Source organism: Gopherus flavomarginatus, chromosome 9 (genome assembly GCF_025201925.1).
Source record: "Gopherus flavomarginatus isolate rGopFla2 chromosome 9, rGopFla2.mat.asm, whole genome shotgun sequence".
In the NCBI taxonomy this organism is placed as follows: Eukaryota; Metazoa; Chordata; order Testudines; family Testudinidae; genus Gopherus; species Gopherus flavomarginatus.
Genome location: NC_066625.1, coordinates 73,911,510 through 74,199,867, shown reverse-complemented (window position 1 = coordinate 74,199,867; position 288,358 = coordinate 73,911,510). Strand labels below are relative to the sequence as shown.

At 42.8% G+C, this 288,358-nt stretch overlaps 3 protein-coding genes, 1 long non-coding RNA gene and 1 other non-coding gene across 5 annotated transcripts; 1 reads left to right on the top strand and 4 right to left on the bottom strand.

Annotated features, from left to right (window-relative positions):
• Positions 1-9,663: 9,663 nt before the first annotated feature.
• WHAMM (WASP homolog associated with actin, golgi membranes and microtubules) lies at positions 9,664-31,147 on the bottom strand. Its single transcript, XM_050966630.1, has 10 exons — positions 30,417-31,147; positions 25,725-25,898; positions 24,200-24,350; positions 22,799-22,968; positions 20,518-20,683; positions 19,304-19,491; positions 17,543-17,629; positions 17,358-17,453; positions 14,736-15,186; positions 9,664-11,530 (listed from the first exon to the last, which is right to left on the bottom strand). The coding sequence occupies exons 1-10, from the start codon at positions 31,014-31,016 to the stop codon at positions 11,235-11,237; spliced, it is 2,379 nt and encodes a 792-aa protein (XP_050822587.1). The 5' UTR covers positions 31,017-31,147; the 3' UTR covers positions 9,664-11,234.
• Positions 31,148-37,265: 6,118 nt separating this feature from the next.
• On the top strand, positions 37,266-64,867 carry FSD2 (fibronectin type III and SPRY domain containing 2). Its single transcript, XM_050966629.1, has 13 exons — positions 37,266-37,400; positions 40,279-41,135; positions 41,225-41,320; positions 42,158-42,391; positions 44,253-44,275; positions 45,424-45,545; positions 48,226-48,381; positions 49,202-49,336; positions 50,346-50,499; positions 51,049-51,182; positions 53,813-53,945; positions 59,235-59,411; positions 62,706-64,867. Exons 2-13 carry the CDS (start codon positions 40,359-40,361, stop codon positions 62,956-62,958), a joined length of 2,394 nt encoding a protein of 797 aa, XP_050822586.1. The 5' UTR covers positions 37,266-37,400; positions 40,279-40,358; the 3' UTR covers positions 62,959-64,867.
• A 437-nt stretch (positions 64,868-65,304) lies between these two features.
• On the bottom strand, positions 65,305-72,156 carry LOC127057701 (uncharacterized). The gene is made up of 4 exons (XR_007776150.1): positions 72,045-72,156; positions 70,523-70,941; positions 69,996-70,100; positions 65,305-66,644 (listed from the first exon to the last, which is right to left on the bottom strand). It is a non-coding gene; the product is annotated as an uncharacterized LOC127057701 (long non-coding RNA).
• LOC127058691 (small Cajal body-specific RNA 15) lies at positions 69,179-69,309 on the bottom strand. Its single transcript, XR_007776442.1, has one exon. It is a non-coding gene; the product is annotated as a small Cajal body-specific RNA 15 (non-coding RNA).
• An 11,260-nt stretch (positions 72,157-83,416) lies between the features above and the next one.
• PDE8A (phosphodiesterase 8A) lies at positions 83,417-277,803 on the bottom strand. The gene is made up of 22 exons (XM_050966628.1): positions 276,236-277,803; positions 151,759-151,815; positions 147,306-147,496; positions 145,750-145,806; positions 142,257-142,314; positions 140,561-140,649; positions 140,226-140,304; positions 137,403-137,540; positions 130,732-130,820; positions 128,826-128,877; positions 128,686-128,728; positions 124,174-124,251; positions 122,894-122,964; positions 120,480-120,644; positions 116,196-116,244; positions 115,806-115,941; positions 109,243-109,441; positions 104,879-105,096; positions 103,518-103,650; positions 86,741-86,908; positions 85,770-85,899; positions 83,417-84,993 (listed from the first exon to the last, which is right to left on the bottom strand). The coding sequence occupies exons 1-22, from the start codon at positions 276,494-276,496 to the stop codon at positions 84,887-84,889; spliced, it is 2,568 nt and encodes an 855-aa protein (XP_050822585.1). The 5' UTR covers positions 276,497-277,803; the 3' UTR covers positions 83,417-84,886.
• Positions 277,804-288,358: the final 10,555 nt, after the last annotated feature.

Sequence of the window (288,358 nt, the reverse complement as noted above, 5' to 3'; positions counted from 1 at the left end):
CCATCCCTTTGAGACTTACCATGTTCATAATCGCTTATTTGGGGGAGTGCCTGACTCTGCGATGTTGGGAAATACATTATCGTGCCCACTTCCCTTTCCCATTGACAAACATGCGAATGAGGCAATTTGCATGCTAGTAACCTACAGGAGACGTTGCGTGTGTGCACAGCGCAGCATGTGTTAACCCACAAACACCAGCCATTGCTAACAGAGGTTGCAAGCCACACCTACTAGTTCCTGCTTTGCTTTGCTATGTATTTCTATACATATTTCCACTAAAATAAATCCCTTCCTTTCAAAGCTTAGTTGGAGGCTTGACATTACCACAACACCCAAGCTACAAGAGACAAATGCAAACTTGAGTTCTGTCAGCCCCTTACAGTTACTTTAATGAAGTTTCTCTTTGGTTTAATGCTAGCCAAAAGGAAAATGGCTATTTTAGTACCGAGATTTAGTTTTGCCTCCAGACTCCATTGTATATGGCAACCCATGGAAAAGTAGCAGCCTTTGTACATATTGTAACATATACCACAATCCTAGCTAGCGCTGGTAGATGATATTGTGACGGGTTGGGTCACAGAAACTCCCTTGGGATGGCAACCTGATGTGCTGACACTACCTCTGAGCCCGTTTTCCCTGGCAGCGTGGGACTTCAGTACGTTGCCTGGTTGTGCCAGACACACTAGCCTGCTACAAACACAGACCGAGGTCTGAACCGCATCCCCCAAAAGCTGCAGACTTAACTGAAAACATCTTAAGAAGTGCTTCTGTCTCCAGCACCCAGATACCCATTTCCCAATGGGATCCAAACCCCAAATAAATCTGTTTTACTCTGTATAAAGCTTAAACTCATAGGTTGTTCACCCTATATAACACTGAGAGAGAGAGAGAGAGATATGCACAGCTGTTTGGTCCCCCAGGTAATACTTATTTCCTCTGGGTCAATTAAAAAGTAAAAAGTGATGTTATTAAATATAAAACGTAGGGCTTAAGTGGTTCCAAGTAATAACAGACAGACCAAAATGACTTACCAAGCAAAATAAAATAAAACATGCATGTCTAAGCCTAATACAGTAGGAAACTAAATGCAGGTAAATCTCACCATCAGAGATGTTCCAATAAGCATCTTTGATAGACTAGACTCCTTCCGGCAGTCACTCACACCCCCTGCCCCCGTAGTTAGTGTCCTTTGTTCCAGTTTCTTTCAGGCTTCTCTGGGGTGGAGAGGCTCTCTCTTGAGCCAGCTGAAGACAAGGAGGGGCTTTCAGGGCCTTTTATATCCTCGCTCTTGTGCAAATCACAGCCACAAGATGGGGTCCCTAGGCAACTCACGTCTATGAATGATTCAGCTTTTTGAAGGCCTATGCCATTGTTTACATGTTAGTTTGAATGTTCGCAGGAAAACTCAGAAGTGGATTGGCATCTTCCAAAATCTATTGTCAGCTAGGTATTTCTTGATTGGGCACTTACTGAATTGTCCTTTCGCAAAAAGCTGACCAAATGCTTCACTGAGGCTACTTAGAATCAAACAAGTACGTAGCCAATATTCATAACATTGAATACAAAAATGATACACACAGCATAATCATAACCAGCAAACTACAACCTTCCCATAGATACCCCGCTTGGCCTGTTTGTTACAAGACCTGGTGCAACCATAGGACCCTGGTTGCAACAATGATTTATATGGTCACAGTGTCTGTCAATAATGTCACAGTTATTAATTAGTCGCTGCTATGTCAGTGCTTGTGCTGTTTAGTCTGTTGTCCAGCGACGAAAATAAACAAATCACTGACTGTTCTAATTGGTAGGTACGGTTACCAACTTGCTAATTGCTGAAAACCGAACACCCTTGCCCTGCCACTTCCCCGTGCTCATGCTGCTCCCCGAACCTCCATCGCGCACTCTGCACCCCCTCCCCCACTCCTCCCCGGGAGTCACCTGCTGCCTGCAGAGCCAGGCTGGGAGGATATGAAGCCTGTCCATTTGGGACACACTGTAGGGGTCAATCCCCAGTGCAAGGGGCCAGGGTGGAACAAGGTCAGTTCCTGCAGTAAGGGGCTAGGTCAATTAAGACATGGTGGGGCAGATGGGAGGATGGCCAGGATTCCCCACACCCTGCCTTACTCCTGGGAGGCAGCTCCTACCTCTTGAAGCCTGGTCCAGAAGCCAGCCACTGCTGTCTGTCAGGCATCAGCAGCTGAGCAGCTCCTCTATGTGGCTCCAGCTGCTGTTTCCCACCCCCCAACCGCCACCATGCCCTGTGGCAGAAGCCAGGTACTGTGGCCAATGGCCTTTTAGTGTCCTGTCAGCTGTGCTACCAGGACACTGCCAGGGTCCCTTTTCGACCAGACTCCTGGTAACCCTACATGAACTGTCTTGCAGTGCCCACCCAGGGAAAAGAAAGAGGCTGCAGTTTGCGTAGCAATGGCTTTGGTTTTCTTTGGTGACATGTGGACAAGTGCATGTTTTTTTTAAGTGAAACTGGTTAGCTGGCTGAGGGCATTGGCAAGGCACAGCTCTTCCCAGTGAGAGGCTCTAGGTATAAGCGTGCACTACGGCGTCAATAATCTACAGGTAACTTGGGCTCTCTGGTGAGCATGTTACCGAGAATATCATGGCAGTGCAAGTATAAGAAGAACATTGCCTGGATTAGCAGTAGATCTGAAGCTAAGACTGTCTGCTCCAAAGTACAAACCTCTACCATTTGAGCTAAAGGAGTAAGAATTATCTGGTGAGAGTAATAGCCTGGTACCTTCTATGTTGCCTGGCCACTAATAGCAGACACAATATACATTGCGCAAGTATGTTACACAGGCAGATTTGATATCAACTTTTAAATGGTATAGCTGAGGTTTTGTCCCTGCAAACATTGATGGTCATGCTTGCTGGCACTTCATGAGCTGGCCCTTTGAAGTCAATGGGCCTACGCACAGAAGTAAAGTTACTCAGTTAATTGTGTTTGCAGGATTTTGGGCTGCATCACTTTTATTTGTTGGCATGCAGGCTGCCCCCCCCCCCCAACGCAAAAAGTGCAACCTGAGTCAATTACATTGTGCACAAAAACATTTGTATCCAACCTGTCAGTTAGTCCCATTGATTGAACTATGGCTATATTTATGGTGGACTTTTATAACCTCCTGAAAATGTGAGCTAATTACGGAAACGGTGACAAAGCTATATCTGGGCTGGTGCTGCTGTACCAGGTAGTGCTACAATACACAGTGTGACAGCTAAAGCTGTTGTGCCACTTCTCTGTGTGAGCAAAGCATTCAGATTTCAAAGTGACATTATCTTAGTCAAACCAAACAATCTTCGAATATATTAACTTTAAGCCATCCCCTCTCCCATCCGCAAAAATGGTCAGCTAAGCACTGTATTGCCCACTCCGAATTAGAGATATCACAAGCGACCAGGGCTGCTGCTGAAACATAAATTGGCCTTTTTACCCTCATTGCCTGGTAAACCAGGTATCGCTGTGTACAGTATTAACTCTGTAGTGCTGTGTGGTTGGGTTTTCCTGGTGTTTAAAAAAAAAATCTAATGCAAATACACAGTTCTTGCAGAAGGGTTCATTTACTAGCCCTGGTTGTGCTACATGGATGGGTATTAAATTGCAAAATACCATCACACAGAAGCTATGGAAATTAATCTGCTCCAACAGCACTGTTCATCAACAATGCATCCATCCATTCGAACTTTTTGCAGCTTGGCCATTAGCCTTGCAGTACAGCGAAAGCGAAAAAAATCATGCCACTGAGCATCACAATCTACGAAAAACTGTCAGATGACACAGTTATTGACCCCATTGTTGAGCAAGCGTTTAATGGGTCAGACCCCTTGGAAAATTTCACTCTGATTTTTTTTTTGAAGTGTAGGGTGCGTCCATTTTTGGGTGCTCACCTGAGATTCCTAAGGGCACATTGCCCACCTGCAGTTCCTACTGCTTTAACACACAAATCAGTTGATAAGGCTATTTGATAGCCTTTTCCAAGCGATAGTATCAGTCTTAATAGTAAATTGATGTTAGCACATTTTCTTATGGGAATCTTCTTGCCAACAGGTGACCAGCAAATGAAAATGACAGATGAGCCTTGGCATATAATCATGTTTGCTTTGATGTGTTGTGCCTGCCTCAGCTATATTTAGGTAGATGATGCTTTGCAATAGCATTTTCTGTCAGAACCTGTGTATTAGGAAAGATTGCCAACACATGCTCAGGGACTACACCATAATAGGCCAATATCTTTCTTACTCTGACTGCTGTTATTGGATACAATTGCTGCCCATCAACCCATAACCTGTCTGTCTGTAGGGGGAACTGCGATCAGGCTGTCTCGTGTGCATTTTAAATAGCAGCGTTATTTCCCACCATTACAGCTGAGGGAATCTCCCTTAGTAACACAAGTATGTAAGACTCTGACATTGTTCTGGCATGAACCCCTGGCGCACGATGCCTTTTCAAGATGCAGCTTTTAAAGCAAGTGTGACAGAATCTACAGCAAACAGGCATAGAAGACCCTCCTGGTTTGAATGTGCACATTGTGTCCAAAGACTGTAAATATGGGACGATCTCATACACTCGCACCCCACCCACATGTCTTTCTTCATGCTGCTCCCACTCAGCTACGCTGCTTAATTCACAACATCTTGCTACACCATGTACCTACCAGGGCAGGGGCAAAGTGCTGATGGGGAGTGTTTGCAGGCACAGAACTCTCACAGCATGGGTGGGAATACAGGAAGCAAGGGGAGAAGTAGGACATTGAAATCCTAGAAGCAGACAAAAAGCAAATGAGGAGGGGAGCATTGAAAGGGGGAAAAGGTGTGTATAGCGGGAGACAGGGAGAGCAAGTGTATGCAATTAGGCAGGCAAAGGTTAGGCCACCTAGCTCTGCTGTTGACACACATAGCCCTACTTTAAGAGGAAGCAACTTAAACAGTGCTGCAGCTGTTGCTAGCAGAGCAGCATACACCCAGCGTTACTGCTGCCACCTTGGGAAGGTTGGTGAGCGCTTTTGTTCATACCCAATGAAATGATGAAAAAGCAGGATATACTGAGCCATAGCGTTTTCTGGCTCTGCCCAGCAAGTGGTGCCAGCAGTTAAGTGGAAACATGCAAGAGATTATACTTAAATTTCTACTGGCACTTCAGAGGGCTTTTGGTTAACACTGAGTTCACGCTGCCCCTAGTAGAATGTGCAATAACAGGCTGCACATAAGGGTGACAGACTATTAACTTTTATTGCTGTCAGGCTGCACAAGCCCCTGCAGCAGCTGGCTGTGGAACAGCTGGTTAGATGCATTGGGAACCGCGTATGGGTGCTAGCCAGTCACACCTGCAGAGTGCTTGTCCCAGCTGTACCTAGGATGTTGCACAAAGAAGAGGTTAAAACACGTTTATTCTAATGGCAATATTTTCTATAATAATGGGATAGGAGGAGCTGATTAAGCATGTCAGAAATATGGTCTTCCATGCATGACTGTGCTGTAATTGAACTGAACCATTCAGTTTATATACCATGAAACCACCAGGCTTAAAAAGCTGTTCTATACAGGCTCTTATGCCATTGCTGTAGTATCAGCACACCATCCCATAGCGCATTAAACAATGTGACTAACATCTGTCAACTGTGGGCCATTCACTCTACGAGCCACGCCCCAGCAGGAGAACTGTGCATGTTGTGGCATGTTTTGTTTCTTTTCGCTGATACTGCTATGCATGTGTTTGTTAGCAAAGGCAGCCTAAGAAATTCACTTGGAGCAGGTGTGCAGAGGTTTGTGATGGTCCTTTGACTGACGCTGGATAGTCGTTATCACTACTGAGGTATAACCATTGAGTGTGACCCGGCCAGCAAGGGGAAGCTTTTGTGTCTTGGGTTAGTAGAATTTCCTGTATGATTGGTCTTCCTACAGCACCCTATTGAAGCAGATCAGTGGTAACAGGAAACACCACAATAGATAAGGACACCCCAAGCAACACTTGAAAGACAATGTGTCATGCTGTTAGTGTCACACTCCTGACTTTGGTCTCTGATAGGGAGCATGTTTATGGTGCTAAAGATGGAGAGGTTAGTGCTCAAAGGAACACTAAAGCATTAAAAGCCTTTCCCTGAGTGGCGAGAAGGGCTGACTCAGCACCTGCAGGAGGACTCTTAAGCAGTAGGACTTTCCCTGATCCAGGGACTGGTAAGCCATAGAGAAAAGCTAAATACAGTCTGTTTTATTATTTACAGTCTGTTTTCACTGAAATAATACCTAGTTCTTATATTGCACTTTTCAGCAGTAGATTGCAAAGCAGTCACAATCTCTTTTAAGGCGCTGGTTGATTATTGCCACCAGAAAGAAGGGAATTGCAGGGTCTGGACATAAGTCACAGCTGATACACAGGGCACTGCAACGTAAGGCCCAGTCCGTACGTGAGAGAATTGTATGAGAAGTGACTGCTCAGATGAATGAATGACCACTATGAATGACAATGAACAGTCATTGTGCCAGGAAAGATTCTGAGAATCCTGTGATAGCCTGGTGATCAGAACACTCACCATGGGTGTGGGAGATCCAAGTCCAAGTCTGTGCTTTAGTGATTATTTTTACAAAGGAGAATAGCTTCAACAGGAGACACACCCCTCCCCCCACATGAGGATATCCCATAGGCCAGTGGGTAGGGTCTTTTCATGGAATGTGGGAGACCCAAGTTCCCCTCCCTTTCACAGATGATGGGAGGAGGGACTTGAATCCAGGTTTCTGACATCCTCAGTGAGAGCCCTAACCAGTAAGGCACCATTTACAAAACTTCGAGCTAAGTCCTCCCCCACCCATGTGTTTCGTTGCATGTTTCGGCAAGTAAACTGTGACTGGAAAACTTGGCCCGGGTCTAATATTGCATTGCTGTTGTCAGATAAAGGTGGATATAAATGATGGTGTTTCCAATGCAGCTGGTGGTGATAAATGGTTCAAAATACCTTGATCCTCATCTTGTACATCAGGTAGGTGCAAGGGCCTGCCTGACTCTGTGATTGTGGCCTTCCAGGCCAGCTGTGTTCCACAGACTAACCAACCAACCTCAAGAGTAAAACTTGTGTCAGCAGCCACTGGATCTCTCTGTACACGTTAGTGAAGCTGGAACTCACTCCTGGAAGAGATCAAGCACCTCGGTCCTTTTAGACAAAATTGCTAAGCCCATTTCTTCACTCTGGCCTTCTTCTAACACACACCACAGATATCATCTGCTCACTGGATGGGAGAAAGAGAAATATCTTACGTGTGCACTTCATAAATTTGAGCAGTACTTAGCTATCATGGTAGCAGCTTAAATCAGCAGCAACTCCACTGACCCATCTAATGTTCCATTAGAGTTCCATTGCCAATTCTACTGCCACTTTTGTCTTTGCTTATTTTGATGCCAGTGGAATTATTCATGATTTACACTTGCATTACTCGGATCAGGATTTGGCCTGTAAAATTTAAAATGCTTGGCTTTTTAACATAAGACTCATTTTTATTTTAGACACACACATCCTCACATGCCCGCAAACTTGACAAACAAACAATGGAGCATTACTATCAATGTAAGGTATGGTCTTCCGGCTGTGCCCACTATAAAAAAAGGAATTGAGTTTTCTTTCACTCCCAGATAGGAATGTCCACTAAGTGGAAACTTAACCCCAAGTGGGCAGTGGATGCTTTGAGTGAGTTTTGGGTACTACGTTCTATGACTTCGGAATGGAAGAGCTGGTACTACTGTTAACTGCAATTAGTGAATAAAGTCCGCCTTTGTGACTCAAGGGGAAAAACTTTCAGAAGTGTCTAAAATTGACTTTGGTGCCTAAACCCCATTGAGCTTCAGTGATACTTAGGTCATGTCTACATGCACACAAATTGTACCAGTATAGTTATACTGCTAAATCCCACTAGTGTGGATGCAGTTATAGCAGTATAAAAGTAGGTTTCAGAGTAGCAGCTGTGTTACTCTGTATCCACAAAAAGAACAGGAGAATTTGTGGCACCTTAGCGCACGTCCAGACTAACCCGCGGCATCGGCGGGTTAAAATCGATTGCTCGGGGATCGATATATCGCGTCTAGTCTGGACGCGATGTATCGATCCCCGAGCGCGCTTACATCGATTCCGGAACTCCATCAACCCGAAAGGAGTTCCGGAATCGACACGGAGAGCCGCGGACATCGATGCCGTGCCGTCCAGACGGGTGAGTACCTCGATTTTAGAAATTCGACTTCAGCTACGTTATTCACGTAGCTGAAGTTGTGTATCTAAAATCGATTTTAATACCTAGTCTGGACGTGGCCTTAGAGATGCAAGTTCTAAAGCAGCACCAGACCCTAGAGCAGGACACAAGCTTTAGTGATGCACTTCCCTTTACGTAAGTTTAGCTTGTGCTTGCTATAACAAAGTAAAAGGGAGAAGGTATGACAAGAGTATATTCCTGTTATCCTCAGCCACCTGCAAATCAGGTAGCACCATTGAAATCAAGTGGTATTATGTCAGTTCAAACCAGCTAAATCTATGACCCAAAGTGTGTGAGTGAGTTGTTTTGGTGAAAGAACCTCTCCAGAGTGGGGAGATTCTGTTGCTCCTAACAATGCCTCTGATATTCTTTGTTTAAAAACAACAAATTAAGCTGAAGCTGGTACCTTAGAATCTCAGGGCTGGAAAGAGACCTGGAGATCATCTAGTCCAGCCTGCTGCTTAAAGCAAGACCAATTCCTAGAGAGATTTTTGCCCCAGATCCCTAAATGGCCCCCTCAAGCAGTCAACTCACAACCCTAGGTTTAGCAGGCCAATCAATGCTCAAACCACTGAGCTATCCCTCCCCCCATAATTTTTTAAAAAATCAACTTATCTGCAGACATGTTTTCCCTCCCCCTGCCCCAAGCTGCTGTAGTTTGCTGCATAGTATATACAGGCCTAGATTTCACAAAGCCAGCCTCTCCTGCAGTCGCATGATGCCTCAGCCCTGATGAAAGCGTACCCACCCACAGTCACAACAAGGCTCCAGAGATTGGCTGTATAAAGGTACCAAAACTTCAGACCTTAACAAATCTTCTATAAAAGAAGATTAGGGAACCCAGATTTAGAACCTTCTAGGGCATAATGGGATATAATTCAAATGCTTTTAACTTTACTTAAAAAAGGGAAAGAATTTTATAAGTTGTTTTTCAAAAACCACCTAGACTAAGAACTTTTTGAAAAAAGCAAGAGAGCTGTGAAACGTCAAACTGCTTTAGCCTTCTCCCCCCTCAACATTCTTGTTGAAGCTCCCACTCCCCTACTCCTCATCCCACTTGCATTTGTTTTGCCTTGCTGAATCGTCAACAGCTTCCATTAATGTGGTGTCCGGTGGCTCTTGTTCAGAGCTACATCACCAATCTCTACGGCAGAAGAACAAGATGTTAAGGCTCTACTATCCTTCCACATTTGCTGCCAAATTACAATACAAAAATCTTTGAGAAAGCAAGGGCATTTAGCTGCCCTCATTGTGGCAGAGCACAATCAGTGTAAGGTTGCCACTCACTACAAAAAAGGCACTTGTCAAGATTTTTGAGGCGCCAAGCTTAAAGTTTTGCATTGAAGGAAATAAGGAATCAATAACTTACACCAAACTATTGATAGTTTTAAAAATGAGAATAAACGACATCCCATCTTAGTGTAAGGTTTTGTTTTTAATCAAGAGCCAATATAAGCCACAAGAACAAAACTTGATTCATTTGTACATATCACCATCAACCCAAGATAAAATAAGGTCTATAAATATAGTTTAGTAGTATTTTTTTTTAATATAGTTGGGTTCCAGGCATAATGTAAATACTTGCCATTTGTTATAAGGCTGTATAAACTACTATAAAATTATAAGCACAGATATAAAAAGTCTCATTTTACCTACACAGAAGTGCAACAGCACTGTATTACACTTCTGGATCCCAGAAAATGCAGTATATAAAATATTTTGGCATCCTCTACTATGCCAACAATTCACTATGACTGCTAGAGTATTAAAAACATGCTTCAAAACATCTTGAATGTTAAAAAGAAACAAACAGTCATGTAAGTTTGAAAGCACATTATTTTCTTAGCTCATCACTGAAACAAACGTTCAGTAATTTAATACAGTATTTCAATATCCATCGTTCCTCTTTACAACCATGAGGATACATTTTAGTCACAGGTATTTTTAGTAAAAGTCAGGGACACGTCACTGGCAGTAAACAAAAATTCACAGCCCGTGACCTGTCCATGACTTGTACTATATACCCCTGACTAAAACTTGGGTGCTGGCGGGGAGAGGCTGGCAGACTCCCTACCCGGCTCCGCTCCGGTCCCGGAAGCAGCTGGTACGTCCCTGCAGCCCCTAGGCGGAGGCACGACCAGGGGGGCTCCGTGTGCTGTCCCTGCCCCGAGCGCCTGCTCTGCAGCTCCCATTGGCAGCCAGTGTGGCTGGCCCAGGGGTCACCGGAGTTGCTTAAATGGCCCCAAGGCCAGCTGCACATGCTGCTGCAGAAGTCACAGAGGTCCCAGAAAGTCACGGAATCCGTGACTTCCATGATAGACTCATAGCCTTAATCATGAGTATGGAGCTCTTCTCTAGTGCAGGCCTTACAATGTCATGGTAAATTGCTATTTACTAATCAGTAGCAAAGCCCTTATTCACAAATGTTGAGAGTAATCTGTATTATGGACAATATATAGTTCAAGGAAAACAGGCTCTGGAGATAATGTGAAGAATTTCAAATTGCTTTAAAATGATCTCTCTGGATTTGTTTTTGCCTTTTCAATGCCAGGAATTTATTTTTTTTGAGTCTGAAGTAGATTTTCTGTTAATTTTTTTTTATTAAAAAAAAGGTTGTGGTAGCTTTCTTATTGACTATGCAGTAGTCAGCACCACAAAGTAATTTGGAGATTGAGTTCCTTGATTAAGCTCCCTGTAGCTATACTGCAGAACTCTCAGTCTGCCTGAGTAAACTGGAATCTCTTGTTAAGCCGTGATAATATATTTTAAATCTATGCTTTGTCTGTATCAACAAAAAACACTTAACCTCTGCAAAGAATCAACAGGACTGTTTAAAATAATATGCAGGAGCTTTTGAATTATCACGGGATTAGTTCTCCTGTGTACGCGTACGCATTCGTTTCTCCAAAGACAGAACTCAGCTTCTGAAGTGTGCAAACTGATGAAGAGACAACATTCCAGTCAATACATCTCTTGCTCTAAATCGGTTAACTGTCCCATTCTCCATTATTGTGATCGCTATTTTCATCCTCTTCAGAGTCAGCAGACACTTTTTTAATTCTCTGGATGGCTGCCTTTATGCTTCTCTCCAGTTCACTGTTGGATCCTTTACTGATATCTTTCTTGGGATCTTGATTCACTTTCCTTAGCTTAACTCCTTGCCGTATAGCAGAGAGGATGCTGTCTTTTATAGAGTCACTTGAAGGTGACAAACTGGGCTGTTCCACTTTACGAAGAAGAACTTCACCACGTCTTAAAGAAGCCAAAACTTCATCCATGGATCCTATGACAAAGCAAATCAAATTATTATTCTCAGAAGGGGAAAAATAGCTAGAGTGTAGGATATGAAACCCTGTACGAGTGTTTACATTATTTTCTTTTCTCTCTAGCAGAGATTCAAGGGAAAACTACTATAAGTTCTGGCATAGATTGTCATGGGCTTCAACCATGTCACTCGTAATGTTTGGAATTGGGCAGCTTAAAGCTCTTGAGTTCAAAATCCAGCCCCCTTCATCAGTACACAAGCTCCCGTGCTGTGCCTGAGAAGTAATTATATAGCTCAGTGGTTTGAGCATTGGCCTGTTAACTCAGGGTTGTGAGTTCAATCTTTGAGGGGGCCACTTAGGGATCTGAGGCAAAAATCAGTACTTGGTCCTGCTAGTGAAGGCAGTGGACTGGACCCGATGACCTTTCAAGGTCCCTTCCAGTTCTAGGAGATAGGTATATCTCTATATATTATAAAATTACAAAAAAGGACACGTTTTACATGTTTTAAAAATAATATTGCTGAACATAAGAAAGATAGCACGCATTCTGTATTAGAACCAATCTAGCTTTCCCGCTGTTTGGTTAGATGCCTGCTGTGACTGTCAATTGTGGTTTTCCTCAAGGAAGATAAAAAGAAAAGATGAAGGTTACAGCACAAGGGCTAGATCCTCCTGCACTTGTGAAGGCCGTTGACCTCAGCAGGAGTTGGATCAGGTTCTAAGGGGGATCTTTTGTGTGTTAATTTTGAAAATAACTCAGAGCTGAGTGAAAAAAATGGTTTAAATGTTGATTGTTAGTTTCTGAACTTTAGAATCACACTGTGCAAGTTTCTGGCTACATGCTTCTCTTCTGTTTTCTCAGTACTCTGGCATCAGCTCATGTTTCTCTTCTTTTGTTGGGCTCTTTGTTGATGACCTCAGACTCAATCAGCAAGGAGGAGGTCACCTTGTCTAGCACTCAAGAGAGGCAGTCTCTGCACATCAATAGGCCCAAGCCCTCTGCTGAGCTGCTCACCGTCGGGAGTACTTCTTCATGTGCACTACAATGAAGGCTGTGTGACTAATACTTCACACACACAATGTAATACAGTACTGAACTCTGTGCAGTCCTCTGGGACACTGAACTGCAGATGCCTGATAAGGACTCAGCAAAAACTAATTTCACTTAGTATACACCTTTCTAAATCACATTTAAACTAAGTCTGCAGATGAAGACACACTGCCTGATTACAAAGGCCTTTTAGACTGATAATGTTAAGACAGGTGCTCATTTAACTGTTAGCATTTTAAGAGGGAAGTACGATAATATTGACAGCTAATTTGCGCAAGTCCAAATATCATATGTGCTGCATACAAATCTATCAGAATACTGTACTCTTCCAAAATCTGAATATGAAAGCCTTCCATATTAAGCATCCATGCAAGCATATTTTACATGCAAAGGTTTTGAATAGCTAAATGGAGCTTCATAAACAAGTTGCTACAGGATATTTTAGTGTGACCATATCAGAATGCCCTGATGTTGTTCATTCGGATACTATTACAGCAATTAAAATGCTGGCTTTTTTCTTTAAAGAAATACAAGATTAAACTTCAAAGCTACAGCTTTTCTGAATTTTAATTTTTGGAAGTGTATAGTTCTAAGTGGTTAAAGCTGAAAAACCCAAGACTTTGTTTATGCAAAAACAGTAGCATATTATTGTTATTGTGAATGAATTTTAGCAAAGCAGTTCTTACAGAAAAAGATAAAAATTCTGCTCTTGCATGCAGTTCTTGATGCCAACCACATGCATGCATCCATGGGAAGCATTTATCTCATGACCTTAGTTATTGAAGTCTTACCCTACTGGTCTATGGACCTGCAATAAGACTACTTTTCACAGCACCTTCGAAGAACTGAAGACACTGAACAGGCAGTCCTGCCAGGGGCAAACTGAGCGATTACAATGGTTGGACAGATGTATTGTGAATATTTTGAAAAAGGAAAGGTGGGCACCACATTTACGGAATTGCTTCACTCAAAATGTAGCGCTGCTCTATAAAGCGTCATTGTAGGATTGCTGTCTTCCTACTTACATCTGTTTCCTGGGAGTACTCAGAATATCATATCTACTTATTTTAGTTACAAAAGTAAGCCTATTCGCAAGAAGTGGCCAACACAGTTATGGGAGGTTTGCTGAGTTCTGTTCTCATACATATGTAAGAACTGTTAGTTAAGTTCCAATGGCAAAAGTCAACCTACATCTGTGCAACCCCATCAAGGGGGACAATGGTGTCACACAGAGCAGAACTTGCCTGCAGGAACTTTTCCTGTGACCAATGAACGATCTAGAAAAACAAACAACTTGACTTTCAGACCCTGGGCAGAGTATGTACAGAACCACTTACAGTAAACGTTTACTTGGAAGCCAAGCAAATCTCATCTGGTCACACAAACATGGAACCCCATAAGTTCAGAGTTTGGGTAATATCAGAGTACAATAAACATTCAGATTGCATAAACAGTCAACATTAAGGTGCAGGATTACTGGGAGTACGAAGCTGCCCAATGCTGCAGTCTGCCTGAGTGTGTCACACATCCTTCTCCTAAGATTATGGCAAGAGTTTGTTCGGGAGAAAAGGGTTCTGCCCAATGTACGATGCTAAAAGTGCCACTGTACATCCAGAACCACTCCCCAGAAGTCAATGGGAGTTGGATTCACAAGAAAAGCAGGTGCAGGTGCAGAATTTGGATCATTATATCTGAACTGCAGAATTGTTTACATTAATTTTTAAAAGCTGTTAATAGTTATGCCCTGGCAGGAGAAGCAAGAGCGGAACTGTCATTCTAGCAGAGACTAAAGCCATCATCATTTTCAAGTAACCAGTGATCTTGGGGGCCCAACTTTTGACAGTGATTTCCAGAAAGCGCTGATCACCCATCCTCTGAAAGTCAAGTCCCTTTGAGGTGCCTCAAAATCACTAATCACTGCTGAAAATCTTGGCCTGTGTGGACAAGTGCAGGAGAAAAGCATAAATTTACAGCTGGTTCATTGAGAGGTCAGTGCTAATGGCCCTTGTCTCTGGGAGCAGAATTATGGAAGACTTTCCTAGCCCACAGCAGAGAGAGTAGCTGTGGAGAACCTCTGCTTCCTGCGACAATACTTGTTACTTCAAGAGGGTGGGTGAGAGGTCAGAATCCCAAAGGAGGAGGAAAATATCAGTCAGCATTAGTGTATTTACCTGTATAATTATTTACAGATCTTTTGGATGAGTCATCTAGTCTCCGTGTTGCAGCACTTTCCGTAGAGCCTTCGCTGTTGAGACGAAGCAGCTGATTTTTGGTTGTCACTGATGTCTTTAAGGGCAGAGGCTGGCAGACTGGCAGTGGTGGTGGAGGAGGAGGAAGTGGTGGAGGTGGTGGCATAATCAGCCCCTCATTGTGCTTCTGTTGCTTTGGGTCACCAGCAGGAACAAAAATCTGGACAGCGATGTCTGAAGGGGTATTCCCACATGCTGTTTTTAAACCTCTGGCTTGTGCTGGCCGAGTGCTTTTCAGCTGCTTTGGGGATGGACTAGTTATTGACACACGCTGAGAGGACAGCGCTGGAGTCTGACAGGAAATACCTTGCGGTTGCTTGGGGCTGCGAGGCTGCGACCGAGATGTTTTTAACACAAACTCAGCTGGACACTTCTGCAAAAAAAAATGAGAAGCCAGGAGTTAACATCCCCATCATATTGGTAAAAACAATATATGCCAAGGAAAAGATTGCACACAGGAGCCAATATCAGACACACAAGCCATGCAAGAGAAACACCTTGTTTTTTTTATTTGTCACACTTTGGGATAAAGCAGGGAGGTGATTAGGGAATAAACACTGTTGCAATTGAGATGGGAAGCCTTGGGAGATGAGACCACAGTCAGGGTGGGTCTGCCCTCTTGACTTAATGATGTTGTGTCCCTTTACAACTGTGGTTCTCAACCAGAGGTACACATACCTCTGGGGGAACACAGAGGTCTTCCAGGAAGTACTCAACTCATCTAGATATTTGCCTAGTTTTACAACAGGCTACATAAAAAGGACTAGTGAAGTCAGTACAAACTAAAATTTCATCCAGACAATGACTTGTTTATACTGCTCTATACACTGAAATGTAAGTTCAGTATTTATATTCCAATTGATTTATTTTATAATTGTATGGTAAACATGAGACAGTCAGCCATTTTTCAGTACTAGTGTGCTATGACACCTTTGTATCTTTATGTCTGATTGTGAGAGCAAGTAGTTTTTAAGTGACGTGTATCTTGAGGGTACGCGAGACAAATCAGACTCCTGAAAGGGGTACAGTACTCTGATAAGGTTGAGAGCCACTGTTTTACAACACTAGTGCTTGTCACGGGTTCTCTGGCCCTTCTCTCTCAACCTGGTGCTAACTTATACAAGTGGACTAAAATAACCACTTCGATAGCAAAAGTCCTTGCTATGGAAACTAACGTGGGTGTCACAAACAAGAGGTTTTGTCTTTCCTGTAAAAATAAGCAGATGTGCTTACAGTTTTAAAAGGAGTGGGACTTAAATTAGACACAGAGCCTGTTTTCCAGCCTAGCCTCCCACAAGTGGCGGAAAGGAATAGGCTCCATGTTTTCTAATTAAACAATTTGATTTGCAAAATGGGTAAGACTATCTTCTCTTTGCTAGGTTTTATGTAACCAGAGGCAAACTACTGAAAAGGGTAACAATGTGACATGGTTCCCATCTGGAAGGTGAGAAGATGAGATTTCAGGTTCTTACAAAAAAGGAAAACGCTACTGATTAGCTTTCTTAAGTAGAAACAATTCACTCAATTGCAAGAATGTGTGTGTGTACATATATATATATATATATATATATATATATATATATATATATATGTATACGTTCTACTCTTCACCTCACTTAGCATGGATCATGATGGATTAATTCTTAATGATTTGCTCAGAATTCAATGGCCAGAAAAGCTAAAGACCATCCACTGCTATCCTATAGATATGTTCTTCTCTCAGATTGTCCATTTAAACATTGAAAGCCAGGGATTTAGAAGTTCTGAAAATACAACTCAGTCTTAAAACAGTTTACTGTGCTAGTCATTGAACAGAATAGGGGTATAGGTAACAGCAAATATTTATAGCTTCAGACATGTCCCAGGCCAACTGTGGTTACTATCACAAGATATGCAAGACCTTTTGGTCCAGATTTTCAAACTCACATGCCCACTTTTGCGTGCCCAGTGCATACCCACAAATCAGGCATATGTGCGCAGCAGAACATGAAAGCCAAATATTGAGATGCGTAAATGCCACATTTCTTCTTTGCTTAACACCTGAATTTTCTACAACGGTGTCAACTTTACTGTTTTCGCTATGGATCAGGTCTCTACTCTGTCTGCCAAGTGCCCACTGGTATGTGTGGGAATGACACATGCCTTCTGAGGGCAGCTTAACCCTCCCCATATGCCAAGCATCTGAAGGCAATTATTAGGCTATTCCTTAAGCAAAAACGCAGATAAGTGATTGTGGAGGTTTTCTTAGGGGGGTGGGAGGAGGAAAGGAAAAGCTGTTGCCTTAAATTCTGTTCATAGTAAGCAAAAGCCACTGCAATACTATTTTGACCCTTTCTGAGGTAAACTACTAGAGTCCACAGTAGTGTTCCAAAAGCGTCTCAATGATATTTAAAGAATGTTGTAAAGGACTAGTGACTATACAATATTTAAGTGGAAGGACTCTTTTCCTCCCCTCGCCACTTACATTAATCCTGTTACTTACATGGCGTCTTCATAGTCATACGTCTCTTTTTAAAACGTGAGTACGTTATTTCCAGTACTTGCCTCTTTGAATGTTTTTAGCCTCTCCAGGGTTTTCTGGCGTTCCTGGCTTATCCAAGCTTTTTTCTTCTTCTCTTCCTCTTTCATCTTGTCTCTTTTCTGCATTTAAAGACAAGCAAGTCAACGGGGGTGCATGCAAACGTGCAGCTACACGGTCTGTGCAAGAAATGTTCCTTTTTTGTACTCACTAGCTGGATGCTGTGATGCTGATGGAAGCGTTTTGTGTTTTCCTGTGCCTGTTGTAGTCGAAACCGGTGGCTCTCTTCGCACTGATCCTGAGGGAACGGCATAATGCATGCAAACCGTAGTTAGTTCACTTTAAAAGTGCGTCTGTGAAATCTCTGCTATTAAAGTAGTTGAAATGTCTATTACATTGGGCCTTGCCTTGTCCTGCCATGTAGGAGTCCCAAGTTCAAGAGACAATGCATCAGGTCCTAAAAATGGAAGTCTGTAGGAATCTTTGCAGTGACTTCAGTGGACTTCGGATCAGGGTCTCAGTCTTTTGCTACTCTAGGCTGGCAGACTGGGCTTAGGAATGCTACAGAGGAAGCATGTTCAGCCTTTCATGGGAGGGGGCATCTGACATTGCTTCTCTCCCCTGCAATCCATTCAAAAACAGCACTGATAAACACTGAAGAAACTGTATCCACCTGGCCTCAGCCAGAAGGATGGTGGAGATGTGAGGGAGGAGACACAGGAAAGAAAGTGGGCACTATAAGTTACACGGAAACTCCCTCTATTCCGCTCCACTTGATGCTCCCCCTCCCGATATTTCTTTAAATATAAAATTACAGATGAATCTTGCACATATAGCATGGGGAACATTTAACAGTACAATACTCTTCAACAGGAACAGATCAGAGAAGACACAGGTTCATTATTTTCTGCCCGAGTCACCATTCAGTCATTTATTTGTCACTGTCCACATGGAGGATTTTATCCATGCGGTCGGTTAGGCATTCACAAATCAGCTGGGGTTTGGCTTCAATGTTAAACAACAGAAAGAGAGCAATTAAAGTGAATGAAAACAGAAGCAAAATACTTTCTCTGCCAAGGAAGTGGTCACAAGAGACAGAATGACTGACTGTTCTCCAGATGTATCTCCAATGAGATTCTTCTAGCTCTTCTAGGAAAGCTCAGTCTAGAGGGGGGTAGGAAGCTGGACAGATAGGCCAAACTCTGTTTTCTGAATTTAGTTCGGTGTAGTTACATGGGCGTAAACGAACCAAATGCATCCCAGCAAGCTTTGTAGGCTGCCAGGGCCAACTGCGATCTCATTGTCTTTCCACTGTGCTGCTCTCACTGCAACTAACACAAATATGAAACAGTGAGTGAACAAGTAACCCACCGAAATGAAAAGGCTGGACAGATTTGCAGCAGCAATGCTGTTCCAAATGACCATCACCCTCAAAGGTAAAGAAGGAACCATGGCACTGCATCTGTTGTTTGTACCTGCAGCCTTCTACAGTCTGGGCCAGATTCTCTGCTGCCCTTCAGCAGCTTTCTGCAATACTGCTAGGGAACAAGCAGCCCTAAACCTGGCATAGCCAGCCAAGGGAGGATCTCCATGTAGGTGGATCCTCTGCTGGCACAGAGCCAACATTACTGCTCTTAGCCCATACTCTGTCCATCTGCTGGCAAGGGATCTGGCCGGGACTTCACTGCACTCTACTAACCCCAGGTGTCGATCAATCCCTTGGGGTCATCAGAAGCCAGTGTAAGTTAGAGCAACTCTAACGTATCATGGGAGACTATCCTCGAGCTGACCCAGGATGAGTGGAGCATGAAGCTGTCTCAAACCCCCTCCTCCTGACAAGGACCAGTACCTAGTCACATACTGTCCTGTATACCCCTCCCAATGCTTCCCTCATTGTTTTCCATCTATTCCTCAGCAAGCAGGATTTGTGACATGAGCTAAAGTAACTGCACAGCTTCAGGAGCACATTTACTTTTTTGTTCCTGAGGTAGGCTCGTCTCGCACAGATAGTCCCACGTTTAGCCTCCAGCCGCTGAGTCTTCAGCCTCAGCGTAGTGATTTCTGATGAGCAAGCACAATGTTGTCCCACTGTCTGCTCAATGACCTGGAGCTCCTCAGGATTTTCACAGGTATCATAGTAAACAACTTCATCCTGTTTCTCTAGAAAGGCAGTCGGCATTTTAAAAAAAGGAGAGAGAACTCCAGAGTTCCTTAAATGTTTAAATACTTTGAGAGCTAGTGACACCTTAAAAAGCCATTGAAGCCAATAAGTAATTTGCTAGACAGAACAATTTTAAACAAAGTGATTACTCTTGCATATATTCAGTTGATCCTGCAAAAAAACTTACGCACATACATCACTTGACTCCTGTCAGTAAAGTTACTCATGTTTGCAGGATCAAGCTTATGCTCCCATTCTTACTATCACTTAGTTTTCTATTTTAAATGTCTTCTTTTTTGGGATAATGTGTACAACTTTTCGTTCACCAATTGGAGTCTTGTGGCAAACTAACAAGGGTCATGAGACAAACACTAAGCAGTTAATTCTACTATTAAATAACAATGGACAACACTGTTTCACCGGACGCTGTACTTACAAATAATGGTGACTACTTAACATGGATTGGTATGAACATGAGAAATGTCTAACATTGTGTGTCAAACATATACAGTAGTTTAGAAAAACAACAAGAACGCATCAGTACTTCAGGAGCATAAGATTATTATCACTTCTGTTTGGTTTTAATATTGTGCGTTTTGCAGCTTTACCGTAATTCTGCTGCAGTTGGACACTTTCAATATTAGGACCCAATTGTTAATGGTCTCTTTAACTGTGTCACAAGCACATCAGTTTGTATGCACAAATCTGGTAACTGTAGGACCAGAGACACACATGCACATACAGTTACTTGTTTTATACGTGCAAAAGAGATGCACGCACATATCAGAAAGGCAGTTAAGAAGGTAAGTTGTCAATATGGTCCTTAATGGCTATTTATCAAAAAGTGTTACCAAATTTGCTTAGTAAGGCAACAAATCAAAAGTTGCTTCAGCACCAAGAAAATCCAGTAATGCTCCTTTGGCATCAAGAGCGGAGTAAGGGTGATCTTTTTTATAGGATGTGTGTACCTCTGTTTTAGAACGTTTGGCTTTCTGCTTTCTTTAAATGATGAGTTTCTTTCTTACCTTTTATCTGTCTCCTTAAAGTGTCCAGCTGTGTAATAAGCAGCATTTCTTCATGTTTAAGTATCTCAAATTGTACATTATACAGTTCCAGTTGGGTTTCATAATACTCTATTTCCAGCTTCTCTACTAGAGCTATATTCTCCTCTTGTTCATCAAGGTTTTCCATCTGCACGTTTCCGAACAAGAGGGAAAAAAAACAAAGCATCAGGAAGAGAATACACACACAGACATACTCCAAGGTTAGCTTTATACGACACAGATGGAAACAGCAGGAGTAAAAACAACAGACTGACTACTTAGTCATTTCAACTGAGAACAGATGGTTGTTTCTAAAGGTGGCCAGCAAAAGGGAGACATGAGACATAGCTCTGGGACCTTTTTTTGGCACTTATTTATGAATGAATGAAGGCCACCTGAAAGAACGGTGTGCAATATATAAATAAACTAATAGCTGAAAGCCTGTGCTGTTTCATGGGTAGAACTGATCAAATCGTGTGTAAAAGAAAGTTGAAAATGGCTGAGAACTTAAACATTGGACAGTAACAAACCACAAATCCCAGTGGTGATTAAATCTGGTATATTCTGAACTAAAAGAGCTCTCAGTCATGCTTGTAGCTGTTTCCATTGCTTCACACTGACTCAACAGACATTTTAGGTTTCAGAGGGACCCAGTGACAATCCTGGAATCTTATTACATACATTAAAAAATCCCACCCACCTAAACAGTTTTTTCCTCCATCTTGTTTTATCTCCATTAGTAATTAAAATCGTGTCTTCCCAGGACAACTCTCTATGGCAACTGGAGAGCTAGAGAAATGATGACATCACAAGTTCCTTCTTTAACTCCAGTGCCTACTAAACACAGCTGCTGTGTGTGTAGATCTAGGGGACATGACTGGGCACAGTCACATGCGAAAATTCTGACCACAATGACACGTGCTTAGCTGCCAGAGTGATGGACACAACAAATGCTTTAGACAGACATGGTTGGTTTTCTGAAGCAGAAACTGAAAGGGGTTAGGTAGAACCTCATTAACCAGGAGTTCCTGTTAACCGTTCATTTAAAGAAAAAAAAAATCTTTTAGGGCCTCCTGCAAAACATATCAAAGTCAAGATGAGTCTTTCAATCAGGTCCTTAAAAAACAAAACTTTGACTTTTAAAGGTTTGTACATGATTTCCAGTCACAAGGGCCTGCGTTGCATTGCTTGTTTGGACATGCATGTGCAGCATTTGATTTTACAAGACAGAATCAAGATCAAGGACTGAAACCCAAAGTCTGTGTTATTTCAAAATGAAATACAACTAAAATGGACAAACAAGTGCTATGAATTAGTGCTCCACACACTGATCAGAGATAATACAATGGTAGTTAATTATTTCCAGTGGTCTCTTGTGGATTTTACTGATGAAAAGTACTGTCCAATAAAAATACCACCCAGTATGCATGACTTTGCATCATAAATATTTTTTTTTAATTAATAGAATATTTTGCCGGTCATAATTCCCCACCCCCTGCTAACAACACTATGCAGAAATCTATTATAAAGGACCTTTTATAAAACTCAAATGCACTGGTCTTAAAAACAACTGGAGACAGTGCAGTATATTACACTTGGAAAATAAAATAAAAATTGTAGTAGTAGTTAGAGACAGTATCATTTTGAATTTTTATATTATTCAAGGCACAAAATTTCCCATTTCTGATGCAGTGCTATTAATATATCCCAAATTACTGTAAATTATTCCTCTCTGAAAATACCTCACTTCTCAGTGTTAACATTGAAAAGTGCAAAATTATTTTAAAAAGGTAAAAACCACACTTTAATTTGTAACTTTTTTCTAAGCACTCCTCTTCCCTTATCCCATGCACACTTGGTGGGGGAGTAGTAATTTAAAAAAGGGAGAAAGTGTGCATTTCTCCACAATTGCAAAAAAGAAGTTTTGAAAATATCAAAAGGGGCAGGTGAGCCTTTTTTGTTTCAAATTTTAAAAAAAGCAAACAAAAAAACCTAAAAATTCATCAAATAAGTTGGGGAAGGGGGAGGTTCCCCCCACAAAATTGTTTGAGGCAACCCTGGTTGTTGGTTTTTTTTTTAAACAAATAAATTTTTCATCACAAATTTTTTAGACAGTTCTACCATTCAGCATAGCACTTCACCACTCTGCGGAAATGGGCCTTTTGACCCTGAACATCTCCCACTGACTACAATGGGCTTTGGATGAGGTCCTTACATTGGAGTAACAGAAAAGAATTCAAGTCACTCTTTGCTAGGGTCTTACATTTTTCCGGATGTCAGTTCTCTTGTGATTCAGACACAGTTCTCTTGCTCTCATGTGCTGAAGAGTCTCTTTTGCTAACATATACTTCAGGTTTTCTAGTCTTGGAGAAGCAGATGCCCAGGTGGCATGGCCAAATCTCTTCCGATCTTGTTCCATCTGTTTGTGCATTGCTGCCAGATTAAAGGGTTGCAACAAAGCATCATAAATACTGTGGCAGTAATAACTTTCTTCAGGTCCTACTGAAAGTGCAGCACATAAACTCTGCATGGTATTAAATATTTTGAGGGAATTACTTACGTATCGACTGTGCTGTTTTGAATTTATAGGACTACAAAAGCTGAAATCATTGTATAATAAATAAAGGTCTACTGGCACTAGAAAAGGTTCAGAAAAGGGTAACTAAAATGATTAGGGGTTTGGAGAGGGTGCCATACGAGGAAAGATTAAAAAGGCTAGGACTCTTCAGCTTGAAAAAGAGGAGACTAAGGGGGGATATGATAGAGGTATATAAAATCATGAATGATGTGGAGAAAATGGATAAGGAAAAGTTATTTACTTATTCCCATAATACAAAAAGTAGGGGTCACCAAATGAAATTAATAGGCAGCAGGTTTAAAACAAATAAAAGGAAGTTCTTCTTCACGCAACACACAGTCAACTTGTGGAACTCCTTACCTGAGGAGGTTGTGAAGGCTAGGACTATAACAGCGTTTAAAAGAGAACTGGATAAATTCATGTTGGTTAAGTCCATAAATGGCTATTAGCCAGGATGGGTAAGGAATGGTGTCCCTAGCCTCTGTTTGTCAGAGGATGGAGATGGATGGCAGGAGAGAGATCACTTGATCATTGCCTGCTAGGTTCACTCCCTCTGGGGCACCTGGCATTGGCCACTGTCGGTAGACAGATACCGGGCTAGATGGACCTTCGGTCTGACCCGGTACAGCCGTTCTTATGCTCTTATGGTCTAACATTTTGGTTACAAGCTCCACCATGCACATGATTAAATACAGCATTAAAAAAAAATCTGATTTAATTAGCAGGATGAAATCCTTAATAAGCCGCACCAAAAAAAAAAAATTAAGAATAAATATTTGTCAGAGATGGCTGAGAAGCTTGTCAGCCATAAATATCAGGCCCTGTCTACAAACAAACTTGCACGGCTTTAACCAATGGTTAGGTTTAAACCAATGTAGTCAAATTTGTGCAAGTTATCATGCAGACACTTTTATTACTTATGCTGGAGACTGGCTCATGCTGGCCCCAGGATTTGCAGGTGGGAGGGGCTGCAAAGTGGTTCAAGAGTGTTCTCTTCCTATCTCCTGTCTTGTACTGAGCACAGCTCAGCCACACTAGGGCATATGTGCCTTGAAGTCAACTCTTCAGTAAGTTCTCCCTCATTACCTGCCAGTGCCGTTACAGTTTCTTTGAAGTAGCTCACAGTGATGTCCTGAATGGAGCACACTGCTTCTTCAGCTTGCTCAGTCCAGTCTTCAGCTTCTTTTTGCAAGGCTTCTATTCTTTTAGGGCCCAGCCTACCAATCTGTAAGGATTTCTACAAAGAGACATGTTATTCTTCAACCAAGCGTCAATCACGAGTGTTGTAACTCAGCCTGTACAATACGGTGGAAATTATGCCAAGGCAGGCCATGACGGCTGTCTTGACCTCTACGGCTACTGTAGTGCAGTGAGTCATTACTCATTAATCGAAGCTACCTTATTTTTGTTCTCATTGTCAAAGAGCCACCTTTGTTCTATAACAATAGCTTGAGCATTGCTAGTTAGAAAAACATTGGATTAATTAAAATTCTTAAAGTAATGTTAACCTTCACCTTAAAAAAAAATTACTTGTCTGAAAATGTTTATGTGACCAAGAGCAGTTCAAGTATATTCTGTTCTATTTCAGTTACAGTGAAACTCTCTATTTTTTTTTCACATTTACTTCACGCATTTGACAGCAGTTTACACTCTTATCTGTTTGTGAGGATCTTTCACACTGCAACAGGGTACACAGAAAGATTTAAGAAGCAGAAAAGTGCATTTGTAAAATCCACAAAAATTGGCAGGGGAAAAAGTGTGAGTGTAGAACCTGAAAATACTTTAAAAAAACAATTGAAATCTAGTCTAATATTCCATATAAGATTTTAACATAAACAGAAAAATTTTTTTTTTCAGAGTTTGGTCGGTTAACTGCAGTCTTCACTTCTCTCACCATAAATAAAGCAGCACATTGGAAACTGTAACACCTTGTGCACTGATCTTAGACTTTCAATTTGCAGGCCCAATATGGTGAATTAATCATAATGTTGTAGCCCTAACTCAGCACCACTTTACTTCTGTTAGTTTCACCTAAGACATTATTTTAACACTTCTTTAACAGTTTATTAAAATGAAAAATCAAAGCAATGCATGGCTGCTTTCCTTCAAAGTATAGTACAATTGCAGAGTACATCAGATACAAAACTACAAAATACTGACCCATTAGTTGGAATTTTCAAAAGTGAATAAAGAGCACAAGTCCTTTTGAAAGTTAATACAACTGCTGTTCTTTTGTCACTGAAGTCCCTGTAAACTCAGAATACCAGGAAAAATGCCACAGAGCTGAAGGTTTTTTTTGGTTAAAAATAAAAAAAAATACACCATCACACCCACAGTGGAGAAAACTAAACAGAGCATTAAGCATAAGCCCGTGGATGAGATGCTATTCAAGCCTTTACCACATGGATCTTATACAGGCTATTGACAAGTCAGCTTTAAGTTTGAATGCTTCAGGTTTTTATTATGTTACTCACAAGTTGATGAACTTGGGGAATAAAGCCAGCAAATATAAATCTTGGACATACTTAAGTAATTCAGAGTCTAAATTGCACTAGGGGCAGATGGAGTATATCACATGCCAGAGAGTTTGATCTCTCAAAGGAAAACCTACCAGGATTTCCAGTCTGTATAATGTTGCCAATTCTCGCATATCTCTAAATGGCTGCAGTAAATATTGGTAGAATTGTGTTGCCATGGTAACTAATTCCTGAAAAGCTTCATCTTCTTCTTCATAAACCTTCATTAAAGCCATCATTGTGTCAGTATTTTTATGCTTCTGTAGAACCTAATGGATAAAAGGTTTGTAAGTTAGCATTAGCCGCAGTACGTGCACATTTCTCAGGAGAATGGATAGAAAGAGCACCACTATTATATCTCAGAGCCTGCGTTTTGTGTGTGTGTATTGTCACCCCTGACATATGTGAGTGGAAAGAATCTGTCGTTTATCATTAAATGAAATAGTCAAGATTTCCACTTAAAAGAGATGTACTCAAGGCATTCAGCAATTACACCCAGCAGGAAATATCACCAACGATAAACTCGTAATGGTACTAATTGCTGAACATTACATTAGTAGAATGACTATACAATGGTACCTAGGGCATTTTACTTTTTATTGTAAAAAGTTCTAAATGTTCACAATGATTTTGTCATTCCCTATTATAAATATGGATGGCTTGCACAGTAAGTAGATGAGACACCATGGACACTAACAACAAAGAAGGTATTCCTTAAAATCTCATTCTCGCATCTTCCCCTCCCCACCACCAAGACTACTAAAAGCCTACTAAGGAAAAGTGGATTTTGTATCCGGAGATCTGACTCCAGACACAAAGATACAAACTTTCATTTAAAAAAGAAATTCAGACACAGGGTTTTATTCTTGATAACTTCCGGAGCATACTATAATTATATTCCTAAAGATGCAGTATCAGAATGGCATGTATAAACCTTTAACTTAATCTTAACTATGCCAATAATATGTATTTTGATTTTTAATTCCTTTAGGGAGGGACTTCCTCTTCCTACATGTCTGTAATGTGCAGCCTAGTCTCATTTAAGGCCTGTAGGTGCTACTGCAATATAAATGTTTTTTTCAAAGTTGCAAACGTAATAGAATGCCAATAGATCAGTGCATATTAGTTGCTAGTCACAAAATCATGACATTTGCATGACACAATGTAACCCCCATTTATTTTTCTTATTTCAGGTTGTTTGGGCAAAAGACCACCAAATTTTTTAACCGTTTTGTGTGTTGCGAGAGAGAAACGGACAACAGTCCAGCCTAGAAGGATACTGGTTGTGATACCAAGCCTCAAAGTGTGGAAAGGAGGAAAAAAAGAGGAGATGCACAGGAATGTGACAGGGAAATAAAGTCTTCTATGCAGGGAGGAAAAATAAACGGGAAATGTGGACCTGACCACGTTGCTATGGAAAGAGATGAAAATCCTCACCCTGTTCTGGCTACTTTATTCTGGGTAAAAGGGGTGGAGAAACTTCAAAGGGCCCTAAAAGTCTCAGTTTCAGATAGGACAGAATTGCCCCAATGCATGCCTCACAGGTGCTGACACAGGAGGGGCACGTTAGGGGCAACGCCACACAGTACTGCTGAGATTCCAGGCAGCGCTGGGGATCATAGGGCTGCCCCACGAGGCTGTTGTAACTAAGATGGTCCCCCACAAGTGACTTGCAGCAATTTAATGTTTTTTTCCACTGTCCAAGCCAATGAACAATGAAGTTGGAATGAATGCACAGCGGTTAGCTTCATTTCTGATTCTCACGTACAAGGTGGGGGCGATGGAGTTTCATGTCGGTGCTGGTGAACATTTATAATTGGGAGGAAATAATCAGTGAATATTAAAGACTACTCATGAGAACATTTTAACTCCTCAAGTTTTGTAAAACCCTCCAGTTAGAAGACCTAATTTTCTTTTAATAGAAGTCTGGCTGACTGTTAGCTCTAACGGTTCAGCTGGCATTGCTATAATTGCAGTAACTCCACTTTGGAACAGAAATAGATGACGTTTCCATATATTTCCATGCGTCTTTGTTGGGCCCATTGTACGCTAAAAAGGAAGGTATTACACTTCTGATTGGTGCAGTAGATAGAAGCAGGATATATTTACTCTTGCCTCTAGTTCCATCTACACTGGTACTACCACCATTAATGGAAGGACTTAGTTATAACACCAGAAGGATGATCTTGTATTTAAGACAAGTCAGGAGAAGACAGTTTTATTGATGGCTTTGCTCTAGGTGTCCCTTGTTACCTGGGGGAGAATAACAGAACCTCAATGTCCTTACCTCTAAAATATGTATAAACAACCCACCTCACAGGTGCATTAATTTGCGAGGCCACTAGAGACAATAATGCTGTTTAAGGCATCCCCGGACATAGCTAAATTATTGTCCCAGATTGCAGTATAGGTGGAACTGAGCCATGGTTTAATCATGTTCCCAAAGCATGCTAAAGGCCTGCCAAAGTCCAAGGCTGTTGCATGGATCAGAAACACACATTTATACAGTGTTCACTCCAACTTAACGGAAAGACTCAGCTGTGCTTTAGTTGGGTCAGGAGGCGGATAGGTTGAGTCTGGTGATCCAGTTACAGTCCTTTTTACTTATTAAAATGTAAATAGCATCTTGTGTGAGGAGTATGCATAAACATTGTGTCATTCTGGAAAAATTTGATTACTGCATAGATTAACAACGATGCATCAGGTTGTGTGAAACACGAGGCCAAACGCTGACAGTTTAATAACCTAAAAAAGTATAGTAAGTGTCCTAAAAAAACCCCACATCTTATTGCTGTTAGGAAGTGGAATTTAGTTACGGCAAATATGGTTGTGTGGATGCAGCATAATTAATTAGTCTTGACAATTGTTTTTAAAGGCTATTTTAAGAGTTACAGCCCATCTGCACCTAGGTTACTAGGAACCATTTTTTTTTTTTAAAGTGATTTCTTAACACTGCTGAAAACATAGCTGTGACCCTAACATACTAAGAAACAGACTTTCAATAATACTGCCTTGAAGTAAATAAGTATCTTTTTATCTTAATTGTCTTCATGAATCATAGTAGGCAGTTTTTCAGAAGGTGCTTTTATACATGTAAGAAATAAGAACTGGTATCACCATTAGTTTATACACCAACTAGGCCAAAATCTCACACTTAGGCATCCATAAATCAGATATTTGGTACAGGCACAAGGCCACTTAGATACAAACTGTAAAATCTTCAGTTGTGTGCATGTACCAGTCGCTATTATACATACATTAGATGTTCACAGACTTTTTGGTGGGGACGTAGTTTTAAGATTATGCGGAGATTAGTTCACATTATTTTGTGCTCTTATTGTTGGTAGACATTATTCTATGGGCAGAGGTAGCGGATATTCATAGTTGAGGCATGTTTAAAAAAATATATAAAAAACTTTGAGTATCTTGCACAATACTTTATAGGACACTTGAAACTCACTTTCATTCCATATTCTTATAGACATGGCCTTTGGAATGACTGACTTATTCATAATACCTGAGGCTCAGATGCTTAGCTATTTTTGGATATACAAGTGTTTACTCATGTAAACACAAAACTTAACACTGGTGCAGTATTCCACAGTGTCACATCCACATATTTACACAAACTCCAAAACTTGGTTCTAGCAGCAGACTAGATGACAGGATGGAAGAAGATGCATTACCGATTCAATTATGAAGTCACCATAATTTAAAGATCTACTAAAACAATGTATAAATTGACTGATGAAGCACAACCTAGGAAAATGGCATCTTCAGGGGAGTGTGGTTGAACCAATAAAGCTATGGGATAGGAGTAAATTTACACTATGTCCAAATTTAAAGGGTTGGGATCCAACTGAGGCACCCCAAAAGAACTGTGAACTTTGTGGTTCTTTCACTGCCCCATTAACTAATCAAAAATACATGAATCTCCTTTAGCAGATGTTCTTATAGTGACATCACCCATTCATGCAGAAATATAACATTCTACTAGGAGCCCAAAAGGGCACATGAACAGGTTCCAGCAGTGGTATTCCTGATCCTTGCCTCATGGAGACAGCTACTGTATTTTAGTCTCCAGTGAAACCACCAGTGAAACGAGGTATAAGTGACCCATCTCTATATCAAGTTTCAAGTTTGTATATCAACTTAAAAAAGCGTTTGGGGGCTGAAAAGTGCTATGTAAAAAGAAGTAGAGCTCAGAGCCCTGTAGTGCATTAGGATATTGGTTTCGAGATGTGCAAAATTATGTTCAAAATCAGGCTAAGCCTGCCAAGCATTGCTGAAGTCACTCAGTCCCTTTCAGGGCACATGGCTCCATTTCATGGTGACCATGCAAAAGCCATCGAATTTCACGTTCCCCACCCAAAATGGCAGTTTTGGCTATTGGTCAGTTTTAGCCTGAAATCCAAATGGAAGTGAACATAAGAACGGCCATAAAGGTCCATTCAACCCAAAGTAGAAGTGGCTTGTACTAACCCCTACCAAAACCACCACTTTTGGGCTAGAGGCCCCACTAAAGGCCTGTGGAGGAGTCTGGGTTTCCCATGTGTTCAGGCTTCACCGGCAGGACTGTGGCTGGGTTACTAATGGTAATGCTGGCACCTTCAGAGCTGGGAGGGGCACTCAACACAAAGTGCCACCACCCCAAGGCCACATCACTGGCATGGAGGCCATCCCCAAACCTCCTTGGGCACCTGCCCTATGGGGTCTCAGCACCAGCCCCTCAGGGTACCTGGGTCCCATCGCCCCCACCCCCAAACACCCAACCCAGGCGCCTGTACCCTCCGTAGGGCCTCCCTGGCCCGGACCAGGTGCCCCTTCAGGGCCTTCCTGCGGAACTCGTGCAGGTTCTCGAAGTACTCGGCCTCCTGCTGCTGGTCCTGGGCGAAGAGCGAGTCCAGCACCACCCTGCGGCCGCAGAGCTCCAGCGCCCAGCCCAGGTAGCGCTCCAGCCCGCGGCACAGCGCCTCCAGCTCGGCCTCCTGCAGCACCGGCCCGCTGGGGAAGAGCAGCGTCCACAGGCTGCCGCTGCTCTGGCCGGGCAGCACTGGGGGCAGCTGGGGGAAGCAGGGCTCCAGCCGCTCGCTCAGCGCCGCCAGCTGCCGGTGCACGCCCAGCAGGGCCTGCGCCGAGAACAGGCCGGCCCAGCTCTGCTGCTGCTCGGCTGCCGGCGTCTCCTCGCCCCCTTCCCCGGCTGCCGGGCCGGCCGCCCCGCGCTGCTGCTCCTGCAGGGTGCGGTTGTGGCAGGTCACCGCGAACTTGCTCTCGATCTCGTTCCAGCCCACGAGGAAGCGCAGTTTGTGCAGCTCGGGCTCGGCGAACGCGTTCTCCCGGATGGCCACCCAGCCCTCCAGGCTGTCGGGCTGCGGATCGGCCTCCATGGCCCAGCCCGGGGCAGGCGGCTCAGAGCCCGGCCGGGCTGCCCGACCCACCGCCCGCGGGCTCCTCTCGCTGCCCCCCAGCTGGGCCCAACGTTCCGCCCCCTGCTACCGGGTATCACCCGCAGCGAAACAGAAAGTGACATTTCTTAAAGGGCAGCCTGGGGAAGGGGGGGGCAAATATACAGGAGGGATATACGTCACCAGAGCCTCTGCTTTTGATTGGGTCCTTGGCCTGGGGGCGGAGCCAAAGAGTTGCCCCAGGAAGTGGAGTCCATTGAAAAACAGACGCTCTTGGGAGGCGTAGTCAGCCTGTGCCTTTAAAAGGAGGGGTCCCACCTGAAAAAAAAAATAAACACACAGGCATGCACACATCTCTCCCGCTTAAATGTAGTTAACATTCCCTGATTTAAACCAGAATCACAAATGCAGTTGATATGAGTAATTAGGGTGACCATACTTCCCAATGCTAAATACAGGACAGTGAGTAAAATTACTCATATTCAAGTGTGTTCAATGGCAATCAGAACTATGCAGTAGAAAAGTTCAAATGAATATCAGATTGACTAAGCCCTTGTCAAAAAGAAATACTGTGTAGTTGGATTCTTTTTATTTACCTTCTTATCTGTAAGGCTTTAGGGTTCACAAGAGGAGAGGACACACACACACACACACTCTCTCTCTCTCTCTCTCTCTCTCTTTCTCTCTCCCCCTGCCTAGCACTCTCTGTTCTCCATGCCTGGCTACCTGGCACTGCGTCTTCCCAGGGCGACATGTGTGTGGGGTCACATGTCCCCGCTCAGATTTCTCTCAGGGTTCACACCAGAATGTGGCTCGCAGCAACTTTTCAGCACTATGCAGGAGGGAAGGGACAGGAGCTGCTTCCAGCTGCAGGGCAGGGGGTGAGGGTGGGATGTGTGTGTGTGGAAGAGATGGCCTGACCCATGTCTTTAAAGAGCTCATCTCTACTCTCTCCCTTCCCTTGTGGCTGGAAGCAGCTTGTCCCTTCCTGCCCACACAGTGTGGAAAGGCAAATAACACCTCCAGGCTACTGCTAGCTACTGACACAACCCAGCCACCTCCTGTCCCCTGGCTATCGCAGGGACAGGAAGGTGTTAAGCCCTAAGCATGCATTGTGCACCAGCGCCCAGGGAACCTGACTGCAGGGGCTTCAGCAAACATGGCCAGAGAGGTGGCTCAGCAGGGGATGGTGCCTAGGGGATGGAGCAGCCCCGTGCTCCCTGGGGGCAGGACCCTTGGTGGGGGTAAACAGGTGAAGAGGGTAATAAGCCCCTTGCCAGGGGGGCTGCTGTGGAGCTTGCAGTTTTGGGGTGTGAACAGGCTGGAAATCGCTCCCAGAGTTTAGCTGAGGGGCAGAGAGGCTTCCCCGTACCAGCACTGTGTGGAACTTTGACACATGCAGGCCAGCACCATGGGCCGGAGGGTCTTGGGCTTTCCCAGGGCACGGGCCCAGTCAGAGGCAGTGGAGAAAGGAAGGAGCCTGTATCACAGCATTCCTTCTCAGATCTGAACCTTAGAGTTCAGAAAATGAGATACTAGCACCTGAATCCTCTAAGCTTAATTACCAGCTTAGATCTGATAGTGCTGCCACCACCCAAAAATATAGTGTTTTGGGGCACTCTGACCTCCCCAGCCTTCCCTGGGGACCCCAAGAACCCAGATCCCTTGGGTTCTTAAAACAAGGAGAAATAAACCATTCCCCCACCTTTCCCCCTCCCAGAATTTCCCTCCCTGGGCTATCCTGAGAGATACTGATCCAACCTCTTAAATCACCATACAGAGAAGCATCTCCCTTCCCTTCCACAAAGAGGCAAACAGATTCAAGGAAAACAAAGAGAGATTCTATCTCTCCCCCTCCCGTCTCCCCCCCACCCGTCCTGGTGAGTTATCCCAATCCCCTGGAATAACACAAAGGAAACAAGGGGAAAAAAATCAATCAGATTCTCTAAAAAAAGAAATCTTTTAATAAAAGAAAGGAAAAAGTAAAGAATTATCTCTGTAACTTCAAGATGTAAGTATTACAGGGTCCTATAGCTTACAGACACCAGAAAGAGACTTTCCCCCTAGTACCAATACGAATCAAAATACTCCCAGCAACTACACGTATAAAAGTTAACCAGCCAGATCCACAATTGCAAATAGAGTAAAACAATCAAAAAGCCTAAACCGCCTGTTTTTACTTACTATTTGAAAAGAAACTTAGAGAGCCTGTAGTAATGTCTGGTCTCTCTCAGACCCTCCGAGAGAAGAACACACAACGGACAAAGAACACACACAAAAACTTCCCTCCACCCAAATTTAAAAGTATCTTGTCTTCTGATTGGTCTTCTGGTCAGGTGTCCAGTTCCCTGCTTATAACCCTTTACAGGTACAAGACACATTAACCCTTAACAATCTGTTTATGACAGCCTGCCAGCTAGGCTGTTGGTGAGCTGAGAGCTCTGACCAGGGACTGGTTCTCCGCACAGCGCTGGGAGTAGGATGTGCCATGCCGGGGGCGGTGGGGATATAGAGGAGGAACAGGGCGGGTGAAGGGGCAAAGCAGGGAGAGGACAACGAGAGGGGGAACAAGTAAAAAACTGATGGGTGGGCAGTAGAGGCAACAAGTAACTGGCCACTGCCTGGTGCCTCCCTGCACTCACCAGCCACTGCAGCTCACAGCACGGACACAGCCAGTGCTGGCCAGAAACGGGATGGGAGCAGGGCCTTGCTGGCTGAGAGCCAGCATACAGCAGTCCTGCATGCTGCAGCTTTGCCCTACCACCAGCCTTGCACACCCACCCTCATTGTCCACCACTGGACTCCCCCACTCACCACAGGTGGGCGAGCAGCTCATGAGCCTGGATCCAGCCAGCAGCAGGACCTGCCAATATTGATTGGGGGGGACGACAGAAAATATGGGACAATTTCCCCATCTTTAAGAAAAAGTTGGGACACCTGCAGGAGGGCTTAAATACGGGACTGTCCCTTTAAAAACAGGACATCTGGCCACCCTACGAATAATGCAAGCACCTGCAGTTCCATGGTACAGTCATTGTGGCAGTGATTGAGCAAAAATTATATTCAGTTTAGGAAACAGAGAGATTTTCATGCTGTGCATTGTGAACTAGTATGCCACAGAGAATTATGTCAATGTAACACTGAGAAATTATGTTCAGTCAAGAATCATGAAAAACATAGTCACTTCCACAATCACAATATCTTAGCATTAGTTTGCCCATAGTTGAAACACAGCTATCTCTGGTTCCGGGCTCATCCACTGCTTCAGTTTCTTCTTGAATGGTCATCTCACTGTCCTCCTCTCTAATATTCTACCAGCTTTCCGTGTGACACAAGTAGTAGGCCTTTCAGCAGAAAATATCTAATCTGTTTGCCCATCACTTTAGTATTTGAGACCCAGATCCTCAAATATATTTAGATACCTAATTCCCTCTGCTTTTAATGTTGTAGCTGGGGTGACCAGATGTCCTGATTTTATAGGGACAGTCCCGATTTTTGGGTCTTTTTCTTATATAGGCTCCTATTACCCCCTACCCCCATCCTGATTTTTCACATTTGCTGTCTAGTCACCCTAGTTGTAGCCATGTTGGCCCAGGATATGAGATACTAGATGGGCCAGGTAATATCCCAGTGGTGGAATAGACAGGTTTTTCAGCTAATCCTAAAGAATAATCCTAAACCTGAAAGCTTGTCTCTTCCACCAACAGAAGACGGTCCAGTAAAAGATGCTACTTGACTCACCTTGTCTCCCTCATTGATTTCAATGGTAGTTATGCATCTAGATACCATTGAGGAGCGGGCCTGACTGCTTTCCACGTAAAATCAATAGCAATTGTGAAGTCAGTAATGGAGAGAGATCAATACACTTTACCCAGGATATATGATAAATATAATTGCATGGAGAACTGGTACTTTACTAATAAAAATCACTAATTCAAAAGGCATTGTCTTGTAGACATAGAAGAGTAAATACAGAGCTGTTAGAAGTGTATGGCAAGTCTAGAACCTGATTCTGGAAATAATGGGACTAGTTAGGTAAGGACAGTTGCTCACATGTGACAATGTTTAGGTTATGCTCTTCAGTGGCAGTCATACACCACTGCTGTGAAGTTATCAGCTCTTATAAATTAAGGCAGGTTGGGCAGGTTCATTTGATGGATGGGAGAGTACAATGATGTAGTCACAATTCAGCACTATTTTCTCTCAACCTGAATGTCTCAGCACGGAGTTAAGAGGATGCTGCTACTAGAAATGGAAATTTTGAGATGAAAGATAATACTGGGCTGGGGTCAGAAAGATGGAAAGGCTGATAGTACTTTGCCCCCAGTTCCAGAGCTGCTAAATGTTTCTGCCAAAATCAGCAGCAAAAGAGTTAACAATGTTGATATTTAAATTGTCATCATTAGCATTTAGCGTTAATACCCCTTTGATGTAAAAGGAGGAAACCCACACCCCTCTTAAAGCTAGTGTCCCTATCTACCGCTCTGTAAACCCAAACAGCACTGCATCCGTTCAAATTCTGAAGATTGTCTCAGCCTTCATAATTTAAAAGGGAAGCATAAATTATAGAGAAACTTACGGGGACACTAGGAAAGTGCCGGACACAGAACAGTGAAGGGATCAAGTGAGAAGAGCAAGTAAAGAACTTGTCTACTTTCAAATGGATACATTTACCTCATAAACAAAATACCACATTTTCCTCCAAATTGAGTAACTTAAAGCATGCATAACATGAAACAGAGACACTGCAGCTGAAATGCAGCTCTGTGCAGAGGGTAAGCACAAGGCTGAACTCCCACTTACAGCTCCTTTTTTAAAAGGTTAAGTAGGACTTAGGTAGCACAGAGCCCTGCTGCACACTGGTGAACTTCAGCAAACGTTATGTTGTGGCCTTCTAAAATATGGGCATGCACCATGAGTGCTAGTTTTACACCAGGATAACCCTGGGGGTGGGGGTGGGGTGTTATTCCAGAGTTACCCAAGATAATTGAGAGCAAAATTTGGTTCTAATTTGAAAATTAATACAGACAATCTTATCAAAATACCGAGGATGGCTGCAACTAAGGCTACACCATTCATGCGGAAATATTTCCTCTCTGACTTCAAAAATAACAGAGGAGGTGCCAGGATTCTATGCAGAATGAGCCTGGCCACATTGGTAGTTAGTTCATAATTCATCACTTAGTGGACGAACAGCAGGAGTGAGAAAAAATGAGAGGAAGAAACACAAAAATAAAGTGGAGAATTTTCCTTGCTGGGCCTGTGTGGCCAGTGAAACACAAAAAAGATATTTCTGAGGCTGTAATAACTGCACTGTCCTTTTAAACAAAACTATGCCAGTCACTCCAGGCTTATACAAGAGAGGAAATGGGTGAATAATTTGTAAGGCATTCAAGAACTTCTGCAATTAATGCTTGCTCTGTAGCTTGTCTGCAAGCTAGAGAGTATCACATATTTCAGTTGATTTGTTTGGACACATAAGTCACAAGGGCTACTGCAATCTAAATAATTTCTAATCATTATTATTAATAATATAGGGGCTGTTCTTTGATCAGATAAGCCAGTGCATTCCACTTACCCAGCCAGCAGCTGTTTTCTCTGCCATTTTCAGCCTCCAGATAGTCTGTATGTATTGGTACAATATGTATTGGTACCGTATTAATAGAAATAAATGTATTTAAAATATCTATACAAATTAATTACTTGTACCATAATGTTTTCTAGGATCTGATCTTGGCTTCCCATTGAAATAAATAGCAATACTTCTACTGACTGAAGTGGGAGCAGGACTGTGCCATTTAAACTTTTATAAAGAAGCTAACAGATATATAAACTTAACTAGGTCAGTGCATGCGTGTGTGTGTGTGTGTGTCTGTGTGAGAGACAGAATATATGCTCCCTACATAAGGTATAAGAAATGTTACTTACTCTTGACTCACTGCTTTGTAAAACATGTCTAGATTCACTGACAGACACCGCAGACACTTTTAATAATATCAGCAGAGTTCTCTATTTTTAAGGGAGCATTGCATAATTGTTCAAAGTACTTCAAGCCTGGGAACCCCACAAAACTTTTGGAGTCATTTTTTCAGTGTATGACATTCTTCCTGGTGACACTTACGCAGTGTGCAGCTAAATGACAGCTGGGACAGATCTAAATTTGTCACTCTTGCTCATAGCTGACATGTCATTTGAGAAACGGTCTAGAATTACTTTAATACATCTTCCAGCTCCAGTCACAGGAAGCTGGCAGGGAATTACCTTCATGTGAATAAATTTTTGCTAGGAAAAACAGATGTGAAGTTTGGTTCATCTCGGTTATAAGAAGAATTTATGGATTCTTAAGATAAGAAGGCAAGTTTTTAGGTAGTAAGAGTTCATCTTTTCTTATGTGTTTTGTATTGTTGAACCTCCAGGACTTTAAAACATACTGCATTATAACTGTATCTATGTTTGTAAATTGAGCAAACCACATAATCCAGAAAGTTTTTTGGCAGGAGAGTTCCAGACACTTTTAATTACACTTGTTTTAATGTGTGTAATTGAATTATAACATGCTAGGCAAAATACTTGATATTTCAGTTTTGACTTTAGTAGCAGATAATTTATAGTTTGTAAAACGGAATGTTTGGTTGTTAAATTATGAAAAATCTTTGCAGGAGTTAGACTTTTTTTCAATATATATTTTAATATTGCATGACATATAAATGTGATTTATTGTATTGCCTGTGGCATATATAATATGGTCTGCCTTTTAATCAATATTTTTAGGTACAGTGAAATGTGTTAAGTCTAAGTTCAACTTTCATATCTTCAGTGACTGTGTTTGTATATAAAAGCAGAGGCTAGACTGTGTTCTCAGTTACACCAACGTAACTCTGGAGAATGGAATGTTTTCCACCAAAATTTTCACCAGTTCACTTCTAAAGTGATAGTAATATTTGACATCTATTAAGCCAAGATCCCAGTGAACTAATCATATTGCTGGAAATTGGCTGTTATTCCATGATACATGTTTTAAAAGGAAAAATTTAATCTCTCACATAAACAGAGAAAAAAAGTCTTAATAAAACATTGTTAGCCAATTAACTGCCAGGAAATCAATAAAATCACAGAAAAAAATGTGAAGGGATAGGAGCTAATGGAAACTGTAAGAGCTTTGAATGGCAATTTGGAAACCTCCCAAAGGCTACAGCTTCTAAATGGATTCAATAAGCTTGATGATGACTGACAGTTTTGAGTCCTTCTGTGAGAGGAAGAAACTCACATTGTCATTTTAGTGTGTGATTAGATGTAACTGTGATATATGTTCATTAACATGCAATGGAAATGTTTGAACTAACACTTGAAGTATTTCTATGAACTCTTTAACCATAGCAATAAACTGCTGGAGACAAAAACAAATGTATTTATGCTCTCCATGCCCATGATCTTATTAGTGCTGATGAGCTGCATGGCGTTATAGTGAATTTTCAAACCTGACAGAGCACACCAAATGTTCTCTGAATATTAACATAAATTCTTATTATGATCTCAATTCCAGGTTTGCTAGAAGACCAGGGGTGGGGACTGTTCAATAAACGATGAGAGGACTTTGGCAAAACACAGTAGGAGTGTGTGAGGTGGAGTGCATTACTTCAGTAAAACAGGATGCTTTATGCCATGATGAATGGCATGTAAATTCCACCTTCAGAAATTGGTTGTCTCCTTGCCTCTATAAGTCTATAGATACAAAAATAGTTACATACATATGTAGGAATCTATACATATGTATTTAGAAAATTATACTTAAATTACATGCAATTCTCCCAACCCCCCCACCCCAAAACTCCTATGTTAAAAGAATATTATGAAGGTTATGAAGGTTGTAAAGTCAAGCACTCAAAAGTCATCTTCTGGGTGGACCAGCACTAGAGGTGGGTGAGACACTCTTTGCCCATTTTCTCCAAACACAACCCCCTTCTACTCAGTCTCCTTCAGTAGTCTCTGTCCCAAGTCTGTCTTTCCTCTACCTAGACAGTTCCACGCCACAGGCTTCTCATCCCAGTTCTCCCCTCCTGGTTCTTCACACAATCTGTCTCTCCTTCACCACCCTGGCCTCCAGTCGTCCCACCACCTCCTCACATTCTTTAGCTGCACTGGTTCCCAGTTCCAAGATCGATCCCCAGGCTCCTTGTCCAATTTCAGTGTGTAACCTCTAGCTCTTTGGCCCAGTTTCTTTGCCCAGACAGGCCCAGTTTTCCCGTTGCACTTTGACTCCTTATTAGGAGTCTCTTCTTCTCTTCTTCCCCTTCAGTTCTTTCCCCTTGCCTCACAGATTCTCAGTCTCAGTTTTCTTGCCTAGCTAGTCCCAGTCTCCTCAGGCACCTCATCTGAACTCAGTTTCCGCCTCCCACTCCCAACTACTGGCTCGTAGTCCCCCCCGTGGCTTCCCTCCATGGCTCCCAGCCCGTCTCCTTGCCCAGCCAATCCCAGTCTCTTTGTACAAATCTACTCCTTCCTTCATCCTCGCAGGTCCATCTTTTGTCCTTTCTGCATTTGGTTCAGGCAGTTTTCTCCTTTGGGCTGCCTGGGCCCAGCACGGGGTCACTGAGAGCAAGGAGAGACAGGCTCCCTCCCTGCACTCAGTTCAGGGGCATAGAGCTGGCATGCTTCACAGCAGCCCACAGCTTCAATTGCAGGGAAATTTCTCTCAGCCTCAGTGCAGATGGGCATTTAGTTGTTAAAATCTCAGAAGTTGACTGAGCATGTGTTGCAGTTCTCTGATTGCCATCTTAGTTCATTAGCACTGACTGTAGAGTTACACTTTTCGCTCTGGATGTCCCCCAGTTTAGTCCTTGGTATTGGCCCCACCTGGCAACTAACACTTTACCATTATCCAATATGATTGACAAAACTGCTTTTTAAGATGTTTGTATTGTGTCACTCCTGCATGTCACCTTGACTAGGCTGTTCTTCCTACTGTTCTGGTGGAAACTCTGGTTTCCACTAGCCACTTCTGCAGAACACCAGTCTCCATTTTATCTTTCTGTCCCCATGCACACAAGAGGCCTTAGGTGTGTTTTGGATGAGCCATGGCAGATCCATTGACAAAAGTAGAGCCCTGTTGGGAAATCCATCTATTAACTCTGGTATTTTCCAGCCAGGGCCTAGCTCCAGATCAACGGCAGTCCTAAACACAACCTCTTCCGTCTGTGCATTTTAAAGCAAACACACGGCTAATTCTTTTCTTTTTATTCTGAAGGACTAAAACACATTTCATCTGGTCATCTGGAAGGCCTTATTGGGGATACAGTACTGCTGGCATTCAGACCTGCCACTGCAATGGAGAATGAATTTGTTTTCAGTAGTGATACAGCAGCTTTAGATCCAGCCACTGATCCATCAGCATCCACGATGTTTCCAGAATCTAATGAAAATGAGCCTGAAGGCTTAACTTTTTATCACATGGATCTCTATGAATCAAAGGGAAGATTAGAAATCTTTCCTGAAGAGCCAGCTGGAAGAGGAGATGGGGCTCTAGGTGAAACCACTGAAGAGTCAACAGAGCTTGGGGAAGATTTTCGCAGTTCTGACCGAAGTGCATATGACTTGGAAAAGGAAGTTGATGAACTAACAAAACTATATGGACTTGATGAGGATAAAGAAATAGATCAGGAGCTTCTTGGTGGGAATATAGCTACAGCTGGGATTTTAGAGAGCAAAGAGACACCAGCTCTCAAGGAAGATGTAGCAGCAGGATCATATGGCTCCATATATAATGCACCAAAGAGCAGTTCACCAGTAAACGGCTCTCAGCATAAAGAACACATGGAAAGCGCAGAGGAACAGGAACTTCCTGGCAAGGATTCTCAAGATGAATCTCAACACCTACACAATGCGAAAGCATATGATGAGTTGCATAATCATGCAAGTTCCAAAGAAGAGCTTAGGAGTGATGACAGGCAAACTGAGCAGAGTATTCAACCAAACAGTGAAGAGGAAGCTGCTGATATTTATTGTGCTACTTGCAAGATTCCAATTCGAGCGTTTGACAAATTGTTTGGTGATCATAAGGACCATGAGGTGACCCAGCTTGCCAATGCAGTGGAAAGTGCAAAGGTAAGAATAACCCACGGGGTCTCTTCCATTATTCTGCATATCTGTTAAACAGTGTTCAAGCCTATTAATCATGATGCTCTGTTTGGTAGGAGGAGATTCAGAAAAACATGTGTAAATTAGAAGAACAGGTTACTGAAATGGAAAACTTTGCTGGTCACTTGGAGGAAATTTTCATTACTGTAGAGGTAAGCAATTTGCTTGTTGATTAACTCTGCAACGTGGGACCAGCTGAGTGCACAGCTGCTTTGACAAGACTGCAGTGTTCACTTTTATACGGGATGAGTAATTATAGCAATAGAGGCCATGGTTACTGTGCACAAAATGTAACATGATACAATGCACTGCAGTATAGTAAGGGCTAGATTCAATCTTAGCTTATTCTAGCTCATCCCAGGGTGCCTGGCCCCGATAGTGGAAAATCTGAGTGGAAGGAGGTTGCAGTAGCACAAGGTAGCGAACAGTGGCTACAGCCAGGCCATGCTGCCTGAACAGTAAAAAGCTGCTGGCCAGGAAGCCCAGATTTGCACTTAAATCTTCCCTCCCACTGGACCCCTCACTTTGGCAGCCTGAGGATATAAGCATTAGCTGCTCAGCTCCCCTAGAGTGAATGCATGAATCCCCAATGGGGTGCTGCGGTTACCTCCACTTCAAATATATAGGTGGAAACACCTACGTATTGTAACTGGAATGTGCACCTATTCGTGTTTCTAGGTTTTAGTTTAGAGGCTGGTTTTATTCCTCACACTATTGTTTTTATTACACTTTGCTATGTTTGTATTATATCTAGAATGAATGTATAGCATCCCCAATGCCTTTGTGGGGGGTGAGGGAGCTTAATAAATAGTTATAAAATATGGTCATTATTTATAATCTAATGATAATATTACAGAGTCTAGTAACTATTTATATGTAACAAGATTGTCTTCGTCGTAACAATCACCTTGATTTGATATCAGTAAGATTTCCTTCTTACTGACGTCAATGGGCTTTGATGAATGAAATAAAACCCAAATGCCTTCCAGGAGAATTTTGGGCGCCAAGAGCAGAACTTCGAGATGCATTACAATGAAGTGATGCAAACCCTAACTCAGAGATATGAAGAAAAGGTAGAAGGCCTTGCGGAAGAGAAGAAACAGAAGCTAGAAGCCTTGTATGGGCAACTGGTCAGTTGTGGAGAAAATCTTGACACCTGTAAGGAGCTGATGGAAACAATTCAAGAGCTGTGCAAGGACAAGGAGAAAGCTGATTTTATAAAGGTAAAGTAATTAAACTGGCAAGACCCCTTAAGCATGGTCTATTTCCACACAATTCTGCCCAGTCAAGAGTAGAAGCATCCAGCATTAAGATCATGAGTGACAGACTTTCCATAGAACATTCAAAGCTGGTCATGCACTCTACCTGCTAGGTTTATGATGATGTCAGTGCTCCAGGTGCTTTGCACATGGTACTAACTCAATCATAAGAACTTCAACATTACTAACATTCATCAGCAGAGGTTTGTCACTGGTAAATTCAATGATTCATGAGTGTCATTCTGACTTGGAGAAAATACTGTTTGTTCTCCAGGTCTAACCACGTAAGAAACATTTGAAGTGCTTAGCAGTGTTCATTACCGCATGTAGTCTTAGCTTTCTAGCTCTAGTCTGGGCTCACAGAGGCAGATTAATGCTTCAGTAGGATGTTGTTTGCCATCATTTTGTTTTGCTCATTTTGCCAGAAAGTTCTAATATGCAGTTAAATTGGAGGCCCCAACTGCACACACGAGGGACTCCTGCAAAATGATTAATGAAACCTGCCGTTAAAGCAACTTAGAGAAATATTTTTCTTTGACAGGTGCCCCTCCTCTGGGAAGATAACAGGAATTTTCAAAGTCGATGAGTGATCACTCTAACTTGAACTGTCCTATGATTGGTGTGTGGGGGTTGTGGGGGGGAGGACTAGGGAGCAATTCTATAGCACAGCAGCAGCAACTTCAGAACTGGACATTGCAAAACATAACACCCTATATCACTTGAAGTCTAACTTAGAATATCGGGGTTGGAAGGGATCTCAGAAGGTCATCTAGTCTAACCCCCTGCTCAAAGGGGGACCAAACTCCAACTCTTGCTCTTAAGGATTGAACTCACAACCCTGGGTTTTGAAGGCCAATGCTCAAACCACTGAGTTGTCCCTCCCCCCACCCATGGATCTTTTCTATTTTGATCATTTTGATTTGGCCTATTGAGTGCTTTTCATGCTCTGACAGTCCCCTTTTCTGCTGCCTCATTGGGAATAGCCCAAAGCAGTTTTGCATTAGCCCTAGTAGCCATTTTTTCAATCTCTTCTGAGGTCGGAATACTCCCTTCATGCAGCACGGAGGGGAGGAAATAGATGTTGATCACAAGCTCATGCAGCCAACAGGTTCAGGCATGCTGCTCAGATTGAGATGGAGCAGTACGTGCTGTGACCTGGACTCTCCATGGGCTGCATCTCTATATTATAGATGAGAATGGCCTCAGCCTGCCTCCCTGAATTCAAATCAGGGTGGCCCTCAGCCGCCTGGAAAATCACCAGCCTGCCCTAAGTTAGGCAAAGTTTGGGCAGCTTTGTCTTATATTAATGGGTGATGCTCAGTCTCCATCAAATAAGTGTCCATCACAGGGAGTGGGGAGCATTGTAATTTCTATGAGAAAAGGAGACAGATCATTCAACAAATGTATCTTCCCTTCATATCTGCAAAGGACATCCAGATCTCTCCACAGATTTTCCTTTCACCTCAGAGATGCTGCTTGTTCCTGCTAGAGCCAATCTGTGGGCATGATAGCAAGTCTTTGCACTCTTGATTTAGTAGAAGCTAGTTGTGGGGACAGAGGTTGGTTGGTGCTGATTTACATCCCATGCATTCCTACTGCAAATTAGCTCAGGATCTGGTCAGCTGAAAATAAGAGTAAGCCTGAGCTTCGTTCTTGGTATCAGAAGTGTTATGAGAAAACAAGCTCTTTAGCTTTACGTGGCAGCATTTAGAACAAAACCAGTCAGACAAATCTGGTCTTGTATAATCTGCTTTTGGGTTAATAAGCTAAATTGCTCCTGTATACGTGAAAGACTTTCTATCTTTTTCTCTCTCTCTTTTTATAGGCTGCAGTACCCGTGGTGGACAGGTAATATCAATAGTATTTTGTTTTGCTTTTCACTCCTTCTCATCCAAAATAATCTTCTGAAAATGCTAATGTTGGGCATCCCATGTTCTCAAGTATTTACTGATTTTGTGACAATGTTCTATCTTTGATGGGGTGCTCCAAATGTTACTGAAGGTAGGAGCTAGAGCTCTGCGAATCTTTCATCATTCTAGTTTAAACTGCTGCTGGAAAAGTCTCCAAAACAAGTTTAACAGCTTGAAACTGATTCTGAACTAATTGAATAAAGCACATATATAAGAGACAGAGCGTAACTAAATCAGTGTCACTTTGATTTAGTGATAGAAAACTGATTGCAGTGACTGAAAAACAGAATTGCTCAAGTCTTAAATGCTCTGGATACAAAATCTGCCTAAACTGGGCTCTCTAAATACACAGATTAGTAACAAGCTTATTTATACATTAATAAGGAGATTTAGTAAATGCAGCCAGGGGATGCTCAAAACTGATAACATGAAATATAGTAATGGTCAGAAAAGAGCCCTGGGATATGCCAAATCAACTGCAAAATGTATGTTTTAATTCACTTCAGTCCATCATAAAAACAAGTAGAAGAAAAAAGGATTGGCTTTGTCTTTTTAACTACTGTATAGCACCTAGTCCACTGAGGCCCTGACCTGGCTACTGTAATATGAATAATAAACAAGAATGCAGTTTTTGGAGGCAACAGCTTGCTTCCTTCAGAATTAGAGCTTTAGGGGAAAATGTTCTCGTCATCTGCTTAATGGGACCACCCTATCTAGCATGCCAGCCAAACTAGTGCAAGACCAAGAATGACAAGAGGATGGACAGTAAGAACTAGCAGCAGGATTTGGCCCAATTTGGATATAACAAAATGTGAGCATGAATCTTATGCAGGTCTGAGAATACATTTCTGAATACATGATGTGAGCAAGTGACAAATGGAAGCCAAGGTATGTCTTGTGCAACCATCTAGCCATTGTTTAAGAAAGGACTTTGCTCTCTTTTTAGTGTATCAGATAAGGCAGCTTCTTTATGAATGGCAAAATAAAGCTCTTTCTTCTTGTTAACACTGATGTTGTAGCCTGAAAGATCTCTCAGAGAGGATGGTACTATCATCTTATAGGAATTAGGCTCTTTTACACTTACAGGCTGGGAGAATTTTTAAAAAAAGATATGGATTTAGTGCTTTCAACACTGCCAGACTTTGAAGACAGAGTCATAGATTTTTCTGATGTTCAACAACTAATGGATTCCATTAATACCATCGCAGGTACTCATTCTATTTGATCCTTATTTCAATCCTATTTAAAACTCATTATCAATGTCATGTTGAATGGAAGCCTCTTATTTATTCCTGGGGGAATTCTGCATCACAGTGCATGCGTAGAATTCATGGCCCCCGCAGATTTCTTTGCTTACCCACAGAAAAATAACTTCTGATGGGGAAGCAAAGGGAAGCCGCAAGAGCGGCCATGTGCCCATTCCCTGGCAGTGCAGACAGGTTGGTTTGGGCACCCAGAGCAGCCAGTAGACACATAAATAACAACCTGGGTGCAGGGGGTAGGGCTGGGTAGTCATGTGTGTGAGAGAGAGAGAGACACTCTGTCCCTCTTGCTTGCTATTGCAGCACACTCAGTGTGGAGGGGCAGGGCTTTGGGGTGTTTCTGAAAAGGTAGGCATGGGGCAGGGCCTTTTCCCTCAGGCAGAGGAGAGTGTAGTAGCCTGCCTGCTTAGTGAATTTTTCCCATTGTTCTTAGTGAATTCCCCCAGGTGTATAAAACAGATGTAAAAATTTCAAGGCTCCTTTACATTGTCAGAGTGGTGAAAAGGAGCTTTATTGTAAAAGACCGTATGGCCTTATGCTGCTTTAGTGATCAGAACTGGTCTAAATTTTTGGACTGAAAAAAATTCCTATCAAAATGTGTTCCATGAACTGTTTTCTACTGACCTTTTCGGAGATTGTCAGGAGCCAATATAAATTGTGAATTTGAGTCCCCAGCCCTCATTTGCTCTTCAGTTGCCTATGATGTAACATTGAGCAGATGGCTGCATATATTTGTTGCCTAATAATTAGAAGAAAAGGGTCAATACTAGCTACATTAATATTAGACAGAGGGGGGGTTGTGATTTCCTCCAATGTGCCCCACTCCCATTCTCTATCCATTGTATTGTAGTCTAAATAAATTACCGAAATAATTGAAACTAGCTGGATTATATTGCATTATTTTGACAAAAATATGCAGAATTTTGCAAATTTTAAAATATTGTGCACAGAATTTTTAATTTTTTGGTGAAGAATTCCTCCAGGAGTAATTATTTCTTTTAAATGGTACTTGCAAGGACAAAAAGTTAGCTTGTGTGCTTATATATTTTGTTTGTTTATATATTTATGATGGATAAAAGAGGCTTGGAAGTTATTGTCATAGATTTTTTTTTCTGCTTGTTTTTTAACCTTAGAATTATCAACACTGTCAAGTATGGTCTTCCCTAGTTTTGCTGGGTGACTTTATTGTAAGACTCAGAGAAGTGGGTTCAGAGTTTTCTCAGCTTTTCCTTGAAGTAGCAGTGGTGCTGACTTTGTAACAAACTTGTCTACCCTTCCAGCTCATTGTACTAAATGGAGATTAATAAAAAACAAAAGTTTAAAGCAGTTTGAACCACTTCTCTCAATTAATCAGATTTCAGTTGTTTGCTCTCCTGATGTTACCCTGTAGTTCTCCAGTCATCCCTGGAGTCCACAAAGGAAAACAGGGTACATAAGGTTTGACTTCCTAATTATTAAAAAAAAATCCCCTTTGAAAATAAGATCTTTCAGGCCTTCTTTATGTATTATAAAGAGTCAGAAAAGGCATGGCACTTTTTTTTCTTTTTGCTGGTCACCTTAAAAAAGTTGTATTGAAAGGTTTGTCATGTAACCTGTTTGCCCTTGAGCATTATGCAAGTCAAGTATTTAACATGTTCCCTCACGTTTGTGCATTCAACATCACCTCCAGAGGCTCCTAAATACTGGAATTAAAGCTTTATCTGTTGGTAGTGTGGTATTTAGATGTTTCTTGTAATTATTAGAACTGGGAGCACTGGCTGTTGGGAGTCTTAAATGACAGGAAACAGGAAGGAGAGAGGAGGAATTGAGGAGGCAGAGTGAGAGTTACAGAGGGTGCAGCAGCAGCTTGGTAAAGAGGTTTCCACTTTAAAAATAAAGTCCTGTTGAAGTTTGTTAGTACCTTGCCTGGTTGATACAACAGGTAGGCAATAGTGCAGATCACTATAGACTTCTCTGCTGCAGCATCCTTCATCCTGTTAGCTCTGCATCCTGTGTGGTATGAGACAGCTTCCAGTTTTCCTTCCCTTTTTCACAAATAGTAAAATTAACCTATACGCACAGGGCCTGCAGCTCTCAGGACAACCAAGTTTAGGGAGCTGCTGTAGGCTGAGATTTATGTTTTTGTTGATTTAAAGCAAATCCCCAGAAGGGGGTCAGTTTGAACCAAACTCTAAGGGGCCTGGTTCTCATTCCCACTAGTTTTACACACTGACTTTAATGGTGTTACTCATGATGCACATCAATGTTAGTGAGGGTAGAATCAGGCCCAGTGTGTGTAGACTCTAATCAGAGTCAGGGCTCTGTGTTAACATGGGGCTGGTCTATGCTGTGCAGCAGAGTGCGTGCGTGTGTGTGTGTGTGAGAGAGAGAGAGAGAGAATTGTATAACGCGCTAAGTGTTGCACCCTAACAGCTCTAGGTAGACCCTGCTGATGTGCTCTGAAAGGTTCCCACATTAGTATAGTACTGTTTGCAATAGCACTATGTCAATGCACACTAGGTACCTTTTTGTTTTTTCTCTGTTAGTAACATACCATGCTTCCACTGAGGGAAAGTACCCTCATGCCATTTAATGTTTCTCTCATCACTGACGTGTTCATAAACTGAAATATCTGTCTTCATTTCAGCTCCTTCTGCTCCAGTGATAAATCCCCAAGCTCCCAACTCAGCGACTGGCACCTCTGTGAGAGTATGCTGGGGCCTATTCTCAGATGACACTGTCGAATTCTACCAGCTATATTATAAACAAGTCAGTGATGACACACCTAGTGAGGCACAAGCTGGTAAGAAGGGACACATGTAGGCTCCAGTTCAGAAAGCAACTGGCTTCTGAAACCATCTTCAACAGCAGTCTCAAAAAGGGTTTCAGTGAATACAGCTGTACCTGCTGCTGCGAGTGCTCCGGGGATGGGTAGCTGATCTAACTTAAGGTATTTTAGAGCACAGCTCACCAGATTATCTACGTGGCAACTTAAAAACCCAGAATCATTTTGCAGTTTAGCTCAATGCCAATAATAGACTGCAACTCTCCCCTCCTGCCCAGCCACCCCAGTTACAAAATTGCATTAGCTAATCCTGTTTGTAAGACCGCGTGTTGAAAACAGTTCCAGAGCACAGTCAATTTTCCAGCATAGATGGAGGCCTGAGAGTGCTGAATGGGCTGTTTAGAAAGAAAAGACAAACCCATGTTAACTTTACAAGATCCAAATAATGAAAACAACATTCTTTGAATGGCCTCTGCACATTTCCGCTGTTGGGATAAATTGACAGTGCTTGGGAATGTGCAGAGTCCATCCTGAAGAAACTCCACTGACAGGTGAGTAACCTTCATCATTTATTTTTGTTTAGTTTGGGTAGTATTAATACTACAGAAGATGTATGTACCCATATAGGATAGATGGATGAAGGCACCAGCAACTGTACCATGACTCAGTTAGCAATGTGATCTCAGAGCTAGTCAAACGGAAAAGACCGAAGAATGGTGTGATACTCAGCTCAGAGGCACAATAAAAAGCAATGTTTTCCAGCAGTTGGGGCCATGGGTCAGAAGGATGAATGTCTGTGTAAAGGAACTGCATGAATACCTGGTGTTTTTCATTTCAGAGCTCATGCTAAAAGTGAAAGAAGCATACTGCACAGTAACTAAACTGGTGCCAAATACACAATATGAATTTTGGGTCAGTGCTTTAAACACCGCCGGCGTCAGCCCACTGAGTGAAAGAGCAGTTTATGTGACAGGTAAATGTACTTCATGACTATAATATGAGTAAGTGACTTTAGTATTGAAGTTAATGATAACTCTCTGGACTTTATAATAATAATACTTTATTCAAACTGATTCTGCTGGCTTGGTGCTTTTAGTGCTGTGTAACTCCATTGGATTCAGTGGCGTTACTCCTGATTTATACTAGAATAATAAAGAATGGGCATTCAAGGACACAGAACAAGGTATTAGCTAAGCTAGAAATGGAACCCAGCTCTGCTGATTCCTATATCTAAGCAATGGACAATGCTACTCTTTCTTCATGGTTTGTAAAGTTTTTGCTATTTTGTCCACCCGGCCGCACTTTGTAATTGCAGGGCAGTAAAGTAGATTTTGATTCGTGATTAGACAGAGCCACAAAGTTCAGATCCAGATCATTCAGGAATGCTCAGGTTTAATTTTAACTTTTTTTTAAAAAGTAAACGTGAGTGCAAGGAGCACTTTTGAATAGGCAGTGCTCTCAGACTAGAGGCAATTTAAGTAGAGTCTATGGAATGCCTCATAAAATCTGAAATGCATCAGAATCAAGCTCAGTCCCTGATTTGCTGTTCTCTTTCCTAGAGCAATTTAGAGTGAGAAGTCCTCTCTCCAGAATATCTCTTAGGGCCTTAGGATAGCTGGCTGATGCTCTATTGTTTTAAATTAATAATCCATGCAGTGAAGATAAAGGACAATGGCAAGGATAAACCCACATGAAAAAGAACAGGAGTGCTGGACCAGCAAGGATTCGCATTTCGTTCTGATCAATTGTTTTGTGGTTGCTATCATAACTTTAACAGGTCAAAGAACGCTTCTGATTAGCACGGGCATTTATCTACCCAAGAGTTTTCTGTACATTGGGGAGGTCATGAATGAGTTTATCATTTAATATCAAATATCAATTCTGTGGAAATTAAACAACAACCCAGGAATGTTATTTACAAAGCATGTTTATAGATAATCCCATAACAAAATGGCTTAGAATCTATTTTATCTACATTTTAGCTCCTTCACCGCCTATCATTAAAAGAAAAGAGAGCCGAAGCTGTGAAAATGCAGCACTGGTGTGCTGGGAATCTGGAAACATGAATCCTGTTGACTCCTACACGGTTGAATTGTCCAAACTAACAAATGGAGAGAATGGAGATATCATTACAGAGTGAGTCAGTTATCTATCACGCAGTTTGGGGATATGAAGCAATGTCATATGGCATGCAGTATATTTCAAAGCACTTTTAGGTTAAAAAGATGAGACAATATACCCTGAAATATACGAGTGGATGATGCACAGCACAAGCGTTGGAGAATCATGCGCGTGTTCCCTGTTTCCTGACTGGATAAGTTCCACTCCTATTAGTATTTTGGTGTGAACACATACAGAAAACAAACTTAAAATTTGCTTTCCATATAAGAGAGGAGTCACTTTCTGTGACGTTAGTAAACTTGATTGCACAAATGTTTACACAAAGTGAATTTATAAGGAATTAGAATGTGGGTGAAGTGCAGTAACTTTAAAATCTGAACAAACAGGCATTTCCCCCTCCAATATTCACTCTGGTGGTAGCTAAGCTGGAAAGAGTAAAATACTGTAAATGGTTCTAGGTTTAAAGAGAAGCCAATCATTTAATTGTGTTGTTTGGAAAATAGCTTCAAAAGAACTTACCTTTATTCTGCATCTTTTAATTTTCCATTGATTTATTTTCTACAGATCTATTGTTGGAATTCCTAACCGTGAAACTCTAATTCAACTGGAGCCAGGACAAAGTTATGTTATCTCTGTAAGAGCTGTAAACATGGGTGGTCCAAGTGAGAGAAGTGAACCTCTCTCTATCCACACCACAGGTGCTGTGATAAATCTCTAATCAGCTTTAAAAGCCTGATCCAAAGCCCACTGAAATCAATGGAATGATTGCCACTGATTTCAACAGGCTACGGATCAGGCTCTAAATCTCTTGCATCTAGTCACAATTCTGGTATTTCTTGTGAACTGAATTTCTTGTAATAGTAAATATCTCATTTTAACTCTACATTTCAAAATGATATTTGTGGATTATATTTGTTGCTTAAAAATTACTGATGTTTCAAAACGCTGCTGAAAGACTAAATCAACCCAGTGACTATGGGTATTTGCCATGAACCTACACCATGTCAAATGTTGACATGCAGACAAACCAGGAGGGCTAGTTGGTAATTTTTCTTCACTCCTAGAATTACTGCCTCATAAAAATGGCGCTTCTGGGAATTATGGAAGAATCAGTCAATCAGCACTTTTCATAATAGTTACGCAAATCCCTTCTACACAGAATTTCTATTGTTGGCCATGAGGCTGATTATGTGGTCTGGTTCCCTTTACTCTACAATTGTAATCATGTTATCATCAAGTGTGTGACATTTCAACCTGCATAAATCAATCTAGGTATTTGAAATTACAAACAGCCCCTTGACGTCTGTTTGCCCTGCATGTGTTTGCTTTCAGTAACACATGCCAATAATTGCCATGCTGTTGTTTGTATTGTATTTGCATTGAAGTAACTGCATTTTGATTATGCTGATTTCCCTTGGGATTAGTGCCAAGAGATTTACCTTCACAAAGTCTACATTATGCAAACTCCTGATATTACTGGAAACGGGAAACACAAAACTGGGATGCTAGCAATGTCATCAGCAGTGAAAATGGATGCCCTGGGTTATCATCAGAAAGTGCTTTTGCTAGGGATGAAACACACACTTTCATTATTACCCCCAGGGTCGGCGCCTCCATTTAGGTGACCTAGGCGGTCGCCTAGGGCACCAGGATTGGGGGGGGGGGCAATTGGGCAGCGGTGGGTCCTTCCGCACTCCGGGACTTCGGTGGCAATTCTGAGGCGGGTCCTTCACTCGCTCGGGGACCTGCCGCTGAAGTGCCCCGAAGACGGGGAGTGCGGAAGGACCCCCCCGCTGCCGAATTGCTGCTGACTGGGAGCATGGAAGGACCCCCGCCTAGGGCGCCAAAAACCCTGGCGCCGCTCCTGATTATCCCTGCAGCACATGTTGCTCTTCTCCAGCATGCCCTGGACACAAAGCATCCCTGCTGCACCAGTGCCAAGATTGGGGGCTATCTCATGGGAGACAGAGACAAAGGTTGTTTTACGCTACTTATGCACTTCCCCTTTGCTGGGCTGGCCAAAAGCTGCTTTGGCCCCTGGTCAAGTTAGAGCAGCCTGAGGCCTGCTCTAACTTACATCCAGTAGCCTATAAACTGTCTCCAGGAATTAAAGATTAATCTTTAATTAAAGATTATGTCATGTGATAAAACCTCCAGGAAAATATCCAACCAATATTGGCAACCCTACTATAAACTCTAGGTGCCATGGTGCCAGTTAGGAATAACTGAAGCTCAGCAGCCTTCACCATCCCTCCATACTCCCTAAGATATCCTGGCATACCCCTTGCCCTGAGTGTTCCTGTAGCTAGCTAAGCCTTCTCCACAATTGCCAGTGAACCTCCCCACCCCCAGATAGGAGGAGTTCCCTGGGAAGCACCTACCATTGCTTGATAGTCATGTCACACAGTGGAACCAATGTACAGTAGCTGCACTGCAAAAATGAACTGGGCCCCACGTTTCTCTTTCTCTGCTGGTTATAACAGCATTAACATAAATACAAAAAAGCAGCCTTTTGCTTCTGCTGGATGGGCAGCTTCAGTTTTGCTCATTTTTGTTGGTGCATCAGTGGCAGTGACCCAGCAGGTCTTACCTGCTACCTAGCGTAAGATTCTAGTGCAAAAAGTTCTTGACCTTGCTGTGACTTCCCGAGCCCTGCTTTGGCCTCTTTGTGCTGTCTGGGGATTTCTCCAGCAGATTCTCCTTGCACAGGGGAATCCCTAGGTGGTGCAGTGCACCATCTAACTCCACATTCCAAGGAATAAGACAGCAAGTGCATTGTGCTCTGGTGATCCCCTGCTGGCCCATGGGGCCATGCTCAGTCAGGACTAGTTTGGAGCAATCCTACATTAGGGGCCGAAAAGACCCCTGGACTGGGGAGCTGCAAATGGCTCCATTGCAGCTTCTGCAACCAGTACTTACAGGCAGCAGTTGAGGATGGAGGCCATAGTGAATAATTCAAACCCCTTTCCCAAGTCATTATTTTTTTAAAATACCTTTTGGATTATGATAGAGATGAGCCAAAACTGGAACTTCAAAACCCACCCCATAATATTTCTGAGAGGGTGTAACATCTTAAAACTTGGTTCTCAACCCAACTTTTGGCCTTTGGTCCTAGGCCAGATGAGGCCTGTTTTCATTCAGGGTGACTTTTGGCCCGTAATTGAGGAAACTCACAAGATCAGTTTCTGACCCATTTCCAGTTCCCTAATTAACCCCAATCTGGATCCAGCCACTGCTCTCCAGCCAAGTGTTAGTTTATGTATACATTACTTAATGCAATTTCGATGTGCTGAGACAAATAAATTACAACCATTCTGCTCTCTTGTAGGCACTTACTTTTATCTTAATGAGGACACTGCCCATCCTTTGCTGTCTGTTCTAGAAGATGGATTAACAATTGCTTGCAGTGAAATAGAAAACCTAGAATGTGATTTGTCCTTCCGTGATAACGGTTTTACAAGGTACACATAGGAATTTAGCACTCACAGCGGATGTACTTTTTTTCATAGCTGGTTGTTTTTTGTTTGCATGCAATAATTTTAAATTCTCTTCAAAGGGCTTACTGACTTGAGATCCCTCTTTATGTTCAATCTAGGCAGAGATTAACTTCTACTATGCCAAAGGAAAGCCTCAGGGCAGCATATTGTTCTTTTAGCGCTGTGTTTATAATGTATAGCGGTCTCATTTTTCAAAAGTGTCAATAGATGCCTCCATTTTTGGGTTCCAAATGCAAGGCACCTTAGAGGGGCCAGATTTTTCAGTGCTGAGCACCTGCTCTTTGAAAATCAGGTCCTTTATGGCATTTCAAATTGGGCCACCAAAATCACTAGTCACTTTGGAATGTGGTAGGCCATTATACTGATGTGATTCACACCATGAGCTTGATAAGAGCCAGCGGTGGGTGAAACTTACCGCACAACTTTTTTTTTCAAGCATAAAATGCAGATTCAGCAACACTGAACCATTTAGTAAATTAATGTGGATTACACAGAATTGTCATAGTAAATACAAATAAAAATCACACCATTTAGTTTAGATATTTTCACAACAAAACACTGATTATTTTTCCAGTTAGAAACAACTTTGAGTTTCAAAATATCCTTTAGTTGTATTTAAAAAACAACAAGAAGTTACAAATGGTCAACATTTTAAAAAATCTTTTTGATTTTGTCAAAATAAAATATTTTGTTCGACCTGAAAGGCAATTTCGTCTGATTTTTCAATTTGCTGAAAATTTCAAAAAATTTCGTTATTGATTCAATTTATGTTGGCATAACTTATGTCACTCAGGGGTGTGAATAAACCACTCTCATGACATAAATTACACCAACCTAAGCGCTTGTGTGCACAGTGCTAAGTCAGCAGGAGAACGCTCTCCCGTCAACATACAGCATCTTCACCACATGTGCTGCAGCTGCATTGGTACAGCTCTGTGTATCAGAGGGTGGAGATGGGTGGCAGGAGAGAGATCACTTATGTGTAGACATGCCCTCAATTTCAGCGCAAAGGTGATTGTTTTAAACTCACTTCAGCGTTAGCGCTCTTGCATGCCCAGAATAGGGGAGACAGGTAGTGTAAAGAGCAACCTTTGCCTCTACACCAGGCACAGGCTGAGCATAGCTTGGGAACTAAGACTGTGACCCTCAAACATTCGCGAAAAGCCCTCATTTTTGACTCAGGCCTTGGCTACACTCACACTTTTACAGCGCTGCAACTGGGGTGTGAAAAAACACCCCCGAGTGCTGCAAGATACACCGCTGTAAAGCGTCAGTGTAATCAGGGCAGCAGCGCTGGGAGCGCGGCTCCCAGCGCTGCACGCTACACCCGTAAGGGATGTGGTTTACATGCAGCGCTGGGAGAGCTCTCTCCCAGCGCTGCCGCTCTGACTACACTCACACTTCAAAGCGCTGCCGGGGCAGCGCTCCCGCAGCGCTGCCGGGGCAGCGCTTTGAAATTCCAAATGTAGCCATACCCTTAGTCCCTTTTCAGAGCAGAACTCCTTTAAACGGCTTCCAGGCTCTGTCGCTTGGTAATCAAAACTACCCCAGCCATTCAGAGGGACATTGTTATTGAACTTCATATTTTTTTGCTTGCTGCTCATTTTGTAGCATCATTAGAATTTCCTCTGTGATTGCTTCAGCTTGTGTTATATAAATTATATCGTCCTTCTCATTGCATGACACTTGTGCACATAGACAGATCTCTTGCCTTTGAAACTCATTTCCCTTTTAATTCTGCACAGAGCCCAAAGATGAATGTCACAAAAACTGCTCAAAACCATATGCTCTTAATCCGGCAGCAGTGGGATTTGAAAATTAGCATAATTACTAGATTTTTTTTTTAATATAGCGATCCAATGCTTGTACGCTTCAGAGGCTCCCTCTCCTATTACTAAACGCTGCCAAAGTTGCCATGGCAATGCCGCCTCACACATAATGGAACACAGGGGTGTCTCTATGGGTTCTTATTCTTGCTATTCATGGATGGTGATATTTGGGGCTGTTTTTATCTGTTGCTATTGAAAGGAAACCACCCAGCCTGCTTTTTACTAACAATTAACTATGGCTAAAATTTTCAAAAATGCCCAATTGACGTAGGAGCCTAAATCCCATTTTCAACAGTGACTTAGGTACTAAGGCCCAGATCCTCACAGGCATTCAGATGCATAAGGGCCAGATTTTTAAAGGTATTAAGATGCCTAAAGATGCAGAGAGGCCCCTAGTAGAATTTTCAAAAGCACATAGGTGTTTAACTCCCACTGATTTCAACACCTTTAGGTGCCTAAATATATTTTAAAATCTGGCCCTTAGGAACCTAAGATTAATTGAAAATTGGTGCAATTTAGTAGCCTAAGGGTCAGATTTACAAAGATATTTAGGCACCTACAGATGAAGATAGATGCCCAGAGGGACTGACAAATATGCTTAAGCAGGTTAGACATTTTCAATAGGAGTTAGGTGCCTGTCTCCCTTTGTTTCAGTTGAGTTGCCCACTTAAATACATTTGAAGATCTGGGCCTAGGTCACTTCTGAAAAAGGGATTCAGGCTGCAATTGTTATCCACTTGCTTAAACTGAAGCAAAAATAACTTTTTATTAACAATCCTGAGATGAGTTTTTAAAAACTGGAATCTAGCTGCATTCGTTTAAATTACACTAGTCTCAGCATTTCAACATGGCCCAACCAAGAGTCAGGAGTGCTAGGCCAAATCTGAAGGATGTGTCACTGGCCACTCTCAGAGGCAGGGTATTAGACTATATGGACCACTGGTCTGGCCCAGTATGGGAATTCCCATGTGCCTTGCCCTGTGCCTATGTGAGGGCCCCCACATCCTAGCACCCTTCTTCCATGTGCAGAACAGTAGTTAGCCCAGAGGATTTGAACCTCAGTGTTTTGATTTCAAGCCAAAAATTAGGCCTTTTTATAGTTAAAAGAACCAACCCACCATTGCTCAAGTGAAGCATGCATTTGCTACAGCCACACACAGTCCATTTCCAGGCACTGCCAGGTAAATATCACAGAAGCAGTATGGACACTGCATTAGTACTGGGGGTGGAGAAAGCATAAAGCTTAGACCTTTTATGGAAAACATCAGGCCTTTTTGCCAATAGATGAGTGTGTGACACGATGGCACAATGGTAAAGGAACCAGGAACTAGAAGATTTTCTCCATTAAAGTCCATCCGATGATTCTGAATGGGAGTTCAGACATCATCCTAGGGGCTCCTTAATGATGCACATAAATAGCTGGTGCTGGCACACTAATAATTCTGAACTCTGAGACCGAGTTTTTGAAGCTGCTGTGAACTCTCTGAACCCTCTATTATACCAGGATACTGGAAACGGTTCCTGTGTCAAAATCACTAGTGCTACAAGGAAATTCTGCAGCAAGCTTTTTTCTGAAAGGTTCTGTAATCTGAAACAAAATAACGCATTCCCTAACCCTCTAAATCAGGGACAGGCTTGCCGTGCTGGCTTCTCAATCTGAATTACTATGGCAATCCTTTGTTCCCAGATGCTTGCATGTGTCCCCCCCTTCTTCTCCCCTCCCCACCCCACAAACTCATACAAAATGCAGGAGCAAGAATTCTTCTCTGAAGTCAAATTTCAACAGTCTTTGGTCTTGAGACATTTACTTGGGCTTCTAATGAACTACAGAATTGCTTTAAGTGGTTGCTGCTTAGGTGCTGCATGGCCTAGGAATCTTCCCTTGCCACTTACGCACCTCTTCATGCATTAAGCTCCCAGCATGCTGGGATTTTTATCATGCCTAGAGGCAGCTGAGTTCTGTATTTTTGCCAGCTAAGTCCTTCGCCTTTGTAATTTACTTCCACAAAATAAAAACCGAGCCTGTAAATCTGCAATTAAAACTTATTTGTGTGATTTATCACCAGCTGTGCTCTTTGACATTGACATGAAGGGAGCCACAGCATTGATCTTTCCAGAGGAAGACTGAATACAGCTGGCTAGCCCTTTAGGACTCACTGCCCTTGATTAAGTGTAGTTGAGAAGTTTCAGTAACATACAAATTGCTAAAGGCACTAAACAAATGAACTCAGCCTCTGTCTAAAGGCCCCATGAGCCAATGAGATATAAAGACAAGTTTGAGAGGGAACAAATTCAGAAGCAGTTTTGACACCCATCCTGCTCTGCATACAAATACTGGGTTAGAGTCTGCCACTCTGACTCACACTGAGTCTTATCCTATTCAGTAAGTAGCCCCATTACTTCCAACACTTTGGGGTGCGTGTCTGTGGGTGGGTGAATTGGAAGGTAACTGTAAAACCCTGGCTGCATGGGAGAAACACACATTTATAGCTAAGGGTTAGCTTGGCCATGTCCCCTTTTCCCTGCTACACTGACAGCAAGGAGCATATTGGAAGAGTCTCAATCTTGCTTCCAGACCACAAGTGGATCATGACTGCTCTGGGGCAGTTAAGCAGATGTAGGACTCGATTCTGCTGGCAGCGTGGCATAAGGTGGTTGTGCCATACTAGAGGATTAGACCCTGGGTTTCTGTGGATTTTACCTTTACTACAATAACCAGCCTGTGGAATTTTTAGCTAAAAAACACCCTGATGGAACTGTGGCTCTTATAAAGCCTGATCCTGCACCACTGCAGTCGATAGGAGTTTTGCTATTGACGTCAATGAATACAAGATCAAGACCCCACTAAAGCACATTTGTCTGGCTCTATGCTGCTTGCTGTATGTGCTGCTGGAAATGAAAATGCACAGTGAACAGAAATTGAAGTTTATTGCTAAAACAGTCTCTCACACAAGCCTGATTTATCTAGCCTTTTAGCTATGTTAAACCCCATCATGTTCATTATGGTATAACAACAGTGCGTACAACCTGTATCTTGGGACTCCGTTTCTAGCAAATTACTATTTGGCCTACAACCAAAAAATATATAGTGTTATTCTCTCTCTTCCTGTAAGATCTCAGCATACACTTTTACTGTATGCTATAAAATGCATAGACATACATCTAATGACTTTTAAAAAGTTTAACAGGATGATAAATACTTCATTTGTATTCTCTGGGCCAGAGCCTCAGCCAGTGTAAATTGGAGCAGTTCCACTGACTTCAGGAGAGCTGTATCAGTTTATGCTCGCTGAGGAGCTAACCCACTTCGTTGACAAGTCAGTTGGATCCACTTTTATTGGTAAATATTTAATGTTTGTGCGAAGATTTAAGCATTTTAAATGGTATGCATATAAAATCACATGCTCTGATTTTCCTTCCCCAGATGTATTGCTATCCTGGGAAGCATGATACCATTCCAAGGGAAACATTACTGGGAGGTGGAAGTTGATGAAAATATGGAATACAGGGTCGGCGTGGCTTTTGAAAATACTCACAGACACGGGTACCTGGGGGCAAACAGCTCATCCTGGTGCATGAGGCATATTGTCACACCAGCAAGGTAAACACTCTAGGCTGCATCACTCCAGATCCTTCAGGAGCCAAAGCAAACAGAGCTGTATGTGGCATCCAGCAATGGGCGGATTACAAAAAGCCTAAGTCAGCCATTGAACAGTGTGGTTGTGAACTTCCATCTTTGGCTCTGTGAACTGGTAATGGAAAGATATATTGGAAACATTATACAAAGGTCTTTTAAGCTACTTAATGGTTCTAGTCAGCAGCAGCCACCTCTCCATGAAGTGGGCCATCCCACATTTAAATCCAAACAAAATCAGCGTTGTAAAAGTTGGTCACAGACCCCCTTTGAGGTCATTCAAACCCCCAACTGGAAACAGCCCAGGTGATAGATCCATTTAGACTGTAAATGATGCAGGTATTTGGCTAAACCCAGAAGTACATAATTTATTTGATTCCTTTCCCCCTGCCGAGGCACTTAATGGAGATAACTAGATGCAAGGTGTCTTTCTTGCTCCTCAGCTAAGCCTGCAGGTCAGGACCCAGAGAGAACAGAATGCTCCTGAGCACAAGGGCCATCGCCAGGGTAGCACTTCCAGTGGTATAACATGGCCCCAAGGTGGCTGTCACAGCTGCAGTCTAGTGCCTCCTTTGGGCCACTCACCAAACTGCTATAAGGGGATCCAGCCACTGGCTCCCCATGTATGGGAGTCTCAGCAGAGGCAAGGCACTGTCCGTTTCTTGAGGTCCCTAGGCATGCTCTCAGGGTGGAGATCCTCTTTCCAGCACATCCTCATGAGAGTTGCAACCATGGGATCCACCCCAGACACCCCTCACCCCACAGAGTAAACACGCAGTCTCCCAGAATCCACCCAAAGGTGTGAGCTTTTCTGGTTTACCTCTTCAAGACGGCATACGATAGGCATAGCATATAATATACAGACTCTTTGCACAGGAATCCACAGCATTTTTGCTCCTTAATAGCATGAGAAACGGGCAGATCTATACAAAAATAATAAACCTTACACACATTTCCTTGCCTCATTTTACTCACCGGTTCAGAGCATTCTTTGGGCTGGTGCCATCCAAAGTCTTTCTGTTGCAGTGCATGGCTTGGGCTCCGAAACATGGAGCCTTCTGCCCCCAGCTTGCCTATTCTGACCGGCCACGTTACCCTCTTCTGCCCGAAACTTCCTGTGTGTGTCTTTCCGAATCTTCTCTCTGCAAGTCCTTTTATCATCTCCTTCTTTGTGACCTCTCTCTCTTTGTCATGCTTGGAGAATTTCCACTCTCTCTACTCCCCCCCTCCCTTCAGACAAGAGGATGAAGCATCTTCTGCCAGCTCCAGGCAACTTCCTTAGCAAATCCACTGCCCCAAGTTGCTTCATCCTCACTGGATGGTAGCTGGGTTCTAATGACCCACCATTAGGGTCTGGTGGACATGTGATGCAAAGTGATGGATACACAGCAACAGAGGGGCAATCATGATATAGCAGTTTTCACAGTAACTACTTTGCCATAGCAACCAGAATTCATGTCATAAACAGGTTCCATAAGTCATCCCCAAGACCACTGCTTCCCTATGAGCACCCAGGGGCAGGTGGGAGATGCAGAACACACTGCATTGGTTTGCAGCGAGCATTAAGAGCACTCCCTGATGCATTCCCACTGTGTGCCTCACCCAGGGCACCACCATTGAGGGAGTCCCCATGCTCACCACCATTCAATGGATCAAGAGCTCAATTTGGACCCTGGCTATGTGACTGCCCTGTTAATATCTGGGCTCAGCTCTCACACAGAAAGGGCTGCTGCCCCCTTCCAGGCCAGACCTACCAAACTTATTACCTCTCCTACCCCTGCAAGAAGGCTGATTTGATTTCCCTGCTAAATGTGGCTAAGATGTGCAGTTAGTGACTCTGGGGGAATCTCATGAAAAAGGACTTTAGGGGGAAAGATAAACTGACATGGGCAAGGCTCTTTCTGAGTCACTTCCAGGCCCTTCTTCTGCGAACACTTAGGGAAAGCAGGCTGCCCTCGAGAACAGGCTGGGAGCAGCGGGTGGTGAGAGAAGAAGCTGTCCCTTGTGAAATGCCAGATCACTTCACTGCTGCTACTGAAAAATGGTTCCCATTTTCACTCCATAGTGCTCCCACAGGAACAAAGGCTACGTGTTCTCAGTCTCGACCCTGTTAAAAAGCCTGTGTTTCCGGCTGCAGCGCTCTGCACTGGGGAGCTGGTATACGAGTGTCTGAGCAACGGTTAAAGGAAGTGACTTAATGGAGGAGAAAAGGTCTGACTCCATTACAAACACCTGACTCAGCAAGCACTGAAATCAGAACGCTGTTTGCTTGTGATGTTTAGTTGTATCTCAGGAGTCATGACTAAAGATACCATCATCTAGTAAATGAATATGCATAGCTAGAACCCAGTGGGTTTTCTCAGCAGCAACATTCTTGTTGAATTAGGAGTTCTTTTGAGACAAGTAGCCAGAGATGAAATTTAGAAAATATAGCTTTACAACTGGAGCTAGTTACTTTGGATGCCATCAACTCCTCCACTAAATTAGACAATCTCTGCTCAATGGGCTAAATTCCTCCATCTGCTAATAGGAGCGAGCAGTGTCAGTACCCCAAAGGAGCAGGGAAGATGGTTCAGCAGCATCTACGTCCCCTGGAGCACCTTCCACAGGACTCGGGCTCAAGGGATAATAGGGCTGGAACTAGAGGGGTGGAATGGCACAACAGTTGTTCTTTAGACAATGCTCCTTGCCAGAGCCTGCAGCTATTCAACTGCAGATCTGAGCAGGGGATAAAGCTACTCTAAGCAACATTAACTTCCAGTGGATTCTATTGTGCAGCTGGAAGGGGAGATGGCTGGTACAGCATAACTCCTATATGATGGGGGTGGCTTCTGAAGATGTACAGATGCCTACTGCACCTCAGGTCACACGCTCATTTGAGGCCAAACCCCTGCACATTTAGCAGGGATGGGGAAAAACATCAGAGGTCATAGCCCCCTACCTTGATTTTTCCCAGATGGGGAGAATCTGGGCCTGCGTAAAGATTGTAAGACTGCAGCTGACAACTATATACGTCTGCAGTTTTAAAGAGACTGTTCATGCTGTGGGTGGGGTGAGACAGTCTGTACATTGTGGGCAAGGTACGGCTGTACATACACTGTGTGCAAGGAGGGACGGTCCATACATTGTGGGGTAGGGCAGAATGGGATGGTGTTGCAGGGCTGTCCGTACACTGTGGGTGAGGTAGGGCTGTACATACGCTGTGGGAAGCAGCTTCTCTCTACAAGACAATTGTTCATTTCTTCCTATTTTAATTTGCAGGCACAAATATGAATTTTTGCACAGTGGGACAACGCCAGACATTAGGATTACAATTCCCCCCAAGAGGATTGGCATCCTGCTAGACTACGACAACTGGAAATTGTCTTTTTTTAATCTGGATATTGCACAGCACCTTTATACATTCAACAGTCACTTCCAGCACTATGTGCACCCCTGCTTTGCTTTAGAAAAGCCTGGGGTCCTAAGGATACGTAATGGCATTGCGATGCCCACATCTATTACTCTTTTATGATCTATGGCTTGAGGGGCAGCTGCTAAGCATGGCACATCTGTGTAACAAACTGACTAAAGCCCTATATCACAATCACTTTCTCCCTTTTAAGTACACGCTTTATGCTTCAGTGAATAGTTAAAGGCCCAGTACTGCATGCAGAACTCCTGTGGAAGGCACCATCAGCTGAAGGCTTGCAGGATCAAGCCCGCAGACTGCTATATCTGTCCTATGTCATTCAGAGGCTTCATAAGCTCAGAAAGTTTCTCACCTTGCTGGAGGCGGACAGGCTCATGCTAGCACACTAAAAAAAGCAGCATGCACACTGTTGCTTGGGCTAGAGCTCATGCTCTCAGGTCAAGGTAGCAGGAATATTTCTAGCTGAGCTGGGAGCTCACTCCTACCTGTAGTGTAGACATTTCACAAGCTTATAAGGGTATGTTCACAGAAAGAGAGGAAATAGCTCCAGGGATTGACTTCCTGTGAAAGGAAAGTCTCTTCCTTTTAGGGCACTGGTTTGAATCCAGCCCAAGCTAACAGTGACAAGCAGTTTGGTCATTGGGAAATTAGTCAGTAGGGTCAGCCCTGTTCTTAGTAGAGAGGAATTCAGATCACAAGAGCCATTATACTTAGCTCCATTGTCAGCAATCTCCAGAGAGGGCCAGGTCCAAACAGATATGGAGATTTACCTTCCTTGTCCTTTCTAGAGGTGATCGCATCAGCTGAGGTTTGACACACAGAGGGGACATTTGAGTTGGGAGGTGTGAATCCCTACCCAGGCTTCAGAGTAGCAGCCGTGTTAATCTGTATCCGCAAAAAGAACAGGAGTACTTGTGGCACCTTAGAGACTAACATTTATTTGAGCATAAGCTTTTGTGGGCTACAGCCCACTTCATCGGATGCACAGAATGGAACATATAGTAAGGGGACACACACACACACACACACACACACCCCCCATGAAAAGGTGGGAGTTGCACTACCAACTCTAAGAGGCTAATTAATTAAGAAGAGCAATTATCAGCAGGAGAAAAAAAAACTTTTGTAGTGATAAGGACAAGAAGGTGTGAGGATACTTAACATGGGGAAATAGATTCGATGTGTGTAATGGCTCAGCCATTCCCAGTCTCTATTCAAGCCTAAATTAATGGTATCTAGTTTGCATATTAATTCAAGTTCAGCAGTTTCTCCTTGGAGTCTGTTTTTGAAGCTTTTTTGTTGCACGATTGCCACCTTTAAGTCTGTTATTGAGTGACCAGAGAGGTTCCATTCTATGCATCTGATGAAGTGGGCTGTAGCCTACGAAAGCTTATGCTCAAATAAACTTGTTAGTCTCTAAGGTGCCACAAGTACTCCTACCCATGCTAACTCACTAAAATGTAGGCATGTAGCTGGGGTAGCACAGGTGGTGACTCAGGCTTGGCACCCAAGTACATACCCACCCAGACGCCCTGGGTATGTTGTGAGGTGGCTAGCCTGAGGCACCATCCATGCTATCCCCACTATATCTATGCATGCTTGGAATTACCTCCCAGCTCAAATAGAGGTACCCAGAGTGAGGATGGCAGTCTGCATTGCTTTTATGCACAAGTAACTCCACTATCTTTTGACGATCATTTCTTACACAAAAGCAAGTGATTTCTATTCTTGTTTATGTTTGACAAAGAGCTGTACAAAGATGACCAGAAAAGCAAAGAGCTTAAATCACCACACAGTTGGCAGATGAAACCAAACATGCTCATAATTTACACAAATACCACAAAGCTAATCTTAAAGTCAGGTATTTTGCAGCTGCATGAAGTCTATGAAACAAGATAATCAAATATGCCTCACTCTCACGTGAATCATCAGCTTTTGCCACTAAGTGAGGCCTTGTGAAATAATCAACTATGCATTATACGCTCAGTTATTAAAGACATTTTATAAAATGCCCATGCTTCTCATTCAGTTTTTCAGCAAAACTGCAGACTAGGCTCTTCATGGCACTATGCTGCCTGCAAATAAAAGCTGCAGGCATCATTTTTAGCATGCGCTACTTAGCCATGCTCACATCCTTAGATGCAAACTGTACTGCCATTCTCAAATCTATTCATACACACCTCACAACTGCAGCAAGGGAGAACAGAATCGAGACGCTCGTCTTTGATGCTGTGCCCTTGGCATGAAGGCTCCCCAACCCAGGTTTGAAGTACTTTGACCCAACATTTGATTTCAGTTGCAATTTATTTGTTTGGACTTCACTTAGGAATAATATCAAGCACACTAAGGTACTGGAAGGCTTGCTATATTCCAGCTGTCAAGCCTGGAAGGATTCCAGCTTTAGGTAGCTTCCCAAGTGCAACACAGCTATTTACATTAAATCAAGAATAATTAGCTAAATGCAGTAATGCACATTTATTTAGTATTCATATTACAAAATAACTGGTACAGCTTTACATACCAGAGGATGCTCCAAGAATGAGCCAAGTCTGCAAAATACACATTCCATAGGAATAAACACAGGCCTTGAAAAACCAGATACCAGCATTACAGGAATAAGAGAAACAATTCAGGTGCGTGCTGACAATTTAAGATGAAAGCAATGACTGCTACTAGCTCCTCTCTGAAGATGTCTGGCAATACCAATCTATCAAGGTACAGCATCACCTTTTAGAGTTTATCCTAGCAACAATCCACAGATTCTAAAGTCAGAAGAGACCATTGTGATCATCTAATCTGACTTCCTGTATAACACAGGCTGGACAGTTTCACCCAGTAATTCTGGCACTGAGTCAAATAACTTGCAGTTGGCCAAGAGCACATATTTTAGAAAGACGTCAAGGTCCAGATTCTTAGCTGGTGCAAACTGTCTTAGCTCCACTGACGTCAGAGCTATGACAATTTACACCAGCTGAGAATCTGTCCCTTAAATCTTGATTTAAAGACTTCAGGTGATGGGGTCTCCATTACATCCCTTGGTAAGTTGTTCCAATAGCTAATAACCCTTACTTAAAAATATAGGCATCATTTCCAGTTTGAATTTGTTCAGCTTCAACTTCCGGCTACTGGACCTTGTTATTCTCCTATCTGCCAAATTAAAAAGGTCCTCTAGAATCAGACATCTTCCCCCATGTTGAAGGAAAAACTAATCAAAATCTGGAAGAAAAAAAAAAGCAAAAAGATGACATAAGAGAAATATTAAGATGACAGAGTAACCTTCTGAGGAAGCAGCATTAACCATGTCACTTAAGGCACAGGGGGAAGAACTTTTCCCAAAATAGGCTTATTAAATGACTGCTGGCTTCCATCCAGACACAGGTGTTCTCCTTGACGTAGGCTCGAATGATGCCACTCACCACTAACAGCGTTACATCCTAAAGAGTCTTTCATCCATATCTATATTCTTGCACCATCCGCGTATTCGTTAGTTCACAGTGACCAAGAACCTGGTTCAGAACATAGTCCAGCTGGTAAGCAGTCATCAGAGTCCAAAGCACTTCCCCACCTCCCCAGGATGCAGTGAGGATACATCATTGTGAGGGGCTCAGATTGCTCTGGCAACGGGGGCCTGTGGAAGTACCATACCTAAGTCGTCGTGTTGCTTGCTTTATGACTGATGGATGGAGCAAGCCTGGTGGTTTATTACTGAATTGGGTGCTGAGCACAATAGGATTCTGTGTTCACTATAGGGGATGGCACATGACTGGCAAAGACAGCCACAGAAACATCTAAAAAAGAACAAATACACAACAATTAGCTACCAGGTTAAAAACAACAGAGAAAATGAGCTTGCTGAGTTTTGCTTAATAAAAACGTTACTGGCTGGCTGTAGCCCAACCATCTTTCTAGGGAATACAAAGCTTGTTGCTTGCTTAAATATTTATAGAGCAGAAGAAGAGGCACAAGCAAACTGAGTTTTTTTTTAAATCAGCTGTCACTATGAGTAATCTTTAAACACACCCCTCTGTATTTAAGACACCATTTCCATTATAAGATCTATTGAGCCGTAGGAAGTTACATCAGCCCAGAGTTTTTGCACGTGTGCTCACTGTAGAAGAGAAAGTTCAGTGCATCTTTACGCAAGATAATGAGGCCCTGCTCCCCGTCAGACTGAAAGCTGCATTTGAAAATAACGGATGAGGTTCCTACTGGAGCTAGAATGGGTTTTTACTTGTTAACCATGGCAACCCCACAGCAGACTAATAACACTGCCATATGGGTTTATTTGATAGAAGAATGGTACAGTTAGAACATTTGCTTAATTATTGATTTAAGTGCTCAAGCCATTCCTTTGGGCAGGAAGATTATCTGAATAAAGCAAAACCAAGTCTCCCCTCTGGATTGGCTAATGAAAGTTTGGCTCATTGTCAGAGTAGCCCATGTAAAGAGACACCAGAAAATTTAAAACAAGCCATGCTTCTCTCTGAAAATGGCTTGCTCACTTCTGTTACACCACCAGCCAAGACTAATATCTCCTGAGCTCCATCAGTATTTTCTTTACATCCTCAGTTTACTTTGTGCATTTGACAGCACAAAACCAAATTCCTCCTCACACAAGGCCAGCACTGAAGGAAGGTGGCTTGTGCCCTTTGTGTTTAGGGGATGTTGCAGCCCCCCAGCTAGGCTCAACCCCAAAGGCTGCCCTAACTTGTATTCCCAGTAATATAGCAGGAAAGAATTGCCAGAGCATATGACCACCCCAGCTCTTCCCACCCCAGAATGTCCCTGGATTGGGAACTTCTTCCAGGGAAGCCCAGACACTCCTGTGCTGGTGCTCTTTACCGGGGCAAGAGGTACAGCCCCTCTGGGCAAGAATAGCTGCTGCAAAAGACTGTAAGACAACACTGATGGTGGCCCTTTGCGGCTGTGTCACTGTATACTCAGCTTCCCCTTTTGGTTCATGAGGGGGTCTCTGCAGAGCAAGAGGGGAGAAAAAACCCATTTTGTAAGCAGGAAAATGATGGTAAGGCCACAAACCCTGGCAGGAGGCTGAGAAGCAGGGATAATACCCAAGCTACTCCTTTATTCGTTAATTGACTAGATTACAAGCTTCCTGCAATTGCTAAAGAGCATGCTGGATTCATTCGCTCTTTAAATGCAATAAATGCTCTGTTGAGCACATGATCCTTTCTGTGCTGGTGTTTGGGCTAAATCTGTGTTAGGATTTTAGAGAATGTCAACATAATTTTTACTTTTTAGATCTCTCTTCACTGTTCTTCACAGCGATATTTTACTCTATTACTCTAGAGCGACAAGGATGTGAACAACAATATGGGAACAAGTTACTGAGAAAACATATATATAACCAATGGATGGAGGGGGATCACTTTTCTAAAAATCTATCCTCCGAAGTGGCTCAATTTTTTTTTTTTTAAATAGCACCTCCTCATCATTGTAATATGCGCGTACTTCACTCACATTAACAAATTTACTCTCAAACTACTGTTTATGGTAAGGAAAGACCAACCCCATTTTGCAGATGGGAAAACTGAGATACACAGAGGTCCTTTGTACAATAATACAAGTAATAATGATAAATAAATTACCCAGAGTCAGACAGGGAATCTATGGCAAAGCAGGGGATTGAATCCAGATCCCATGACTCTCAGAACAGTGCCTTAACTGCAAGAGTCTCCTTCCTCCCTGATCAAACACACTAAGGCACTAGGTATTTTTTCCACCAGTGGTACCAAATATTTAGTACCAGTCAATCTACATTAACTGTTGCTATTTCATCTCAATTGTCCACTGCTAATTCAAAGCACCAGTACACAGTGTCACCACTTGAGGGCATCAAATGACACTGTTTTAAAAGGCTGCATTTTGTGGACATGCAGCATGAATGTACCAGCTGCAGAGCTGACAAGTCCAAGAGACAGTCACTAAGCAAGGGATACTAAGGAAACAGTTACAGGCTTGCAACTGGTTAACACAATCTTTTTTTCCATCCCATTTCTATCGCCATCCAGTTAGAAGAGGAGCCTGGAATGAAGGGCTCTAGGATGCTACAAGCAAACAAATCCAGGTTATACAAAATATAAAAGGCCAATAGTGTGAATTTAACAACATGCAATGTGACAGGCTTAAAACACAATCAGTGAAAGGGGTTGAAAGGTAAATGGAATTTTAAAATTCCTTCCGTTTTAACAAGATAATTAGTTCTTACAGACACATACAAGGACATTTTCTTTACAATACTTAATTTTTAACTTGACAGCATCCCTTTAACTGCCATAAGAATTTCCAGAATAAAGCGAACAGTGACTGTGGGTAGCTTAAGTAGGTCCTGACTCCATCTCAGAGACAGGCCCTGTTCTTCTACCGTTTGATTTAGGAGGATAGTATCAGTAGAGTCAACTTGACTTCACGGGCTCTACTTTCTTAGTCCTCCAGGTGAACATCAGTAAGAAACTCCTCATAGGAGATTCAGGAATTGAATCCAGCTCTCCTCCATCAGAGTCCAGTGCCATAACTCACTTAGCTTCCTCACTCCACTTGGGAGCTGTTGCTTAACCCTCCTTTTTTCTGTTAAAGGATTCATAGATTTGAAGCCCATAGGCATTTTTATACTCGCCCTATTCTAGGCACTTGATCAATAATGTTTAGCACTGATAACCATATTACAGTATTATGCTTTGCAGATGCATATTAAAACAGACAGAAAATGTGCAGAAGGCACCACAGTAATGGAACAAACTCTTATTTAATATTCAGCTTTAACCCACAGTCTGCATTCCACTAAGAGCTGACCACATAATTTTCACTGGTTTCAAGGTCACTGGAGACGCGCTGTCTACACAGAAGTTTTTGCCCTCTTACAGTTGCATTAACACTAGCATAGCTCCAGTGTTGCTACAAAGAGCATACACAGGGCTCAGGTGTTTCTCCCACTGGATCACCAACACATGCTGTAAGAGTTATGGCCACGGTTATGGTGGTGAAAACACCACTGGCCAGTTTATACTAGTGCACCGCATTGCTACCACGAGTGAAGCTCGAATGGAGCTAGTTACATAGCGTGAGAGTTTCACAAAAACCTGTGTAGACACAAGACTTAGTTTTAGCATGAACTGTAATACCTGAGATAGCGCAGTGATCGCTGCATGGACAGTCTGAGCTTTCCCTTGACACAGCTTTGGTCTATAAGTGCTTCTCAGGTCAATGCACCCCCAACAGCAAGAACCCTGTAGACAACATGAAGAATGATTGGCTCCTGCAGTGCTTACCCTTCCAATTTGAGGAAACACTGAGGTCAGAGAAGATTCTATGCTAGCTGGCAAGGGGCCCAGTGAAGTCACTGTTGGAAGCAGTGCAGAGGCACTGAAGTGACGGAAGGGATTTCTGCAGCGTGTCTACAAGTCATGCTGGCAGATCCAATCAATTGCTGAACCTAGAATGAATGTATACAATGAAGACAGACAGTTACAAATAAGAAGGTATTCTAAGGCCTACTATACAGCAAACTTAACAATCATACACAGCCCCTTTACCACACAAGAGGATGCTAGAGACTGAGCAGCACTCACCATCTGCCTTGAGAGCTAGTTAAATGCAGTTTTATTGCTGTTAAAAGGCCAAACCTTTAAGCACAATTAATTTTACTTACAAAGCCTGGTTCTTTTTCAAACTCTTCTTCTATGGTGGTAGATTGCAAGGTGCAGAATTGCTGGGGTGCAGGCCCCATCCATGCCTCTTCCTTCCTCTAATCTGTCCATAATTCACTTCTGCTTTGGAACATCCCTTTGCCCAGGGTTGCTGCGGAGGCAGCACAAAGCTGATGGTGCTGGCTCTGCACCAGCACAGGGGCACCTGCACAGAGGATATTCCCTGGGCGACCCCTTATGGCATTTCCATTGCAACATCAATGGGGAGGGCCCAGAATTTTTACTGTGTTGCTGTGCGTCTGACATTATTTTTCTGTGGACCTTCCCCAGGTGACAGAAGTTGCTCGGCAGAAGATTCAAGGCTGCTTCTCATCACCACCATCTTTAAGGTCATTTTATTTCTGGCCAGTTTCAGTCATGCCTAAAGAAAACACACACTTTTTATGTTGGTCTCTGATAGAAAGAAGTTAAAAAAAATCCTGGCCAAGTTTATTTTTCCCTGTTCCAAGATAAGGCAATAATTACTGGAATGATCCTCTATGCGCCTTACTGCACTATTAATTTTCTACTAAAATTGGCACAAAATGTTTCCTATGTTCAGTTTATGTCCATGCTGCTGAGACTATCACCACAATTAAACCCGCTCCATACTTGATAAATCCTACATATTTTTTGTTATGGATAGGCCATCACCTGGAACAAGATCATGCCAACTCTGCAGAGTTAAGACAGATGCTCTTGTGACATAAGGTAACATTTTCTGTGACTCAGGAGCCTAAGTCTTACTGAACGTCAATGAGACTCAGGTTCTCAAATGACATCTGAAAATAGGAATTAGGCACCTAAGTCACTTAAGCACTTATTAAAAGTGCACTCTTTGGCTGGAACAAACAATTCCTTAAACATGCATCTTTAATAGCCCAAATAGAACTACATATTAGAATACAGATGCGCCTATGCATGCTAGATAGCCATTCACTAGCATCCTCAGACTTGTGGTGAAGCAGAGCCCACGGAGTCTTTTAATTGCTTATTTCAAAATTAAAAAAAATCCCATGCACATTTCTGGTTGTGTGCATAACTTAATTCAAACCCTAACTCAAGAGAGTGTCAGCCTTTGTAATCTAAAGCCAGACTGTCTCAACAGTAACACAGATTCGCACTTTTCACTGAGATTCCATGCTTCTCTCTCCAGGAGTCGCAGTCCAGGAGGCCCCCAGGATTTTGAGCTGCTACACCAGTGCACCCACCTTTACTATGTCCAGCGTCCAATGAGGGGAAATTCTAGGGAAAAAACCCTAGCAAAGACAAGGCCAGTGTGTCACTGTGAAACTAAGAGCAGGTACAAAAAAAAGAGACAAGACCCCATGAAAGCAGCACACAGAATTGCCACACTCGAGGTAGATTTCCCATCTCCTTAGGAATTACCTGCACCTTCAGATTAACCATTTCAGGGGACCACATGATGCAATATTGCCCTGACCTCTGCTATAACACAACACAAGCGAGTCATACCCATGCTACCGAACGATGTGCAGCCACGTGAGGGCCAGGCTGAAACAGCCCCCTCCCATGGCTACCACCCAAGGCAAGACGTTCCTGTTCCACCACAGCCGAGCTGGCGCGGTCCGGGTGCCCCCCGGGCTCCTGCTCGCCCGCCAGCCCAGCACGTGCTAGGCCAGACATAAATCCCTGTGCAGAGATGGGGCCACCCTTCACCCCCATCGGGGTCTATCTCCGGGGCAGCCCCCCCCCGGATCCCGCCTGGGCTCGGGCCCGCGCCTGGGGCAGAGGCGAGGTCTTTGTACAGCTGCTCAGCCGCCCGCAGGGCTGCGCGGGATTAGCTGCAGCGCGACCCCCAGGCGGTCCGGAGCCATCGCCAAGGGCGCCCAGCGGGGCTGTCCCGCTCGCAGCGCTCGGGGCTCCCGTGCCGGGCCGGAGACACTCCGCGCCGCCTGCCGGGCCCGAGCCCGTCGCTGCTGCCGGCCGGCCGGCGGGCGCCTGGGGAGAAGCTGGCGCGCGGGGGCACTTACAGCGGCCGGCTCCGCACGCTGCAGCGACTTCCTGCTTCCGCCCGCCGGGCCTAGCGCGCTGGGGCCCGGCCCTCGCGTAGCCACCCCCCTCCAGGAGCCTTGACTCGGTGTGAGCCATCCCCCTCCCCCGCGTGCACCGGCCAGGCCCGCCACGCTGTGATTGACGCCCGGGAGGGGTGATGGGGAACGTCCTATTCAAGCCCCTTGCAAGAGCCTGTTTGCCGGAGCACTAGGACCTGTGGGGAGTTTGTCCCTAACCCCCCGAGAGCCGGTGCAGCGTGCAGGGCAGTGTTTGGGTCGGCTCCTTAGCTATGATCCCCGTTGCTGGTTTTGGGGGAAGCTGGTTGGTTTGTTTTAAACACAGACAGCTGTAGTTTTACAAAGTGTATCTTTTCCAGGGTTAATTATAAATCACTCTAAATGCATACACCGCCGCCAAGAGTTTTAAACTTGAATGTCTCAAGACTTTTTCAAGGGTGCTGACCCCACACGGCTGAGATTAACTTCCAAGGGAACTAGGCCCTTGGTCTAGGTTCCTCAGGCCCTGATCCTACAAACCCCCAAAACACCCGTGTTTAACTTTATGCAAGTGCAAAATAAACAGGCTACAGGAGACTTAAATATGGATTTAGGGCGCATTTTTTGAAAAGTATCTAATGTTTTTGGATGCTACAGTTATAGGCAGCCAGCTTCTTAGCGAGAGTGCTATGGACCCACCCTCTGCAAATCAGGATCTTTTGAGGTGTTTCAGGTTGGGCACCCAACATCAGTAGCCACCTTTGAAAATGTTGGCCTAGGAGCCTTGTTTTAGGTACCTAGCTTTGAAATTTTTGCCCTAAATAAATAGAGCTAGGTGGGATGAACAGTGATGGATGGCAGTAGATGAAACTGGGTAGCTAGATAATTCTAGTTCTCACCTTTGCTGCTGCTGCAGCAGTTCATCTAGCCAGGCTGCAACACCAGGGGGCAAAGGTAGAACAGTTTACCCTGAGCCATTTGATTAAACTTCATATAGGAGCTTAGATTTTGTCAGAAAAGCCTAACTTTTTGGCAGCCACAGTTTTCTTGTGTGATTCTTCTGGTGTTTTAGCCTTTTGTCCACAAACCTGACAGAGGCTTAACAGTAGTTCATAGACTTTAAGGTCAGAAAGGACCATTATGATCATCTAGTCTGACCTCCAACACAATGAGTTAATGAAATCCTGTCATGGGAAGGAACATTACAACTGCTGCTCACATGCCTTTTCAGAGAAAGGAGTCCATACAGCCCCATAACTAAAGTAAAACATTCCCCAAGACAGGATAATTATACATTTCATGCTGATTCTTAATGGTGGCACCATCGCTAGGTTTTTGATAAGCATCTGCTTAGACCTCACTCCTTCCTCCCTTTATCACATTCTGTGGGAGGCTGCCAGAGCCCACGTAACAAATTGCTACTGTTCAAACACACCAGAACCAGTAATTAGAAAAGTTGATTTACAATGGAGCACAGCGGCAGTCTCTCACTGCAAAGGAAGAGGCAGCTAACTTTAGAATTTGGAGAAAGCCAAAGGGCAGTCACACAGACAATTCATCAAGGAAGTGCAGGCTCAAGAAGAGAGGGGAGTATGAGCTAGACAAATCTAGATTCTTATTTCTAGGGCTTACATTAGTTTCAAAGATACATTTTCTTGAGAAGTGATTTTGACAGGGCCCAGGGGCTCAGCTGGTAGATGGGCAGTGAATTCTGGAGAAGGGAGCTATGCCTGTTTACACCAGCTGAGGATCTGGCCTCTCTCTCCTTGTTTTGACTTTTATTTACTCTTTGTACGAATGTTCCTTCTTTCCCCCAAATGTCACCATCTTCTAGGGTCCCTTGCGCTTTGCCTCTTGGCCTTTCTGTTCTTTTCCTTTTTATACTTGGGGATGGAGCCTGCAAAGATTTAAGCAGATAACTTTTTGTCCTCTGGCAATTGCATTGCCTCCACACTCACTCCGTGGACTGGGCTCAGCATTGGCACATAGATGAATAAGAGCCAGAGAACTGTGAGAATCAAGAGTGTTTGAAGCAGTAAAGTCATTCTCAAAAGCATTTGAAGCAGAGCTGGTGGAGTTCCTGATCTTCATTTCCCTGGCAGGCCAAGCTTTTCATTGCTCCAAACCCAGTAACTACAGCCTCCAAGACTGCTGACAGTTTCAGGTGGACTGGGTGCTAAACACCATTTTGATTTTGTTTTTAAACTTTGGGTAATTTTTCTTATGTGAATACACCCACAAATTTTTCTTTTCAAGATACTTTTAGATCCCTAGAGAATAATCCCTTTATTTACAGTATTTTTTTGGTCATAAAATTGCGGAGGGTCACTTTTAAATCTTTGTTCTGATGCTGAACTGCAAGTAGACTGCAGTAGTAAATCCAATCATATATTGTGCTGGTGCAGAGTGAGAAATATTTCATGATTTCCTCTGTAATTAAACTCTTGTTCAGATAAATATGTCCCATAAGCATTGTGTTTGTCTATTTATAGTCTGGATTTGTAAAACTTTCTTTTAGTGGGGGTTAGTAGCAGAGGTGCTCTTCCCAATGCTGTTTTATTCTACCACCATCTTCGCTACAAAGAGAAATTCATGAACACCGTAAGTTTCACTTTGAAATCCGCTGGGCAGTGCAGAGCCAACTGAAGCAAACAGTGAAAGGGAGGAGGACATAGTGCTTAGATAAATCTGAACAGACCGAGCCTTGGGGGTATGTCTTCACTAGCTGGCCCGGGGTGGGAGTTCTGCTTTCATTGAGCTAGTAACTTGCCCACTTGGGAATGAGGATGCAGGCTAAATCACTTGAATGCTGATAGTCCTTCAGTGTCTTCCCACAATTCCCTGTGTGCCCAGAGGGACAGACAAGTGCTTCCACAGTTCACTGGGAAAGAATCATAGGGCAGGGCAGCTTACTGAGCACAAAGAACTATGGGACCTATCCCCTGAAGTCCTACTGACACACAGAGGTGCGTGCAACACCAGTGTGGACAGAGTAACTTCAGTGAGCTAGGCTAACGTAGGTTCTCAGACCCTGGTGCCAATTCTCCCGGTCCCTGGTATAAGCAAATTGGACCTGCAGAAAAGGAAAGTTGGTCATCAGCCTTCTGGAAAATACTGTTGCTCTAAATGCTGCTGAAACCTGATACAGTAAACACTTAGATAGCCCAGCATGTGGGGTGGGAGGCAAAGAGCAAAGGCTTTTTCAAGCCTGTGCTAACTATTGGCTGTTCTATTATTAACTTGAGGCAATTTGAAGGGGGAGGTCAGGGGCTTTGACTGCTGTGATATTAAAGCTTTAAAGAAGAGAAAGAGGCCACAGTATTGACCGGTGATGACGCTGCCTGCAGATAAAATCTGTCCATTTTGTCTACAGACCCTTAATGTAACTTCAGTGGCCTGACTTCACCGAAGCTTAAGTCTGATTTATGAGCTACGGCTTTTTCCACTCTGATCCCTCAGAGCTTGAACTTTGTTCTTCAACAACACCCCCTCATGAACATGGGGGAAAAGGTCACATCTCTCCCATTCCCATACATGGAAGTGCAGGGCCTACAATGATTTTATGCCAATTCCATTAAGCCTCAATCTTCTGAGCATGCTCAGAGAGCTCACTCACATTGACACATGAGAAAGGGTTCTCAGATGCAGTGTAACTTCCTTACAGGCCATCAATCTTAAAGAAAACATGTTTTCTAGCATCATGATAGCTGCAACCTGCTCTCTTGCTCTGTAGCTATCTCCATATTAACCCTCAATTTGATACATAAATATTCTCATCAGGCAAAAGGGGCACATACACCCCCATATAGATCTATTTTATCTAGCAATAAATGTAGACGTTTTAGCTTTTGCCATGTGTGAAAAAGGCATCACACACCCTATTTCTGAGGCTGAGTTGTGTCTCTTTGATTGGTTGCCTTCTTTATGATGCCAGTATGTCTTGAATGAAACTGTAACTGACTTGGGAGTCAGATCTTCCTAGTCCCTTGACATGACTGTAATCCAGTGTCCAAGCCCCGTGTTTGGATCCCTAACATAATGGCCTTTTCAGTTATGAGGTGAAGGAATAGCTGTATTTCAAGCTCTGGTAGAAGGCTCTAACTGCTGTCACCTTTATTTGTAGCAAGAGCAAAGAGTTAAACTTGTCTATACACATGTACTTTTATAGACAATTTTGGAGAAAAAAAGATCTTTATATACCATAGCACCTAGAAGCCCTAGTCATAAGCCCTGTTGCTGCCCCTTTGTTTTGTTTGTTGATATTAATTATTGCCAGATAAAATGCATTTTAAATGGCTCACCAAAGGTAACATGCATTAGACAGAATGGTTCCAGAAGATGGGGGCTGGCAGATCAAGGACCATTTAAGCATGAGAGACAATGGAAAAATGAAAAGGTCATATTGTGCATTGTAAAAGGCTTAAAGTGAGAAGGAAGATTAATATTAATTGGAGGACTGGCCTAACCTTTGGACAGTCAAAGGCAAGCTTTGTATGAGGTAATAACACATGAAAAGTACATTCCCAGGTAGGAACTTTCCTGGTTCTGAGACAGTTGCTCCAGCACTGTGGTCCACCCGTTTGGGGTACAAAAAACTCGACAACTAGTTTATCATGGAAAATAGTGTCTTTTGATGTGAAATCATCTCAAAATTTCCATATTCTCGGGGATATGTTATAGCACAGGTGATCTGGTCACAGTGCCCTTTTTGTATGATCAGAAGTGAGGAGCTAATTCTCAAATGAAAAGCAAACACAAAAACCAACCAACAAAATAAGGCACCTTTTGTAAATGGACCTTATCTGCCATTGGAAAAGTTAGACCTGTATTTCACTATTGGTGCAGCTCCACCAGCAATATCAGTGTTGGAAGTGCCAGAGTAGAAAGACCACCAGGTGTTTGTACCATTGTAACTCTGCAGGGTTAGACCAACAGCAGTAAATACACTTGTGCCCTGTCTAAACTTGGTCTCACTCCATTGCTATCATCAGAGGAGCTGCACCAATGGTTAAAAAAGGTCCACTAGTTGCTAGTGTAGACATACCACAGAGGCAACTGACAGTCAAGTAAAGCTACACATGTTCCAGGTACTTCTTCTTTGAAGGTGAAGCCATTGTCTTAGAAAATCTGCATAATTTCAGCTAGATCAGACTTCACAGTTCCTTTTTGGCTTTTCTTCTCTAGAAAGTCTCCCCCAGTTCTGAGACCAGGATTATGCAAGACACATTTAATGAGTTCCCAGTGGGACTGATTCGACAAACACCAATTCTGAAATCTGGGAACACAAATCTTAAAACAGAGGAGTTAATTGGAATGTACAGGATGAGTCTGAACTTTACTTAACCTTGACATTTGCAGGCTCAGGACAGAGCTATGTAAATGTAGAGTCTGTGTGTCAGGGACCTGTCTAGTGGCAGATTCACCCTAGGAAGCCAAAAAGATTGAAGAGATGGATCTGCTGGTATGTAACAATGCCCATTGAATCAGACTCTGAGCTCAGCTAAAATCACTGTAAACGTGGAGTATCTATGTTAAAATCAGTGGAGCTACCCCCCAAGTGACTGAGCTCAGAATATGGTCTGATATAATTGGAAAGGTATTTTGCTTAGGGAAGCTGGGGGTTGTACATGTACTTCTAAGGTTGATCCAACTTTTTCAGCCCCTCATCTAGGAACACTACAGCCTCTGGTTTCAGCAATGGCAACACAAATATCACATTGTTAAGATTTACTGAGCCAGCATTAAATATGTCACTGATGTTTAACTAACTAAACAGAGACATATACTCTGACATGGTTTAAAGAAATTTGCTATTAAACAGCTTATTTTAAAATACATTCAGGGTTTTTTTCTTTCTGCCTGTGATGATATAGTGGGGAGAGCCTTCTGAATTTGGCTTGTCAGATTTTTGTCATAACACAGGACAGTACATTCACATTGATACTGCCAGTGATTTTGTGGTGAACAAAATTTCAATCTGCAGTGATATTTCACAGGAAACTTTCTATTTGGACAAATGGATTTTTCTCTCTCTCTGAAAGTAACATCAAAAGCCAGTTCTTCTGATGTACTGTACTTCATAGAAATACTGTCTAGGTTGAGCTGCTTCTGTTCCTGACATCTGAACTCACAAGTACATTATTATAGTCTCATTTGCTCATAAAATTTAAGGCCAGAAGGGAACACTATCATCTCCTGCACCACACAGGCCAGAGAATTTCTCCAAATGAATCTTGCAGCATGTCCACATCTGCTGTTTGAGATACAGCATAACTTAAGCAACACACACACACATACAAAAAAAAAAAAAGAAAAAAGAAAACTCAACAAAAACCTCTTTGTAAACAGAATACTTAAAGGTACTCCCTCCTCAGTTAAGGTTATCTCCATGCTAAATTTCAGCATTCAATCCCATCTGTTTTAGCTATTGAACTGTTTAAACAAAGTTACAATAATTTTTTCGTTACTAAAGCATTCCTGTCCCCCACACCTCAAGGTCAAAAATGGTTAAAACATTTTTTCTCAATATTTTCCCCCAAAAATCAACAAAGCTAAATAGCTTGTTTGAAAACCTGGAAGTGATAAAAAAACTGCCTGCTTCAGGGCATATACCAGACTTTTTGATGGGGTCAGGAAGAAATTTTCCCAAGGGTCAGGCTGTATCCTGTCTGAAGACATGAAACCTTGAAGACATAAAAAGAACCCTTCATTGTTCTGCCTACATTAGAATTTAGTTGTGTTAATTAACATGTGCTAAACCATGGGTAAAAATTCAATGTAGACAGACTCTGCGTTATTTAAACTTGCTCAGAACAGGCCTGGCCACATTTGGGAATAATTTCAAATGAGTTCTCGAATTTATTCCAAAGTAGATATATGCCCGTGGCCAGGAGCAGCTCTAGGCATTTTGCCCGTGGCAGAGAAAAACACCAACAGTCAGTTGGAGCCTTGCCATACCAGCATCATTCCTGCCACCAGTGGAGAAGCATCAGTGCAGGCATCAATGGCAAAGTACTCAGGAAAGGGAATGGTGGAGTCACAGCCTAAAAGGGGTCCAGAAGCCAGGGAGTTTGCAATGCTGCCGTATAATCTGAGAAAGCCACCAAAGAAAGAAAAGGGGCAACTGGATGGCTGAGGAACTGGCATTGGAATGCAGAGCTTTTCACCTGTAGGTCATTGGTTCAATCTAGCCCAGTTGAGTGCAGCTGGAAGTTATCACCCGCCGGAGATTCCACATGGAGGACTTCCAACTGCATGGCAGCCTGGAGTCTCCCCAGCACAAAGTCCAGTCTTTTTCTTCCAGTAAGGAATAAAACCCGGACGTTTGTCAGAAAACGCTTTGCACAATGTATGTTTCAAACATCCCTCTGAGCCTCAAGCTGCTTCCCCAGCAGCAAACACGTGATGTCACTCTCAGATGTCTTTTCTGTGAACACTACAAGTTTGTTCCTGGGTGATGCAGAGGCTTACAGGATAGTAGGTTTGTCTTTGGTTTTCTGATAGGAACATAGCGTTTGTTAGCATGGAACTGAAGTTAAAGTCGTCTGGATTTAATTGTTTTCTCCCTTTGTGAAGGGAGTTTGGCATTATGTGGCTTAAACTGCAGAACCAGAAAGAAATGGAGATAGTGGGGAAAGTGAAGCACTACAAGGAGATGCCAAAAAAACAGAGGCTGAGACTAGGAAGGTGCTGAATTTACTCCAACTCTTTTTAAAATTAAAATAAAACTGGCCCCATAGCCCCTTTGAACTCAAGGGTTTTTTATTAAACAAACAAACACCCACCACCACTTTCCTCTGTGCCCCTCCAGAGCTAACCAATCACTATCTTCCGTCCTGCATTTACAAAACTGCAAGAGAATCAGTTTGGGTCATCTATTCTTTTCTAATATACCAAAGGGCCCCTCCTCTGGTCTTGGGCTTTCCTGATCACTTAGCTGCAGACAAGGGAGAAAATCCCTGGGTAGAAGCTGAAGGGGGAAGGGGCAGAGAGCTTGCAGCCATGGGCCGAAAGAGATAGAAATAGTCTCAATTCATAGGCCCCGATTTTTGGGTCTGGCTGAGTTGTTCTTGCCACAAGTTCCGAAAGGAGGTGTGGGGCGTGGTAGATAAATTCAGCTTTGTGCTATCTTTGCAACTCTTTGATCCTGAGACTCCTGGCATGACTTTAGAGCAGCCTCAGGATGGCACTAAGTTTTGCCCAGCTACATATGGCTTCAAGAGATCATTCCAGAAGCTAGGGATTGCTGGAGTGCAGCAGCACACTAGCTGCATCCCCCAGCACTGAAGGGAGCTTTTGAAATCTGATCTTTAGGACTGAGATGGATGTCAGGCTAAGGAGGAAAGAGGAGAGGGTCCTGCAGAAACAGAGGGGGAGAGAATCTTTTGGGGTTGATGGAGGGAAGGTGTGAGCTGCCAGGCTGGCGAGGAAAGGAGACTATATTCAGTGGGTGCCTACTGGGATGGGAAGATGTTTTAGGGGTGGGTCAGACACAGTGGTGGCTGTGGGTCACATTTAGCTGTAATCTACTCCTGGTGACAATAAGTCTTAGATGGGAAAAGGAGTGAACAGAGCTGCATTCAGTGGTTGCACATTAAGTGATTGTGAAGGATTGTTTTACGTCAGATTAAATCTGGCTATATATCTGTCCGGTCTGGTAGGCCGGTTAGCATGGCTCCATACACGATGGTAATGGTGTTAATGACTCACTGTGAACTTCAGGGAATTAAATGTATCGATCAGATGGTTTCAGTGATGATGCATCATAAATTTATAACTTGAAAGCAAATCACTTTTACCAAATATTAATACAACTCAGTGCCTTAACTATGCTTATGAAGAAATACTGACCCTTAGATGTTAAGATGCTGTTGACCCATGTGTGGTTCTTGTTATTGCACTGCAATTACTTCCTCCACATTGTATTCTTTCCATTGTAGGCGATCTGATGAAGCCATGATCAATCTTTTTGCGAACATAGTCAGCATGAACCTTTTTGCTGAATCACCCACCTTGAGGCCCTTTGTCATGGGAGGGCCTTGGCCAGCATGTGACAGCAAATCACAACAGAATCAAAAGAAACCTTTATATGAAAAAGAAGGTGCAATATTACCAGGAAAACAAATTATCTGGCAGCTGACTGGCCACCCCCACTTCCAGGCCCTCTATGCAAAAGTGGATGGTGAATGGGGGTTGCAGATGTCTTGGTTTCTGACAAAATAAGACGCACAACTCCTGATCCCTCTGCATGAAGCATCCCTGTCCCTTAAATTGCATAACAGATTATGGAATTATCTGTAAGTTTTACAAGGACTGGAATCACTCAACACTATTATTATTAGCATCTAGGAACCCTACTCAAGATTCAGGGCCCTCCTGGTAGTAAGCACTGTACAAGCATGTAACAAAGAAGACAATCCCTGCACCAGACAGCTCACAATCTACACATGCAACTGGTGGACAACACACATAGGCAGAGGAAGGCTGGGAGGAAGATGTGACAATGAAGCAGAGTTTAGCAGCAAAGCAGAAGTCACAGCTAGTCCCTGGCCTAGCCAGTGCCCGAGGGTAGTGACCTGTAGGCATCACAGCAAAGGCAGGTTTTAAGGTGGGATTTAACAAAGAACAAGGTCGAGGCGCTATCAGTGTCGATGGGAGTTTTCCTCATGCATGTGGGATGGCACAGGAGAATGTGGGCCATCAAGGACAATGGCTCAATAAGTTAATATGTCTTAGATAGGATGGAGCTAACTGGCAAAGGGCCTTAAAGGCAAAGACCAGGAGTTTGAATGCAATGAGGGGTGGGGCACAGCAAGACACAAAGGGGTACATGATGTGATTGGAGCACTGAGCCAGATTCCCCTTTATACGTCTCTGCAGCTCAAAATATCCCACCTCCAAAGCATATGTGAGCAGGAGCCTTTCCCAACCTGTTCCAAAATAGAGCCCACCCCCCGTGGGCAGGGTCAAATCTCATCCCCTCCCTGGGCAGTGATTGTAGTAACTAAAACACAAAGTCATCAATAATGTAACGAAATTCAGCTCAGATTCCTCCCTCTCAGGGCCAGCTGCTCCCAGGATGCCACCTTCTGGACTGCTCAGCCCACACTCTCCAGCACCAATCCTGCCTCCATTATCTCTGCCTGAGTCAGCAGAACCTGATTAACCCTTTCCTGCTAGACGAACACCTGCTAATGGAGTGTTTCAATCAGGCCAATTCTACCCACCTGTTACCCTTCCTCACCTGAAATAGGCAACTACAGCATCCTAAACCAACCATCAACAGCAATAGCCATTCAGCAATATATCCTATATCCAGCATTAGGATCAAAAGGCATCCACCACCCTCACCCGCCGACTGAACACGTGTACACTGAGCATTTCCAGTTTGGGCTACGTGCCCACTGCAGACTGTATTGATGTAAGTCACAGCCTCCGATACCAAAGCTTGGCTGTTGGCCTGGGCATAAATTGCTGCAAGTCCTGCTGTCTCCTCGGCATATTCAACACCTCACCCTTGCTTTCACAGATAATAGCTACACTACAACACACCGATATCATACTAGCTCTATTGCTCATAGCATCTCAGCAGACAGCTCCACGTCACCTTCAGCCCTTCAAAACAAACCCTAGCAGAATTGAACCTGGGTCTTTGATTGCCCAAGTGAGCACCCAGAACAGGGGACGAGCCGTCCTCTATAGGGGCAAGGCAACTAATGTGCACAACATGTGTTCTCAGAAAGCTGTGATGGGCACAGTTGAGACTCACAGTTCTTGATGGCAAGTTCTGACTCTAGCTGGCAAGCCAAAAACAAAACAAAGCACAAATAAAAACCCAGCAAATGATACTTTTAAAAGAAATTGTTTAATTTCACATATCTATCTGATAGTGGGCAAATTAAAAACAAAGAAAAAAAGAAAAATGTTTCAAATAAAATTGCTAGAACTTTGACACTTCTTAAAATATACATTTTATTATTTTCTGGTGTTTGCTGTGAATGTTTCATTCAAATGGTGAAGGTATGCAACCTTTACAAATTTCTGGAATTAAAGATTTTCTTTTTTTTCCCACTGAAGAGGAAAATACATTGGCTATAAAATGTTGAAATTCATTAAATATTTTGTTTTACCCCCCTAATCTATGCGGTGGAATGCTTTGTAGAAATACTGTATAAAATAAGGCAGACTTTTGATAGGGAATTTAATTAGAAAATTACAGGGAAGAAAAAAAATGAACATCCCAACTTCTTCTTCCTATTATTTTTTACCAAGAGTAGCAACCTTGGGAAGATCTTGTGGTCACCAGCAGGGAGTGAGAGAGAACTGCTGGAGTTCTGGTGCTTATACAGTATTCATTTCTTGTTTATTTTACTACTCTTCAGTGAGACCTTTTAATAAAACTTATTTTAATTAACATAAAATCAGACAATATTTAAACATACACATCTATCCTTACAGTGCAATAAAAATGTGTCATTGTATAGTATTTTGTATTTGCATTATGAAAATAAAAGGTCTGTACATCAATTAAATGTATATTGATGAGTATGAATCATGTAAATTTGTAATGCATCTAAAGTTGGCTTTGGCTTTTAAGTATTTATAAATTCATAGAAAATATTGAACATCTAACAAAATAAATAAAACATATTTTAATAATAGATGCTAACGATCAACTTCAAAAAATTCTTGTGTTATTTTTTACATTTGCTACTAAATTTCTTTAAGAGAACTCACTTTCAGTAGTGCTCAGAAGTGAACGATTGCACCTTCTGTGATGTGAAAAAATAGAGTACATCTATTTTTCATAGATCAAAAACTCCTTCACGAAGAGTTGCATTTTAAATGTCCGACTGGTATATATAACTGTTCTTAAGTGCTTATAAAAAGCCAGGCGCTTTCTCATAAAAGCTGTGAGTCACTATTAACAGATACTTCTCCTTCACTTGCAGATTTGAGGACTAAGCAAAATCTTCCATAGGACAACTCCTTTTCAGGAGGGTATCTTCAAGCTTCACATACTGGTATGAAGATAATGCAAAAATCTGTTCACTAATAGACCCTCTTCAGTACAGGTACTGCACCAATCCAGTGTAATTCAGCTTGATAAGTTCACTTCATTTGAGTCCATACACGGCAGTTTGCAGGAGTCAGCTGCTGACCTCATGTTCTCTTGAATGTGAAAGGTCCACAAGCACATGGGTTAGCCTCACTGTAATACTGAAGGGATCAAAACTAATTTGAAATCACACGAACAAAAGTGAGCTTGAGTATAAATGCATCTGGACAGGTAAGTTACACACTGTGGCCTAATTGCTATTCAGGTGGTGGGCGAAGGCTTCGTAGCTTCTTGTCATCTAGACCTTTCCAATATTTAAAGTTATTGTCCAGATGCTGCATCAAATTTGGTAGGTCTGCAAATGCTAGGAAAGAAAGGACACAATGTAGTTAGCCAGCAGAACCAAAATGGTTCCATGATTCTACTTGCTTAAATATAATTTGAAATACAGGAGGAACTGTATTAAGTGGAATGGTTTAAATCTGTTATACTGATACTTGAAATAGTTCTTGTCTTCTACATCTTCCCAAGAGAGTTACAAGAATACTGTAAGTATATTCAGCAATTGTATTGCAATCAGGAAGGCACCAGTTTTCTATCAAGGACATAGATACTGTGACTGTAACTATTATGCTTGATAAAATTCCAGTTACGTGCACAGCTGATTTGCCATTTAGGAGTGCGTCACAATTCTGACTACTTGTAATCACTAATGACAGCAATGGAGAAGAAATGGTTGATATACTGTAAGCCGTTCTCAAAAGGAATTCAACTTGTTTTTTCTATAGCATTTTCAAGCATTAGAAAATTGTTATAAAAAAATGTGGCCCAGGTGAATATGCATAGTGTGGTAACAAAGTGAGCTCACTTAACATGCCTTGTTCCTTTATGGAAAGCTAGCTAGTCATTTAATAACTGAGAAGAAACTAAATTTTGCCTGAAGTTCACCTATTAAATGAAGTCATAAGAATTATTCATAGGAATGTTAAAATACATGTAAGCATTAATTAAGCTATCGGGTTTACTTGAAATGTAGCAAATTTCTAATTTTTTTCCCATTTGGAGTCACAATGCAGCACTTTTATCTCATAGTACCCTCAAATGCTTATGATACAAAATATATTATAGAAGCTTGCTTACCATCCCATGCATCAAACATATCCGTGATGAAGTAATCAATGAAGGATATTTGGGATTTGGGGATGCTACAAGTATTTCTGTCAAAAACAGGCATCACCACAGGTAAACTCTGTCTCTTTTCTTCATCAGTCTGCAAAGAAACGATTTTGCGATTATTTGGCTGACATTATACCAGTGAACTCCCACTAGCAGCAGACTTTTGGCCACCAACTGGTGCATTCAGATGTTTAATAAAAGGAGTGACATAGTGTGAACAGACTTGATCTAATCATGTATATGTTCAGGATCAACAGAACGCTGAACAATGCTCCCTATTGGCTCCCACAAAGTGACACATTTACCGCCTTCCAGATCTACAAACAAAGCTAGTTTTGTGGCACTTTGAAACTTTTTTTTAAGCTATGACTGTTTTGGAGCTGAAGATGCTCCATAATTTCCTGTCTCCACCAGAAATGGAGTTTCAAACTTACCAGAGGGCAGGAAAATATCTTACAAAACATTTTTTACTTCTGAGGAATACAGGCCTAAATTCAGAATTTGGCCATGATCTGTAATGGTAGAAGACCAAGCAATCCCCACCAAAACCTCAGCCCCTTAGGTGCTTGCTCCAACATGACTTTATTCCTTGCTGTCTCCTTATGTGCTCCCTCACTAACACTCGTACTCTATCATCATCTCCATGCTAGAGAGCTATGCATAAGGCCCTTTTCCTCCACAGGCTGTGAATGGAGGGCATTTTCAGGCAAAACAAATTGCAAATTGAACACTCTAGAAACTTAATTTTTTGCAGATTACACTGCAGTGCAGCCAGTTTCCATATGTTCACATGTATATTGATGATAAAATATAACAAATTAATAGTGTAGCCTTAAGATCTTGGTTGGATATAAGTAGAGTCCGTTTGCTGATTCCTCCCATCCTATCAAAAGAAGTGCTCAGGTAGAATTTTTAGTCTTCTCCAGCTATCTTACCTGTGCAAAGTACTCCTCAGAGATGCGACCAGCCCATTCAATGCACTGCTCTAGGGGTCTGCATGGATTGGAAATGTCAGCGCACTTTATCAACATACGTTTGATAAGTATGCGATTTTCAGGAGACGTGAGAACGTTTTTGACTGAATCTCCATCACCATTATTACTCTGCAACATTTCAAAATTAAAAACAACAAATCAGCATTTTCTGTAAACAGACATTAAAACATTTTCTACTTCGGGAATGTTTCCAGTGTATCCCGCAGGGACCCAGTCCTGCATTCCTTGCATGCTTCACTGAAGACAATTCCAGGTGCTCAAACGCATCAAATCAAGAGGAAGGATGGTTGTGTGGTTAAGGCACTGGACTGGGACTCTGGAGCTCTACGTTCCATTCCTGGCGCTGTCACAGACCTAGTGTGTGAGCTTGGGTAAGTCACTGAGTCTCTCTGTGGCTCCATTCCCATCTCAGGAGTGCTGTGAGGATAAATTCATTAATGTGCAGATAGTACAAAGACCATGTAACTACACAGACAGATGTATATAATTTTCCATTGCAGGATTAAGATGATAATTGAAAAAAAACCCACAAAACACACTGAGTTACATGTTAGCAGTGGAGCAAACAACGGTTTAGGGAAAAGCTGGGACAAGATGCATGCCGGGTCAGTGCTAGCAGGTCTCATTATCATGAGTACAAACTACTGTGACAGCAGTACTGCTCCCAGGGCCAGCTCCCTCTTCCCATCCCATGCACCTGGTTTTCCATCCGCCTCCTCCCTACGGTGCCTGGCTTGCTTGGCTTATAATGCAAATGAACTGCTCTTTTGATTGCATCACTATCAGATAAATTCATTAAAAACACCTGCTTTTGATGAGCTTTATCCTACGCAGTTATGGAGAGTGGCGAAGGGACACTTGTTTAGAATATATGGCTATATTTGGACCCCAGCCTGCACTATGTGGGATAGTTCACACAGTTGGGAGCGGCAAGATTGGGTCGGCCTTTTATGAGCTGGGGCCGAAGCTACCTTTACTATGGAGCTCTGATTAAAATTGTTTCTAGGGGTAGGGAATCAAGGCTGAGATGCCTAAAAATCCACCTACCAGAGTGCAGCATAGCTTGAGCTGTTGCCTGATGGTATGAATACACTGCAAAAAGATACCCGCAGCAGTGAGTCTCAGAGCCCAGGTCAACTGACCTGGGCTGGCTCTGCCAGGCTAAAAATAGCAGTGTAGACCTTCAGGCTTTGTCTGGAGCCTGAAGGTCTACACTGCTATTTTTAGCCCTGTAAGGCTAGTCCTTGTCAGTTAACTCAGGCTCTGAGCCTCACTGCTATGGGTCTTTTTTATTTTTTGCAGTGTATATGTACCCTGGGTTAGCTCTGGATAATGGATTAAAATGTGTACCATCAATAATAATAATATTTAACATTTAGCTATCACTTCCCATGCATAAATCTCCAAGTGCTTCACAAAGGAAGGGAAGTCACAGTATTTCCCATTGATAGCTGGGGAAATTAAGGCTCAGAAAGGTGAAGTGACTTGCCCAAGGTGACACAGCAGGTCAGTAGCATAACTGAGAATAGAACCCAGCTATCTTAGTTCCCAGGGCAGAGTCAGATTCACTTGTCCAACACGTCTCCCAGGAAACAAGCTTTTGTTCTGTTTCCCTAATTTTGTACCCTGCCCTCATCTGATCTCCACTGATCTTTAAACACAAAGTGTGGCTATTGAATATGGAGTAGTCACTTCAGCTCTTCCTTCACTGGCCTAACTGTACTTTGGGGCCACTCCAACCCCTGCTGAAGTGAATGGAAAAACTGTCATTGATTTCAGTTGGAGCTGGATGAGGCCCTTTGTGAGGAATGCAGGTGTGAAGCATGGTAGCACATCTTCCTTCACATCCCTTTTTAATTTTCTCCTTTTCTGACATGCCTACAAAAACTTGACAATGGTTAGGCTGCTAGTGTGCTAAGCCCATAGCTTATCATGCTGACCAATATTGCTTCCTTGTACTTCCCTGTCTATTTGCATCCATCTGATATCTCTTACCTTGTATTTCGATTGTAAGCTCTCTGGAGCAGGGACCATCTTTGGTTCTATGTCTGCACAGTGCCTAGCACAATGGGGATCTGGTCCACTCCTGGGCCTTCTAGCATTACAGTAATCGTGACAATTACAACACTAATAATGCAGCCAGCTCCCACATCTATTTGTACAAGAGGTACCAACTAGGCAGAATTCCATGCTCCATTGCACAAAAGTAAACACCGGATTGAGGTCAGCCAGGGTGGAATCTGAATTTCCCACTGTTCTGATCTTTTCCCAGTGCACATTGTTAATTACAGGGAAAAAAGTTCTTCCTGCAGGGCCACACTGATAAACCACAGCAAAAGCAAATTAGACACTGGTGCTTTAAAAAAAATGTTTAACTGCTGAAAATGATTAGAGATCATTCAGTAAATGACAGCAGAGATCAATAGGTACATCTCCCGGAGCTGAGAAAGAACTTTTGCTTCTATGAACTGGAACCTGTCCAAACCAAAGCTATGGTTCACTCAGAGCTTAGTCCCAGCGTCCTGCTGAGAGCACAGAGGTGTCTCTACAGGCCAGATCTAGGCTTCCTGTCACAAGCTTAGGTGACCTCATGAAGGGAAATAGGAGGATAAAGGATGCTGAAGCTGGGATGGATTTTGTCAGTTTCTGACACAAAAGAAGACAAGGAGCAAACCTAACAACTTCTCATCACGGCCCATTGAACAAATCTGTACAGAAAGGACTAAAAAGGGGAACTGTCCCATATGGAACAAACAGATGGCAGCTTGCCAACAAACACTCCATTGAGTCACAGCTGTGATCCAACGCAAAGCTCAGAGAAGCATACTGCCGTTGCTACCAAATACAGGACCAAACTCGAGGGAAGATCTGCTGGAGTGTAGTGTCCTCCCAACATCAAGCCCTGCAAATGAGTGGTTTTACCCACTCAAACATCGCAAACATTCTTATAGGATTGGCAGGGGCCCTGGAGGTTTTTCACCTTCCCCTGCAGCGTGGGGCACGGGTCGCTTGCTGGTGGATTCTCTGCAGCTTGAGGTCTTCAAACCAATTTTGAGGATTTCAATAACTCAGTCCTGGGTTAGGGGTTGTTATAAAATTGGATGGGTGGGCTTCTGTGGCCTGCCTTGTGCAGGAGGTCAGACTAGATGATCATATTGGTCCCTTCTGACCTATGAGTCTATGAGTCTGTAGTTTGGAGAAATGCACAGCTCAAATGAGGGGAACACTTTGATTTGCTTATTTAAGTCAAACAGCAAATTAAGCCCTATTTTTCTCCAGAAAACGTGCATGCAGGTCAAACTGCTAGGAATGAGACCAGACCCTTTGGCAGGGCCAGCTTTAAGCTGATTCACCCGATTTCCCAGAATTGGACCCTGAGCCTAAGGGGGCCCCGCTCCGGGGGTCTTCGGCAGCATTTTAGTGGCAGGGGGTCCGCTTCGGGGGTCTTCGGTGGCATTTCGGCGGCAGGGAGTTCTTCGGTGCCATGGAAAACCCAGAGCGGCCCCCCCGCCACCGAAGTGCTGTCGAAGCCCCGGACCGCCGCTGAGTGTTCCAATCGGGCCCCATGGATCATACAGTTGGCTCAGCCCTTTGGCACAGGTTTTGCCCCTGAAATCAATGGGGCTACGCAGAATGGAAGCCAGGGCCGCATTTAGACTTGGTTTGACTTCAGTCTAACCTGTATGTGCGTAGGGCTTGCCACTGCTGCCATTTGATCTCACAGAGGAATGTGATATTGTCAGCCCCTTCCTCCAACCCAGAGAACTTTCTTCCCCGTGACTGTTGCGGCAGAAGAAGTGAGTGAAGCGGGGCTCTAGTTCTGCCCTCCCTGCTGCCGGGCGGGCGAGGATCACAGGAAGGAGCAAGCTGTGAAGTACTTTACTCCTCCTCAGAGCAAAGGAGCAGTAGCCCAGGAGGAACTGTGACAGTTGAATCTGTTTGTACTTTGGTCTGCTCCCGGGACCGTGCAGCTGTGCGCTACACTTCCCTTTCTCAGAGCAGCTTGAAAGCCTCAGACTAGCCCTTAACCTCATTACATTTCTGTTGCATTCATGGATGCTAAGCTAATTTAACACCTGGACGTTGTGTAGCCTAACAGCTAAAGGGCCTGGCTTATATTTCACAGGTGTTTATTTAACATCCACTTGGGGATTGTGTTATTATTTTAAAAATTCTTTATCTTTTTATTTGTAATGTCAAAAGGATCCCTATGTTCCAAGCACTTACTATAATTACCTTTATTATCCAAAAATACTCTGCAATTACCCAAAACATGTTAACAACCCCTTTTATTGGAGAAACAAAATAATATTCAGTATCAAGTCTGTGCTGTACAACAATTTGCAGAAGTGTGTTTTGCAGCTTGATGCTTCTTTTATCAAAGGTTTTGACTGTTTTGACTTCTGTAACTCTGCCAGAGGTTCTAGGTCTATTGCAGCAGTGGGTGGGCAAGTCTCTCTCCCCTACAATGTGCAGGAACTCACACTAGATGATCACGATGGCCCCTTCTGGCCATAAAGTCTATGAAAGTTATTTTTCCACGTTCATTAAATTCCTGGAATTCAATAGATTGATTTCTAGCCTAAAAATTCTCTATCGGTTTTACTGGCCATATATGTCCATTAAAATATCTATCAGCATTTTCCCAATAAAACAATTAAAGAGAGAATGATTATTTCTTATTGTAGTTCTTAAGTAAAATATAATTTATCAAAAACATTGTGCAAAACATAAATTACTAAAATTACAAAAATGGCAAAATGAAAGAGAGACCGTTTGATAGTTTAAAAATATAATTTTAGCATGGGCTGGTATTGCTGCCCATTATTAAGATTGCCTGACACTATCTATTGTAAGACCCTGTGTTTTAAGTTGCTTGTAACTTTGCCAAACTTTAATAGTTTGGTCTAAAATACTTCCTGGCTGGTGTATACTTCAGGCTGAAATGTTTTGTAAAATTTTAGCCATTTCTAAAAACAAGGTAAAGGAAAAAAATGTTGGTTTTGCCAATATTCAAAAATTCTGGCAACCTTTTCTTTGAGAAGCTCTAGTGCCCCCACGCTTTGGAGCAGGGATTTGAAATTCAGCAGCAGGTGGCCTTTGAGTCAAGGATATGCCTTTGCTGTCCCTGTGAAGATCCACCCAAATTTGGCCAAGTTGTAAGCATTTGAAAAAAATCACAGTTCACACAAGCTCAGTAGGGACTTGCTAGCACTTCACAGCTTAATTGCTCAAAGATTCCATCTACTCTGATCTTGCTCCAGCCTGGGGCTGAGCGGGTCATTCCTTGTAATTGAAGTTCCTGGCTGCTCTGGGTCATGCCAAGTCCAAGTCCAGAACTGACAGCAGGGAGCCTGCCTCTCCACTGCTATCAATGACACCCCCACTACTCATCCCTGCTGGGCCGTGCGGAGGAGAAAGCTGCATGATTCAAATGCAGAGTGGACAAGAGCCAGATCTGGGATGAGGTAGGAGGGTTATGCTGGGACAAGATCCAGGGTGTTTGTGCTTGGGGACTGCAGGTTGATGGAGAGGGGAACTGGGACAGGGAGTTCATGGGGGAGACTAGGACTTGCTTAACGAGGGGAGTGGGACTGGGAGCTACGGGAGGGCAGAGGACATTGGAACTGGTTGGGTAAGGAGACTAGGGGCATGGCTCCACTTGCAGATGTAGAGCGCAGTAGGGAAAGCGCTGTAGTCTGTCCACACTGACAGCTGACAGTGCACTGGTGTGGCCACATTAGCAGCTCTTGCAATGGCCACAGAGAGCAGTGCATTGTGGTAGCTATACCAGCACGCGAGTGGCTGCAGCGTGCTTTTCAAATGGGGCGGTGAGGTGGAGTGTAACAGGGAGTGTGTTGTGTGTATGTGGGGGAGGAGACAGTGGGCTTTGGGGGGCTGGGAGCATGTCAGCATGCTGTCTTGTAAGTTCAGACAGCAACAGACCTCCCCCTCCCACGCGTCTGTCTCTCTCTCTCTCACACAGCATTCCACAGTTATGGTTGCTTTGTCTCAGAGCAGATAAGCATGCTGGCTGTCAGAAATGGAGCTTTCAAAGGGCATATTGGCATGCCTGCAGTGATTCCAAAACAATGACAAGAGTGGCCCCTTGACTTAACGGGATTATGGGATGTTTCCAGAGGCTGATCAGAGCACAGTAATGCAAAACCTCGTTCACACTGATGCCTGGGAATTTCAGCCAATGCATACCAACTGTTAATCTTCTCGCTGAGGTGGCGTACCAGGAACACTCTAGCCCTGGAGTCAGAGGGCTCTACGTGCCTTGCCAGTGTGGACGGGTAGTGAGCTAGGGTGTCCAGGGTTGCTTTAATGCGCTCTAACTCGCAAGTGTAGCCAAGCCCTGGGACTGAGACCCAGTGAATGAGTGAAAAGAAGTGGGCAGAGAGGGAAGATAAATCTTGAGGAGACGGGATGCAGGGGGAGGGGAGAATTGGGACTGGCTGGGCAAAGAGTCTAGGACCAGGAGCCAAGTGGTGAAGGAACACTGATTGGATGAAAAAAAAAAAATAAAAACACCACACCAGTATGTGATCATGTAAATAAAGATCATATCACAGCGTAAAAGGGTAGCATGTGTGTGTTATAAACAGATAGTTAAGGGTTAATGTCTTTTTTACCTGTAAAGGGTTAACAAACAGGGAACCAAACACCTGACCAGGGGACCAATCAGGAGATAAGATACTTTCAAATCTCGGTGGAGGGAAGCCTTTGTTTGTGTTTTTTGGGTTTTGCTTTGTTCTTTCTGGGCTCTGAGAGTGACCACACGTACCTACAGGCTCTCTAATCTTCTATTCCAATTTTGTAAGTACAAAGGTAGAAAGGCGGTATAGTCTTTTTATTTGTTTGTCTTTATTTGCAAATGTGTAATTGGCTGAAAGTAATTTAAATTGTATTTCTGCTGGAGGAGGCTGTTTCTCCAATTTCTATAAGCTGACAGACCCTGTAACTTTTACCATCTAAATTACTTTTACCTTTTTTCTTTCTTTTTATTAAAAGTTTTGCTTTGAGACCTGTTTGATTTTTTCCCCTTGTTGAGGCTTAAGGGAACCGAATCTGTACTCACCCGGGAATTGGTGGGGAGAAGGGAAAGGTGAATTTCCTCTTTGTTTTAGATTCACGGAGTTTGAATCTGTATTGCCTCTGGGTGAAGGGAAAAGAGGAGGGGGGGAAGGTATCATTCCTCTCTGTGTGGTGATTCAAGGAGTTTGAATCACAGTGATCTCCTAGTGTACCCAGGGCAGAAAGGAGCTGGGAGGAAGGGAGGAGGGGGAAGGAAAATGGTTTATTCCCCTTTGTTGTGAGACTCAAGGAATTTGGGTCTTGGGGTTCCCCAGGGAAGATTTTGGGGGAGACCAGAGTTTATCAGGCACTCTACTCTAAGTCCTGATTGGTGGCAGCACTACAGGATCTAAGCTGGTAATTAAGCTTAGGGGAATTCATGCTAGTACCCATATTTTGGATGCTACGGTTCAGAATTGGGAATTATACTATGACATGGTAGGCAGTGGTGGGAGAAAGTAGAATCCAAAAGCCAGTAAGATTATTATTTTTCTTTTTTCTCTGCTAGCTGCTTATAAGCGGAGAGAGGGTTTTTAAAACTACAGCCAGAATTTTTTTTTCCTTGCTCCTTTCTGGTTGTGCAGAGGCTGACTCAGGGCAAAGACATTAAGGTTTAACAAGGGTCTTTTGTTAAACAAAGCAGGCTTAAGTGAGCAGCAACAGATTCCAGCAGAACATATTTGCAAATGAAAGGGTTTTTTTTTAATTCCTTTTTACCTTACCTGAGTAGCTAGGGGAAAAAGTAGAAAGACTCTGTTGCTAAGCAAAAATCCAAGGAGGCAACAAAGCAGCAGCAGTTCAGGCAGTAAACCAGCAGAGGGCGCCCCAACACAAAAAAAAGCAGGAAACTTGACTTCCAGGGAAAAATAGATGCAGAGAAACAAATCAAGGACGCAGATCACAGGTGAGACATGGAAAAAAAACTACAAAAGATGGAGCTGAAAGAAAGAGAAAAAGAGGCTGCCCACAGGAGAGAGCTGGAAATAAAAGAGAAAGAGTTGGAACTCCAGAGGGAGGCCCACTGGCAGGCCCTGGAATTAGCGCAGGCTAAGCATGCTCCAGTCAACCTTAACAACCCTTCTCCAGTTATTGTTCCACATCCCAAGAAATTTCCCACCTACAAGGCATGTGATGACACTGAGGCCTTCTCAGAAAATTTTGAAAGGGCCTGCCTTGGGTACAACATCTCTGAAGACCAGTACATGATAGAACTGAGGCCACAGCTTAGTGGACCTTTAGCGGAGGTGGCGGCTGAAATGCCTAAGGAGAACATGAACGATTATAAACTTTTTCAAACCAAGGCCAGATACAGAATGGGAATAACACCTGAGCATGCCCGTCGGCGGTTCAGAGCCCTAAAATGGAAACAAGATGTGTCATTCCCCCGACGCGCCTACCATATGGCCAAGAACTATGAGGCCTGGATATCAGGAACAAAGGTTAACAATATGGACGAGCTGCACCTCCTGATACAAATGAAGCAGTTCTTAGATGGTGTTCCTGAGGAAATAGAGAGGTACATCCAAGATGGGAAACCCAAAACGGTAACCGAGGCGGGGGAGATTGGAGCCAAATGGATGGAAGTGGCAGAAAAGAAAAAAGCTACTGTCAAGGGGAGCGAATACCCCAGGGGGCACACCGACAATAAACCCTATAACCGAGGGCAGCCCAAGACCCCACCTACAACCCAAGGGAAGACACAGACGCCCTATTCTCCCACCTCAACAGTCTCCAGTAACCCACCTTGGCCCACTGACCAGTCAGCTGGATGATGCTTTAAATGTAATGAACTGGGACATATAAAGGCCAACTGCCCAAAGAACCCCAACCGAATGCAGTTCATTACACCACCATCACACCAAAGATCCCCAGGCCCAGATGCCTCTCAAATACCCTTGGAGCGAAGGGAAATTTTGAGAGTGGGCGTAAAGAAGGTTACCGCGTGGAGAGACATGGGGGCACAAGTGTCAGCTCTCCACCAATCCTTCGTCGACCCCAAATTCATCAACCCAGAGGCCCAAGTGACAATTTACCCTTTCATGTCACAAGCTGTAGACTTGCCTACAGCTGAACTGCCTGTCCAGTACAAAGGCTGGTCAGGAATGTGGACTTTTGCAGTTTATGACAATTATTCCATCCCTATGCTGCTGGTGGAAGACTTGGCCTACCAGGTGAAGCGGGCCAAGAGAGCGGGAATGGTTACACGTAGCCAAACCAGGCAAGCTTCCAGACCCATCCCTGTTCCTGAGCCGTCCACAGGGGCCCTGTCTGTGTTACCAGAGACCCAGACAGAGGTAGTGGACCCGGATCCCCTGCCAATGACTAAAACAGCCACAGTGACTCCAGTCCCAGACCCGAAACTGGAAAAGCAACCAGCACCAGCGCCAGCAATTGCAAACCAATCTTCAACCCCAAAGCCAGAGAGCGCCAGCGAACCTAAACTGGCTGAAGCAGCAGACAACCACACCCAAGAGGCTCAGCCAGGGCCTGAAATACCACCTGTGCACCAGCGGAGAGCGGTTCACCAGCAACTAAGACAACCCCATCACCTATATCGCTTCCAGAGGGACCAAGCCCAAGTCCACAGTCTAAGGAAGAACTGGTGTCTCCAGCTTCAAGGGAACAGTTCCAGACTGAGCAGGAAGCAGATGACAACCTTCAGAAAGCTTGGGTGGCGGCACGGAGCACGCCACCGCCTCTCAGCTCTTCTAATCGATCCTGGTTTGTTGTAGAACAAGGACTTTTATACAAGGAGACTCTTTCTGGTGGACACCAGGAAGACTGGCACCCGCAAAAACAGTTGGTGATTCCAACTAAGTACCGGGGGAAGCTCTTAAGCTTAGCCCATGATCATCCCAGTGGCCATGCTGGGGTGAACAGAACCAAAGACAGGTTGAGGAGGTACTTCCACTGGGAAGGGATGGGCAAGGACGTTGCCAAGTATGTCCGGACTTGTGAGGTGTGCCAAAAAGTGGGGAAGCCCCAAGACCAGGTCAAGGCCCCTCTCCAGCCACTCTCCATAATTGAGGTCCCATTTCAGCAAGTAGCTGTGGATATTCTGGGTCCTTTCCCAAAAAAGACACCCAGAGGAAAGCAGTACGTACTGACTTTCATGGACTTTGCTACCCGATTGCCGGAAGCAGTAGCTCTAGGCAACACCAGGGCTAAAGCTGTATGCCTGGCCCTAACAGACATTTTTGCCAGGGTAGGTTGGCACTCCGACATCCTTACAGATTCAGGATCTAATTTCCTGCCTGGGACCATGAAAAAAGTGTGGAAAACTCATGGGGTGAATCACTTAGTTGCCACCCCGTACCACCATCAAACCAATGGCCTGGTGGAAAGGTTTAATGGAACTTTGGGGGCCATGATACGTAAATTCGTCAATGAACACTCCAATGACTGGGACCTAGTGTTGCAGCAATTACTTTTTGCCTACAGGGCTGTACCACATCCCAGTTTAGGGTTTTCACCGTTTGAACTTGTGTATGGCCACGAGGTTAAGGGGCCATTACAGTTGGTGAAGCAGCAATGGGAGGGGTTTACGCCTTCTCCAGGGACTAACATTCTGGACTTTGTAAGCAACCTACAAAGCACCCTCCAGCACTCTTTAGCCCTTGCTAAAGAAAACCTAAAGGATGCTCAGGAAGAGCAAAAGGCCTGGTATGACAGACATACCAGAGAACGTTCCTTCAAGGTAGGAGACCAGGTTATGGTCTTGAAGGCGCAACAGGCCCATAAGATGGAAGCATCATGGGAAGGCCCATTCACGGTCCAAGAGCACCTGGGAGCTGTTAACTACCTCATAGCATTTCCCAATTCCTCCCTAAAGCCCAGAGTGTACCATGTTAATTCTCTCAATCCCTTTTATTCCAAAGACTTACAGGTTTGTCAGTTTACAGCTCAGGGAGGAGATGACGCTGAGTGGCCTAAAGGTGTCTACTACGAAGAAAAAAGTGATGGTGGCGTGGAAGAAGTGAACCTCTCCACAACCCTGGAACGTCTGCAGCGGCAACAAATCAAGGAGCTGTGCACTAGCTTAGCCCCATTGTTCTCAGCCACCCCAGGACGGACTGAACGGGCATACCACTCCACTGACACAGGTTATGCTCACCCAATTAAAACCCCACCCTACTGGGTGTCTCCTCATGCTCAAGCTGCTATAGAACAGGAAATCCAAAACATGCTACAGATGGGTATAATCTGCTCATCTACCAGTGCATGGGCATCTCCAGTGGTTCTGGTACCCAAAGCAGATGGGGAAATACGCTTTTGCGTGGACTACCGTAAGCGAAATGCGGTAACTCGTCCGGACAACTATCCAATGCCACGCACCGATGAGCTATTGGAAAAGTTGGAACGTGCCCAATTCATATCTACAATAGACTTAACCAAGGGGTACTGGCAAGTACCGCTAGATGAACCTGCCAAGGAAAGGTCAGCATTCATCACCCGTGCGGGGGTATATGAATTTAATGTACTTCCTTTCGGGCTGCGAAATGCACCCGCCACCTTCCAGAGGCTGGTAGATGGTCTACTAGCAGGACTGGGCAAATATGCAGTTGCCTACCTCGATGATGTGGCCATTTTTTCTGACTCCTGGCCCGAACACATAGAACACCTGAAAAAAGTCTTTGAGCACATCAGGCAGGCAGGACTAACTGTTAAGGCCAAAAAGTGTCAAATAGGCCAAAACAGAGTGACTTACCTGGAACACCAGGTGGGTCGAGGAACCATAAACCCCCTACAGGCCAAGGTGGAGGCTATACAAAAGTGGCCTGTCCCAAAGTCAAAAAAACAGGTCCAATCCTTCTTAGGCTTGGCCGGGTACTACAGGCGATTTGTACCACACTACAGCCAAATTGCTGCCCCACTGACTGACCTGACCAAAAAGACCCAGCCAAATGCAGTTAAGTGGACTGATGAGTGTCAAAAGGCCTTTACCCAACTTAAGGTGGCGCTCATGTCTGACCCTGTGCTAAGGGCCCCGGACTTTGACAAACCATTCCTAGTAACCACAAATGCATCCAAGCGTGGTATAGGAGCAGTTCTTATGCAGAAAGGACTGGATCACAACTTCCATCCTGTCGTGTTTCTCAGCAAAAAACTGTCTAAGAGGGAAAGTCACTGGTCAGTCAGTGAAAAGGAATGCTACGCCATTGTGTACACCCTGGAAAAGCTACGCCCATACGTTTGAGGACGGCGGTTCCAGCTACAAACTGACCATGCTGCGCTAAAGTGGCTTCATACTGCCAAGGGGAACAACAAAAAACTGCTTCGATGGAGTTTAGCTCTCCAAGATTTTGATTTTGAAATTCAACACATTTCAGGAGCTTCTAACAAAGTAGCTGATGCACTCTCTCGTAAAAGTTTCCCAGAATCCGCTGGTTAAAATTTGTCCTTAAAATGTAAGAAGTCTTCTAGTTTACATACTTAGTAGTATATGTAAAGGTGCATGTGTTGTATTAATCTGTTTATTCTAAAGTTCTAGAAAGAAATCACCGCCAGTGAGGTTCCCCACTGTCTGCGATTTGGGGGGCGTGTCATAAACAAATAGTTAAGGGTTAATGTCTCTTTTACCTGTAAAGGGTTAACAAACAGGGAACCAAACACCTGACCAGGGGACCAATCAGGAGACAAGATACTTTCAAATCTCGGTGGAGGAAAGCCTTTGTTTGTGTTTTTTGGGTTTTGCTTTGTTCTCTCTGGGCTCTGAGAGTGACCACACGTACCTACAGGCTCTCTAATCTTCTATTCCAATTTTGTAAGTACAAAGGTAGAAAGGCGGTATAGTCTTTTTATTTGTTTGTCTTTATTTGCAAATGTGTAATTGGCTGAAAGTAATTTAAATTGTATTTCTGCTGGAGGAGGCTGTTTCTCCAATTTCTATAAGCTGACAGACCCTGTAACTTTTACCATCTAAATTACAGAGATAACTTTTACCTTTTTTCTTTCTTTTTTATTAAAAGTTTTGCTTTAAGACTTGTCTGATTTTTTCACCTTGTTGAGGCTCAAGGGAACTGAGTCTGTACTCACCCGGGAATTGGTGGGGAGAAGGGAAAGGTGAATTTCCTCTTTGTTTTAGATTCACGGAGTTTGAATCTGTATTGCCTCTGGGTGAAGGGAAAAGAGGAGGGGAGGGGGAAGGTATCATTCCTCTCTGTGTGGTGATTCAAGGAGTTTGAATCATGGTGATCTCCTAGTGTACCCAGGGCGGAAAGGAGCTGGGAGGAAGGGAGGAGGGGGAAGGAAAATGGTTTATTCCCTTTTGTTGTGAGACTCAAGGAATTTGGGTCTTGGGGGTCCCCAGGGAAGGTTTTGGGGGAGACCAGAGTTTATCAGGCACTCTACTCTAAGTCCTGATTGGTGGCAGCACTACAGGATCTAAACTGGTAATTAAGCTTAGGGGAATTCATGCTAGTACCCATATTTTGGATGCTAAGGTTCAGAATTGGGAATTGGGAATACTATGACAGTGTGAATTCTGGTTGTACATGTCAGGGCATTCTGGCAGTTCCTAACTTTTGAATGCTTGTTCTTCTAAAGCACTTTGTGTGTGTGATATATCTACAGAAGCAGTCATATTACAAAATATTTAGTTACTGAAATGATCAAACACACAAAACTATGTGAACTTGTTCCCCTTGAGATACATCTGTGAGCTAGTTTTGTTCTTCTCTGGGGTCTGGTAGCAGGAGATAGGCATCTTGATACACCATGGCTCATGGACAGTCAACTTGTTAAGTACATAAGGCCTGATCCAATGCCCACTGAAATCAACAGGAGTCTTTCTACGACTTCAGTGGGAAATGGATCAAGCCCACCATTGATCAGAGTAAGCTGGCTGGGAATAATACCGATTTACCAGCATTTTTCTTGCTTTATTCAGGACAGCAGTATCCTAAGGAGACTTTGGCTTCACACTAAAATTTCACACAGTTCCATTTGCATCACTAGGATGCCAAGAGCAGAGATAACTCCCACTGGACAAAAGCTTGCTCTCTTCCCCCTTGCTCCAAACACCTTGAGAGAGAGCATGACTGCACAGGCAGCATATGGGTGAATACCAGACCTGCGTCTCCCCATATCTCTTATGCCACAGAAGCACTGCCCCCACCGTTCAACATACAGTTCACAGCTACAGCTTTACAAAAACTGCTCTGACTACATCAGGAAAACACTTCTAAAATCATTTCAGCTACTGTAATGGGGCTTTGGCAGCAGTGCTGTTGGGGTATAGACTTTGATATAATAGTTTTTGAAACTCTTCTCTTTGCAAAAATCATTCCAACAAAATTGCACTCCACTTACACTGGCAACAGAATTGCTAGCTACAGCTGTTATTCAGGCTGGTTTGTTTGTTTTTGTTTTTTAAAGAACGATTTCCTAACAGGCAATTTTGTAGAGTCCACAGGATTCCAGTTGGCTACTGATTGTGCCCATATGATACTGAATGCCACAATCAGATCTTCTGCCCACTTTCTTAAAAAAAAAATCTTTAAAAGACTCACTACTGCTGCCAGACGGACAGCACTGAAAACTGCTGTCTTTTATTGACAGAGCACGTGCCACATGGTCAGCTCAGTATACACATCCCCACACTGCTCCACCATGGGCTCATATCCTGACCCTGAGCATCCAACTCTAAGAATGTAATTCAGTCTCTGTTCCCACTCAGTCCTGGGCAGGGCCAGATTTACACCTTGGGTGCCCCTAGTGCAGGGGCTCCGAGCCCCACCCTGCCGCCTGCGGCAGCTCTGAGCTGCAGGATGCCACCAACGGGAGCTGTGGGGTTACCTTGCTGCCCACGGCAACTCAAAGCTCTGGGGGCCCCCACCTCCCCCAGCATCTCGGAGCTCCTAACGTCCATGGGCAGCAGGAATACCCCACCACTTGTAACTTTTAGGTGCCCCGCTTCCCACAGACCCCCAACTGCCCAGCACTCTCACACAACCCCACTACAACTTCCCAGTGCCCCTCACAGACACTGCTCAGAGCACCCCCACAAGCACCCCCACTCTCCCAAGTCACGCCCTCCAGCCGCACTCATCGGCCCACTGGAAGGTGACCCTGTCTGCTAGGCTGAGTGAGGAGCGCTCCAGAAGGGCTGCAGAGGGCCGTCTCCCCCTCAGCAGGCTCCGCCCCCTGCTCGGACCCAGGAGCAGCAAAATTTGAATTTTTAGGCACCCCTAGAATGCCAGCGTCCCTAGGCACATGCCTACTGGGGAATCCAGCCCTGGTCCTTGGCCCCTTTGCAGGAAAGGGGAATAGTGATACCAGTCACTGCCAACTGTGATGATGGGTTTCCAGAAGGGACTCTTGCCATCTCCTCTGGGTGCTGAAGAGAGGATCCCCACTATATCTCATAGAGCAGGGTTCCAACCTTGAACTTGCTGAGCCCTGCCCCAACATGCTATAAAAACACCAGAGCCCAGGGAGGTGGGGAGGGGAAGAGAGCAGGGCTCTGGGTTGGGTGGGGTGGAGACCCTTGGGCATAGACATAATTTTACTTCTATTTGGGGGGTGGGGGAGCCAGGGCTGGCGGGGCTCAAGCCAGCTCCGCACAGCAGGGTCCAGGGAGGTAGCACCACCTCCACCCACTGATTCACTCAGGAGGCAACCCAGCCTGTCTGGGCTATGGGGGGGACGCAATCAAAAAATATAAGTCAAAGGGGTGGGGGGGGGGCTCAGTTCAAAAAGTTTGAAAACTGCTCAGGGTGCAGGGAGGGAGTAGCTAGGAGCTCTGTGAAGTGAAGGGAGTAGCTCAGGATGCAGGGAGGGGGTAGCTAGGGGCTGTGTGCGGGCAAGGGAGTAGCTCAGAGTGCAGGCATAGGGTAGCTAGGGGTTGTGTACAGGCAGGGGGGCTCCCAGTGCAGCTCCTAGCTTCAGTGTGCGTGGAGGAGGGTGGCCCTGGGGCTCCCGGCTTCAGCCCCCTGCTACTCCTAACTTGGGGAAGGGAGGGTTGCTGGCTTCAGCCCCACGTTGCTCCCGGCTTTGGGGGCTTGGAAGGGATCCACCTACAGCCCCACGCTGCTCCCAGCTGGGGCAGGGGTCACCGGCTTCAGCCTCGTGCCTCTCCCAACTGGGGAAGGGGGGTGCCGGCTTCAGCGCTGGGGCTTGGGGCACCAGGTTTCAGCGGTAGGGCTCAGGGCACTGGGTTGCAGCGCTGGGGCTCCATGGCCACCCTGAAAGGGCTTGCGGACCCCTAGGGGGGCGCAGACCCGTGGATGAGAACCGCTGTCACTAAGGTTATTATGCAGTCAAATGTTAGTAGCCAAAAGGTGTTTCGACTACCACCCATTAAGTTTTTCTGGAATCATCCCATTTTTAACAAGAAAATCTGTTTCCCATAAGTACTCTGATGAGTTAATGGGTCCCAAACACTGCTGGCTCTGGGAAAACATCACCACATTGCAGCGTAAGTGATGTCCAAATCAGTCCCATTAACTTGCAAAACTGTGATGACCAGTCTAGACGTATGTGCATTCAGACCAGTGACACAGAGGTGAAAGACTCTCTGTATTTCCAGTGGGCCAATCACCATACTGTCTAGGTACAGACCGTTACCAGTTGCTCGAGTGCCTCAATCCCCTTTTGTCTGCCTGTTAATTAAGGGAGAATTTGTTGTTTTGCTTACCCCATTTTCTTCTAGTGCTGCCAAGGGTTTATTAATGCTGTTGACAAATTTGTTGACATGCTCAAAGTGCTTTGTCATTTCTGTTGCTAGGACCATGTCAATAATGGCCTGACGAAGAGTTCGATATTCATTCCTGTTTAAAGAAGGAAACAATTAGACATGAGGGCTCATTCACTAAGGGCTGCTTGCTTAAACTAACTGAATCCCTCTGAAAAAAATACTATAGAGCACTAAACCAACAGGGAGACCGGTGGCACTTTAAAGACTAACAAATTTATTTGGGCATAAGCTTTTGTGGGTTATAAACCTCACTTCTTCCATGCATCTGAAGAAGTGAGATTTTTTACCCAGGAAAGCTTATGCCCAAATAATCTGTTAGATGTTAAGGTGCCCCCGGACTCCTTGTTCTTTTTGTGGATACAGACTAACACGGCTAACCCCTGACACTATAGAGCACTGGTGTTCCAGAGATGGGTAGGGGAAGGGAGAGACAGAGAGAAGGGGCTGGTAAGCTGAATCTATGCTATACAGATGCATTCCTTTTGTAGAGTGGCGTGCAATGAATTATACCTTAGGGGCACACTTTTGTCTCTCTAAGGGCTGCACGTGCTGGATGGGAGAGGAAATGCCAACTCCTCAGCAGCGCTGCCAGGAGACACTATGTCTGCACAAGCCTCCCACGGTGCTCTGGCAGCACACTTAGCAGAGGGTCTCGCTCCAGCCAAGCTTCCGCCATCACTCTCTTGCTAACACAGCTGGGTGAATAGGGAGAGTGGAGCTATGGACATGCTCCCACCCCAAAATGCAGCAGCCTCTCCCTTTAGCCATCAGCCAGCCATATTACACCTGCCAACTAGTCTGGTGTGCTGAGGGGAAGGGACTCCCCTTTCTATCCAGTTACATGCACAGGCCAACCATTGCTTGGCCCTAGAGGTTGAATGGTATAAAATGGATTTTTCAAAGCAGAACTGACATCAATTTACAAGCAACCAGATTTGCCCTTATTTTAATGCTATAAAAACAGCAGAAGTGTTCATATTGAGAGTTACATTGTAAGCTTCCTGTTCTATGTTTGCACAGAGCCTAGGACAGTGGGGTCTTGGCCCACGCCTACAGCTCCTAGTTTCTGTGGCAATACAAATCATCATCAGCATTATCATTTAGATTTTGGCATTCTCTGCAGTATGAGAGCGAGCGGTATTATTTCATGAGCAAACCTACCAAGGGGCTAACTCCACCCCTCCAGAAGCTGCGATTTTCCTCTGGTGCATTTGTTTGCATTTCTTTATGCTGCCGTAAGATATGTAGAATAAGAATATTGTGGTTAATGGACTGGTAAATGTCCCATATTTTCAACTCACCTCTCCATATTTTTAAAGATATTGCATTTATCATCCCGTGCGGTGAGCTGAAAAGCCAGTGCTGCATGATGGCTCTCTAGCACCGCGGTGTCATTGTACAGGATCGCTAGTTCACTGCCCGCATTGCACAGGAAGGAGTTTGTTCTTCCTGGGTGATCCACGTCATGGACAGTGGCAGCAATGAGAGCAGCAACCTCATCTATGGGATCCAGAGTTTGCTGAAAAGAGAAGTCAGGGACATTTAGGTTTCCTGAAAGAATCACTAGAAATCCTGCACTGGTCCGTAAAGGTTAAACTGAGCTGCTTAGAGGCAAAAGGCAGGATTCTGCAGATTGCTTAGAGTTAGATGGTCTAAAGAGCCATGGAAAGTTCATTGTAGGCTTCATGGAACTCTGCATGACATTTTTGGACATTTTGTGCCCTCTAAATTTTACTTTATTCACAATCTGCACAAAATGCATCAAACTTGTAAAACTGAGTTTCCGCATTCTGCCATGGCAGAAACAACCTTCGCTAAAAATGAGTATTCTGACCTGGAAAAAGGTCTGTTGCTGCTCAAAAATGGTTCAGTTTTGACAGAAAACAGGCCCATTTTTGGCAAAAAAACCAATCATGTACAATAGGCCAATTTTTGCTGAGTTCAGAATCAGCTGTGGAAGACTGGTTCTGCAGGACGACTGAAGATGTACTTTCCTGTCGAAGAGCAATCTCGGCACCGTGGCCTGGCCAACAGCCTGATTAAGTAGCACCCTACCCAGTGCAATAGTTATCTCTGTTACATTTTGACAACTGGAGATAATTACATTGTCAATGATGCTTTCAGCCCATCCCATAGCCCAGGTGCAAGGCATTCCTTATTTTCTGGTGGAGCCTCAATGCTCCTCACTGGCTCTGGGGCTGCATTTTCTGGAGTCAATATGTTCTGATCTTTTTCCTGCTGTAAGGTTGAGGGGTACGGGCCTCTTTGCATCTGCAAGCTTCATGGGATGCATCATCCACTGTGCTTTATGTCTAAAATAGTGCAGCTTTTGTTTCGGCCTTAGAAGGCCTTTAGTAGCGTAGGCAGTAGTTAGCAGAGAGCAGGAAATCTGCATCTTCGCAGCATTGCCCTCTTTAATATGATACAGCAGTCACTTTATCTCATTTTGGGCATTTATGGGAAGTGTGAATATCGACAATTCACTCAGGCTGAAATTCACCCAAGTGCAAAGGGCCCCACGTAAGGGTCTCAGACCGACGTAAGCCCTGCAGTTGGACTAGGGAGGAGGGGGAGTAAGGAATGGCAGATGGAACGGCTGTGAAGGGGTGCAACTTCACCCCAGAAGAGCCACAACAGGGGTTCTCCATGCCAGTTGCAAACAGATTGGCATGAAATGAGGTCTTGGGGATAGTTCAGGGAAGGGATCACGGGATCTAAGCTTACACAGATCCAATAACCCCCAAACCCCTGAATAAGGGGCATAAATGATCTGTGGGGCTATTCCAGCCAGCTGATGGGGGAGATGGAGTCCTTCTCTCCTATCCTCTTCCCCACCATTGGATCTTCCCACACAACCAATGGCTTGAGCTTTCAATTTACGGAGAAAATCCTGAAAATCTCTTACTTCAATGGAAGGTCAGCCTGAATAGAGTCTTCGGGATTTGGTCCCAAAAATTAGCCACCAAAGCAATGCATTGAATTATCCACCAATATACAACAGCCCTCCATAAAAAAGCCACACCTTCCCAAAGAAATACGCACTCCATTAAATGTGCTTCTATTGTGTTAACTCGGGGTTTGTGTATATGGCCCTGCTGTGCAGACTACAGGAGTGAGACCTGCAGTGTGCAATAAAGTTTTGTGCTGTAAACTGCCCTGTAAACTGCCCTGCGTTGACAAGGCTAGTGCGAATGAAAAGGTACTTAGTTTGTGTTAACAAAGTCCTGTTTCAAACAGGACTACGTAAGCACAATCTAGGTGCTAGCAGGGTCTATATGGGGTAGTTACAGCGCAACACTCTAGTGTGTGCTTCAGTTGATACCCCCTTAGTCTGCACTGTAGGACCGTATAGACAAGCCCTCAATTGTAGCAGGTCCACTTGCATTGCTAGCGTTAACGGGCCCTTCTACGAGACACACCGATTGTAGAGGTTCATTGGTACTTGCATCAGCAGTCTATGGAAACCAATAAACCAACCACATTGGGGCCATCAGGAACAACTTGTAAACTCCAGCTTTATTTTGATCATCAAAATTTCAGCTCAACAAACCAGCACCTGCCTGCAATACTTCTTTCATGATACCTGGACATACAGAGAGAACAAGAACAGCGTAGCCATGGCTGACGCAGTCCAGGTGGAAGTCCAGGATGCTTTCCTTATCTATGTCCTGTCCCCTATAGACTCTATGGGGCAACAGCAATGTGTCTCAGGCTTATTCCCTTGGTTTGATGAGATCGCTATGCTCTGTCCAGCTTTGGATGAATTTACAGTCCACCATACATTGATGTCACATTGATCTCATGCTAAACCCTACTGCACACCAATGAAAACACAGTTCTACAAACACTGTTTCATTATTTTGTGGCCCAGGTATGATTTTTCTTAATGCTCAGTCAAGAATCTGGTCCAGAAATACTGCAGTAAAGTGACAACACTTTACTTATTCACACTGAGTAGCACCTGACTTGGCACGTAGTCCCAATGATCTCAATAGGTCTATTCAAGAAGTATGGTATTACTCAGTGTGAGCATGGATGTCAGAAGCTGGCATTCTTCTACTTTGCTTTTGTTTATTACAATTTTTCTTTTCCTGTGCATCCTGCAGATGAATAAAAAAACTTTTTCAAAAAGGGAAGGGCGGTCGCACTTCTTTGGCATTGGAATGATTCCAGATCACATCTGTTTGTCACAGATAGTCATGGGACCGCATCCAAACCTTGGCAACTTGAGGATTGAAAACTTCCAGTGGAATTCTCTCTCCTCCGTGGCGTATATTGCCTGAGAGTCGGCCTCTGGAGAGCAGGTTAATGAGCTGCAGCTCCAGGTTATAATACATATACCAGCTTTAATGAGAGGTTAGAAACTTGTTTACAATCACAAATGATGTCCCTTTGAGCAAGGTTCCAGCAGTAGCAATAGGCTCAGGGAGGCCAATTTCAGGATAGGAAGTTTGGTCCAAAGCTGTAGCAGAGAAGCACTCAATGCCACAGGGCACGTGCGTGTAAGTGTGGCTTTAGTTTACCTTTGCACTCCCCAGATCCCAGGCCAGCTGTATGCCAGTCTGTTCCCGCAGTATATTTTAAGCAGCCAACGGTCCTGTAACTGTAAAGGATTCCCTCACCGCAGGCTCACCTCCATTGGCTGGACATGGCACAGCGGCTGTCTCCCTGTAAGGTGCCCCCTGCCAGTCCTTACACCCATTACTTCAGGGGGTTTCAGCTCATCTTATTCTGTGGCTAGTAGGGGAATCCAGGCCCACCCTCTACTCTGGGTTCTAGCCCAGGGATCCTATAGCTGGAAGTCAAGGTCTTCTCCCTCAGCATGCTTGCTGCCTCCTTGTACTGCTGCCCACCTCTTTTATTCCCCCAGAGAGTGACTACAGACTCTCTCCCCACAGCCCCTTTCTGCTGCAAACGTCTTGGTTTCATAGTCACCAGCTCCTGCCGAGCTGATCTTCATGTTCAATTAAGCCTGGATTTCCCTCCATGTGCAGCCAGGCTCCTCTAAGGCCCACATAAACCCTGTCAGGGCCTGTGGGAGGTACACACCCCATCACAGGCACCAATGGACCAATATGGTCACAGGGCATAAGGAAACCCCAGACATGCTTCTTTTTTTGCCGCCACATCACTGATGTTGGCAATAGCAAAGGGCCAGGTTTGGTGTTGGAGCTGCTATGCTTTCTCCATGACACCTGGGTATCCTCTATATGGGGGTGATCCTCCTGGGAAAGGACAGACAAGGAACAAGGCTGCTTTGTTCTGATGGTGTGGTGCAAATCAGCCTTAAATGGACTTTTATTTTAAAGACCTATTGGAGAGTGTATTTCCAATGAGAAAATGTTGCTCACTCATTTGACTTTCACACTGCTGGGGTCACTGTAATGGATTGTTTTCTTTTAAAAGGAGGCTTTCTCTACCTCCTTCCAAGTACAGCCCAGCTCTGTAGTGCTGGAAACTACTACCAGACACAATTTCTTAACTAAGGTCAGCTCCTCAGCTTGTGTAAATCAGCAAAGCTCCCTTGACTTCACAAGTACTATGTTGATTTACATCAGCTGAAGCTCTGGCCCTATATATCAGTTATTAAGGTTGATTTCTGCTAATGTTCCCACAACTCACGTATTTTCCACCTCTACTATATTTCTTATAACTGTACACTTACCTTTACCCTTTCTTTGGACAGGAAATAGGCAGTGGCATGCAGGACATCTGCAGAATGAGTAGAATTATGATAGGAGTTGGAAGAATGGTAGTTGGCTTCAATAACTTGTAACCACGACCTCAAAGTTGATTCTGAACAGTTTAGGAATTCACAGATTCCAAAGCGAGCAAACATTTTGAGACCAAGATAAACCAAAGGCCTGGAGAGAAAAAGAGACAAAGTTTTAAAACAAATAAGTTAGAAGGAAAACTAGACAGAGCAAATGAGATTAGCAGAAAAAGCATTTCTAAACTGTTGATATGTTAGATTAAGTATAACAGTTCAATTGTTCATAAAAATATACTCAAGATTTGTAGAAAGCTTCCACCTAACCACAGTGTTTGGGACTGATACTTCTGGAAGTTCCTGAGAATTATTAAAATGCTGAACAGGCTCTATCCTCCTGGTAAATCCATTTACAATTTTTGTTTTAGGGAGTCTTCTGTCTCTCTCAGAGCTCTGTGTCCCCTGCCAGCCTACCCTCAAGATTCCATGGCTCATCAACCTTCCTGCAGTAGAGAGAGATTGGAGGTGACGCAGTGCTTGCTGCTCAGGGAGAAGAGGCACTACTCACTCCCCTCCAGTCTATATTCACATTGTTCTTCAAATATCCCAGTGTTGCTGTATCAGTGTTACAGCTCCACCAGAGGGAGTGCTAGAGCACACCGTCAATGGTACCTTGCTTATATTAGTGCTCCCACTCTTGCCAATGTTGGGGGAGCTGCAGCAATGGTAGTGCAAAGGTGGGACACTGCGGGGGGGGGACATGTAGAGATTAAAACTAACACCACAGTGTAGATAAGGTCAGAGTGTCAGCACACTCTCTCCAGCACTCCTTGCTCATGTCAACTCAGGAAGCAACAGCTGGAATGCAGGAATCAAGCCCCACATTGTACTAGAGAACAAAAATCACAGGACAATTAAAGCAGCCTGGAATAACGTCTAATCCCAAAGCAGAGAGCAAGCAGTATTTTTCAATCCAAGAGAGAGAAAATATTAGTATAGAGGGGTATAGCCTATTCAGGAAGACCTGACAGGGAACGAAGGAAGGAGGTGTTACATTATGTTCTGAAGTCCAGAAGAAGGTGAGAGGCAAACCAGCTGAAAATCTCTAGGTAAAGATAAAAGGGGAAACAACATAGGGGTGATGTCATGGTAGGGGTCTATTACAGACGACCAAATCAAGAAGAGGAGGTGGATGAGGCCTTTCTATAACAAACAGAAAGAGCCAAAACACAAGACCTGATAGTAATGAAGGCCGTTAACTACCCAGAGATCTGTTGGAAAAATAATATGGCAAAACATGAAATTTCCGATAAGTTCTTGGAATGTATCAGGGACAAATTTTTGATTTCAGAAAGTGGAGGAAGTAACCAGGGGAGAGACATCTGAGACTTGAATCTGACCAACAGAGAGGAATTGGTTGTGAATTTCAAGGTGGAAGGCACTTTGGGTAACAGTGACTATGGAATGATAGATTTCATGATTCTAAGCAAAGGAAGGAATGAGAGAAGCAGAATACAGACAGTAGCAGACTTCAATAAACTCAGAGAACTGGCAGGTAAGGTCCTATGCAAGAAAATCTAAGGGATAAAGGCGTTCAAGAGAATTGGCAGTTTCCCAAGGACACAATATTAAAGGCACAACTTGAAAGGAAGAACAGTAAGAGGCCAATATGGCTCTAACAGGCGCTCTTTAATGACCTGAAAATCAAAAAGGAATCCCACAAAAAATGGAAACAGGGCCAAATTGCTAAGGAGGCATATAAAGGAATAGCACATGCATGTTGGGACAAAATCAGAAAAGCTAAGGCACAAAATGGCAAGGTATGTAAAAGGCAATAAGAAGAGGTTCTTTAAATACATTAGGAGCAGAAGAAAGATGAAGGAAAGTGCAGGTCCACTGCTTAGCAGGGAAAGAGAGCTAATGACTGATGACATCAAGAAGGCTGAGATGTTTAATGCCTATTTGGCTTCAGTCTTCACTAAAAAGGTTAATGATGACCAGATACTCAACAGAATTAATATTAACAAGGGGAAGGAACACATGCCAAAATAGAGAAAGAACAGATTAAAGACTATTTAGATAAACTAGGTGTATTCAAGTTGGCAGGGCCTTATGAAATTCATCCTAAGGTACTGTCTGAAGCAATCTTGGAACTATTAGCAACTATACTCAAGAACTCATGGAAGACAGATGAAGTCCAAGAGGACTGGAGAAGGGCAAACATAGTACCTGCAGCATTAAAAAGGGGAACAAAGAGGACCCGGAGAATTATAGACCTGTCAGCCTAACTTCAATACCTGGAGAGATACTGGAAACAATCATTTGTAAGTACCTAGATCAGTGTTTCTCAACCTATTTACCATTGTGGGCTGCATATGCAGCTCTCTGTGTTTTATGTGAGCCGCATCCAAACAATATATATATTCTACCTGCAAATTTACAAAAAAATAACATTTAGTATTTACAGTGAAACCCCGCTATAATGCGACCTTTGGGGTCCAAAAAATTCCATCGCACTAAATGCGGGGTCGCGGTATAGCGGGGTTTCAAATCAGTCAGGTTTTCAGTGGTCCCCAAAGCGGTGCATTGAGGTGCACCACCTAGTGCCCCTGGTGCCTACTGCCCAGCAGGGGAGAGGAGCTGTGGCCCCCTACCTGCCAGGGACAGAGAACTCCGGGGCTGCGGGTGCTGGTACTCTCCATCCTCGGCAGATGCGGGGCCGCGGCTTCTCTCCCACTTCAAGAGGAGCCACAGCTCCCCGCCTGCCGGGGACAGAGGGCATTGGTGCCTGCAGCCTCGGAGAAGCCGGAGAGAAGCTCGGCCCCACGCCTGCTGGGGACAGAGAGCACCGGTGCCAGCAGCCTCGGAATTCTCTGTCCCCAGCAGGTGCGGGGCTGCAGCTTCTCTCCCCTGCCATGGTGTTGGGGACCATTGGTACAGTACCACAATGTATTATACTGTACCTTAAAGGGGAGCCAATCTGCGATCGCGTTATATGCAATTTCGCATTACGGCGGGGCGCGTTATGGCGGGGTTTGACTGTATTATATGGCAGTAATATGATTCAAAGCAATATAACACCTTTCATTTCAACACTGGCAAATGTTTACCACAAGCATTTCAAATTAGCAAAGTCAGTCAAAACATTACCTGTTAAAATGAATGAGTCTATTGTAAGGGTGGCATGGCGTATTGCCACCCTCACTTCTGTGCTGCTGTTGGTAATGCGGCTGGGCAGTGGTGTGGCCTGGAGAGCACAGCTGCGGAGCCTGCTTTCCAAGAGGGGATGCCACCCCGGCCAGGGACTGCCCCTGTGCACCCTGCTCCCCTGTGCATCCATCTCCCCATGAACCCAGGGACTGTCCCCCAGCCCCTCCCCAGACTCCTTCCCCCAGCCAGGGAATTCCCCCAATCACGCAACCCCACTGGGACTGTCCCTCCAGCATCCAGACCCCCCCCGACACTGGGCCGGCACGTGTGCCTGTCCTGCAGAGGTAGGGTGCCCTGACCAGGGCAGAACACCCCCCTTCCAGGGACTGTCCCTCCAGCATCCAGTCTCCCACCCAGGAACTTTTCCCCATGCACCCAGGACCCCCCTCCCCGCAAAGACTGCCCCCAGCACTCAACCCCCCTCCAGGGAGTTTGCCCCAGTTTCCAGCCTCCCATCCAAACCCCTTGCATTTTGCTGAGATGCTGGGAGCATCTTTCCCAGACCTGAAGAAGAGCTGTGTATGGCTCAAAAGCTTGTCTCTCTCACCAACAGAAGTTGGTTGAGCCAATAAAAGATATTACTGTACATACTCGATCATAAGCCAGTTCGTTTATAAGCCAACCTCTCCGAGATGCATAAGAAAAATGGAAAATTTGTATAACCCGTTCATAAGCCGACCCTGTAATTCAGGGGTCAGCAAACTTTGTTTACCTCGAGTGTCTGCAGGCACAGAGGTAAACCTAAGTAAACAAAGTGTCCCGGTGCGCCAGCTGCTTACCCTTACGGGACAGGACAGCAATTGGTGGGGACATTTTTTTGGGAGGGAGAAGCTGGAAGTCAGGGGAGTAACCCCTGGGACCACCCCCCACATGACCCCACCCTTAGACCAGGACCCCCACACTCTCCCCATCCCATCTTATCTGGGGAGGGCCAGGGGAGGATGTCTCTCACCTGGCTGAAGCTGCTCCGGCAGGCTGGGCAGCATGGCTGCAGCCTGCTCTGGTAGGTCAGACCGGGCGGCACGGACCAAGGGCGGCTCCAGGCCCCAGCACGCCAAGAGCATGCTTGGGGCGGCAAGCCGCAGGGGGCGCTCTGCCGGTGCCACGAGGGCGGCAGGCAGACTGCCCTCGGTGGCTCGCCTGCGGAGGGTCCGCTGGTCCCGTGGCTTTGGTGAAGGCTGCCTGAGGCAGTCTGCCTGCCATGCTTGGGGCGGCAAAATCCCTAGAGCCACCACTGGCACGGACGCAGCATGTTCCAGCGGGCTGGGCCAGGCACTGTGGTCGCAGTGTGCTCCAGCGCCTGGGCGGTGTGACCACAGCCTGCTCTGGGGGGCAGGGCCGAGGGGCACAGCTGCAGCCTGCCAGCCCTGGAGCTGCAGCTGCTTCAGAGGCTTGGGGGAGAGCAGCACTGCCAGAAGTGGAGAGACTCTGGCCCCGCCTCTTCCCTTCTGGCTCTGCTGGCTGTGCTGCCTCTCCTTGCTCCCACTGTTGGGGGGAGGGGCTGTGACCCACGTCTCCCTCTCTATACCTGTTCACAAGCCGACCCCCTTCTCTGGTGCTTCCCTTTTTTACTAAAAAAATTCGAACGAGTATATACAGTACCTCGCCCATCTTACCCTTTTGGTAGGCATGTTTGAAAATGTTCATCTACTTAAATAGTATCACCATAACATGCTAGAACATCTGGCCTTCAAATCAAACTACCCTCACACGCGTGGCAGCTAGGAGAGAGTTATTACTATGTAGCATTAGTAGGCAGAGAGCTCACTGTGCTTCTGTATCAGGGAACTGTCACTCTCACAGCACTGAGTTTAGATTTAATGAGCTTTTTTTCTTGGCACCACTTCTGTATGACTGCTTGGACTTGAAAAGAGCACGAATAACTTACTCACAGCTGTGATTCACAGAACGCTCACTTGAATTTTCTTAACAAATGGTTAGCTTTTATTTAAACATAGAAAGGACAAGAAAGAACATGTGAGCGATGTAAATTATAATTCTTTTAATTAGAGAAAGCTGCAACAATCTATCACCTTTTGCCTCTTCCCAGCAGAAACACAGAAACTACATAGTTAGCCTATATGTATTGACGGTGATATAATTAACGCTTCATTAAATGCAAAATTCACATTTAACACAATAATTCACATGGACTGAATACCATTTGTTTAAAACTATTTGTATCTGTAACCTCTTCACTTACGGGAACACGAGGCAAAGGAAAAGGCATAAAATTTGGGACATAAGTTTCTCCATTTGCAATAAAATCTTAAGTTACAATGTCATGTTAAGGAATAACAAAACATCAGAATTTTTCCAAATGCATGTGTTTGTTGTTTCTTGGTTTTTTTGGGGTTTTTTTTTGGGTGCTTATGCAGAAAAGAGCTTGAATAAGCATGGGTAAAGATCAAGGACTTTGACACAAAAGTAAGATAATCAGTACTTTGCAGGATCTAGTACTTAAATTAGAATCTTGTGGAATCTCAAATGATATCAGAACAAACATCGAACAGACGTAATAGATTTCCAAAAGTATATTTCACCTTTAGGCCAAGACAAAGCATAGAAAATTTCAGCCCCACAGGGAAATTTTAACAGGTATTAATGAGTAAAAACAGGGATTTATAATGGAGTTATAAGGTTGATTATTGCATTTCCTGCTACTGAAGTATATTAGAGTCTGTTACAACTCCTGATCTACAGCTGTGCAATGACAGATAAGGAGTCTGTATCTTGTAGTATGAACAAAAGTGTAGTCTGGTGAGTTTATAGAATTGGGGCCCTTCTCCTAGTCCCAGTTGAAGTCATTGTTTTTAGAAATAAATACACTCTGGCTACAAGGAGCAGAAATAAGGTGTGATCTATCAATACTTTCTTTAAACACAGTAAATTCACACTGCACATAGTTTGTAGTTCAAAATGGATATAATTTGGATCCCCAGAATCCAACAGCAAGCTCTGTCAAGATTTTCTAGTAATGTGAAAAGAAAGGGAAGGCTTCCAAGATGACGTTGCCTTTTTTCAATGCCACATCAAAAGATATATGAGGGCTTCAGATGCAGCCAATATTTCTCTTTAGAAATCAGAAGAAAATAAATTTGTCATAGTGCAGAAGGTACTTAAAAGTATGGGAAGCAAGCAAGGTAAGGAACATGCACAAATGAGGAAGTTACACATGTTCTCCTTTTGAAAAAAGGGATCCCAGTTTGAAAAGTAGAGAGAGAGAAATTAAAACGCTGACTGATGACGACGAATCAGCAGCTAATTCTTGGTAGCTTTAACTTACAGTTTTTTTTTGCCTTACTAACCTTTTATGGGTTGCAGCCTCCAGTTCAAAGATATCAAAGTCCCAGCATTCTTCATTTTCCATTGCTTGTGCTATCCGTGGTGGGATGTCATTAAGGGAGATAGGGGAGATCAAACTGCCAGGAACCTGATGAGTTTCTGTTAAGAAATATATTTGGGGAATACAATTAATTTACTGCAATACTTTTACTAAACACTGTGGCTTCTCTTCTCTGCAAAACCTTAAACTTCCTTAGCAATTCCTCTGCTGCTGTTTGTAATGCAGTAGAAAATTGTGTATAAATAAAAAAATAAAAAGTCCTTGGAACATTTGATCAAAACATTTACTATGTTTCTTAAATCTGTTAGATCATAATTTTTTGCTTCCCAAAAACTGCAAAGAGAAAACTTACGTTTTGCTGACAATATGTATTCATTTCCCGATAATCTTCGTAAACCATCCTGTTAAATAAAAATTGATAATCAAAAAAGTTCTCATGTACTCTCTATTCCAAATGTAAAGTACTGTATAAGTTATCTAACATGGCACTAACTAACAGTGCAATGATTCTGCATAAGCTTGACTAGTCTTGTTTCATCCTTAGAAGCTAGCTTATCTTACTTTGTCTGTCTTTGCTTATATCCAAATGTTTTAGATATACCCGTAGAAATACTTCACCTTCTCGGAGATCATAATGGAAGGGAGATAGCAAGATGCAGGTCACGAAATTAACTAGGTTCTATCTGAGCAGTAATTTCTTAAGCCTCATATTGTGGTTTCAGACAATATGCCCACAGCAAGAACTCTGCTTCCATCTTCGTATGTGCTATCTGGACCTTGGGTCTGGATGTGTCCACTCATTCCCTGTAGAGCAAGTGGGTGAGCAGTATAAGGGAATAGGTGGAGTGTTGGCTCCACTCACCTCTCCTGGTAGCCCAGTACAAAGGCTCTTGTGACTTGCTGCTAGTTCAGGCCAGCAACATTTTACTGTGGGCAAAGAGAAAGCAGGAAGGAAATGTGCCTCAGAGATATATACCTGAGAGTCAGTGCTTCCCTGGTTTAATTCTGGGCTTGTGCCTAAAGGCACAATCTTGCCCTCAGTGGTTAAAATAAACAGAATTATGTATTTGATACTTACCCTTAAACTCATCAGTTTAACAATATTGCACCAATTCCTGCTTGCTTCACAGATGCAAGCAGGATTTAGCTCAACATCTTTTAGATGCAGTGAATTAATGTTGGCCCTGTATGTATAAACTAGTTGTTAAAAAAATCCCTTTATAAACACACCTTTCTAACTTACTAATAACATTATATGCCTAGTGTACAACAGAAGCAAATCTGGATGCCATATCTGACCTGTGTAATGTCTGCACTTATAAGAATTATTACATCTAGTTTCTATTTTAAGATTTGTAAGTAAATTAGTCTGGAGTTTTGTGACTTATGGGGAAGGCTGTCCTGCTGTTAAAGCAAGTTAAACATTTCTTCAATAGCACTGCTGTGACACAAATATTCAAGACACCAGACTCAGTGTGTCCTCGAGAATAAAGGACTAGATTTTGTTACAGTTGAGATATCAGATTCGATTACAGCTGGCAAATCTACGTTCTGATTCTCAATGCCCTTCCCATATTGAGTTTAATAAAATTCAAATAATAATAGCCTACATGACACACACAGACACTCCTGTACATGAGATCATCATCATGATGTTCCTATCACACCTCTAGCATTTAGGGAAGTGACGAAGCTCCTCCGCTCCTATCTGTTTCTGGCAAGTTTTTCAGTGGTTCCCCAGCTGCGTCCTGGGTTTTTCAGCTCGGCTTCCACAGCTCTTCGCCATGCTGTTTTTGGGTGGCCTCATTTTTGCTTGCCTTCAGGTGTCCATCTTATTGCCACTCTGGTGATGGAATCAGTTTCCATCCAAAGCACATGACCGATCCATCTCCAATGCCTCCTGGCAATGATGGTGCTCAGATTCTCTTGGCTGCACTGTGTCAATAGATCTTGGTTTGAGATTGTTCTGGGCCAAAAGATATGGAGGATTTTTCAGAGGTAGGTTGTATGGAATGAAGACAGTTCGGCTATGTCATACTTTCTCATTCCCCAGCATTCTGCACTATGAAGTAGTGTTAGAAGTATGCAGCTCTGATAAATCTTGAGTTTGGTTTTGGTATTGTATTGTGATGATTTCCAGACTGTATTTAAATTCCTGAAGGTGTTCCTGGCTTTATTGATTTTGTTTCGGATGCCCTGGCTTGTTCCACCGTCCTCGCTGATGGTCTGCCCAAGTATGTGAATGTTTCTACATGGGTGAGAACATAATCCTCTATCCAGACTAGTGATAGTGAGGCAATATTAAAGGTTATGATATCTGTCTTATTGCGGTTGATTTTCAGTCCAATTTGCTGGCTGAATGTGATGAGTCGAGTTGTTTTTTCTTGTATATCATGTTGCGTATGTGATAGGAGAGCGAAGTCCAGGTCTTCAAGGGATGAGAAGAGTGTCCATTTAATGCCTCTTGGCATGTCTTCTGTTGCACTCCGCATTACCCAGTCGATGACCATGCTGAAGAGGATTGCAGATATGACACACCCCTGATGTACTCCTGTTTTGACTTCAAAACTGAGCTCACTGTGATCAACACTGCATGGAAAGTTGAAATAGAAGCTTTTGATGACATTTATTATATGGAATGGAATTCCATATGCCCGCAGAATGTGCCATAGGCTGGTCCTGTGAATGCTATCAAAAGCCTTCTCAAAGTCTATGAAATTTATGTGGAGTTGCCGTTGCCATTCTAAGCACTGTTCTATTATGTTTAGTAGAGTGAAGATTTGGTCAGTGCATCCACGCCCTTTCCAAAAACCAGCTTGCTCCTTTCTGAGAACACTATCAACTGCCTCTAATATACACTGGACTATGATCTTACACAATACTTTGCTTGGCACAGATAAAGGTGTGATACCACGCCAGTTATTACAATCACTGAGAGTTTCTTTCTTGGGTATCTTCACTATAAGCCCATTGGTTCACCCATCTGGCACTTTTTTCCTTTCCCAGACTGATGTAAATAGAGGGTCCATGATAGCTGCTGCTAATTTAGGATTTACCGTGAACAATTCTGCATTCAAGTTATCCTTGCCAGGAGCTTTCCCATTTTTTAAGGATTTGATGGCTTGAATGATCTCTTCCTTAGCTGAGGTGTCTGTGTTGATATCAAGATCTTCTTCTGCCTCCTGGACGTTTGCTTCCTCTTTAGATGGCTCCCTGTTCAGCAATTCTTTGAAATGCTCTGTCCAGCGCATTTCTTGTTCTTTTTCGGTTGTTAGTAGGTGGCCTTGTTTGTTCCTGATGAGAGTGTTTGTTGGTGTCTGCCATTTAACACTGATAAGCCATGTCATTTTGTAGACGGTTCCTTGTTTACCACGAGCAGTGCATCCTCTGCTTGTGCTGCCAGATTACCAATATAATGCCGTTTGTACATGAGATGGAATAATTTAATTCAATTTTCAACTGATCCTTTGCTGAATAAATGTTTCTTGTAGATCATTTTAAAAATAAATATAGACGATACATTAATCCTCTGAGACATCCCTTCTCTGACTCTCCCTTTGCTTTGTAAAAGTTTTTGTTCTACATCCAGTGAGGATTTTGTATATTATGGTACCCTAACATTCTGTGAATCCTTATGCCATGTGAACATGGACTGACGTTGGGGGTTGTGTGGGATCAGAACACACATTTACAGAGGTTGGTTCAGATGGAATGAAGTGAGCAATGAATTACTGATATTTGCCAATTCAAAGGGTAGATCATAGAATCATAGAAGATTAGGGTTGGAAGAGACCTCAGGAGGTCATCTAGTCCAACCCCCTGCTCAAAGCAGGACCAAGATACAAAGGCCACTCAAGCTGTAGGTAAAGTAGACAACTGGCTTGGGGGGCGGGGGGCAGATTTCTGGGAGAAACAATTTTCCATGGGGCTGCAGACTGCTCTACAGTGGTATGAAGTGCAGAGTGCGCTAATCGGTGGTGCTTTAATGCCCCATACAGATCCTGCTGGCATGTGCTACACTGATGCAGTCTGTTCGGGTCAGGCAGGCTGCAGGGGAGCTGGGCTTGGAGAGGCCTCTGTGCGTGTGCCCTGCAGGAGAGCTAGGCTTGCTGTTGGGAAGCAACAGTGGGAGCAGCCTCCTATCTCATTGGGCTTGGCAGAGAAGACGAAGGGTTGGCTGGGCACTTGCCATCTGGCCCTGACAGGAAGTGAGAGCGAACTGAGGGGCACCCCTGCCACCTAACTTCCTGCAGGCAGCCAGCAGCCCTTCCCTACCTCCCTCACAACCACCCCCCTCGAGACTCCTGTAGGCACCCACCCCCACCCTCTGCCTCCCACAGAAGTCTGCCCACCTCCACAATCTCCCCTGCCTCACATGCGTGCATCATATGATGCAGTTTGGGCTCCCAACATATGCACAGAACTTTAATACATATACTTGAGTATTCCATAAAAAAAAAAAAAAATCAAGGTGCCTGATCCTCCCTTCACTTGTAACAATGTAAAAATCAGGATTGAATCCATTTAAATCACTGGAGTTCCACTGAAGCTACACTGATGTAAACTAGAGTAAATGCAAGGAGAATCCAGGCCCCAGCATTTATGTCAGCAATCGTTTGCCATCATATGTACTCACTGTCATTAATCCGCCAACGAGATCACTTGTATGTGGATCTTCATCTTTTGTCCCAAGTTGCGGAGAGTATAACTCAGTGGTTCTTAGAATCTCCAACACTCGATCTAAAGCTTCTGCGACAGGCATGGGACTGCTTTCTTGTGCAGCATTGATAATATTTATTACCTAGGTTAATATAAGAAACTCTTGAAATTTATAAGCAATTGAAGAAAAGAGATTCTCAGTGACTAATATGAGAAGTTACCGCTTTTAAACATAGCAGTACTTAATTCAGATTGTGCAGAACTACTGTGAAATCTCTAAGGGATCAATAGTGAAACACTGAAGTCTTTTACTGACTGTGGGAGCAGGATCGAGGCTTATAGATTCATAGACTCATAGACTTTAGGGTCAGAAGGGACCAATATGATCTAGTCTGACCTCCTGCACAAAGTAGGCCACAGAACCCTACCCATCCACTTCTATAACAAACCCCTAACCTATGTCCGAGTTATTGAAGTCTTCAAATTGTGGTTTGAAGACCTCAAGCTGCAGAGAATCCACCAGCAAGTGACCCATGCCCCACACTACAGAGGAAGGCGAAAAACCTCCAGGGCTTCTGCCAGTCTGCCCCGGAGGAAAATTCCTTCCCGACCCCAAATATGGCGATCAGCTAAACCCTGAGCATGTGGGCAAGACTCACCAGCCAGCACTCAGAAAAGAATTCTCTGCAGTAACTCAGATCCCATCCCATCCAACATCCCATCACAGACCACTGGGCATACTTATCTGCTGATAATCAAAGACCAATTGCCAAAATTAAGCTATTCCATCATACCATCCCTTCCATAAACTTATCAAGCTTAGTCTTAAAGCCAGATATGTCTTTTGCCCCCACTACTCCCCTTGGAAGGCTGTTCCAGAACTTCACTCCTCTAATGGTTAGAAACCTTCGTCTAATTTCAAGTCTAAACTTCCTAGTGTCCAGTTTACACCCATTTGTTCTTGTGTCTACATTGGTACTAAGCTTAAATAATTCCTCTTCCTCCCTAATATTAATCCCTCTGATATATTTATAAAGAGCAAGCATATCCCCCCTCAGCCTTCTTTTGGCCAGGCTAAACAAGCCAAGCTCTTTGAGTTTCCTTTCATAAGGCAGGTTTTCCATTCCTCGGATCATCCTAGTAGCCTGTCTCTGACCCTGTTCCAGTTTGAATTCATCCTTCTTAAACATGGGAGACCAGAACTGCACACAGTATTCCAGATGAGGTCTCACCAGTGCCTTATATAACGGTACTAACACCTCCTTATCTTTGCTGGAAATACCTCGCCTGATGCATCCTAAAACCGCATTAGTTTTTTTAACGGCCATATCACATTAGCGGCTCATAGTCATCCTGTGATCAACCAATACTCCAAGGTCCTTCTCCTCCTCTGTTGCTTCCAACTGATGTGTCCCCAATGTATATCTAAAATTCTTATTATTAATCCCTAAGTGCATGACCTTGCACTTTTCACTATAAATGCTTTAAAGAGGTCATTCTTATTAGGCAACTTCCTGTCTTAAGACACTCACTCAAAGTATTTCCAAACAGACTCAGTACAATCCCCTACTACCTGTATCAGAAGGTCACTTTATTAAGCAACTGATATTTGTTGTTCTCTTGAATGATTTCTTCAGATACATTACAACACAGGCACTGATTCTGTGAGTGCTCCAGGGCTTGAACGCCCACAGAAAAAAAAAAGTGGGTGCTCGGTGCCAATCAGCTGTTTGGGGGCTGGGGAAGGAGCTGGGGGAGGGCAGAGAGCAGCACGCAGCAGGCAGGTGGGGACCTCAGGGAGGGGTTGGAGCGGAAGTGGGAAGAGGCGGAGCGATAGTGGGGCCGCTGGAGAGGGAGCAGAGCCAAGGCAGGAAGAGGCAGATTGAGGGCAGGGTCTTGGGAGAAGGGGTGGAGTGGAGGCAGGACCTCAGGGCGGAGCACCCCTGGGGAAGAATAAAAGTCAGCCCCTATGCATTACAATGAATATATATGAAGGGGAAATCCAGTCCCTTCCTTTGCATGGGCAGAGCGCCTCCAGGCAACAGAACCAGTGTGATTGTGCTAAAGAGGGGGCTGAATGCGGAGAGTGATGCAGAGGGTGCACACTCCTATGTGGCAGGTGGAAGGGACAGGCAGGGACAGTATTGGGGGCAAGGGTGGATTGGGAACAGAGCATTTGCCACTTCCTGGATCCTTCCAGTCACTCACTGTGGGAGATGGGAGAAAGGGAAGATGTGGTGTAAGGGCCAGCATAAGCTTCTACAGCCATTGCATGTGGCCCAGCTACTCAGGTCAGGTGCTGTGCAGAGGGTTTCTGCCAGAGTATTTCAGGAAAAAATCCAGGTAAATTCTGATTGTCTGACTTCATGAACACTAACAGTGGTGCATTACCTTGGTGATGGGTGCTTCAATAGTCATGGAATGTATCCTGGCCATGGAGGAGTGTCGCCTCTGTGAACTGCCTGTGCAAAAAATAAAGCAAAATTAGCACTCTGATTAAAATGACAATGCATGACATCCAGAGTCAGCCAAGAATTCCTCGTTTGCCATGACCTTCAGGACCACCTATAACAGCAGGCATATGCACACTTGTCCTGCTATGTTGATAAGGATGCCCACATAGATGCACGCTGAATCACCAACAACACAGAACAGAGATGAGCAGCCACAATGGCCTGGCAACATAGTTGCCGTTTTTATATTTTAAATGGTTTATACAATGTTCAGCCACAAGCACCATATATATGTTATATTTGGGGGGGGCGGAGAAGAGGGACATGTAATACTACAAGGGTGTAAGACATGACAAGACACGAGTCAGATCATCAGCTGGTGTAAATCAGTGTAGGTTCTCTGAACTTCATTCATCGATGATGAGCTATGTCAGCTGAGGTTCTGGCCTATAACAACTGATGTCATTAATCAGGGACTGGAAATCTTTTCTGTCAATTAGCAATTTTTGGCAGCAAAGACCAAACTAGGCTACTTCCTGTTCTGTAATCTAGTAAGATGTGGCTACTTCTGCGCTATTCTGTGTGCTGATGCTGAGCACATCTTCAGCATCAGAATCCAGGCTATTTTTGTAGCAATGGTCAAAGTCTGGTGAAAATTAGAAGTAAATCTGTTACTTCAAATTTTCACCAGACTTTGACCATTACCTGGAATGTACTGATACATGTTTTAACAGAAGCTTTATAAACACCAGCAAAACCCTGCAGTATGTGAACTACGTACTAAGGTGAAGGGTGATATGCCATGATGAAGTGTAACTCCCTGATGTAGAACACAACATAGTGCAAATAAAACAAACAAAAACTAAGAAGAAATTGAACTTTGACTTTAATGGGAAGAGTAGATAGGGAAACTACAACAAACCCCAATACTTGTGAGGGGCCCAGAATCTGCTATCTTTACTAATGAAGAAGAGTAACTTACTTTGTGAGTTGCTCTATTGAATTCTATGGGATTATTCATGACAGTAAGTGCTACCCAATGTTAGTAAGGGTGGCAGAATACGGCCTTTCATTTCTAAAGTTTTCAAAAAAAATAGGATAAAAATATTGCTCAGAGGCAAAACACATGGGGTAGTTGCATAAATATGAAATATTCAGGTCTTGAGGGTTTTAAAAAGCCATATGAAAAATATATAAACATCCACTTATCTAACATACCATCACTTCCTCGTGAGGTTGTGGATCTGACATCAAGCGATCCTTTCCTCCTATCTTTGTGTCGGCAAGTCTGAATATCTGTAGAGACATCAGTGTTATACAATGACTGCAACAAACGCTCTTCCCAGATTATATGTTAAAGGAAACTAAACATAGGTAAAAGCTTGATAGCAGCGGAGCAACGTGGATAATGCTACAGTTGGTTGGAAAACAGCTTCTTAGAACTGGCCTTGCCATGGAGGCTCCCACATCATACTCTTTGGATGCTGCTCTTGCCTCAAGCAAAGACACAAGAGTAAATGGTCTTTATGTAGAGGATCTTTGGGTATGTCTACACTACCCGCTGGATTGGCGGGTAGTGATCGATCTAGCGGGGACTGATTTATCGCATCTAGTCTAGACACGATAAATCAACCCCTGAGCCCACTCCTGTACTCCAGCGCTGCGAGAGGAAGGAGCAGCAGTCGACTCACCGCGGTGAAGACACCATGGTAAGTCGATCTAAGTACATCAACTTCAGCTACGTTATTCACATAGCTGAAGTTGTGTAACTTAGATTGATCTCCCCCCCAGTGTAGACCAGGGCTAAGAGCATTTAGAGTCCTTTCTCAACCCACGGCATTGGTGCAGAGTGGCGGTTCAGTCACAGCACTGCCAGTAAGAGAGATGTACAGGTCAGAGGGGCCCCTGAACACCCCTTATGGATCTACAGAGATAAGGTGGGTGAGGTAATATGCTCTGCTGGACCAACTTCAGTTGGTGAGAGAGACAAGCTTTCAAGCTACACAGAGCTCTTCCTCAGGTCCTATGGGTCTACACAGTGATGGAGCCGCTGACCACTTCCCTGTCCCACCCCCACCAACCCCTCAAACTCTGGATGGAGTCTGCGTTGTCTTTGAGGCTACCCCCTGCACTAGATGTGTTCAGGGCTGGAGGCAGACAGCATTTGGCTCTAAAGCAAGATAGAAACTTCAATAGACAAGAGTTCTCTGTTGTCTGAATATTTCACAAGTTAGAAAATCACCATTAAATGGCTTCATGCAAGAGTTGTTGGACTGTACAATTAATAATAATATTTAGTAAGCCAACCTTCACATACGTATAGACATTATCTACTTAATCCTCAGAACAGCCTATGGGAGGGAGTCTGTTCTTCCTGTTTTACAGATGGGGGAACTGAAAGGCAGATATAGTGACTTAAGTCAGTAGGGCAATGTCTGAGCTCACTTAGGCCCACGCAGTCCCATTAGATGTGGTTAATTAGCACAGAAAGTGGTTACACAAGGATAACAGAGGACAGGGTTTGGCCCATTGCTTGTTTTTTAGTTTTAATTGACTCATACCAGATAAGAGTTTGTCAATGAGCTGAGATTGCCTAAGGCAGGGGATGGGGGCATTACTACCGAGTACAACAAGAAGGAGCAGACAGAGAGTTGCAGCCTAGGATGCTAAGGGTATGGCTACACTTGCACATGTACAGCCCTGTGAGTTAAACCCGCCTTCGTACAGCTGAGGGTATGTCTACATCTACAATTTTGCAGCGCTGGTTGTTACAGCTGTATTAGTACAGCTGTATAGGGCCAGCACTGCAGAGTGGCCACACTTACAGCAACCAGCGCTGCAAGTGGTGTTAGATGTGGCCACACTGCAGTGCTGTTGGGCGGCTTGCAGGGGGGTTCGGGGAACGCGAGAGCAAACTGCGGGGAAGGAGACCTGCTTGCAGGGGGGTTCGGGGAACGCGAGAGCACACCGCGGGGAAGCAGGTCTCCTTCCCCTTCCTCCTTCTTCCTCCTTCATCAGGTGTAGACACTCACCAGCGTTTTTCTTGACCTCCGTGGAATAAGCAGGTATCCCAGCATACCTGAGGAAGCCTCTGTGGTAATCAAGCAGGTATCTTTCCCCGCGGTTTGCTCCGGTGTTCCCCGAACCCCCCTGCAAGCAGGTCTCCTTCCCCGCGGTTTGCTCCGGTGTTCCCCGAACCCCCCCGCAAGCAGGTCTCCTTCCCCGCGGTTTGCAGGGGGGTTCGGGGAACGCGAGAGCACACCGCGGGGAAGGAGACCTGCTTGCGGGGGAGTTCGGGGAACGCCAGAGCAAACCGTGGGGAAGGAGACCTGCTTGCGGGGGGGTTTGGGGAACGCCGGAGCAAACCGCGGGGAAAGATACCTGCTTGATTACCAGAGAGGCTTCCTCAGGTATGCTGGGATACCTGCTTATTCCACGGAGGTCAAGAAAAACGCTGGTGAGTGTCTACACCTGATGACCAGCGCTGGATCACCAGCGCTGGATCCTCTACACCCAAGGTTCGACCGGGTGTACGGCCAGCGCTGCAAACAGGGAGTTGCAGTGCTGGTAATGCCCTGCAGATGTGTACACCTCCTAAGTTGCAGCGCTGTAACCCCCTCACCAGCGCTGCAACTTTGTGGTGTAGACAAGGCCTGAGTAGGGAAAGCGCTGCAGTCTGTCCACACTGCCAGTGCACTATCGTGGCCACATTTGCAGCATTTGCAGCTGCATTGGGAGCAGTGGATTATGGGCAGCTATCCCAGCATTCAAGTGGCTGCAATGTGCTTTTCAAATGGGGGGGTGGAGTGTGACAGGGAGTGTGGGGGGAGAGAGAGTGGGTTTTTGGAGCGCTGAGAGCGTGTCAGCACCCTGTCTTGTAAGTTCAGACCCCACTCCCACCCCGCCTCTTTCTCACTAACTGAAAGCAAACAGCAGCTGTTTCTTTTTTTTCCTCATAGACCAGATCAGCAGACACTCGCTGAAACAGACCCGAACCACCACCCCCCGCCCTTCTCACATCGCCTCTCCCTTCAAGAAAACATTAGCTGTCGGCACTCCAAACGGAGCCCCCCTGCCTGCCTCTCACTCATTCAAAGTAAACAGTAGCTGTGTTTGTTTTTTTGATAAATAGCCCCCAAAACGGAGCTTTGAAATGGCATTTCTGCATCTGGAGTTCACAACAAAACAAGAGAGGACGGTTCCGTTAAAAAGATTATGGGGCGTTTCTGGAGGTCAATCAGTGTGTAATAATGTTACTCCCCATTTACACTGGCGCCACAGCACAGCAGCAGTGGCGCAATAAACTTTATTCCTCTCAGGGAGGTGGAGTACCAGCAGCGCCATAGCCGTGGAGACACAGTGCTGTACGTGCCTTGCCAATGTGGACGGGGAGTGAGGTACAGTGCTGTGGCAGCTTTATTGTGCTGTAACTTGTAAGTGCAGCCAAGGCCTAAGTGTGGGTGTACATACGCCTTCATCCCTTCAAAGGAACTAGTTTAGGGTGGGAAGATCAAAAGGGGAGCTGAATTATGAGCAGAGCCCAAGGGCTTAGCAGAGAGGAGAGGAGGAACAAAGGTTTTATTTTAAGTCTTCTAAAATGCCAATACTGGAGGGGCAAATCCCAGCACTGATGGGGTATGTGTGTCTTAAGACCACCAGGCAGGAGAGAGTAGAGTTACAAAGCAAAATCCATGGTTGCTCCTTGTACAGAACTCCCTTGAGTGCTAGGGTATCGCTTTCTTCTGATTCACTCCCTAAGCTACCTCATTGTTCCCCCACACCCTCCAATGGAAGATGGCTTCCACCAGAGGCACATGAGGAATGTGGGTTTGATTCCTCTGTTTTTCTGTTTGTAACAGAAGGCAGAATAGCATAACTTGGTCCCACACACCGCCTGCTTCAGGTGGGAAGGAGCCTAGAGGCACGCTTGCTATACAAGACCCCTTGTTAAAATGTACTGTTGTCTTCTGCAGCACTGGCCCCAGATCCTGAAGTGGCACTATTGGAAGCTGTAATGTTTGGGGCAAATCCTGCTAGAATACGTCAGTATTTTTTTTTTTAAGGGAGGAGGCAGTCATCTGGGTTTAAATTTAAATTAAATAAAAAACCAACTGGGAATTTCCTAATCATAATTGTTTAGAATATAAACAGATTGATTTGGGGTTGAAACCACCCTGTAAACTCTGTAACTCTAGGGCCCATAGAAGGCAAGGCGAGTTTTGCCATGAACTTCAATGGGAGCAGGACCAAGCCCTAAATTATGTGCATTCATCATCATATCCATCCACGTGCAATACCCCAACATAGCAACAGCAACAGATTTTTAATAAAGCAGCAAAAGGTGCATGCCATGAATTATATGAGCCATGATGTAAATTCCATCTAGATGGTGTCTTTGACATTTCTAATCTAGTCATAGAGATTGCATCAACTACACTACCTACAACTGGAATGTGAAATAGAGCCAAATGTGGTACCCACTCATGGTTCTAACACAGACACATTACATTTTCAAGGTTTGTTTGATTTATGTCACTTCTGAAACAAATTTGCCTGGCACAGATAACTTGCATTTATTTTGTCTCCCCCAGGAATACCATTTTATTGCTATCAAAATATTATTGTTTTCACTGCACTGTGTAACTCACATTTGAGTCTGATCTTAGCGACCTATCTAATCTTTTCCTGCATACATCCCATGCTTCTTGTTACAAAAATGAAATAACGTACCCGTCTGAGATTCAGCCTGAACACGTTCACATATTCTTTCTGCCTACAAATCAATATAAGAAATCCAGTTAATCCATTTCCTGATCACACTGTGATATTTTCTGCTTAAACTAAAATGGACAAATCACCTTTTTTCTTACCTTATTGTTGTCATTGCACAGTCTACTAATTGACACATAGTGTCTAATCTTTCTGTAGGCAAAAAACAATGTGTTATTGTTGTTCTGATTCCTAGCTCTGATTCACATCTAGCTGCATTTTAAATTTACAAGATCCACACTAGCAATAAATCCATCTAGGACAAATTCTACTCTGTGGGGGCCTGGAACCAATGCAGTGCAGCTGCACTGGAGGGCAGGAGGGAGGAAGGGTGGGATGTATGTGCTGCATAGCCATACTATGTGGGCTCATTCTCTGCTGCTGCTGGGGGGAGTTTAGGTATATGGTGTGGCTGGTGCATCTGCAGTGATGTAGGTCCAGAGAGACAGACTACAGGGTTTAGGGGCGGAGCAGTCACCTAGGCTAGTACCATCCTAAATGCCTCCGGATTGCCATGACATTCAGTGTGCCAGCCGCATTTGCTTTGTACTCAGGCAATGTATACAGGAGTAGGGGTTCATCTCTTCTGCTTTGTATTACAAGCTGCAAGATGCTTTTGCTCCACTGATGGAAAATAGAGAGTATGAATTACTACTAAGGGATGCCAGCATTTAAAACATCCCACTTCTTCTGCCTATAAAGAGTGGAGTTTCCCCCGTTCATTTAATTAACCTATAATGTTTGTTGGATAGGAAAGAAGTTGCATACAACATTTTCTTCATGGTAAGACAGATCAACCTGAGAAGCAGGGGTGGCTCTATGTTTTTTGCCGCCCCAAGCATGGCAGTCAGGCAGCATTCGGCGGCGTTTCTGTGGGAGGTCTGCCGGTCCCGCGGATTCGGCAGCGGTTCTGCGGGTGGTCTGCCGGTCCCGTGCGTTCCTCGTACCCGCTGCCGAATTGCCGCCAAAACCGCGGGACCGGTGGAACTCCCGCAGAAACGCTCTGCCACCCTCACAGTGACCAGCAGGCTGCCCCCCACAGCTTGCCGCCCCAGGCACGCGCTTGCTGCACTCATGCCTGGAGCCTCCCCTGCTGAGAAGCAAGGGACATACAAAAGTGGGGGTTCCTGGAGGAAAGTGTACTCTTATATCATCAGGCCCATATTATTTTAATAACTCTGCATGTTTTCCACTGGCATCACCTGGGAAGAAGCATCACAACTAGCACGTGATGATAATCAGTGGAGGAACTGGACTGCCTGATGCTTCAGTGGGACAGGAGGAACTAAGGTGTAAAGTAAGGTGCATGTTTAGAAAATTCTCAGCGAGTTTAGGGACTGCTACAATATATGCCGGCCAGTCCCCCTTTCTTTACTGAAATTGCATAGGGGGACTTAACATAAAAGTTCTAATAATCAGAATTTACTATTCTGCTCTAAACATCCCAGTCAATAGCTGACTGGAAGTGCTGGGAAAACGGGAATTTTGCCTGAGTAAGGAATACTAGCTCCCTTTGGGTGAAGATCACCTGGGATGTAAGTGTAAAGGACCTACACAGATCAAGTAGCTGCACCACAGAACCAGTCTGTATACCAGCCTTGCATAGGCCAGCATGGATGGAGATGATGGAAGGGAACATAGGCTGTAGATTCATGTGGCTCCCTCCAGAGGCCTCAACACAAGGCATAATGGAGCACTCACCACTCTAGCTCACAGGCTGGAATAATAGCCACAGGGGAGCTTGGCCCAAACCCTGGCTCTGCATTAGGGGTTGGATTTCACTTTCCTTCCATACAGTGCTATTAGCTGAGCATTATGTGAGTCAAGTGGATTTTACCCTAAGGACTTAAGTGTGGATCAATCCCACTGCAGGCTCCCAGCTCTGCAGGGATGGATTACATTTAGAAAGCAATAGGACTGATGCAAGGCCCACTGAAGCCAGTCGGAGTCTCTGACTTCATTGAGCATTATATCAGACCTCAAATACATATTAACTTTTGCACTTACCCTCCCTGTCCGATGACAGGTATTATCTTCACATTTTGTTGTATGCTATCTCCATTTTTCTTTTTGGTGTAATACATTCCTTGCCATTCCTGCAAGAGTAGTCCAAGGGTAATTACATTCAATTAAGTAATCAACAAATCTAAGGCTATTTTCTACAAATTCCTCTTCATTTATTACTACCAAGAGAGTCAGGAAAAAATAAAAAAAATCTAAATTTGATATATTTTCATTTTAATCTGCTTTGCAATCCCAGACCTAGACATTCATTCTTAGGGGTCTCAGAGGCAATGCACGTGTCAGAGAAATGTGGACTCAGAAAGAAGAAATATGAAAGAAGAGGAATTGAAGATGCAACTAGGGCTGTGGATTCTCACTCCACTGACAAGCGTCTCATTCTTTTAGCTCATTGGAAAAATTATCCATCTCTCCAGAAAACGCAGACAGCCACTCCCTCTGCCCCAATATGTTATTTATAGAAAGAAATTTAAGAATTTAAACTCCAAAATAATTTCATACAATTTTGAAGCTGAATTTCAGAGACAGAAAACTTGAGAAATGTTTTGTATATATAATAGCACACTGACCAGCCAATTGGGGAGCATTGGTTGATGGGCTCCAGCGGAGTCCAACTCTGGAGGGGTTGAAACATGTCTACTTCTTGGTCTCTGAAGTTAGCTCTGTAGTTATAACAGATCCACACTCTTGGGTTTCAGGCTATTAGGTGAGTAGAGTTTGTCAGAAAACCTGTTGTTTTTTTCTGCCAAACATTTCAACTTTTTGTCAAAAATCCAAAAAATGGAAAGTTTTTTTTTTTAAATAGTCAAAATTTTCTATGGAAGGCAGAAACTTCTAGTGAAGGTTGCAGTTAATTGAAAACCAAATTTTCTGTCAAAAAATAGCTTAGATGTAACATTTTTGGTCAGCCCCGGATGTAATTTTCAGAAACTGACTACATCCACTCCTGTTTTAAACCTATACACCTCTACCGCGATATAACACGACCCGATATAACACAAATTCGGATATAACGTGGTAAAGCAGCACTCCGGGGGTGCAGGGCTGGGCATTCCGGTGGATCAAAGCAAGCTTGATATAACGCAGTTTCACCTATAACGTGGTAAGATTTTTTGGCTCCCCAGGAGGGCGTTATATTGGGGTAGAGGTGTATTTTTAAAGGACATCCTGTTAAAAAAAATCTTTTTTGATTCATTGATTCTAAAGCCAGAAGAGACCATTATCTGATCTTCTGTATAATAGTTGGCAGATTTCACCCAGTTACTCCTATTATTATTTTAATACATCTAACTCAACAACTTCTACTTAAAGGAGAGGCTGTTTTATGTATTGGGGAATAGAAAAAACTCCACAAGTGAGGCTGGCACAAACAGATGTTGTACATCCCATATTTTTCCAGTAGAATTCTTTTTCTCTCTCTATAACTTTCTTCAGTCTTCTCCCACAACCTTCTCCTCATTCTGTCTGCTTTCTGTTCCACTGTTCACCTGACTTCTCTCCCACGCGCCTCTTTTTGTTCTTTTCTCCATAGCATAATGCAAAGCCAATAACATTCAGTATGAAGGAGTCTGTAGACCCATGATATTTGAGTGGATTCAAAGCCATGCCACAAGTTTGTCCATCGTAGCATAAATTTAAAGAGAAAAAAGAGTCTGGAAAATCTGGGTCCAAGAGCATCCAATGATGAACAACAATTTGACTGCTTACTGTATACGGGCATCATACAAAGCCCACTGAAGTTACAGGGAGTCTTTTAATTGATCAGGTTTTCTATGTATATGTGTAGCCATGTGCACATGCACACAGTACAGAATAAGGTATATACACACCTACATTTATCCTTATATTGTAGAGAAACCAATAGACAGATGGGCCAAGACTGCACAGGCATAACTGAGGGTAGAATTTGCCCCACATTCTAATGTAATTTGCACTGGGGAAGGAGAACCAATAAGCAAAGAATCCAGCATTCATAAGGACTGCATAATGCCAAGCAGTGGGGGAGAGGAAGGAGAGGAATAATAAAAAAAATAAAAAAATAAAAACCCTGAAAGGTTTTTCCATGTATCGGTCTGAGAAAAGAACTGTGCACAACAAACTGGGAAGCAAGCATAATATCTTCTCCCAAATGTTGCATGAGGAATATAAAGGAGGACTAAGCAAACATTACACAGTTCTATGCTCTTGGAATTAAAATGATACATAGCAATAGTTCCCTGACAACCAGGATAAGGGAGAGATGAGTAATCAATCTCTAAACCCAGATAATAAAGTCAGAATATGCATAAAGGGATGAAGTCATAATGCACAGATTGAATAATTCTAGAGCTGCAAGTGCCTTCCCATCATGTCAGGATAGAAGCAGTCACTAATGGATTTTGCTTCACATTCAACAGGCAAAAATTCACAGTTGTAAAAAAAAACAAAAAACAAGAAAACCTTGAAAGGCAACATGTGGAGAAGGGTCAGAACAATTCAGTTCTGCTCTAAGCCAAACACCAACCATTATGTAAAGTTCTTACAAGGATATTACATAAACATATTTTAAGAACTCCATATGCTTTCTCCCAGAACCTCTGTCGGCCAGCTAAATAGAGAATATGTACCTCTTGACACATGTCTTCAACTGAGCTCATCCTTATGAGTGAATTACTGTCCTAGATATATGGTGCCACAGTCACTTCAGCGTGGCCTAATGTTCTGGTGTTAAAATAAAGACTAAGAACGTCTGGTGTAAGTAGAAAAGAAAGAATCAATAACATCCTTGATATAATAATCTAATGCTCTAATGATACCTTCGGAAGGCAATGCTTCATTACCCATCATCCCATGGATTCATATATACAGTAAGACACCAAAGCTCATTGTAAACACCAATGTCGAGCACAAAATCTTCCATAATGTAATCTGAGTCCAGGGAAGGGCCACTGAGTTTGGTTCATTTTTCGTATAAAATTGCACACAGTGTGCACCCTTACAAACTACTCACTTGCCTTAGATAACTAAAGAATTTCCCCTATAGTGTGCAGGATTTATATTCCTCTGCGGTGTAACTCCCAAGCAGTGAGAGAAATTGGGGTCCTTGTCTGAATTATCAATAGGTATTTCATGAGGGCTGGTCTACATTACCGCTTAAGTCATTGTAACTTATGTCGCTCAGGGATGTGAAAAAGACATCCCCTCTGAGCAACGTAAGTTACATCAACTGAAGTGCTGTCTGCACTGACACTATGTTGGTGGGAAACACTCTCACTGTGGTGTATATTTGTCCTCATTTTATGAAAAGTGAAAACTATCTCAAATAAAGATTTTTTTTGTCCCAGATCATAGGGATTAGATTCAGCAAAACTTCTAATCAGATGTGATCAGCTAGTTCACATTTCACCTCTAATGGTGGATCTAATTTGATTCATTCAATGAGTTAAGAATATGCAAGTGTTGTGTCTTAATTTCTTAAGTTAGAACTGAAGGAAAATGCCTTGTGATAGTGCTGATCTCTTGTGAGTACAGCCAGCACACATTAACCAAAGACATCTTTTTGCTTGGCTCTACAATATTCTTCCCGATCTCTGTATACTACATGGATTGTCCAAGTCCATTCGCTAAAACAGTCCCTTGCTTTATTGTGTAAAATGCCAATTAAATGCTCTTTGAAGATGCTAAACTTAGCCATAGATTAAATGTTTCTCAGCACAGGAGTTAAAATACTACAGGTGTGGATGAACAGGCATAGATCCATCTTGGATCCCACTGTACAACTAGAAACATTTCCCCCAAATCCTTAGCGCAGCTCTATCAGAAATTCTGGTTTGTTACTATGTTTGTTATGATACTACGTAGTCTCAAACTGGGAAGGATTAGTCTCATCACGAGATAAGAACTACTACTATGTGCTGGATGATCGGAAAATATCATAGCACAGTTTTTTGTCTGGGCTAGAGAAATTGCTTGGTATATTATAAGCTGGTGTAATCAAGTCACAGTGCACACAGCTGGTTGCTAACTGGAAGCAGTCTTTTTTCATATGTACAAAGAAATCACAAACATGGAGGGAGACAGATAAGTCAAATCAGATTGATCTTGACACAACCAAAATTTTTTGGAGAATGTTATTCCTTCCAGAGGCAAGTTAGTTGCAAATTCTCCTGGAACAATTCAGTATAAAACACTTTCAAAGTATTGTGATCTTTCAAACGTTGAACCACACAGTAAAATTGCATCTGCGAATGTTTCATGGAAGAACTCCTTTGTGTTAATAGGTAAAATTCTACATTTTTACAATCTATGTAGATTACAAAATGTTAAGTGTCCCAATGGAAAATAAGAAGACATATGAAACGAACACAGATCTACATTGAGGAGAGTTTAAGACCTTCCAGAAATGTAGGGTTTAAAGTTTAATATCTCACTAATATTCACAGGAGGATGTCCTGAAATCAGAATACTAAAACACGAAAATCTTGACAGCTCCATACTTAGAGGAAAAATATTAATCAGTATTAGTTTTTTTTGTTTTAAACACACCATGAGTAGTCTAAAAATACATTTTTGTTAGAGACATTTTTGTTATTACATTAAAAATAATTGAAAATGTGATAATTGGATATAGTGAATACTAGATGCTGTAGTCATGAGGCCCAATAGAACTAAATGGTCTGTATTCTTAACTTAATGAACACCACATAATGGTATCAGACCTGTACCATGTGTCTTTATTTGGATGCACCTTCACAGAGGCAACAGAACTGTGAAGCACCATCATTTTAGCCCTTGGATGTCTCTTGGATCTGTTCCAGCACTCCAGTCAATTTCCAGACACGAGTTTCATGTTCAGATGCACATTCCATCTGCACAGAGACACATCATTGCCTTTCTAGACGAATACTCATGTTACTACCTTGATATACACAGTGTGACTAATCACATCTTTGCATTGGTGCCTTGATGCATCAATACCTAGATGTACATAACACTAGCAATTAATTTTAACATCTCACCACACTGTCAATAACGTGGTGTTTCCCAGCAGACAGCCAGTGTGACCCAATTAGCTACCCTGACTCAGCCTTGTGGATATGCCATGGCACATCTTTGCAAATGCAGCTGATTCAGAAAATTCTTCATGTTACCACCACGATCAGTGTCTCCTTAGATAGGGTACCATGACATATCTTTTCACTGACCTCAGAAGGCATTTACGCTTTGCTATTAAGATGCAAATATCAGCTCTGAGACATACTAGGATGCACACTCACAAAATGCTACAACAATAACAGAGTTAAAGGAACACCACAGTGCTATGCGGCAGTCAGCAAAAACTCTGTTATCAACCTCCATATCCGCACTTTGAAACCATCTGACTCCCCTGCACTTCCTTGATGCAATAAGTATTTCTAATGGAAATCCACTAGAGAGTTCCTTAGTTATTAGAGAATTACCTCTTGCTGGAGAAAAGGGCCTGGCAGTTGAAAGCTGACATGTCTCTTTAGGTGATAGCAATTACACGCCTCTCTCCTGAGGCTTCTAAATTCTGAGCTTGCTAATCAGCTACAATGCATCATGTTGAAACTGGAGTGTGGTTCTGTTCTCTTCTACTTGCCACTGGACAAGTTGTTCTTTCATATCAGGCTACCTTATTTTCCTTATTCTCCACCTCCCTTTTAGGTTTCCGCACCTTTTGGTGCATGAGGCATATGCCCTACATATGTAAAGTGAGTAATACACATACATGTAACACATGCTACATAGCAACAACACAGGAGTGTGTTTTACTCTCTTACTTTTCCATGCAACTTAACTGAAAGTAACCTTTACAAAAATGAAAATGTCATTCTTGATGGGACCCAAACCTCTTTAAACTCAGCTCAGTTCCCATTATAGAAATGTATTACTCCATCTTATCACGTTCTCACACTATAAATTACACAGCTTTATGTTTTGACAATGTCAACATTTTTTTTACCACTGATAAAAATTTTCCCACCAACATAGAATATTTATTGTTCTCAAAGATTTCTTTTAATTGTTTTTCACCATTATTAAGCATAACAAAAATGGGATACAATGAAGGGGTGCATGGGCACATATGTGCACGCACGCACACACACACAAATTGGATGAGAAGATTCGAATCATGTGGGATTCATTTCTTTAGCATCAGTAAGGTTGTCCGCATCCTCAGACCCATAATTTACAGTGTTTGGAGTTACAACAATAAGAGCGAGATCCCACAAGATTGGTTTTCAATGCAGATAAAATAGAAACTACAGTGAGGAGCAGCACGACAAGACCCAGTGCAGCAAAGTACCAATGGGAGTTGAGGAGTACATGCCTCTCCCCTGTACCTTGCACGATTGAGCCCACAATTATCGCAGTTGAGAGGACTAGGCTATATCTGCTCCCACTGAAGTCAATAAAATGAATGCAATTGATTTCAGTGGGAAGAGAATTGGACCCCAGGTTAGTATGTTATGTACCAAATCCTGCACATCAGAATTAGTCTCATTGACTTCAATGGGATTATTTGTATGAGTAAGCAAACAATGCATGTTACATGCCTGTAAAGTCCATGTTGTATTTTACGCATGGACAATTATCACTCATACAAGTAGTGTGTAATAATATCATGGAATGATAAATGACATACTGCTACTTACCTTTCCTATCTTTATGCAGGAATTAATAGTATCTAGGAAATCAGCTTTTTTTTCATTTATAGGCACTTCAGTTAATTCCTTTCCTATTAATTCACCTATTTGATAGCCCATCGCTGTTTCAAATGCAGGATTTACATACTGTGAAATAAAACCAAAGCTCATTAAACACAATACTTAAAGGAAGAAGGTCAAGACAGACCTACATTTTGATCTACCTTGTTAAACCTAGTGGTATGTTCACTAAGCTGAGATAAAATTCTTTGTATGTATTATTCATAAAAATACATACTTCAATATTTTTTAGTACAACAAAACAAAAATCCATTCCAGAAGCCTGGTGCTCTTACAAAACAAGCTTGTGTGCACATATGAGCAGAGAGAGAGAGGGAAATATATCTTGTTATGAAACACAACATAGTTTTGCATTTCTAAGGAGTTATTACAGACAACAAATACTCTTGAAAAATGAATCCTTTCAGTCTTCAAACTGAAGCTAATCTCAGTGTTGTGAAAGTCACAAACAGGATGGAGAGATTTTGTAGGGCTGAGGAGTATTAAATGGTAATGTTGCTAAATTCTGTTTTTTCTGTATGAAACAGTCAAGGACTGGGGAAGGGGGGTTGTCTCTGGGCCCCCCACAAAGCTCAAGAAAATGGGCTGTGTGAAGGGGAATCTAAGAGTGCTGGGAGGCGGGAATCGTTATCTGTAAACTGAGGGTTGTTGCCACTCCAATTCTATGGGGTCCCTACATGCTGCCTACACAGGGGTTTAGACCTGTGATCAATCACTCACTCTACTCTACCTATCTTAGGTACTTATGTGGCTCCCATGACCATAGTACTTGAATGCCTCAAGGTCTTTAATATATTTATCCCCACAGTACCTCTGTGGCATACAAATTTACTGGTCTTTCCTTGTCCACAAAATTCTCCTCTTTGCACTGCGGTGGAGCAACAAAGAGGCTGCAGAACCAGTGTATTTAGGGACTTCTGTGGAGGACAGCGTTTGGCCAAAAAAAGGTGTATTCAGACAGCCTGGGGCCAAATTCTGGCCTCTGTAACTCTGAAGCAGAAGATGATGCACAATCATTTTGTGTGACTTCCATGGATCAAGCTCTGTGCCAAGAGGACTCAACTCATATGCACATTTAATGAAAGGGGGTTTAAATTTAAACTGTTCACTTATAACAGGGTGGCCAAACAGCAGCTCACGAGCCACATGTGGCTCTTTTACAGTTAAAGTGCAGCTTGTGGAGCCCCCTGCTCCAATTCTCTGCCTACCAGGCTGGGGGCGGAGGGGAGCTTGGGGCTTCTGCCCTGCTATAGGATGCTGGGGCTAGGGGGTTTTGCCAGTGACAACTGGTGCTTGATGATGGGGGATGCTGGAGGCACAATTTAAAGGTTTGGCCCCATTCAACAGCCTGAGTCATGTCTCCCCAGGCACCCATCCCCTCTTACCCTCAGCAGCCGCCTCCCTGCAGCTCCCAAGTGTTAGCTCTGTGTGGAGAGGCAGCGGAAAATAGCTGGGAGCCGCAAGGCGGGGCGACTGCTTTAGCTCCGTGAGGAGAGGCAAAAGCAGTGGCTCTCCCTGCAGCTCTCAGTTTTTGCCGCTGCTTCTCCCCATGGCTGCAGCTCCCAACTTGCCAGCTCCAGCAGCTGCCATGCAGGGATGGAGCCCAGCAGCACCATGTGACAGAGCGGGGCCAGCAAACCCTAGCAAAAATTTGGGGAGAGGGAGGAAGGGGGAAGAGAGCATGTGACCCTCCATGTCTCCCTCCCACAGGATGCTTTCTGACCAGTGGGCTGGGGCGGGTGTCTTGGGGCTTTAGGCTGCTCGGGCTCACAGCTTCAGCAGGAGCGGGGCTGAAGCCCCGAGCTCCAGCAGACGCATCCTGGCTCTCGAACTTCTGAAGACTGTCATATGTGGCTCAGATGGTCAGTAAGTTTAGCCACCTCTGACTTACAATAAAGTTCATCCATACAGCCTGGATTAGTGTATTAGCCTTTCAAGAGCAGAGAGCTGGGTGTTGTCTGTGCTGACTTTAGTTTGGGAAATGGGGAACCATATTCAAAAATATGATTCCAACCAAGTCAGTCTCTAAATCAGTTTAGCAAGTGAGTGTAGATGGAACAAGCAACTTCAATACCACATTTCAAAAAGAAGTATTCTAATCTTGTTTAAACAGAGTTACAATATGATTTGGTTTCATCCACGTTAGCTGGCCATACCATCACAGAAACCAGGTTAACTGGGTTGTGTTCAAATTTAGTGTAAATTCTGTTCCTTAAACTGGTTTGAGCACCAGCGTGTACAGAGGGATGGATTCAAGTCTTCAAGGACAACGAGCTTCAAGGAAATGAGTTTTGTGATTTTATTCTAGTCATTTGTGGACATTTGCTAAAACTTGACTAAAACTTACACTCAGGGGCCTTGTCTGCACTTGGAATTAGCTTCGCTTGCAGCTAGGTTTTAAAGAAAAATTAAATTAATTTGCAACACTTTAGGAAAAGAAAGTTTATAAAACCATGGCTGTGTTCACCAGCAGTTATCAGCAACATATGAAATAAGCATTACAAAAAGACTGAGGGCCAGATCTGCAATATAACCTCAAAGATTACTTATTTTTTTAAAGGACTTGGTTTATACAGGATATTTTAAACTGAGGAAGTTGTACGAGAGCTAAATTTGACTCATCTGTCCAGAACTACTAGGTCAGATGCTTGAACTTCTTTTAAAGAAAGAATACATATAATTGTGGATGAAATAAAATTTAGTGAATCCACAGAACAATATTTTATGCTAATAAAAATAACGAGAACAAACCTGTATTACATGATCTTCACTTGTGATCTCAATGGCTTCTTGACTTTTCTCGAGTGCTGTAAATATTGAATTACAAGCCCTTGTAGACAGAAAAAAACCCCAATAGATTAGATTTAATTTACTTGTCTCTTAAGATATATATAAAATATCATACAACAGAAAAAACACAAATTCTGGCAGGAGTCTGTGCTTTAGGGATTAATTGGGGCATACTAATTTGGCAAACTAACTTTCTATAGTGAGCATCCATACAGTAAGAAGAAATATTCTTTTTTGGATGAGAATAAATTTGACCTTTTTTATTGTTGATGTTTTCTTGAAATTGGTAAAATTACCTTAGTTTAAATTGTGCCCGCACTTCTCCAAATTCCAGCTGAATTAGCTCATTGTAACAGGCCATGATATTGGAATTTTCTACATATCTCTGTAAATGAAAAGTTAGAAATATTTCAGCAGTTGACTTTTCTGTCAATAAAGATATGCTGTTTCAAAGAAAAAATAAATTATGAATGACATCAGGAATGCATAAAATGAACATATCCACAAGTAAAGAGCTCTAGAAACTTCATCAGGCTGGTGCATTTCCTCCAGGTGTTACATTTTGAAAAAGCAATAGAAAATAAAGTGTAACAACAAGATAAAAAAGAGCATGCTGTGTCAACGTGACTATTAACAATGTCAATAAATAGGATCAAACTAATTTCTGTTAAAATGATTTGTCTTCGTGCTGTTTAGTTTAAACAACCATTAAATCATATTATTAATCAAAAAAGTCAAATTTCAACACTAATTTGGTGTATAGCTTTCCATGTCAAAATTTCATGGACAGAAACAAACAATGCTTTTTTTTTTTTTTTACACTATTACATGACAAAATATTAGCCCTTGTCTAGTGTGTATTCATTTTCCTGTTCATTAATCTGTTCCTGACTAACTGTTCCCAGATAACTTTATGTGTGGACACATATTCTATAGTAAAAGTGCCATCTTCCTATTTAACTTAACCAAAGTGGGTTAAACTAAACAGGTACAAGGAACTCTTGTTCCAGAATAAACCTATCCATGCATGGAGTTATTCAGGAACAGCTGAAATACATCCCCTACTTTAATCAGAAACAACTTCCAAGTGTAGACAAGCCCTTTGGATCTTCATACATGCTAAAGTGCCATGGACTTCAAGGGGAGTTGATCAGGAGTAAGAATTGCAGGAACGGGCTCTAGATAATGCCAAGGCTGTCAAGCCCCTAATCCTGAAAATACTTAAGCATTCTGCATAACTTTACTCATCTGAGTAGTCCCTCTGAAGTCACTGGATCTACTCCGATGAATAAAATCACTCCCATCCTTTAGCATTTGCAGCACTGAGGTCTAACTACAAAAAGGAGAGGGATGCAAATACGCTATGACAGAGTAGTAAACAAACTAGTGAACATGCACCATTCGTCTCACTATAAATCATGCACTTTTTGTTCCATTATCAGCTTAATGTACTAAAGAATCCACCTAACTGACACACTAATAAGCACCAAGCCTGCTTAATTGGGATAGTTGCCAGGGAACGGATTCAGTGTAATGCATTCCAGATGACTCTAGACAATAGATAATAGCACCTGATAATGTCTGAAGCCCATTTACATGTGAGAATTTGTATTTGATAGCATAAATTCCCCATAGGATGTTCTATTGTTCACTACAAGCTACTTCCTAGCTCTGCTACAGTATGGTTACTAATGGGTCAGTCTGGCCCATACATACTTATGAAAAGAAGTTTAATGCTTTTAAATTTCTTTTAAAATAAGCATACAAAGAGTCTCTGATAGTTAGGATGATCTCTAAAAGTAGTCATGTTTCTGTTTCCCTTGGGATATGCGAGCTCAGAAGGAGACAATATAGAACAATGGACTACAGAAGGTGAGGCTTTGCAGAATGGACTACTGACAACCCAGACCACTGAAAACCAAACCGCAACACAGCTTCTCATATCATTACACACATTACAGAACGATCCAGGGGTTGACAATACATACGTACCCTTGTGAAGCCTGCTGCAATCAGTGGCAATATTGATGACTCCTCCCGATCACTATGTCTTTCAAAACAGAATGACAAAGTCAGAAATGCCTCTTTTGCTGATTCAGTCTTGGTGCCACAAAAGAATCTTTAGCAGGACTGAGGCCTAAAACGCACACTGTGTAGCCAAGCATTACAGTTTTGTTATTGTAAATCAAACACACTTCTTGTGCTTTGATCATCATCTTGAATGTTAAGTTTAATTTTCAGTAAATGTTACATCAAAATTATCATTTCCATTTTCAAGTACCCTCCCTAACTTTTTTGCAACACAAAAATCAATGCTTCAAGCCAACAGACTTCAGAAGTCGCTCAACTAGTCCATGTTCTTCTGTGCTCGACTCTTTACTGTTGTTGCTGTCCTTGGCTAATGGAAAATATGGTAAACTTGAAAGTTGACATAGCCAACTAGTTTCAAAAGCGACTAGTGATTTTGGGTGCCTCAAATCTTGACATCTAACTTGGGACATTCAGTAGGGCCTGGTTTTCCAAAGTCGGGGGCTCAGCACTTTCTGAATATCAGAACTCTTTAAAGTGTGACAAGGTGGACACCCATAAAAAGAGGCACCAAAATCACAAATTATTTTTGAAAATCTTGGCCATATAATCTTTCAATATTTAAAAAATATGTGTATATCTTGGGATACAGGAAGTTGGAGGAATGGCAATTGTTTTAGGTGTGGTTAAAAAGTATATCAGAGGTAATGGAGGCTGGTGAAGCAGATGACATAATAGCTTGCATTTAAATAGTTCTTCTGATTTGAAAACCTGAGGGCACTCTAAGTGGGTATGATTATCTCTATTTTATAGATGAGGAAACAGCATAGCTAAATTAAGGGACTTGCCCAAGGTCAGACAGAGTCAGTGGCAGCGCAGAGAACAGATCTAGGTATCTTAGCTCTCAGTGAGAGAGCTTCTGGAATAATGTGCCTAGTTCTGGTGCCCACAATTCAAGAAGGATGTTGATAAATTGGAGAGGGTTCAGAGAAGAGCCACGCAAGCCTGGGAGGTGGGAGAAGTGGAGCGGCGCTGGTGTGCTCAGGGGAGAAGGCGGAGTGGAGATGAGCTGGAGTGGGGAGCAGCCGCAGGAGGGTTGGGGAGCTGCTGCAGGGGGGCACTGCAGGGCGTGTGGGGGGGTGCAAGGTGGAAGTTTCGCCTAGGGCGCGAAATATCCATGCACCAGCCCTGCCTGTTCTAAAAGACTTGATAATGCTGCCTCCCAGGAGTACAAAGAAATAAGAGAAAGGTACTGACAAGAAAACTAAATGAACTATTGGAACCTGCTTTGAGAGAAATTATCCTATGCATAACAGAAGAACCTCTGCAAAGTGTTAGCTAACATGGGCTTTGTCTTCATTGGCACAAAAGTGGTTTTTCTACAGTAAGATAATTGACACATGATCGTTAGCTCCCAGTAAAATCCTAAATGGACACAAGACATTTGAGTTTACTGTCAGGTTGCTAGGTGAGCTCAGCACTATATCTTCTGCCTGCGGTTGGTTCACTTTGTTTACCTTGAGCTAAAAGTACAGTGCCTTGACTTGCCAAGTTCTTCTGGTGGGATAACTAACGTGTGTTAGTTATCCCATGGTAAAAACACACTTTTATTTTTGGTCAGTGAAGACACAGTGGTGTAATGTACTATTCAGCAGAAAATTGGTCCTGTGGCATGTCTACGCTGCAATGGGAGGTATGCTGTAGCTTGGGAAGGCATACGCATGCTTGCTTTCATCTAGCTAGCATGGCTAAAAATAGCAGTGAAGACATGGCAGTACCGCACCCTGGATACGTACTTGGCAGTACCGCACCCTGGATACGTACTTGCATTGATAGTCTGTGCAAGGGTCCAGGCTGCCGCACTGTCCCTGCTAGTTTTAGCTGGGCTTCCTAGATTAAAGCTAGCACGGGTATGCCCACCCGAGCTGCAGCCACACCTCTTACTGCATTGTAGACATAACCCCAGAGCAATGCAAATTTATTTCTTAGCCTTTTACACCAGGCTGGGACATTGAGTGGTCTGAAAGGCTGGAGAGCTCAAGTTAATGAGATCGTCTCTTGAAGAGCATTTATCCTTATCACAACATTCACAGTGTGAGCTTTTTTTAAAAAAGAAATTAAGTAACTGCAGAAAAACCCCTTGAGTAACTTCCTACCATGGCTATGATTTAGCAAGCCAGGTTCAAACTGGTCCTACCTTACTAATGAACAGCTGGCCTGCAGTACCAAGGGCCTGCCATAATTCTCTTTTTTTTTAGGGGGGGGGGAGGACAAGAAGCTCTTGAGCTGCTGTTTCCTCTCTCCCTGTCTCATTTTCTTTTTTTCCCTTTTAAAAAGGGGGGGAGGCAGGGATAGCTCAGTGGTTTGAGCATTTGGCCTGCTAAATCCAGGGTTGTGAGTTCAATCCTTGAGGGGACCATTTAGGGAAGTGGGGTAAAAATCTGCTTGGGGATTGGTCCTGCTTTGAGCAGAGGGTTGGACTAAATGACCTTCTGAGGTCCCTTCCAACCCTAATCTTCTACGATAAATCACTCTCATAAAAGCCAATCCAGCTTTAAGGGCTGTCATGGATGTGACCTAGTTGTCACAGTCATAAGATTTGCCAGCAGCTTCCTCTGCCCTGGCCTAAAGTGCCACCTGCCAGCTTATTTTTCTTTTGGCCAATGCTTCTTTCTGCTAAGACTGTACTCCAAACACAGTGCAGCAGAATCAAACAAGAGAAAAAGAGGAGGAGGAAGCCAAGATCAAGACTGACTGAGTGGGGGGTGACTCATTAGGCCAGGACAGAGGCAGCTGTTGGGCCTGACTTCAGCAGGAAGGTAAGGAATACTAACAGAGCTGGATCTATAGTGGAGAGAGAAGGAATTGGAGAAACTAGAACAGGGGGTGAGTAAAGGTGGCTGGACAACCCTCCCCGAGGCTTTCACTGAAACAGCAACAAAACTAGTTTCAGGAGAACAAGCAAGACTAGCAGGACAGGACTTCGATACAGGGGCAATCCTGGCAAACTGGGACAAATGGTCTCCTTAGACAGCAGTGAACAAAGCATCCACTCAAAGAGGGCATGGAGAAAGGATGAGAGGTGACAGGCCTACTGTGCAGTTCTGTATCGAGGGATACTGACAGCTTCAAGGAGGGTCTTCCATGAGTGCTAAAACATCCAGTCTTGAGAAGGCTCCCCAGCATGGCATATAATGCTATGTTTTTTGGTCAAATCATGTTCTTAAAAGCTTCAGTGATGGCGGGGGGGGAAATATCTGGTAAAATGGAGAAGTCAAAAGGCAAGGCTACACCTCTCCTACAGCAGAGGATGGTGAACACAAAACAGTAAAAGTATAGTGTCACCAACACAATAAGGTGTTCTAATTGAGAGCTATTATTCTAGTATTTGTCTTTGCAATGATTAGATTCACATTCATTTGATTGTTTACATTGGAAAATAATATTTGCAATTTACCTTCGTACTACACCAATTATGACTGTATTTTCTGAGGCTTTAGTTGTTCTGATAGACCTTAAAATAAAGAAACATGATCACTTAACATTTCTGCAGTTCACCTTTAATAAATCCTACACTGTCTTTAGAAAATCCCTCTCTTAAATGCTTAATTCTAAAAAACCAAAACCAAAACCAAACTGAGTTCCCAGCTTGTTTGATAATTACAAAAGAAGACTATGTTTAACAGTTTATGAGTGTCAGTGGAAAGAACAACATGCAAATTGTAAATTAGTCTAGATTTTAGCCAAGCCCGGTGAGGGAATAGCAAATATCATCCCCTCACAAAATGACATAAAGCCCATATTGACACTACATTCACAATGCTCCATTCCAAAAGAAGCCATAACATGCAAGTTATGCATGTTCCAGACTTGTCCTCGATCAGTTAACGAGCATTTTACTCTGCTCAAGAATTGAGTGGTGAAAAATTTAACCAGGGGAACACCAATGCTCTCCTGCCTTCTCCCAGGGGCGGCTCTAGGGATTTTGCCGCCCCAAGCACGGCAGGCAGGCTGCCTCCGGCGGTTTGCCTGCGGAGGGTCCGCTGATCCCGCGGCTTCGCTTGGCGTGCTGGGACCTGGAGCTGCCCCTGCTTCTCCTGACAGATCTTAAACTAACTCCTTTATTTTAACAAGGAGTAAAGCCTTTGCCCCAATGCCCTGACCCCACCACACTCACCCGCAGTCAGAACTCTGACCCCAGCACCCCCATCCCTATCAGTTATTTAGTCTAGACATAGGGAGTATTTCTCTAGAAAGTCTGTGAAACAAGACACTGCTGCATTTTCAGTCCTTGAAGAGCTATGAAAGAATAATTTCCCCCTTATTCATGTGCTATAATAGTTTGTGGGGGTTGTTTTAGAGTAAATTTGTAATACGTACAAGGCTTTCGAGAAAGATTATGTATTTCAGGCCAGATTTACAAACACTGTAGGTGTGCAACTGTGCACATAAAATGTTGCCTCATTTGCACATGCAGTTGCATGGAAATTTCAAGAAACTGAGCATACAAACAGAGGTGCTGGGACAATTTTTAGAGGGGGGTGCCGAGAGCCATTGAATCAAACTGTAAACCTGGTATATAATGGAAACTACTTTAAGCCAAGGGGTGTGGCAGCACCCCCAGAACCCCTAGTTTCAGCACCTATGCATATAAATAGTTAATAAAATGAATTTATGTATGGAATTCCCAGATTTCTGTTTGCAAATTAGGCATGCAACTGTGGGTCTAAGTGTTTGAAACTCCAGAACTTCAGCCTCACTTTGGCAATAAAGTCTCAGCAGTTATTTATTACTTTGCAAATGACAAAGCAATTGTGTACACCCCTCAGGTCTCACTGCTTTTTGCACATTTCTAGATTTTTATCAAAAAGCTAATATATAAATGACAAATTTGTAGCAACAGATTCACTATAACTTTATACATTCTTCCTGCCTATAATCACATTCTGAGTTTCCATCTATTCCTTTATAACAAAAATACTAGTTTTTAAATTCCATTGTTATGGAACTTACCTGCACAGAGCTTCTGCATCAAAATATCTGGAATGTCTATGGTCGATAATGATAATTTCATGCTGTTTATCCAGAAAACATTCTAGTGCAGATTCAGGTGTCCTAGCAATATTACACCGAAACCCAGCCTTCTCACAGGCCCAACAGAACCCATTACTCTGGTTATCTTCTTTGGCAAACACTAAGAGTACCTGAGTCAAAGAAACAGAGTGAATCATGTTTAAAAGATCTTTAAATATACAGAACAGCTGCTATTTCTACAAGTCCTAAGCCACTTTATGAAAACTTTAGTGAAGTCCACTTACAAGATTTACACAGAGTATTTAATAAGACTATTTTTGATAGAGCCAAGGAATATTTTAATGGGGACACTATTAAAACTAGAATACAGTGTGTGTAATAACAATAAACATATGGTTTATCATAGAAATAGTCTGTGATATGTCCTTGTATGGACATACAAGTAACTTTCATTCATTTTGCTAGCTTTGACCCCGTTCCAGCAAAGCACTTAAAAGGGGTGTTACTGCAAGCATGTGAGCAGTCCCAGGCACATGCTTAAGGGCTTTGCTGGACTGGGCCTTCGTACAGGATGTCCACTTGCTAACACTGCTGGAATCACAGACTAAAGAATTTGTGGGGAAATCTGCACAGATGCTGCAGCGGCATGATGGAAAACGTGCTGGGCCTTCCATCTCATCCTGACTCCCCTGTAATATTGTAACTAGCAAGAACTATGGGAGTCCTGATGAGCTCATGGGGTTCTGAGGTCAAGGGCGGTATTCCTGTGCATGCAGCTTGCCCCAGCTATGACTCCTAGGCAGAGTCTGCCTTGCAATTTATTCCAGAGGGAGTGTGCTGTGGTTAAAATAAAAATCTTAGAGTCAGGAATTCTGGGACCTAGGGCTGGCGTGATTACAAACTTGCGCTGTAACTTTTGGCAAGCTTAGTGTCTGTGTGCTTCAGATTCTTTTTTCTTTGAAATGGGGATAATGCTGGTTACCCACTTCATAGGGGTGGAGGGAGGCTTAATTCCTTCATGTTTGTACGGCGTTCGGAGAACCACGATGGAAGGTGCTATAGAAGTTGAAGAGGGCCGGATCCAAAGGTCATTAAAGTCTACAGAAAAATTGCCACTGACTGCAATAGGCTTTGCATCAGGATGACACTGTGTAGGGAGTGAGGAAGAGGCTTGATTTGGGTTGTTTGCAGATAGAATATGGGCCTTTAATTAATGCTGCTTTGTCAGATAATACAGTGTGTGTGTCCATTTTTGGAAGAAGGGCAATAAAGTCACTGTCACACAACACCAAAACTTTCAGTAATTTAATCAAACTACAGTAAGATATGTATACTGTGGTCAAACAATAATGTATAGCTTCTGTAACTCACACCACATCCTGCTGAACTTTATACTTCTGGGCTATTTTAAGAATTCCAGTGGTAGCTACACTTTGGACCCCCGGTTGGTGGAATGTCTATCAATAAATCTTAACATTTACATGTAGTGCATATTTTTGTAAGAGTGAAGGACTTTGTGTTCATTTAGCTCAGATTCCTTTTATAGCAACGAATAGTAGTTTATGCTAAGCTCTCCGTAAAAACATGTAATAGTTTGGGCTATTTTTAGTGAAGTTAATTTATAACAATCTTAAGAAAGGAAGGATCATTTTGTAGCAAAAGCACAAAACAGCAATCAGCAGATCTGGGTTGTAGTCCTGGCTCTGCCATAGATTTGAAGTTGTTTAACCTCTCTGTACCTCAGTATCCCTATCTGTAAAATGGGGATAATAATACTTCACTACCTCCCATGGGTATTATGAGGCTTGATTTACTGAACCATCACTAAATGGAAATGGTAGAATTGTCAACAATAATGCAGAAAAGATGGACGTGTGCAAGAAATATTCCTGCTCTCGTTTGGGGCAAAAGCAGGATGATGTATTCAGTCATATGACAACGAAATACTCTCCAGTCCAACTGTAACTAGGGAGGATGCTAAACAGCAGCTACTGAACATTAGACATTTTAAAATCTGCAGGTCCAGTTAACTTGCATCCAAGTGTTTTAAAAGAGATGGCATTAATGCAGATTTGCAATAAGGCATGGAACAGTGAGGAAGTTGCAGGGGACTGGAAGAAAGTTAATGTAGTGCCAATATTTAAAAGAAGTCAATGGGACAACCTGGCCAGTATTTCTGTCAGCCTGACACTGATCCTGTGAAAAATAATAGAACAGCTGATATAGGACTTGGTCAATAAAGAATTAAAGGAGGGTAATATAATTATTGCCAATTAGTATGAGTTTATGGAAAACAGATCATGTAAAACTAACTGGATATCTTTTTTTGGTGAGATTATTAATTGGATTGATAAAGGTAATAGTGTTGATGTAATATATTTGGACATCTGTAAGGCATTTGATTTCATACCACACAGCATTTTAATTAAGAAACTACGATGACACACATTAAATGAATTAAAAACTAGCTAACTGATAGGTCTCAAAATGTTATCAGAAATGGAGAATCATTATCGAGAGCATGTATTTCTAGTGGGGTCTCAAAGGAAGCACTTTTTGGCCCCCCACTCTAACATATTTATCAATGACTCTGGAAGAAACTATAACATCATTACTGATAAAAACTGCAGATATACAAAGATTGAGGGAGTGGTGAATAATGAAGAGGACAGTTCACTGTTACCAAGCGATCTGGATCACTTAGTAAGAGGGACCCAAGCAAATAATATGTCTTTTAATACAGCTAAATGTACATCTATACATCTAGGAACTAAGAATGGAGGTAATACTTACAGGATGGGGGACTCTATCCTGGAAAGTGGTGACCCACAAGTCTTTTTCAGACTTCATGATGGCTATATGGCTAATCAATTGAACATGAGCTCCCATTGCAATGACGTGGCCAAAACAGCTATTGTGATCCATTGGATGTATAAAAACAGGAGAATATCGAGTAATGTAACCTCTCTACTTCTACCTCTGTATTTGGCACTGGTGTGACCAGTACTGGAATAACGTGTCCAGTTCTGGTATCATAGTTCAAGGAATACTGGAGAGTTTTAGAGAAGAGCCATGGCAATGATTAAAGGATGGAAGAACAAGACTTATCCAAGATAGGTTAAGGGGGATTTGATCAAAGTCTATAAGTACGTACACGGGAAAAATAAATTTAATAATGGAGGGCTCTTCAGTCTTGAAGATAAAAATACAACAGGATCCAATGGCTGTAAATTGAAGCTAAAAAATTTCAACCTTGAAATAAGGTGTACATTTTAAAAATGAGGGTAATTAACTAAGGCTGTGGTGGATTGCCCATCACTGGAAATTTTTCAATCAAGATTGGATTTTTTTTCTAAAAGCAATGATCTCATTTAAAGAGGAATTAATACAGGGAAGAGATGATCTCATTCAAAGAGGATTTAATATAGGGAAGTCCTATAAGAGGCCTGTGTTATGCAAGAGGTCAGATTAGATGATCACAATGGTCCTTTCTGGCCTTATGAGCTACGAATGAATCTATGAATGAATCTGTGCAGCAAGAGAGGTAGTGGACTCCAGGATGACACCAAGTTATCGGCCTCAGTTATAAGGAGAACTGTGGTGTTGTCAACGGTGACAGAGAAACTAGGGAGTAGGAAGGATTTGGGAAGACGAGTTCAGCCTTTGCCATATTATTAAGAATAAGCTGATACCATGTGAATGGATATTACTTAGAGATGGGGTGCAGAGGGAGAAGATGAGTGGAGCATTGATGGACCACTATGGGATACTCCTGGAAAGGGTGAGGGGGTGAAGAGGTGGATTCACCAAGAGAGGTACTGATGGAACAACCAGAGCGGTAGGAGCAGAACCAAGGGAGATGGAGTTGCACAAGCTGAGAGAGGATGAGGCTTCAGGAAGGAGGCTATGCTCAACAGTGTCAAGGGCTGCTGAAAACTCAAAGAGGATGAGGATGGAGCAGAAGGTCTGAGATTTGTCCATTTGGATAATTAAAGAGCAACCTTGTTCAGAGGAGTTTCAGTAGAGTGAAGTGTAGTGGGTGAGAACCAGATTGGACTGGAATACAGGTAGAAGTGGAGAACAAACTAGGAGAAATAGTTGTAGATATCATGTTCAATACATTGAGAGATGCAAGGGAGAAGGGAGAGAGACTGGAAATAGGGTGGGGATTTATTTTAGGATGGGAAAACTTACAAAGTGCTGTATCTGTTAGATAACATGCTTGTTGCCTGGCATGCCAAAATGCCCTGGGGAAGGGTTGTGCACACACAATGGATCCAATCACAAATGTTGCCCTGCTGAAAATTTGGTCTTTAGTTTGAGCTGTGAAATATTTATTTGAACATCAATGTGCATACTGTAAATTACAGGACAAATGCAGTGTGATGATCATGAAACTTCACCTTCATTTCAGTATTTCCTAAAGTGTTACCTGAAGTTGATCTTGGTGGAGTCTCATAGGGCCAAACTGCACATCTGTCACTGCTGCCTACAAAACAGAAGAGAATTTTATAAATAAATACCTGCTCACGGAGGAAGGAAAAGCAGCTCTCTAAAAGAAGAGCTCTCCTATTTACCACTGGGTCACAAATATATTGCTATCATTATCAGCCTGTCTATCTATGAGGGTTTTGTGTTGCTTTTAAAAATTCCTATTCAATGCAACAACAAGGTTACAAATCAACGAGCAGGTTACAGTCACTTTCCTATTGTCATTTCAAACATAACGCTATGTATTAGTCCTGTGAGTATGCTAGACAGCCCGTTATTTTTCTGTATTCTCAGTATCACTTAAGCGGTTCCACAACACAGGCAAATGTTCAGAAATAGCTCTCTTTTAAAAATGGAAATAAGCATTTAATTCACAAAAGAAAGGTAAAAGTATGGAACTAGGTGAGGGGTGTCCACCCCACACAGGACTGGAAGGGGTTAAGAAGACCAGGCAGGCCAATTAACTGCACAGCCTGCACCTGGAGGGAGAGCCAGAAGGCAGGGAATTGATAGAAAGCAGGCTCAGCTGAGCAGGAATAGGCAGGGCCTATAAAGCCAGGAAGCTGGCAACAGACAAGGGCTGCTGGGAAAGAGCAATCACTCCTTAGGTACAGGGAGCAAGGTTTGGAGCTAGTACACCCAGAGAAAGTGGGGGGGAAATGAGTGGTAGGAAGCAGTCCAGGGAAGGAGCAATGAGGGCTGGGAGAGTAAAGCCCAGAACTGCTTGGTTGAGGCAGTGAATGGGAATACTGCATAGGGCTGCTGAAGGAAAGACTTTGATATATCCCAGAAGGGGGGTAAATGCTGAGTGACCTGCCCAGAAGGCTGGGTCACGAAGAGGACGCTGTGCTTCCTGGGACGAAAGAGGAGCTGCAGATTTGAGGGAGAGATGGTGTGATGGTGTACAACTGTGGCAAAGGGGCATCGACCTGATGAGCTAATCCCCAGAGTAGCCAGGAGGAGGTGCCAGACTAGCGGTGTGCGCTGTCACACTCTGCTTTAGAAACCTTATCAGTAATGGATTTCGCTACATAATGATGAATGCTTGAAAGCTGTACAAATAAACATGCACACTTCATTTCCCAAAGTATGCTCTGATGCATTATTTCCCAAGGCCATGCTAGTGGAGACCATGAGAGCCCTCAGAACCTGAAGACTGTAGAACTCAGAGATAAGCATTTAAAGGCATGTATGTTTAAAATGCACTTCTGCTCTGAAAAGTGATTGTAAAATGTCTTCGTGGTGTGCCATGTTCATTGTGTGTTCATATCGAGCGTGCACGAATTACACATGAAAAGAGTCTTTTTCTAAGTGCAAATTTAGCTTGGGATCCGAGAGTCAAGCTAGGATCTTTCCTTCTCTTGCACCATTACAAGTAATGATGACCAGGTGTGTCTGCTGCTCTTACTAGCTCCACCAACTAACTGTCTTTGATACCACAGACTATTAGGCATTATTGCCTGAAGACAGGAACAGGAGTAAATGTAATGGATCTTAAGTGGCTTTGGGCTAGATTTTCAAAGGTATTTAGGTGCCTAAAGATGCACATAGGTGCGGGATTTTCAGACGCGCTTATGCACCTATCTGCATCTTTAAGGGCCTAAATACCTTTAAAAATCTGGCCTTTTGTATTTTTGGTCTCTGAGGGTGCATTAACACAGCAAAACCAAAACGTAGCCACAACAAGTCTCAGAGCCTGGGCCAACTGATCCAGGCTCTCACTGAGGGACTAAAAACAGCAGTGTAGATGTTCATGCTCAGGTTGGAGCCATGACCCGACCTCGCCCGTCACCCCCGGTTTCAGAGCCTCATCTCCAGCTGGAGCCCAAGCATCTACACAGCTATTTTAAGCCCGAGTCAGTTAATCCAGGCTCTGAGACTTACTGCCATAAGGTTGGTTTTTGTTTGTTTGTTTGTTTTTTTGGGGGGGGCTGTTGATGATGTACCCTGGGAGATAGAACACAAACAATTAGTAAAGAATTCTCTTGATGTAAAAAGGGCAACTAAAATCCAGCTGGTTCTCGCTTAGCTGTGCAGGCGCTGCAGGGCTAACTGGGGTAAAAAAGCAGAAGAAACTTATTTTTGGCAATGTAGTAAACAAAGAGGACTTGGGATCATATACACACAGGAACAGATCTGTTGAGTATAGAGGTGGCATTTTTACATTGTTGCTTTTTCAGAGTAAAACCACACTTTTAAGATCAGATTTAATCCTTTGCTGTCTAGAATTTTTCCAATAAGTAATTTTAAAGAACCATCATTACATCCCATATACCACATGAAAACCTTTTAAAATTACATGCTCTTTTCTCTCTATGGCCTTATTGCTCCATTGCATAGCCCTTAAGGCACTTCATATGAGCTTATTTGTTTATCAATTTGGAAATCACCAATATAAATTGAAATGAGAAAGGAATATGAGGTGAGGAAAATGCCAGTGTAACACCTGAGAAAACAATCCAGGAACAGTTTATGCCTTCGTTATTAAAGTGTGGCTCTAACAGTGACTGTAAAATCAACATGGAGAGGGTTCCAGATTTACTTTCTCAATAGCTTCCAGATCAGATTTATTCACTTTAAACACTCCCCAAAGGTGATTCTTCTCATTGCAAACACTGAAAATTCTTCATGGGATGTAAAAAATCAAACTGCTTTGTTCTGCCTCTCACCTCATCACCACATAAGGATTTTGCACTAAGAAATTAGCTGGTAATTTAGTTGATGATGCATGAGGAAGGTGCAAATCCATCTCTCTCTGCCATGGTTTTATTGGGTTTGTGGTGCTAACAGCAGTACCAACTTGGTTTTAATCAGTAAAGTCAGCAGAAATGCCTGGAGGACATACACGGAGAATATCGATAGAGTAAGAGTTGCCATTTTTACAGTCACTTTTCTGAGCATAACCATACTTTACATTACATTTTGAAAGATTTTTTTTTGTGCATTCAGGCTGCCAGCAGAAAGTGTTTTCAATTTTAACTAACAATGGCTTTGAGCTGTAAGGTTCAGACCCAGAGCTGAACTTTCCCAAAGTTTACGGGTATTTAGAACCAGTGCCACGTCTAATATTAAACAGTAAGATACAATTACTGCTGCCAACTATTGCTTTCATTTGCTCATAGAAGCATTAAAAGATCAACGGTCTAATCCTGCATGGAATCAAGCACCTTCAACATCCGTTGACATCTGCAGGGGGTTAAAGAAGCCAAGCATCTCTCAGGAGGTGCTTTGCACTGAGCAGGATTGGGTCCTAATAGCAATGGTTGGAGCCAGGCACTGTCAGAACTGTGTTGGAAGGCCTTGCACAGTTTTTCCCATACAGATCTCTCAATCCATCACCTCAGTTTCATCTGAAACTCCTGACTATTTCAGACCACAACTTCCCTTTAGTAGACACTATCAACCATGATCAGTTATGTCCTATTTCACTGTACTTTTGAAATGGGCATGCATGGAACGAATTCCTGTTCACTCTCCTCACATAGACAGTTTCATGAGAACAATGGGACTAGTCACTGCAATAAACCAAGCAAGAGTTGTCCAACAGGGAGTTAGCTGAGTCTACAAAACACTTTTTTGCCAACGTGACGTTTAAGCTCCACTTACAGACACCGCCTGCACTTGATAAACTATCTTGTTACATGTTAACTTTCTGTCCCAGGTGGAAGAAAAACCCTCTTTTGCGTCTCAGCTGGAAAGTTTTGGTGCAATCTGATTAATTCTTAATCTGGTTGAAATCTGTTCAAATAACCTGATTAATCATTTCAGTACTACTTATGCAGCTGGAAGTCTCAAGAATCAAAGTTTTGGTTAAGTACTGTGTCAACCATGACACTGTAAAGGCTTCAACAAGGATTTAATGCAGCACTAAAGCAGAAACTCTGAAGTCTGGTTGGATTCAATAAATTTTAAAAATACAGCTAAAACTATAATTAACCCCCTTTCCCTCAAGCCTACATGTATAACAATTGCACAAATACACCTTTATCCAGCTGTATGTTTTGTCATTTCCTTTACATTCATCCTGCTTTAAAAAGAGCGATCAGAACATTTTTATACTAACCATTATGATTAATGATGCTAATAGCTGTGCCAAGGCAGGGACAATCATTTTTTACAAGATCATATAAGGAGAACAAAGATATTATAAGGCTATCTGCAGTCCTTGGAATTGTCCACATATTGCTAAGGACCCACATATGTTAATCTCACGACCAGGCGAAGCGTCTATGGATGTGACAAGAGCTGAGTCCGGAACACCCTATGTGAACTGGTTATGAATTTAAATATTTTAAAATACACACCTAGAGACCAGACTGTAGCTTTGAGCCAGGGCCCAACCTGGATGTAGAGTGAGGAGGGGTGAATATTGCTGAGTTCTGACTGTGCATCATACTTCCAAAGGTGCAGCCCTCTCCACCAGAGCCCTACATTTTACTCACCCCAATCTGAGAGGCTGGGGGTTCTGGGTGTTCACATGCTATGGTAACAGGGGCTATGTAAAAATCTAGATGGATTAGACTGTCCCCACTACATAGGCAAACTGGCTGGGCACAAAAGGAGTCAAAGTGAAGTTAAGGGGAATAAATCGTGATCTGATTCCCATTAAAACCAGTGGAGGTCTTTCAATTGATTTTAGTGGGAACTAAACTGAGGGCTCTGGGCCTTACTAAGCACTATGCTTGCTACAGAGGGTTTGCAAGATCTGGACCTTAAATTGTTATGTCACTTAAATTGCTGGTAAAATAATTCAGAGATAAGCAGTGGTGAGCTGGTGCCAGTTCCCACTTGTTCGCGGGAACCGGTTGTTAAATTTAGAAGCCCTTTTAGAACCGGTTGTCCCGCGAGGGACAACCGGTTCGAAAAGAGCTTTTAAATTTAACAAAAGCACCAGCAGCTCCCTGCCCTTCCCCCAGCCCCAGCTCACCTCACTCCACCTCTGTCTCCTCCCCTGAATGCTCCCAAGGCTTCTCCTCTCCCTCCCCAGCTTCCCGCGAATCAGTTGTTCACGCGGGAAGCCTGGGAGAGCTGAAAAGGAAGCAGCGGCTTCCCGCAGGTGAGCTGGTGTAGGGGGGCGGGGGTGTGAGGAGGGCTCCAGGCGCCGCACAGCTCCGGCCTGGCCCCCGACCCCATCCCCGGGCGGTGCGGCTCCGGCCTGGTCCCGACCGCGGCCAGCCGGACAGCGCGGCTACAGCCCGGTCAGCTGGGCGCCCCAACTCCACCTCGGTTGAGCGGCACAGCACGGCCCCGGCCTGGCCCCCATCTCCAGGCAGCATGGTAAGGGGGTAAAAAGCATGGAGGGGGTATTGGATAGAGGACAGGGGAGTTGGGGGGGTGGATTAGTGTCAGGGCGGTCAGAGAGCAGGGAACAGGGATTGAATGGGGGAAGGGTCCCGGGGGGGCAGTCAGGAAGGAGCAGGGGTTGGATGGGGCAGCAGGGGGCAGTCAGGGGACAGGGAAGGGGGGTGGATGGGGAAGCGATCCGGGAGTGGGGCTGTAAAGGAATGTGGGGGGTTGGATAGGGCAGCAGTCCCGAGGCGGGGGGGCATGACTTCCTCATGCGGTGAGGAGGAGGCAACCGGTTGTTAATATTTCGGCAGCTCATCACTGCCTATAGAAACCCTAACCCCAGCTCCATGTGCTCTACCTATAATAACTCTAAACATAGCTCCAAGTGCCCCACCCTTAGGAACGATAACTCTAGGGCGGGAAGCCATATCCTTAGGAACCCTAACCCTAGCTCCAAGTGCCCTACCCTAAGGAACCCTAACTCTAGCACCAAGTGCCGTACCCATAGGAACAATAACCTTAGGGTGGGGGGCCCTACCGATAGGAACCTTAACCCTAGCTCCAAGTGTTTTACCCTTAGGAATCATAATCCTAGGGCGGGAAGCCCTACCCATAGGAACCCTAACCCGAGGGCTTGGCGCCCTAGCCATAGGAACCCTAACCCTAGCTCCAAGTGCCCTACCCTTAGGAACCCAAACCCTAGGGTGGAAAGCCCTACCCATAAGAACCCTAAGCCTAGCTCCAAGTGCCCTACTCAAAGGAACCCTAACCCTAGGGCAGAGCACTCTACCCATAGGAACCCTAACCCTAGCTCCAAGTGCCCTACCCTTAGAAACCTAACCCTAGGGCGGGAAGACCTACCCATACGCATGCTAACGCTAGCTCCAACTACCCTACCCTTAAGAACCCTAAACCTAGTTCCAAGTGCCCTACCCATAGGAACCATAACTCTAGGGCGTGGCACCCTACCCATAGGAACCCTAACCCTAGCTCCAAGTGACCTAACTATAGGAACCCTAACCTTAGGGCGGGAAGCTCTACCCATAGGAACCCTAACCCTAATTCCAAGTACCCTACGAATAGGAACCCCAAGCCTAGGTCGGGAAACACTACCTATAGGAACCCTACCCCTAGCTTCAAGTGACCTACCCTTAGGAACCCTAACCAGAGGGCTGGGTGCCCTACCAATAGGAACCCTAACCCTAGCTCGAAGTGCCTTACCCTTAGGAAGCCTAACCCTAGTGCGGGAAGCTGTACCAATAGGAACCCTAATCCTAGCTTTAAGTGCCCTACCTATAGGAACCCTAACCATAGCTCCGAGTGCTCTACTCTTAGGAACCTTAACCTTAGGGCAGGAAGCGCCACCCATAGGGACCATAACTCTAGCTCCAAGTGCCCTACCCTTAGGAAACCTAACCCTAGGGTGGAAAGCCCTACTAATATGGACCCTAACCATAGCTCCAAGTGCCCTACCCTTAGGATCCCTAACCTTAGGGCGGGAAGCTCTATCCATAGGAACCCAAACCTTAGCTCCCAGTGCCCTACCCTTAGGAACCCGAACCCTAGGACTGGGTGCCCTACCCATAGGAACCCTAATTCTAGCTCCAAGTGCCCAACCCTTAGGAACCATAAGTCTAGGGCAGGGAGCCCTACCCATAGGAACCATAATCCTAGCTCCAAGTGCCCTACCATTAGAATCCTAACCCTAGATCCAAGTGTCTTACCCTTAGGAACCCTAACCCTAGGGCGGGAAGCCCTACCTATAGGAACGCTAACCCCAGCTCCAAGTGCCTTACACTTAGGAAGTCTAACCCTAGGGTGGGGTGCCTTACCCTTAGGAACCCTAACCCTAGTTCCAAGTGCCCTACCCTTAGGAAACTTAACCTTAGGGCAGGGTGCCCTGCCCATAGGAACCCTAACTCTAGCTCCAAGTGCCATATCCATAGGAACCCTAATCCTAACTCCAGGTGCCCTACCCATAAGAACCCTAACCCTAGGGCTGGGAGCCCTACTCATAGGAACCCTAATTCTAGCTCCAAGTGCCCTACCATTAGGAACGCTAAGTCTAGGGCGGGGCGCCCTACCAATAGGAACCGTAACCCAGGTTCCCTACCCTTAGGAACCCTAACTCTAGCTCCAAGTGCCCTACCTATAGGAACTGTAACCATCGCTCCAAGTGCCGTACCCATAGGAACCAGAACCCTAAGGCGGGGCACCCTACCCATAGGAACCGTAACCCTAACTCCAAGTTCCCTGCCCTTAGCAACCCTAACCCTAGGGCGGGAAGTCCTACTCATAGTAACCCTAACTCTAGCTCCAAGTGCCCTTTCCATAGGAACCCTAACCCTAGGCCTGGGTGCCCTACCCATAGGAACCCTAACTCTAGCCCCAACTGCCCTACCCTTAGGAACCCTAACCCTAGGGCGGAAAGCCCTACCTATAGGAACCCTAACCCTAGCTCCAAGTGCCCTACCCATAGGAACCCTAACCCTAGGGCGGGGTGCACTACCCATAGGAACCCTAACCCTAGCTCCAAGTGCCCTACCCAGATAAGTGAATGTTTGGTAAACAAACACATCTGAAATAAGCTTAAAACAGACTGGCCCAAACAACTGTGACTGCTCTGATTAAAGTTCAACCAACTAGACAGTGATCTGATGTAACCTATTAAAACATTTCAGATTTCATCTTACTATGACTCATCCTTCACAACTCAGCCAGAGCAGAATCTACAGGAAAGACCGACTCATGTTTTTTTATTCCTACAGAGAGAAAAACCTTATATGAACTTGCTCATGGAATACTTATAGTAAACAAGAAAGAGCAGAAATGGCAGGCTCACTCTATGTGCTAGTTATGGTGATATACTACTTGGTTTGAATGTAGAACACATCAAAAGTGCCTACATGCCATAGGTTTCCTATTTACCAGACTTCTCATATCTTGGCTTAGTCTAAAATGCCTCTGTTGCCATTACTAATTGGAGGGCAGAGTTAACCCTCAAAAGAGGTAGAGTCAGCTGGAAAAAAAGCCTTTGACTATTAAATACCGAACAGTGTTCATGTTAAAGAGAAGCAAATACATTACTTCTTTAGGCTGATTTTTTCTAAATATTTTCTGAAGCTTTTGTGTGATGCTTTAATCCAGGTCCTTGGCTAGCCCAATATATCCATGGTCCTTAGAAGCATGGCTGCTGCCTCTGCTCCAGACCAACCTGTTCAGGAGAAAGGCTGGCCTGCTGCAGAGGGAGTTATGGAGCAGCAGAGTAGTAGGGAGAAAGAGTGCTCATACAAATGAATCCTCCACAATCTGCATCTACTCCAGGGGTCAGCAACCTTTCAGAATTGGAGTGCTAAGTCTTCATTTATTCACTCTAATTTAAGGTTTTGCATGCCAGTAATCAGGACCGGCTCTAGCCATTTTGCCACCCCAAGCACGGCGGCACGCGGCAGGGGGTGCTCTGCCATTTGCCGGTCCCGTGACTCCGGTGGATCTCCCACAGAGGTGGCTGTGGAGGGTCTGCTGGTCCCGCGGCTCCGGTGGACCTCCCGCAGGCATGCCTGCGGATGCTCCACCGGAGCCGCGGGACCAGCGGACCCTCCGCAGGCACGCCTGCGGGAGGTCCACTGGAACCGCCTGACATCCTCCAGGCAACCAGCAGAGCGCCCCCCCACGGCATGCTGCCCCAAGCACGCGCTTGGTGCGCTGGGGCTTGGAGCCGGCCCTGCCAGTAATACATTTTAATGTTTTTAGAAAGTTTTTTTTCTATGTCTATAATATATAACTAAATCATTGTTGTATGTAAAGTAAATACGGTTTTTAAATTGTTTAAGAAGCTTCATTTAAAATTAAATTAAAATGCAGAGCCCATGGACCGGTGGCCAGGACCCAGGTAGTGTGAGTGCCACTGAAAATCAGCTCGTGTGCCACCTTTGGCATGCATGCCATAGGTTGCCTACCCCTGATATACTCCATCACTTCCTTTCAGACTCTCCACCAACAGCTGGGGCTGCACAGCCAATGGAAGTTACTTTTTGCTCCCACATAGTCTTGTGTAGTACATAGGCTCACCTGTAATCTCTCCTCCCTGGGAGAGCTGTACGCATCTCTGCAGGAGTATCCAGACTGCTTGTTATAAACAGATAGTTAAGGGTTAATGTCTCTTACCTGTAAAGGGTTAACAAACAGGGACCCAAACACCTGACCAGAGGACCAATCAGAAAACAAGATACTTTCAAATCTAGCTGGAGGGAAGCCTTTGTTTGTGGGTTTTGGGTTTGTGTGTTGTTCTCTCTAGGTCCTGGACGGGACTAGAGGTGCAACCAGGTTTCTGCCAATTTCCCTGCTACAGTCTCTTATCTATTCAGAATAGTGAGTAAGTAAAAAGGCGGTTATAGTCTTTTAACTTGTTTTTCTTTATTTGCAGATGTGTACTTGCTGGAAGTAGCTTAAATTGTGTTTCCGCTGGAGAAAGCTTCTTTCTATTGTCTATAAGCTATAAAAACTCTGTATATTTACCATCTTGAATACAGAGACAATTTTTATGTTTTTCCTTCTTTATTAAAGTTTTCCTCTTTTTTTTTTTTGAAATCTAATTGATTTTTTGGTTATCTTTTGTAAGACTCCAGGGAAGGGAGTCTGCACTCACCAGGGAATTGGTGGGAGAAAGGAAAGGGAGGAGGGAAGAAAAACCTGCTCTCTGCATTTATCTCTGTATCTCTCTCCGGGGAAGAAGGGAGGGGGAAGGTAACATTCCTCTCGGGGTGGTGATTCAAGGAGTTGAATCACAGTGGTCTCCTAAGTGTACCCAAGGCGGGAAAGAGCTGGGAGGAAGAAAGGAGGGAGGAGGGAAATGGTTTATTCCCCTTTGTTGTGAGACTCAAGGAATCTGGGTCTTGGGGGTCCCCAGGGAAGGGTTTGGGGGGACCAGAGGGTATCAGGCCCTGGAATTCCTGATTGGTGGCAGCACTACAGAATCTAAGCTGGTAATTAAGCTTAGAGGACTTTAGGCTAGTACCCATATCCTGGACGCTAAGGTCCAGAGTTGGGAATTACACTATGACATGGTGGCAGCATGTGGGAAAGTAGAATCCAAAAGCCAGTAAGATTATTATTTTTCTTTTTCTCTGATAGCTGCTTGTAGCAGAGAGAGGGTTTTCAAAACTACAGCCAGAGATTTTTTTGTTCTCCTTGCTCCGTTCTAGCTGTGCACAGAGATTGCCTCAGGCAAAGGCCATTAAGTTTAACGAGGGTCTTTTGTTAGACAATAGAACTCCAGCTGTGAGTCAACTACACCAGCAGAACACACATGCAAATGAAGGGTTTCTTTTTGTTCTAGTTTCATCCGGGAAGGCTAGTTAGAAAGGCACTGTTGCTAGGCAACCCGAGAAGCAACAGAAAAAGCAGCACTTCAGGCAATAAACACCAGAGGGCACCCCAACACGAGAAAGCAGGAACCATGACTACCAAGGATGCCCTGAAACAGGAAGGAGCGAGACTGGAGGCAGAGGAACAAATAAAAGACGCAGAGCACAAGCGAGACATGGGAAAAAAACTACAAGAACTAGAAATACAACAAAAAGAGATGGAGCTAAGAGAAAGAGAAAGAGAGGCTGCCCAAAGGAGAGAGCTGGAGATAAAAGAGAAAGAGTTGGAACTCCAGAGTCAGACCCTGGAATTAGAACGGGCTAAGCAACAGAACACAGCCAATCCTAACAACCCTTCTCAAGTTGTTGTTCCACATCCCAAGAAATTTCCCACCTACAAGGCAGGTGATGACACTGAGGCCTTCTTAGAAAATTTTGAAAGAGCCTTGTCATAAACAGATAGTTAAGGGTTAATGTCTCTCTTACCTGTAAAGGGTTAACAAACAGGGACCCCAAACCCCTGACCAGAGGACCGATCAGGAGACAAGATAGTTTAAAATCTCGTGGGAGGGAAGCCTTTGTTTGTGGGTTTTGGGTTTGGCTTTGTTCTCTCTGAGTCCTGGACGGGGCTAGAGGTGTAACCAGGTTTCTGCCAATCTCCCTTCTACAGTCTCTTATCTGTTCAGAATTGTAAGTAGAAAAGGCAGTCATAGGCTTTTAATTTGTTTTCTTTTTCATTTGCATATGTGCACTTGCTGGAAGTAGCTTAAATTGTGTTTCTGCTGGAGAAAGTTTCTTTCTATTGTTTATAAGTTGAAAGACCCTGTAACTTTTTACCATCTAAAGTGCAGAGATAAACCTGTTACTTTTTTCTTTCTTTTTTATTAAAAGCTTTGCTTTAAGACCTGTTTGAGTGTTTTCTCCTAGTTAAGGCTCAAAGAAGCTTGAGTCTGTATTGCCTGAGGGAGGGAATGGTAAAGTTCCTCTGTGTTAGATTCATGGAGTTGAATCAGGTGATCTCTGAGTGTTCCCAGGGCGGGAAGGAGCTGGGGAGGATGGAGGGAGGGAGAAGGAAATGGTTTATTTCTCCTTGTTTTAAGAACCCAGGAGATCTGGGTTCTTGGGGTCCCCAGGGAAGGTTGGGGAGGACAGAGTGCCCCAAAACACTGTATTTTTGGGTGGTGGCAGTGCTATCAGAATCTAAGCTGGTAATTAAGCTTAGAGGATTCAGGTGCTAGTATCTCATTTTCTGAACTCTAAGGTTCAGATCTGAGAAGGAATGCTATGACAAGCCTGCCTTGGGTACAGCATCCCTGAAGACCAGTACATGATAGAGCTGAGACCACAGCTCAGTGGACCTTTAGCAGAGGTGGCGGCTGAAATGCCTAAGGAGAAAATGAACAACTATAAACTTTTTCAAACCAAGGCCAGATACAGAATGGGGATCACACCTGAACATGCCCGTTGGCGGTTCAGAGCCCTAAAATGGAAACCAGATGTGTCATTCTCCCGACACGCCTAACACATTGCAAAGAATTATGAAGCCTGGATATCAGGAACAGAGGTTAACAATCTGGACAAGGTGCACCTATTGATACAAATGGAGCAGTTCTTAGATGGTGTTCCTGAGGAAATAGAAAGGTACATCCTAGATGGAAAGCCCAAAACGGTAATTGAGGCGGGGGAGATTGGAGCCAAATGGATGGAAGTGACAGAAAAGAAAAAACCTACTGTCAAGGGGAACGAATACTCCAGGGGGCACACTGACAATAAACCCTAAAACTGAGGGCAGCCCAAGACCCCACCTACAACCCAAGGAAAGCCACAGACACCCTATTCTTCCACCTCACCAGTCTCCAGTAACCCACCTCGACCCAGTGACCAGTCAGCTGGAAGATGCTTTAAGTGTAATGAACTGGGACATATAAAGGCCAACTGCCCAAAGAACCCCAACCGAGTGCAGTTCATTACACCACCATCACACCAAAGATCCCCAGGCCCAGATGCCTCTCAAATGCCCTTGGAGTGAAGGGAAACTTTGAGAGTGGGCGGAAAGAAGGTTACTGCATGGAGAGACACGGGGGCACAAGTGTCAGCTATCTACCAATCCTTGGTGGACCTCAAATTCATCAACTCAAAGGCCCAAGTGACAATTTACCCCTTCATGTCACAAGCTGTAGACTTGCCTACAGCCGAACTGCCTGTCCAGTACAAAGGCTGGTCAGGAATGTGGACTTTGGCAGTCTATGACAATTATTCCATCCCCATGCTACTGGGGGAAGATTTGGCCAACCAGGTGAAGCGGGCCAAGAGAGTGGGAATGGTTACACGTAGCCAAACCAGGCAAGCTTCCAGACCCATTCCTGTTCCTGAGCCGTCCACAGGGGCCCCGTCTGTATTACAAGAGACCCAGACAGAGGTAGTGGACCCGGATCCCATGCCAACAACGGAAACAGCCACAGTGCCTCCAGTCCCAGACCAGGAACTGGAAAAGCAGCCAGGACCAGAACCGTTGCCAGCACTGATGACAGTGCTTGCAAATCCATCTTCAACCCCAACGCCAGAGGGCACCAGCGAGCCTGAACTGGCAGAAGCAGCAGACAACCACACCCAAGAGGCTCAGCCAAAGCCTGAAATACCACCTGGTGCACCAGTGGAGAGTGGTTCACCAGCAACGGAAACAACCCCATCACCTACATCGCTTCCAGAGGGACCAAGCCCAAGGCCACAGTCTAAGGAAGAACTGGTGTCTCCAGCTTCAAGGGAACAGTTCCAAACTGAGCAGGAAGCAGATGACAGCCTTCAGAAAGCTTGGGCGGCGGCAAGGAGCACCCCACCACCTCTCAGCTCTTCTAATCGATCCCGGTTTGTTATAAAACAAGGACTTTTATACAAGTAGACTCTTTCTGGCGAACACCAGGAAGAATGGCAGCCGCGAAAACAGTTGGTGGTTCCAACTAAGTACCGGGGGAAGCTCTTAAGCTTAACCCATGATCATCCCAGTGGCCATGCTGGGGTGAACAGAACCAAAGACCGGTTGGGGAAGTCCTTCCACTGGGAGGGGATGGGCAAGGACATTGCCAAGTATGTCCGGTCTTGTGGGGTGTGCCAAAGAGTGGGAAAACCCCAAGACCAGGTCAAGGCCCCTCTCCAGCCACTCCCCATAATTGAGGTCCCATTTCAGCGAGTAGCTGTGGATATTCTGGGTCCTTTCCCAAAAAAGACACCCAGAGGAAAGCAGTACATACTGACTTTCATGGACTTTGCTACCCGATGGTCGGAAGCAGTAGCTCTAGGCAACACTAGGGCTAACGCGGTGTGCCAGGCCCTAACAGACATTTTTGCCAGGGTAGGTTGGCCCTCCGACATCCTTACAGATTCAAGATCTAATTTCCTGGCAGGAACCATGAAAGAACTGTGGGAAACTCATGGGGTGAATCACTTGATTGCCACCCCTTACCACCATCAAACCAATGGCCTGGTCGAAAGGTTTAATGGAACTTTGGGGGCCATGATACGTAAATTCGTCAATGAACACTCCAATAATTGGGACCTAGTGTTGCAGCAGTTACCTTTTGCCTACAGGGCTGTACCACATCCCAGTTTAGGGTTTTCACCGTTTGAACTTGTGTATGGTCACGAGGTTAAGGGGCCATTACAGTTGGTGAAGCAGCAATGGGAGGAGTTTATGCCTTCTCCAGGGACTAATATTCTGGACTTTGTAAGCAACCTACAAAACACCCTCCGGAGGTCCAGAATATTAGTCCCTGGGGAAGGCGTAAACCCCTCCCATTCCTGCTTCACCAACTGTAATGGCCCCTTAACCTCGTGGCCATACACAAGTTCAAACGGTGAAAACCCTAAACTGGGATGTGGTACAGCGCTGTAGGCAAAAGGTAACTGCTGCAACACTAGGTCCCGGTCATTGGACTGTTCATTGACGAATTTACGTATCATGGCCCCAAAGTTCCATTAAACCTTTCCACCAGGCCATTGGTTTGATGGTGGTATGGGGTGGCAACCAAGTAGCTCATCCCATGAGTTTCCCACAGTTCTTTCATGGTTCCTGCCAGGAATTATACTATGACACTGCTGCTCAGCTCCCTCCTCCTCAAAGGTCACAGCTTTCATGAGGGCACATGGGCAGCCCTAGGGTTTGGTCCTAGATGATTACCATTATTGAGAATTTTACAGTCTACTTATTTGAATAAAGAAGTGAGTCACACTTGCTCTATATTATCAATTGTGCAGCCACTTTTATTAAATGGATTACAGATGGGCAGATTACAGATGTACAAGGAACCTAGGATTTAGGATTCGGCCAATAATAAGGATATTCTTGATAACAGTTTAGCACTAAGTAACTGTCTGTTCATATAAGCTTTACTACAAGTTTCAAGCCTAATGTCTGTTACCACTAAAATGTCTGATAGTGATTCGAGTGGTATTTACTACTAAACCATAGTATACCAATTGAATAATATGCCCAACTAACAAGAAATCTTTCCTAGATAAAGCACTATGACATTGTTCCAATGCTTAAAAGCAAGTGCGTTATGCATATAAGTACTGCATCATCCATGTATTGTTTTATTACCAGACATGCTTCAGCAAAATTGAAATACAGTTTATTAACAGGGCACAATAGGCTATACTACCTCATACACAAACACAGCAATGCTGTGAGTAAATTTACCTAACTGCATGTACAGGGTTACTAGTGGAGAGTTTTAAAATGAATCCAAAATGACTGTATATTAAGTCAGTGGGCTTGCAATATCAAAACTTATTCATCACGTCTAACATTTCTTCTTTATAGTCATAATAGTCTATTGCCGGCAATAATAATAATTTTACTGATATTTTTTAAATTGTATAAATACATTTTAATTTAATTTTGAAACATACCTCTTGAGTATTGCCTCTGTGTATATGTACATTATTAATCATCACAAATAAGAATTGACTAATTTTAGCTAAATTTAAACAGACTCAATCCCAAAATTAAGCTGTAAGTATTAGGGTTGGTTCAAATGTTCCAAATTTTGATTTTTCAATTAAAAAAACTGGATTAATTTTACATTAACTCTTCTTTACACATTTTTTTAAACTGGCTTTAGTAAGCCTAGATATACACATCCCATCAAGCAATAGCCCAAGTGAACAGACAGACTTCAGATCACACCCTGACAGTCAACTGATCCAGGACCTATCAAATCAAGAGGGTGAAATGAATTCCAAAGTCAAGAGCCGTCCCCTGAAAAATCTCAGCCAACATCATGGGTCTGTTTGCATGAGTAACCCTCCTGGATCTCAACTGACAAGACAGTATATTAGGGAGCTCCTGAGACAGCTAAGATCCATACTACATAGGGCATACCAGCATATGGATTTTACCTGCAAGTGGAAAAGGCATTATACTCCCTGTGGCTAACACTTTCAGGCAAGCAGTTCTCCATGATCAGGGCCAGCTGTAGCTTCTGACTACTGGATTTTAATTCATTTTTCTTCCTGTATAACATTTCCTTCTCACCTTTTGAAACCTATGTACACTGGTCATATCTTGAACTCTGCACATTTACACATTCCTTGCAAAATTCCTATTGAACTTGAATGTGTAAGGACATTCTGACACTACTGTTTAGCAACATAAAAGAGAATGTAGGCAGGGTGATGCATGAGCCAACTGAAGAATACAGGCCTAGATGAGGAGTTATTCCCAATTAACTATTCCTGATTAATTGTGTGTGTGGATGCTCAGCGTGGGTAAGCTAATTTAGAATAAGGCACTCTTATTTTGGAATAAGAGCATCCACACATGGAGTTAATCAGGATTAGTTAATCCACTTTAAAATAATACATACCTTATTCCAGATTTAATTTTCACTACTGTTCACTTACTCCATTTTTAAAATGTTATGTACAATTCAGAGACTCTTTTAGTTTTGTATAGATCTGGAGGGCGAAATTCTGGCCTCAGATGGACACAGGAGTACATCATTAACACTAAAGGTACATCTATACTATCTGCTGGATCGGCAGATAGTGTTTGATGTATCGAGGATCGATTTATTGCATCTCGTCTGGAAGCGATAAATCGATCCGCTAATTGATGCCCGTACTCCATCTCGGCAGGAGGATTAAGCAGAAACAACGGGGGAGCTGTGGCAGTCAACTCGCCGCCGTGAGGATGGCCAGGCAAGTCGAACTAAGATACTTTGACTTCAGCTACGTGAATAGCGTAGCTGAAGTTGCATATCTTAGTTTGAAACCCTTCCCCCCCACCTCCTCGCTAGTGTAGCCCAGGCATAAGTGATATGGCAAACAGGAAGATGTGTCAGAAACAGAGCTTTTTTGAATGTCCCAAGAGGGAATACTCAGTGGGAGTCACGTGCATGGATCTGAGGCAAGAATTTGGCCATAAATGATTTGAGAAGCCTATTTAACAGATATTTATTAATAAATTGTGGATAGTCCAATTGAATGTCTTTAGTAAGTCAGTGCTTGTACATCACCTTCCAAATGTAAAACATTTTATGCATTCTAACTTATTAAGTTTTTTTTGTTTGTTTTTAAATATTCAGTGACTGATTCCTGGCTGCACTACTCCAGTTTAACACCAGTGTCACTCCAATGAGATCAGCAGTGTTACACTAGCCCAAAGCTGGAGTCATGCAATGGTAAATCAGGGTCCCTGCTTCTTGTGCACTTTGGGGAAACTGAGAATGCTCAATTTGTTCCTTATACATTTCCTCTGTGTGGATTCAGGAACTTTCTCTTTATAGCACTGCAAGCTGGGAGCTAATAGAAATGAATCATTCCATTTTTGTCGGGAAAAGTGAATTATGCTATCCAAACTGACTTCTTATTTGTAGTGTGGTAGCACTTAGGGCCCCGGTCATGGATCAATGGCCCATTATGCTAGGTGCTAACCAGACCTGCTTCATAAAGACAGTCAAAGCTGATTATTTAAAAGTAAGAACTGTTTCACAAAGCAGGCTAGAAGGTTTCTAGAAAGCCAATTCCTTGCAAAGTTGTAAAGCAGAATAGTTCATAAAATAAAATGAACAATAGAACACTCAGCACCTCTGCAGCACTCTTTATCCACAGATCTCACAGATGATATTTATGAGTCTATGCACAGCAGCACCAAAATGTTTCTATTGTAACTAGGTATTTGTGCTGTAGCAAGGTCACTAGGCCTCTTTCATGATAATGTATCACCCCCCTCCCTCCCAGGGAACACTCATTCGTAATGTACAGGACACAGACATAGGATTGTATAAACCAAAAACAAGCCAGAAAAAAATCATCATCCATTCATAAATCTAAGAGAAAATCTGACAGGCACTTGTCTGAACAACTGCACCTCCCTTTCCACCACAAGCCTTTATTTGAGAAGTTATTCAAATGGAAACCCCACCTTTGAGTTATAATTCACCTTAGCCATATTCTTAAACTCCACAGAAACTCTGAGAAAGAAGATGGTTGTATCACTGTGTTTTCAAACTCTAAGGGCTAGACTGTGCTTTTAGCCTCAGCCTTGCCCAAGAGGGTGGTGCCTAAAATGTCCTGGGGAAGCACAGTTCCCTCCCTGTTTCCCCCTTGCTTGGAATGGAGATGCTAATATGCTGCTGACCTATAGCACAAATTGCAACACCCCCTGCACTGACTCAGCTGAGGAGTCTGGTAAATTGAGGGGGTGCAGCCATGGACCTGCCCCTTCCCACATTTCTGTTCCAGTGAGGGTTAAGCAGGCACACAGCGCTGCTTACTCCTGTGCTCCAGGACTCAAGATTCAGGCAGCCCACACAACAGTGGTGGGAATTCTGACTCTCCCCTACTATATGTGGGCGTGTAGCCAAAGCCAAAAGCTGGCCCTAAGGAATAACATTGATTTTCTCTATATATAACAGCAAGGATGGTGAGCAGCAAATAGCATGCTCACAAAAAGCAGCGTTCAAATCAAATGTTGGATTTGCTTCAACATTTGTCCAACCTGGCAGTCCTTTACTGATCTGTGTACTACACTCCACTAAACATTCACACTTCGAATTTAAGGCAAGAGATACACGTAACAAAAGCTAGATGGCCCAAAAGATTGTCAGCTCTCTAGAAGTGTCACTTTCTTAGGCAAGCATCTGACGAAGTGGGTATTCACCCATGAAAGCTCATGCTCCAATACATCTGTTAGTCTATAAGGTGCCACAGGACTCTTTGCTGCTTTTACAGATCCAGACTAACCCGGCTACCCCTCTGACACTTCTTAGGCAAGTTAACATCGTTATGTTTAAAGTAGAAACAGGCCTGACATGCAACATTCAGATCTGGATCTAAACAACCCAAAAGTTTGAGATTGCTCCCATTTGGGGTCTTAATTCAGGATCTCACTGAGAAGTGTTTGCCTTTACAGGTTGGTCTCTCTCTCTCTCCCTCTCTTCTTAGTACACTATGGTCACATATTTCTATGTGGTCAGGCCATGCTGAAATGCATTTGGAGTTATATCCTGCGCTAAAGAGAAAACAGCAGCTCAATGACCTGGCTTGTATTTTAGAAGAAAATTTAAAACCCTATAATAATGGTTTTCTATACATAGGCTGCAAAAATAGCTGTCACTATCAATGCAAAAACAGCCTTAAGGACACTTTTAGGTCTTCAGAGTTCTGCAAAGTCAAGTACACTTCAGGGTATAACTTCTGAAGAAATATCTTTGAAGACTCTAGAAAGCTGTAATGGCACCATGAACAAACAATGCACACTACATAGACACGTAATTATTTTAAATGAGAAAAGAGGCCACTTATGGGAAGAAGTGTCAGCCCCTTATTTAGATCATGTTGAAAGAATGCCAGCTAGGAATGCGCTAGATTAGTTCTATTTTAAAATCGTGCTGATCTCCATAGCGTCTAGGCATCTTTGGTGGATAGGAGCTGCTTGCAGGAGCAAATCATAGTCGCTGACCTTTATCAAGAGGTCATATTTTACGAGCTGCATACCAATGTGTGGCTGGAAAACCTTCCTAGCTCTCTGAGAACTCTATTCTCTTATTCTCCTAGAACTCAGAGCCCTTCTCTGTTTTCTCCTTTGCAAGCTAGACCAAGAGCTCTCCAGCTGCCTTGTGTCACATAATGCTTCAGAGGCAGCTGGATAATGGTGTGTGGGTAGAAATTCCCATAGGCATCTGAGGCCTACTTCCTGCTCTCTTTTTCCTCATCTGACAAGGCTACAGATGCTCAAAGCTCCCACTAGGTGAAGATACATATAACTGAGCCCTGGGAGCTAGGAAACCCCCTATATACGGAGGATGACATCACTAAAAAGTTTCAATATACTGTCCTCCTGTCTCCATCTGCTGGCGAGGAGGAACTATACTCAACTATCTGGACAGGGATAGAAAACTGAAGAGAAATTAATGTTCAGTTTGGCTGGTGATCAACCAAGAAACCTTTAAATATAGCGTATTAAAGATTCTTTGCTGCCGTATTAAAGATGTTTGGGACCATGGCATTCTGAACAATGGAGAATAAATCCAATGATAGTTCTCAACTTTTATCTAACTAAAACAGCACTTTTCATTCACCATCCACTGCCTTAGGTGTATTAATTTTACAGGTAGATTGAGAACAGCCCTTTCCTTCTGCTCCTGTAGCCTCTCAGTACAAATAGTACATTCTTTTGGCCCAGACGAAAATTCTTGCTGCTTGCATTTTAACAGTTGCACAGCACTGCACTCTGGGAGATTTAAATATGTCACAATAGTTCTATTGTTTAATAGTATTAAAACTGCTTACCCTCTTGTAATTCTGCAGATGCCTAAAGATCATGGAGTACAACAAGCAGCTCTAATTTGTTTCATGTTCACCTACTATATTTCTTCTTTCTACTGGGGCCCACTTGCTAGCTCTGTTTTGGGGGTGATCACAGAGATGCCAGGATACAAAAGGCCTCTGCTACTATCCTGGTGAGTTTTAAGGTATTCATTTATTGATTTTATATGCATTTCTATGGTATTCATTGTCACAGCACTTGTACTTTAATGGGCGTCACTGACTACAAAGACATTTTCAAGTCTATGAGGGAAATGTACAGTTATTTTTCTATGCCAGGTATACTTTTCATGCCTTAATCCATCAATAGTGCAATAATTAGAAATGGACAAGGAAAAAGAAAGAGAGATAGACGTAGCTCCTATGCAGAAATAGCACACAGTGGTCAAAGCTGACTGTGAGTCAGCCAGGCTCTTTTGCTGTTGTTTTTCAGTGTGTTCTAAACTAGGAAGCTTTTCTTATTTAAGGGACAAACCTGATTTCCCAAGGTGCTGAGTACCCATTGAAGTAAATGGGTACTTGGCATATCTGAAAACCAGGCAAACAGTATAGTAAAAGAAAAACCAAAGGTATGTCCATATACAGAAAAAACTGGTGCAACACAAACTGCCCCAGCTGGAGGACTATGGGGAACAGAGCTCTTGTGGGGCTTATGGGCCTCTGAGCAGATGGCACTGGTGGCCAAGGGATCTGTACACCTGACAATACTTCATGGGAAGTCACCATGAGGAAATCTTTGAAAATGTCTTCAAAAAAAGTCACCTCCTGAGGCTTTGAACGTGGGAGGGCACCATCTGGTCCAATGTCTATACCTGAATGTTTTCTACATGATGTTATATGGTACCATACTGCCACAGCTTTTGGAACAGAATTCATTTTCTGACCAATTGGAAAAGGCCTGCTGAAAACTGTAATCTGCTAATAGGCAGGCAGGTGGCTTTCTGAGATCACTGGTCCTGACTGGCTGAGAACAGCACAAAACCTATGATTATTGTTACCTTCCACGCTGGCCCACTTTTTTGTCTCATCCACCTATGTCTTGACTTTTAAACTGTAAGCTCCTTAGGGCAGGAATTGTCAATTGTGCACGTAGAGCACCTAACCAAACAGAGCCCAGATCTCATTGGCCTCTAGGCACTATCACAATACAAATGTTAAATAGTGATAATAAACACTTAAATTCAGTATTTTTGTTTAATCAAACCCTACTTTTCCTGTCCTAAGCACAACATACAATTGCTTATTTACTTTGGAAAACGAAGAACATTTTAAAGAGTAGATTTATTATCCTCTAGAACTACGACTTCTTAAAGAAGCATATGATGATAAAGAGTTGAGAATTATTTGGGCTTAGTAATGGAGTAGCCACAGGTGTACTTCTGAGTTGTCTTTTCATTCAAAAATAGGCAGAGCTTTCCCGTTTGCAGCAGTGTTATTCTTTTTACTCCATCATCTACTACAGGCAAATCCAGATGGGGCATTGTTAGAAAGAAGACAGACAGAGATCTCTTCTCCCTTTAAAGGCTAGAAGCTCATTCTCTAACCAGGGGAAAGAGGTCAGATTTTTAAAGATATTTAGTGGCCTATATCAGTTCAGCATTACAATGTTGAGCACAGCAATGTCCAAATACCTTTAAAAATCTGGATCCGAGTTACTAACTTCACCTTATGCAGATGCTTGTTCATTTCTGTGGACTACAGTGGAATTTGAAACTGGATACTGGTCTTGTATGCAAGTCTGATACAGTAGCACACAATGTTTCTCCCCGCCCATGGGGCTGGTTAAATATTATACTCTGAATATATGGGATCAAATCTTCAGTAAAGTATAATGATACCCTTTGTCAGTTATGTCAGTCCTCTGCCACTGTAAGTGATGGTTCACTATAATTAGAATTGCAATCAGCATAGTTCAATACATTAAAACAACTTGAGATTTTTCTTCTGCTGCTCTTATAAACAGAATTTTACTCTATTTGAGTTTGTCGTAGGCATACTCCACTTTTAAACTAAAAAACCCTTTGTTGAAGAAATGCTTTAGCTATGTAGCTTTTGACTCGTAACTATTTTATGTACATTCTGTATACAAGAGATGCTTCTGTTACCAAAAAATTGCTGGCTCTGCAAAAGTAGTGGCTATTCATGTAAGCTGATGCATTATGCAGCATGTTTCTTTCTAATATACAGAAATGCCTACCTGGCCAATATGTTACCATCCTCCTGTGAAGCCTCACAGAAGGACTTGTATCTATAGCAACTCAGCTCTCAGCAGACTTAGTTTCCCTCTAGACCTCTCCTTCTACTAAACAAGCCATCAGCAATTTAAAACACTAAATATAAGTTCAGCTAATAAGATTGAATAGTATCAAATAAACATCAGTAAAGATTATGGGTGAAATCCTGGCACTATTGATTAATAGCAAAACTTCTGTTGACTGCAATAGGACCAGGATTTCCCCTATAGGTGTTACTGCTCCGTTTTCCATGGGAAATACATGCAATAAATGTATAAATAATATAGATATGCTAAATGCCACTGATATAACTTATCAGCTACACCATTATATAACATCACATTGAGGCTTGAAGGAAAGAGAGGTGTAAATTTTCCAGCTGAAATAATCTGGAGGTATCTCTACCAATGAGATGCTTATATAACCACCCATTATACCTTTTGGACTGCCCCTAGTGTAGGACCAGAACATTCACAAAGACTCTTGGTGCAGGTGGGAAGATTCAAAAATGTTAAAGGAAATAAAATAAAACAAGAGGGTGCAGAAACCTGCCACGGGCCCTGCACAGGAAAAAGTGTAGAGCATCTTCAGTGGGATGAACTGATTGTATGGATTACTGAATTTAGAGATTTTCAGTTGCATCCACTGTGACAAAGTTCCTCTTCTACCTTGGTGGGTCCTGCGCTTATTTGGCAGATTTGCTCACCTCAGTGATCTTCCCCAGTGTCTGGGTCACTTCTCCTGTGTTTGATCAAGAGTTGGGAGGATCCCGGGCCCACCTTCTACTCCGGGTTCCAGCCCAGGGCCCTGTGGATTGCAGCTGTCTATAGTGTCTCCTGTAACAGCTGCATGACAGCTACAACTCCCTGGCCTCCTTTCCCACGGCCTCCTCCAAACACCTTCTTTATCCTCACCACAGGACCTTCCTCCTGGTGTCTGATAACGCTTGTACTCCTTAGTCCTCCAGTAGCACACCCTCTCACTCTCAGCTCCTTGCGCCTCTTGCTCCCAGCTCCTCACACGCACTTCCTCTCCTCTGGCTCCTCCTCACCTGACTGGAGTGAGCTCCTTTTTAAACCCAGGTGCCCTGATTAGCCTGCCTTGATTGGCTGCAGGTGTTCTAATCAGCCTGTCTGCCTTAATTGGTTCTAGCAGGTTCCTGATTACTCTAGTGCAGCCCCTGCTCTGGTCACTCAGGGAACAGAAAACTACTCATCCAGTGACCAGTATATTTGCCCTCTACCAGACTCCTGTACCCCACTGGCCTGGGTCTGTCACACCATGTAAACTGCATAGGCACAGAGGTGTGCAAAATATCTAGCATGTTTGTGTGCAGGGTTAACCTTGGTTAATATGGATAGCCAGGTAAATGCAGGATCTGTTTGTGTAATTTACACAGATACTTTTGAAACGGTTCCTTCAGGTATTTTATCCACTTTTCCAGGCTGCGAGTCCACCTGAACCATCCAGAGGTTCTTTTCAAAACAAACTGGCTGGGTTAAATCCTACACACTGTTCATTTTTATAAAATGGGCTTTTTCTTTACTGTTCCTGTGGGAGGGCCATAATATTTGTACTTGTCATTGCCTAGACTAAACTGCGCAGCAAGGCAGTTTTTTAAAGTTATTACTACCTACTGCCTTCAGCACAATTTTGTCAACATCTTGTCTATAAAATCATTTGCCTGAAAATGACTAATCTGTAGGGCTAGCTGAGAAACAAGAATTCCTTTCCGTGAAAAAGTTCAAGGGTTTGGAATTTGTTTTCATGCCACATCAGGATGAAACAGACCTTTTGAATTTTGGGGGGCAACAAAACAAGAAAGAGAAAGCTATTTGCCCCAGAATAACCAATGGCCCAGTGGTTAGGGCACTTACCTGGGAGGTAGAACCACGTTCATGTCTTTACTCTTCCTGATTAAGAGCAGAGAATACAACCCTCATCCCAAGTGAGTTCCCTAAACAACTGGCCATTCTGAGTTCAAGCTCTCTCTCTCACCAGAAACTGCCTCGTGGATCTGAGTAACCTTCCCAACTAAAAGTTTAGTCAAAACCAATGTGCCTGTGAAAAGTTTCGGTTTGGACAAATCAGCATTTTCTGACAAACATTTTGTCAAAAAAATTCATGACCACTTTTACTAAATTTGTAAAGTTGGGTCTTATGCTGTTTTTACATAATAGGAGATATTGGAAGCAAGCTCCTATGCCCATGCAATAGCTAAAAAAAGTGAAGAACTCACACTCTGCAGAGTTCACACTGCAGGACTAACAATGTGCTAGGAAAAGTCTATGCAATTCTATCATGTCCCACAGAACTCCGTACTACCATTTAGCCTAACAATGAAGTTTTAATTAGCACAAATAATGGTAAATTAGAAGAAGAAGCCATTAGTGAGAGAGAGGCTTCAGCACACAGAGTAGCATAAAATGGTGCTAATATAACACACACAGTGCATGTCTAGCTTTGGGGACAGGGAGCAACTGCCCAGCAACCATCTCCTTTGAGGCACAGATGCTGATAAGATGGAAGAACTTTGAATCAGTTTTGAGACAATCCAAAATATTTTTCCAAACTGATCATTAATGTCTCACTTTGCTGATTTTTTCAAAGTCAGGATGCAGTGGATCTAAGAATACTGCTGGAAGTGGGAAAGAATGACACCAAAGTATGAGAATAAACAAGAGAAAATAGACTTTAAAGTCCCGTCTGGTGACACCATTAACAAGTTCACAGGCACCATTTCCTCCTTCCTCCCCTGCACCAAGTGTTTCTTCCCAGACAGTGATCCAGACTGCTGATAGCTTTGGCAGGGAGCTTTTACCAGAAATTTTATCAGGAAACGTTTCATTGTAAGCCTCAGTGTCTTCCCTTGGGCAAGATAGAAGTTATATCTGCCCAACTGAACATAGGAGAATCAAAGCAGCTCAGATCTGCCTGCAACAAAAGGAGAAACTTTCAGCTGTACTAATTTCTGTGTTTTAAAACAATGGTATATTAGAGCAATTCTGTTCATAAAATATCCAAGCTGGTGGCGTGCCATGGGGGGTGCTCTGCCGGTCGCCGGGAGGGCGGCAGGTGGCTCTGGTGGACCTCCCGCAGGTGTGCCTGTGGAGGGTCTAGTGGAGCTGCGGGACCAGTGGACCCTCCGCAGGCATGCCTGTGGGAGGTCCACTGGAGCCGCGGCACCAGCGACCGGCAGAGCGCCTCCTGCGGCATGCCGCCCTGCTTGGGGCAGCGAAATGTCTAGAGCCGCCCCTGGCTATTGGAGTTCCATTGGGTAATGAAGAATTAGACCTGATTTCACATACTGCAAAACCTAATGTGACATTTCATCAGATGGATGCAGAAAAGGAGGCCCATTAGTGTGCATTAGCAAAAATATTACTGCATTCCTATAAGCCAATTTAATGGGAAAAGAAGACTGCGGGAAACGGTAATTATAACATGAAAGAACTAGCCAGATATCAGGGATAAATAAAGACTTTTCTTTCTTGAAGAAGGGCAGTGTCACAAGTCAAGGAATAGCCTCCTGAGTCTGTCTCTGTTTTTCTATCACCAGTTCCAATAAGGGTTGAGGCTGCCCAGCTCCTGTGCTGTTTTGAAGAATTAAAAGAAAAATGTATCTACAGACCTGTTGATGAATAACCTAGATGAGACTCTTGGAAAGTTATTCTGCTTAGATGGTTCACCAGCTCATCTCTATTTCTTCTGCTGCTAGGAGTTTTAAACATAAGCCTGTAATAGTTATCTCGGACAGAGGAGAGAAACTGTGTTTTGATTGTGAACGTTTTTTTCCAATCACAGGAAATTTCATTTTATATGTTTTATGCACTTTTACATTTCTTTGAGCCAGGAGAAATGTCCTGACCCCATGGATATTGGCAGTTTTTTCTTGATCTCTTTGTCCTTCTTACCCAAGACAAAACAGATGGTGGACTGCTGAATGGTTTTGTTTTCCATGTAGCGCTACATTGCATCAGTCAGATATTTTGACTAACTATTAGAATCAATAATGTGTATAGTCTACACAGCTGCCCTGAAACTTTAGGAACAACAGACATTTGCACTGAGCACAAATGGACTGAGAGTTTGGGATCTGGATGTTCTCTGCACTTTTATTACTTTTTCATTTTTCCTGTTTAATTAGAGCCAATATGTCATACTGTGGGTGACTTCAGAATACGTTATGAAATGCATCATTTCATCCAGTTATTCTCTGTAATGTAAATTTGTTAAAAAGCAATGAATGGCTTGTTTAAATACACTACCTCCTGTAAGACTGCAGAAAAAATTAGAGGTGGCACCAAACAACCACTGCATTACACATAAATTGCTTACAGGATGTTCTTAACAAAACAAATCAGCAAAATCAGCAGGCCATATAATAAGGGTATGTGCAGAAATACTTTCTGGGTGAAGCAAGTATGTTTTACGGTGGTTTTGCCACATGTTCAACAATTTCATTATTTTGGAAGGCTGCTTAGCAGCCATGGACCAGAGAGATTATCAAGAGCACTTTGTGCACTCATTGTCTCCGAGTGTTCATCCTCCTTTTCCTTAGCTTAGTCAAAATAAAAAAATGTTGAAAAAGATCCAACACCACTCTGAGTTTATCGTCTCCATTCTATAAAACTGGTTTTGAATGCTGAATCACAAGCTATAAATGGGTAATTTTTTCAGGTAACTGGAAGTACTAAAACATGAAATATATTTTGGATACCTGGTGTGTTAGGTATTTCCATTGTAAAAAATAAGCACTATAAAACTAAAAATAAATCTGTCTGAAACTAATGAAAGAATGTGTTTTGTTGCTCAGAATCTGACAATTAAATTCTCATCTAGCTTTTTAGATAATTAACACTATTCTAAAGTACTCCAACTCAGAAGAAGCGTAGTGTACAGGAAACCAAACTCTAAAAAGTACAGACCTATTTTTAAAAAGTACATTATTCTACATTTTTCATTATGACACGATCCATTATTTCTAACATACATGAGATGTGAGTATATTTTTACTCTTTCTAACTTAGTTCTCCCTGTCCCCTCACACTACAATATTAATGGACTATTTTCTTGACAGATGACTCCTCCAGTCTATATTTTACCAGGTTGGGCAAAACCAGGCCTACTCTGTCAACTGCGTTCCAGGGGTGGTGGTATTCTTCATTTTACTCTCTACTCTGTCGTTGAGCACAAGATTGAACAACTATAGCCTCAAGCTTTATTTGGCACCTCCAGTATATAGAGGACGACATCTAGACTGTATGTCAGAAATAAAATAAACCACCCCTTTTTAACAATTTTAGTATGCACTTGTGTCTATATAAATCTCTTCCATGAGGACAGGTTCTGAATAAATTTAATTGTAAGAGCTAAATTGAGCATTTAGGAAATAGGGTCCTCATAGAGACTGTACCTCAAATATATCCTTGAGGCACAGTTTTTCCAGAGCTCCCCTTTTCCAATGGAGGAGGGGAGTATGCTGTGTCTGCCCTCCTGGGGCTCAGCATTTTGTACAGCCAGTTCTGCTGATCAGTAGAAGGTGAGGTAAAATAGCTCTGGCTGAGTCCACTTCCCATCCCCTCACTCACAGGGAGGCAGTGGAGACACAACTCTTGACCTTGTAGGGTGAAGAAGGAGTTTTATCCTCCATGCTGGCACACAGGGGCAAAATCTAGCCACAAGTTCTTTTTTTTTTTTTTAAATACAAAAGTGCAATACTTAAATACTCAAGCTACAGCAGAAGAGGTGGAACAAGAACAGAAATGGGGAACCACAGCAGAGAAAAGGGGAGAGCTATCCAGTGCAGGAAAAAAGAATCACCCCCACCCCATTATCCGATGGGAGGAGCCATAGGGAAGAAGAGAAAAATATGTGGAAGGAAAAAAGACCACAATCTCTCCAAAATGTGAGGCAAAAGGTGAAGTTCTGTGATATAGACAAATATCCACTAGGAACAAGAGTTAGATCATCCAGTGTATTTTCACTTGTGACCTATGCAAGGTATCCTACTATAATTTTAATTAATTATTCTGTATATTGAATTTCTCTGAAGAACCAAGCTTTAGCCAGGCAGCCTATATCAGACAGCATTCCATGTAGGGATTGATCCAAAGCTTATGGAAATCAATGGAATACTGCTTGATATCAATGGGCTTTGTATAAGGCCCTTAATGAACAGAGCCTACTGAATGATAGTTATGAAACAATCCCATATTTATGTGTGCATAGATTCATAGATGAAAGTCAAAAGCAACGGAAAATGAGGAACAACAAAGTTTTCCCATTTTTGTTCTGATTTGACTTGGCCATGTGTTTCTCTGTGGCCTATGGATGCCCTGTGATCACTTCGATATTGTGACAAGTAAATTCTTGTATGCTTGCCAAATTGGGTGCAAGTAGTTCAGGAAGCCTATAGGGGAAGGGGCCAGTTATTTATTTTCTTCTGTTGGGAGGGGGCTAGTCAAAGGAATCAACGTGTTTTGTCTCTGCCTCATCCAAATAAAAGGGTTAGTCCATCATTACAGTGAGATGAACACCACAAGATTTTAGAGAGACAGTGTGGGCGAGGTAATATCTTTTATTGGACCATCTTCTGTGGGTGAAAGAGATGATCTTTGAGCTTACACAGCGCTCTTCCTCAGATCTGGAAAAGGTACTCGGGATTTTAGAACATGCTTCAGGCTCAGTCTATAATTCACTAATGCTGAAAATCCCACTCACTAAAACCACTATTGAGTCAATGCAACATAGCTGTAGGCAGAGAAGAGGAGAAGAAAACCAATGTGTTAGTTTTACACGAGCAGCTCTTTCTATTCCTTAACAAATAATTAAGCAAAACAAGAAAAAACAAACTTGACTAATGGAACAGTCTCAAAAGGCTGAGGACAGTTCAACTCCCACATGCCACTTAAACGAGCGTTGGCCTAATCCTCATCTGCACTCCAATTACTTTCTGACTGCAACTCAGGGCAACTCCACATATTTCAAACATTTTTTTGGTCTTTTTTTCTTTTTATAGAAAGGGCTTTAAAATACTCTCCACAAAAACTGCTTTCATGAAGCAATGAGCTGCTCTGAGCAGAATACAGAAGCTGTTTTGGAGGAAGGAGAAAACAGGATATGGGAGAGCAGAGTAACGGTGAGGGGGGTGGGGGAAGAGCTAGCTTGAGCAAGAGACATGTGCAGGAGAGGCAGGGAAGCATGAACCAGAAGTACAGTCGAGCCTTTTGGGGTATTTTTCCAAAAGGTACTTCCTTTCACCATGAATTTCAGAACGCTAATACGATGATATTGTTAATATTACTGATGTGGGGTTGCTGCCACATTCTCTTGTGGAGAACACGTTGAACCAAACAAAGTCTCTTTTGCTCATTCCTGGTTGCTGTCCAAGAAGTAGTTAATAATCTCATGGCATTGGTCAAAAAAAAAAAAAAAAAAAAGAGGGGGCTAAGACCCCAAGAAATGTTCCAGCGTTCCCACTCTCAGTATGACAGGCTCTCTTGTTCAAATCAGCGCATGAGATATTGATTACTGCAGTATGGTGGTTCCACTGTCTACAAAATCTCATTGTCTACAAAACTATGGTACTACCAATATTTTTGTAATGCCTTGATATGGGTGGCATTATATAAAACCAAATTGTAATGTATTCCAAATCATATTAGGAAGAAATCTGCTGACAAGATTTAGAGAGAAACTCCATTAATAAAAGAAAAAACAGAAGCAGTTTATATTTCTGATTTTAAAAAAAAATCAATGAAACAAATGTGGGTTTTTTATGACCCAGTTCAATGTTTAAAGCTAGGTGACCAGACAGCAAGTGTGAAAAATTGGGACAGGGAGTGGGGGGTAATAGGAGACTATATCAGAAAAAGACCCAAAAATCGGGACTGACCCTATAAAAATCAGGACATCTGGTCACCCTATTTAAAGCTGTCAGTTTTATCCTCATGGTAAGCAGACAACTATAGTTCACATCTGAACACCTACTTTATTTACTTAGCTATGCTGCATTTAACCTTACATCCTGTCTGCTGGGTGCATCCGGCTCCATGGATCTCCATGCAGCAAAGCCTTCGCATAAGGTGGGGGAGCTACTTTCCACAGGCCAAAAAACAGGAAATTTGATGACATTGTTCAGTGAGCAGACGTCAGCAGAGAGTGATACAAAGAGTAAACAACTTCCTAGCAGCAGCAGACAAATGGCCCGGAACTACTGGAATCCTGTGATGTCTGGTGTGTTTTGCATGAAAATTTGTGTCTCAGTGATATAAAGCTAGATTCTCAGCTGGTGTAAACTGGAGCAGATCCACTAAAATCAGTGAAGCTATGCTGATTTATACTGCTGCAGGAGCCAGCCCCCAAATATTTAAATTTAAACAAATACATTTCATTTGAATATAAAGTGATTTAATTGTAAATTCCAATCAGTGCAGGTATAGCAATGCCAGGAATGTAGGTTTCATTTCAATATGATCACATCATATAGTGTCAATCTTAAAATACATGATAGTAAAATATTTTAATATCAAACAAGACCAGCACTTTGACTGTGGGATAGTGCAGCAGGTCAGAACCATTCATCTCTGGATTCCAACGTTTGTTTTGTAAAATCTGCTTTAATATCTTTCAGCTGTAGGCAAATGACAGATAGGTTATTTTTTCAGGTCCTGTTAACTAGATGTTGGGATGACTCAAATCCAAGTTCTGCTAGGCAGGCAGAGCGTAGGACAGAATTTTTGTTCCAATGGAATGCCAGGCTGCACTTGTCAAAGCAGCTTAGATGATGCATAACTGTACGGAGTAAAAATTGAGCATAAAGACAGAGCTTTATTCCTGCTTCTCAAGCGTCATGTTTCAATAAAAAGTGCCCCCCTCTGAACAAAGGCAGCATCCTCCTATTTCTTCCTTTACACTGCAAAACATGCTTAATGGTCAGTAGAGAGGTTGCTGGATCTAGTCCTTTCTTCTGCCTTCTGAGCTACCACTGAGCTATATCTGCCCAACAAATATAGAGAATTAGATCTTTTTAAACAGGCAAAAGAAGTGATTGACTATTTGTTATAATATTTAATCTGTCAGACTGATACAGACCTGGAAGCTATGATCTCTTTGGGAATCTCAGAGCAAACACCTAGGGACCTTTCCCAAAAGGTTAAGAATTCAATGAGTACAACTTCAGGGCTCTCCTGTCATCTAGGTATTCCTTTTAGCCAGTGCTGACGAGAATGGGGAAAGGGACCTCCCCCCCCAAAACATCTGTAACTGTGGTGAAATGTAGGGGCAGTGAACACGATGTACCAAGACCCTAAATTTCTCTCAATGGGCCTGCTCATAGCCACAGTCTAAGGAGAACAAACACTTAATTAAGATGAAATTCAGCAGCTAAATTTGGAACAGTCCAGAAAATCATCTTACTTTTAATAACAGAAAAGGGAACAACAGGAAAGAGCCAGATGCTCTTCATATCTCCTGACCAAACTCTTCCTCTGCTGAGAGAAGGAAAATATAACAGGGGTAGGCAACCTATGGCACGCGTGCTGAAGGCGGCACACAAGCTGATTTTCAGTGGCACACTCACTACCCGGGTCCTGGCCACCAGTCCGAGGGGCTCTGCATTTTCATTTAATTTTAAATGAAGCTTCTTAAGCGTTTTTAAAACCTTATTTACTTTACATACAACAATAGTTTAGTTATATATTATAGAAAGAGACCTTCTAAAAATGTTAAAATGTATTACTGGCACATGAAACCTTAAATTAGAGTGAATAAACAAAGACTCGACACACCACTTCTGAAAGGTTGCCGACCCCTGTAATATAACATCTAGCGAGAAAGACAGTGCAATAGCCATGTCAACACTGCAAGGCAAGGCAAACACTTTGGGCCCAAAGCATCTTTGATTAAAATCTACTGAAGTCACTAGAGTTACTTCTTCTTAATGCTGGCAAGCAGGTACAGGACAACAAATGGCTAGACAATAAGAACACCCAAAGACCAACATATGCCTGCCCCTTCATAAATAAATAAATACAAATTGCCACTCATCCCTTACCCTCCCGCCCGCTCCCTTGGAATTGTCCTATTTCCATTAATTTGTAGTTTCAATGGAGTTTCATCACAGACAAAAATAGACGTTTTGCCTGTTTAAGAGGGAGGGAAGATTATGCCCCCCACCCACTTTTACAATCCAACACACCAGGACAGGAAGATACACTATGAGTTCATGGCTCCATCTGAATTTGGAAGCTGGGGCAGGATGTGGGGGAAGCTGTGGAAGATTGCTCTCCTGCAGAGCTCTGGATACCTATTTGGCATTCAGATCTGGAGTTAACATAATAGTTCAAGCACAATTCAGTCTTGCTAGCTCTCCTCCCTAGCTGCTATGTAGCTATTAGGGGAAGCAACCAACAGTAAGGAGAGTGGGGGCACCAGAGAAACTTCACAGAAGTATTTGGAAATGTGCTGGCTTGGGGGCCAAGTTAGAAGACCTCTGACAACAATGTATGTTCTAAGCAGACTGCAGATGTTTAAGCTTCCTCACACCAGCCAACCTGCTCTGGAGGTAGTTTAATTTCTATATTCATTCAAGTCTTAGGGCTCATCTACACTACACAGTTTTGTTGACAAAACAGTAGAGGTGTACACACTAAAATGCTCCTTCTGCTGACGAAACTGTCCTGCTTTGTTGACAAAATAAAACCACCTCAACAAGAGGTGTAGAGTTTTTGCAGCAACATTATATTGACAGAGTGTCAGTGTAGACACTGTGCTTGGTTATGTCGCTGTAAATGGCCTCCAGGAAGTGTCCCACAATGCCCATCCTGAACACACTGGTCAACAGTTTGAACTCTGCTGCCCTGCACCCAGCAATCTACCCCTCCCACGTTAAAGGCCTGGGAATTTTTTAAGTTTCATTTCCTGTTTGCTCGGCGTGGACAGCTCACATTGCATCTTCCCAGCTGACCATGGTGGCTCCACACAGCAAACACACTCTGCTCTGAGCACACCTGAGTTGTTGGATCTGCTGGCACTGTGGGGAGAGACAGCTGTGCAGTCCCAGCTCTGCTCCAGCCGTAGGAACTTAAATACCTATGATCAGATTTCTCATGGCATGTTGAAGAAGGGCTATGAATGGAGGACACGAGTGCTGTGCAAAGATAAAGGACCTGAGACAGGCATACCAGAAGACACGGGAGGCAAACTGTTGCTCTGGTGCTGCACCGAAGACCTGCTGCTTCTATAAGGAGCTGGACACTATCCACAGCAGCAACCCCACTTCCACCGCCAAGAACCGCATGGATACTTCTGCAGGACTGGAGACGACGGACAGTGGATTCAACCCTGAGGACAAAGTTATGGATGAGGAGGTCAAATTGGAGGATGATGTGGAGCACATGGCAGGGTTGTCCGGTGGCACAGCAAGTCAGGACCTCTTTTCCACTCCGAAGGGGTCTAGCCAGTCTCTCGCACTCATGATGCAGGAGAGGAAAGCCCTGGTAAGTGATCTTTTTGAGTTGATGCTGCTCAGTTATGAGGCAGAGTTGTCCTTTGCTCTGTATATTGCAGAAGTGGGTGAAGGGATAGAAATGTGCAAGATTAGCTGTGTTTGTGTGTGCTCCACATTTCCCTGTGCAGCTAAGTGGTGCAGTGGATCAGTGTGTTAATGCACACAGAGATTTCACACGAATCCTTCAGAGAGATTTCTAGGAAACTTTCCTGCAGGTACTCGCAAATCCTCTGCTGAAGGTTCCCTGTAAGAGCTGTTTTGTTCCTTCCCCTATTGTAGGAAACTTTCCTGCACCAGTCGTCCATCGTTTGTCATCTCAGGCCTGCAGAACAATGTAATCTCACCACTCAGTGCTTGTTTCCCGAGCCCAAAAGCAACGGTCCACCATGTTCAGATGCTCCGTGAATGCCAAAAGTAATCTGGTGTTGCTTCCTTCCAGGGCACACAGCAGGTCAGGCAACTCTGATTCCTGTTCAGGTTGGGATTTCATGATATACTGCACGACCAGCTACCAGGTGTTCATAACAGTGGCCACAACAGTAGAAAGTAGTGCGGGATCCATCCTTTCAGACAGAGATGACGGGCACACAGTAAACTTGGGCCGTAGAAAAATGCCACAAAACACAGTCAGAAGCCCATGGAATGATGGACAGAAAAAAATGCATCATGGGACATTGAGCCTGCACCCATAATGCACTGAGATCAGGGCTGGCTCCAGGCATCAGCTCAGCAGCTCAGCAAGCAGGTGCTTGGGGTGGCCAACGGGAAGGGGCACGTCGGGCTCTTCGGTGGTGGGTTCCTCGGTTCCTCTCGGATAACTACCCACAGTGCACTGCTCTCTCTGTCGATGCCAGACAGCATTTCTCAAATTCCGCACCGTGCCCACATGCAGCCACAGCTTCCTGGGTGGTGATGGGGGGCAAGAGGTGCAAAGCAGCGGCCCCTCCTCAGGGGCGACCAGAAGTGGTTGGACCCTGCCCCACTCTGGAGAGACACAAGCTGGAGGAACAGGCAGCCAGTGAGTTTCCCACCTTCCCGGGGGCAGTGAGATTGGGCATCAGCCCTCGGGTGACAGGCTTCAGCCATGGGGCTTCGGGCTCTGTCTCCTGGGTGTGGGGCTTTGGGCTCCATTCCTTGGCTGCATGGTGACGGGTTCTGGCTCTAATTTCACTCCCCATCATCTCTGCCCCCGTGCTGCCTCCCCCAGTGCCCGCATCACCCCTGGCCCCTGGTGTCTCTATATCTACCTCCCCATCCAGGGCTTAATGCTGGGGCTAAGTCTGTGGTGAAAAGTGATATTTGTATGTTTATTAATATCACTTCTCACAGCACACTTACTAGCTAGCAAGTCTTTAAAAAAGCAACCAAAAAACGCAAAAGGAACAATAAGAAAAATGACAAGCACCTTATTTGTGTTTCTATTCTATTTAGGTCCAATAAAGAACAGAGACAACTGTATGCTATTTTTATTATTGAGTCTGAAAAAAATTCCTACATAGATAGATTACAATGTATCTGTGTATATTTATTTGTTTTTCCTAAAGTTAATTAAGTATTTTAGGAAAAATTGTCAGAGTGGCCACCAGCCAGAGTTGATGGCCGCATTCTGAGGCCACCAAAAAATTTGTCTGGGGGGACCCTTGTGCTGGAGCACCAACTGTGGACGCGTCCTGCCGAGAGAAGAAGCGTTATGTGAACATGCACAAGCGATGTAATTATACTGGTGTTTTGGTCTGGACATAACTTGGTTGACAATACTCTGTAGTGTAGACAAGGTCTTAGCTTCTCTGCTGAGTCTGCTAACAAGGGTGCTATTTCATGCAAACCAAGGTAGAAGTTTGATGGTATAGGACAATAATTTACTATGAATCAGAACAAGCACCCCCAACTCATTTTATATTGAGCACTGAATAGTCATCAAATAGAAAAAAGTTTTGGCTACTACTGAGCTGGGTCAGATCTGAAGAGGACCTAGAAGTGTAAGTGAGAGAAGATTCAGTCTCTCTGTTTTCATATTTTCCCTCAGTCATACCCATGTGTTAGTTTTTAACAGCAATAATAGCATCACTGATTTTTTTTAAAAATCCCTGAATTTAACACAGGCCTCATATATAAAGCTTGAAATGCCAGGCATGTTATTGTTGTGTTTAAGTTTTTTCCAATTTTATTAAAAATGCAAGAATTCTCCCATATTTGAGGATGGGTAATAAAGTCTGTGTGGGCTATCTAACAAAAATCCCAGATTATTTCCACTAGTGGAGCTAAATCTTAAGTAAGACATGGACATCTGTATGTATAAACATAACGTTCTCAAGGCCAAAATCCTCTGATGATATAAATCAGTGGTTCTCAAACTGTGGGTCGTGACCCCAAAGTGGGTCGTGACCCCATTTTAATGGGGTCGCCAGGGCCAGCATTAGACTTCCTGGAACTGAGGGCTGGGGCACCCTCTCCCCCTACCTGGGGAGGCAGGGCTTGGCCTGCGGTCCCTATCCCACCCCCTCAGGCTCCAACCCCGACCCCCCAACACACACACCCCAGGGGTAATGTCATAACTTTATTGTCAGAAGGAGAGTCGCAGTGCAATGAAGTCTGAGAACCCCTGGTATAAATTAACATAGCTCCACTAAAGCCTACTGAGTTCTATCCATTTATATCAAACACAGATTTAGCCCTCATTTATTTTTTTTGAGTATAACAAAGAAAGAGCACTCTAAATTAAGGGCATGCTCTCATGACACGCTGAGTGCCCTAAACCCTCCTTTCCAAAACATATTCGCTAGCTGACTTTCCAGTAATGAGCAGATTATCCTGGAGAAACTCCAAAATATTTACCAGAGAACAATATTCATGTGGGTGTGTTTTATCAGAAGTCTTGCTTTTTGCAAAAAACTTTTGTATCTGCCATCTTATCACCATTCTTTGCTAGCATTGTCCTTTTATTTTCAGGCCTTTAAGCCCTGGTGTTTTAGTATATGGATAGTGAAAGAAGTTGTGCTCTGATCTGATGGCTTTCTAAAACTACTGGATTTTAGATGACCATACATCTCTTATCTACATGTGTGTATTTATTTAGGGCCTTCAATTGTCACTTAGCAACCACCAAACTCTAATTTATTTCAGTGGCGGTTACACATGGTGACAACAGGCAGGCAGTGTATCGCCTTAAATATGAGGGAAGCTGCTGAATCCTATTGTTTGACAGCACAAAGGCCAGCACAGCAAAGGAAGGGTGGGTGGCTGGGTTGACCAATCTGTTGATAAGGGTTTACTCTCTTTTATTTTTAATATTTCTTGTCAGAACTATTATGAGGAACCTTCCTTCCCCCACCTCCCCTCTTTACATTTCTGCAAACTGAACCCTTATAGAAGCATCTCAGTTGAAGGAGTGGAGATAGCTATAATTGGAGGAAAGTTCCTGGAAAACAGCTTTCAAATTTTCCTTTCCACTTTAAAATAAAAAAAACACACAAAAAAGCCATCCTTTCTTGAGCACTTGTATTGCAAATGTTGTGATCCAGTGGTGGGAGCAGAGGGAACTGTGCCAAGGTTCTATTTCTGGCTCTGACAGTTACTTGTTTTGTGACCTTGAGCATGTCACTCAACCATTTTGAGCCTCAGACTAATCTCTGTAAAATGGTGGGAACACACACATACCCACATACACCAGTGTTGTGAGGCTGATTTAATGTTCCTAAGGCACTTTGAAATCCTTGGCTGGAAGATGCAATACAAAATGAAAAGCACATGGTCAAGCATTTTCCAATTTTCTATACAGTAGCAGAGCAGTGAGATGCACTTTGCAAACAAGATTGCTATATCTCCCCACATCATATTTCCAAATAGGCTATCATGGATCCCTCTTATCTAACTTATTATAAAGAGATGTTTTCCATTCTCACTTCTATTATTTTGAAAATTTTATATACAAATATTTTATTTAATTGATTACTCTGAAAACTTTACAGGCCTCATTGCTTGTCCACGTAATGGATTTAAATAATCAAAGAGAATCTAAGACGACGTTTCATAAAGCCATCCAGCAATCTGGAGGAAAACGAATATTGTGTGTCTTTTTTTTAAATTACATTAGATTAGCAAACTGGCCAAAAACAAAAATCTCAGCTTTATTACCGTAAAAACAAATTTAAAAGGCAAAGAATGTTTTCTGATGTTAAAAAAAAAAAGTGCTTGTCTGGGAAAAAAAAAATCTAAAGTTCCAAAGATTAGATGCACCTACTACTAGCTCATCTACAAAGGGGAAAGTGTTTCTTATGGGATCGCTACACAGTAGTAAGCTTTGTTTCCATAGAGATTTTGACATATGGCCGAAGTTAGACCTTAAATTAGAATATTCCTCTTTGAATTGAGAAATGATCTTTTTGTGTAAATGAATAGTGTATTCAATGTGAATAAAGCTTCTGCTATTGCATAGTTCATCTTATCTACTGATGTCATTTCCTCTTTCTTGCTTCTGTAATGATTAATAATCACCGTATAGCCAAAGAGGTCATAAAATAAGAATGTATACTTTGAAATACTTCATTTCAGAAGTGCTTGGAAATGTTGAAAACAATGCAGTGTATTTCTACTGGCTGGGTGGACAGAACTGCCTATTTGGAGATAATTGTAGGTTATCTGAAGGTGGGGATGGAAATATCTAGCTAAATGGGGAGAATTACCCCAGATTACGAGAGGAATGCAGAAAACTGAAGAAGGAAAGGAGGGAATGGAAAACCATTAAATGGTACAACAAAGCTTACATTTCATAATCAGCAAACAATAATGAACCCTGTAACAGTGTTAATGTAATCAAAGGATCACACAAAATAATGCACGCTCGTTTTTACGGGTGTTAAGGAGAGACCTGATGCAATCCTTGATAAGATTCTTCTTGGTCTAAACTGATTCTTAAGAGTGACTACTTTGTTCCTTCCAGTGCAAGAATGCTGCCTAGGTAGCAAAATTTCAAACAGCCAGATATAGAAGGCAAAGACATCTTATAAAGAGAAGCAGAACTTCTGGAAGGTTGGAAAGTCTGTCTTGTGATAAGTACTATGAGTGACAGGTCTGCAGGTGTCTCCATTTCCTATGAGGAAAGACAACTGCACACACGTGTGTTTGAGAAAATGTATTCCCATTTCTTGAGATGTTTTATATTCAATTCATGGATTTAACAAGCTTTTGCTTATTAAATTATTGTTAATGAATCCAAATTATCTTAAGGGCTGGAGAGTAATTTTAAACCCTAAAAATATATAGGCCATATCTTCAGATCTGTGCCAAATTTAGGGCTTGTCTACACTACAGTGTGGGGTCGATCTAAGATACGCAACTTCAGCTACGTGCATAGCGTAGCTGAAGTCGACATACTTAGATCTACTTACCACAGTGTCTTCATTGCGGTAAGTTGACAGCTGATGCTCCCCCGTTGACTCTGCTTGCGCTCCTCATTCTGGTGGAGTACTGGAGTCAACGGGAGAGCGCTCCGTGGTCGATTTATCGTATCTATATTAGACCTGATAAATTGACCCCCGCTGGATCAATCGCTGCCTGCTGATCCGGTGGGTAGTGTAGACAAGCCGTTAGACACACATGTATCCTGATGCGTGTGTCCACATTGGAATTTTTGCATACACATAGCCCTGTGTGCACATACAATCCAGTTGCCTTGCAGCAGGGTATGGTTATAAACTACTTGTGAGGTGCTTAGCGAATGCTATGTGTGTGTGCTATAAACTCCCAGATAAATGAATGAGAAAATACCAAGATCTGTAAAAATGTAAAATTTTTAAAAGATGTATTTGTTAATAAAATAGTTAACCTCAATGGCATCAAATGCAAAATCATTTATTAAACTGTTCATTAAACTAGGTAAAATGCATTTGGCATACTTGTTTCAGAAGAAAATCACTGATGCACTTTGAAAACAAATAATTATATGAATAGATAGGTAGGTACCCACTGCAGATCATGAAAAAACTATTTATTTAAGGAGGAAACAGGGGTTCTCAAACTTCATTGCACCGCGACTCTCTTCTGACAACAAAAATTACTGCATGACCTATGGCAGGGGACCAAAGCCTGAGCCCACCTGCGTCCCACTGCTCCGGGAGGGGTGGGGGGCAAAGTCCGAGCTCCACTGCCCTGGCGGGAAGAGCCAAAGTCTGAGTCTCATCGCCCCAGATGTGGTGGGTGGGGAGGCGTGCAAAACCAAAGCTCATAGTCTTCAGCCCCAGGAGGGGAGCCTGTAATCTGAGCCCTGCCACCCATAGCTGATGCCTCTGGGCTCTGGCCCCGGGCTTTTGTCCCAGACTCCAGCAAGTCTAACACTAGCCCTGGTGACCACATTAAAACAGGGTCCCCATCCACTTTGGGGTCCCGACCAACAGTTTGGGAACTGCTGATAGCTCAAAAAATTGTCATTGAGATATAGAGACTGACCTCTTCGGGTATGTCTATTCTGCATTAAACACCAGCAGCTGGCCCATGTCAGCTGACTCGGGGTTGCAGGGCCTGAGCTATGGGTCTGTAAAATTGAAGTAGACACATTTGGGCTTGGGCATACCCAGGGAGATAGACTCAGATTGACTCAGGTCTACTGTGACAGGCATGCTACTGGTCATTCAAAGATCTAGGTGATTTTGTGTCTCAGTAGTTTCCTCACGGATACATTTAAGGCTAGATCCTCAGCCACTGAGCTACGTCAATTTTCACAAGATGAGAATCTGGCTTGTATACTTTATCAAAACTGGCACACTTGGCAATCCACACCAAGATGCCTAAGATTCAATGGTTTTGTGGACTAAACTACCCTCATCCAAGAGGCTACTTCTCCCAAAAGGGTGCAAAGCTTGTTGACAGGGAAATGTGTTGAAAAGCTTGCCTGGCTGAGGCCTGTGTAGTTCCTGTTCTGTTGATAAATAAAAGTCTTCTGTTACCAGTGCTGTCAGTCTCGTATCCTTGAACAGAACAAGCACTAACATCACTTTAGAAGGAAAACTGTGTTTTCTACACAAATATTCAATACTCATTATTCAAGCCTTAATAGAATGACAGTGCTAAGATAGCAAGTAAATATAACTACAAATGAAAAAACTAAGTTTATTTTTCAAGTGGATCATCAAGAATATGATGTCGTCCTTAGCTTCTTAAATGTACTACATTCACCATAAAGGCTATCATGCCACATTGCACTACGTTTTTACGTGGAGTTAGGACGGGGTGGGCAAACTATGGCACGCAGACCACATCTGGCCCTCCAGACGATTTAATCTTGCCCTTGAGCTCCCACTGAGGAGCAGGGTACGGGGCTTGCCCTGCTCCTATGTTTCAGCTGAGAGCAGGGTGAGGAGCCGCTCGAGCTCCTGGAAGCAGCAGCATGTCCCCTTTCCACTCCTACGTTTAGGGCAGCCAGGGGGCTCCACACGCTTCCCCCACCCCAAGCGCCGTCCCCCCAGCTATCGTTGGCCAGGAACTGCAGCCAGTGGGAGCTACAGGGGCAGCGCCTGCGGATGGGGCAGCATACAGAGCCGCCTGGCCATGCTTCCGTGTAGGAGCCAGAAAAAAAAGTTTGCCCACCCCTGAGTTAAGAGATGTATTTCTTGAAGTCACCATCAACTAAGCACAGTTATTTTGGCTCTGGAAATTCCAAAACTTGTATAAAATGCTATGTTAAAATTTAATTCTAAGAGAGAGACAAGACGAAAGGACACAGTAGAATGAAGAAACCTAAGTTGCTGCCTTCAACTCTGGTTGGAGAGAAACTCCCAAGGGAATCAGTGCCAAAACGTGACAGTATCTGGGAGTTCTCAATACAAGTAAACAATGAAAAATTCTGAGCTGAGATATAATTTAAAAATAATAATGCAGAATATTTTTGAATAAGCAACACATCACTAAGCGTTCTAGGTTTAGGATGTCTCTGAAAACAGGACTGTTATATAGACTTCTTCTCAACTCTCAAATATATTAGACCCCACCACCAGGACATTCTTTACACTACTCAGAACATGGAAGTACTATGCTGTAAAATGTTCAGATAGGGCCTTCTAAATAAAGGTTAGAGGAAATTCAGGGTTTGTTTTTTTTTAAATAACTTGATTTCACTTTTTCCCCACAGTTGTTCTGTCTTCTTTCCCAAGTCCTCATCAGTATTACCAATTTTAGAGATTTTCCTACAAGTGCCATGGCTTTAGACTTTTTCTTCTGAAAGCTCCAGCTTGTAGTCTCGTGGGTTACATGAGACTATCAGTTTTCATTTAAAAAAGGAAATAAGTTTCTAGCCCTCGTGGCTGCAGAAAAAAGCTTGAAAATTTGAATCATAAAAGGCTCACAACCCAGAAGGCAAACAAAGAATCCAAAATTGGATTGTTATTTTAAACTCATTAGCCTCAAGCTTCTCCCATGACATTTTGGGGGCCTAACTCATGAATTTTAAAACATCTGAAGCTGGCAATACTGTGCCCATTTAGTAGAACTGTGTCAAAAACACTGACTCTGAATCTAAATCAGAGATGTATTAAGCACTAAGAGAAGGTAAAAAGGTAGGGATCAACATATTCTCATTTTGGTGACTCGAGTTAGGCCCCTGAATCCATACTTAGGGACTTAATTTTCAGCACCTGAATTTGAAAATCTGAGCCAGTGTTTTCAAAGGAAACACTGAATCACCAGGGTTTCCTGAGATGGGAAGATCAGAATGTTGGATTGTCATGCGGTAGAACAACAGCACCAAGGCCTAACATCCATAAGAAACAATCGCCAAATAAACTAAACGAGACCAGGTTCTCCTGCATGACCCAGTATGGAAGATACCATAGGAGGAGCTAAGGAAGAACAAAATCAAGACAGGGATATGGCTCATCCTATGCAATAGAGGAAGGAGACTGATTAATTTGGGGGTGGAAGGAGAGATGAAGAGAGCTCATATTTTCACTGGGTATAAAGGACTCTTGGTGGGTATAAAGGACTCTTCATTTTCCGTTTCAGTCAATAGTTTAACAAACAAACAATTAAAGAATGTATGCATTTTACAAGGTTTATGGGTTAGCAATGTAGTGACTGGTTTTCAAGAAGCCTGGGCTCTATGCAATAGTTTTCTTAATTTGCATTGACATTTATCATGAATGCATGTGTAAGTACATGCACGCACAAATGGCCAGTTAGGCATACAAAGTCTACTTGGGTGTGCAGATCCTCAAATTGTAGGCATATCTGTAATAAATGTACATACAGACTAGGCATTCAATTGCACACGGCTGTGGGCTGCCACTTTGAAAAATTAGACCCTTAATCAGCATTACATCCTGCCTTGACCCAGGGTTGCATCCTATTCAGGACAGCACTTAAGCTCATGCCTGAGTCGCATTGAAGTCAACAGAATTTAAAGTTAAGTATATGCTTATGTGCCACAAGGACCATACTGATTAGTAAAATCAGCTCAGATTTATATGAATATATCTTGCCTTTAAGATGGCAGTAGGACTGGCTTGGACAGACAGTCTTTAAAAGAGAACTGAAAAGTAGGTTTGGCTCGTATTAACTAAGTACTGTATTAGAGACACCAGAGATCTGAGGACTAGAAGGTTTCTGTATAATTATATTCCACATGGATAGGAGAGCATAAAACACAAGTCAAAACCAATCCTCAGTGATACCTCTAGAGAATATAAGCTAGTTAAAGAAGTTTGCAAAGATTTGTAAAGGAAGAAAAAAAAAGCTTACTTCAGACCTGAAAAGAAAACAATAAACTGGCTGCGCTTATCTTATTTAACTTGAATAAGGCTCTGGCAGACCAAAAAGCAAAAAGGAAATTGTTGTGTAATGCCTGATGATTGCTTAGAATGGAAAACTGCTTCTCCTTTTATCTTGGCTTGTTATAGGGGAATGGTTCATAGTATGACACAGCTTAAATAGCAAATTAGGCCCATAGTCAACTAAACATTTTAAAAGCTTTGTGCACATACTGTACAATATCAGCTAAGCCTTTAACCATTCTGAAAACAGAACATGCTTTTTTTGGTGGAAAGCTGTGGGCTTAACATTGTAGCACAAAAGTAATTAACTGTGTATTAAATCTTGTTTACTTGCAAGTAAGTCAAGGGAATCAGAGTTTGTGTCCTAATGGGACTAGGAAGCTAACAGAGCAAAAGCAACTCTGATAACAGCAAATTCATATGCCATCTCCTTTCTCTCTTGCTTTCCATGCAATAGCAAATCTGTTACATTAATAAGGAAATTGCCATGATTGTGTTTACTATAATCCCCCTTTTGTTGTTTTTAAAATTCACACTCTGTGAAATTTCATACAGAAAAAAAGTATTTTCTTAATTGTTGTTTAAACAAACCATTGCTTATTTCACTTTGAACACACAATAAGACCATCAAACAAAAATTCCTACCCAATGGCTCAAGATGCCGTAAGAGATGAGACTGAAATCACAGTCCATAAAAACAACAGTAATTGCAGACCAACGACCAAACCTCACCAGCAAAATAACTAGTGTCCGGTCTTATAACCAAAACCGCCCAATCTCAGATACCACAGAAGTGCCAAATTCCATTGAGACCCTACATTGAATTTTAAAATAAATAAATAAAAGCTTCCCATCTCACATACTGCAACCCCATCCCCCTTAACTGCTGAAATACATGGGCCTTTTAGCACATCCTAAAGGCCAGCAAACATTGGCTATTTCCTACCAAGTGAAATCTAAAGTTGAGGGACCTTCCTGGACAATGTTTTGCCAGCAGCTCCTTCTCTTATAAAGGCATCTCAGAATTCTGCCCTAACTCAACAAAAGTGTATTGGTTGGAGGAGTGTGGGGAAGATAACATGGTAAGCATCTTTTTAATCACCTTGAGTTTCTGCACATACATGTGCATGAATATATGGAACATCAAAGTCTATGGAGGAGGGGCTTATTAGCCTCAACCTCACTCAGGAGATTTGGTACACAGATGGTTTCTCTTGGCAGCTTTTTCAGGTGTTCAAATGCATAATCCAAAACCGAAGAGCCACATTCAGTCCTGGCATCAGCAGGCACCGCTCCCATAGACTTCAATGAGAGATGCACTCTTTCCACCAATGATGAATTTGCACTATAATCTATACGGTTAAAAACAGACCATTTATTTGGAAAGAATATGCTAATTTTTCCATTTTAACATTATACCATGTACTAAGGAACCAGTTATTAAAGGTGGAAGGTAGTGGGTTATATCCAGGCTCTTAAAATTGTATATTTGCCTCCCAAGAACACCATCTTAAGTGGCTTTTGAGTCTTGTTATCTTGAATTTCTGGATAATTTAATCTCAATGTCATCTTTTACAGATAGAAAGTAGCTTCTGGTGTATCTACAATTTACTGTTATTACCTTAATCCACATGGCCAGTATCCGGAGCCAGTATCACATTATGGGCCAGATCCTCAGCTGGGGGAAAACAGCGTTGCTCCTCTGGAATGGAACTAAGCCAGTTGACACCATCTGAAAATCTGGCCCTTATATGTTCTATTCCTTAAAGAGTTACAATTTTCCCAGCAGTGCTTATTTGAATAAATGCCATTGCCCACATCTCTGTAGGTGTATTAGAGAACCAAAGAAATGCCTATCCAAAAGTTCAAGGCCCTCATAGAAGGGATTAAAACAACAAACACCAACAGAAGACAAAAGGTCAAGCCCAAATTCCACCACCAATTTACCATCGAACTTCCATTGTTCCATAAGTTGCAAGCCACTGTACTACTACTTTTGCAGTTCAGGATATCATCTCAATAGATTTCTCCAGCATTTCCCATAAACTACTGACAAGGTATGGTGGAACTAGTCAAACAACTTATTCTAGGGATCAGTTCTTAGTGTAGAGGCACTGAAGTCAATCAAGCTGTACAGATTTACACCAGAACAGGTTCTGCCCTTATGTATTTAGTATCCTTTTCTGTTCATGGAATATTTCCGTGGGCACATTGTTATTTTCACTCCATAAGCTTTTCTTTTTTAAACTCTTATTATTTAACATTTATATTGCAGAGGCCAAATAGGTTGAGGTCCCATTGTGCAAGGCACTGTACAAACATATAAATGAAAGTCCCTGCCCCAAAGTGCTTACTCTGTGGATTGATTGTGAATGTGTGGGTATTAGAGAGTTCATCAGTAGTGTTTGAGCTGTATGGTTTGACTGTGATTAGTCTCATTGTATTGTTTCTGGTCTTGGCTGGAGGAGTGTAACAACCTCAGGATGAGAGCTTGAAAAAGCTGCTGGCGCATTGAATCTCTCAGGGCAGTAGAGCAGCAAGGGAAATGAATCAGATAAACAGTATTAGGGAGTTAAATTCCAGCAAAAAATTCACAGAAGACAAACAATTCCCAGTGAAAGGCTGCCTGTTGGACAAAGAAGCTCAGACTTGAAAACAGGCTAATTCTGATAACTTCTGGGTCTTTATTACAAAATTTTGCATAGTTCTTTGCAAGGTCCCAATGCTTTTACACAGGATACATAAGACTAAGGCTACCACTGAGGTGAACCATCCTCTTGCTAGTACAGTATATTCTCTTCCTGGACATTGTTCTGTGAAAGAAGGAATCTATCCCTTTCTTTTGTTTCAACAACAAACTTACACAGAGTCAAAATATACTCTCTGAAACAATTCCTTATTATTATTACTCATTTATACTGTTTATATTTTTGTTGCCATAGTAATAATGCAGACAGTTAAAAAGGAGCTTGCATGAAATAAATCAATTAAGTCTGTAGACCTGAAAAAGTATTTACTCAGTTAAACAATGGTTTGTGTGGAGGGGAGAAGGGTGGAAAACAAACTTGTAATTGCATTATGATTAAAAACTGTCCAATCATTACTACCTAGCTAGGAACTGATGAGAAAATTGGCTGGCCTGGTACAACGTAAGAAACATACAGGAAAGATGACCTGAACAAGGTGACTATTATTATTCATTACTCTTGTTAAGTGCTGGTGCAGTATACAAACTACAGAAAACCTGGTCCCTGTTGCAGTGATTCTGCAGTCTACAGTCCTGCAATCCTTATTCACCCAAGCAGCGCCACTGAAACTACAAGTAAGGATCACAAGATCAAGCCCTAAAGAGACAGTTAACAGAGGAGATCCAGAAGAAGATTCTGTCCTAAAGGTAATTAGCAATGGATTTTCCAAGGTTGGTATTGTGCTCGTTATTCCTGTTTCCAGTGTAGGCTTTTTCCAAATATCAGGAATGTCAGATCTGGTCTTCCCTCATTTTACTGGAAGTTTCAAAGCCTGTTTCATTGAATGTTTAACCTTCATTGAAAGGACAGGGTAATTAAAATGATAAAGTAGTTTGCTCTCCAAGCTGTTAATTGGTCACTGAAGTTAAAAGTGTGTTAACAAAAATACAATAAAACCAAAGTGTTTTAAACCATCTATCTAAAAATCCCTCCCTTCCTTAGTTGTCTAGCTTTGTCATTTCCCTCTTGTGATGTCATCATTCCACTAGTGCTCCTATCATCTAATGCCTTGTCCACAGTCGGCTTTACTCCGAAAATATAGTGCAAACATATCATAGGAATCAACACTGGGAACACTAGCTCTCCTAGAGCCAGCAGTCACTGGCTTTCTTATCACCATAGCTTGTAGACTTCCTCTGAGCGCCAGAGCCTTATCCACACCACTCACACACCACTGCTATTAATTATTATTATTATTTATTATTTGTATTGCAGTAGCACCTAACAGCACCTGTGGACCAGGACCTGACTGAGGTAGGCGTCGTACAAATAAAAAAGATGATTCCTGCCCACAAAAGCTTCTAAACTAACTGTAAGACAAGAGGTGGAGAGAGACAGATGGGGATATAAGAAAACAATGGGAAGATACCAGTCAGTATGATAGGCAGTGGTCTCAGCACACTAGCTGCCTAATCACTGTCAAGTTTGTCTAGCATTCTTACCACCAGTGGAACTGCACCAATAATAGCATCAGTGGAAAAAAATTTCAGAAAAAAAAAATCTCTCTAGGATAGATAAAACCACTCTAGCATAGAGTCCCCAATGGCAATCCAAACGTGAATTTCTAAATTGCAAAAATAATTCTTGTCTGGGGAGAGACAGTATTAAAAAAAGAGAAAAACTTTCAGGTCTTCTTTATATATCATAAAGAAGCAAAAAAGCACATTTTGATTTCCTTTGCATGAATGTGTGTCTTCAGCTTGTTCTTTTGCTATAATTAGCCAGTGGGGTAGCCTGATGGACTTCATGAAAAAGTATTAGTACATTTTAAAAAGTATTAAATAAAAAAAAGTTAGAAGTCAGAATATCAAAACTAATGTGTAGTTTAACTTTCTTATTCTGCCATTCCTAACTCAGAAGCAAAACAAATGCAAGCGTGATTGAAGAATCAAGTCTTCTGGTTTTATGTTAGGCATTAAACAGGTCATAAAAGTTATTGACTTTGGCTCTTTAGGCCTTTAATACGTTAAAAATACTTACAATCATGCTCTGACTGAAAGGCAGTCTCAAAAGTCTACATGCGAGTTTTGGGCCTTGAAAAAGTGACTGCATTCCTTAGAAAAGGTGCATACCTTGAAGCACACAGCATGTTACTGTATTTTCTCTCCTCTCTCACATGTTTGCATTCTGTACAGAAAAGCAAAGAGTTTGCAATCAGAAGAGGGCGGGGGGGAGTTTCATTTTCAGTAAAATCGGAGACAAGTGTCAGGCAGCACTATGGTCTCAGAGTTGTATGTGCACAATGTAGGGAAAGAAAAAATCACCTACAGTTTTTACAGCACTGAGTTCTTATAGTTCTGCTTTTTCCAATTCTTTTTCCCTAACAAAGCAGAGTTCAGGGCTATATTGAGAAAGGTGAGCTTAGATGCTTAGGGAAGTTATCAGTTAGGCATTAGGGGACACATTTTTGAAGATGACCTTTAATTCTGGGTCCCTTGGTTTTTGGGTACCCAATGTGCACAGTTAAAGCTTGATTTTCAAAGATGTTGTGCACCTACTATTTACTGCTTACCCACACAACAGACTACAATTGTGATCCTTGTAAATTTCACTGTCTCCCAGGTACTCAACAGCTGCAGTGAAAGTGGACAAGAATGTGGTCACTTTTCACTGTGCTGCAGCATGGGATTTAGATTCTGCAGAAGCTGAAGACTTTGGGCCCTTCATTTACCAAGGAAAGCTTCCTTTTTATTACTAGCAAGTAAGTATTATATAACATTTCAAACCCAAGTGCCCAAAGTTAGGCTCCAAAATCCATATTTAAGCACCCAACTAAGAGTGAACTGATTTTCAAAGGTGATAAGTACCCAGGTTTTCATTGACGTGAGACGTCAGCACCTCTGAAAAATCAGACCAAATTATTTAGGGGTAAAATTTTCAAAAAAGTGCCTTAGTCCCATTTTCAAAGGCATCTAATTCACTCAGCAGCCTAAGTCCCAGGGAAAGTCTTGACTTAGGTGCTTTTAAATTGTGTACCCTTTGCAACTAAATATGCAATTAGTAGCTTTCCTATGGACACCAATTTTGAAAAATTTTGGTCCCTTTTTTTAAAAAAACAAAAACAAACAAAAAAAACCCACTGCTGCTTATCTAGCAACCCTCTTTGGACGTGTCAGATACACAAGGCAGTGCAACTCTCTGCTCCGGTTCAGGGATTTATGATCTTGTGCAAGAGAACTTGGACTTTTGGCAGGTAAGGGGAAAAGGAATTGATTTTCAAATACTTTAAAATCCAAATACATTTCTGACCTTCAGCCTACATGTAGTTCCCAGTTCAGTTAGTGATTTGGAATTTTAAAGGTGTTTTCTATTAAATTTAATTTACTTTAATTATGAAAAAAATCAGTTTACCTGTAATGTTATTTTCTTGTGTCTTTCTGAGCGTTATTACCCAGACTATAAAATGACTAAGAAAATGAAGCAATCCATTTGGCAAGGATACCCATCCATGCAATTCTTTCTTTGCAACTGTATAAATATAATCACATTAACCTTATCACAGTGTTACCACATCAAACGCATTCATTTATTAACAACATAAAAAAGCACTGGAACATTTGGTTTTTACTAAGCACAGATATAAACAAACATTCATATGAATTAATAATCAACATTTTAGTGCAGTAAGTTTAAGTAGTGGACCTACTGATAACAATGATTTGCTGAGGAGAATATGGACAATTAAGATTGTGGACATTTTTTTTTTTGTCATGCACCCTCACATTTGGAACATGTGCATGATCAGATCACAAGCAAGCAGAGCACCATCTAGTCTGGTATCCTGTCTCCATTGGTAGACAATACCTGACATTTCAGAGAAGGGTGAAAAAGCCTCTGTGCACGTTATGCCTTGCAGAGCATATTTAAATTATGGCTACCTGAAGACAAGATATCTTAGACACCCCCTAATACCACAGCCAGCTCTTAGCACCTCAGGCTAGGAAGGAAGGGAGAGAAATCCTTTCCAGACATAATTATTGGTTCCTCAGAAACTGTACTTCAAGAAAATCTTGAACTGGGATGCACTACATGTGGGTTCAATTCCAGACTCTATCACAAACTCCCGGTGTGACTCTGACAGAGGTACTAAATCTCTGAGACTCACTTCTCAACCTTCTTCTTGTATGTCATATACCCTTCATGTGTCTTGTATATATCCAGGTTGTAAGCTCTTCAGGAAAGAAGCTGTGTCTTACTATGTGTATGTGCAACACCTAGCACAATGGGGCTCTGATGTTGGTAGGGGCCCCCAAGGGCTACTGCAACACGAATAATAATAAACATAAAATTATTTCTTTTGATTTTCCAAACCCACTAATGACTCTCACGTAGGCCATTGCTCTCTTATGTGTGTATACACCTCTAGCCAGATATAATGCGACCCGATATAACATGAATTCGGATATAACGCAGTAAAGCAGCACTCCGGGGGGGCGGGACTGTGCACTCTGGCAGATCAAAGCAAGTTTGATATAACGCGATTTCACCTATAATACAGTAAGATTTTTTGGCTCCCGAGGACGGTGTTATATTGGGGTCAAGGTGTAGTTTGTGTTGCTTTAAACTCCTCTAGTCTTAGCAGCACTCTGACCCCAAGCCATTAAAACAAGTTCCCCCAGACCCATTGCTCCTTTTCTCCCCCTCTACCATTGGAGCAGTTTCACTCAGCATCCAATCTACCACAGAGGAACCCTCCCTCTCAGCCCTTTAAATGCTTCCCTCCCAACCTAATCCACCTAGACAGCCCCAAAGGGCTTACCTTCCTCTTGATTTTGTCCCTACCTGAAAACTGATTTTCTGCTAATTCCACTAAAGGGTTAAAGATTCCTTGCCAGCAGGAAGAGATGACTCAGAGGCTTAGGAACAGTTTGTGCTGCCTTTTCACCCTTTCTTGGGTCTGAATAACTCCGTATCTCTATTCACTTTAATCAAGTTGACTCAAACCTGGTTATCTTTACCCTCTTGCATTATTAATTATTATTATTACTATTTAAAACGAGGAACTGTTCCCAAGATAAGCAGCATACAGTCCAAATACTGTGTCCCTATAGAAAGAAGGTGTGTTCTCAGTTTAATGCTGGAAACTAATTTACAGTAGAGGATGAAATTCCCTTTACTGCAGCATAGGTTAGACATTGAAGTCTCTACGATCTAAAGAAAGTCTGATTGTGTGATACAAACAGCAGGCCTAGTATCACCAGATAATGCCATACAGGACTCTCCTACTTCCTCACTGGTCAGAAACAGACACCCAATTAATAGTCTCTGGCAAAGTATGGACAGAGCACCACATCGCAGTTTTACATAGATTATGTTATTGTTTAGCCAAGCTTTTAATTGACTATTAGATTATTTTTAATGAGCAGGAAGCAAGGGGCAGTTTGTTATTGAATTTTATTTTGAAAGACTTTTTTGTTAACACAGTGGTAGTTTTAATTGGCAAAAGGCACACAAGTGCCCAGGCACTGAGCATAGCGGTAGTTACAACTCTTAAACTAACTAGCTAACATGAAGGTTTGGTGTTTGAAGGGTCACATTTTCAAGATGTGCACGTGGAGTCCTTTCCCTGGAGGCAGCAGAGCTAATAAGATATTAGAAATAAGAACAACCATGTATTCTGAGGTCAAGACAAGCCCATGGGAAACAAAGGCTTGTGCTGTGGGGCCCAGCTTTGAAAAGTTAATGATGATAGGTTATCAGTCACAGCCATGGCCCTGTAAGCCCCACCAACAATGGGAAACCAGTGTGTTGAAATATAGGGGGAGGGGGAAACTTTCTCCAGAGCTAGCCAGGGTAAGGGAGATGAGCCAATAGCAATCCCAGCAAAGTCCATGTTGCCAGAACTTTTCCCAAGGCCAAGAGACAAATGAGAGGAGCTTGATATAAGCATATAGGGAGGTCGGGAACTTTCTAATGCCTATGGACTCTAAAACCTCTTGCAAAACCTTTTAAAGCCATGGAAACCAGTTTCAATATTTGAAAAGCAAGTTCTTTGGATCCAGTTCACACCTAGCTCCAGTGCACTCAAGGGGGTCACAGCAGGGATGAGCGTGGCCTTTTGTACGTATGCGCTTGTTTATTGAATGTCATGCTCTACAGACTATATATTTAACACAGTAGATCTTTCCCCCTGGATTTTTTTTCAACAACCTAAGCCACACATCATTTTCCATTTTATGAAAAATCAAACAACCTAAACTTTAATCCAAAGGATTGGACCATTTTTAAAATGTAGCACACAGGAAACTGACACAGTCAGAAATCCAAAAGCACTGTCAGGATGTGAGGGGTTGGTTCTTTAAGAATGAAAAAGGAAGTATGCAGCCATGGAATGCTGACTGTCCCAGCACCCCTTCACCCCGGCACTTATGGAGACAGAGGGAGTAGAATAGTCAAAGTGACAAGGCAGGTATCTTGTCCTCAGGGAGGGCAGTTCATTGGGAGCTGTTTTGATGGGGGTCAGAGAGGACTTTTTCAGCAGGCCCAGGCAGGGAAAACAGAACGACTCCTCCCTCTCACTGTGGTCTATACTTTTTTAGTTTCCTCTTTTCCTCACTGCCTCTGAGCTTTTCTCTCTTTTCCTGCCTCATGCTTCAATCTTCTTCCTCCTTTCATCTTCTCTCCCTTGCTCTCGCCTTATCTCCCCCTCATGCTCTCTGCCTCACTTAGTCATTCATAGATTCATAGATTCTAGGACTGGAAGGGACCTCGAGAGGTCATCGAGTCCAGTCCCCTGCCCTCATGGCAGGTCCAAATACTGTCTAGACCATCCCTGATAGACATTTATCTAACCTACTCTTAAATATCTCCAGAGATGGAGATTCCACAACCTCCCTAGGCAATTTATTCCAGTATTTAACCACCCTGACAGTTAGGAACTTTTTCCTAATGTCCAACCTAAACCTCCCTTGCTGCCGTTTAAGCCCATTGCTTCCTCATAGTTCATTTCCATTCTTTGCTCCCTTTTGTTCCCGTACTCCCCCTGCAGTCAGCACCCACCTGGGGCAGATGGGAGCTGAGCAGAAGGATGGATGAAGGTCCAGGATGGACCCGAAGCTGGTGGTGGTCCAGCTGAGTAGCCTGCAGGCTTTCTGCTCACAGGACTGCCAAGAGTTTCTGACTACCCACGGGGTGGTCCTTAAAGTTATTCTATAACATCGGCAGTCACCTTTGCCCCCAATCCCTGATGGCTGCTGCTATGGAGCTCACCAGTACATATTGAGGATGTAGTCAGCTTGAAGAATCAGGAAGAGCTGGCCTTCATGGCATGCTCCCTTCGAAGCCTTTTGTGACTTACAATGCATTTTAATTATCCATCCACAGAGACTTGCAAGGCTTCCATTATTTAGCATGGTGCATTACATTACCACAACTAGGAGCAGTCCTAACTGCCCTCCATGCCTATCCCCATGCCCCCGCCCCCACATTGCAGAAGGAATGCCTGCAATTGGGGAAGGTCAGATGCGACAAGAGAAGTGTCACAGGGCAGGTCAAAGGCTAGAAGTGCACAGGTGGGGCCTGACTGTTTGCAAAGCCAGATAGAGATCACCAGGGATTCCCGCTGCCTGATCTCCAGCAGAATGCCACTGACATGATAGCTACCGGCCTGGCCTCCCTTTCAACATGATTTGGCCCTCTATTTATAATCCCTCTGCCTGAGAGCAAAACATCTCTGCCTCTGGGAATAACACACAATACCATTTCGTGTATACACCCAAACTGGTGTAATGCTTACATCTCTACCTCAAAACTTTCAACAGATTATAAATCATTTTTACAGCCTATCCATTATTATCGATATTTGTACAGTCCCCAGGCTCTACACTCAGAAACGTTTCACAGCTCTTCAACTGACTCTTCAGGCTTTTTCTTTAACAGGAATGAACACAGGATAATGTGAACGAAAAATCACTACTGTCATTATAACTAAAATTTCAATATGAAATATTTTCTGCAGCCTAACAAAGCAATGGGTTTTTTTTTTTCCCTCCTTGACAGATATAAATGCTGGGATTTGTTATGGAAGAATTAAACACAAGCAACAACATTTTCAGCTTGTATCTTGAATGCTGTGGACTACACTGAAATCCTGAAAGATATTGAGGCTAATAATAGAAAATGGATCTAGATTGAGAACTCTGTCTGTTTAGGTGAAACATGAAATTCCATTCTGGCTGAGTGCTACAGCTTTCCAGTTTTCTCCAAATCTGTATCACATTTGTTCTGGCGGTCATCAATTCAAGTCACTGAGACAAAGGGAGCTTTGCTCTGGTGGCACAAAGTACTTGTGGTGCAACAGTGGTAAATAACCACTATGAAGTCAGACTAAGCCGTGACTTAGCACACTGGGTCTTTTTTCGCTGCCCAGCACTTTCTCAAATTGCCATGTGCTAACCTGATTTCACTTAGCTAACTTTGCTTCACTGTATATGGATTTATTTAGAAAGTCATATACAGCAATAATTATCTATAAACCCCGGGTATCTGAAGATAGCTGCTTCAGAAATGCATGGCCTATTTTCACACATTCAGACTGTCTCTGCTCCATAGCATATGGATTTTGAAAACCTCTGCCATTCTGTTTAATTTGTCCAGCAGAGCCTGTTTTGTTGACCTTGAGGGCAGGTTGCAGGCTGGGCAGGGTGGAGCGGAGAATGTCTTATTTTCTGTGCCTTGGGAAGAACGAGGGGAGGGGGTTACTTATTGCAGACATAAGGCCAACTTGAAATCTATAATAAATGAAGTTTTACGAACAGCATTGTTAGTGTGCTTTGTCTGGAGTGGTCACAATGTAGCAGCTGGGCAAAAGAGAGAGCAGACTGTGAGGTCACATAAAACTGAATTATGACAGTGAATCAACTGGTATTAGGAATAAGCTAATTAGAAAGGAAGAAGCTGCTTGTACACGCGTCTTGCTAATCAGTGATTATGGGAATGAAAATGTGGAGAAAATACATGACAGCTAAATGGGGTTTTAATAAAATATTAAAGAGACTAATCGTCCCTTCTGCCGAGGAGCACAGGATTAAATGATCACAAATACTGGCCAGATATGGCTAGTGAGCATAGTCCCCAAGCCTGCAGCGGGTCCTGCAGCGGGTCCTTTGTAAGAACGCAGCACGGTGGGCTCCTGTGGGGTTCGGGAGGGACTGATGGGCTAGACTGTCAGAGTCAGGGACAAGCCACTTAACGTGTCACTGGTCCCTGGGAAATCTGCACTATTCTGGGTGCAGCTCCCATCAGAGGCCATTGACAGAAAGAGCAGCAATGGCTCCCAATCCATAACTGATGTCGCTGGGGAGGGCTAGTGATCCACCAGCAAATTCCAGAGAGCCAATGGCAGCCCAGCCTGAGTGAGCCATCCTATTAAATTTAAGGACAGGAGCAGGGGGATTAGTTCTCTGCACAGATGTCCCAACTACAGGGATGGATCCAGATTTCCCTGAGTCTTGGGACATCTATGCAGTTGTTATTCTGGCCTCTATTCTTTCAACATGGCTTCAAACCTCTCCCCTGAGGGAATGATGCCTTAAAAACAACAGGCAGTAAATTGTAAAAATGTCCCCTTCATGAGTATGTTTTTCAGTGGAAGGGGGTGGGAGGATCATACATATTCTAAAGTGAGGTACTGTCTCTTTAAAGATTTCTCCCAAGCTGTAATATAATGCCACATCTGTGGATATGACAGTTTTTGACCACTTAACAAGAGTAGAATTCAAACCTCTATCAAATATAATCCAGTAATAACATGTTGTTGGCATCAGCAAAGGTAGTGAAATTTACAGTGAAAATTAAATGGTTCAACTTAACTTTAAAGTTGAGCATTCAAAGCTACATATTTGAGAGTTCAGTTGTGTACCCTGTCTCACCAATAACAAGCATTGGCCACGGGGAGAACTCACGCCAGCAGTTCTGATGCTGTTCACAAACCACTCGAGCCACATTCCTGTGGTTTACAACATCAGCCAAGGCCCATGAGTGTATCCACTCCAGGGGCCATCTGTTATCCTTTGTGTAACAGCCACCGTCAACTCATTGTCACTGGGAAATCATTTACTTGATATCTTGAGCTGGCTACCATCATTGGGCAAAAAGAAAACTGGTCCTTAAACATAAGACTGTTTCCAAAGCTTGATTACTCTACCACTTGCCTTCCAACCTATTCTATTTGTGATTTAAAAAGAAAAGAAGATTTTGGTGAAATCCGTTTCTAGTTCTCAATAGGCTTGTTTATGGCATTTTCATAGTCTTAACAAAAACAAAATACTCTGGATTGGTAAAAGTATAAAGTCAGTCTTTCCTGAATTCTGATCACAGCAGCCAGGAAAGTTAAAAAACAGCCACACTATACACAGATTTGGAATAAGCACTCTCTTATTTACTGTACATCTTTATTACCCCACTGAAAAGCATTCAAGATTATTGTAGCCATTTTAATCTCGGCATACTTGATTATATTAAATGGCCCTGATCCTGCAAACACTTACATATGTGAGCAGCCCTGTTTGTTTCGGTACAACTACCTCACACGCAGGACCAGAGACATAGATATAAGATGCCTTTGGAATGTGTAAGTTGCAAAAATGAGAACTCACAATGTCAACAAAAGCTCAAGTTCGACTGACTCCTATCAGTTATTAGATGAACTATACATCACTAAAGGAGTATGAGACGATGCACAAACTACATTTCCACTAACATACAGCAGTGTTTGTAAATAGAAGGGTACAACAGCAATACCTGGTTAAAAGTCACTGAGATTCCCCAGCACTCATCAAAAACAAACAAACAGACAAGACAAAGCAAAGTATTAATTTGAGCTGAACTTGCAGTATTCGACTTGCTTTCAAAACCATTTTTTGTTTTTAGAAAATACTGCGGGTTCTGTACTTTACGTGGTATTTCCAGCGGACACAGTTCTTCCTGTGGTATTAGACCTGGCACTGCCACAAGAACATTGCCCCTGATTGTCTCAAGGAAAACACCACAAAAAGGAACACTTTCCGCAACTGATTGAAAACATCTAAAAGAAAAAAAGTATCAGAATGAAAAGGAGAGAAAGGAAACTTAGAAAAACTGGAAAGAAAGAAAGGGATGGTTAAAAAAATAAAAAGAATTTTTGGGAAGGTTTTGTGTTTGTTTGTTTTTTTAAGAGAGATTCCAGTCAGACTCAAAAGCTTTGCTCATTTTTAGCTAGTGGATTCAAGCCAGAGCCTGGCCTTGGCTCTGGCTCAATTCTTCTCTATAGCTTCGATTCATTGAAATCTAATTTGAAACAGGGGGAGGGGTGAAATGTTGACATTGCCACTGGAGGGATGATGAGGAGAAGAGGGGGTGGTCATGCCCACCTCTTCCTTCTCATCCACTTTTTGGGGAGAAGGGTCTTTTGTTCCTGGGATCCTTCAGATTTCTTTCTTCCCAGGGAGAATTATCAGCTCCTGTAGCCTTTCAAGTTTTTGAGCGTTTTTTTTTTTTTTTTTTGATGTGCCAAAGTAGAGTCAAGGGGGAAAAACTATTTCATATATAGATTACATACACTACAAATAATATATAGACCTCATAGATGTGCGCGGATGATGTTCCATCAGAATCTAATGTTGAGACATGGATATATTCCATTCATTTAAAGGAAATTAAGTACTTATTTACATTTCCAATTTGACAGAAGAGAGACTGACATTTTCTATCTATCCACGCACCAAGTACAGTCTCAGTGTTGGCAATGCGCGCTTCCAGCACTGCTCTGGCAATGTGCCACAACCCTGTCCCACAGGGGCCATCTCAATGGACGAGAGGGTTGCTCAGTTCCCATATATAGTCAGCCATGGACCGCTATACGGACACTCAACAAAGCTAATGCTGAGGGTGGATGACCTGCCTTATAGGATCGGGTCTGATTTATTGCATATATGCTACACCAGTCAGGAGGTAACATGCTCCTAAACTGAGCTGGATCTAAAGCAATGACCTAAAGACAACACCTTTCATTCATCCAATTAATTACCTGAGTTCCCCAATCCCTCTGACTAGGAATTTAAAAAAAAAAGATAGAGGCAGAATTTTTCCACACAAAATGGGTGTGGCTCAAGAAGATCACATTCTGAGCGGCAGAGGAAAAGAGACAGCTAGGAAACAGATGGATAATGTGAGCTGCTATGATCATTTTACTACTAAAAAATAAGTGTTCTCAAGCAACACACTTTTGGGAGATCTATACTGATTTCCCTAACGATGCTAGAAGGTCTTGTGGCTAAAAGTTGTCGGTATAGTACTTGCAGGGTGGAGTCGAACTTGCCATCATCCAGTAGCTGCATCTAGTGACAAAAATATTGCTGACACCAGTTAAATTAGAGAGTGTGGGTCAGTGCCTCAGATAGGCTCATATCTGCTTGGCAGGCCTGAAAGAGGGAACAGTCCCCAACTTCCCCCCCGTCCCTTGATCAAGATGCAATAAGGAGCCAGTTTGGCCAGTGCAACCCCAGGGCTGCTCTAACTTGTATCACCCTGAGCATTGTTCTACTGGCCCAAGATTGCCACACTGTAGCATGCTCCGGCCATCTCTCCCCTCCACCCTCCACCTCTGGCACATCACTTCCCCAGGAAGCCAGAGGTGGGAGTGGATGACACAGAATGGTCTATACTGACCTTATACATCTAGGGATTTCCCTATGCAAGGAAATACCCTGTTAAAGCAGCTTTCCTTCTGCCTTTACACTGTGGGAGCAATGCAAAAGAGGTAGAGCTAGGAGCCACGGATCTGGAGGATGACTTCTCTTCCCTTAAGACAAATGATTTATAAATCTTTTCAGCCTCATTTCTCAACACATGAATTAACAAGCTGACCTGTATTTTGCTGCTCTCTGGAGTACGCATCATTGCTGTTCAAAATCTGGTAAAGCTCCCTCCTCTCATGCCAGTCTTGCGCTTACCAAACTAAATGTCTTGCAGAAGATCGGTGTTTGGCATTTGCTTTTCCTCCTATTTATACTGGTTCAAAAGGAGTTGGCTTCTGACACCATATCGCAGGACAATGGCAAAAAACCACAGAAAACAACTTTCACACCAAGCAAGGGATTTTATCAGAATAATACCATTATCCCTAAACCTACAGCAACCCATTGCTCTGCTTCACTGTACAGCTTCTATTTAGAACTTTTCCCAACCCCTCTCTGACCAGCCTTCCTGCTATATTTTTAAAGAAACAGTACTCATATTCTCCACTCCTGGAGAGTAAAATATTCCAAGAGTGTCTGCAGGGCCGCCCGGGGGGGGGGAGGGGAGGCAAGTGGGACAATTTGCCCCAGGCCTCGCAGGGGCCCCCAAGAGAGTTTTTTGGGGCCCCTGGAGCAGGGTCCTTCACTCGCTCCTGGGGGCCCCGGAAAACTCTCGCAGGGTCCGGGCCCCCAGAGCATCTTCCGTGGCAGGGGCCCCCCGCCGCTGAAGACCCAAGACCCCCTGAATCCTCTGGGCAGCCCTGAGTGTCTGTGTAAAAGACTAGTGAATAAAAAAATGCAATAATCAGATTACAGAATAGCAAAATGGTGAGAGACCACCACGCCGAAGAGACAACTAAGCGACAACCTTTTGTTTTGAAATCTGTGAGGAATAAAAATATCACAAACCAATAAATGAGTATGAATTCAATCTAGACAAAATTAATTATCTAGTTTGAGGGAGAGTTGGATCCCGGAAAGAAGATTTGAAACACAATTTAGCCAAAAATTGATTCACACTTCAAGGGTTGTATTACAAGTAGCAGTCCTTTTTCAAGATGTGTTAGGAACCCCATATTATTACCCTGCTAATCTCTTGAATCAAAACAGGTCTGAGGCTGGCAACAGATGCCAGCTTACCAGTTTCTGTTACACCGATAGTGTGTGCATTAGCATGACTTTGAAGTTGCAGTACTGCACCATACAGAAACACTAAGCAAGGTAAAAACAAACAAACAAACAAACAAAACGAGGCTTGTGGCACCTTAGAGACTAACAAATTTATTTGGGCATAAGCTTTCATGGGCTAGAATCCACTTTGTCAGATGTATGAAGTAAAAAATACAGGAGCAGGTATAAATACATGAAAGGATGGGGTTGCTTTACCAAGTGTTAGGTCAGTCTAACAAGATAAATCAATTAACAGCAGGATACCAAGGGAGGAAAAATAACTTTTGAAATGGTAAGAGAGTGGCCCATTTCAGACAGTCGACAAGAAGGTGTGTGTAACTGTAGGGGGAAATTAGTATTGAGGAAATTAAGTTTAAATTTTGTAATGACCCAACCACTCCCAGTCTTTATTCAGGCCTAATCTGATGGTATCTAGTTTGCAAATTAATTCCAGTTCTGCAGCTTCACATTGGAGTCTGTTTTGAAGTTTTTTTGTTGAAGAATTGCCACTTTGAGGTCTGTTACTGAGTGACCAGAGAGACTGAAGTGTTGTCCTACTGGTTTTTTAATGTTATGATTCCTGATGTCAGATTTGTGTCCATTTATTCTTTTCTTGCCAACTGACTGTAATGGGCCATTTGTATCCAATTAATTTTAGTTTAATGTGTATCAATGGCCTGATGGGTGATACAGGAAAAAGCATGGATACCAATTTTCAAAGAGGTCCACTGTTTGGAGTGTCTTTATTTTTGGAAGATCTGGGGCCTGACTTTCAGAAGGGCTAAGCGCCCCTGCTTCCAAAAGAAGTCAAAGTGGGTGCTCAGCACCTCTGAAAAACATGTCCTAGGTGGCTCAAGTTGGACTTCCAAAATTGGCAGACACTTTTGAAAATTTGAGCCTCCCCAGTTTGGCAAATAATGGCAATTTTTTGTCTGCCTCTGTTTACTTTGGTTTTCTAGTGAGCTCTAAAGGAGAAGGCCTATCTCTCAGTAGTGCAGAGCTCAGAAGACAAGGCCTGGTTGGATCGAGTAGATTATTGAACATAATCTATATTTTGAAATAATTGATTTTGACATGGTTAACTTTTAAAAAATTGTATTTATTTATTTAGAGGTGATGAGGTGTGTGCACAATCACTGGCATTTGCAGCGGCCTGTGTCCCCCATCCATGTCCATTCCAGGAAAGGCTAATCTAGATGAGTTCTGACTAGGGCCTCCATTCCAGCAAGCTGCCATTTTTTACCCTCTTATACTCCCATCTCATAATGTCCTCTCTCTAGCAGGTGGCACCCTTTCCTCCTTTTGAATGCAAGTGTTTCTGTAGGATGAGAAACTTAAGTTGGTTCCTGTACTCAGCTTTACTGAGTCAACAAACATTACATTGTTGCCTAGTTGCTGGGCTGGCCATTTGAATCTCTGAATCTAGTACTATAGTGTTGCTTCTCTTCAGTCACTTGCATACAATTACATAACTGGAGGGAAATCTATAAAAACTATATGTGACATTAGCTTACAATGTGATAAGTGGTTTCTTATAATTCTGAATATTTGCACAAATTTCCTGAAGACGTGTGTGCAAGATTGAAGTCTTTTGCATGACCTAGCTGGATTTCATTCAGCAATGTCCTAGACCATGATAGAAAATGAGCAGTTTCTTTTTAAAAATATTGATTTTAACTCTTAAACCAGGCTTAACTTGGTCAGGCTGGGAATTTAAGGCTTCTTCAGAAGAAGTGAGATTTTACAATTTTGACACTAAAACCAAAGCTTTTTATGATTAGAAGATGAAAGTATCACCACTGTGGTGTTTACCATCTCTGTATTACAAAGAATAATAGCGAAATTTACAGCTTACTGTTAATGACCTACTGTTGCTACCCTCATCTAGTACATGAATCAATCTTCTGCTGGTGGCATTTGACTCAGATGATGAAAATCAACATGTGTTGGTCCACACTGTTTTGGATTGTTACTGAGCAGAATCCATCATCAGCATAGACACATGTCCCCTGGAATGGCGGTTGAAGTATGAAGGGACATATGAATCTTTAGCACATCTGGCATGTAAATATCTTGCAACACCAGCTACAACAGTGCCCTGAGAACAGCTGTTCTCATTTTCAGGTGACACTGTAAACAAGAAGCTGGCAGCATTATCTCCTGCAAATGTAAACAAACTTGTTTGTCTGAGCAATTGGCTGAACAAGAAGTAGGACTGAGTGGACTTGCAGGCTCTAAAATTTTACATTGTTTTATTTTGAATACAGTTTTTTCTACATAATTCTATATTTGTAGATGCACTGAAAAATACTCGTTTTTTACAGTGCAAATACTTGTAATAAAAAATAAATACAAAGTGAGCACCATAGACTTTGTATTCCATGTTGTAACTAAAATCAATATATTTGAAAATGTAGAAAACATCCAAAAAATTTAAATAAATAGCATTCTATTATTAATTGCACAATTAATCACACTTAATCACAGCCCTAATTTTTATCAGTGAAGGCCAGATCAGAGAAGAGCACCTCACTCTTACATTGGAATGCGATGAGTGGTGTGTGGTTCTTTTGGACTGGCCCTTGAGAAAGTTCCACCTCCTGCACAAAGAAGCTGTACCCTTCATGAAGTCATAGAGTTTAAGGCCAGAAGTGAACATTTGATCACCTAGTCTAATTCCTGTGTAACACAGGCCATTAAATTTCACCCAGTTAGCCTGTACTGAGCCCAATAACTTGTGTTTGACTAAAGTATAACTTGGGTTTGGTAAAGCATATCTTTCAGAAAAATATCATGATATGAAGACATCAATAGTTAGAGAATCCACCACTTCTGTTGGTAGTTGCTCCCATGGTTAATCACCCTCACAGTTAAAAACATTCTATTGGTTCTTGTTATGCCTTTCTTCAGTGGATTAAAGAGCCCTTTAGTACTCGGCATTTTCTTCCTGTGACGGTATTTGTTGCAGTATACAATCTCATCGTGAACGAGAGACAGTACATGTTCTGATATTCCTAGTTTCAAATTAGCTCTACAGTATCAAACTGCAATACTCAAGTGTCTTTCACTGGATAAATTATACCAAATTTGATGCTCCATTGTTTGAAGTGATCACAACTATCATATGGGCCCAAAGCAAAACAGAAGATTTCAAAAATCTTCAAAAATCTGAAGAAATCAGAATAGTCTGGTAACACAACAGACTACGTTACATCCCTTTTGGTCCCAAGAATGTAGGGGAGGTGGATATTTTTTAAGTACAGGACTTTAGGCCTTAGAATTTATTATAGCACTATATTCCAATCGTAGAACAGCAGGGAAGAACAGTTTATCTGTAGGTGGGTTTTGCCACATTGTGGCTACCTCATAAAATGTCTTGTTCTCATCGCTTGCTTTTCTGCTGTTAACAACGCTATTATTTCATTAGAAAATCTTATTTCCTTCTAAAGAGCTAAACAAAAATTCAAGCTGCAAAGGTTAGTGGAAGAGGAGCATTCTGCTCTGTCTGCCGCAAGGAGCAGATCTGCAGCTGGTGTAAATTGTTACAGTCCTATTAAAGTCAATGGAGCTGTGACAATTACCACAGCTGAGAATTTCTAAGAGTATTTCTAGGGTTTTCTGCAGCCTCCTCTGACATCAAAAAAAACACACTGTGAATAAAGCAGAGTTGCTTGACGCTAAGTTGCCCTCTTTTAAATCTAAAGTAAATCACTGAAGGGAAAAAGCAACCAGAAAAAACAATATAAAACAAACAGTAAAACCATACAATCAATCCACTGGCAAAGACAGCCAATAAAGATTAACCACAACAAGGTTGTAAAATGACTGTAAGATAAAAAGAATGATGCAGCATTTCGAACAACTGGCAGTTCATACGTAGTGAGGTTGTAATAAGCTAACATTAATTCTTCTAGGGTTTTTTAATCATAATAGGCTTCATTTGATCATCCATGTATATACAGAGACTAGAGGAATATTTTAAGATTTTTAAAAACCTTTCAAAATATTGAAAAATAACTTGGACAACAACAAGGTTGTAACAAAACTATTGAATCACTAAGATTATCATGCTGTCAGTTGCAAATGGATATTAAATCCACTCAAAACATGCTCAGACAACATTCTTAAAAGGGATCCAGGAGATCAGAAACAGTACTTGGATTTTTACTCAATATAAGAATAAACAACCATCAATTTTTACGTTAGAAACACACATTTCCAAAATTACATTTGTTTTCTACATTTGTGAAATATCACATTGTTTTTAAAAGGAAAGAATTCAAACTCTGAGAGAAACAACATTACAAGTGTTGAGAGGGTAAGTGAAATATTTTAGTGTCAAAAAGAATGAAAGAGATACCTCCATCTATGTATCAGTCACTCAACGTATCAGAAGTCCTTGGTTTCATGACATGGTGCAGAGTGGCAGCAAATGCATTTTATATATAAACCTGATATTATTGTATTAAAACATTTCCTGTCAACACAGAGTATATTATGCAAATTTCTTCATATCATCCATTATAAAATTCAATATCAAATTAGAGTGAGGATCAATTACTGGATGCCTTTCCAGAAGAGATTATCAGTGGTTCAAACAAGATCTTTTCTAACTGAAACACTCTAAGTAAAGAAAGAGTGTATATAAAATTATGCCATATAACTAACTGCAGTAAAACCGGAGCAATAATCTTTGACTGAAGTCAAAGGAACTATGAAAATATATACCAGCTGAGGAACTGCCCTTCAGAGTATTGCTAAATTCTCTCTGTAGCCTAGTGTACTGAATCTTACATCTCAGAAATCATTTACTCCAAATTGCACCTCACCCAGCGTCTTGAAACAGAAGGGGTAGAAAAGGTGACTGGTAATGGCAATGGATATGAAGCCAATCATCAGCTCATATTGAGCCCAAACTGGTAGTGATTGAAGCTGACTGTTCACAGTAACTTTTCTAGTTAAGTTAATGAGCATTGTTGAGTTCTTAGTAGATGCATGCGCCCATTATGAAATCTCCCAACATCACTGGAACCTTGTTGGCAATCTCAGCTGAGAGGCCAAGGACTGAACAGTCTCTGAGGCCAAAGGACCCTCTCACACCTGAGTGTGGTCCCTTCTGGCCAGAGTTGAGACACATTGTCCTGACAAAGAGAGGAAGTTTGCGATGCTGCCAGCCATGTTGTGCCTGTTACAGGGATAAAGGACTTTAGTTTCCAGCAAAGAATCCTGTGGCACCTTATAGACTAACAGACGTTTTGGAGCATGAGCTTTCGTGGGTGAATACCCACTTCGTCGGATGCATGTATTCACCCACGAAAGCCCATGCTCCAAAACGTCTGTTAGTCTATAAGGTGCCACAGGATTCTTTGCTGCTTTTACAGATCCAGACTAACATGGCTACCCCTCTGATACTTCAGTTTCCAGTGCTCCATAAACGAGTACAACTCTCCAGCACGCAAAAAATGTCCTGAGACAGTCTTTGAATGGGTACGAAGAGATGCCAATGAGAACAGCAATTTTATTATGAGTGTATTTTTAACAGAGAAAATTAACAGAACAAAAAGGAAGTCAGGAAGGAATATTAAAATGCTCCAAAATTAAATTTCCTGACTGTGTGACGGAGAAGGCTGGGTTTGCCAGTTAGCTCTTCATCCATTAACCAAAGTGATATGGGAATGATGAGGATTATGGGGTCTGCCTGAGGTACCCACACCACCCAGTGAAGAGGTAAATACAAGATATGCAGATTCCAGTGCTATGGAAATCCAGCGAGAATATATCCTAAATATTCATTTTTATAAAGCAAATTTCTTCCCAATAACACAACATGCATTTAGTGACACACGTGTGATCTAATACGTGGCAGTAATTAGAGGACTGTTGCCCCACCCAGTGATTAGAGTACTAGCCTAGGAGTTGGAAAACCAGGGATCAAGTCCTGCTCTAACCCAGACTTTCAGTGTAAGTCTTAGCCAGTCACTTACTCTCTCTATTCCCCATCTGAAGAATGGGGATAATAGCACTCCCCTACGTCACACGGGTGTTGTGAGGATAAGTACCTTTAAGATTATGAGGGGCTCAGATTCTATGGTAATGGGAGATGTAGAAGTATCTAAAATATCTAGAACTAGCAAATTTATCAGCTGCAGAAACAATAAAGAGGCAACAAATAAAACTGAAATAATGGCAAGATAAATGTATTAATCTTAAGAGCAAAGGACAATGAACATTTAAGCAATGATAAAAATTAAGAAACATAAGCAGCTGTGGTGGAGCCAAATCTAGTCCTAGAACTTAAAATGGAATGTTCTTACAAATATAAATCCCACTGCTTTATGGGAAATTTGGCTGGTTATAACGCCAATGGCACAAATGTGCTTAAGTGTATAAGGCATTGTATACGAGATCTGTAACAACTGGATGCTGCTGCAGAATACCCTAGTGGTCTTGTGTGAATACTGGTCACATTAACAGATATAAATTTGGATGGAAAAGAGAGATAGTTTTGTTTTTATTAAATTCTTATACCTTACCAGTACAACTCCCTCTCCTTAAATACTCCCCATCAGTCACATCTGATACATAAGATCACATTCACACTGGAATACTGTGAAAATTACCTTTATGCAGAACACAGTCCAAATGAATAGGCGACAAATGTAGTTGTCAAATATTGCTATGAAACTAAGAAGTACAAATCTAACTTGCTTGCTAATGGAAATATGAAGAGACTTGTATGACCATATACCTAGCAATTAAACAAGAAATAGTAATTAGCTTGGGGACAAGCTTAATTCTCATTGCAGAACTTCACCTTAATAGCTCATCATGGGTCATTTGAACTAAAAAAACAAGAAGCGTATATTTTATCAATACATATTAATGACTGTAAGCATCTACAGCTTTCAATAAAAACATTAAAATAATGATTTCTGTTTAAATAGCCAATTATTTTAAATATGAAAAGGATTTTCCAATTTAAATACTATAACTTTCCACAGTATAACTCATTTGCATATTTTTTTTGCTTAAAGAATTAATTTTAGCTGAAGAATGGAAAGTTTTTAACTTGAAGTGCATTTCCCTCAATTCCTTTCACCTGTGTGATATGCATGTTTAAGGGAAAGTCAGTACAGAGAAAAATGGTGTGAAAGTAGCCAACATCTTATAAAAATAGCTCTTTTGGGGGGAGTATAATTTATGCTACAGTTCTAAAACACAGAGAAGTTTAAGTTTCCTTGATATCTTCAGCTTTGCTCCTAAGCCAAAAGAACACCATCTTAAATTCCATGTAAATATCGCACAAATCACAGTCTTTCGTGGTATTCTTGAACTGTTTCAATAAACCTTAGAGCTATCACACATTATCCCATGATTCAGAGCTTTAACCTTGAGGGAAAAATACACAAAACAGTTTCTGATTTTATCCTGCTGAATACAGCATTGTAAATACTAGAACACTTCTTTGATAAACATGATAGAATAGCCCTTTAAAGTGAGTACGCCTCATTTGCCATATTTATAGTATTGTAAATGGCCTCAATGAAAACTACTTTAAAATGCAAAACACCACTAACTATGCTAATATTTTTACTGAATCTACTCGTAAGGGTTTTTTTCCCCTTTTGTTTTTGTTTTAAGACAATACAGGGATGATAGTAGTTTTATGGAAAGGAATAACTTGTTTCCTATGCAGGAGGTACAGAGTCTTTAAAACTAAAGTATTTGTATCTACTGATTTTGCGATTTTTTTTTAAATCAAAGAAACTTGCTATAATTTAAAAATAACTAGCAGTTTATAAAGTTCAGAAGATGTGAAGCTTCCTCTTATTTCACAAAGAAAACTTCGGTGTGTGTACAAAAGCCCTCCCATCCATCCTAAATGTATCCAGTACCAGACGGCATAGATTTACAGTATGTAGCAAACATTCCATAGGACACAACCTCTTTTCACAGCCTTGAGCAAAAGATCTGGTTCATTGACAAAGATGCCAGTGTGTGACTATGCTGAGATACCTGCACACTTCAGAATATTTTTAGCCAGAGTCCTCTGCCTCCCTTTTATAGGGAAAAGACTAGGGCAGTGCTCCTCAAATTTCATTTTAGGACAAAATATATGATGAGCTACAGGAATCAAAACCTCAGCTTTCACCCATGCCAGAATGTACAAAATAGCAAATATCCTTAAAGACGACCTACAATTGTTATGAACAAGAAACATACATATTTAAAACATACAGGGATGAACATATTGCTAATCTGATATCATCGCTATCAGTACACTTCTATGGAACACAGAGCTACTGACGAAGAAGAGAATCACACACTCAAATATTCTGTAGATCTCTATTCTTCCTGAAAATCTTTAACTGTTAGTCAAAACTTGAAGTCCTGACTCAGTCTATTGGGAAACTTTGGAGTCAAAACAGGCCAACAAGCCAAGAGGACATAAGTGACACCCAGCTCTACATTTCCTTGACATCAAATGTAATCAGCACCATCTCCCAGCTAAAGCTGAACGCAGGTAAGGCGATGGCGATTCTGGTTGAAAATTGTAAACATTTCAGAGAATGTGCCTCGTCTATAACACCCCTCGCTACCATGGGCTTCTGTCTTATGATTGAGTCAGACTGCAGCCTTGGATTCCTCAATGGTACTAGACTGCCAGATACTCACAGGCACCAGAACACACCCACTTCATCACAGCTAGCCAGAGGACTGAGCCCCCAACCTATCAGAACCAGAACTAGCCCTGCTGATCCACACATTCATGACTTCCAGAGTTGGTTATTGCAATGCATAGACAGAGTTAGGAATGAATCTACATACCCCAAACGACTCCAGCCGCCACAAAAGGCAACAGCCCACCCTGCTTAGCAACACAGTCTCCATGAACACATCACCTCAGTGCTCTACTGCCACGCAACCTATCTATTTAATAGAATCTAGTACATGATCTCTGTCCTGATACCCAACGTCTTCCATGAAATTTGCCCTAACTACCTGAAGAATCAACTCTGCATTCACGACCTACCAGGTCAGCTACATTCCATTAGAATCTTAAATGTGAGAACCTATATATGAGGTGGCTTGGGAGTGCAGAAGGAACTGTCACAGGAGGAGAGAAACCTAAAACTAGAGGTTCTCACAACAAATTTTTTGGTGGCCTCAGAACGTGGCCACCAACTCTGGCTGGTGGCCGCTCTGACAATTTTTCCTAAAACACTTAATTAAATTTAGGAAAAACAAATATGCACAGATACATGTCCAAAACATTGTAATCTATCTATCTATGTAGGGATTTATTTGCAGACTCAATAAATAAAAATATTGTACAGTTGTCTATTCTTTTTTGGACATAAACAGAACAGAAACACAAATAGTGTGCTTTGAACGTTCCTGTCATTTTTCTTATTGTTTCTTTTGCTTTTTTGGGTTGCTTTTTTTAAAGACTTGCTAGCTAGTAAGTGTGCCGTGAAAAGTGATATTAACAAACATACAAATATCACTTTTCACAACAGACTTACTCTGCCCTGGCAAGCCCGGGGACAAATTAAGCCCTGGATGGGGAGCTGGATACAAAGATTGCAGGGGCCAGGGGTGATGGGGCACAAGGGGAGGCAGCAGGGGCGTGGCTGAGGGGAAGTAGAGGAGGAGGGGCCAGGGGCTAGCTTCCCCAGCCAGGAGCTTAAGGGCCAGGCAGGACTGTTCCGCAGGCCATAGTTTGCCCACCTCTGCTCTATTAGCATTCCACTGATGTCTGCGGAATGTCCACACAAAACTATACCTCCACATGCAGAGAAGGTGCATCCTCCCTGGGATACATGTGAAATGTTTGGCAGCAGATTTCAAAGCCCAGTTCAAAATACAAACTCTCCCAGAAAATGGGAGCACAGGGTTGAGAACACAGGTAATCTTTGCACCTCATCAGCAGACAGGTGTGTGCCACCTAGTCTTGAGACAATTTAATTAGTTTTTAATGCTACATGCAGGAGTTTCAAGCCAAATGCTTGGGCAGGACCATGTTATTATCTTAAGAAAATGTGAGAAATTTGTAAGTTAGCAAAAATACTGAAAATATATATGTATATCATTACATAGTAACAGTCTTTTTGTAATGTGTTTGTACAGCTTCTGTCACATTGGGGTTCTGGTCTATGACTGGGACTCCTAGGCTTTACTGCAGTACAAATAATTTATGATAATATCAACATATAGACGACTGCCACATCAGGAAAATCAGCTACAGCTTTTTTAGGTTCATTTTCATTAAATGAAAGATCCATTTAGATTGAGACACAGCATTAGAATGAGAGTGCAGGAGCAGTTTATATAGGTAAGAAGATCTTATCTTAGTGACATTACAATTCACGGAAAATATGTAAATATATCAATTTACCATGTGCATACAAAACCATTTCATGATTACATTAGATAATTATACACCTGATATCTTGTACAACAAATACAAGTGATACAAGCTGTGAAAATTGCATGAAACAAGGCACTGCTTTTTTGCCAAATCAGTTGGTAAACTGACTCAACAAGCCTTATCTCACTCTTATCAGACCACCTGTCTTTGCCCCTTTAATGTTAGGCTTAAAAGAGGAAATGAGCACTTAACTGATAGTGCTTCTTCAAAGAAAAGATTTGCTTCAGTTACCTTTGCATTTTTTAATAAGATTGTTTAGTTAAAACTTGGCATCAATTCATGGTGTGCACCGTATCAAAGCTTTCAGGTTTTCAAAACACAAAGGCCAAGCCATCAGTAGTTTGAGCCAGATCCAGTGAGACTGTTCCTGGTTGGCATATAATTTTGGGGAAGACATTTACGTTCATTAGTTTGGGAAGAGAGGGAGTTAATGGAATGAGTTAAGTAACTGCTTTTACAATGCAGGAAAGAAGTCACAGTGGTAGTGGCCGTTTAAAATGTACAGCAACCAAGAGTGCTCTGTAATCAGATATATGTTCCCACATTTATGTTCCATCCAAAATACTCTCTTTTCTTACTGTTTTTCCTCTACATTCTGATTGCTGTGACATCTTATGAGGGCTGTTTGCAGGCAATTCTTTGCAATTCCGCCAAAACTAAAGTGATGAGGAGCAGAGTTGACTGCAAATACACTAGCATTTTAAACATGAATAGGGTGTTTTTGAAATGGCCTTTGGGCACAGATGCTCCATAATTTATCATTATATCGTTGGACTGAAGAGATCAGCAAGACACTGTACTATGTGGCAATGCAGCTTATTTGGCTTTTGTTCATTTAAAGAGCATTTCAAATATTTTTATTGGTATTTTCTATTCATCTCCAGCTCTTAAGATTTTTTTTTATTACCTTGTCTGTGTTCAGCATACTCATTTTTGACAATCAGAACATCTAGAAGCATAAATAAAATTCCAACAGAACTGGCAACATTTTCTAACTTAAAACAATTTTCTGACAAAGTTGCTTCCACCACCACATGCTAAACTCCAGCTACAACTTAAAAAAAAAAAGTTACGAGCCTAGACTCTATATTATTTTTGAGTCCATATTTATGATTTTGTGACTGATTGCCTAAAAATACACAACTCAAGTATTTTAGACTGTTAATCAAAATATGGTTCTTCCAAGTTCTCCCTTAAGGGCCAGCTTGTTCCCATTGAAGTCAATGGCAAAACTCCCAGTCACTTATAGGGCCAGGATTATAATACGAAATAAGCAGTACTGACATTACCTTGCTGTAGGATGTAGAAGATATGCCAGTGCTGGTGTTTGGGTGGGAAAAAATGACAATAAACCCCAACACCCTCCCCCAATGGGATCATATTGTATGCTTGAACAGTAATGTTTTCTTCCACTTTGCCCATATCCATCCTATCTCCACTCCCTTCTTTCCCCAGAATTAGTGAGAACTTGGTATTTGGAACAGCACCTTTAGGGTATGTCTACACTACGGAATTATTCTGATTTTACATAAACCAGTTTTTTAAAACAGATTGTATAAAGTCGAGTGCACGCGGCCACACTAAGCACATTAATTCGGCGGTGTGCGTCCATGTACTGAGGCTAGCATCGATTTCCAGCGTGTTGCATTGTGGGTAGCTATCCCATAGCTATCCTATAGTTCCCGCAGTCTCCCTCGCCCATTGGAATTCTGGGTTGAGATCACAATGCATGATGGAGCAGAAACAGTGTCGCGGGTGATTCTGGGTAAATGTAGTCACTCAATCCTTACTCCATGAAAGCAACGGCAGACAATCATTTCGCGCCCTTTTTCTCTGGATTGCCCTGGCAGATGCCATAGCATGGTAACCATGGAGCCCGTTTAGCCTTTTGTCACTGTCACCGTATGTGTACTGGATGCTGCTGACAGACATGGTAGTGCAGTGCTACACAGCAGCATTCATTTGCCTTTGCAAGGTAGCAGAGACAGTTACCAGCCCTATTGCACCATCTGCTGCTTTAGAAATTGGCGATGATGGTTACCAGTCATATTGTACCGTCTGCTGCTGTCATGGGTGCTCCTAGCTGGCCTTGCTGAGGTCGGCCGGAGGCGCAAGGACAAAAATGGGAATGGCTTCTCAGTCATTTCCTTCTTTATGTTTTGTCTAAAAATAGAGTCAGTCCTGCCTAGAATATGGGGCAGGTCTACTAGAGAGCCAGAGAACACAGCCGCTCCGGGTCAGAGCCCCAGATATCCTGCAGAAATGATGAGCTGCATGCCATTCTAGGGGGTGCCCCTGCAACAACCCCAATAGTTGCTTCCCTCTTCCCACACCCCTCCTGGGCTACCATGGCAGTTATCCCACCATTTGTGTGATGAAGTAATAAAGAATGCAGGAACAAGAAACACTGACTTTTTAGTGAGATAAAATGAGGGGGAGGCAGCCTCCAGCTGCTATGATATTCCAGGCAGGACATCTCCGTTACTCATTGAAGGGTGGTGGGGGAGAGGAGCACAGCCTCCCACTGCTATGATAGTCCAGAATCTCCATTAGACATGAAAGGGGCGGGGGAGGAGAGGAGCTCAGCCTCCAGCGGCTATGATGAGGACGGTTACCAGCCCTATTGCACCATCTGCCAGGACTGAATCTCCAGGACACAAAGCTTAAAGAAGGGAATGACCAGGAGTCATTCCCATTTTTGCCCAGGTGCCCCCGGCCGACCTCACCGAGGCCTGCCAGGAGCACTCACAGGATGATGAGGACAGCTATCAGTCATTTTGTACTGTATCGTCTGCCACCGGGGAGGGGAGGGGAGGGGAGAGGATGCTGCTGTTCAGTGCCACAGCACCGCGTCTACCAGCAGCATGCAGTAGACATATGGTGACACTGAAAAGAGGCGAGAAATGATTTTTTCCCTTTTTTTTGAGGGGCAGGAAGTGGGGTAAATTGACGACATATTCCCTGAACCACTGGCGACAATGTTTTTGACCCTTCAGGCATTGGGAGCTCAGCCAAGAATGCAAATACTTTTCGTAGACTCCAGGAACTGTGGGATAGCTCGAGTTCTCAGTCCCTCCTCCCTCCATCCAGGAGTGTCCATTTGGTTCTTTGGCTTTCCATTATGGTTGTCACACAGCACTGTGTTGAGTCCCTGCTGTGGCCTCTGTCTATCATAGCCTGGAGATGTTTTCACATGCTTTGGCATTTCGTCTTCTGGAACGGAGCTCTGATAGAACAGATTTGTCTCCCCATACAGCGATCAGATCCAGTATCTCCTGTACGGTCCATGCTAGAGCTCTTTTTGGATTTGGGACTGCATGGCCACCCGTGCTGATCAGCGCTCCACGCTGGGCAAGCAGGAAATGAAATTCAAAAGTTCGCGGGGCTGGCCAGTGCATTCGAGTTCAGATTGCTTTCCAGAGCGGTCACAATGGTGCACTGTGGGATACCGCCCGGAGGCCAATACTGTCGAATTGCGGTCACACTAACCCTAATCCGACATGGCAATATCGATTTCAGCGCTACTCTCCTCGTCGGGGAGGAGTACAGAAATCGGTTTTATGAGCCCTTTATATCAATATAAAGGGCTTCGTTGTGTGGACGGGTGCAGGATTAAATCGGTTTAACGCTGCTAAATTCGGTATAAACACATAGTGTAGACCAGGCCATAGTGTCCCATTTGTAATCTAGTGCATCATCCTGTCTTCCAAAGCTATGACACAAAATGAACAAAAAGACATTTTCTCACTTATAAATGAACTACTCCAGGCAGTCAGTCCTAGCATCATTGTGCATTTAATCCCTCTGAAGCAGATCTCAAAAGCACAAAAGATTCAAACACTGAATGGCACCCTCCACATGTTTTCTTCTCATTCAAGAAAGGAAAAAGTGTGAAGTGAGCTCAGAGAAAATCAGTTTGTAGGAAGCAACACGTCCCTTTTGCTCCTATCAATACATCAATCAGCGTGTTATGGTCCTACAAGTACAGCAGGCAGGAGAAAACAAAACAAGAATCACAGACTACAGAATGAAAGAAGAAATACAGTTCCTGCAACAGACACAGGAGCGACCCATCAGGATGCTGAGTGGCTCCCTAAGAGCTGCTAGAGCTGAGGTTACTTGACACACGCAGGAGGCATTCAGCACCCTGCAGGATCCAGTACTTAGAGAGAAGAGATTTCTCAGACTTAAAATAGATTTGACCTTAGGATTCTCTTCCGAAAGTCCAGAACAAATGAAGTCATCATATATAAATTCTTCTGCCTCATGAATGTGTCTCTTGAACTCTGCACTGGTGCTAGGCCGCCTAATTATCCAGAGCAAACACTTAATCTCCCTTAACCTAAAATGTTGATTACAGATCAGAGGAAGACTCCTGGAGCATTTCAGGAAGTGATATTTTACAACTCCTCATAGAGTGAGAAGTGCTGTACTTGTGACAGTCTCTAATTTTCTTGGGATAGAACACAAATGGCTATTTTGATTAGGCACAATACACTCTCTAATTATCTGGCTTAATTCTCAGCGAGGAACTATGATGTCCATATTATAATGGATTTCAGAGTTCACATTCAGCATGAATTTAGTGCCTATTTCTGTCAAAATGCATTCCACATTCAGAAGTGCATAGCATAACACATACCAACTTGGAAATTAAATTATTTCAATGATCACAGGCTGCACTGGAAGGGGGAAAAGGTTGCAACAGCATTCAGAAAGTGCCAATAGCTTGTATTAATGCAGTTAGAAGGAGCCCTAAGAAACATAACAGTGTGTACGAAGCTCAGAACACCACAGCAGCATTGCTTCCAAAGCATCACAGGTTGTTGGCCCCACCATGCTTTCAGTCTCTACTCCCTGGCATTCCACAGTACATCTGGTGCCACAGGACTCTTTGTCGCTTTTTACATTCTGGCAGTGCTTTCCCCACATTAACCTAATCCTGCAATAACTCCAAAACAAACAACGTGGAGGCCTTTTGTCTTTTAAAATGTCCAAACGTCTCTTAATTTTTAGACAGACACCCAGACTTGCCCTTTTTCCTTTTCCAAAGTTTGAGGCAAACTCTGCACCTAGTGTAAAAGCCTATCCTTAAGAAATACAGTTAAGTTTACCCACACACAACCTGGGCATTAGTCTCATTATGTTTTTACACAAGTATCCTAGTTTGGGAAGGGAGGGAGAAGATTTTGTTCATAAAAAAGAAAAATCCATCTAGCAGTAGAACTTATTCTGAAATATTCTCAGATATGTGGGCCAAAGAATTCCTCCCTGGTTTGACTCCACTGGAGCAATATCCAGTAACCTAAGAAGCAGTATCGGTTAACCTAAGGATATAGGGCCTGATCCATAAACCACCAAAGTGAATAGAAATACTCTCATTTACTTCAGCGGGTTATAGATCAGGAAATAAATAAGAGGGAAATTACATGGGCTAAAATGGATCTCAAATAGCTAAAAGTGTAAAAACAAACAAGAGATTCCCCAAGTCATCACAAAAGCACATTGGGGAGAAAAAAATCAATTATTCATATGCCTTACAAGGGTCTAAAATAACTGTATTGATTCAAAAAGGGATCCCTGCAGACAACTCAGTGAAGACCTCTGCTCGATGTGCAGCTGCCTCCAAAAAAAAGTAAAAAAGTGTTACATTGCAGAAAAATGGAATGACAAGTAATATGCAGACTATTGTGCATTTATTTAAGTCAATGGTTTGGCCATCACCTAGAATAGCGAATTCAATACTTGTCACCTCATCTCAAATTTTTTTGCACACCTGGGGGGGGCTTCAAAGAAGGGCAATGAGAATGATCAAGGGCCTGAAAAAAACTCTCATATGAAGAGATATTGAAAAGTTTGGCATTGTTCACCTTGGAAAGGTGATTAATATGAGGGGACATGATAAAAGCATATAAAATCATGTGTGGTCTAGAGAAAGAAGACTGAGAATTTCTGTTCTCTGCCACATAACAAAAGAGCAAGGGCAAAGAAATTAAAAACTAATACAAGGAAATACTTGTAAGACACTGTGTGATTAGACTGTAGAACTCATTGCCACATGAAGCTGCTGAAGCCAAAAACAACCTGCTCCAAGAAGGGATTCAAATGATTATCAGGAATATCCAGGGGTATAATTAATGATGGATTTTATGGAAGGCATATTAAACCTCATGCTTCAGGGCATAACGCAATCACTAACTATTAAATATCAGAATAAAACCTAATGTGGACGGCAGATTATTCCATGTCTTCCTATTGCACAGTTCTTACAGTCTCCCTCTGCAACTTCTGGTGTTGGCCACTGTCAGGGTACTGGACTAGATGGACCTTGGGTCTGACCCAGTATGGCAACTCCTATATTCCCACATAGAATATGGGGTTTATGTCAAGATACTTTCACCTGACCATCAATGCTGCATTACCACAGAACTCCTAAGTCTCTTTCATTTTGTATAACATGTAATGAGAGATTTAGTAAAGTGCAGGGAATATAAAATCAGACAACTTTGCAGTTAAATAAGTTAGCACCGACCATGCAAACACTTAGCAGATGCTTAACTTTAAGCACACAATTAACTACAAAGGACTACACATGTGCTACACAAATTAAGCACCTATTAAGCGTTTGCAAGCTCAGAGCATTAATCTGTAATAACAGAACTATAAAATTGTTCTTCCTTGTACAAGTCTGGTTTGGGGGGTATTTTGCACAGCTGAGCAAAATATGTCTTTATTTTTCATTTTGACCAACTAACATGTGCTTGGGTTAACATATTGTTGTTCAAAAATACTGTAATAAAAGGTAGGTATAACCTTATAGGTGCCAGAAAACAAAATAGTCAAAAACATGCAGATATACAGTATAGAAAAAGTTTTAAACCTGATGTCAGCCAGCCACAGATTTTTATTTAAGTTAGTGACAACTATGTCAATATTAACTTACAGGCACAGAGCCTGTAAACACCCTCTCTCATGCTTAGCTTTTGTAGGATCAAGGCCTTAGATACTGTTAGCGGTGAAGTGGAATCCCTCAAGGAAAACAAAGGTATTTCATTTAGAAGCTTACGTCAAGACAAATTCCAACACCGAGATCCACAAAAGAGGAGTTGAGATCTCAGAGGGCAACCAACCTACTCCATCACCACTTTATTAATTAGTCGTTTGTACTGTAGCAATGCCTACAGTCTCCAACCACAGCCCAGACACTATTGTGCTAAGCACTGCACAAACATGGAACAGACAGTCTTTCCCCTGAGAAACTTACAATCTAATCTTTATTTAGTCAAAATATTCAGCCCAAGACATTCCTGGCAACACATTACTTTTTTGTATCTCCTCCTAGAGCATAGTGCTACCATGGAAATCATGAGCTCCTGGATTCTGATTTAGGAAAAACAAAAACAAAAGAAATTAAATGCTGCCTCCGCCACCTTTAACTACAATAAAAACCTTCCTAAAAAACCTCACCCAAAATTGTGCACATACTGCAGCCTTGCAAAATCCTACTTTTCCACTTGCCTTGGGCTAGTTACTTTTTTGACATGAAGGTAAATCATCATTAGTTTTTTTTCGCCATTATCAATCACCACGGTAAAGGGCAGGAGTGTAGAATTTTTGCTCAGACCATACATTTTTATGAGATGTTTGAAGGCTGATATATCACTTGGTTGTAATTCTTCTCAAGACTATTCACATTAATCACTGATGCTTCATTTGGGCAGTTTATGATGTGATTAGAACCTTGCAATGCAATTGCACTTTTATTCTGCACTTGATTTGACATTACTTAATCTGTTTCATTTCATCCATCTCTTAAACAGATTCCTTATTCCTACACAGGAATATTTCTTGAACTTTTTTCCAACTGCTCTCATTAAATAATTCGGTTCTTCAACTTAATATAACTTTCAGCAGTGGTGAAACAGAACAATTTATCTCTGAATCAAGGAGTCTATTTTACTATTTTTCCACTCAAGCAAATTTAGAAGAATTAAAATAAATATCACCCATGGTTATAGGCATGTTTCCTAAGGTTTCAATCCATTTTAAAATGAGTCTCCATAGCTGCCAACATGGAGGAAAGGGGCTGACCATGGCAAATCTCCAAAGAGAATGAGTGTGATCTGTAGCATTCAAAGGAAACAGGTTCTGAGATCTCCTCCCTAACCAAAAGCCAGGCACATTCAGATTTATTTCTAGAAACAGACAAATCCTCATCTAGTTGTGTATGTTTTAGAGGTCACAGTCTATAAAATATTAGTGTGTATAGAATATTCTCTCTCTCTCGCTCTCTCTCTCTCACACACACACACTCACAGATTTTCCCCTATCCTCCCTTTCCTCTTACCAGTGCTCACTTTTCCTGCAGTATCCTGATTTTAAAAAAAAATCATTCTTTCCCAGTGCCCTGATTTACCCACTTTAACACTAATGTTTTCACTTTTCTTCTCTTTATAACACTTTCTGTCTTTCCTTCATGGCATTTTGCCTTTTTTGATTTTCTGCCCTGTTTATATCCACATTTCCCCATTCTCTCCTTTCCTGTGTCTGTCCAGGCTTTTTTTCCCCTCCATTTCTACCTAAGCCACTTTCCAAATGCAAGTGATAAGGGAATTTTGGAGAGCGTTTTGTTGACCGAATGAATTTGAGGGGGGTTACCATCCGAATGTGAGCGAGTTGACAGTCTAACGGATTAAGGCTTCTGGGCTTCTACAACTAGACAGTTTTCCCTGCATAATTTAGCCTCCTAGGGCACTAAGATCTACAATCTTCTAGGGCTTCAACAGCCTAAAAGACCTCAAATATTTTCTGGTGGACAGAGCCTTCAGCAAGGGCTCTAGTCACCTGAAATCTGATGCTGTGTGCTTCCACAACCCACCGTCTGAGCAGACTACTCTTGATAAATGCCTGTTTATCATAGCTGCAAAAGTCAGCTCTGCTTTTCCAACCTCCCTCTCCCTAGAGATTAAGAAGGTAAAGGTCAACATTAAAAAAAGACTGGCCTTTGAAGCTATTTTTTTAAAATGTTTGGGACTAATCTGTGTGAAAATATCCCATCCTCACTACACGAAATCAAAATAATTTAGTCTGAAACGCTGACACAATCCTGTCAATTACTTAACTAGACAAGTATGGCAACTATCAGAAAAAAGTAACCCATTTTTAAACAGAAAGACTGAAAAATACAGATGTGATCATTCCACCCCTGGATCCAGCTCAGACAAACACTCTCACAATAATGCAAGTGATTTTTATAAAGTTTAAAATCTTCCATTAATTATATTTTAATATTTGGAATTTTTATGGCAGTCAGAATAAAGAGATTTTTAGTCTTCAGTTAATGTGTTTCTCTTTTCGACTGAGTACTCAGACATCATTCCCATTATACTGAAGCAACCATTGTCAACATCACCCCCTTCTCCGGCAGCTTGCTAAAGTTTTAAAGAGACAGAACAGTCCTATCCTGTGCCATCACAACTGGCACCCTTGCTCTCCATCTCCTCAGACAGGTCAGGTATGGAACGAGAAAGGAGGTGGAACTATTTTATGGCCCTTAGAGATTAGCCTCTCCAAAACAGAGCTGAGGAACATTGATGGACAGTAGAAAGGAAGCTTGCATTGCTACCAGTGTAATGTCAATTCTGTGTGTAAGAGGAGGACTTCAGTCTCCTTTACCATATAACTCGCATCTTTCATGAACACCACTTTTTTTTAATTAAAAGTTCTTTCTGAGTTTCTTCGCTCTCAATTCTTTCCCAAAACTCTGATAACACTGATCTATAATTTTTGAGAAGTCGTCTGCTTCAGAGATAAAATGTGATATTTATTATGTATTTTAATATGCTGAATTCAAATATGACAATTAAAACAACTGATTGGCTACTGTTTCTAAGTTTTTACATTTTATGTCTATGTATATTGTGTAGATAGTAGAGTTTTAATCATAAATTGTAAACCTAGGTCTTTTTATGTGTTTATGGTTGCTTTACATGATAATATTTCACCTGTCCTGTTTATGTAACACTTTAAAAATCAGCAAAAAGGTTATATAAACAAAATTTATTATGAAACAAAAGGCAAAAAAACTATTATGTACATATTCAGTGTCTACTCGGCGCTTCTTGGCTTGTGTCTTGTATTCATTAAATGGAGCATCTCTTGTCACTGTCCAGCAATAGTCTGCAAGCATTGATGGGCTCCATTTGCCCTGATAGCCTGCCAGGAGATTCCACTGATGTAGTCTGGAGCCCAACAGCTCTGCCTTACTCTTGGGTAGTTCCAAATCCCTGACAAGGTCATTCAGTTCACCTTGTGTTATGAGGTGTGGTTCAGAGGAGGAGGATGGGAGAAAATGTGGGTCCTGTAACATAGATGGTTCAGGACCAGAAGTTTCATCCTCTTCCTCTTCCTCGTCTGACTCAAGTGAGAATGATTCTGGTGCATCAGGAACCGGCAGTCCTTCTCCGTGGGGTACTGGGCGTATAGCTGATGGAATGTTTGGATAATGCACAGTCCACTTTTTCCTCTTGGACACACCTTTCCCAACTGGAGGCACCATGCAAAAGTAACAATTGCTGGTATGATCTGTTGGCTCTCTCCAAATCATTGGCACTGCAAAAGGCATAGATTTCCTTTTCCTGTTCAACCACTGGCCAAGATTTGTTGCACAAGTGTTGCAGCATATGGGTGGGGCCCACCTCTTGTCCTGATCTCCAATTTTGCAGCCAAAATAAAGGTGATAGGCTTTCTTAACCAGAGTGGTTATACTGCACTTTTGGGATGCAAAAGTCACTTCACCACAAACATAGCAGAAGTTATCTGCACTGTTCACACAAGTACGAGGCATCTCTGCTCACTTTGGCTAAACAGAAATGTGTCCCTTTGCAAAATCAAACACTGAGAAATAAGAGAGCATGACACTGTATGATTTCTAGAGCTGATATAGGGCAATTTGTTCAGCAGAGTGATGTAAGCTTCGTTATGATTGCATCATCCATGATTTCTAGGAATAACATGATGCAATTCATATCATGTATGACGCAATACCAGCTTCAGATTGCATCATTCATTGTTTTGCCTAAAAAGCAAGTACTGTCCAAACCCAGTCATAGATTTATTCATAGATCCAGTCAAAGATGTATTTTAGTCATTTCTGGTTTAAATTGAGATCCTTTCCCTTTATAACTCACTTATCCTCCGCCATTCCCAAGTCAAGGGTCGTATATACTGACCCAATAGCATATCTTGAAAACTAGAGCCAATTAACAATTTTAAGCATCATTTTCGTTCTCAGTGACCCAGAATTAGTAAAGTTGGACTACATTTATTTCAGAAGCATTTTGGCTGTAGAGCAGTGTAATAAAAGTATTGTATCCATAGGTAAGAGGCAAATTATTAGTTTGTTAAAAAGGGTCAAGTTAAGAACTATTATAATGCCATATTATGATGCTCTTGCTCTCTTCCCCCTCCCCATTAAGTTGCATCACTTCAGATTTTCTAGATGAAAATGTATTATATGAAACTATCACTCTCTTACCCATGCTTTGGGCTCTGGCAGGGAGTAACTGATAGGAGGTGAAATTCCACATATTTATGCTGAAAAGACAACCATGCAGAATGACATCAGCTCCTATGCTGATCAATCCACAGATCAACTATTACTCCAATTTTTCGATGGAGTTGCTGTCCCGCCCATTCGGCAGACTGTAAGGTCTTCATTAAAACGTTCAAGTGATCTGAAGAGAGGTATTAACAAGGAGGGGGAAATATGAAAGAACCACCCTTCCCCACTCCACCACTCAGTCTGTTCTTTGAGTTCACTATGGCCCCAATCCTACAAGCGATCCACTAGCATGAACTCCTGCACTCACTCAGACCCCCACTGATTTGAATACCATGAATGGACTACCTTACAGGGTTGGGGCCTATGAGCTGAATATTGGAGCGTGGCCTGCTACATATGGCATGAAGTTATAAGGGCAAAATGCTGTTCCTATTTAAATATATAGCAAAACTGCAATGAGAGCAGGAATGCACTCAAATTCTTTTCAGCCTAACAAGTCTTGAAAGTGTAACAGTTCTTTTCTCTCGGAGCATGAACCCGGAAAACTTCTGAATTTGACTTTTTAAGAAGAAAGACACTGTAGTTAGTTCACAAGTTCATGGCAAACAATGGATCCAGCCAAAAACAAGATACTACTCATTGTGGCATGCTAGTCAGTTTATCCCCTCTAAATAAACTATGACGTAAGGCATTTCATTTATCCTGTGCTGCAATGCTCTCTGTTACTGTTCCATAGTTCAATGCTTCACATATTGTAGCTTTCAGCAGAGGGGGTGGGAGAGACACATTCCTGAAAATACTGTACATATGAAGAATAACTGATTATCTGGCTGAGTCATGGCTCAGTTTTCCATAATATAGTTAGCCAATTTAAGTTGGATGATATCTGAAATAGAGTCATAATATTTTTAATAAATCCAGTTGGTATTTTCTTAACCAGATGGGCATACTTTTGATAAAAACAGTCCACAGATCCATGATGGTAGCATGTATTATAATTATCAGCCTACATTTAAAATGACTGTCAGCCTTTCTATTACAAACTCAGGATTTTAGAAATTTATAACAACTCGTGAAAATTTTTTTTACCCTGAGTAAGGACTGAAAGGTCAGATCCTACACCAGCATTTTTAATTCTTCCAATTAAAAAAAAAAAAGTCAGCATTATACAGCAAAATGTATAGGCCATTAGCGTGGAGTACGAAGCCAACTTCTTTGGGTAATCTTAAGCAATGAAAACACGGGACTTAGTAATGGTTAAAGATCACTTTCTGTTTAAAGGCAATTTTTAATGTACTTTGAAAATACAGTAGCACTAAATATCTCTAAATGCACATTTATATAATGCAACAACTAGTAGTACAGATGGCTTTATTAAGTGCAATGCAAAGATGAGCAAAATCATGGAAATTAGGTTAGACAGTTATTTAAAACAGGGGTTGGCAACCTACGGCACACGTGAGCCGCTCACCCCGTCGCCTCTCTGGGGTTCCCGCTGCTGGCCCCTTGCAAGCCAGGGTCCCGCTGCAGGTCCCACTCAGGGCCCGCTGCTGGCCTGGGGGAAGGAACCCCAGACTGGCAGCAGGCTGTGACCCCAGCTGGCAGGAGCCGGCAGCCGAAACTCCAGAGCGGTGACGGGTTGAGCCGCTCAGCCCTCCACCACTCTGGGGTTTCCACTGCCAGCTTCTGCCAGCCGGGGTCCCACTGCTAGTCCCACTCAGCGTCCACTGCTGCCCTGGGGTTCCTTCCTTCAGACTGGCAGTGGGCTGAGACCCCGGCTGGCAGGAGCTGGAGGCTGAAACCCCAAAGCAAGGGCAGGTGGAGACACTCAGCCCACACCTGAAACCCCAGAGCTGGGCGAGGTGACCCATTCAGCTCGCGGCCGCTCTGGGGTTCTGTCAGCTGGCCCCTTGCCAGCCAGGGTCGCCGCCGCAGCCCCACTCACCTTGCTTCCAGTTGGAGTTCCAGTGCAGGTTCCCTGACAGACAGGGTCCAGGCTTCCAGCCCTGCTCAGCCCTACCAGCAGCCAGCTCCACTCACCTCAGCTGCAGATCTGGGGTTCCACCTGCTGACCACCTGCCAACCAGCTATCAACTGATCACTCAGAAGCCTGTGTGCAGATTAAGGTATACAAATACGCGCCAGACATTGGAAAACTCAGCAAGGAAAAGCAAGGGCAAGGATCACACTAAACTAATAAGATCTGCATTTTAATTTAATTTTAAATAAAGCTTCTGAAACATTTTGAAAACCTTGTTTACTTTACATATAACAGTAGTTTAGTTACATATTATAGACTTATACAGAGACCTTCTAACAAACGTTAAAATGTATTACCGGCACGCGAGCCTTAAATTAGAGTGTATACATGAAGACTCGGCACACCACTGCTGAAAGGTTGCTGACCCCTGATTTAAAATATTACCTTTTTGTAATTATATGGTGCATACCGGCTGCAGAGCCTAGTGAAAGCTGACTGAACTTGGTTTCTTTAAATTACTTTTTCCTTTTCTTTTCTCTACCCTTGTACCATTTTGGATTTCCTGAAATGTATAGTATGTCGCAACTTCCTCTTTAAGAAAACAATCGAATTTAGCATTTCTCCTCCTACTACAGTACTTAACATTGCTTCCCCACCTCCCCTGCACCCCCATTTTCCCAGACACTTGTTAACATGGAGAGATGTGGAAAGATTTTCAGGATGGTCATTTTTTAGAACACTTAAAAAGAGAACTACTCATCAAGATTAAAGTATTCCTTAATATAACATGGAATTGGACACTTACCATGGTCTTACATTAATATGAGTTTTAAAAGAACACAATCAATCAGAGGCAACGCAGCAAAGTAGAACATGTGTATGCATTTTGCAGGCTAGTCAAATCTTTCTTGACTTGTACTCAACTCTTCTGTACCATTCCCATAGATATTTTATGATAGAAAATAGATGTCCTATAGAAGCAGATACTGTTACACATATACAATATGTTATGTTAAAAGAACATTACGGTCGCAAAGTAAAGTGCCTTTTAAAAGTTAGGAAATGCCAGAATTTAAGTTGCCTGTGCAGCCTTAATTTGGCCCCCTTGTGCCTATGCATTTTGATACAGTCTTTAATTACATGATCACATTTTTCCCCCACAGGACCCCCAGCCTCATTCAACACATAGAACAGACAGTGTTCTGGGGATGATTCAGGGTTGTATACTGAAGGAGACTGTTTTTTAGGTCCCCTGCTTCATTTGTGAAGAACTTAGAAGGTGTGTAGTCAATGAGGCAGGGGGCTGCAGGAAAAGAACAGATGGTCTCATATCAAGGCTGTGGAATGCTGCCCTGGAGAACTAGATTTTATCCTTGCCTCTGCAACAAAAGTTCTTACGTGATGGTGGGCAAGTCATTTAAACCAAAATTTCACAAGAGTCACTAGCTGTGTGTTCCTCATTTTTTAGGTGCCTGACTTGATACTAGGCATTCTGATTTGCAGATGTGCTGGGCATTCACAGATGAAGTCAATGGGAGCTCTGCTTTGAGCATATAAGGTGTGATACATTGTTAGGTACTCCAAAAAATCAGGTCCTAAGCTGCTTAAGTGGAACACCCAAAATTAGTGGATACTTTTTACTTTAGTTACTCTGTGCTTCAGTTTCCCATAATAATACCATTTCACCTCACAGAGGTGTTGTGAAAATTAATTAATGCTTGTGAAGCACTCAGATACTATAGTGATGAACACCACAGAAAAACCTATGAGGAAATTAATAATTCTACATTCTGAGCAGGGTTTGACTAAAGTGCAGAAAATAAGGTGTGGGGGGCATACACTGAACAAGAAAAAAGCAAAATATTGAAGAACTGCTAATTAAGTGAGCACTATGCATCCTATATACTGTATGAGACAGCGGTCCTATGGGAAAAAAGTAATTAACAAAAAACTATGATAATACACATGCACAAGGGGGCCAAATTAACGTTGCACAGCAATCTTAATTCTGGCATTTCCTAACTTTTGAGGGCTTGAATTTGCAACCTTTAATGTTCTCTTAATGTAATTTTTGTGTGAGATTTCATAGGTTTTTTTTAAAAACAGAAATTCCATCTTGTGGTATTATCTTGTCACCTACATGGTTCACCAGCAAGGGCTGGAACTTTTAGATCCACTGCACAGTCTTCCTCCACTTGAGCTAATGGAGTAATTGATAGCACTAGTAGGTTGTCATCCTCTAAGTTGAACAGCATTAGAGAGGGGATGGGACACTTTGCCAATGGGTTTCACAGATATCTGCTGACAGCAAAGCAATGGTGAGACTCAGGAGTGTTGCATTCCATTCCAGACTCTGGAAAGGAGCATGCACTATTGGGCACAGACTCTTCTGCCCATATCCTCCAACCTTTCCTCTCTCAATCCTGCCTCTTCCCCTCCCCCGGTGTCCTCTGGCATCATATAATCCCAGACACTCTTCCTCTCCCTCATTCATCATGGAGACTGGTTCAAAATATTGAGAGGGGAAAAAAAAGAGGATTCTTCATACTAGTGATATTGCAAACTGGATATTTTTAAAAATATAATTAAATTTTTAGTTCACAAGTAACAACTATAGTTCTGCTGCCTCCATGAGTTTCTTAAATCAGAGTTAGAATATCATCCAGTGTCTACATGTCAAACAGCACACTATGTTGACTAACCTTTGATATTTGCAATTTCAAAAAAAAAATTATTATTAAAAGGAAAGAGGGAGTTTGTGGGTTTGCTATGAAGAACCAAAAAGCCCTATATTACAGAATCAACTGGATAAAAAAAGCGAGAACAAGACAGAGAGTTAAATCCAGCCACTTAAACCCTCAGTGAAAGGCCTTAAATCTTTTTTGGTGACAGTTCAGAAGATGAGTAAGAATCTATTTGTGCCACATTCCAGTGCCTTAAGAAAGCAAAGAGTTCAACCTATCTGATCTTTTTGTTTAAAAGCTTGTATAAGAATATTTAAGGGTATAAAACAGAAAAAAAATATGGAACAAGAGGAAAAAACAAATTTTTGATAGAAACAACAGGAAAATGAACTCCAGTTTAAAAATGTAATTTGCATCCAAGTAGCATTAGCTTCTGTTTCTGGATTAATCTTTAAACTAGCATTGCTATTTCACAATAAGAAGGGGGAAAAATCAATTTTAAAAGGTCTGGTTTATGGATATACCTACAAGGTAACTAGATGAAAGATCCTAAGGGTAAAATTGTCACAACTCCTCAGTAATCTGGATAAAAATAAATTATTTGTGCTCTCCCTAATTATTTAATCTTCATAAGCTTTAAAAGTAATTGGTGCTAGGCACACTTGGAATGATCTCCAAGACTATACTACTTCACTCTGTAGATAGATATTGATTCCCATGACTTGGTTATTAGTTATAAAATTAAGGGACCATATTTGATAAATGACAGCCTGATCCTGATAGGTGCTGATCACCTCATAAGAACAGTCATACTGGGTCAGACCAGTGGTCCATCTAGCTCAGTATCCTGTCTTCCAACAGCGGCCAATGAGAGGCCTTTGAGGCATTGAGCACTGTCAGCTCCCACTGATTTCAAATTAGTTAAGACAATCAGCACCTCACAAGCACCTCTTGCTGCACTGAGCTCCTACTCTGCAGAGTAAAAGCTCTATTCCAATGGGCTCACTCCTGTTCTCTGAGATCAAAGTCAAAACTCCCCATGATTTCACTGAGAGCAGGAAAGGGCCGAGAGTCAATTATTACATCTCAGCACTGCTGCATCATATTGCTCTAGCTAGACCAGGGATCGGCAACCTTTGGCATGCGACCCCTCAGGGAAATCTGCTGGCGAGCCGGGACAGTTTCTTTACCTGCAACATCTGCGGGTTCAGTCAATCGCAGCTCCTGCTGGCTGCGGTTCGCCACTCTGGGCCAATGGGGGCTGCGGGAAGTGGCGTGGCCTGAGGGATGTGCTGGCCACTTCCTGCAGCCCCCATTGGCCTGGAACGGCGAACCACAGCCAGTGGGAGCTGTGATCAGCCGAACCTGCAGACGCTGTAAAGAAACTGTCCCGGCCGACCAGCGGATTTCCCTGACAGGCCACGTGCCAAAGGTTGCCGCGCTCTGAGCTAGACTATAATTAAGACCAACAAAGGATTTTTGTTCAAAACTCCATTTTGAACCAGTTATTTTTTAGCAAAAGTACTGGTACTCCTCTCAAGTGAAGCTTTCCATGTTTGTTTTATGACAGAAAAAAATATTTCATCAAGATTAGATTGGTTCACCCGTTTTACAACTTGAAGAACTGTGAAAAAGCAGATTTTATTTTTTATTTTTATTTTTTTAGTATAAGATGCTTGTGTTATTCAAAACTCAGAAATTTTAAGAATGGCTTTGTTTCAAACCCAAGGGTTGGCATATTATGACTCCTTACTTTGCTTATTATTAGAAATATAATTTTGAAATGGATGGAGATCGTCATTTTTGAGGATGACCTACTGATTTGTCCAGGAGTTTATCATTTTAACATCTATAGTGGATCTAGCCGCAACAAATAAAATGAATCCCCAAACTGAATGAATCCTCATCAATTTGGCCATGTTGAAATTCACGTTTTAAATGTTTTAAAAGTCAGTGACTAGGAAACATGTTTCTTATCTTGGAATAACTAAGTTTGGCTTTTCCAACTTTGCCTGTTTTCATAGGAGTTAAATGTTTTCAATCAATCCTTGCTAAACCATATGTTCTGACATTTCTCATCTCCTTTGTGTGTACACCAATACTTAACCAGACTGGATTTACCTAAAGATTCCTTATTTTTTCTCAGTGATGTTTCTTTAAAAGAGGAATCCTTTTTCTTCAGGGCCCATTTTTGAAAAGCAAATTCACTTTTCTAGAAAACACACCACTCTTGCAAACCCTTTTAAATTGTTCCACTCCCTGTACATAAAGGAAAAGGGCTCTACTTGCCACAAAAGGGCTGTGGTTTTCATATAGCTGAAGGGTACATATCTTGGCTCCACACCCAGCCAAGTGACTCATCAGAAGCTGGACTTGGCTGCAGAATGTCATTTTTCTTAAGTTCCACATGTGCTTGACACAGACCGGCAATCCTGGGTAGAGGGATCATGCTAATCAGCTCCATACACAAACCACAGAAGTTTGTCCACTTTAAAAGGGTCAGAAATTAGTTTTTCCATGTCCGGAATGTTGAATTTTTTAAATGCATCAGAAATCATGTTTATGTCCGTGAAATGCAGGAAACTTTCATTTACAAAAAACAGCTTATTTTTATGTCTAGCATCCATCTCTGTTCAGTCAAGAAAAACTTGTTCTATAGCACAACTCACTCTATACTTCAGGTTTTAAGCAACTTCGAAGTCACCATGATGTTAGATCCTGAAGATGGCAGTCATCAGTTAGCTTTCTGTCAGTCAGCTGTAGAGGGCCTTAACGCCCCCAAGACACTTACAACTATTTTAAGGGCAACCTCTGTACCCCTGGAAAGGCAGCTCTAAAGCATCCACACAAACATATACATAAACCAGTATGAAACACCAGACTGGCAGTTTGCTGCAGCTTTACAGAGACAATTTTATCTCCTGAATCAGCATTAGGAGCTGTAGGTTTAATTCAGTAAAAGTCAACTGACCTTGAGTGCGCTGGTCCAGATCATAGTATACCCTATAAATTAAGATTTTGTTCTACTTCATAAGCTGTGAGAGCCTGTGAAGCTTCTACAAGCATAAGCACTTTGTAAAGATTTAGGGAGGGAGCAACGGGTAGCTAGCTATTTCTTTAACTATCAAAGCGTCCTACAGACAATGTCCACTTACTTTCAGGGGAGGGGCAGTCAGTCCAAGCGAGAGTCATGGAATGATTGCGCACACAACAGTACAACACAGCCTGAGTTTCATTGAACTCCAGGCTTTAACTAAACTATGCCAGAAATATATGGGAATAAACAAACACATAAGACTAAGAGTAACATTCTTTACTGCAAAGCATGGAACAAATGTAAACTGAAAGGGACAGTGTGAACAGAGTCTCTAAAAGGAAGACTGTAAGGCAGAATCTGCTTTGTGCAGACTTCTTAAGAAAAAAAAGTCACACTATCCATCCAGAAACATCATACCTGGCACCTGCACCAATATGGTCCAAAGGGAAATAAAAATCTCCCTCAGAACTCTAAAAATTGAGACTTTTCAATTGAGATCTTAAAGAGAGAAAACTAGCAATGTTAGACCAGTGAAAATCAATTTCTTCCACTGAACTTGCAAAAATTGCCAAGTTGAGTCGAAGAAATTACACACTTCTGATTGGTTAGGAGATCGCTGTGGCAACAAAATCCCCTTGATTCACCGGCTGAGCCTATAAACCACAAGGGGGAAAACCACAAACGGCCAGCATCTCACTTATTTTTGTTTATGCTTCTGTATTCTCTATTGAGTCAGACAGGGTTCAGGATCAACAGCAAACATTGATACACCATCTCCAATAGAGACTTCATGGGCAAAATAATCTCAGGGTGATGCTTCTTCTCCCAAATTAAAAGAGACAGCTGAATCCAAGAGAGAGCAGTTGGGAAGTGGTTTCAAAGTCAGCTCAGAGCAAGTTCCTCACACAGAGAAGTGTCTATTGTAATTTATTTTCCTCACATAAGTAGTTGGACATAGTAGTTACAATAAAGCAGAATGTGCAGTGTTAGTAGATGTCACACATAAGCCTTGTAAAGAGGTGATGGGGTTCTTAATGGAACAAATAGGCTGGGGAGGGGGAAGATGGGGCAGGAAAAAACCACAATGTTTGAAATAATCCTTAAGGAGTTGCTTATCTCTCAAGTGACTGTTACCATATCTCACTAATGAATTGATATGCTGCCTCCAAAACAATACACTGGTGCCTACTCTTCAGTAAAGATGGAGTAGAGGGAGCTCAGATATGACAGATGATGGGTGCTTGGGGGCCAAACCAAAGGCCAGTTTGGGGGGAAAAAAAGATACTGTATCCCCCACCAGAAGAAGAGATATAGAATCCCTGATTCTTAGACTCAGGGAAACTACAAAAGAATAGCATGGAGGTATTAATGGCTCTAGCAGGAGTCTCAAATGGAGAACATATCCCTGTTCCTGAAACTTCTACCCTTGCACCAAATTAACAATCAACTCCTTCATCATACACTTAATTTCAGTTACCTAGTGGATCCCCATGCTCACCATTACAGACAGAAGTTATTGAGACACACTACAGGCAGATGTTAGAAAACAACCCTTAAGCTAGGGCCATCGAAGGAGGAATAAGTTAAGAAATGTAACCAATAAGTGATCCCTCACAATAGGCCTAATCAAGAGCCTTGTTGACTCTTTCCTTGATAGATCTTTCCTTCACATGTAGAGGCCACATCACCAAACCATGCCCAGACACTGGTGCTATGGAGCATGACATGCACAAAAAGGAATCATAAAACAATTGTTCGTGGAATATATTGTACATTTTTTTTGCTAGTGTGGCTACAACAGATTTCAGCTTTGCACACAGACTTTCCGTTACGTACAAATACCCTGTCTCTAAAAGTGAGATACAGGGACTCAACAATCAGCAAGTCAGAAAGTCTCAGAACTTTTTCATGCTCTTAAGACAAATCAAAGACACTAGATTAGACTTCTACTGAGATCCAAGAATAATTGGTAGATCTTCATGTTTTCAGTCTAGAGATTTTGTCTGGTCCAAAAACCAGTTGATCATGAACTAGAATACACTGAATAAAGACTGACTAGAGAACACAAGACATAGTAAAAATGTGGAGATCTACTGTAATCCTACCCCAACACTTCCACATCGCAAGCTCAGAGATCACAATTCAGAGCCATTGAGAAATGAAACAATAGCCTAGCCTTCTTCTCCAAAATTTACTACCATTGTTACTGTCAATGTGTCAAACTCTGGGTTCTAGGCAGTAAGACCTGGTGGTTGGAGTGGTCATCAGGAAGGAGTAGGTAGGAGGATCAAGGCTTGATATGGGAGACCATCATATGACAACATACTTCGCATAAATCGATGTATGATCTCATGGAGGTGTGCAACCTGGGGCACCAGAAATGTCACACAATTAGTTTTATGGCCTTCAAGTATCCAAACTGGCCGGCCAGAGGTGAATCATGGTACAGTCGGGGTGAGGATTTGGGGGCATAAACACAGTCTTTGAACAGAAGTACTTAATTTCTGACAGAGAAGCCTGGGTCACGCTCGGCTTGGGCTGGAAGGAACCAGCCGAAACATGCTGTTTCATGTGCAGCATTTGACTGGGTTGAGTAGAGAACATTCAATTCACAACAGCCACTTACAAATCCAATTTAATCCCCGTGGATCAATCATTGCGAAAGTTTTTATCATACCAGGACATTAGGGCATCTTAAGGTCAACTTTTACTAAGGAAATTGCCCAACATCTTTGGGGGCTACATTCTTTAGAACAGATGCAAACTTCGTACACTCATTTGGGAAGGAAAAGATTCTTAAGAGTAGTTAAACATCTACTTTGTAAGTGTGGCAGTCATATTATTGGCTACTACACCATCAGGATCAACTACCTTCTCCTTTATCTCCTTCTTGAACTTCTGATTTTAGAATTAGACTCTAGATCCAAAATATTATCTAGGAAGTTGCAGGGAATTTAAAAGGTGGTTTATTTCCTCACTGCTAAAGCTGCCTCAGAAGCATTCAGATTTCTACAAAAATTTAAGAACTCCTATTATATATGAGTTCAGCTCTATGCTTCCATCTCTTGTTCTCATCAGAATTACTGGAATAGGGGTTCTCTTAACCTTACCAGTGCTTCATTTGTATTGATTCCTTTTTTAAATAAAAATAATAGTTTAACATCATAGAGAATTTTTTGTTTCATTCATTGCTATCAAGTTCCTCTTGCTACTGAGTTTTAAGGTTCTCCTCACTTCAACCTGCTCCCCAGAAAATCTGTAAATGTTCCTTTATATTCCTTCTGGCTCAGAGGATTTTTGAGAAGTAAGTACCTCTCCGACCAGCCTATCTTGCTTGTTATATAGTCAGTAGCAGTTAGCTGAAAATTGTCCAAAGAATGGTCAACCAAGATTAGGATTACTAAATCACATTTTCAGTTATGGAAATAAGACTTTCATCTATCACACACACACACACACACACACACACACACAATTGATTCATAAGACTTGTGTGTCTACAGCAAAATATATTTTTGCCATGTTGTGGGGTACAACATTCTCCCTAGATTTACCAGCCTTGCCTTGCTACCTACTGTGAATCTGGCATCCACAGTGGGAGCATTTCCTGAACTACATACCCTAACGGAGGAAGTGTAATACTGAAATCTCCTACAACGACTTGAGCAGAAATCAAAGTAGAAAATATAAATAACGGGAGGTTGCAATTTTGTTACAAACTTCAATATTAAGGGCTAGACTATGGCTAGGAACCATAGCCATAATGGCGACTAACGATGCCTCTACAGTTGTACTAGACCTGCCCAGATTGTGGTTCCAGGAACGGGGCAAAGAAAGCAGGAGCTGTATGCCCAATATACCCCCATGGACAGCGAATCAGCAAAGCAATGGCTCCTCCGACATGTACTAACCAGCAGAGCTGGCTGACTGCACTGAGGAATGGGGAGGATTATGTTGTGCCCCACAAAGAGATGTAGCTGATTATGGGAAAGCTGCCTCAAAAGCTGTGTCAAAAGGGCACAGTCTTACACTTTTTTCACAGTTTTGTTCTCTGGTTTTGGTTTTTCAGGAAAATTAGTCACCTTCTTCAAGCCAACCTTTGTTTAGCTTTTCACGCTGCCTTAGGTGATGTGTGGGTCTTCTAAAGGACCACAAAAAAATCCAAATCACCCCAGCTTTAGGGCATGTCTACACTTACCGAGGATCAATGCTGCAGCAATTGATGCAGCAGGGGTTGATTTAATGGGTCTAGTGAAGACCCACTAAATCGACTGCAGACCGCTATCCTGTCGAATCCACCGGAATGAGCAGAGTAAGATAAGTCGACAGGAGAGTGTCTCCCTTTGACCCAGCACAGTGTAGATACCGCAGTAAGTCGACCTAAGCTATGTCAACGCCAGCTACATTATTCACATAGCTGGAGTTGCATAACTTAGGTAGACTTACCCACGTAGTGTAAACAAGGCCTTAGTTTCAGATGTCAGAATGTTTTGCTTTGGTAGAGCTTTTCATTCCCCTCTGATTTAATGCCACAACTTCACAAATTCCCAGCTATACAGTAATAAAGGGGTAAACTCATCTACCTAGAAGACCTTTGAGCTATTAGTTCTCTGTTAATAGAGTGGTTTATGTACGGGGCCCTACCAAATTCACGGTCATGAAAAATGTGTCATGGACTGTGAAATCTGGTCTCCCACCATGAAATCTGGTCTTTTGTGTGCTTTTACCCTATACTATACAGATTTCACGGGGAGGCCAGCTTTTCTCTAACTGGGGGTTCTGACCCAAAAAGCAGTTGCAGGGGGGAGTCGCAAGGTTATTTTAGGGGGGCCACCCTTACTTCTGCACTGCCTTCAGAGCTGGGCGGCCAGAGAGCAGCAGTTGCTGACCGAGGGCCCAACTCTGCAGGCAGCAGCAAAGAAGTAAGGGTGGCAATACCATACGAGGACATCCTTACTTCTGCGCTGCTGCTGGGGGTGGCTCTGTCTTCAGAGCTGGGATCCCAGCAAGCAGCCACCGCTCTCCAGCTGCCCTGCTCTGAAGGCAGCGCCACCAGCAGTGCAAAAGTAAGGATAGTAATACCTCAACCCCCCCTCCACAATAACCTTTCTGAACCCCCCCTCAACTCCTTTTTTGGGTCAGGATCCCTACAATTACAACACTGTGAAATTTCAGATGTATATACACAGAGAGCTATATCTATCTCATAGAACGGGAAGAGACCATGAAAGGTCATCAAGTCCAGCCTTCTGCCTTCACTAGCAGGACCAAGTACTGATTTTGTCCCAGATCCCTAAGTGGCCCCCTCAAGGGCTGAACTCACAATCCTGGGTTTAGCAGGCCCATGCTCAAGCCACTAAGCTATCCCTCCCCCAATGTGGACAGAAATTTTATATCTGTGCAAGGCCCTATCTGTATTGTCATTTTAGAACAGGTTTTTTCATTGGTTTTCATAACTGTAGTGTTTTTTCATAACTTTGGGGGGAGGGTGTTAAGTTTTCCTTATTGACCCTTCAGACTGTAATTTGTTCTTGTGTTGTTTTACCAAAATAAAATAAGAACCTGTATTTTGAGGAAAATCTTTTGCATAGGGTAAAACAAAAATAATCAAAAATAATCAGATGGTGTGTAAACCTTGTGTTCCTTAATTACCATTTGTGTATGTGACATTTACTTGATTTAAATATGAATCGAGACTGTCATCAGTGACATTAAACATGATTCTTGGTGTTGTATTAGACAACTGATGCTGACAGATTTCATAAAGAAAGCTTAGAGTATTAATTTGTAACATTCATCTGTCTTTCAGCTACAGTATGGATACCTGTTACTCTACTTAGTACAACTGAGTATATATTTTTGATCAAACTTCTTAACATTGATGGGAAACGGCAAATTCCCATTATATGCGCATGGCTTTGAATTCTTCATGGCAAAATGATAATGGCTCATACACTCCTCCCATACTGATCTTTGTTTTATAGATTTTAGAATTTCCTTTCTCTGCAGAATATTATGGATCTTGCAGACATTACCTGAGCTAATGACACCTAAAGCCTCATTTCTTACATGTGGTAGATTTTTTGGCAATTATGTCTATTACAGGGACCAACAGGCAGAAATGGAATAAAATATATAAAAGTAGAGAATATAATCTGAGATTAAAACACCTCTCTCACCACCACCTTTTCCCAAACACACACTTCTCAATCTCTCTCTCTCTTTTTTTTTTTTTTTTTAAAAAGGGCCGTGTTCATCAAGGCCCTTTTTCATCAACTTAATTGCTTTTCTGCCTCTTTATATGACCTCTCTGGCTTCCTCCTCTTTGATGCAAGTATACAGAATTGTCATGTATTTGATTATTAAAACACAGTTTACAAGCTTCCACTTATTCACAGGGAGCTTCTAGGAGCTGCTCAAACAGTATGTATTGTACGCCTGCTAGTCTTTAAGGTGCCACCGGACTTCTCGTTGTTTTTATTGTATGTTGTGTCATCAACCATCTCCCTTTGGTTTCCAAGAAGAATGCATGCGGTGATCTTTTTTACTGGGCCTGCTTCTCCTTTCAGGAATGCTAGAGTAAGTGCCATACTGTGTATGGGTTGAAGTACAAAATGTTTACAACTGTTATAGCTCTTGGTTTTTTTTTGAAGCTCAGCCTGTAGAGCATGGATTGATAAAAGCTGCTAACGCTATACTAAACTAGAACAGAACATGTTTCAACATATCGATAAAATATCTGTGTCTTTAGGCTGGAAATCTTTTATCTGGTCGCTTGTTTTGTGGATGAGACTTTTGTTGATCCACCTGTGTTATTCTTTTTGTTAAATATTTTTATTGCTATATTCTGTTCTCTGCTTACAGTCTCCTGTGATTTTGAGATCTTCCTGTTTATCCCAAATAAAGTGAATCTAAATTATTGGCCATTCACTTTTTGTTTCCCATGACATTTGTACACCTTCATTCAAGCCCCCCTTTCTCCATCATTTATCTAGTCACCGGATCTTCCTTGAGCATTAGATTGTTCAGTTCTCCCTAACGTCCATACCAATGCTTTCCCACAGATTAGCTGGCAGGGGGATCTATGAATTGCAGGGCAAACCCCTTCCAACTAGAAACTGGTTGCTCTCTGTCTCCATGGTGCATTCAGTCCTCATATGCCCTAGTCTGCTTTCATGCCACTCATATGATGCAAGTATCCCAGTAAGAGTCCCTGGTCTGTTTTCATGCCACTCACATGATGCTGCCTTACACTCAGAGTACGTCAGTGGCTCAGCGCTTCCTTGTTTTTCAAAAAATACTTCTCTTCTAAGAAAAAGCAATTGCTTGATTCTAGCTGCCCTGATTAAAATCACAGCTTTGTCGATTAGGGCCATGGTTAGCTATTTCTAAACTTTTCTCTTCCTCTGCTGGGGGAAACTACCACATTAGGATTAGAAATTGCACAGCAGAAGAAGGAAATTTGTTACAACAGCAAGCATTGCACAGATAAAACAGGAGACCTGCCTATTATATGAAGTATGGAAAATGTCTTTAAGTGCTCTCAGTCATTCCTTTACAACCTTCCAATTCCTCTTAAAACAGCTTGAAATTGATTGCATTTTGCATCTATAGAAATGTTACTGCTATAAAGTGGTATTTTTTTGTTAGCGCTTTGTGGGTTCACATTGCTCAGGCATAAAGATAAGATGTAAAACACAACAATGTTAACTGTTGAGTGATGTATAATTGTTAGTCAAGGCCACCCTATAGCTTGTCAGCTCAGTGAAAGATAAGTTATAGTGCAAGGACTGCTTCCATTTGTTAGTTTGCAAATTCATGTCTAGCTTTGTCTAAATTAAATGAAGTTTTTTCTTTGACTAGACAGTAACTCAGGGTTGGGTTTTTTTGACCTTTTATTCTGAGTACAGAGGATTTTCAATCTTGTCTCTGACAAGTACTACTCAAAGCATAATTAATGTAGTGTTTAAAAGAAAGGAGGACTATACTAGGAAAAAGTCTGGAAACTATTTCACATTCCAGTAGCTTGAGGATTTCAGATGTCTGTAGAAATGTTCAAGAATGAACTAACTGTACATTTATTACAAAACATTGTTCTTATACATGTATAAAGCATTGTTGGAGGGGACGGAGGACAGTGGCGACTGCTGAGTGGAGAATCCCTGAGCTGGGATCAGATTGAGATAAAAATGGTCACAGTATCTTTTTTGATGCCACAAAGCCACTTGCAAGAGCTTGTGAAGATCCAGCTTGTGAAGATCTTGTCCCTCTTCTTTCTTTCCTGCTTTGATCAGAAGTGATCAGTTAACGGTGCTAAGATGTAAATAGATATTGTTTCACTAAAGTGCTAACAAGAAAACCCCACATCATTTTAGACTGTCACCTCACTGGGCCAGAGATATTTTCCTCTCTGTTTGTACTGTGTCTAGCACAGGTTGGAACTACCAGAACACACACAATGTAAAAAAGCCCAAAACCCAGTCCCAACAATGTTACCAGGAAATTAATGTCCTCTGTTTCTTTTAAGCTATATTATAAAATCATTCTTATTTATCCATAAGAAGAATGTAACAGTTGTATGTGCGATTACAAGTCATTTAGGTCAGTGAAGATGACTTGCTCATCCTTTGGCTTAATTAATTAATTAGTAGTTTCCCATTTACTGATGGTAAAAGAGAATTTAAAATTAAAATCACCAGACTCAACACAAGAGAGGGAAAAAGAAGAGAAGGGTGACACTCTCGTGCAAAAGTATGTGTGGCTCACTGATCGTGTGTGTGTGTGTGTGTGTGTGTGTGTTTTATTTGAATTTGTTGGATTGATTGATTGAAAGTGAGGGCAATAAGATACTCTGTCTTATTTTCTATCCCCTTTTTAATAATTCCTGTTTGCTTTTTTGATCACTGCTGAGAGTCTAGGTTATCAGGACACCCCAAATGTACTCAAGAGTATTATATTCTGAGGACCTGATTCTCAAACCTAAGTGGTACTTTTTCCCTGTGAGCAGTCCCATCTGAAATCATTGTGTATTAATTAATGTGAGTAAAGCTGACAATTGCGATTGAGGATACATAAATAGGGCCCTACCAAATTCACGGTCCATTTTGGTCAATATCACGGTCATAGGATTTTAAAAATGGTAAATGCAGGGTCGGTGCTTCCATAGGTGACCCTAGGCGATGGCATTCTTTGGCGGCACGAGGGGAGCAGAACCTGAAGCTTATTCATAAATGATCTGGAGAAAGGGTAAAAAGCGAGGTGGCAAAGTTTGCAGATGATACTAAACTGCTCAAGATAGTTAAGACCAAAGCAGACTGTGAAGAACTTTAAAAAGATCTCACTAAACTAAATGATTAGGCAACAAAATGGCACATGAAATTTAATGTGGATAAATGTACAGTAATGCACATTGGAAGAAATAACTCCAACTACACATACAATATGATGGGGGCTAATTTAGCTACAACGAATCAGGAAAAAGATCTTGGAGTCATCGTAGACAGTTCTCTGAAGACACGCAGTGTGCAGCAGTGGTCAAAAAAGCAAACAGGAATCATTAAAAAGGGGATAGAAAATAAGACAGAGAGTATCTTATTGCCTTTGTATAAATCCATGGTACGCCCACATCTTGAATACTGCATACAGATGTGGTCTCTTCATCTCAAAAAAGATATACTGACATTAGAAAAGGATCAGAGAAGGGCAACTAAAGTGATTAGGGGTTTGGAATGGGGATGATTGGAATGTTTGGAATCAGGAGAGATTAAAGAGGCTAGGACTTTTCAGCTTGGAAAAGAGGAGACTACAGGGGGATATGACAGAGGTATATAAAATCATGAGTGATGCAGAGAAAGTAAATAAAGAAAAGATATTTACTTGTTCCCATAATATAAGAACTAGGGGCCACCAAATGAAATTAATGGGCAGCAGTTTCAAAACAAATAAAAGGAAGTTCTTCTTCACACAGTGCACAGTCAACTTGTGGAACTCCTTGCCTGAGGAGCTTGTGAAGGCTAGGACTATAACAGCGTTTAAAAGAGAACTGGATAAATTCATGGAGATTAAGTCCGTTAATGGATATTAGCCAGGATGGGTAAGGAAGGGTGTCCCTAGCCTCTGTTTGTCAGAGTGTGGAGATGGATCGCAGGAGAGAGACCACTTGATCATTGCCTGTTGGGTTCACTCCCTCTGGGGCACCTAGCATTGGCCACTGTCGGTAGTCAGGATTCTGGGCTAGATGGACCTTTGGTCTGACCCAGTACAGCCATTCTTATGTTCTTATCCAATCCGCGATCCGCAAAAGTGATCTATGGATAGCCGCAGATTTTCAGGGCTTTAGATACAAAATTTGGATCCGCATCCATTCGTAATCCACAAAAATGGTCGACAGATATAAAGTAGACATCTGCGGATTTGCAGGGCTCTAAACATAGAAACAGACTTGATTTTGTTTATATTTTTTTACCAAAATAGTTTATTTTTTAGTATTAGATTGATCTGTAATAACAGTGTTTCGAAGGCTATTGACCTTGGCATCAAATGCACTGTGCGCACTAAATAAAGAATTAAAATGTAAGATATGTTTACCAGCGACTGATTCATAGATTCTAGGACTGGAAGGGACCTCAAGAGGTCATCGAGTCCAGTCCCCTGCCCCCACGGCAGGACCAAATAGTGTCTAGACCATCCCAGACAGACATTTATCTAACCTACTCTTAAATATCTCCAAAGATGGAGATTCTACAACCTCCCTAGGCAATTTATTCCAGTGTTTAACCATTCTGACAATTAGGAACTTTTTCCTAATGTCCAACCTAAACCTCCCTTGCGGCAGTTTAAGCCCATTGCTTCTTGTTCTCTCCTTAGAGGCTAAGGTGAACAAGTTTTCTCTCTCCTCCTTATGACACCCTTTTAGATACCTGAAAACTGCTATCATGTCCCCTCTCAGTCTTCTCTTTTCCAGACTAAACAAACTCAATTCTTTCAGCCTTCCTTCATAGGTCAGGTTCTCAAGACCTTTAATTATTCTTTAAAACACCATCCTAGCCACTATGGATGTAGAGGCTCTCTACACAAACATCCCACACACAGATGGAATACAAGCTGTCAGGAACACTATCCCTGACGATGCCACAGCACAACTGGCTGCTGAGCTCTGTGCCTTTATACTTACACACAACTATTTCAAATTTGATGACAATATATATCTCCAGATCAGTGGCACTGCTATGGGCACCCACATGGCCCCACAATATGCCAATATCTTTATGGCCGACCTGGAACAACGCTTCCTCAGCTCTCGTCCACTCAAGCCCCTTCTCTACCTACGCTACATTGATGACATCTTCATCATCTGGACCCATGGGAAGGAGACTCTGGAAAAATTCCACCACGATTTCAACAGCTTCCAACACACCATCAACCTCAGCCTGGACCAATCTACATGGGAGGTCCACTTTCTTGACACCACAGTGCAAATAAGTGATGGTCACATTAACACCACCCTATATCGAAAACCTACCGACCGCTATGCCTACCTTCATGCCTCCAGCTTCCATCCCGGACACATCACACGATCCATTGTCTACAGCCAAGCACTGAGGTACAACTGCATTTGCTCTAACCCCTCAGACAGACACCAACACCTACAAAATCTCCACCAAGCATTCTCAAAACTACAATACCCGCACGAGGAAATAAGGAAACAGATCAACAGAGCCAGACGTGTACCCAGAAGCCTCCTACTGCAAGACAAACCCAAGAAAGAAACCAACAGGACTCCACTGGCCATCACATACAGCCCCCAGCTAAAACCCCTCCAACGCATCATCAAGGATCTACAACCCATCCTGGACAATGATCCCACACTTTCACAGGCCTTGGGTGGCAGGCCAGTCCTTGTCCACAGACAACCTGCCAACCTGAAACATTTTTTCACCAGTAACTGCACATCGCACCATAATAACTCTAGCTCAGGAACCAATCCATGCAACAAACCTCGATGCCAACTCTGCCCACATATCTACACCAGCGACACCATCACAGGACCTAACCAGATCAGCCACACCATCACTGGTTCATTCACCTGCACATCCACCAATGTAATATACGCCATCATATGCCAGCAATGCCCCTCTGCTATGTACATTGGCCAAACTGGACAGTCTCTACGGAAAAGGATAAATGGACACAAATCAGACATTAGGAATGGCAATATACAAAAACCTGTAGGGGAGCACTTCAACCTCCCTGGCCACACTATTGCAGACCTTAAGGTGGCCATCCTGCAGCAAAAAAACTTCAGGACCAGACTTCAAAGAGAAACTGCTGAGCTTCAGTTCATCTGCAAATTTGACACCATCAGCTCAGGATTGAACAAAGACTGTGAATGGCTTGCCAACTACAGAACCAGTTTCTCCTCTCTTGGTTTTCACACCTCAACTGCTAGAACAGGGCCTCATCCTCCCTGATTGAACTGACCTCGTTATCTCTAGCTTGCTTGCTAGCATATATATACTGCCCCTGGAAATTTCCACCACATGCATCTGAAGAAGTAGGTATTCACCCACGAAAGCTCATGCTCCAAAACGTCTGTTAGTCTATAAGGTGCCACAGAATTCTTTGCTGCTTTTACAGATCCAGACTAACATGGCTACCCTTCTGATACTTAATCATTCTTGTTGCTCTTCTCTGGACCCTTTCCAATTTCTCCACATCTTTCTCGAAATGCAGTGCCCAGAACTAGACACAATACTCCAGTTGAGGCCTAACCAGCGCAGAATAGAGCGGAAGAATGACTTCTCGTGTCTTGTTCACAACACACCTGTTAATGCATCCCAGAATCATGTTTGCTTTTTTTGCAACAGCATCACACTGTTGACTCATATTTAGCTTCTGGTCCACTATAACCCCTAGATCCCTTTCTGTCGTACTCTTTCCTAAACAGTCTCTTCCTATTCAGTATGTGTGAATCTGATTGTTCCTTCCTAAGTGGAGCACTTTGCATTTGTCTTTGTTAAACTTCATCCTGTTTACCTCAGACCATTTCTTCAATTTGTCCAGACAATTTGAATTATGACCCTATCTTCCAAAACAGTTGCAATCCCTCCCAGTTTGGTATCATCTACAAACTTAATATGAGTACTTTCTATGCCAATATCTAAATCGTTGATGAAGATATTGAACACAGCCGGTCCCAAAACAGACCCCTGCGGAATCCCACTTGTTATATTGTTCCAGCAGGATTGGGAACCATAAATAACTACTCTCGGAGTATGGTTATCCAGCCAGTTATGCACCCACCTTATAGTAGCCCCATCTAAGTTATATTAGCCTAGTTTATTGATAAGAATATATTGCGAGACCGTATCAAATGCCTTACTAAAGTCTAGGTATACCGCATCCACCGTTTGTCCCTTATCCACATGACTCATTATCCTATCAAAGAAAGCTATCAGATTTGTTTGACATGATTTGTTCTTTACAAATACATGCTGGCTATTCCCTATCACCTTACCGCCTTCCAAGTGTTTGCAGATGATTTCCTTAATTACTTGTTCCATTATCTTCCCTGGCACGGAAATTAAACTAACTGATGTGTAGTTTCCTGGGTTGTTTTTATTTCCCTTTTTATAGATGGGCACTATATTTGCCCTTTTCCAGTCTTCTGGAATCTCTCCTGTATCCCATGATTTTCCAAAGATAATGGCTAGAGGCTCAGATACCTCCTCTATTAGCTTCTTGAGTATTCTAGGATGCATTTCATCAAACCCTGGTGACTTGCAGGCATCTAACTTTTCTAAGTGATTTTTAACTTGTCCTTTTTTTATTTTATCTTCTAAACCTACCCCCTTCCCATTAGCATTCACTATATTAGACATTCCTTCAGACTTCTTGGTGAAGGTTGAAACAAAGAAGTCATTAAACATCTCTGCCATTTCCAAGTTTCCTGTTACTGTTTCTCCCTCCTCACTGAGCAGTGGGCTTACCCTGTCCTTGGTCTTCCTCTTGCTTCTAATGTATTGATAAAAAGTCTTCTCGTTTCCCTTTATTCCCGTAGCTAGTTTGAGCTCATTTTGTGCCTTTGCTTTTCTAATCTTGCCCCTGCATTCCTGTGTTGTTTGCCTATGTTCATCCTTTGTAATCTGTCCTAGTTTCCATTTTTTGTATGACTCCTTTTTTTTTTTTTTTTTTTTTTTTTTTTTAAGATCATGCAAGATCTCGTGGTTAAGCCAAGGTGGTCTTTTGCCACATTTTCTATCTTTCCTAAGCAGTGGAATAGCTTGCTTTTGGGCCCTTAATAGCATCCCTTTGAAAAACTGCTAACTCTCCTCAGTTGTTTTTCCCCTCAGTTTTGATTCCCATGGGACTTTACCTATCAGCTCTCTGAGCTTATCAAAATCTGCCTTCCTGAAATCCATTGTCTCTGTTTTGCTGTACTCCCTTTTACCTTTCCTTGGAATTGTGAACTCTATGATTTCATGATCACTTTCACCCAAGCTGCCTTCTACTTTCAAATTCTCAACGAGTTCCTCCCTAGTTATTAAAATCAAGTCTAGATCAGCTCCCACCCAGTAGCTTTTTCAACCTTCTGAAATAAAAAAATTGTCTGCAATGCAGTTCAAGAACTTATTGGATGATTTGTGCCCTGCTGTGTTATTTTTCCAACATATATCTGGATAGCTGAAGTCCCCCATCACCACCAAATCTTGGGCTTTGGATGATTTTGTTAGTTGTTTAAAAAAAAGCCTCATCCACCTCGTCCACCTGGTTAGGCAGCCTATAGTAGACTCCTAGCATGACATTACCCTTGTTTTTTACCCCTTTTAGCCTAACCCAGAGACTCTCAACACTTCCGTCTCCTATGTCCATCTCCATCTCAGTCCAAGTGTGTACATTTTTAATATATAAGGCAACACCTCCTCGTTTTTTCCCCTGTCTATCCTTCCTGAGCAAGCTGTACCCATCTGCACCAACATTCCAATCATGTGTATTATCTCACCAAGTTTTGGTGATGCCAACAATGTCATAGTTGTATTTATTTATTAGCACTTCCAGTTCTTCCTGCTTAATACCCGTACTTCTTGCATTTGTATATAGGCATCTAAGATACTGATTTGATCTTGCCTCCCAGTTTTGCCCTGACCATCCTTTCTCTCTGCCATTATGGCCCACGCTCCCTCCTATTTCTGACCCATCTCCCAGGTCTCCATATTCCCCACTTACCTGTGGGCTTTGCTCACCAGTCCCCATTGAACCTAGCTTAAAGCCTATGACTCTTTAGAAACAAAACATGGCATGTTAAGGGTATGGTTTGGAAGAAGTTAGAGTTGGAGTTCTGTTTGAAGATGTTCCTTTGCCCAAGAGAAGCACTTCCATTTAAAACAAAAAACAAAAACAAAAAATACAAAAAGATTTTAGTTGAGGGAAGGTGAGATGAAGGTTATCAAGACAGGCTGAGTGAAAGACCAGGAAGAAACTATTTACCATGTTGAAAAAAAAGAGGAAAAGGAGGAGAAAAATGGTTGTTCAGGGTAAAAGATATTGGCAACAGGACAACAGAGGTACCATAGACAAAAAAGAGCAGCGGCCTGATATTTTAATTGCAAAGGCTACATCTCAGATAAGCGGGTCCAGGAAAGAAGTGCAAAAGCAGAACCGCACACTAGAATGGCTGCCAATGAAGGCAAAGCAAGTACCAAAGTCAAGGAGAAGGAACCAGCACCAGCCAAAAGGCCAGTAGTTACAGAGGAGAGCAGTAGCACCACCATAACCAGTGTATCATTTTAAAATGTTAACCAAGTATTCCAACTCCATGTTACCTGCACAGTGTCAAAAAAACATATCTACTGAGTATTTGTATTAACATAGCCCCTATGAGCCTTACACGATGATTTTCTCACAACTGATAATTTGCTCTATATTCAAATAAAGATTTGGACAAGTTTCATCTGATTATGAATTTTATATTGGATATTTAAAATGATGCAGCTCATCAACTGAGATGTCAACTTTGCTCTAATATTTTTACGTTATTTCACAGAACGATGAGTCATGTTAGCATGTTAGCTTACCCTAGAAAAGATACGGCCTTGTCTACACTAGGAGGGTTTTGCAGAGATAGTTACACCCTTCTAGCTAAATTGGCATAGCCTTTTAGTGTAGTTATCTCCATATGAAAGTGCTTATGCCAGTTCCTGAGGCTAGCATAAGCTATACCAATACAAACACAGTTATACCAGTAATACTGCATCTACATGAGGGTTTCTACCAGCATAGCCACATCCATAAGAAATCAAACCCCTAACTGATACAGCAATGCTTGCAAAACTGTAACGAGTAGACTAAGGCCTTAATTATTCAGATATTGGCATATATGACAACAGTTGGGTGCCTGATCCTATGAGGTGCTGAGTCTTTTCTGAGAGATACTTAGCACCTGGGACCTCTCAGGACTGGGCCATTCGGCAGCACAGCCTATCAAGCACAGCAGAAATCTCATGCTTCTTTTGAAGTATTGGCTATTTCATCAAGCCTTTTAGAACCACAGAGCCAAAGACAGCCCTAGCGTAAGTGAGCACAGCTCCTACTGACTTCTGTGGGACTTGTACCAACAGTTGCCAAGGCTTAATTTGCACCATAGAGAATAAAAGGGGGGAGGGTGAATGGACCAACATACTGGAGTATAAAAGGAGACGAGGGTAAGAAGGATATGTTTGAGAAACAAGTTGATAAACTGGAGAAGGGTAGGAAGACTAAAAAAAGGATTAATTGATTTATAAGGGGAATAAAAGGAACTAGACTATGTTGTATCTTTAAGAAACCTGAATAACGAGAAAGTGCACTTGTAGGATCATTAAAACTGAAAAAAAGCCACGCATACACCCACACAGTGGACTCCATATCAACGGCAGAAGCCACAGTCCATAAAATCGTGCTTGCAGTTAGCTCAGCCATTGTCATCAGATCTTTCAAACACCCCCTTTGATTTAGCAGCATATGCAGAATGGCCACATCCTTAAATCTGTGAAGTGGTGTGTACATTTCTCCACAGCTGGAAAAATCCACTGACTTTCCAAAGGCAAAGAAATTCTCACTGAGTTAAAGACCACGATATTTTCAAGATCTGTGATGGAGAGAAGGAGAACTAAGCTGGAGGAACTATTTAGGTTTCAATAGCGACAGGACTTCAGTAATGAAAAGCAATAATCCTGATCTCACAAAGCCCAAAGGTGGAAATTGCACCTGCCCATTAGTGGATTTGCTATATTGCATTGTGAGGCCTTGGCAGCAAAGAAGCTGTAGCCCACAATTAAAGAATTGTTCAAATCAGCTGTGAAACTTGTCAACTTAATTAAGCCAAAGTTAGTCAACAGTCATTGTTTGATAATTTTGTGCAAAGAAGTGGGCTCGGGACATGCACAGCTTTATTTCATGAACAAATCTGCTAGCCGCCATATAGCAGAGCGCACTGTGTATCTATGAACTCAGAAATTAAATGCCCGTGCAATGAAAGATAGCACTGGCTGACAATGTGTCTTATGAAATCTTGCTGGATATTCTGACGTCTGGTGGCCTCATGCTTCTCTCTGTTATTAAATGGTTAAGTAGCAAGTGCATTTGAAAATAATCAATATTGTGAAGGCCTCATGAAATATGTGGACCTCCGGAATGATCCAACTAATCTGGAGAGAGATTGGGCAGCCTGCCTAGGGAACTTTCCTATAAACCTGGGGCCAAACGAGGGCATAGACAGAGTAGCCAAGCAGAAGTGTTCCGAGGCATCACACACAGCAGATGCAGAGAGAAGACTTCATGGAGCAAGATGGGGAACCTATGCTCCTTAAAACTGCTTCAGACAGAACAGGAATGTACCATCCCAGCCCTACACTTCCTGCCAAGCACTCATGTATGACAGAGTGCAAATTACTTAGCCTCCCTTTTCCCCCACATTTTTAGCACGTTAAAGACTGTGTGCCTTGCCTAGACTTTAAAACATGTCCATTCGTTAGTACATATTAGCTGGCATGTGCTAACATCACACCTAAGCGTTTAGGCTGGATAAAGCCTGAGGGTATATGGATGGGTTTTTAAACTAAAAGCTTGAATTAGCTAAGAATTACTAACTGGCAAACATTTGTACTTGTTATACTGGACACTCCACAAACATTTGTTCCAGGACATAAGTACTTGCAACAAATTGAGTTGCGGTAATCAATGAACCTGAGTTTAAGAACTCTAAAATAAGCAAACCCTTAACACTGGGCCAATTCATCCCTACACTAGGGCTGATCTCAGTGCAAATGCTTCCCTAAGTTGACCCCGGCTGCCACAGCCCCTAGCATCTGTTGAAGCAGCCCACAACAGCAGACATGGTGCTCTGGCCACGTCTTATAGGCTGGGAATACTCCCTAGACTCCCCATGCGGGATAGCTTAGAGACTTTATACTAGCTCTGGACTTGCTGGAGGCAGCCCGTACTTTGGGAACTTTCTGAGGGCTGGATCTGCTGACTTTATGGGCCCTTTATGCTGGCAGAGCCAATGCAAAAAACCAAGAGGGATGAGGTGAATTGGGCCTTCTGTGCCTGTTTTCACCTCTGTAAAATGTAAGTAATAATACAGAGCTACCTTGCAGGGTGCTGGAACTCATACAAAGAGGTGCAAGGCTAAATGAATGTAGTTAAACACTTTGGGATCCTCAGATAATATTTCACATGTGTACATGGCATGGTTTATTTGCAATGGAAAAAGAGATTGGGTCTTGAGCCAGTCAGGCTGAACCTTTGCAGCCAAAGAGGCTGTTCTGCTTTTGGAAGGGCGTGTATCCCCTTTTTGGTCAGATTTGATTAACAGACTATAACTTCTTAATGCATTTGCACTGATAGGGATGTCACCGGCATAGTGAGTCCTAACATGGCTACTTCGAGGGTACTTCTCAGACCCTGTCAGCTGTAATATAAGTCAGCTGGGTAAGAATTTTTAAGGGATCACAACCTGAAAGGATCAGGCTTTCCTGAGCAAATTCTGCAAGTCAGTCAGGGGGAGGTAGCAAGAGGCCACATGGCCCGATCATTAAACACACAGACTTCCAAAAACAACTGATTGACATCATCTCCATATCAGTCAAGGGAGATTTGAGGAGGTTTCTTAACATTTTAGGACAAATTAAGGCCACTCTCTCCTAGCTAGAACGGAGCCCTGCAGCAAAGCTAGTGTGGCTCTGCTGTGCAAAGGGAACTGACTGCAATGGAGCAACACCACTGGTGGTCTTGGGGCATGGGTGGGCCCAGGAAAAGGGTTAAGCCTAAGGGTACACTGCTATGCAGATCTTCCTGCTGTCTCCCTTGCCTGGGGGCAATAGAGACTACTCTGCAAAATCATTTCCTATGTCAACACAGGACCAAACTGCATGTGACCCTTCTGCATCACTTAAGCCCTGCACTGGTCTCCAACGTTTGATCCACACCGGTTGACTTAGAGAGCAAATGATGGAGCAGTTCAGTAGATCAGAGAAGAGATCCACCTATACACTGACCCATTAGACCTAATATTCTATGCAAGGGGAGCAGAGAATTGAATCCATCTACTTTCCAGCACTGATGGGCTGGAGTAGCAGCTGAAAGGCTGTAATAGTAGTAAATGAGGGAGAGAGTTGCACTGCAGTCCCAGACCTTGGCCTCATATTGTGCTAATAGTTGATTTTTTTTCCATGGTCAAGGCAACCTTACCTATTGCCTCAGGCTTTATGCGGGTGAAATGAACTTCATCACCTGAGCACAAGGGACTGTGCCCCAGAACTCCAGTGAGGCATAGCAGCTGGCTGGAAGTGTACCATGACCCTAAAGGGGTGGGGACAGAACCTTGCAACAGCTCCTAGAAGTCATAACAGCCAAGACCAAATTAAGACAAGCCTTCAGGCTCCCCTAATCTCCAGCCAGGGTTAAACGGTCATTTGGCTGGCCTAGGATAGGGAGGTGTACAAAGATTCCACTCCTCACAACACCTTCTCAGTCTTGTGCCAAAGCTAGCTCTTCCAATGGCTCACAGATCAGGGCCAGATTTTGAAAAGTGTTTGTTCCATACCAGTCACTGAAATACATGGCCAGATATCGGCAAATGGGGTGTTGAGCTTTTTTGATCATCCAGCTGCAGGTATTACAGTGGGTGCTGCTAGTCTAGCCTCAATCATGAGTACTCGAAAGTCTGGCCCTGAGCTCCTTTGAAAATTTGGCATCATGTGACTGCAAATCCAGAGAGTGGCAAATCCAGAATTAGGACTCAAGCCTTCCATACTTCCTCATACCTTATTCTAACCACTAGACAATGCTTCCTCCCTTCAGCTTTCAGTCTGTAACATCTAGATTTTGTGCTTTTATAAAGCAAAGGTTAAAAAAACATTTCTTTCAAATATTGTAAACAGCAACGGTGATAGCAGATTTATGGTGCTCAGTAAAAACCATGAGCCAATACATAAACATTCAGCCTTATGAACCAACACCAAAAACACACAAACCCTTTTAAAATGAAAAAGCCTATTTTATATTTGCTAACTAAAGAATATGTTGTAGCTCATGACTGCCCTTAGGAGCAGTCACTGCCCTTCCTCTCCCACCCAAGCCAGGTGTGAGAGGGACGTGTCAACTTCAAAACAGAGAAGAGAGCTTCAGTTAATGCCAAAAGTCATTTGAAACTTCTTCTGCATGGAGAATGTGATGTTCTGTTGACACTCAGCCAGTTTTTAAAAGTTGGTTCTTTCTTTTTTAATATTATTAACAAGGTCCATAAAAACTAAATCACTGCTTATCCCTTGAGAAGCTGGTCCTTGCTGGTCAATGCCAAGGCCAGCAGCAGTATAGTGTGAGAAGGCTGCAGCACGCTCTTTTTCGTCTTATGAACTGAAAGCTCAGTTCTCAGCAAGCTAATCCTTTAGCATTTTCATTAGCACACATACATTGGTTTCAAAAAGCTGTAACAAACCATGATATTTATGAAAATGAAAATCGCTCATAAAAAACTAAATAGCCTCTCCAAAATAAAGTGTTCCATTCTTTGACGAAGGCCGAATGCTAATAATTCATCAGGAAGTGAGGGAGAAATGCTTGACTGATCCTACGGGGTTGGGTACTGTGATTCACACTCCTTGCACCATTGATCAGCACTGGATTTGACCGGACTGTTTTAGTGACAGGTTTCAGTTTCACAGCATAAAGTGGCAAGGAATAGTCTCATCATTTATATAGTACAGCTGGAGGGTGAAGAAGTACGATAACAAAACTAAGGAGGCTAGATAAGCAGGGCCGCCTATTATCTGCAACTCTGCAGAAAGAGTATCTTTTCCACAGAGAAATTGAGATTGTGCGAAAACCGGGGGCTTGAGGGAGGGGGGAAATGCGCTAATTAAATTAAAAGTTATAGAGTCATAAGAAGTAGATAGCAGGATCCAAGTTCATACATAGTTACTCACAAAATTCTCATTGACTTCAGTGGGGCCTGATGCTGCACCGCTGAAGCCAACAGGAGTTTTGAAAATTACTTACGTGGGAGCAAGACTAGGCCCAGACACTAAGATGAAAGCAGCTTACTCTATTTTACGCATTTCCAGTTTGTCTTGGACCCAAAGAGACATATGGGCAATCAACAGCAGCATTTTAAAACCAGCTCTTTGCATTTGCAAAGTCTACATCGGGGTCGGCAGCCTTTGGCACGCGGCTCACCAGGGTAAGCACCCTGGCGGGCCAGGCCGGTTTGTTTACCTGTCAAGTCCGCAGGTTCGGCTGATCGTGGTTCCCACTGGCCATGGTTTGCTGCTCCAGGCCAATGGGGGTGGCAGGAAGTGGCAGCCAGCACATCCCTCGGCCCGCACCGTTTCCCACCGCCCCCACTGGCCTGGGATGGCGAACCACAGCCAGCAGGAACCACGACTGGCTGAACCCGCGGATGCGGCAGGTAAACAAACCAGCCCGGCCCGCCAGGGTGCTTACCCTGGTGAGCCGCGTGCCAAAGGTAGCTGACCTCTGGTCCTCATTCACAGGTTCACCAATTAATTTTTTTTTTGACTCCCTGACTGTCAGTGTCACCCTCAGCTTCTTTATACATCGTATATATTTCTTATATATAAAGTAAGTGTCTAGCCCTTTGGGTCCTAAAGATCCTCTTTAAACTGTAAACTGATTACTAGGATAGCAAATTTGTTCCACTAATTTTCTTTTAAAAACTATCACAGGTTATTCTTGGCCACTGCCAACAGTGTTTGCAGAACTGGGGTCGTATACTCATCCTCACGCCTCCCCCAGCAGCAGATATGACTGCAAGAAATAACACAACTATTTATAAATAATTCCTCCACTAAAAAAATTACATTCTGTGTTGTTTTTTTCTTGTATTGCATATATCTATTCAGCATCCCACTGTGTCTTGACAGGGATAGAGCTTTATTAATCAAATGATATTATATGCCAAAATTGTTAGACAACGTTACATTCAACTCTGTGATAAAGAAAAATTAAATTGATATGCCCACATTAAATCCATTAGACAAGCAATTAAGGAATAACAAACCTTTAACCTATACAATTTCTTGCACCTTCCTATAAAGCAGGTGGTACTGGCCAACATGGTGACACAATACTGGACTAGGTGGACCCTTAGTCTGATCCAGCCAGGCATTTCCTCAGTTCCTAAACAGATTAATGCCCTTATCCTGTATTTACAGCCACAATTAATATTAAGCAATGAGTAGAGCAATGTAGTGACTTGTCCAAGGTGACACAGCAGATCAATGGCAGAAACAGGAACAGCTCTCCTGATATTAACCCTGTATTCTGTGAACTAGATTACGCTGCCTCCCCACAATGAGAGAGTTACAATATGGTCTTTTACATGATCACAAACTACTGGGCAATGTAACACACTGTTTGACAAATAATAAAAACAGGTATAGCTTGAGGATTATGACTATCTGAACATCCAGAAGTAAAATTCCTTTAGTCTATTAGGAATTAACAGTTTGCCTTTGAAAGGCAGTTTTCTCTGGATTTGCAATAAATTCTTGGATGTAACCTATGACCTGAAGTCACAACAATGCATCCATTCTTATATACCCACTGCTCAGATGAATACCTCTGCTAACATAATATAATAGTAAGAAACTATACTCCCCCCCCAAATTCTATTCCTCCTGTAAGACTGATAATATAATATTTTGTCTTCAAATTCATCTTTATCAATCTTAAGTACACAAATGTAGCATTTTGCATTATTATTAACATGTAATCCCTACAACAATATATAACATCAAAATATAAACACAGCAGGCCAAGTTCTGCCCTCGGCTCCACCCAGACAGTTCACTGATTTCCACGGGCTTCTACTGTAGACAGTGGGATTGTAACTACAGAGAGAACGTGGCCCAGTAGCAAAACTCTTCAGTATTTTAAAAGTATTATTTGTTTTGCAAAGTCAAATAAATACACAGGCATTGTTTAGAACCCAGGTCCAATCTGCTGCTATCACAGAAGTGAGTGGTAGACCTTTGATGGACTTCAGTGAGTGCAGAATTGGGCCCTCATGTTTATTCTAAGTACTGTGCTCATTTATGGTGAACTTCTTGTTTTTGAAAAAGGGCAATTTTATCAGCCAGTTAAACTGTGGTAGTGTAAAAGGGAAGTTATTTCTGCTTCAAGTCACCAAAGTATCATGGGTGATGGTCCTCAGCCTAACACAACTTTTTGGGGAGGAGAAAAGTCCAAAAGAAATACTGAAAGGAAACTGCATACAAGTTAGATGGACAGTTGTCTAGAAAAAAAAAAGACACACACATGAATACAAACTCAAAGTTCCTGAGGGGAATGCATATATGCATTTGGAACAGGGATGGGCAAACTACAAACCACGGGCCACATTTGGCTTGCCAAGTGATTTAATGTGGCCCTCGAGCTCCCACTGGGGAGCGGGTCTGGGGCTTGTTCTGCTCCGGCGCTCCAACCAGGAAGCGGGGACGGTGGTCGCACTGCACGGCTCCACGCAGCTCCTGGAAGCAGTGCCATGTCCCGCCTCCAGCTCCTATGTTTACAGAAAGCCATTGCTCCATGCGCTGCCCCCACAGCTCCCATTGGCTGGGAACTGTGGCCAATGGGAGCTGCTGGGACAGCACATGCGGATGGGGAAGCTTGCAGAGCTGCCTGGCCACACCTATGCATAGGAGCTGGGGAGGGAACAGGCTAGTACTTCTGGGAGCTGCCTGAGGTAAGAGCCACCCAGAGCCTACACTCCTGAGCCCCTCCTTTGCCCCAACCCCAGCCGTGATCCCCCTTTTGCCCTCCGAACCCCACGATCCCAGCCCAGAGAACCCTCCAGCACCCCAAACCCCTCATCCCGCACCCTCCACCCCAGAGCCCCCAACTCTCCCATCGCACCCCAACCCCATACATCATCTTGGACCCCCCACACACACCCTGAACTCCTCATTTCTGGTCCTACCCCAGAGCCTGTACCCCAAGCCAGAGCCCTCACCCCCCCATGCCCCAACCCTCGCCACAGCCCTGAGCCCTCTCTCACCCTCTGAACTGCTCAGTCCCAGCCTGGAGCACCCTCCTATACCCCAAATCCCTAATCCCCAGCCCCACCCCAGAGCCTGCACCCCAGAGAGCTCATCCCATCTCCTGACTGCACCCCAACCCCCTGCCCCAGCCTGGTGCCCCCTCCCGTACCCTGAACTCCTCATTTCTGGCCCCACCCCAGAGCCCACACCCCCTCCTGCACCCCACCCCAATACGATTTCCATACCCAGATGTGGCCCAAAAGTTTGCCCACACCTGATTTAGAAACTTGAAACTAAAAGCCATACATTTGTAAATTCTGTGCTACTGCTGAGAAGAGTCAGAAAAGGAGAGTATCTGGTATTTGGTACAAGTGTTCTCAATGATGAGGCAACTACCATATCTGCTTCTTAATATAGGAAAGAGGATATCCAAGGCAAATTGGAATTCTTTTGTTTTGCTTTTTAAAAACAAAGCATAAGCATAGCTTTTCCCAAATAAAATTCTTATAAACTAGGTTTATGTTGCAATGTCCTTTTTAAGTCTATTTCTCTGATGGAATTTTATTAAACACGATACAGCCCAAAGTTAAAGATAGAAAGTTATGGCAAATATGCAACATTAAAAATACATTGTCTTCTAGTGGCAAGTAAAATAGGGCCTCATAAAGTTTCCACTGCATCCCAGTAGGGAGTTAAAGGTCACTGCTAACTCGAAGTTAAAAACAATGGGAAGTAGAGGATGTCATTCTTTTATATTTGCCCAGTGATTCTGTGTTTTCTTTGTACAAATTTATTTAGGAAACTGGGAAATCTAACAAACAATGAAGTGATTTCAAGGCTGCCTTGTTCCTCCCACACCCATCAGAAATGGGTTCATTCCACTTTATAAAATGTTTAATGTATAAAGAAAAATATTTGAACTTTCCAAGTATATAAAATGCAAGTTTTCCAGGAAACTTTAAAATGAAAGTGATAATTATTTTGTTTGTACTAAAAGAGTAAATCCCCCTCCTTATTAACCAAAGAACAGACAATAAAACTCAACTTAAATCAAAGCAGCTTAAAGTTATCAATTTATATATAGCTCAAAATACCAACAAAACAAAAAACTTACTTGAAATTTAAAACTGATAAATTCATACAGGAATGAAATATACATCTGAACAACTGGATGATTGTTATTAAGTCAGCAAAAATGTGTCACCCTAATTTTTAGGGGTCAAATTAAGCTGCCTCTGATGCACATGTACACAGGGGAAGACAAGCATCTAGGCAGGGTGTGGGCTTGTGGACTGTTCCCCATACCTCCATAAACTTTGAGGTTTACACTTATAATATATGGAGATATACCTATCTCATAGAACTGGAAGAGACCCTGAAAGGTCATCTAGTCCAGCCCCTTGCCTTCACTAGTAGGCCCAAGTACTGATTTTGCCCCAGGCCCCTAAGTGGCCCCCTCAAGGATTGAACTGACAACCCTGGGTTTAGCAGGCCACTGCTCAAACCACTGAGCTATCCCACCCCCCAGGTAGGCCCTGGGACCAGGAGGTTTTATTAACTTATATGCTGCCACACTACCCTAACAGATTTTTTGCCCCATGTGCTGGGGCAGCGTGAGGACACTATAACCAAGCTCATCATGTAAGAGCTAATATTAACACTGCTTTGGTCCTCAGCTTCCACTATGTGAACAGGAGTGGAGAATGCTCTGCAGCAAAGAGGAAATGCTTAGCACTTCCAAGTATCAGGTCCTGCAGCAATAAAGGTGACTTGCAAAAGCAAAAATAGGCCCTCAACAGCTGAAAGTGAAAGTTGAGTAACTGAATGGGGAAAAGATTTTTACTCAGAGTGTTTAAAAAATAACTTCATTTCTTTTTGTTAACACCCAATTAATTTCAATCACTGACATTTTGAAGAAAAAAAAATGTGTGTTATAGATTCAGTACCCCCTACCCCTTCCACTAAAATATGAACTTAAACAAGCCATGCTCCAAGACACCCAGGAGCTCCTTCAATAAAAGTAGGGGAAAAGAAAGCTTCCTAATATTTCTAAAAAACAAACCAAGCAAATTCTCACACATGAAAAAGGGCACAAATCCAATTTAGGGGACAAGAATCTTTTGCAGTTCATCTTTCTCACATGTACAGAAGAAACCAAAATCCAAATTCAGGGTCTAATAGCCAAATGACAGCCATTAAAATTAATGGGCCTGATCTTATTGACGTCAGTTACAGAACTCTCATTAGCTTTGGTGGGAACAGGATCAGGCCCAATAGGAGCTGAGTAGCTAAAACTCCACAAAGGGTCTTTAAGATGTAGCAGCTAATAAATAAAAATTGGCCACAGTGTAATTAACTAAAACAAATTAATATTTCCTCTAGGCCCAGTCCAACACCGAGATCCTCCAGTGCATCCCTTGGGCCCATACATGGGAGATCAGGGGTTCTGTTGTTTTTTAAACTGGCAACATCATTTTATCCCAAATGCTGCCTTTAAATCTTGATAATCCTACAAAAATGTGTTCCAAAATATTTTACTTTGTTAAGGGCAGCTCATGGAATTGTCAGTTTTTAGATGTTGAAAAGGTACGAATACACAGACAGACAATGTTAAAAACATTATTTAAAAAGAAGAATTTCAAATTAATTTGTAAACCACACTGAAATGGGAGAATGAGCATGATGTAATTTCAATGAATTTAAAAAGTCACTTTCTAACACTCTTCCTTTCTCCAGAAAGGCATATATACATGTGGAAGCTGCAACTACTGGTTTATAAAACACTAAACTTTTATGGAATGTTGAGTGACATATTTACAGATTTTACAACGAAGAGGAGAAAAGGGCCTGGGAGTTTGATTCAGGGTCAACAGTTCAGCCCACAGCAGAAGGGGATGAGCTGGAAGAATGCAGACATCAGAGACTTCACTGTTTAATTTCATCCCCTACTGTAATGACTCTATCAACATAATTTACTGTGCTTTCAGGCGGGCATTTTCATATGGATCCTAAGGAAGTTAGGTGCCCAAATATCACTGAAAGTCAAGGGGATTTGGGTGTATAACCTCATTGGGTGCCTTTATGGAAAAAAAAAATCACAGCCTTTCCTATTGAGTGGTCAGACTATTTAGTAATACATATTTAAAAGTTCAGTATGCATCTTGTCACCCTCACCAGTTTCAGTTATGGTTGAACCATGATATCTAATTATTTTAGACCAGAGGTAGTTACATACAGAAGGTCATAGAGGCAAATTAATCCCCGGTCAAACTCCATTAAAGTTATGGATGAACTTGGCCTATAAAGCACTGAATGCAATTCATACAGAAAATTCGAAGTTGGCCAGATAACAAGCAATCACATTTAATGAACACTCTTCTAAGCTTTACTATCAACCTTTTAACTCCACGGATATTTAGCAAATATGTTTGCTATTTGACTCTATTAAGTACATAGTACTAGATCACCTTCGAAAAAGGTGGGATGGGGTGGGAGGGACAGACAGCCTGATGCCTTATGAAAAATTTCTATGAAATAATTCTATTTAGAAATCAATCTGCTCATCTATCATACTTGCTTTAGGTTTCTTCCATTATTCTTTGGATGCAAATAAGGGCTTTATGTTTCTCTGTTCATTATGTTTATTTCCGAAAAGTGCAAGATCCAGGGACTGACTTACTTGTTGTTAATGGGGCCAACTACAGAGTCCTTACTTAGGTAAATAGTCTTCAGCACTGAAGAAACGGCCCCTTCTCCTCCCTGCCCCCAGATGCACAATACTTTAGAAGTGTAAAGTATTATTATTATACTCCTGTTCGGAATATCATAAAAATTGCAGTCACTAATGCTGGAAAGGTTCTGACTTTGTTTCTGAATATGGATAAATACTTGAACAAGAAGAATGGATATTAAAAACATAAGCAACATATGGAAGCAAAATGGTTTCTAAATAGAATAGCTTCAAATGAGCTATGAGCAACATTTAAAAAAAATATTTGGTTACACAAAAAGCTGGAAACAATATGCCCTTCATAGCCATACTGTTTGTAAGCTTTTTCTTATTCAGAGTGTACAATAGTGTTGTCATTGAACATGATCCAGGAGCAAGAATCTACATCTGGTGGGACTGTTTCACAGCAATGATCATTATTTACTACTTGTGTTATCACTTCACATTTTAAAAACTGAACTGTTGACACCTTAAATACTAAGGAGACTGGTGCCTTGAACTATAATTTCATACCATACAATACTGGGGAGCAATGGAGGGAGAGAGGGAAATATACTATATAATTAACTTTTCGATGAATTTGGGGTTTGGGGCAAGGTTAAAAAACAGTGTGAGCAAGTGTATTATATCACTAGGATGTTTCTTACTGTGGATTTATCCAAATAGATTTACACATCCCCCTGTTAACTAAGATTTTAAGATAACAACAGGCACAGTGTGTTAAGCAAAATGACATACTGCAAAGAGAATGGAAATAAATGTTTATTTTCAAGACTTTCCACATCAACACACACAGGTGTAAGGAGAAAAAGAGCTAAGAAACTTTCCACAAAGCCTGAAACTGGCAGGAGACTGACACACAGAAAGTTCCAGCCAGAAAGGATGAGGGACATGGCTGCAGGAGGCAGAGAGAAAAGAGTGTTTCACTTCTGTCAGTAAGGTATAAGCTGAAAAGAATCATTATGGAGTTAACATCATCCACTCCAAACACTCAGGGCCAAATCCTGCTTGCCTCCGCCACACAAGAAGCTGCACTGACGTTCAGAGATGCAATTCTGGTATGTTCCTATTCTACGTCAAACTGCTACTGACTTCAGCAAGAGCAGGTCTGGGACCTATGCAAGGATTGGGAGTAGTAGTTCCATTGGCTAGTCTGAATGATTAAAAAAAAAAAAAAAAAAAGGCTCATAGTATGCTCCCAGCACAGAAATTTCTACATTGTGAGTGGCCTCAGGACTGCTCTTTGAATTGATGCTCTTCTACCTTCTATTCAAACCAAAATCAAATCAAATCATAGCAATCTAAAGAAACACTTTGATTTCAGCATGCAAGGCTGAAGTAAAATTGAACATACTCTCAACGCATCAAAGGCCTAGTTATTTAAGTTTGCTTCATATCAACTCAAAAGGAATCTACAGTCCACGGGCAAAGAAAGGGTTTGTCCTTTCCAACAACAGAATCAAAAGGCAGCCTGGGAGTCTGGCAGCCGCAGGGAGCGAGAAAGGTTAGAGTGTCTCAGCGTGGGAAGGATCCATCTCAGTGGGAGCAAGGATCTCTATACAGGAGGGCTGATGTCCGTGGAAGTGGGAGGGAAATGACGGTGAGCAGGGTTGTCATGGGAATGATTGAGAACTGACTTTGGAAGGAGCAGAGAGGAATCAGAAGAGAGTTGGATGGCCTCAGTGGGAGTGGGGACACTACATGTGGGAGTTTCAAAGAGAAGGAGAGCCCACCATGTGTTCCCAGGGGAGGGAATGCACAGCCCAAGCAGGGCAGGAGAGCATGCTAGTCTCCATGATGTGTGATTAAATACATACAGATTATATCTGATTAAATGAGAAAGTCAGTGTACATCGTAGCATTACAGAGCCATTCATTAATGGACTATAACAGATGTTATTTCATGTTTGTTAAACCACCCAGAAAAGGACAGTTCAACAGGTTTTGAACTAAGAATGCTTACTGTTTCTAAAGCCTTGGATTTCATCTGCTGGTCCCCAACCAGCAGATAAAAATCAAACAGCCTTTTACAACGTGATCTGCTTTTACCTTAAAATATCAGAGCCTTTGGTTTACTGCCCACTCCCCAAACACACCCCGTGGTGTGTGTATATTGTTGAAAATACTCCTTGTCAAGGGCCATACAAGAAAAAGAAAATATTACACAAGTAAATTAACTGTGGCATGAAATACAGAGTGAACGTATGAGAGCACGGTGAAGTACAAGGGTTCATTGACATGATGTTGGGACAGCATATTGCTCACAAAGAGCAATGCCATGAGCAAGCTATGCAAGTCATTCTACACAAGTGCCAATTAAACATTTACACCATATCAACATTTGCTCTGCTTATGCCACATTTTTAACTGAGCAAATATATTAATGTTTTAGACAGGTTTTTTTTTTTTAAATGTATGGATTTTTTTTAAATCCTCCTTTCTGTAAAGCCAGGTATTTTAGTACCATGAGTCCAATTATATAAACTTCGGAGGGAAAGAAAAAAATATAGTTGGTACATTTAAAATGTACATACAAGTATCAGAGCATTAAAGTCCAAGATCTTGGGATCTTTTGGGGCTAAAAGCAAGTGCTATCCCATTGGTACCCTGGAAATATGTGCTTTCCAACAGTATTCTACAATAATCAGACCTTAAACTTGTCACTGTTCCAGGGCTAAATATTGCAGAGCCTACCCAAAGACCAATGTAATTTTGGATTGAAAATTCTATATTTGGGGGGCAAAAAAACATTTTTGAGGCAGGTTCATTTTTTTAAGATGTGACACTTATTTGAAGCGGCTCAGAGATTACCAATGTTAGAACATCTCATGGGAGTATTGATTAATGGGAACACGTGAGGCCACCAAATGCTATTTATGATATGATTTCTTGGCTTATTACATGGATATCACCACAATCATTTATGCCAGATATAGGTATTGCTAAATACATGTATGCCTACATACACTACACAAAGTATTCTGCAAGATCACTTTGGAAAAGGTTTGATTTTTTCCTTATTAAGGAAGAAATGTTAATCTTTGTAGACATATTTCATGGATGACGGGAGGCATAAAATACAGTGGGAAGACATTTTACATTTAGTGATTCCCTGTCATCTGATCTTAATGGATATCAGAATATACTCTAAAATAGATATAGAATAAATCTCAGTATCAGCTAGCAGGAGAGAGAGAAAGAGAGTCTCTTCTTTTACATCTCGGATTTGGTTGGGTTTTTGTATGGTGCTTTTTTACTTGAAAGTCGTACGTATTATAACCAAACATACTGGTCCAAGGAAAGGGATTACATCATCATAAACGTTTCTACAAATGGTAGTGAAAACAGGTGATGCACACACAGTGGGCCAAATTTTGTTCTTATGTGTAACTGTGACTTTCCTGACTTCCATTTGTAACAGAGGAGAGTTTGGCCCAGGTGTGACTATTGCTGAGAGACAGAGAAAAAATGTCACTCAGGCAGGTAACTGCTATACACACAAATCAGAGGCATTCCAACTACCCTATCACATGATAATCATTGGCTAACCTCATGAGGTGCTGACCATGTTCTGCACAGTGCTGAGTGCCACTGAAGGTGTCCAAGCACTTCAGAGAAGGTTCTCAGCCCTCTGCAAATTTTTAATGGTTTGTGGTACCATGCTTACTCCCACAGTTCCTCCTTGGGCCAGAGTCCTACTAACTTCAAAGTTGTATGATTGTATGACCTTGCACCAAATACTGCTCCCACCCTCCCACTGGCTTCAATGGAATCAGGACTGGGCCCCTTAGTCTCAATTTTCTTGTGCTCTGTTTCTTTGTAAAAGAACTTTACTGTATCACTGAGAGTAGGTGACACAGCAATAGTACAATTCAGTTTTATACACAATACAATTTCAGTGACAACATAGTTGTAAACTAACATAGTAAGGATAGTAAATGTGATAACAATAACAGGCTAATAATAACAGCAGAGAAAGTACAGTTCTATGCTGTTTTACATATCTGAAGGATAGCACAGGATTTTAAACAAGAAAGCCAGGAGGTGGAGAGGTGAAATCAAATTAGTATTAAATTTATTTTTCAAAAAAACTACTCCCATTAAGGAAAAACAATCATGTTGCAGCAGCGTTGTCAGCAGTAACCTACCATCACAGCTATGAAATACGACTTTTTGTGAAAAAAACCTAGACAATTACCGGCAAGATTAGAGTATGAACGTGAACTAAGATCAACCGCATGTCTAGCTGAGTTACCTCTGATGTCCCTGTCCCACTAACAAGCAATGTATTCATAAGCATCTTGAAAATAAAAAAAAAAAATAAACTGTTTTCTTCTTCCCTGGATTCTCTGACAATATGTATTATTTAACAGAGTGAACATATAGAAGACTAAAGTATCTTTAAATGTGAATATTATATGATTTTCTTGTTTAAAATGCTGAGATCCTTCAAGCATATACTTGAAAATCAGAAAAAATAAATAAAAGCTACCCAAACAAATCTCAGAGTTCTGATGACAACATAAATAACCTGTATTTCTTTATTGTAGTTTCCATGATTCCATCAGCATACTTTGGTGTGTATGTAGTCTCATAGCTCAGTTTCTTGTGTCTTATTTAGAACACAAATACAAATGTTAATTTGGCAAATAATTGCTCTAGTTATTCATCCTATTACCTATATAGTTTCTTCTTACATCCCACATTTTTTCAACTCTGTGAAGTGACATTGTTATATTTGGGGGCAAGTAATTTAAGAGAATCACCCACACCACAGAAACAAATTGTTGTAGTTCACAATCAATAACGTAGACACATTCTTAATATAGATTGTAAAAGGTTCAGAAAACTGTACAAATTATTAGAGGTATTGTAAACTGCAAAACGTTGTGACTCTTTGTTAGTTCCTTTCTGTATGTCATACCTATTTCTTATATTTACAGCATGTGTATCTCTTAACAGATATCACGGTAAGCCAGGGATCAGCCATGTTATATAATAGCTCCTGTGCATCCATAACTTGCCTTTTCATTTGTACTTATTTATTTCTACAAAATGCAGAATGCTTCAAAAAACTGAGAAAACACTCAACCACAAAAACTATATTAGCAACTTAACAATTATAGGCCACTCAGAGAAAGTAAATATAAATGCAATTCTTCAGTGCTCCTAACTTATTTTAAAAATCACAAATTCTTTATTTTTTCAGTATGTGCCCTTCTGTGAGGCACACTGGGATTATGCTATATGTATGCATACACACACTAATACTCTACAAAATAGCTTGTCTAGAAAAGCAAGCAAAGTCAACAAGTGGTTAATGTAAATCAGAACCCTATCCAAAAATTCCTGTTCCAGCTCTCTGAGGGGAAGAAAGGGTTTAAAGTGACCGGCCCATTTACCAGATAGTTTTATATGGCATTGGTATTTTGCACCCCAAAAGGCAAGCACAAATAGCAATATTTGATAAGTCAATAACAGATGTAAATACGTTAGTTGCAGTGCAGGCTCACACAAGCCTTGTCCCACCATAGAAATTTCTGCTGCCGAATGCAGAGGGCCTATCTCCTTGCCTTGATCTAACAGATTGACAAGGACATTTAAACAGCTCTCCTTTTCCACTACACCAAAAACTCTTCCCATGGAATGAAGAAACAGGTTTGGGAACATCGACAAAGTAGTTTCATGAGACTGATTAGTTTATAAACTAACTGCTCAAGCCATTAAAGCTTTCCCACAATCAGCTTTCGCATTCAGATAGCTTCCCTGGGTCAAATCACTGGAGCCAACTCCTGTTCTGAGAGAAATAGTGCTTCTGTCTAGCACTCTTTTTACCTTCAAGCTGGATCTGCTGGTCTGGGTGTCTGGCTCCATTCTCTGGCTGTTCTCCCTCTTGTCTTTCTTAGAGGAATTAGTCCTCACCTTATAAGTGGATGTGTTGGAGGATTTAATGAATAATCCCGGGACGGAGTTGCCTTGCTGTTGCTGAGACATGCTTGTGTTGGTCTGGTGAGGGGAATTGGACTCCTCAGACTCTTTGCTACTGTGATAAACCACCCTGCTGTCAGAGATGTGGATGCTTGGAGCACAGCCCATGCTTTGTGACCACTTCGGGACTATTTCTAAATTTTTTTCCCCCTCCTTCCAGTGGGTCTTTTCCCTTTGATTATTATTATAATTGTTTTGTTTGTTTGTTAACAGGTTGAATCTCCTTCCTGCTTCTCCGCTACGCTCGGGAGCATTGTCGTCGGTCCTTTCTACACCCCCAGAAACGTGTGTTCTCTTCCTCCTCCAGGAAACCGGGATCCGTGGCGCTCAAGAACAGCAGCGGGGCTGGGAGGGGGTTCACGAGCTGGCCCAGTTCATGCTTTCACCGGTTCTCTCTTTCCAATGAAGCCATCTCAAAATCGCGGTAGGATTTTTTGTCAGCCCGAGCAAAGGGACGGGGGGGAGGGCAGGCACACCAGCGTCTCCTCGGACTAAGCGCTCAGCGCCCTGAACATTGGACCATTTCCCTCTCCGCACTAGCCCACAGAACCGAATATTTTCCACTGGGGTTTGCAAAGTGTTACAAATTAACCCTGGGGGCCGTGGGGGGGGAGTCTCCCCCCACACACCTTGTCTCCCACAGCCCTCACCAGGCGCTGCGTGTCGATTTATCCCGCTCACCAAGATCAAGACCCGAGCCTGTTCGTTGCCTTGAGCCTTTTTTTTGGAGGGGGGGAATCAACCCCCCCTCCCCTCTCAAGCTAGTGGGTGTTCCTCGATCACGCTCCCGTCCGATTCATGTTCCTCTCCGTCCTCCTCTGTCCCCAGAGCCGCCGCCGCCGCGCAGGCTGGCTATTGACATTCACGGGCTAGCCTCCTCTCGGCGAGGGCTTCGGAAGGAAGATTCCCCCCTTCGGAAACAGGGGGGTTCTTCTAGCCAGCAGAACATTCCATGCCGCGGGGCTAGCCAGCCGGCGCTCCCGGCTGCACTGCACCAGCCTGGCAAGGGGCGGCTGGCTGGGAGGCACGGGGAAGCAAGCTCAGAGGTTGACCCGGGGAAGGTGGGGGTGGGCAACCATAGGAGCAACCCTAACAAAAATACTGCATAACTCAGAGAGGGGCTGCTGAGATCCAGAGGAGGAGCCGGCTCAGCTGGCAGAGGCATCAAAGGGCCTCCTCCATGTTTCGTGGTCACAGAAAAGATGCAAAACGTTGCACACACGTTAAAAAAAAAATTATCCTAGAGTCCCATCTCCGCGGCATGCATTAAAATGGCGAGAGGTTTAATTCCCAGGCATTCGCTCTCCCTGCAGCTGAGGCTGGGCAGGAGGAGTGCCTCTCCTCGGCGTCTCCTTTCCTTGCTCCGTGCCTGTGGATGCTGTTCTTATTGATGCTTCTCAGCAGCAGCCCCCCCTCCCTTTCCTGCCCCCCCGCCCTCCAAAGCTGCCCGCTTGCGAGGCTTCCCCTTGCAGTTCTGCCCCGGTGTTTGACAGCAGCGGCGGAGCCAATACAAGCACCCGCCAGCGGTGACCTCCAGCCTTTATTGGCGTCAATGCAAATGAGCCGGCGAGGGCCAATCTGCAGCGGCCCGGTCGATGCCAGGCGGCCCCGCGCGAAGGAGCGAATTTCAAACTGCTCCCGTCGCCGCCGGGCCCCTGCGCACCCACCGGGGGCTGGTCCCATCAGCGGCAGCAGCGCGCTCGGGGCTGGTCCCCGGCTCTGCACGCCAGGGCCAGTGCACCGAGCAGGAGTGTCTCCACGGGGAAGCTGGGGCGCCACCTGGTGCGAGCCCCTTTGAGGGCTAGAGTAAGGGGACCCTACCATACTGGCCCTGGCATTTTCCCATTGGTTGCAGCACCTGTGGTGGCTGGGAGCTAGGACTGGCTCCATTTCCAGCTTTGCATCTGTCTGCCCATCCCAGGGCATCACCGAGCTGAGCCTCAATCTCCTCATCTGTAAACTGGGGGTGGTGATGATACTTACCTACCCCAAACGGGGGGGGGGGGGGGGGGGGGGGGGTTTGGTTCTCGGTCCTAATCTAAGGCAGTGCTTTTCAACCTTTTTTCATTTGCAGACCCTTACACATTTTCAAATGATGGCATGGACCGCTTTGGAAATCTCAGACATAGTCTGCGGCCCCTCTGGGGTCTGTGGCTCACAGACTGAACACCACTGTCCATCGCAGCTCCCACTGGCGGTTCGCTGCTCCAGGCCAATGGGGGCGACGGGAAGCCGCAGCCAGTACATCCCTCGGCCCGCACCGCTTCCAGCAGCTCCCATTGGCTTGGAGGGGTGAACCGCAGCCAGTGGGAGCAGCAATGAGCCGAACCTGCTGAGGCGGTAGGTAAACAAACTGGTCCGGCCTGCCCGAGTAGAGGTTGCCGACCCCTGTGCCAGGTAAATCGCAAGGAGTGTTGTGGTGAACACACCACCACCTCTGCAGAAGCTGCTCTGTTATATGCATTATTCTCTGCACCTGCTCTAATGTGCAGTTTTATTTTGTCAAGCTGAGAGTCCTTGATTTAAAAACAGTTTTGTTTGTTAATTGAGATTTCAGAGGTCTCATTAAAACACACTGAAATCCTTAAGTAGCAATGGGGGGATTCTTTAAACTAATCTGCCAAATAAGCAAGACCTGGCCCAGGTCTGCTCCCTTTTCATTATGGAGTGTGGGTAAGTTGAGGTTTTGTACTTAAAGAAGGGATTTCGCCTCCATATTGTGCATGAAGAATATGGCATATCCTCCCCCAAATTGCAGCAGGGGCAGAGTTAAGGTTTCATTGCAGGAGGGGCATGTCCCTTAATTCTGTATTGATGGTTTCAAGAAGTTTAAGTTTGTGTTACTCTTTGTTTCCTGGTGTTCAGAGGCTTGAGTGTAGCTGAATTCAATGTTCTAAAAGGAACAAGGCACCATGGTTCAAACTTAAGTCTGCATTAACCAAGTTCAGGGGCAGTTAATTTTCTTGTTCTTTTTTAAAATAAATTCTTAGCATCCCCCCGTACCATAGCCCAGCTCTCCCCCTCCAGTGCCGCTGACTCCTTGGCAGTGATGAAACCGGCTACAGAAGGCAGTGGCTGCATATTAGTCCCTATACTGCTCCTGCATCATCTTCTTGTCCCCCATCTCTGTCTGTCCAGCACAACTCATCCCTTCTTCCCACAGAGGGGTAGGCACTGATGTAGGCCCACAGGCTGAGGAGCTGGGAAGAAGATGCAGGAACAGTGCTGGGACTGAAATGGAGATAGTGGGGGCATGTTCTGAAGTGAGGACAAAAGTGAGGGGGGCAGGGTATTGGTGTGGGGCAGTTTGGGAGGACAGAGCTTAACACACACACCCAACATTCCCCACTGCACAATGCTAATCCCCTCTTTTCCACATCATTCTTTCCTATTTTGCTCCAACCCTCCTCCCGCTCATCCCTTTCGCTGCTCAACCCCAGTCGCTGTGAGGGCGGCGTTTCTGTGAGAGGTTCGCCGGTTTCGGCAGTAATTCGGCAGCAGGTACGTTGAAGGCTCAGGACCAGCGGACCTCCCACAGAAATGCCGCCGAAGGCTGCCTGACTGCCATGCTTGGAGCGGCAAAAAACATAGAGCCGCCCCTGGGGTCCACAGTCCTGGATCATCTAGACTTAAGAAACTAAACTCAGCAGCAGCAGCTGTTTCTTGCGCCTCCACCACACTCTTCTGTGATCTACACTTTTCTTCAGGAATGTGCATGGTTACATCCATTTGAGATGGAGATATGGATGCTGCAGTAGCTGCCAGGTCACCTGCACTCTGACTAACTGGAAGATCAGGCATCTGCTCACCACTCTCATCCTCACTGGGGCCAGAAGGCCAGAAGGCATTTGTGTCTATGTATCGCAGGAGAGCTCCTTCCTGCTTAGATAGAAAAGCTTCCTTTGCTTGCTTTCTTTTTCTGAATGCTGCCCCAGAGGGGTGTTTTCTTCTTTCACTCATGACTGCTGTTCTGTGCCAGCTGTAGTGGCCCTCAACACCCAACGGAAGGGGACAAATAAGGAGGGTGGTAGCAAGGCCTGAGTGAGGGAAGATACCAGCATCTTAAGGGCCTAACTGGCTCCTACTACTTCAGTTGACTAGGTTCTGTTGTTAAAAAACACACCATTAAAGGCATTTGTTCTGTATGGCTGATGTCCTCAAGTGGGTTCAGGGAAGCAGCAGGAAACAGGAAGCTCTCTGAGAAGCTGGTGTTAATCAGTCAAGGCTCCTGGGGGTGCCTGAGAGGTACAGAAGAGGTTCCTCCTCCTCTCTCCCCCTGCAGCTCCTGCTGCTTTCTGTTATTCCCTTTCACCTTTTCTCCTACCCGCCTGTTATGTCTCTTGTGCCCTCCTTCCTCCAGCACAGCACTCCACCATCTCTGTGCATCTAGAGCAGAGAAAATACATATGCACCAGCAGCAGACACAATTTTCTACACTCTGGGTCCTAGTGGCACCCCTCCACAGTCTGGCACCTGATGTGGCCACCTCAGTTCGCCTCATGGTAAGGCCAGCCCTGATTTGAGAGCACTTTAAAATATTTCTCTGAAACCTGAAAGGTTGGTCTCATTTTCAGATAAATCCCTGTCAAATGCAAGCAGAGAACAAATAATGTGCACGACACACATTCTCTGAAAACTGTCACGGGCAGGGCTTCAACTCACAGTGCATGGGTGCAGCTCAGGTCCAATGACCACAGCATGTCCCCTTCAGCCCTGCACTTATAGTGTCAACAGATTGCAAGCTGTTAACAGAGCCCTAGCCTTGCTGCACATGAACATTTCAGCCTCTCAGGCATGTCAGGTTAGCTCTTGCCAACCCTTAATTTTTTCAGCATTGATTCCTCAAAGTGCTGTGCACTAGCTGAGATAAATCCCGAAGGTTGATATTAGTTTGGGGAGGACCAGCGCCATTGTTCAAGCCCCAGACCTGCACAAAAAAAGTTAGACAAAATCACCCGATTCTTTAAAGAGTAGGGGTTTATGGGGAGGTAGTATCTCAGGAATCCTTTGCTCAGATGACCTCAAATTTGGACCACTAACCCTATCCTGTACCCCCAAGAGGCAGAGCAAACTTCAAGACAATCCAAATCAGCATGTGTATTTCAGAGCACTTAGAACAGCCATCTTTAAATAGTAGGAGATTTAGTGAGTATAGTGGAGCGGTAGCTCTGCTATAATGAAGAACAAAATGTGTGTCCAAGTGGTGACCATAACAGCAAATATATTAATTCAATCAAAAGATATATTTATGTAAGTAACATATGATTGTGTGTATATGGTTATAACAGAAACAGATGGGTTACGAGGCACAAAGCTGATGGCCAACACTTTGAAGAAGTGTGGCTTTCCAGTATAACCACATTACTTGCATTGTTAAATAGTTGTTACTTATTTATTGGTGCTGGACGTACATCTATGGAGAATGAAGTTCTCCCTTTTTTCCTTACAGATCACGTTCAAGCATTGGCAATGGTAGCATCAGCTTCTTCCACACCATTGATCTATGACCTCTTAGGACCAGATGATCTGTCTCCATGCTCATGCTCTGGAAGTTACAGAGAGAATAAGTGCAGAAATCCATGGTGTCATTTTTCTAACTATATCCACTTTAAAGTTAAAAATCTTAGATTTTTTAACATGAAAAATAGATCTTTGCTTTCCCTTTTTTTAGTTCCCAGCAGAAAAATGCTTCTGAATTGATAGCTCGGCCTGTCCAAATCAGATAAATATAGATAGGGCCTTACCAAATTCACCGGCCATGAAAAACGCATCATGAAATCTGGTCTCCCCCTGTGAAATCTGGTCTTTTGTGTGATTTTACCTTATACTATGCAGATTTCATGAGAGAGACCAGCATTTCTCAAATTAGGGGTCCTGACCCAAAAGGTGGTTGGGGGGGGGTGTTGCAAGGTTATTTTAGGGAGGGGGTTACAGTATTGCCACCCTTACTTCTGCACTGCCTTCAGAGCTGGGTGGCCAGAGAGCGGCAGCTGTTGCCCAGGCACCCAGCTCTGAAGGCGGCGCCCCACCAGCAGCAGCACAAAAGGGTGGCAATACCATACCATGCCATCCTTACTTCTGCACTGCTGCTGATGGTGGCTCTCCATTCAGAGCTGGGCTCCCGGCCAGCAGCCACCGCTCTCCAGCTGCCCTGCTCTGAAGGCAGTGCCACCACCAGCTGTAGCAAAGAACTAAGGGTAGCAGTACCACAACACGCCCCCCCCCAACACACAATAACCTTGCAATCCCCACACAACTGCTTTTTGGGTCAGGATCCCTACAATTACAGCACCATGAAATTTCAGATTTAAATAGCTGAAATCATGAAATTTATGATTTTTAAAATCCTATGACCGTGAAATTGAGCAAAATGGACCATGAATTAGGTAGGGCCCTAAACATGGGGGGAGGGGGAATCATTTATACAGACAATGATAGAATATTGACTTTATATACACAGACACAAATGGACACACACAGAAGCACAGCAGCATCCCACTTTCTCAAAATCTTTTCCCACCATGGCACTACATAGTTTAAAAAAAACAAAACAAAACAAACAAAAAAACGTATTTTTAAGTCTCCCACATTAATGCCCAACCCTAAAAGCCCTTCAAACAAGAATTCTCTTTGCTTTCAATAGGAGTTTGGGATGCACATGGAATACATGATTAAGTCCTTAATCTTTTAAAAGTGAGTGGAAAACACTACTGAGGCAGCGCTGTACTAATGAAAATCCAATTAAGAGGGGAAATATTTTTTTAAACAAAAGACATTGGTCTGGGCATTGGTTTTCAGGCACTTGTTACCTGTGGCCATGTCATGTTTCCCATTTTTATTTTAAAAACGGCCGCTGATATATCAGAAATAGCATTCCCTGCTGTTCCCAGAGTATTATGATATTGTACTAGACCCAGCCATGACAGTTGTTAAAGCTGTTCTTGTGTAAATTAAGAATTTCTCTGTTTTGAATTGCAAAGCTTTTTAAAATACAAAGCTATTCAAGATTTAGAATCTTCAACAATCTTGGTAAAAAATTCAAAATTGTATGAACTAGCCCGTTATAGCACAGCTGTTTCACCTTGTGCCATAGTGGTTTTGTTTTGGAAGGGGAGGGGCTTGTTTTTGTTTACTTGCTGCAGTGCAGTTGAGGAAACTATAGACCTTGCTATTTAAGAGAGAATGAAAGAGTGCAAAAGAGCAGAGGAAAATATATTGTAGGCACTGACAAATGGACTAGGGGAAAGTATAAGGTCTGTATAGACTCAGTAAATGAGGAGTCAGGAGAGACTGTTCTGTTGAGAGAACTCAGAGGTTCACTAGTTTTAAGGGATGACAGGTGAAGGAGGCAGGTTGTTTACAGAGAACAAAGTTGAATTTAAGGAGGGAGGGAGTGATCATGGATTGCAGGGTACAAGAGAGGGCAATGGAGAAACTTGAAATGATTAAGTGAACAGTTTGACCCCTGGATGAGTGGGAGCTGTAACACATTCCAAATCATTTACAGAATATACATGTAGGCTTAAAATTTAAAAGTACAATTACATGTCAAAACATTAAAATCAGGGGGATTTGTTACCTGTGTATCAAGTCTTGATTTTTCTTGCCTGTTCTCTGTCAGCTTCCTTGCCATCTCTAAATCTACTTTAGATTGACACTCCCCGCCCCGATATTTGCAAAAGATTACACTACCTTATACCACCCTACTCTGATCTACCACCATTCCTCAGGTTGCATTTCTGCATACGTCAGGGTAGAAGTATTCTACAATAGGAGTGGGAGGTGACCTGAAACAGTGGTGGAAACTGCCAGAGAAGGCTGGGTTTTGCCCTCTGCTCAGAGAATGATCTCCTAAAAACACCCCCTCCCCGTCCCCAATAAAAGAAACTGTAGATCTTTGCATCTCATAACTCCTCTAGGGCCTTAAACATTGAAAGCACCCTGATTTGAAAGTCTGGCCTGCAGGCTCACTAGTAGCTGCTGCAAGATTCACACAATTATCTGTACTGCTAGAGAATCCAAGGTGGCTACAGAAGAGAGAGTAGCTCAGCAATTTTCAAACTTTAGTACCTAGAGTCCTATATCTAAAACATAAAAATACTTGGTGTATGCACTACCTTCATCAGTTTCATTGGTGCAGTTAGAATGGATTCTTGATGCAATATAGTTTACACAGTACACTCATCAAACCACAAAATAATCATTGGGATGGAGACATCTGATTCTACGAGCACAGCTAGACAAGGTCACCCCTTTCTCCCGTTACCACCTCCTCTACTCCCCACCAAATTTATCAGTCTTGCCTACCTCTCTTCTGTAGCATCCTCACCCACCCTAGTCTCTGCTCAATGCCATCTCTTCTCCTCTTTTCCCTCCTTCAAAACCCTTTCACTCTCCATAGTTCTCTGCCTTCTTTTCTCTCATGTCTCCAGATTTTCTGAGTCCTTCTTCTCTCAAACCCTCCCTTTCCTCAGACATTTCGCCCTCTTTCCAGATTTCAGTCTCTCCTGCTTCTCCCTAAACTCTTTCCTCAGAATTCCTCTCTCCTCCAAACCCCTCCTCCAGCACTTGTTTTCCCTCCTCCTTTCCTCCCCCAAGCTCCTGACTCACTCCTCCTGCTGTACCAACCCCATTCTCTGCTCCTTTGCCCCCTGGGAACCCCCGAGTCATCCCTCTTCTCTGTGCTCTTCCAAAGGCCCACCCCCATCCATCCCTTTCTGCATCCTCCACTATTCCCCTGCCCCAGGGCCTCTCTAAAGCTTACATCCACGTCCCCCTTGTCCATCTCTGACCAAGTCCCCATTCCTCTCTCTGCCTTTTGTGGAACTCCTCACGCCACAGGCCAGCACCAGTGCTGTGAAAGCCAACCCTGACTTGGAGCCCTGATCGGTTACGGGGTGGGAAGGAGGAGGAGAAGCAGGTCTCTCCACTCTGCAGCCAGGAGCGGCGCCAGGGCTTTTGGTGCCCTAGGCGGGAGTCCTTCCGTGCTCCTGGTCAGCGGCAATTCGGCGGCGGAGGGGTCCTTCCACGCTCCTGGTCTTCGGGGCACTTCAGCGGCGGGTCCCAGAGCGAGTGAAGGACCCGCCGCCGAATTGCCACCGAAGACCCGGAGCATGCAAGGACCCCCCACCGCCAACTTGCGGCCGAAGACCCGGAGCGCGGAAGGATCCCCAGCCGCCGAATTGCCGCCGAGGGCGGCAAAATGCCACCCCCGCAAATCCTGGTGCCCTAGGTGACTGCCTAGGTCGCCTAAATGGAAGCGCCAGCCCTGTCTGCAGCCTTTGTTGGCTCCGGAAACCTCTTGGCCTGGGGTGCAGGTAGGTTTGCCAACCTTCCAGGATTGGCCTGAAGTCTCACAGAATCGGCATCACTCTCCCAGTGACTATTGAAAGCAATCTGGGAAATTTTAATAGGATATTTTAAGAAAATGACATTACATTGTGTTGGGGGGGAAAATCTCCTGGAATAGCTTCATTCAGAGCTGGCAATCCTAGATGCAGGCTGCAGTTGCTGAGACACAGCAGGTCTCAGTGAAATTAATATTCAGGGGAGGGAGATAGGCCCAAGGAGCAGTATGAAGGTGTGGTCACTATGAGCTTTTACCACATGTAAGAACTGGCCACCATCCAAAGGGAAGAAGGTGGCTGAAGCTAGAGTTGAGGGATAGAGGCTGAAGGGGCAGTTGAGACCATGTCACCAATGGAGCTACGGTTTCTTTTCACCATCCTGAGACTGTGTTTTACTCCCATTAACTCTCTTTCCAGTGACTGCATAGAATAGCTCTGTGCACTGACCTGATTCTGGTGTGAATTCCTGCCTCCCCAGGGTCTGGAACAGCCTAGCAAAGAGGAGCCTCCACCACATTCAAGGTCCTGCTGTCTTCCCTCTGTCTTCCAGATTGCCTCCCCTCCCAGGAGGATCAGCTACTGGAGGCCAGCAACTAGACCTCCACATACCTATCCCCTGCCAGTTCCAGAAAGACAACCCAGGTACAGCTTCCTGCCTGCCCAGCTGCTGGCCAAAGCATTCCCTAGAGATAGGAAGCTGCACTGCCGATGCCTCCTTTCTACCTAACTACTCAGCTCAACTGCTGATCAGCAGCACTAAGGAGGTGAGTTTTGAGGCTGCTGCTGCCCAAAGCAGCCTCCAACTGCCCTCTTTGCCTAGCCCAGTGGTTCTCAACCTATTTACCATTGTGGGCACAATGGTATGTGTTATGTGGACCGCATCCATACAATAAATATACTACCTGTATGGCCCCGAGGATGTCACATGGTCCACAGCTGGGTGCTGATTGGGCTGCAAGAGTGCTATGGGTTGAGAGCCAGTGGCCTAGCCCTCTCCTTCAGCCAGCCAAACTTTTGTGGGGAGGGGAAAGACCAAAGTTAATGTTGTCTCCCCCCTGCCCACCACCAACTTCTACAATTACAACAGTGTTTCAAAGGCAGCTTTGTTTATATTGCTCCATGATTCCATGTAGCCACTTATGATCAAGGAGGATTAATTCTCTGTTCCTGTTGGTGAGTTTCCCCAGCTCTCCTCCTATTGACTCTATACCAACCTGTCTTTAATTCAGTATGCAGAGCCCATCACGTGCCTGTCCTTTCTGCATGACTGGGCATGTTTTGATTTATGGAGCCAAATATCAAAGATTTTCCCCTCCCGCTCCCAGTAAACCAGCCTCACTACTCTGACTGCGGCCCAGACACCAGGCGGGCTACATGCACCGCAGTTTGAGACCCTCTGTCCTAGGAAGCTAGGGTTACATTTTATATGTTATTCAGCTGCTTTTGATTTATCCATTTTTGGCCACATTAGTTCTGTTCCTTTAATGTTTATAAAAGGGAATTTTATATATACACCATTATGTTGGGTTACCCTGATTATTGTAAATCAGTTTTTACGAACAGGGCCCCCAGGCAAATTGGGCCAGCTTGGAGAGATACAAAATTAAAGTGGGACAGAAAGGAATCAGACACATACTCGATGGCAACAGAAATGGATGTAGGTAACATGTCAGCATTAAGAAACTCAAAAGCTCTCCAAAACTACTTTTAAGGACTGGATTGGTGCTTGTGGGACAGTGGTCCCTCGTCAGTTGCTGAAGTTACTGATTAAGGGCCAGATCCTTCCAACCTTACTTATGCTGAGTAGTAACTTACTATGAACATAGGAGCACTAATCCCATTTACTTTCAATGGGACTTGTGCACCAATGTCACTTAGGCAATTTGAAAATTCCACCCTACGTGCATATGTGAGAGTAAAGATGGCAGGATTAGGCCGTAAGTGAATACTTACTAACAATGACCGGATTCTGAGGTGAATTGCCTAACTTTGGGCCAGATTCTTATATGCTTACTCACAGTTCACAGCATCTTACTCAAATAGTCCCATTGATTTTAGGACTTCTTGTGGAATAAGGCACTACCTTTACTCACGTTGACTATCAGAAACTGTGCCATTTAATTAAATGGTTATTGTTCAGGAGAGGTGTATCCAACCATCAACCAGATAAGCCAGAGACAATTGAGCTAGTGTTGTTCATATTTAAAAAAAAAAAAAAAAAGTCCAAATAATGTTTCAGGTCCAGGTATTTCTTTCAGTGGAGTCACGCTTTGCTAGTAAACTCCATTTGTGATTCATATGTTTATTCACATTTTATTCCAGATACTATAGCTGACGCCAGGGAAGTTACTCTCTCTGCCACTGGACTGCACTTTTCTCCATGTGCTGACAGCTGTAAAGAGAAATTTACAAGAATCCTGACCTCTCAAGTACCATGGCAGAGCGCTCACAGATCATGATTCTTGTTAATTTCCTCTCACAGCTGTCAGCACATGGAGCCGAGCAGCAGGAAGAGCAACACAAGAACTGCAAGAGAAGAGGACAGGTTGGGTGAGGGATAAGGAGAGTACACGTTCAGATTAGGTGGAGATGCAAAATCATATAAAAAGTGTGATGGGGAGAA

Coding starts and splice junctions, on each gene's coding strand:
- PDE8A (XM_050966628.1), bottom strand. CDS start 276,496: ATGGGCTGTGCTCCAAGCATCCACATCTCTGACAGCAGGGTGGTTTAT. Junction 151,816..276,235: donor CCAGCAGATCCAGCTTGAAG/GTAAAAAGAGTG, acceptor TCTGTTTTGTAG/GCAGCAGTGACAGATGTGCA. Junction 137,541..140,225: donor GTGAAGATCATGTAATACAG/GTTTGTTCTCGT, acceptor TTTATTTCACAG/TATGTAAATCCTGCATTTGA.
- FSD2 (XM_050966629.1), top strand. CDS start 40,359: ATGGAGAATGAATTTGTTTTCAGTAGTGATACAGCAGCTTTAGATCCA. Junction 41,321..42,157: donor AAATTTTCATTACTGTAGAG/GTAAGCAATTTG, acceptor AATGCCTTCCAG/GAGAATTTTGGGCGCCAAGA. Junction 45,546..48,225: donor TTCCATTAATACCATCGCAG/GTACTCATTCTA, acceptor TCTTCATTTCAG/CTCCTTCTGCTCCAGTGATA.
- WHAMM (XM_050966630.1), bottom strand. CDS start 31,016: ATGGAGGCCGATCCGCAGCCCGACAGCCTGGAGGGCTGGGTGGCCATC. Junction 15,187..17,357: donor GGCTAAAAACATTCAAAGAG/GCAAGTACTGGA, acceptor TTTTTTTTGCAG/AAGTGTCCAGCTGAGTTTGT. Junction 11,531..14,735: donor ATCTGTAAATAATTATACAG/GTAAATACACTA, acceptor GCTTTGTCATAG/GATCCATGGATGAAGTTTTG.